Source organism: Bos mutus, chromosome 6, assembly GCF_027580195.1.
Source record: "Bos mutus isolate GX-2022 chromosome 6, NWIPB_WYAK_1.1, whole genome shotgun sequence".
NCBI classification, from domain to species: Eukaryota; Metazoa; Chordata; class Mammalia; order Artiodactyla; family Bovidae; genus Bos; species Bos mutus.
The window spans coordinates 76,027,902-76,316,259 of NC_091622.1; positions in this window are offsets into that span (position 1 = coordinate 76,027,902).

Sequence of the window (288,358 nt, forward strand, 5' to 3'; positions counted from 1 at the left end):
TTCTCACCAACATTTGTTATTTGTAGACCTTTTTGATGGTGGCCATTGTTACCTGTTTTAGGTGACATCTCATTGTGGTTTTGATTTGCATATCCCTGATGACTAGCAATGTTGAGCATCCCTTCTGTGCCTATTGGCCATCTGCATTTTCTCATTGGCAAAATGCCCGTTCAGCTCTTCTGCTATTTTTAATTAATTTTTTGATGTTTTGTTGTATGAGTTTATATATTTTGGATATTAATTTCTTATTTCTTATCAGTCATTTTATTTGCAAATATTTTCTCCTATTCAGTAGTTTACCTTTTTATTTTGTTATGGTTTCCTTCACTGTGCAAAAACTTTTAAGTTCAATTAGGTCCTATTTTTTAATTTTTGCTTTTATTTCCTTTACCTTAGGAGACATACCAAAAACAAATATTACTATTATTTATGTCAAAGTCTCTTATGCCTATATTTTCCTTTATGAGTTTTACAATATCGGGTCTTACATTTAGGTGTTTAATCCATTTTGAGTTTCTTTTCATATATGGTATTAGAGAATGTTCTCATTTATTCTTTTACATGTAGCTTTCCAGTTTTCTAAGTACCACTTATTTAACAGAGATGTCTTTTTGCCTCCTTTCTAATGAATGAATTGACCATAAGTAGTTAGGCTTATTTCTGGATTTTCTACACTGTTCCATTGATCTACGTGTTCATTTTTGTTTCAGTTGTTGTTGTTGCTTAGTCGCTAAGTCTTATCCAACTCTTTTGCGACCCCATGGGATGTAACCCACCAGGCTCCTCTGCCCATGAGATTTACCAGGCAAGAATACAGGGATGGGTTGCTGTTTCCTTCTCTAGGGGGTCTTTCTGACCTAGAGATTGAACCCGTATCTTCCACATTGGCAGGAAGATTCTTTCCCACTGGACCATCAAGGAAGCCCAGTACCACCATACTACTAAAACTCATCAATGAATATGGTACATATGCAGAATACAAAATTAATATATAGAAATCTGTTGTATTTCTGTACACTAATAATGGAATATCAGGCAGGGAAATTAAGAAAACAATCCCATTTAACATCACATCGAAAAGAAGAAAATACTAGGAATGAAAAATGACTGAGGAGGCAGAGGCCTATACTCTGAAAATTGTAAGATGCTGGTGAAGGAAATTTCAGATGACACAGATGAAAAGATATGCCATGTTCTTGGATTGTAAGAATCAATATTGTTAAAATGACCATACTACTCAAGGCAGTCTACAGATTAAATGCAGTCCTTATCAAAATAGCAATGGGATTTTTCATAGAACCAGAAGAAAAAAAATTAGATTTGTATGGAAACACAGAAGACCCTGAATAGGCAAGGCAAACTTGAGAAAGAATAGAATTGGAGAAAAACTGCTTCTTGCCTTCAGACTATAACATAGAGTTCAGTTCAGTTTAGTTCAGTCGCTCAGTCGTGTCCGACTCTTTGCAGCCCCAAGAACTGCAGCACGCCAGGCCTCCCTGTCCATCACCAATTCCCGGAGTCCACCCAAACCCATGTCTATCGATTCGGTGATGCCATCCAACCATCTCATCCTCTGTCATCCCTTTCTCCTGCCCTCAATCTTTTCCAGCATCAAGGTCTTTTCCAATGAGTCAGCTCTTTGCATCAGGTGGCCAAAGTATTGGAGTTTCAGCTTCAACCAGTCCTTCCAATGAACACTCAGGACTGATCTCCTTTAGAACGGCCTGGTTGGATCTCTGTGCCATCCAAGGGACTCCCAAGAGTCTTCTCCAACACCACAGTTCAAAAGCATCAATTCTTTGGTGCTCAGCTTTCTTTATAGTCCACCTCTCACATCCATACATGACCACTGGAAAAATCATAGCCTTGACTAGATGGACCTTTGTTGGCAAAGTAATGTCTCTGCTTTTCAATATGCTATTTGGTTGGTCATAACTTTCCTTCCAAGGAGTAACATACAGTTACAGTATTCAAGACATTATGGTACTGTTGGCTTTCTTAAGACTGCTTTGGATATTCAGGGTGTTTCATAATCCCATACAAATTTTAGAGTTATTTGTTTTATTTTTTAAAAATACCACTGGTCTTCTAGTAAGGATTGGGTTGAATCTGTATATTGCTGTATGGGCAGTTTAACAATATTAATTCTTCCAACCATGGTCATGGAATATCTTTCCATTTTTTTGTTACTTCTTCACTTTTTCTTCAGTCTCTTATAGTTTAGGGTACAGATCTTTTTTACATCCTTTGTTAAATATATTCCTAGGATTTAAAAAAATTTTTTTATGGAAATGTCAATGGGAAATTTTTCTTAATTTTTTTCTAATAGTTCATTGTTGGTGTATAGAAAAATGTAATATATAGAAATGTATGTTGTATCCTGCAACAGGAGATGTAAGAATTGCAGGTTCAATCTCTGGGTTGGGAAGATCCCATGGAGGGAGGGCACAGCAGCCCACTCCAGTATTCTTGTTGGAGGACCTCATATAAAGAAGAGCCTGGTGGGCTATGATCTATAGTGTCACAAAGAGTCAGATACAACTGAAGTGACTTAGCACAGTACAACTGTACTGAATTTGGTTATTCGTTCTTATAGCGTTTTGGTCAAATTCTTAGGGATTTCTATATAATACTATATTATCTGCAAATGGCGATGGTTTTACTTTTTTCTTTCCAATTGGTTCTCTTTATTTCTTTCTCTTTCCTAGTTTCTCTGGCTAGAACTTCTCAAACTATGTTAAGTGGCAAGAGTGGATATTCTTGTTTTGTTCTTTATCTTAAAAGAAATGTTTTCAAATTATCACCATTGAGTATGATGTTAGCTATAGGTTTGTTATATTTGGCCTTTATTATGTTGAGACATGTTTCCTCTAAAACCATTTCCTTGAGAGTTTTTATTATAAATGGATATTAAGGTTTGCAAATGCTTTTTTCCTATATTTATTTAGATGTTCATATGAATTTTGTCCTTATTTTATTAATCTGATATGTCACATTGATTTGTGTATATTATTCCATTTTTCAATCCTGGAATAAATGTCATTTGATCATGGTATATGTGACTTTATTGTATTGTTGAATCTGTTTTACTAATTTTTTTTTAGTATTTTTGCCTCTAAGTTCATAAGGGATAGTGACCTGTAATTTTATTTTCTTCTAATGCTTTCTCATAAAATCTGTTTGGAAGTGGTCACTCCTATGCTATTTTTTCAAAAAAAAAAAAAAAAAAGAGAAGAATTGTTTTTAATTCTCTTTGAATATTTGGTAAAATTCACCAGTTTCTGGTCCTGGTCTTTTGTATTTTAGGTGGTTTTTAATTACTGAGACAATGTCCGTACTACTAATCAGTTTATTCAGGTTTTCTACTTTAAGATTTGGTCTTGGCAGGTTTTATTTCTAGGAATTTATTTCCTCTAAGTTGTCCAATTTGTTGGTATACATTTATACTACTCTTTTATAGTCTTTTCTATTTCTATGATAGTGGCTGCAAGTCTCCTCTTTCATTTCTGATTTTATTTGAATTCCCTGTCTTATTTTATTGGTAAGCATATCTAAAGGTTTGTTGGTTTGGTTTTTATTTTCAAAAACTAGTACATGGTTTCTGATGTTTTTTATTGTGTTTTGGTCTCTTTTTTATGTTTATTTCCCCTCTGGCCTTTGTTATTTTCTGTCTTCCACTGACTTTGGGCTTTATATCTTCCTTTTTTTCCAGTTCATTGAGGTATGATGCATACCACAATTTGGGGTATGATGTGTTTCCATTTATAAGGTATTTTTTAAATTTCTCTTTTGATTTCTTCTTTGAATCACTGGGTGGTTAATATCATGTTGTTTAATATCTACATACTGGTTAATTTGCTTTTTTTTTTTTTTTCCTGTATTGTTTTCTAGCTGCAACTTCATACCATTGTGGTAGGAAAGGTACTTGATATAATTTCAGTCTTCTTAAATTTATTAAGACTTGTTTTGTGGCCTGTGTGTGATCTATCCTGGATAATGTTTCATGTGCACTTGAGAAGATTATATATTATTTTGCTTTTGGATGGACTGTTCCATATAAACCTGTTAAGTTGGTCTGGCCTAATATGTCACTTAAGGCCAATGTTTCCCTAATGATTTTCTGTCTGGATGATCTATCCATTGCTAAAAAGTGAGTTATTAAATTTCCCCTCTGTTACTAGATTGCTCTCTTTTTCTCTCTTTAGGTCTATAATATTTTCCTTATATATTTAGGTGTTCCTATGTTGAGTGCAGAAAGTGAAAGTGAGGTCGCTCAGTCATGTCTGACTCTTTGTTAACCCATGGACCGTACCTACCAGGCTCCTCTGTCCATGGGATTTTCCAGGCAAGAATACTGGAGTGGATTGCCATTTCCTTCTCCAGGGGATCTTCCCAACCCAGGGATTGAACCTGGGTGTCCTGCATTGTAGGCAGACAGTTTACCATCTGAGCCATCAGAGAAGCCCAACAGAGTGGAGTGCAGAAGCATTTACAAATATTATATCCTCTTATAAGGTTGACTCCTTTATTATTATATAATGACCTTCTTTGCCTCCTATTACAATCTTTGTCTTGAGGTCATTTTGTTTCATATAAGTATGACTACCCCAGGTTTTTTTTTTTTGGTTTCCATTTGTATGGGATATAATTTTACATCATATAACTTTCATCCTCTGTGTATCTTTAGGTTTGAAGTTCATGTCTTGTAGGCACCATACAGATGGGTCATGCTGTTGTTGTTTTTATCCACAAGCCACTCTAAGTCTTTTGATTGAAGAATATAGTCCGATTACATTTAAAGTAATTATTGATGGTATAACCTTATTGCCATTTTGTTAATTGTTTCCTGAATATTTAGTAATTTCTGTGTTCCTTTATTCTTCTTCTGTTCTTTCCCTTTGTGATTTGATGATTTTCTATTGTGTTAAGTTTAGATTTCTTTTTTCTTTTATATCTCTAATATAGGGTTTTGTTTTGTGATTACCAAGAAGTTTACATAAAATTAGATAACAGTATTTCAAATCAATCACCCTTTAAGGTTAAACACGTTCTAAAGCTCTCCAGCCCCTCAAGTTTTATGTTCTGATGTCACAATTTGCATCTTTTTATCTTGTATATCCATTAACAAATTATTGTAGTTATTCTTACTATATTTGTTAACTTTCATAATAGCTTTATAATTTATTAACTCACCAACTTTATATTATCCTGAGATATACTAAATACTTAACCTCTTTAGTGAGATTTATGGTTTTATGTTTTCCTGGTACTAATTAGTACCTTTTAATTTTACCTTAAAGAAATCCCCTTAACATTTCTCTAAAGGCTGGTCTGCAGTGATGAACTCCTTTAGCTCTTGTTTCTCTAGAAAACTCATTCTCTGTTCAATTCTGACAAATAACTTTGCCATGTAGAGCATTTTTGATTTGCAGGGTTTTTTTCTTTCTTTCTTTCTTTTTTTCTTCCAACAGTTTGAGTACATTGTTCCACTCTCTGTTGGCCTATAATGTTTCTGCTGAAAAAATCTACTGATAATCCTTTGGAAGTTCCTTTGTATATAACAAGTTTGTTTTTTCCTGTCTTGCTGCATTCAAGAGTCTCTCCTTGTCCTTAACATGCAACATTTAATTATAATGTGTTATTCATCATGTTTGGAAGTCTCCAGTCATCTTGGATTTGAATGTCAGTTTCCTTCCCAGGTTAGGAAAGTTTTCAGCCATAATTTCATCAATTAAATTTTCTATCTCATTCTTTTCCTTCTTGGACTCTTATAATATAAATGTTGATCTACTTGATGTTGTTCCACAAATTCCTTAAGCTCTACTCATTTTTTTTCATTATGTTTCCCCTGCTGTACTTGTGTGAGTTCCACTGCCTTTTCTCAAGTTCACAGTTGCTTTCTTCACATCGTCTACTTTGCTCTTGAATTTCTAAATTATATTTTTCATTTCAGTTATTGTATGAATATTCTTTAGTTCTATGACTTCTCTTTGGTACTTTCTTGTATTTTCTTTTTAATTAGATTCTCAATTAGTTTATCCATTCTTCTGAGTTGAGTGAACATTTATATGACCATTATTTTGAATCTCTTTGTTGGGTAAGCCATTTATATCTACTGCATTAAGTTGTTGTTGTTTTTTCCTCCCCTGAGGTTTTATCTTGCTCTTTTCTTTGGAACATACTCCCTGCTGTTTCATTTTTCTCAACTCTCCATGTTGGTTTCTAGACAAAATAGACACCTCTCTTGGTCTTGAAAGAGTAGCCTCATGTAGGGGATACGTCTTATTCTTCAACCCTACTCTAACTCTTAGTTGTTTCCCAGACACTGGTGATTTTATAAGCAGCTTTTACTTTTAGTGGCTCCTAATAGTTCAGGATGTGTTAAAACCTGTCAGTGTCCCAAAGGGTGAGGATCTTTGTCATCACCTAGAATCAGGCTGACTGGAAGCCAAACCCTGAGGTAGCAAATATACCTTCTTCAAAGGAAGACTGGGAAATGAGCATTTCTGTCTGCTCCCTCTGCACTGATCCTAGGGTTGATATATAGTTCATAACTCTTTCCTCTTTTTGCTGCAGTCCAATTTAACTACTGAGCACAAACTTTGCTGACCACCAGAGTCAGGCAATCAAGTGGTATCCCCTAAGTAGCAACCACAAAACCAGGGTACCAGACAATAATAACAAGAGTAGTATCAGACATGTACATAAATTCCCCAGGAGGTACTGGCAATCTAGAGTGCAGTGGAGGGAGGAGATGAAGATAGAATCCACCCTTCCATGTCTCTGGAGAGGAGTACAGTGAGCCCTTAGTTGTGTGTTTAGTTAAAAGCCTGCTCTTTAGGCCACTGCTATGAGGATAAGCTAAGTAGGCCTCTTTCACAGAAAGACTGGACTCCTCAGTCTGTTGTCTCTCTTCTGTGTCTTGAGAGTAGTAGCTTTTTAAGAAATCTTTCTCCATTTGTTTTAGTCCTGTGGAACCTGTAAGCATAAAGCTATTCTAACCACCAGAACAATGTGATCTAGAGGTGTCCCCTGGGTAGCAATCATAAAAACTTGGGTGCCAGACAAAAATACAAGCTCCCTTCTAGGGTAGGAGACACAGAATGAGAGGGTAAAATAAGGCACCCACTGGAAGAATATTTCAGGAGGCTTCTGTATGTGTTTTAAATGAGATGCCTACCCCTCAGGCAAATCCTTTTAGATAAACAAGGCTTTTTCATCTAAAGTCTGAGCATCTCACAATGGGCTGCTTCTGTGCTGGACCCTAAGGTGGGTGCGTCTGTTTGTGAGTCAATAAATAACTGTTTCTCAATTTGTTGCAGACCTGTGAGTCTCCTGGACAGAAGCCCCACTGGCTTTCAAAGTTATATGTACTGCGGAATCATCTCTCAGGTACAGGTCTTAAAACAGGTTGCCAGTTCCCTAGAGTTTGATTCACTATGCCAGGGGTGGAGTTTGTGTTAGGATGGTATCTCAGCCTCTCCTATCTGCTTTGATGTGGGTTTCTTTTCACTTACCTGATATTTAGGAATTGCTCAACTAGTTTTGTTTTGGTTTGTTTTGTTTTTTTAGAGGAAATTGTTTTGTATACAGCTGAAGATTCAGTGTGTCCATGAGAAGACATGAGTTCAGAATCTTCCTCCATCACCATCCTGAACCAGTATTCAGTATTTATTCATTTTTCATATAGAATTTGATCATAAAATGAATTTTATGAGTTAAATATATTCATTAACTCATATTTTACATAGGTATCAAAATATGCTTTCTATATCTAAATAGATATAAACTTAAGAGAGAAATTATTGAATAACCCTTATCAGCACCTTCACATTTCTACCATGGTATTTCCAATAAATAATTCACAAATGTATTTTTCTATACCAGCCATATTGCCTAGTTAGCTGTACTATATTATTTTAATCTACTAATAAAACAACTTTGTTTTCTCAAGAAAATCTTTAACTGGTGGTAGTGAGAAATAAGGGATATCATACATCCATCTTAAAATTTAATAATACTCCTCAGGAAAATGCTACAATGAGAACATATACAAAATTTCACACATTTTCTGGTATTCATACATACTGATCTCTAAGGATGCATTTGAAAAATGTTATCAGGCATTGCAATGTTTACCTGAGAGTGAGGGAAGAGAAGAAAGACCATAATAGCTATATGAATGTCCCAGATGCTGTAAATAAACATTTTGTAAGTGAATAATAGGTGGCAATAGGCCTTGCTATCCTCAGATAATTTAATGACATACTGCAGGCCTTCTGGAGGTGGAAAATAGGAATTATCTTCCCTGAATTACCAAGAATATATAGCCTCTCTGGAAATTTACATTTTGTTCTTTAATCATTTATTAAATTATTTCAATTTGAAAAGATTTGTACAAGTTGATGTAAAATAGCTTCAGTGTACTTCCATTTATCAAAGCTAAATAATGTAGTCAATCTCATTTTAACCTGACTTTTGAAAAGTGAAAAGACTCATGAAAATTGACTTACAGTGAAGATCAGAATGTGAAATGTGAAAAATAATATAAAGAAGGCATGAAGACAGTTGCAAATTGAACAAAATATTTGTCAATGTTTACAATACAAAGCTATCCTTGTGGCTAACATTTTGACCTTGGGAAATTAAGTTATAATCTATTAACATTTTATGAATAAGACAGATGGTGATCTTGATAGCAAATCTGAAAGAAGCCTAGTTTCACAAAACAATTACAATTCAAGATAGTCAAGTTTAAAAACAGTGACTTCTACTACAGGAAACAGCTCAAAATGCATGAAAAATATTCTATGAGAGTGCTAAGTTAAGAATCATTTTCAAGAAATAAAGGACTGATTAAGTGTGTGTACCACATGACCCTAATATTTCCCTATTGCCATCAAATGTAATAATCTTTGCAGCTTTCTGTGAAGTGAATAAAGATTATTTCCCACAAGAAGAAATTCATATAAGGAAAGGAATAAGAAAAATGTACAATCTTAACTCTTTTCTTGTGCTTGATGTTTTGCTGTATGTTTATTCTGTGCTGTAGTTTTAAGAAATAAAAATATGTTAGCTAACGTATAATACCATAGCATTTTCTCCTGAAGAGTAAAGTGTGGACAAATGTCTCCTTGAGTAGAACTTCCTGGATTATACCCACTTTCAATTGTTTGTCTATATTGGGGCAATTATTTAAAAATATGCTGGTTGGCTGAACTTATTCTACATCATAAGTACATAAGAAAACAAGAAACAATGTGTGTTAAAGTGTTTCGTAAACTTTAAAATATTCCACAGCGTTTTTTAAATTAGAAACAGTAACTGGAGATGACTTCTCTCACCCTCCCACATATTACCATCTGTTTTAAAAAATATTTTCATGCCCTCTTTCCTGGCTTGAATTGAGAAACAAATTTTGGCATTTTATAATGTTTCCAGTGAGAATTCTTATAATTTTATCCCATTATTGATAGACAAAATTGTGACATATCATATGATACTTCTTAGTTACTGTTCAAAATATTCACAAATTCTTTTTATTGACAGCTTAAATAAATATGGCAAATTGAAGAGAGTAGTATATTTAAGAAACTCCATTCACTAAGAATATTAATTAGAAAGGATAATGGAAAACGTGAATATCTGATAAGTATTTAATGAGTTTGTGGGTATAGACAATATAATTATTAAAGATGATTTGTTATATAGAAAAAAGAACAAATTCATGATGAAGTGCCAATATTACATTCTTAGATATTCTATCAGTAACATTATATATAACAGAGTTGCAATCCATGGGGTCGCTAAGAGTCGGACACGACTGAGCGACTTCCCTTTCACATTTCACTTTCATGCATTGGAGAAGGAAATGGCAACCCACTCCAGTGTTCTTGCCTGGAGAATCCCAGGGACGGCAGAGCCTGGTGGGTTGCCGTCTCTGGGGTCGCACAGAGTCAGACACGACTGAAGCGACTTACAGCAGCAGCAGCAGCAGCAGCAGCAGCAGCAGTATTACCTTCATGTTCATTTTGAAGAACTTTTTTTTTTTTTTAGAAAGAAAGAAATTTACCACTGTAAATTCTGTCTCTAGGCTTCAAGCTTTTGTAGCACTGCTTAAGAAATGAAAAGTAGAAAGAAGGAAATTTTTCTTATAGATGTTAGTATATCTCATAGTTCCTAGAAAAGCACTGAGCCCTTTATCGGTCAATACTATCTAAAACAATAGGATATAGATATACAGACACATATATACAGATATAGATATAGATAAAGCTGTCATATATATATATATATGACAGCTTAAGAGAGAGAGAGATTTATTTTAAGGAATTGCCTCACAATTGTGGAAACTGGTAAATTTAAAATCTGTAGGTTAGGCTAATAGGCTAGAAATCCCACTAAGAATTGATGCTGAAGTCTTATATCCAAAATCTATAGAATAAACCAGGTGACTAGAAACTCAGTCAAGCTTTTTATGTTACAGTCTTGAGAAAGAGTTCCTTCTTCTCCAGGAAGCTTCAATTTTTCTCTTACCGCTTTTAACTAATTGAATGAGGCCCACTCACACTATCAAGAGTAATTTGCTTTACTTAAAAAAAAGTGATTATAAATGTTAATCACATTTACAAAATACTTTCACAGAAACATCTAGACTAGTGTTTGACCAAACAGCAGGGTACCATAACCTAGCCAAGTTTACACATAAAACTAGCAATCACAAGTTACCCAGTAAGTATTTGACTTTTACTTTGTAATCTTAACTAAGAGATAATTGAAAAATATTATTTGTGGACCAAGGAAGGCAGGAAAGTAATATATGAAATTTATCCAAAACTTTGAATGATGTTGACTAGTTATAACTGAAATAGTTGTAACAGGTATTAAGACATCCTTGATGATTAGATTCAAAAATGACTTGAAATCAGTGAATTTGGAAAAGATATGCACAGGCATCCACTGCTAAAAGGAATTCTTCTACCTTCTTATTCAGCTTCCCATGATAGCTTAAGTAAAGACAGATGTTCAAGTAACCATATTATGCAGAGAAAAGCAATTTTACCTAGCTGCAATGATGAGTTAACAATTTTTCTTTGTTTGATTAAGATACAGTTGACATACGGTATTATATATTTAATGTATATAGCACAGTGATTTAACTTACATACATCATGAAATGATAACCACAATAACTCGGGTGAACAACTATCATCTCAGATAGATAAGAAGAAATAATTTTCCTTTGTAATGAGACCTCTTAGAATTTTCTCTTAACAATTTTCATATACATTATATAGCAATGTTAACTACATCTATCAGGTTGCACATCACATCTCTAGTACTTACTAATCTTGCAACTGGAAGTTTGTGTCTTTTGACCACCTTGAGCCAATCCTTACTCCTCCACCCTCTATTTCTTTCTGTTTTAAAATTTTATTTCACATTGGAGTGTGGAAAAGTGGTTCAGTTATAGGTATATATGTATCTATTCTTTTTCAAGTTCTTTTCCCATTTGGGTTATTATACAGTGTTAAGCAGAGTTCCCTCTGCTATACAGTAAATCCTTGTTGGTTACCTATTTTATTAATAAACATAGCAGTGTGTACATGTCAATCTCAAACTTTCTGGCCCTTTAATCTTTCACTATCCCCTCACTATTTCTCCCTGGTAACCATCAATTTGTTCTGTGAGTCTGAAAGATGGTAACAATAACTCTGTGTACAAGACAGCAAAAGAAACACTAATGTATAGAACAGTCTTATGGACTCTATGGGAGAGGGAGAGGGTGGGAAGATTTGGGAGAATGGCATTGAAACATGTAAAATATCATGTATTAAATGAGATGCCAGTCCAGGTTCGATGCACGATACTGGATGCTTGGGGCTAGTGCACTTGGACGACCCAGAGGGATGGTATGGGGAGGGAGGAGGGAGGAGGGTTCAGGATGGGGAACACATGTATACCTGTGGTGGATTCATTTTGATATTTGGCAAAACTAATACAATTATGTAAAGTTTAAAAATAAAATAAAATTAAAAAATAAGTCATTTGTGTCATTTTTGTTAGATTACACTTTTAAGTGATATCATATATTTGTCCTTCTCTGCCTGACTTACTTGACTTAGTGTGATAATATTCAGGCCCATCTGTATTGCTGCAAATGCCATCATTTCATCCTTTTTTATGCCTGAATCATATTACACTGTATATATAAAACACATCTTTATCCATTTATACATTGATGGACATTTAGGTTGCTTCCATACCTTGGCTATTGTAAACAGTCCTGCAATAAACACTAGAGTGCATGTGTACTTTTAAATCATGTTTTTCTCTAGATATATGCCCAGAAGTGGGATTCCTGGATCACACAGTAAATCTATTTTAGTTTTTAAGGGACCTTTATACTGTTCTACATAGTGGCTATACCAATTTATATTTCCACCAAAAGTATAGGAGGGTGCTTTGTTCTCCATACTCTCTCCAGAATTTATGGTTTATAGACATTTTGATTATGGCCATTCTGACTGATGTGAAGTCATATCTTGTTATATTTTTGACTTGCATTTTTCTAATAATTAGCAAAATTGAGCATCTTTTCATGTGCCTCATAGTCATCTGTATGTCTTCCCTTCTGGAGAAATGTCTATTTAGTTCTGTCCATGTTTCAATTGATTTGGTTTTTTGATATTTAGCCTCATGTGCTGTAAATTTTGGATATTACAATCTTGTTGGTTACATCTTTTGCACATATTTTCTCATATTCTGTGGGTTGTCTTTTCATTTGGTTTATGATTTCTTTTGCTGTTTAAAAACTTTTGAGTTTAATTACATCCCTATTTTTCTTTTCTTTTTTCCCCCCGTATACTCTAGGAGACAGATCTAAAAAGATCTTGCCATTTATGTCACTGATGAACATAGATGCAAAAATCCTTAGCAAAATTCTCGCAAACAGAATCCAACAACATACTAAAAAGATCATACATCATGACCAAGTGGGCTTTATCCCAGGGATGCAAGGATTCTTCAATATCCTCAAATCAATCAATCTAATAACCACATTAACAAATTGAAAGATAAAAACCACATGATTATATCAATAGATGGAGAGAAAGCCTTTGACAAAATCCAACATCCATTTATAATAAAAACCCTCCAGAAATCAGGCATAGAAGGAATATACCTCAAGATAATAAAAAGCTATATATGACAAATCCACAGCAAACATCCCCAATGGTGAAAATTTGGAAGAATTTCCCTTAAAGTCAGGAACAAAGAGAGGGTGCCCACTCTCACCACTACTATTCAATATAGTTTTAGAAGCTTTGGCCAAAGCAATCAGAGCATAAAAATAGATAAAAGGAATCCAGATTGGAAAAGAAGAAGCAAAACTATCACTGTTTGCAGATGACATGATCCTCTACCTAGAAAACCCTAAAGACTCCACCAGAAAATTAGTAGAGCTAATCAATGAATATAGTAAAGTTGCAGGATATAAAATTAACACACAGAAATCCCTTGCATTTCTATTCACTAACAATGAGAAAACAGAAAGAGAAATTAAGGAAACAATTCCATTCACCATTGCAATGAAAAGAATAAAATACTTAGGAATATATATATCTAAAGAAACAAAAGACCTATATATAGAAAACTATAAAACACTGGTGAAAGAAATCAAAGAGGACATTAATAGATGGAAAAACATACCATGTTCATGGATTGCAAGAATCAATATAGTGAAAATGAGTATACTACCCAAAGCAATCTATAGATTCAATGCAATCCCTATCAAGCTACCAACAGTATTTTTCACAGAACTAGAACAAATGATTTCACAATTTGTATGGAAATACAAAAAACCTTGAATAGCCAAAGCAATCTTGAGAAAGAAGAGTGGAACTGAAGGAATCAACCTGCCTGACTTCAGGCTTTACTACAAAGCTACAGTCATCAAGACAATATGCTACAGGCACAAAGACAAAAATATAGATCAATGGAACAAAATTGAAAGCCCAGAGATAAATCCATGGACCTATGGACACCATATCTTTGACAAAGGAGCCAAGAATATACAATGGAGAAAAGACAATCTCTTTAACAAGTGGGACTGGGAAAACTGGTCAAACACTTGTAAAAGAATGAAACTAGAACATTTTCTAATACCATACACAAAAATAAACTCAAAATGGATTAAAGATATAAACGTAAAACCAGAAATTATAAAACTTCTAGAGGAAAACATAGCCCAAATACTCTCCGACATATATCACAAGAAGATCCTCTATGAACCACCTCCCAGAGTAGTGGAAATAAAAGCAAAAATAAACAAATGGGACCTAATTAAACTTAAAAGCTTTTGCACAATGAAGGAAACAATAAACAAGGTGAAAAGACAGCCTTCAGACCATGGAGAAAATAATAAATGGCAAATGAAGCAACTGAAAAAGAATTAATCTCAAAAATATACAATCAACTCCTGCAGCTCAATTCCAGAAAAAATAAATGACCCAATCAAAAAATGGGCCAAAGAAATAAACAGACATTTCTCCAAAGAAGACATACAGATGGCTAACAAACACATGAAAAGATGTTCAACATCACTCATTATCAAAGAAATGCAAATCAAAACCACAATGAGGTACCATTTCACACCAGTCAGAATGGCTGCTATCCAAAAGTCTACAAACAATAAATGCTGGAGAGGATGTGGAGAAAAGGGAACCCTCTTACACTGTTGGAGGGAATGCAAACTTGTAGAGCCACTATGGAGAATAGTATGGAGATTCCATAAAAAACTGGAAATAGAACTGCCTTATGATCCAACAATCCCACTGCTGGACATACACACTGAAGAAACAAGAACTGAAAGAGATGTGTGTACCCCAATGTTCATTGCAGCACTGTTTATAATAGCCAGGACATGGAAGCAACCTAGATGTCCATCAGCAGACAAATGATAAGAAAGCTATGGTACATATACACAATGGAATATTACTCAGCCATTAAAAAGAATGCATTTGAATCAGTTCTAATGAGGTGGATGAAACTGGAGCCTATTATACAGAGTGAAGTAAGCCAGAAAGAAAAACACCAATACAGTATCAGTTCAGTTCAGTTCCGTAGCTCAGTCATGTCCAACTCTTTGTGACCCCGTGACTCGCAGCACGCCAGGCCTCCCTGTCCATCACCAACTCCCGGAATTCATTCAGACTCACATCCATCAGTCAGTGATGCCATCCAACCATCTCATCCTCTGTCGTCCCCTTCTCCTCCTGCCCCCAATCCCTCCCAGCATCAGAGTCTTTTCCAATGAGTCAACTCCTCGCAGGAGGTGGCCAAAGTACTGGACTTTCAGCTTTAGCATCATTCCTTCCAAAGAAATCCCAGGGCTGATCTCCTTCAGAATGGACTGGTGGGATTTCCTTGCAGTCTGAGGGACTCTCAAGAGTCTTCTCCAACATCACAGTTCAAAAGCATCAATTCTTTGGTGCTCAGCTTTCTTCACAGTCCAACTCTCACATCCATACATGACCACAGGAAAAACCATAGCCTTGACTAGACAGACCTTTGTTGGCAAAGTAATGTCTCTGCTTTTCAACATGCTATCTAGGTTGGTCATAACTTTTCTTCCAAGGAGTAAGTGTCTTTTAATTTCATGGCTGTAGTCACCATCTTCAGTGATTTTGGAGCCCCAAAAAATAAAGTCTGACACTGTTTCCACTGTTTCCCCATCTATTCCCCATGAAATGATGGGACCAGATGCCATGATCTTCGTTTTCTGAATGTTGAGCTTTAAGCCAACTCTTTCAGTCTCCACTTTCACTTTCATCAAGAGGCTTTTTAGTTCCTACTAACATATATATATATATATATATATATATATATATATATATATATATATATATATATGGAATTTAGAAGGATGGTAACCACAACCCTATATGCAAGACAGTGAAAGAGACACAGATGTATAGAACAGTCTTTTGGGCTCTGTGGGAGAAGGCAAAGTGTGGGATGATTTGAGAGAATACCATTTTAACATGTATATTATCATATGTGAAACAGATCACCAGTCCAGGTTTGATGCATGAGACAGGGTGCTCTGGGCTAGTGCACTGGGATGTCCCAGAGGGATGGGATGGAGAGGGAGGTGGAAGGGGGGCTCAGGATGGGGAACACATGTACACCCATGGCTGATTCATATGAATGTTTGGCAAAACCAGTACAATATTGTAAAGTAATTAGCCTCCAGTTAAGTAATTTTTTTTAAAAAAGAGAGTTTTCTGCCTATGTTTTCCTCTAAGAGTTTTATAATATCCAGTCTTACCTTTAGGTCTTTAACTCATTTTGAGTTTATTTTCATGTATGGTATTAAAGAATGGTCTAGTTTCTTTCTTTCTTTCTTTTTTAACATGTAGCTGTCCTGTATTCCCAGCACAATTTACTAAAGTTATTGTCTTTTCTCCATTGTATAGTCTTGCCTCCTTTGTTATAGATTAAGTAGACACTTGTGTTTGTTTCTGGGCTTTCTACCCTGTTTCATGGATCTTTATTTAATTTGTAGTATACTCTTAAAGTCAGGGAAACTGATGCCTGAAATGGAATTCTCCCCTTAATTTATCTTTCTGATAGTTTGTTGTTAGTATTTAGAAATGCAGCCTGGAATGGGCATCTCTCCTTAATTTTTCTTTCTAATAGTTTTCTGTTAGTATTTAGAAATGCAATTAATTTCTGTATGTTAATTTTGTATCCTGCAACTTTACAGAATTTATTGTTGCTTCATTCTAAGTTTTATGTGTGTGTGTTAGTTACTCCGTCGTGTCTTACTGTTTGTGACACTATGGACCGCCAGATTCCTATGTCCATGGGATTTCCCAGGCAAAAATACGGGGTGGGTTGCCATTTCCTTCTCCAGAGGATCTTTCAGACACAGGGATCTAACCCACATCTCATTCCATGCAGGCAGATTCTTAACCATCTGAGCCACCAGGGACGCCCTCTAAGTTTTATGGTTATGTCTTTAGGATTTTCTGTTTATAATATCATATCATCTACCTACAGTAATAGTTTTCTCTCTTTAGAATTTGGATTCCTTTTATTTCTTTTTGTTTGCTGTGCCAGGTACTTACATTATATAAAAATTATATAATATGTTACATTATATAAAAGTAGTGAGAGTGAACATCCTATCATTTTCCTGATCTTAGTGGAAATGCTTTCAGGTTTTTACTAATGAAAATATTATTAGCTATCGGCCAACCTCAAGGAGTTGGTGATGGACAGGGAAGCCTGGCATGCTGGAGTCCATGGGGTCACAAAGACTTGGATATAACTGAGGGACTGAACTGAACTAGCATATATAGCCTTTATTATGCTAATGTATGTTCCCTTTATACCTACATTCTGGGGAGTTTTTATCATAAATGGATGTTGTTTTGTCAAAAGATTTTCCTTTATCTAATGAGATGATTGATTTTTAAGTTCAATTTGCTAATGTAGTGTATCACACTGAGTAACTTGCTGATATTGAACCATCCTTGTATCCCTGGAAGAAATCCCACTTGATCATGGTATATGATCCTATTAATGTATTCTTGAATCTGATTTGCTAATATGTTATTGAGGAATTTTGCTCCTTCATCACTGATATTGGCATTTAATTAATTAATTTATTCATTTATTTATTTTGTGATATCTCTGTCTGGTTTTGGTATCAGGGTGATGTTGACCTCCTAGAATATGTTGGGAAGCATTCCTTCCTGTGAAAATTTTTTGCAATAGTTTGAGAAGGGTTCAGTTCACTCACTCAGTCATGTCCGACTCTTTGTGACCCGATGAATCGCAGCACGCTAAGTCTCCCTGTGCATCACCAACTCCCAGAGTTTACTCAGACTCACGTCCATCGAGTCAGTGATGCCATCCAGCCATCTCATCCTCTGTCATCCCCTTCTCCTCCTACCCCCAATCCCTCCCAGCATCAGAGTCTTTTCCAATGAGTCAACTCTTCTCATGAGGTGGCCAAAGTACTGGAGTTTCAGCTTTAGCATCATTCCTTCCAAAGAAATCCCAGGGCTGATCTCCTTCAGAATGGGCTGGCTGGATCTCCTTGCAGTCTGAGGGAATCTCCAACACCATAGTTCAAAAGCATCAATTCTTTGGTGCTGAGCTTTCTTCACAGTCCAACTCTCACATCCATACATGACCACTGGAAAAACCATAGCCTTGACTAGACAGACCTTTGTTAACAAAGTTATGTCTCTGCTTTTCAATATGCTATCTAGGTTGGTCATAACTATCCAAATGTTGGTAAATTTACCCATGAAGTCATCTGTTTCTAGACTTTTGTTTATTGATGGTTTATTTTATTACCGATTCAAGTTCATTACTGGTAATTGGTCTGAATATACTTTCTATTTCTTCCTGATTCAGTTTTGGGAGATTGTACTTTGCTAAGAATTTTTCTATTCCTTGTAGGCTGTCCATTTTATTGGTTTATAATTGTTAATAATAGTCTCATGATCTTTTGTATTTCTGTGGTCTCAGTTGTAAATTCTTTTTTATTTCTGATTTTGACATTTCTCTTGTTATTTTTATCTTTTCAAAAAATCAGGTTTTCACTTTATGATTGTTTCTACTGTTTTAGTCTTTATTTCATTTTCTGCTCTAGTTTTTATGATTGATCTCTTTATTAATTTTGTGTTTTACATGTTTTTTTTTTCCCCTAGTTCTTTTAGGTGTAAGGTTAGCTTGTTTATTTTAGATTTTTCTTATTTTCTGATGTAGGCTTGTGTCTCTATATACTTCTCTCATGCCACAGATGAGTGAAACTCATCCTGCATGCCAAAGATTTTTGTATTGTTGTGTTTTCTTCTTGGGTTTTTTTTTTTCTCTACATGTTTTCTGACTTCCTCTTTGATTTCTTCAGTAATCCATTAATTGTTAGTATCATATTGTTTAGTCTCTATATGTGTTTTGAGGTCTTTGCAGTTTTCCTTGTAGTTGATTTCTAGTGTTATGGCATTGTGTTTAGAAAATATCCATGATATAATTTCAGTTTTCTTAAATTTACTAAGACTATGTACTATCATATTTAAGCTATCTTAGCTTGAGCTGATATTACAAATTATCATAGACACAGTGGCTTAAACAACATTTATTACTCAGAGTTCTAGAGCTTGAAATGTTAAAAATCAATATTCCAACTGATTCATTGTCTGGTAAGGACCCTTTTTCTTGTTTGCAGAACTATGCATCTTGTGTTATCCTTGTATGATTGACAATGAGAGAGTGTGCCACCATTTTGTTTTAAGTACGTTATTTACCTCATAGGGCTACACCATCTTGACTTCATCTAAACCTAATAAACTCCCAAAAGTCCCACTTCCAAGTATCATCACATTGGGGATTAGGGGTTCCTTAATCTGAAAGAGATGGCAATACCAGACCACCTGATCTGCCTCTTGAGAAATTTGTATGCAGATCAGGAAGCAACAGTTAGAACTGGACATGGAACAACAGACTGGTTCCAAATAGGAAAAGGAGTTCGTCAAGGCTGTATATTGTCACCCTGTTTATTTAACTTATATGCATCGTACATCATGAGAAACGCTGGACTGGAAGAAACACAAGCTGGAATCAAGCTTGCCGGGAGAAATATCAATAACCTCAGATATGCAGATGACACCACCCTTATGGCAGAAAGTGAAGAGGAACTCAAAAGCCTCTTGATGAAAGTGAAAGTGGAGAGTGAAAAAGTTGGCTTAAAGCTCATCATTCAGAAAACGAAGATCATGGCTTTCGGTCTTGTCACTTCATGGGAAATAGATGAAGAAACAGTGGAAACAGTGTCAGACTTTATTTTTCTGGGCTCCAAAATCACTACAGATGGTGACTGCAGCCATGAAATTAAAAGACGCTTACTCCTTGGAAGGAAAGTTATGACCAACCTAGATAGCATGTTCAAAAGCAGAGACATTACTTTGCCAACAAAGGTTCGTCTAGTCAAGGCTATGGTTTTTCCTGTGGTCATGTATGGATGTGAGAGTTGGATTGTGAAGAAGGCCGAGCGCCGAAGAATTGATGCTTTTAAACTGTGGTGTTGGAGAAGACTCTTGAGAGTCCCTTGGACTGCAAGGAAATCCAACCAGTCCATTCTGAAGGAGATCAGCCCCAGGACTTCTTTGGAAGGAATGATGCTAAAGCTGAAACCACAATACTTTGGCCACCTCATGCAGAGTTGACTCATTGGTAAAGACTCTGATGCTGGGAGGGACTGGGGGCAGGAGGAGAAGGGGACGACAGAGGATGAGATGGCTGGATGGCATCACTGACTCGATGGATGTGAATCTGAGTGAACTCCGGGAGTTGGTGATGGACAGGGAGGCCTGGTGTGCTGCGATTCATGGGGTTGCAAAGAGTTGGACGCGACTGAGCGACTGATCTGATCTGATCTAATAGACCAAGTAAATCTTGCTTCCATATGACAAATGTCTTTTACCAGCTTCATGATTTGTCTATTTCCCTTTCAATCTTGTTTTGTTATGAAAGTGGTAGATATGTATTCCAATCTTTCCTGGAAGGTAGTATGTTGGATAATTTTGCTTCTATTCAATATACGTTTCTCTTTAGGAGGGACTTCTGTGGTAGCCTCAGACAGTAAAGAATCTACTTGCAATACAGGAGACCCAGGTTCAACCTCTGGGTCCAGAAGACCCCCTGGGGAAGGGAATGGTTATCCATTCCAGTATTCTTGCCTTGAGAATTCCATGGACAGAGAGCCTGGTGGGCTCTAATCCACAGTGTTGTGAAGAGTCTGACATGACTGAGCAACTAACACTAACACTTTTCACTTTAGGAACAATAAAATAGATGAAAATTTAACCAAGGAACTGAGAAAGAAAAACAGAAAATGCTTCTCATGTGGAATGTAATATCCTATCACCATCTTTGCTCAAGCTTCATTATCTTTTTATTCCTCTCTTCTTTATAACTGTATTTCACCTTCCAATAGTGATAATGAAGATAAGATGTAAAATATAAGAAAATATTCAGTCTTCAGTTGAAGATTCAGAAATCTTTGTGAGATTTAGATTTGTTATTTACAGCAGGCCAAAATCAGACAAATTGAACTAATAGCTTAAAGTTTTTTATAGTATTTCTATTTCCACTAATTTTCATACCGCCTGTTTATTTATTAATATTTACAAAGATCATTTAAATAGTTAACTCTTGCTTTTTCCAAACTGTTGAAGATTTTAAGCATAACAATAGAGTGACAAATCTCTGGTACCCCATTAGACTTTGCTTCTAATTAGATTCACTGTGGCTGTTGGCAGATTTCAGGAGCTTTTCAGAAAAAAATGACTTCATATGCAGGACAATACAGTCTTATGTCTTAGGGACATTTCAGAAATGGTAAGTGCATAAAACAATCCTTTGAAAAATCATAGAAAATAAGGTCAACGGTTCCCACTGATTTGCATATAGCAAATTTTTCTAATTACTACTATTTTATCTACTTTTTTCAGCTGACAATTTCTCAAGCTCTTTATTTCTCACTTATCTACCGTTTAATGAGAAAATTGACAAATAGCATAACAGTACTGTTCCACTTTAACATCATCATTAATGTTCCTACTTTCTGGAGTAGTTCTCTGTTAGAATATTTCCCTTGAGTATGATACCTTTGTAAATGCTCTTTATTATAATCTTAAAAGCCATTTATGAACAATTCAGTCATTCTATATTTGGATTTCTATTTCACTGTTCTTTCTTAAACTCTAGGTAACTTTATATTATGTTTCTTTTCATCTCTTTGTTCCATTTTCAGAATATATATTCCCATTTCTTTCTATAGCAGCCTTTTGATAAGTCATTTTTTAGAAGTTAAATTTTAATTTAATCTATTCACAATATAGTGTCTTTTATAATTTTCTAATTTGCCAGATTTTCATACTTATCTTTTCTTTGTTACACATTATAAATGCCTTAATTCCCTTAACTTTCTCTAATTGAAGTCAAATATTATTTCCTCTGATACGTAAAAGTAATGTTCTATTGTGTTAAAACAAAGTAAATTCTGGTACAAAGCCTATTTTAAAATTTGCCATCAGACTTCTATAATTATAAAGTTAACAGCATTTTTGGTATAGTAGATTTAGATCCATTTTTTATCCAAAATACCTAATAATATAAAGTATTATATACAGCTGAATAGCAGTCAATACAAAATATTTTCAGAAATATTTGTGTTTCTCATGCCATTGTCAAAATTAAATAACAGATAATAATCACATATGTTTCTTCATATGTCATTCATTCATTCAGCAACAATTTATGCCCAACCTTGGTCTGTATTTAGGAGACAAATGAGACAGGTAAAACCTCTTAATCTTCCTATGAATTGGAGAAAGACAAATTAATTTACAGATATCATGTATATGCTTTAATGAAAGTAAAGCAGAGTGAAAGATAAGGAGTGACTGGGGAACTTCTGAGGTGAAGTATTTAGGGAGGGCTTTTTGGAAGAAGGGACATTTGAGGTGAGATTTGAAATATAAATAGAAGAAAGTCTTAAGGAGAGCTACCCAGAGTGAGGAAGAGCTAGGATTAAGAGCTATCATAGCAGATAGCTTGTCATGTTTAACTATCAGAAACAAGGCTATGAGTTTGGAGATTGAAGGTAAATAAGGTACCACATATCTGCCTAGTTCTACTATCTGAAACAATACATAAACTATTCTGAGGACAATTTAAAAAATCCTGCCATCTCTTGTTTAAAGTTTCTGTGTTCTTCCCTCAAGAATATATGTGAGTATCTGAAATGATCAGTAAAATGGAAAAACTCAAAAGTTTGGAAAATAAAGGCATTTTCATGGGAGGTATATTAGGCTAAATGAACCTAAAATCAAGGCACATTCTTTTTTTTAATTTTTTAATATTTTTTTGTTTAACTTTACAATATTGTATTGGTTTTGCCATATATCAAAATGAATCTGCCACAGGTATACATGTGTTCCCCATCCTGAACCCTCCTCCCTCCCCATACCATCCCTCTGGGTCGTCCCAGTGCACTAGCCCCAAGCATCCAGTATCGTTCATCAAACCTGGACTGGCAACTCATTTCATATATGATATTATACATATTTCAATGCCATTCTCCCAAATCATCCCACCCTCTCCCTCTCCCACAAAGTCCAAAAGACTGTTCTATACATCAGTGTCTCTTTTGCTGTCTCATGTACAGGGTTATTGTTACCATCTTTCTAAATTCCATATATATGCATTAGTATACTGTATTGGTGTTTTTCTTTCTGGCTTACTTCACTCTGTATAATAGGCTCCAGTTTCATCCACCTCATTGGAACTGATTCAAAGGTATTCTTTTTAATGGCTGTGTATATGTACCACAGCTTTCTTATCCATTCATCTGCTGATGGACATCTAAGTTGCTTCTAAAGCAATCAGAGCAGAAAAAGAAATAAAAGGAATCCAAATTGGAAAAGAAGAAGTAAAACTCTCATTGTTTGCAGATGATATGATCCTCTACATAGAAAACCCTAAAGACTCCACCAGAAAATTACTAGAACTAATCAATGAATATAGTAAAGTTGCAGGATAGAAAATCCCTTGCATTCCTATACAATAATAATGAAAAAATAGAGAAATTCAGGAAACAATTCCATTCACCATTGCAACAAAAAGAATAAAATACTTAGGAATATATCTACCTAAAGAAATTAAAGACCTATATATAGAAAACTATAAAACACTGCTGAAAGAAACCAAAGAGGACACTAATAGATGGAGAAATATACCATATTCATGGATTGGAAGACTCAATATAGTGAAAATGAGTTACTACCCAAAGCAATCTATAGATTCAATGCAATCCCTATCAAGCTACCAACGGTATTCTTCACAGAGCTAGAACAAATGATTTCACAATTTGTATGGAAATACAAAAAAAAACTCAAATAGCCATAGCTATCTTGAGAAAGAAGAATGGAACTGGAGGAATCAACCTGCCTGACTTCAGGCTCTACTACAAAGCCACAGTCATCAAGACAGTATGGTACTGGCACAAAGACAGAAATATAGATCAATGGAACAAAATAGAAAGCCCAGAGATAAATCCATGCACATATGGACACCTTATCTTTGACAAAGGAGGCAAGAATATACAATGGATTAAAGACAATCAAGTCACATTCTTATACAAAAGCAACAGATGCTTTAGTAGAGAAACAAGTTCCCAAGATCAAGTAAAAAGCAGTGTATAAATGAGAGGTGGATAGGAGAATAGACTGAGAAAAATCAGTTCCAATATTGCTAAATGCTGCTTTGAAAAGTGAACTTTTACTTGACAACTAAGATTCCCTTAAGAGAAATAAGAGTAAGAAAATCCTTAAACTGAAAGCAACTGAACTCTTAACAAGTAGTAACAAATTTAAGTGGCCTGAAATCATACAAAATGCTTTTTCTGACCACAGTGGTATAAAACTATACATCAACAAAAGAGGAAAGTGGAAAATTTACAACATATGGAAATTAAACAACTCACCTCTGAGCAATCAATGTGTTAAAGAAGAAATCAAAAGGGAAGTTAAAAAATATATCAAAAAAAGTGAAAATGGAAACAAAACATGCCAAAAAAAAACAGCTCTGAAAGGGAAGTTTATAGTAATAAATGCAAATATCAAGAAAATACATCTCAAATAGACAAGTTAACTTTATACCTTAAGAAACTATAAAAAGAAAACAAACTAAGCCCAAGTTAGCCAAAGGAAGATAAAAACAAAAAATCAGAGTGGAAATAAAGATAAGGAAAATAATAGAAAAAAAAATTAAAGATCAACAAAGCTACGAGTTACAAATACACTGACAAACCTTTAGGTAGAATAACTTAAAAAGTCAAATAAAATAAAAAATTAAAAAGGAGACATTGTAGCTTATACCATAAAAATATATAGAAGCATAGGAGGTTACTATGTACAACTATATGCTAACAATTGGAATAACCAAAAGAAATGGATAAATTCCTAGAAACATGCATCTGCTAATCTTGAATCACAAATAAATAGAAAATCTGATCAAATCAATAACTAGTTAGGAGATTAAATCATTGATCAAAAACCTCTAAACATGGAAGACTCCAAGACAAAATGGCTACATTGATGAATTCTATCAGATATTTAAAGAAGAATTCATTCCAACCCTTATCAAAGTCCTCTCTCACCACTGCTATTCAATAGTATTGGATGTCCTAGCTTCAGCAATCAGAGTAAAATGAGATAAAAGGAATACAAATTGGAAAAGAAGAAGTAAAACTATCACTATTTGCAAATGACATGATACTATACATAGAAAATCCTAAAGATACTACTAGAGAACTACTAGAGCTTATCAATGAATTTGGTAAAGTTGCAGGAAGCAAAATTAATACATAGAAATCTGTCACATTTTTATATACTAACAATAAAAGTGAAGAAAGAGAAATTAAAAAATAATCCATTTACCATTGCATTAAAAGTAAAATATATAGGAATAACCCTACCTAAGGAAACAAAAGACCTGTACTCAGAAAACTGTAAGAAAGTGAATAAAGAAATTGAAGATGATCCAAACAGTTGGAAAGATATACCATGTTCTTGGATTGGAAAAATCAATATTGTGAAAATGTTTATACAACCCAAAGCAATGTAGAGATTCAGTGAAATCCGTATCAAATTACCAATGGCATTTTTCACAGAACTAAGAAAAAAAAAATCTTAAAGTCTGTATAGAGACACAGAAGACCCCCAAATAGCCAAAGAAAACTTGAGACAGAAAAGAAAAGCAGAGCTGTAGGAACCAGGCTTCCTGACTTCAGACTCTACTACAAAGCTGCAGTCATCAAAACAATATGTTACTGGCACAAAAACAGAAATTAAGATCTATGTAATAGGACAGAAAGCCCAGAAATAAATTGATGCACCTATGGTTTCAATTAATCTATGACAAAGGAGGAAGGATGATGCAATGGAGAAATTACTATCTCTTCAATAAATAGCCCTTGAAAAACAGAACAGCCACATGTAAAAAAATAAAATTAAAGCATTCTTTAATACCATATACAAAAATAAACTCAAAATAGATTAAAAGTCTAAACATAAGACTGGATACTATAAAACACTTAGAGTAAAATATAGAGTGAGCACTCTCTGACATAAATTGCAGCAATGTCTTTTTCAGTACATCTCCAACAATAAATGGAGATAAAAACAAAAATAAACAAATGGGAACAACGAAACTCAAAAGCTTTTGTACTGGAAAGGAAACCATAAACCAAACAAAAAGACAACACACAGAATGGGAGAAAATATGTGTAAATAATGCTACCAAAAATGGGTTAATCTCCAAAATTTATAAACAGCTCATGAGGCTCAATATCAAATAAACAAGCAATCCAATTAACAAATGGGCAGAAGAACTGAATATTTTTCTAAAGAAGACATACATATGGTCAATAGGCACATGAAAAGATGCTCAGCATCACTAATGTTTAGAGAAATGCAAGTCAGAACTACAATGAGATATCACTCCACATTAGTCAGGATGAAAGAAAGTGAAAGTGAAGTCACTCAGTCATGTCCGACTCTTTGCGACCCCATGGATTGTAGCCCACCAGGCTCCTTCATCCATGGAATTTTCCAGGTAAGAGTACTGGAGTCGGTTGCCATTTCCTTCTCCATTAGTCAGGATGGCCATCATCAAAAAGTCTAAAAACAGTAAATGCTGGAGAGGGTGTGAAGAAAAGAGAACCCTCCTACACTGTTGGTGGGAAATTAAATTGATACAGCCACTATGGAGAGCAGTATGGAGGTTCCTTAAAAAAAAAAAAAAAAAAAAAACTAAAAGTAGAGCTATTATGTGATCTTGCAACCCCACTCCTGGGCATATATCCAGATTAAAACATGGTTCAAAAGAATACATACACCCAGTGTTCACTGCAGCACTGTTTACAGTAGCCAGGACGCAGACACAACCTAAATGTCTATCAACATTTGTGGTTTCCTTTGCTGTACGAAAGCTTCTGAGTTTAGTTGCCCCCATTTTTTTATATGGATAAGCATCCAGTAGAATATTTCCAGTTGAACCTTCAGATGAGAACAGTTCCACCGATGCCTTGATTGTAGCCTTGACAGACTCAGAACAGAAAACTCAGTTAAGTTGTGACTGGACTGCTGACCCACAGAAACTATGAGAATGTGAATTGTTTTAAGCCACTAAATAAGTGTGGCATGTTTTAAGCCTCAAAGTTTGTGATTAACTTTTACCCAGCAAAGGATATCTAGTACAGGACTTATGTTCAGCATTTTCAGCTCTGTGGTTTATTTGGACGTGAATTCTTCGCAATTTTCAAACAGTTTATTTTGATGTTTCCCATTAACTCTGCTAATTAGTCAAAACTGCTTTAAAAAATAGTAATGATGCAGTATAGAATCTTGCCCAGGTAATATCACTGTAATCCAATAAGTATAAAAATATAAAAACAATATCATAACAAAGTCAGTGCTGCTAGTCTTAAAATCATATATTTTAAAATCTACCAATATTTGAGTCTTGGGTCCACTAATTTCTTATCTTCTCTGGGGCTGTTTCCTCATTTGTAAAGTGGAGAGTAACAGTAATAATATTCAGGTGGGTGTTTTTATGAATTAAATTAGATCATATGTTAAATACAAATCCTTAATGAATATTAAGTTTATTATTAATGTTGATAATATCACTATTGTTGCTCAGTACTTAAGTCGTGTCCAACTCTATTACCTCAGGGACACCAGTCTTCCCTGTCTTCACTATTTCCCAGAGTTTTCTCAAACTCATGTCCATTGAGTCAGTTATGCCATCCAACCATATCATCCTCTGTCTCTTCTCTTCCTGCTCTCAGTAGCTCCCAGCATCAGGGTCTTTTCCAATGAGTCAACTCTTCACATCAGGTGGCCAAAGTATTGGAGCTTCAGCATCAGTCCTCCAATATTCAAGACTGATTTCCTTTAGGATTGACTGATTTGATCTCCTTGAAGTCCAAGGGACTCTTAAGAGTTTTCTCCAACTCCACAGTTCAAAAGTATCAATTCTTCATCACTCAGCCTCTTTATGATCCAACTCTCACATTCATTCATGACTCCTGGAAAAACCAAAAAGCTTTACTATACGGACCTTTGTTGACAAAGTGATGTATTTGCTCTTTAATTCCCTATCTAGGTTGGCCATACATCTTTTAATTTCATGGCTTCAGTCACCATCTGCAATTATTTTGAGACTCAAGAAAAAATCTGTCACTGCTTCCACTTTTCCCCCTTCTATTTGCCATGAAGTGATGACACTGGATGCCATGATCTTATTATTATTTTTTTTTAATGTTGAATTTTAAGCCCGCTTTTTCACTCTTGTTCTTTCACCCATAACAAGAGGCTCTTTAATTCCTCTTTGCTTTCTGCCATTAGAGTGGTATCATCTGTATATATGAGGTTAGTAAGTTAGTAATAGTATATGTTATACATATCCATATTCTTTTCTTAAATAGGATGAAAGAATATAAATGCTCTTTTTCTATCATAAATTGTATAAATCACCTAATATCAAATTTTGAAAATTGTAGCACCAATAATGTAGTTTTGGAGAATAATTATGTCTTTTTGATTATTGTAACTTTTATTACATTACTCATTTTCTGCCTATAATAGCTAAAAATAAACTAATCAAAACTAAAGAGCAGAAGTTTTAAGTAATAAAAGGATTTTTTGTGAGTAGGTATAAAACATAAATCTTTCTTAGATATGTTGCCAACTAATGGCTTTATAAATCATTGCTATATTTCTTATTAAAATTTTTGCAGACTGGATGAAAAGACAGACTCCACTATACTTTTTTTTTAATATCAGCATTTCTTAGATTTTTTTCTAAAATATTAGCAAGTGATTTTTTTTATTGTTTAAATTCAGCACTGAATAAAAAAAAAAAACTATTATTTCTAGAAAGACTGAATAAATCTGCAAAGATAAGCTGATTTTGCTACCAAATTTCAAGTTTCAAGTGGAAAGAATATGTTTGAGTTCATTTTTAAACCTAATCTTCTCAATGTTACCATGGAAAATTTAGTGGAATCAGATTGATGTATTTTCTCTTCAAAAGTATGATGCAATGGGAAAAATTAATGTAGCCTAATTTCAGTGTGTGAGTCAGTGACACATGTTTTCATATCTCTCTGGTAATTAGAGATATATCAAAACTTCTCCAAGGATATTTCCTCCTTAAATCAGGAATAAAAAAATCTTTGTATTTTATGGGGGATTTTGTTTTTGCCTTGTTTTGTTTTTCATAAGAAATGGATATAAAGTCTCCAACACACAGGCAATTAAAAAAAAAAAAGCTAAAAAAATAGAAGCTGGTATCATGAAATATAAATACCAATAATCAGGAAAATGAGGTATCAATCCATGACTTTAAGTTCTCATTAACTCTATTTAAAATAAAACCAAATTAAGAGATTTGTAATTTAATATGGGAAGGAGTTGGGGAGTCCTAATAGATCATTTTTAACCCCAATTAGAGAATAAACATTGAAAACAATAAACACTATAAAAAATAAGAGAAAACCAAGAGATAATATTCAGTGATACTATTCTACTTTTTGCCCATTTCTAGTACCTTTTCATTATTGATTTCTTTTTCTGTAATTACACAATCCAAAAAGTTAACCTTCTACTTATTGGTACTATGTAGTAGCTTGCTAATGAGGAAAAAGTCATATCTTGTTACCCAAAAGAGGTCATAAGGTAAAAGCTGGCCACATCTTCATTAGCTCCGCTGAGATGACAGATACCAGCACTGAAGTAGGTGGTTTTCTACTAGGAATAAGAATTTCAAAACTACAGTTGACCCGAAGGGTTTAGAGGCACCAATCCTTTGTGCAGTCAAAAAAAAAAAAAAAAAAAACTCTGCATAATTTAGTTATCCCTCTGTACCAACAGTTTCTTCATATCCAAGGCTCTACATTAGTGGATTTAACCCACTTTGGATAAACAAAAATTGGCATTTAAGTGCACCCTACAGTTCAAACCCTCTATTGTTCAAAAGAATTGTTTTTATGTCTGACAATGACCTAAATGGTTCTGATGAAAACCATCTCACTCATCTGGTAAAATTGTGAAAAAGTATGTAATAATATGTGATATAGTCATTCATATTCAAGTAGTTCACATCAAAGGAAAGGACCTTAAATTACATTATGTAACTATTTAGGTTGATTAAAGAATTTACTCCTTATAAGAGCAGTCAAATGTTAGAATGACATATATCTTTTCTTGGCTGTCTTATAAAATAGATTATAATTAAAGTGATGGAAATTAAGCCTTAACAATCATCCAAAATTCTACCTACCTATGACATAATATATGTTCAATACGTGTTTGTTAAAAATAAACAATGTATGGTCATTTGTGATCACTTTAGTTATTTGGGTAAAAATAGTAATTAAAATTAGCTTCAGGAAAACATTAATTTGCTCTTTTCTTATTCTTCCCATAATAATGAATATAAAATTATTAAAATAAGACAAGTTTAACAAGAACTTATATTTTGTTTGTTGAACACTGACAGCTGTCACTTGTAAACAGAAATGGTACTAAAATGGGATAACACATGCTAAAAACAGAAAATTAGATATTGCCAAATCTAGATGTTCCTTTTCAGAGAAGGCAATGGCACCCCACTCCAGTACTCTTGCCTGGAGAATCCCAGGGACAGAGGAGCCTGGTAGGAGGCCGTCTACAGGGTCGTAGAGAGTCAGACATGACTGAAGCGACTTAGCAGCAGCAGCAGATGTTCCTTTTACTATGCAGTAAGATTTGCAGCAGTGGCTTAAGTTTTTAGTGTATTTTGTGTATTTAACAATGCTTCTGTAGCTATAAGGCTCAGTTACTTTTTTCCAAATAAAGTACACACATATCATAAGAAACTAATTCCTTGTATATATTTTAGTCCATATTTGCTGAGAGCTATTTATGGCATAATAGTAAAGAATCTGCTTCCCAGCGCAGGAGACCCAAGAGACACGGGTTCCATCCCTAGGTCAGAAAGATCCCTGAAGTAGAAAATGACAACCCATTTCAGTATTCTTGCCTAGAAAATTCCATGGACTGAGGAGCCTGGGGAGCTACAACCCATTGTGTTGCAAAGAGTTGGACACAACTGAATGACTGAGCAGGAGAAGGCAATGGCACCCCACTCCAGTACTCTTGCCTGGAAAATCCCATGGACGGAGGAGCCTGGTAGGCTGCAGTCCATGGGGTCGCTAAGAGTCGGACACGACTGAGCGACTTCACCTTCACTTTTCACTTTCATGCATTGGAGAAGGAAATGGCAACCCACTCCAGTGTTCTTGCCTGGAGAATCCCAGGGACGGGGGAGCCTGGTGGGCTGCCGTCTATGGGGTCGCACAGAGTCGGACACGACTGAAGCGACTTAGCAGCAGCAGAATGACTGAGCATGGACATTCAGAATCAAGTATAATTAAATCTGAGCTCATCACAAATTAAAAGCAATGTATTTTAGTATTCCAGCTTTAACTTAAATATTCCTTCATTGAGCTATACTTTTGCATATTCACTTGATTTTGTAAAGTTTTTAACTCAAATATAATCAATTACTTAACTTCTATGATCTCCATATAGACACCTGGGACTTCCCTTGTGGTTCATCTGGTAAAGAATCTGCCTGCAATTCAGGAGACCTGGGTTTGATCCCTGGGTTGAGTAGATTCCCTGGAGAAGGGAAAGGCTACCCACTCTAGTATTCTGGCCTAAAGAATTCCATGGACTGTATAGTCCATGGGGTCTCAAACAGTTGGACATGATCGAGCGACTTTCACTTTCATAGACACCTTGATTCTCTTATAATCAGTATGAGGATTTATAAAGATTATTTCCACAATCAGAAAGGGTTAGAGAGGTAGAATTAATTGCTTAATTATTACATTCAGCAAGAACTCACTTAAAAAAAAAAAAAAAGAACTCACTTTTTTTTAAATTTTATTTTATTTTTAAACTTTATGTATTGGTTTTGCCAAATATGCATGTCAAGCACAAGTTAATTGTATTGTTAATAATAACAATTTACCAAATATTATACAGCAACTACTATGGCATATACATTGTGCTAGGCACTCTCAGGAACATTAACTAGAATTTTATACCTACTGACTGTATCTTTCCAAATTCAAAAGGTAATAAACACATTTTGAAAACGAATAATGATAGAATTATACACCAGTTGATCCACACTAATAAAAATATTAAAGGAGTTCTTCTGGCATATAGAAAATTATTCTATGTGAAATGACAAAGGAGGGAGAGAGGAAGAGCAACGTGATTCAATCTAATATGAGGGTAAGTGGGTGGATAAATCTATTTGCTAATTAAATAATAGTGCCTAGGATTTAAAAGGATTTTAGAATTAAAGTACATAGACATAATGACAGGAAAAAGGCAAGAAGCTGGATAATTAGAGAAAAATGTATTCCAAGACCATAACCCTTGAATTTAATGAGCATAAGTTCCACTGGAGATTCTTGTAAAACCACAGGATCTGATTCAGTGGTCTAGGGTGTGGCTTGAAAACTCTGCATTATTTCTAGCCATGTACCCAGGAGATGCCAATATTGCTGGTCTGCAGACCACACTTTGCAGAAGAAGAGTCTAATGTACTAGCACAATCTGGAATTTGTTAATATAATGTTACACACAATAGTTAGAATTAGTTTTCAATGCATACTGTAATCTATATACTAATCTCAAAATAATAGTTACAGAATATATAAATAGAGGAAAATATATTAACATAAATCCTAAGTAGTCTCAAAAATGTCAGGAAGGAAAGTATACAAGCAGCACTAATTGATAAGAAATAAGATTGTAGGTTTAAATCCAAACACCTACAAAAGGACAAAGAATATCATTAAAAGACAAACATTTTCACACTGGATTTATAAACAATACCCAGTTTTATTCTTCCTTTAAGAGCTATTCCCAATTGTCAGGATACAAATGAGCCAACAGTAAGTAGAGGAAAAAGGTATAAATAACTAATTGAAAGTTCACTTTAAAGTTTTATTATTTCTAGTCATTACTAGAAATAATAGAAAGGAATTGTTTTTTTAATAATCCACCAGGCAAGTAAAAAAAATTCTACCAGACAAATAAAAAAATTTAATTTTGTAAGCATCTAATATCATAACATCAAAATATACAAATTAAGGGAATAAAAAGATATTTTAAAGTACAGCAAAAATAAGGGTTAACTTATTTTTTCCAATAACTGACAAGAGACATAGATGTAAATGGTTTGGAAAGGTGTAGCCATACTGACCTGAGCATATGAAATATGGCACTGAAATTTAGAATGCACATTGATTTTTAGGGTTCTTAGAACATTTATATTAATTGGCAGTTTGTATGTTCAAATAGTAAGTGCTGGCAAATTGCAAACTCATGTATTGCAATCTGAAATTAACAATAAAACAAAAAGATAACTAAAATCATGTTCAAAGAAGAACTCACAGTGAAATTTTTAAAAGGTATTGCAATAATCAAATTTGTAAGATTTAGCTGAATCTGTGATTTAAAAGACATCTATACCTTTTAAAATATGTTAGAAAGATAAGATTAGAAAATAAGGAAGTAAGAAGAATCTAATAAAAGTCATGCAAAATGTTAATGTATTGAAACAACAGAATTTTAAAGTAACTAAATTAGAAGTGGTCAAACAGAAGATGGCAAGAGTGAATGTCAACATTTTAAGAATCAGTGAACGAAAATGGACTGGAATGTGTGAGTTTAATTCAGATGACCATTATATCAACTACTGTGGGCAAGAATTCCTTAGAAGAAATGGAGTAGCCATCATAGTCAACAAGAGTCTGAAATGCAGTACTTGGATGCAATCTCAAAAAACAACAGAATGATCTCTGTTCATTTCCAAGACAAACCATTCAATATCAGACTACTCCAAGTCTATGCCCTGACCAGTAATGCTGAAGAAGCTGAAGTTGAACGGTTTGATGAAAGCCTACAAGACCTTCTAGAACTAATGCCCCCAAAAGATGTCCTTTTCATCATAGGGGACTGGAATGCAAAAGTAAGAAATCAAGAAACACCTGGAGTAACAGGCAAACTTGGCTTTGGAGTACAGAATGAAGCAAGGTAAAGGCTCATGGAGTTTTGCCAAGAGAACTTACTGGTCATATCAAACACACTCTTCCAACAACACAAGAGAAGACTCTACAATGAACATCACCAGATGGTCAATACCAAAATCAGATTGATTATATAATTCACAGCCAAAGATGGAGAAGCATTATACAGTCAGCAAAAACAAGACCAGGAGCTGACTGTGGCTCAGATGATGAGTTCCTTATTGAGAAATTCAGACTTAAAGTGAAGAAAGTGGGGAAAACCACTAGGCCATTCAGGTATGACCTAAATCAAAGCCCTCACGAGAATACAGTGGAAGTGAGAAATAGATTTAAGGGACTAGATCTGATAGACAAAGTGTCTGATGAACTATGGACAGAGGTCCATGACATTGTACAGGAGATGGGGATCAAGACCATCCCCAAGAAAAAAAAATGCAAAAAACAAAATGGCTGTCTGGGGAGGCCTTACAAACAGCTGTAAAAAGAAGAGAAGTGAAAAGCAAAGGAGAAAAGGAAAGATATGCCAATTTGAATGCAGACTTCCAAGGAATAGCAAGGAGAGATAAGAAAGCCTTCCTCAGTGATCACTGCAAAGAAATAGAAAACAAAAGAATGGGAAAGACTAGAGATCTCTTCAGGAAAATTAGAGATACCAAGGGAACATTTCATGCAAAGATGGGCTCAATAATGGACAGAATTGGTATGGACCTAACAGAAGCAGAAGATATTAAGAAAAGGTGGCAAGAATACACAGAAAAACTGTATAAAAGAGATCTTTACGACTCAGATAATCATGATGGTGTGATGACTAACCTAGAGCCAGACATCCTGGAATGTGAAGTCAAGTGGGCCTTAAGGAATATCACTACGAACAAAGCCACTGGAGGTGATGCAATTCCAGTTGAGCTATTTCAATTTCTAAAAGATGAGACTATGAACATGCTGCACTCAATGTGACAGCAAATTTGGAAGACTCAGCAGTGGCCACAGGACTGGAAAAGGTCAGTTTTCCAATCCCAAGGAAAGGCAATGGCAAAGAATGCTCAAACTACCACACAATTGCACTCATCTCACACACAAGTAAAGTAATGCTCAAAATTCTCCAAGCCAGGCTTCAGCAATATGTGAACCATGAACTTCCAGATGTTCAAGCTGGTTTTAAAACAGGCAGAGTAACCACAGATCAAATTGCCATCTGCTGGATCATCGAAAAGCAATAGAGTTCCAGAAAAACACCTATTTCTGCTTTATTAACTATGCCAAAGCCTTTGACTGTGTGAATCACAATAAACTGTGGAAAATTCTGAAAGAGATGGGAATACAAGACCACTTGACCTGCCTCTTGAGAAACCTGTATGCAGGTCAGGAAGCAACAGTTAGAACTGGACATGGGACGACAGACTTGTTCCAAATAGGAAACAGAGTACATCAAGGCTGTATATTGTCACCCTTCTTATTTAACTTATATGCATCATACATCATGAGAAACGCTGGGCTGGAAAAAGCACAAGCTGGAATCAAGATTGCTGGGAGAAATATCAATAACCTCAGATATGCAGATGACACCACCCTGATGGCAGAAAGTGAAGAACTGAAGAGTCTCTTGATGAAAGTGAAAGAGGAGAGTGAAAAAGTTAGTTTAAAACTCAACATTCAGAAAACAAAGATCATGGCATCTGGTCCCATCACTTCATGGCAAGTAGATGGGGAAACAGTGGAAACAGTTGCAGACTTTATATTTTGGGGCTCCAAAATCACTGCAGATAATGACTGCAGCCATCATATTAAAAAACACTTATTTTTGAGTGTTTTTAAACACTCATAAAAAAAAAATATTAAGACACTTGTTCCTTGGAAGGAAAGCTATGACCTTCCTAGACAGTATATTAAAAAGCAGAGACATTACTTTGCCAAGAAATGTCCATCGAGTCAAGGCTATTCTTTTTCCAGTAGCTGTGTATGGATATGAGTGTTATAAAGAAAGCTGAGCACTGAAGAATTGATACTTTTGAAGTGTGGTGTTGGAGAAAACTCTTGGGAGTCTCTTGGACTACAAGGAGATCCAACCGGTCCATCCTAAGGGAGATTAGTCCTGAGTGTTCATTGGAAAGACTGCTGTTGAAGCTGAAATCCACTTTTCCCACCTGATGCAAACAGCTGACTCTGTTTGCATCTGGGAAAAGACCCTGATGCTGGGGAAGATTGAAGGTGGGAGGAGAAGGGGACGTCAGAGGATGAGATGGTGTGATGGCATCACCAACTCAATGGAGATGAGTTTGGGTAAACTCCAGGAGTTGGTGATGGACAGGGAGGTCTGGCATGCTGTTCCATGGGATTCCAAGGAGTTGGACATGACTGAGCGACTGAACTCAACTGAATAAGGACTAAGAAATAAAGGAAAGCTAATACAATTATTTTTAATTTGAGAAAACATGCTAAAATAAATACTATAGAAACCTTAGCATTGAAAACTATGCTATTTCTCAAGTGTATATAGCATTTTCACATTTATTTGTTACTGATGTGTTAGAGTCTCATAATATTATGGTGTAGATATTATGGTCACTTTATATAGATTAGTGACATCAATATATATATAATAATAAAGATTGCCAACAGCAAGCCAGGTATAATATACCAAAAGCTTCAAAATTTATTGATGTTATATTACCTTTCGTTTGTCATATCTTCTAAATATAAACTCTAGTAAAATTTACTTTTTATGCAAATATGATTGTCACCACATTTTCTATTTCATTAATTCTAAACTCTTCAACCTAGCTTACAATGTGTGTGCATGCCAGTCTTGTCCAACTCTTTGTAACCTCATGGACTGTAACCCACTAGGCTCCCCTGTTCATGGAATTTTCCAGGCAAGTATACTGGAGTGGGTTGCCGTTTCCTACTCCAGGGGATCTTCCCAACCCAGGGATTGAACTTGCTTCTTTTGTGTCTTCTACATTGGCAAGAGGATTCTTTACCACTGTGAAGCCCCGAACATTATAATGTACACTCTTATTTGACACTGTATTAGTCTGTATGACAAATTATAAGAAAATAATCCAATAATAGAGCCATTATTATTAAATATGTGCACTGCAGATATTACTCTTATTTTTAAACTTACTATTCACTCCAAATATAAATTTTTATTTTAGACAACCCCACTCACATGCCTTTCCTAAGTGTTATATTTTTGTCACTCTCCATATTTGCTTTCCACACATATATACCTCAATCTAATTTTTTTTCCTAAACATAATTAAAAATCACCTATGAATTTTGGTCAACTGAAAGTGAATTTCCCCTGAGTTTCTACAATTACTTACACAATATTTTATCTTATCTGCTGTTATTTCTAAGAGTTAATTCTAATTTTACTAGCAGTCAAATTTTAGCTTCTTAAAATAGAAGTTTCCCTAGTGCAAGGACTTTTCATTGTATCATTTTAATTCCCATGACAGGATAAGGCAGTCACAAAATACTAATAGGCATTTAAAATAAACAACTACTTTCGTTGAATAAATTAATACTTGATAGAATTGTAAAGCATTATTTTAATGTCATGTATTTGTTGAATAAATTCCACATTCTTTATCTTCAGTTACTGTAATTAATGAATTGTATACAAACACTGTTGAGGTGTTTATCAGACTCTATCAAGAAGACTTTTATAAATTGAACTTGGAACAGGGTCACAAAATACAACTGTACTACATTTGAGTTGTGCAATTTCTTTCTTTCTTTCTTTCTTTTCTTTTCTTTTCTTTTCTTTTTTTTTTTTTTTTTTTTTGCAATTTCTTTAATCTGTAATCAACCTTGTCTTCCAGCAAAGCATATAGATACAGCTAAGGTGGGGAAATTTACCTGAGTATCTAATACAGTTTTTTTTTTTTTTTAATCACAGTTTTATTTTTGGAATCACTTTTCTTTCTAATACAGTTTAAAGTCAAATTAATGTGGTAACATTCAGTCTTCTCAGATAGAATATTCAGATTGGCATATAATTGACCCTTAAGTCTGCTTTCCAGAGTTCCAGAGTTCCAAGAGGAGCCAAAGGTGAATATTCCTTAGTTCTCTCTTCATTTCACTTTACACATGTTTCTTTCAATTCAGAGTCAGAACCATGGAAACTGAGCATTAGCCTGGTTATTCCAATCTCCTATTTCTCTTTTCTTTCTTCTACATGGCACTTCCCAGAGGCAGAAATAATTGATCTTTCTTTAAATATCTCAACTATTTCCTCTCTTGAAACCCTCAGTAAGTTCTAAAATCATAATGGAGTGTTTTACCATACTACTGACCTCTGTGCACTTAATACCCCAAGCTAGGTGATAATTGAGGTACTGAATAAATGGGGGTAAAAGAAATGTTTTAAATCCTCCCTGAAAGAATATCTAGCCTGATATGTTGTTATCCAATTGCATGGTCCTTATTTTGAGTGCCAGAAACTGAATATTACTATTAATAATGTACCTATTTCTCAACACACTCCCTCTGTTCAAAGATCTAATCTTATTCCCTCCTCGTCCATCCCCACAGATGGATGCTTGAGTAGCATTTTACAGAGAAAGATGAGAAAAGTAGAGTACAATATCACTCTCAATTATATTAATAAATTGCATTAAATATTATAACAGATCAATTAATACTTAGGAAAATGACTATAATTTCAGTGCAGCCTGCTATATTTTAATGTCACTTCATGTGTATACAGACCCTCAAAACCTTATTTAAATTTATAACTACACTATCAGCTATTTAAAGCACTTTCAACATGTACTTATCAAGATTGGAAATCTCTCAGGATATTATTCTTATATATGTTAAACCAGTTGCTTTCAATTTGTGCTATTCCTAATTTTCAGTTTCAAAATTCATTTGATCACTTATTTTAATAGAAGGCTATTTTAAATTATTAACTAATTCCTTTTGTTTTCTGCTGCTTTATGCATAATTTTGAAATAGAACATCTATTGTTATTGAAGTTTTAAAAATTGTCTAAATATTTTACATTTTTAATTTAAATTGCAAACCATTTTGCATGCTGTGTTTTAAGCTTCTATTTATATAAAATATTATTATCTTAATTAAAGTGCAATGAATCTATACTAATGAGTTCTTCTAATAAACTGGCAGACAAGGTCTTCATACACCATATAAATATGTATGGTTTTTGCTATTCAAAATGATAATACAGCAGGTGTCACATCTTCATTTAAAAGCTAGCTGAAAAACTCTTAATATATTCTTTTGATAGATTCTATTATTTTAGTTTTAAACTCAAACTTGATACTCCTTTTCAAATTTTCATTCTAATTGATAGTAACTTTCTAAATGCCATCATTCTGCCATTGTGAAGGCAATCATGATCGGGGGGTGGCTCTGATGAACTAATTGCAAGGGATGCAGGGAGTTCATGATCCCTTCCATTGGAGATATTTTTTCCAACTCAGGTTTAAGGTGTCTTTTTTATCTGAATAACTTCTTTATAAAAGTATGGAAATAATCTTGTAAATAAAAGGTCAACAAATTATGGCCTGTGGGCTGTATTCTGGCCCATCGCCTGCTTTTGTCAGTAAAGGTTTTTTTTTTGTTTTTTTTTTTTTTTAAATACAACAACACCCATTCATTTATGTATTTTAAAAGTCTCCCTTTATGCTTTAATGGCAGTGTTGAGTAGTTGCAACAGAGACCCTATAGCTGGTAAAGCTGAAAATGTTTACTACTTGGCCTTTGATGAGAGAAGTTTGCCAACCCATATTCTAGATGAAAGATACATTCTAAGTTTTAAAATTATATCATTTCAGAAATGAAATGAGTGGCCTTGTGATGTAATAGTAATATTCAAATGAAATTTACCATGTGGTAGTCTATTCTGAATAATTTTGGCATGCTGCTGCTGCTGCTAAGTCACTTCAGTCGGGTCCGACTCTGCGTGACCCCATAGATGGCATCCCACCAGGCTCCCCCGTCCCTGGGATTCTCCAGGCAAGAACACTGGAGTGGGTTGCCATTTCCTTCTCCAATGCATGAAAGTGAAAAGTGAAAGTGAAGTCGTTCAATCATGTCTGACCCTCAGCGACGCCATGGACTACAGCCTTCCAGGCTCCTCCATCCATGGGATTTTCCAGGCAGGAGTACTGGAGTAGGGTGCCATACCTCATTAAATCATCATAATAGTTTTATGATACATAGTAAGTGGCAGAACTGGAATCCAAACAGCAACAAAAAAGCTTACTTTGAAGCCTTTACTCTTAACCAGCCCTCTATGCTAACTCCTGACATTAATAAGTTTCTCATCATTAGAGATGTTCATCTTGCTTAATGAAAACTTGCCAGAAATTGTCATAAAGGTTGTTGTTCAATTGCTAAGTTGCATCTGACTCTTTGCTACCCCATGGACTACAGTACACCAGGCTTCCCTGTCCTTCATTATCACCCAGAGTTTTCTCAAACTTATCTCCACTGAGTCAGTGATGATATCCAACAATTTTATCCCCTGGTACCCTCTTCTATCCTGCCCTCAGTTTTTACCAGCATCAAGGACTTTTTCCAATAGTCAGCTCTTCAAATCACATGGCCAAAGTATTAGAGTTTCAGCTTCAGCATCTGTCCTTCCAAGAAATATTCAGGGTTGATTTCCTTTAGGATTGACTGGTTTCATCTCTTTGTAGTCCATGGGATTCTCAATAGTCTTCTCCAACACCACAATTTAAAAGCATCAATTCTTTAGTGCTCAGCCTTTTTTATGGTCCAACTCTCAAATCCGTACATGACTACTGGAAAAAAAAGTTGCTTTGACTAGATGGATCTTTGTCAGCAAAGTGATGTCTCTGCTTTTTAATATGCTGCCTAGGTTTTTCCTAGCTTTCCTTCCAAGGAGCATGTGTCACTTAATTTAATGGCTGCAGTCACCATATGCAGTGATTTTTGAGCCCAAGAAAATAAAACCTGCACTGTTTCTATTGTTTCCCCCATCTATTTGCCATGAAGTGATAGGAATTGATGCCACGATCTTGGTTTTTTTCCAATGTTGAATTTTAAGCCAGTTTTTTCACTCCTCTCTTTCACCTTCATCAAGAGACTCCTTAGTTCCTCTTTGCTTTCTGCCATTAGGGTAGTACCATCTGCATATGTGAGGTTATTGATATTTCTCCTGGCAATCTTGATTCCAGTTTATCATTCATCCAGCCAGGCATGTCATAAAGGAGACTTTTAAAGTCAGTTTCCACAATAAAATCCCATGAATCTATCATATACAGATAAACAGAAAATAATACAAAAAGAAAAAAAATAACATTTTTAATATCAAGAAGATCCATTGTTTGATAGTTTTATGACAGAATAAAATTTAGTTATTTCTATAATTAGAAGACAAGCTAAGCATCCAAAAAATCAAGTATTTGAGTTTTTAACCTTATGAAAATAAAAGAAGTAAAAATGGTCCCATTGAAGAGGTGAAGCATGCAAAGCACTTTTCTACAATTCCCCTGGTCTCTCACTTATTAAAATATATTAATATGTTATGTGGAATTTTTCAATTGTATAGAAAGTCATTTTTCCATTAAATATTAATGTATAAAGTCATTAAACAACAAAATCCAACTCACTAACACATGACACTGTTTGGTAAAAACATATCTATTTTAATAATGTTCAAAATAATTTATGGTTCAGACATAATTAAGAAGTACCTATATCAAGGGAGAAAATATGCCCTGTTTTCCCACTCAGACGAATAACAGAGTAACAGAATCTCATGAAACAAACCACTCCTGTTACCATATTCCCTGAGCACTGTCAGAGGAGACAGCTTAGAATTCTTTATCCTAACAATCTCAAAGGAGATCAAGACTAATAAGATAAATGTATTTCCCCTTTCTTGGTCTCCCAACATTCTCTTAATTTCTGTCCTCACCCTCCTGTTCCATTTCTTGTTCTTGCATGAAGATCTGAATCTCTCCCTGATTCCTTAGAAAATTAGACCTGAGACTACAGGGTTAGGCAGCAGATTCTGAAGTGTGTACCCATTAGTGGCTCACCTTTCCTTACTTAACCTTCACCTTCCCCATTAAAAACACATATAATAATATCAACCTTGTAGGATTTGGAAAAAATAAGTGCAAAGGATATATAAAATCTCCTTGAAAAAGTGGTCAATCTAAAATTGAACACTCAATCTTTCTTTTCTAAAACTCAGTCATAGATACACTCTAAGTCATGGTTATCTATATTATTCTATTCCTTCTCACTTAATGTATGGTTTAAATTTTAAATAATAGTATCACTCAGGACAAATTGTTATAGAGATTAGAATGCTGAAAAAAGTTACATGTAAAATCACTTTATATCTAAGAAAAATGATATTTAGGTTCTAATGGAGGAGATAAACTAAGTTCATCAGACACTTTTTTTCAGCAGATTTTGAGTGAGACTACAATTCTCACCTGTATGAATATTTGCCTCAAATTTATATGTGCATGAAATTATTTTATATTTCATCTAACAATACTATATGATTTTCCCAAATATTTTGTATAATAGTTACTGTAAGTCATGAAGCATAACCGTGGAATTCTGGAGGAAAAAAACATTAGAAAAACTCAACCCTATGGCAAAAGCAATGGCTGAATCATTTTAAAAGAATGTGTACTTCAGTAGAGGCTTGAATTTTTAATTAATGTATTTATTCTTAATTGGAGGATAACTGCCTTACAATTTGTGTTGGCTGGAATTTTAAATCTAGCAAAATATACAAAAGAGGCTAATCTGATGTCCTGAACAGCTTTGGCTCCCAGTCATAATTTGGTCTTTTTTAGACATATCTATCTTCAAAATAATACAGGAGGGGGTAGACTGTTACACTATGATTTTTTCAAATTTTCAAAAAAAAAATTTTATCAAGTTTGCTTCACCTTCAATCTATAGGCAAGATTCAACTATTCTGAATTAGACAATATTTCAGCTTTACCGTCTGCTTTTGATACTACATAAGTCACTGAGGATTAATATGAATGGTAGGTGTGCCTTATTGTTAACATTATTTTCCTTTTATTTTTCACAAAAATATTATTAATATAATGCTGGAATAATGCAAAGGCACCTTTGGTTTGAACAACTCAAAATTAATATACAAATTAACCCCTTACTAAATGTAGACTTAGCTGGCGGAGTGGCAATCACAGTGTCCTATTTTTAAAAATGGAGTCAAAGACTGGTTGGTATCATAGATTTTACACAGTACTTTGTTTCATTATTTTATGATTATTCAATTTACTTTCAAAAATAAAAGTGTATAAAGATGAACTTATATCACTAAATCATTGATTTCTAAAAAAAACTCACATGGAAAAGAATTTGTTCTTACAAATGTAAGTTTAGGCAATATAAATGAAATCATTTGAGAAACTTGTATGATGTGCTCTACTTCGAAATTCATTGCCATACTAAGCATAAGAAAATGATATCTCTGCCTGGTTATATGGGATTTCATAGAAGCAAAAGATTATTTTAAATGATTGTTAATGTAATCATATGGAGTATTTACTAATGGTGAAGAATTGATGCTTTTGAACTGTGGTGTTGGAGAAGACTCTTGAGAGTCCCTTGGACTGCAAGGAGATCCAACCAGTCCATTCTGAAGGAGATCAGCCCTGGGATTTCTTTGGAAGGAATGATGCTTAAGCTGAAACTCCAATATTTTGGCCACCTCATGCGAAGAGTTGACTCACTGGAAAAGACTCTGATGCTGGGAGGGATTGGGGGCAAGAGGAGAAGGGGACGACAGGGGATAAGATGGCTGGATGGCATCACTGACTCAATGGACATGAGTCTCAGTGAACTCCAGGAGATGGTGATGGACAGGGAGGCCTGGCGTGCTGCGATTCATGGAGTCACAAAGAGTCGGACACGACTGAGCAACTGATCTGATCTGATCTGATCTGATTATTATTACTGACATTTCACACAGATTAATTCAGATGTCACAGCATTGTCATAAATCTATCAGTTCTCTCATTACAGTGAATTACATTCAATTCTATGATACATCCATTAAAGCATTAGACTAGTCCATAAATTAAAGTATAAAATTATTTTATAAAAAAGTTCAGAAGTATCTGTTCAGTATTGCTTTAAAAATTATAAACATAGTTACCGATTACATTTCTTGGCTCCATTTTGGGTTAGTTTGATCCTCAACCCTCACTTTTTAAGGTGTATTTTACTTGTAAGTCTAAAACAAAGTATACAGAATGATACAATAATACTACTATGAAAGTAAGAAAATAGGCACATAATTTATAGTTTGAAGACTTATTTTCATTTTGTAATAACAGAAGCCTCCTGGCTATTTAGAAAAACATATGAGTAAGTAATATCATTATATCAAAGAACTTGATGAATAAATGAGGTATTTAAGTAAGACATATCTAGTAACTGGCCCAATATATTTAAAGAAAACCTTACTCCTTTGGTTTCCTGGTTACCATTACTTGGTGGGAGATTACAAAATCTCCCTCCAGAGGCTCAGGACAGTACTATTCCATATGAAGAGGGAAATATATCAACAACCTCATTCTCAAAACTCTTGAAGGACCTACAATTTATTGACATTTCTACTCCTGGCATTGCAAGGGCAATGGCTATTATTAATAGGTTCTCTATGATTCTCATCACTGCAGCCGAATATCACCATGGGCTATTATTCCAACAATCCAGGTTTTGATGTGCCCAGAAACAGCAAGCTGTGTCTGAAATCCAAACACTCCCCACTCTGCTTCTTCAACAGTCTAACCCAATACTTCTCAATATGAGTTTCAAAATACATGCATCAGAATTATGTTTAGTCAGTAAAAACATAGCTCCCTAGAGATAGGGTGGCAGAGAAGATAGAAACTCTCTCTTGTATTTTTACAAGTTTTCCATAAATCTCAGATTTTCTAAAATTAAAAGCAAATATTTTATAAATACAGCTCCCTAAGTTCCAAAACACATCTGTTAAATCATAATTACTTGAAGGGGCACAAAAGAAAATGCATTTAAATAAACACCTCACCTGATTCTTACACACACTAGAGTTTCCATACTTCTAAGGATAAGCTTATGTTTTTTAGGATCTTTTTGGTATTTCCTAGTTGGCTGACTAATACACCTTCAATGTGAATCTGTGGCATGGATATTATTACTCTTTGTCCATGACTGTTGTCCTTGGACTGCAAGGAGATCCAACCAGTCCATTCTGAAGGAGATCAGCCCTGGGATTTCTTTGGAAAGAATGATGCTAAAGCTGAAACTCCAGTACTTTGGCCACCTCATGCGAAGAGTTGACTCATTGGAAAAGACTCTGATGCTGGGAGGGATTGGGGGCAAGAGGAGAAGGGGACGACAGAGGATGAGATGGCTGGATGGCATCACGGACTCGATGGACGTGAGTCTCAGTGAATTCCAGGAGTTGGTGATGGACAGGGAGGCTTGGCGTGCTGCTATTCATGGGGTCGCAAAGAGTCGGACACGACTGAGCAACTGATCTGATCTGATCTTATCTGATCTGTTGTCATTGGATATATCTATTGTGGCTTATATCTTCCTAGGAATAGAAGTTAGGCTTTCTCCTGAAGGCATGCCAACCTGCAAGTCATCTCTTGCCATTAGTAACTGGCATAAATACCAAACTTCCCTCACCAGGTCCAATCTTATTCCAGCAAGGATAGAGCCTCCCTAACAAATTTTACTTTGCTTAGATCAGGCTTCCCTGGTGGCTCAGAGGTTAAAGCGTCTGCCTCTAATGCGGGAGACCTGGGTTCGGTCCCTGGGTCAGGAAGATCCTCTGGAGAAGGAAATGGCAACCCACTCCAGTATGCTTGCCTGGAGAATCCCATGGACGGAGGAGCCTGGTGGGCTACAGTCCACAGGGCTGCAAAGAGTCAGACACGACTGAGCGACTTAACTTTCAACTTTAACTTAACTTTCTCTAGTATGGGACTTCCCTGGTGGCTCAGAGGTTAAAGCGTCTACCTGCAGTGAGGGAGACCTGGGTTCGATCCCTGGGTCAGGAAAATCCCCTGGAGAAGGAAATGGCAACCCACTCCTGTATTCTTGCCTGGAGAATCCCATGGACGGAGGAGCCTGGTGGGCTACAGTCCACGGGGTCGCAAAGAGTCGAACAGGACTGAACGACTTCACTTTCACTTTCACTTTCTTAGATCATAAAGGCCACCCACTGCCACAGTCCTCAGTTAGTATGGAGGCAAGAAAGAGAATGAGAGGTTCTGTTTTGGAAAAAAAAAAAAAAAAGTCTTGCTATCACAGACTTATAAATTTTTTTTTTTTAATGGGTATAGTAAAATGGGAGTGTTTAATATGTTTCTTATGGTTTTTAAGAATCAGAACATTAATTATTATGTATTACTTATACTCATTTATTAATTTCCTTATTTAAAGTGTTTCCCATTAGGAATGCTGCTGCTGCTAAGTTGCTTCAGTCGTGTCCAACTCTGTGACCCCATAGATGGCAGCCCACCAGGATCCCCTGTCCCTGGGATTCTCCAGGCAAGAACACTGGAGTGGGTTGCCATTTCCTTCTCCAATGCATGAAAGTGAAAAGCGAAAGTGAAGTCGCTCAGTCGTGTCCAACTCTTAGAGACCCCATAGACTGCAGCCCACCAGGCTCCTACGTCCATGGGATTTTCCAGGCAAGAGTACTGGAGTGGGGTGCCATTGCCTTTTATGACATTAGGAATAGAAGAGGTAAATTTGTCATTGTATGCAGATGACATGATACTTTATATAGAAAAACTTAAAAGATTCCACACAATTAATAGAACTAATAAATTTAGCAAAGTAGCAAGATATAAGATTAATACAGAGAGTCTGCTGCAATTTCTTACACTAACAGTGAAACATCAGAGAATTAAAAAAATAAAATCCTGTTTAAAATCACATTCAAAAAAAGAAACCTAGAAATAAACCTAAAGAGGTGAAAAACATGTATGTTAAGAACAATAATACAATGATAAAATAAACTAATGATGATTCAAAGAATGAAAAGATATACCATACCCTTGGGTTGGAAGAATTATTGCTAAAATGGCCATACTACCCCAAGCAATCTACAGATTAAATGCATACCCTTTCAAATTACCCATGACATATTTCACAAACCTAGAACAAGTAATCTTCAAATTTTTAACCATAAAATACCCAGAATTTCCAGAGAAATCCTGAAGGAAATAAACAAAACTGCAGGTATAACCTTCCTAGACTTTAAATAATACTACAAAGCTACAGTAGTCAAAACAGTGTGGTATTGGCACAAAAACAGATATATACCACAATGGAACTGAACAGAGAGTCCAGAAGTAAGTCCACACACCTCTGGCTAATTAATCCTTGACAAAAGAGACAAGAATATACAATGGACAAAATACAGTTTCTTCAGCAAGTTATGGTGAGAAAACTGACAGCTTCATTAAGCCAAATAAAATGAGGCACTCCTTCATACTGTACACAAAATAAACTCAGTGTCTTAAAGACCTTAATATAAGATGTGACAAAATAAATCTCCTAGAAAAGAACATAGAAAAACATATTCTGACATAAATTATAGCAATACTTTCTTAGATAAGTCTCCCAAGGCAAAAGAAATAGAAGCAAAAATAAACAAATTTAATTAGACTTTAAAACTCTTGCACAGCAAAGGAAACCATCAACAACAAGAAAATTCAACTTACAGAATGGGAGAAAATATTTGTAAATGATGCAGCCAACAAAGGGTTAATTTCCAAAATATATAAACAGCTCATACAACTTCAGTTCAGTTCAGTTCATTTGCTCAGTCATGTCTGACTCTTTGCGACCCCATGAATCGCAGCACGCCAGGCCTCCCTGTCCATCACCAACTCCCAGAGTTCACCCAGACTCACGTCCATTGAGTCAGTGATGCTATCCAGCCATCTCATTCCCTGTCGTCCCCTTCTCCTCCTGCCCCCAATCCCTCCCAGCATCAGAGTCTTTTTCAATGAGTCAACTCTTCACATGAGGTGGCCAAAATACTGGAATTTCAGCTTTAGCATCATTCCCTCCAAAGAAATCCCATATATAAAAAAGGAAAAACTGGGTAGAAGAGCTAAATAGACATTCCTCCAAACAAAACATACAAATATGCTACAAAGACATGCATAGATGTTAACATCATTATTAAAGGAGTGCAAATCAAAGCCATAGGGATATATCACTTCACATTGGTCAGAATGGCTATCATCAAAAAGCCTGAAAAAAATAAATGCTGAAAGTTTAGAAAGAAAATGAAGCCATCCTACAGTATTTAGTGAAAAACAAAAACAAAAGCAAAAAAAAAAGATCTTCACAACCCAGATAATCACGATGGTGTGATTGCTCACCAAGCGACAGACATCCTGGAATGTGAAGTCAAGTGGGCCTTAGGAAGCATCAGTATGAACAAAGCTAGTGGAGATGATGGATTTCCAGTTGAGCTAATTCAAATCCTGAAAGATGATGCTGTGAAAGTGCAGCACTCAATATGCCAGCAAATTTGGAAAACTCAGCAGTGGCCTCAGGACTGGAAAAGGTCAGGTTTCATTCCAAACCCAAAGAAAGGCAATGCTAAAGAATGCTCAAACTACCGCAAAATTACACCCATCTCACATGCTTGTAAAGTAATGCTCAAAATTCTCCAAGCCAGGCTTCAGCAATACATGAACCATGAACCTCCAGATTTTCAAGCTGGTTTTAGAAAAGGCAGAGGAACCAGAGATCAAATTGCCAACATCCGCTGGATCATTAAAAAAGCAAGAGAGTTCCAGAAAAACATCCAGTTCTGCTTTATTGACTATGCCAAAACCTTTGACTGTGTGGATCACAATAAACTGTGGGAAATTCTGAAAGAGATGGGAATACCAGACCACCTGCCTCTTGAGAAACCTGTTTGCAGGTCAGGAAGCAACAGTTAGAATTGGACATGGAACAACAGACTGGTTCCAAATAGGAAAAGGAGTACGTCAAGGCTGTATATTGTCACCCTGCTTATTTAACTTATATGCAGAGTACATCATGAGAAATGTTGGGCTGGATGAAACACAAGCTGGAATCAAGATTGCTGGGAGAAATATCAATAACCTCTGATATGCAGATGGCACCATCCTTATGGCAGAAAGTGAAGAGGAACTAAAAAGCCTCTTGATGAAAGTGAAAGAGGAGAGTGAAAAAGTTGGCTTAAAGCTCAACATTCAGAAAACTAAGATTATGGCACCAGTACCATCACTTCATGGCAAATAAATGGGGAAACAGTGGAAACAGTGTCAGACTTTATTTTCTGGGCTCCAAAATCACTGCAGATGGTGATTCCAGCAATGAAATTAAAAGACACTTAGTCCTTGGAAGGAAAGTTATAACCAACCTAGACAGTATATTAAAAAACAGGGAAATTACTTTGCCAAAAAAGGTCTGTATAGTCAAGGCCATGGTTTTTCCAGTGGTCATGTATGGATGTGAGAGGTGGACTATAAAGAAAGCTGAGTCCTGAAGAATTGATGCTTTTGAACTGTGGTGTTGGAGAAGAGTCTTGGGAGTCCCTTGGGCTGCAAGGATTTCCAACCAGTCCATCCTAAAGGAGATCAGTCCTGGGTGTTCATTGGAAGGACTGATGTTGAAGCTGAAACTCCAATACTTTGGCCACCTGATGCGAATAGCTGACTCATTTGAAAAGACCCTGATGCTGGGAAAGATTGAGGGCAGGAGAAGAAGAGGACGACAGAGGATGAGATGGTTGGATGGCATCACTGACTCAATGGACATTTGTTGGTTGGACTCTGGAAGTTGGTGATGGACAGGGAGGCCTGGCATGCTGCAGTTCATGGGGTTGCAAAGAGTTGGACACGACTGAAAGACTGAACTGAACTGAACTGAAAGCGTCTAACTCTTCGTGACCCCACGTACTATACAGTCTATGGAATTCTCCAGGCCAGAGTACTGGAGTGGGTAGCCTTTCCTTTCTCTACGGGATCTTCCCAACCCAGGGATGAAACCCAGGTCTTCCACATTTCAGCTGATTCTTTACCAGCTGAGCCCCAAGGGAAGCTCAAGAATACTGGAGCAGGTATATTATCACTTTTCCAGGGGATCTTCCTGACCTAGGAATTCAACCAGGGTCTCCTGCGTTGCAGGCAAATTCTTTACCACCTCAGCTATCAGGGAAGCCCTGTCTGTGGTAGGAATGTAAACTGGGGCAACCATTATGGAAAACAGTATGAAAGTTACTTAAAAAATAAAAATAGAGCTACCACATGATCCAGTGATCACAGTCCTGGGCATATATCTAGAAAAGATGAAAACTAATTTGAAAGACCCATGCACCCCAATATTCACAGCAGCACTGTTTACAGTAACCAAGTCATGGAAGCAACCTAAGTGTCCACTGACAGATGAATAAATTGATATGATATATATGCTGCTGCTAAGTTGCTTCAGTTGTGTCCGACTCTGTGCAAACCAATAGACAGCAGCCCACTAGGCTCCTCTGTCCCTGGGATTCTCCAGGCAAGAATACTGGAGTGGGTTGCCATTTCCTTCTCCAATGCATGAAAGTGAAAAGTGAAAGTGAAGTCGCTCAGTCATGCCCAACTACTAGCGACCCCATCATAATTTCTCAGTTACAAATGGATTACATATCAGTGATTACACATTTGTGGCCTGCTATTTAATATACCAAGGGGCAATTTCATGATGGAGTATCTCACTATTAACTGTCGAAGCAGTAAATTCAGCTTCTAAAAGTGTTCAGGTTTACAGTTGGAGAGGAGCTTAGATATATATGATATATATATATATACACACACACATACACATATATATGTTCAGTTCAGTTCAATTCAGTTCAGTACAGTCCCTCAGTCATGTCCGACTCTTTGTGACCCCATAAATCACAGTACGCCAGGCCTCCCTGTCCATCACCAACTCCCGGAGTTCACCCAGACTCACATCCATCGAGTCAGTGATGCCATCCAGCCATCTCATCCTCTGTCATCCCCCTCTCCTCCTACCCCCAATCCCTCCCAGCATCAGAGTCTTTTCCAATGAGTCAACTTTTCACATGAGGTGACCAAAGTACTGAAGTTTCAGCTTTAGCATCATTCCTTCCAAAGAAACCCCAGGGCTGATCTCCTTCAGAATGGACTGGTTGGATCTCCTTGCAGTCCAAGGGACTCTCAAGAGTCTTCTCCAACACCACAGTTCAAAAGCATCGATTCTTCGGTGCTCAGCCTTCTTCATAGTCCAACTCTCACATCCATACATGACTACTAGAAAAACCACAGCCTTGGCTAGACGAACCTTTGTTGGCAAAGTAATGTCTCTGCTTTTGAATATGCTATCTAGGTTGCTCATAACTTTTCTTCCAAGGAGTAAGCGTCTTTTAATTTCATGGCTGCAATCACCATCTGCGGTGATTTTGGAGCCCCCAAAAATAAAGTCTGACACTGTTTCCACTGTTTCCCCATCTATTTCCCATGAAGTGATGGGACCGGATGCCATGATCTTTGTTTTCTGAATGATGAGCTTTAAGCCATCTTTTTCACTCTCCACTTTCACTTTCATCAAGAGGCTTCTTAGTTCCTCTTCACTTTCTGCCATAAGGGTGGTGTAATCTGCATATCTGAGGTTATTGATGTTTCTCCCGGCAATCGATTCCAGCTTGTGTTTCTTCCAGTCCAGCGTTTCTCATGATGTACTCTGCATATAAGTTAAATAAGCAGGGTGACAATATACAGCCTTGACGTACTCCTTTTCCTATTCGGAACCAGTCTGTTGTTCCATGTCCAGTTCTAACTGTTGCTTCCTGACCTGCATACAGATTTCTCAAGAGGCAGGTCAGGTGGTCTGATATTCCCATCTCTTTCATAATTTCCCACAGTTTATTGTGATCCACACAGTCAAAGGCTTTGGCATAGTCAAAGGCTTTGGCATAGTCAATAAAGCAGAAATAGATGTTTTTCTGGAACTCTCTTGCTTTTTCCATGATCCAGTGGATGTTGGCTATTTGATCTCTGCTTCCTCTGCCTTTTCTAAAACCAGCTTGAATGTCAGGAAGTTCACAGTTCACATATTGCTGAAGCCTGGCTTGGAGAATTTTGAGTATTACTTTACTAGCGTGTGAGATGAGTGCAATTGTGTGGTAGTTTGAGCATTCTTTGTCATTGCCTTTCTTCGGGATTGGAATGAAACCTGACCTTTTCCAGTCCTGTGGCCACTGCTGAGTTTTCCAAATTTGCTGGCATATTGAGTGCATATATATGTTCACATATATATATATATATATGTACACATACATATACATACATGCAGTGGAATATTAATCATAAAAAAGGATAAAATATTGCCATTTGTAGCCACATAGGTGGACCCAGAGATTATCATACTAAGTGAGGTAATTTGGATGAACACAAATATCATACAATATTACTTTTATGTGGATCTAAAAAATGATACATATGAATTTACTTACAGAAGAGAAATAGAATCACAGACATAGAAAACAAACTTACTGTTTCCAAAGTGGAAAGGGCAGAGGAGAGAAAAATTAGTAGTAGTTTGAGATTGGCAGATACAGTATATACAACTTTACTGTACATAAAATAGATAAGCAACAATGATTTACTTCATAAGACAGAACAATATTCAGTCTTATAATAATCTATAATAAAGGATAACCTGAGAAAAATGTGTGTTTGTGTGGGTATATATATATTTATAAATATCTGAACCACTTTGTTCTACTTGAAACTAGCACAATATTATAAATCAACAATACTTCAATTGAAAAAAAGAGAAAAATAATTCTCATTAAGTAGTCACTAACAAAATGTAAGTTACTAGTTACTTAACTGTAATAATTTAATATAATACAAATATATTAAAATTTCTGTAATTATCATCGGTATTTGTAGAATCATCAAAAATTTCTCATATTTGCTTTGTATGAAACATTCCTCCTATGAAATCTGAAAATTACTTTGAGAAAATAACCAGATCACTTTGGACTCTTTTTGTAAATGATCTTTACTACTCTTTTTACTCAAGTGAAGTGAAGTGAAGTGAAGTCGCTCAGTCGTGTCCAATTCTTTGCGACCCCATGGACTGTAGCCCACCAGGTTCCTCCATCCATGGGATTCACCAGGCAAGAATACTGGAGTGGGTTGCCATTTCCTTCTCCAGGAGATCTTCCCAACCCAGGGATCGAACCCAGGTCTCCCACATTGCAGGCAGATGCTTTAACCTGCCTGCAGCCACCAGGGAAGCCCCTTTTTTTTGGAACACATAAATAAAGTTAATACTACTTTAAGGCACAAATTGTGAAACCTAACCCACTTTACCCTCCCATTTTCCCTCTTAGATCATTTTCCATACTGTTCAATTTAAATGCAACATTCAAGTCTCTTGGTCCCCAAATGATTGCAAAGAGTTATGTTTCTAACAGACTTCTTAAATTACTTGATATCAATCTCATCTTGTTTTCATAATTTAAATTAATGAAGAGAAAATGTCTATGTGTGTCTAACTAGAGACGAAACTGAAATATTAAAACAACCTGGAGAAAACTGATTTCACATCACCTAGTGCTGGGGAGCTGGGGTCAGGCATCCTGGCCCCCTGTGCTGCTCTTGTTCAGTGGGTACCACGCCAGAAACAACTAGTCATTGTGGAGAATTGTTTAAAAATGAATGTGCTGAAGATTTTCTGATTCACATTCATTATCCACTGACCTGTTCTCAATGGATTTCACAAAGAGAAGCAAAACTAATTACCTCAGGCCAGGCTGCCTGGAAAATAATAGCACAGTGATTTAGAGAAAAGCATTGATGCTGTACAGCCCTTCTGGAATAGTGTATATTTTTAAATCAAATATCACATTTTTTGATGATAAAACTTTTGCATTTGAACTAATGCACCATCATTTCCTTTTTTTAAAAAGCTTTACTAAACAACTGAGACCCTTGTGAGCTAAATATCAATAACATTAGCTTCTTTCATGTTATGTCATTTTAACATACTTGAAAAGAGGCACATAAAATATAGAGATCATATGTGTAGAGGGACAGCTTTAGAAATGAGGAAAAAATAACATGATAAACTATTTGGGAAGTCTAGATTAAATTATCTATTTACTAGTTATTATCTGTTTTGCTAAGTCGCTTCAGTTGTGCCCAACTCTGTGTGACCCCGTAGATGGCAGCCCACCAGGCTCCCCCGTCCCTGGGATTCTCCAGGCAAGAACGCTGGAGTGGGATGCCATTTCTTTCTCCAAATATTATCTGTTTTAATTTACCACAAAAGGCTTTGTTGTTTCCTAATAAAATATACATAATGGTAAAGAGAATTATTTCTAATGAAGCCTGTCTTGTTACAGGGGATTACTGATCATACAAGTATTCAGGGAGATTCTGCAAATATCTTTAATACATTAGGTAGTAGAGACAATCTAGAAATCTATTGCATTGTTGGAGGGCAAACCATGCGAGTTGGTTATTACAAATATAACATGAGGTGTCCATGCATTCTGGAAACACAGAGTTTACAAGACCTTTGAGAAAAATAGCTAACATAAAAGGGGGCGGGAAATGTAAAACAGTTATATTCTTGTGACTATAAAAGTGAGGCAAATCAAGAACACAGTGGGAGTTTAGCCAAATGCTGGATAGCTCAGCTCCCAGAAGCCCTCATTATAGTGTCCTCTCTCTTGCACTGCTAAAGAATAATCACATCCAAATTACTATAAAAGAGTTAGAAATGGAGCTTAATTTAGTGTTCCAGTTGACTCCACTTTGGATGAAGTCTGGAAGGGTTTAGAAAAAAAAAAAACTATATTGTATTCTAAACCTCTGGTCAAGAGGATAATAGATCAAGTTATACACAAAATATTAATGTAAATTCTCACAGTGGAAGAACTGGGTTAGATCCATGCAAGTTAATTTTCCTCTTGAGCACTGTGATGTCATTTTAAGTAGCAAAAGACACAACTGACCTTTACAAGGTTTCACCACAGAAACTCACTTGGGTTCCTTTTGGGGTGAAGAGGGAACCTGCTACTTCCAGTCTTCCATTTTCACACTGGAGATGACTGTGGAGTTGGAACTGAAAATCAACTGCTCAAAACTGTTTTTATTTCTTTTTTTCTCCCTTATCTTAATCTATCATATTACTTGTAGAGAAAAGCAAATAGAAATTTCTCATTTAACTTAATGAAGAGAAAATACAGCAATACTGTTTTATCTATATTTGTAGACTGACAGTTCCCATAAATGTCAAGGATCTCAGGAGAAACAAGCTTATTTCTTTGAGCCTAAAAAGAATAAAATTATTAGTATTTTCTAGAACATGTAAGTATATGTATAATCTTTGGTTACTCACAATAGATATAAACAGAAGTGTCTTGCTTCCTTTAATGGTGAGACCAAATATTTGTGTATATATTTAGATGCAGTATATTACATAACCTTCTCGAATGGCTAAGTAAAGGATCTGCCTAAAATGCAGATTCAGTCCCTGGGTGAGAAAGATCCCTTGGAGAAGGAAATGGCAACCCACTTTAGTATTCTTGCCTGGAAATTCCCATGGATAGAGGAGACTGGTGGTCTATAGTCCACAGGGTCATAGAGTCAGACATGACTGAGTGACTGAGCACAGCACGTATTACATATATTACACTATGATGTGACTTTTGTTTTTATAATACACATTTGATTGGTTGTATAGACAACATAGAAGACATAATGATAACTGTCCAAAAAGAATACAGTTTTACTAGAGTTGTATTTACAGCTATATTAACTTTTTCTGTGAAGTTGATTATCATCATGGGTTCTTTGTTTCTTTCTAACTTTTATCATAAAAGTGTCTTTGTCTTTCAACAAACTATTATTCAAAACACTGTGCAGGTCTTTTCTTCATCCCCTGCCACAGAACCCACTACCTACTATATCTACTACCTGATAGTTCAGTTCAGTCGTGTCCAACTCTTTGCAACCCCATGAACCACATAACCTTGTGCTTAAGTCTCTATTGCTAAATTTATTGCACCCCATTTTAAGCAGAGACTTGCTGTCAATACACTCTTTATTTGAATGCCAAATAGTGTAATGTTAAAATCAATATTACAGGAAGTCAACTAATATCATCACAGAATGGGACTTAAAAAAAAACTCTGAATATGTTTCCAAAAAGGTAATTATGATTGTATTTTCACTATTAAAATTGTTAAAAGCCAATTCTAATAGTTTGAAGATTTAGTTAGAGAAGAACAGTTTCTCCACTCACTTCCAAATGAGGTCAGTGGGTGTGTAAATGTTTGAAGATAATTCTGCCAGTACAGCCATGAAATTAAAAGATGCTTACTCCTTGGAAGGAAAGTTATGACAAACTCTGACAGCATATTCAAAAGCAGAGACATTACTTTGTCAACAAAGGTCCGTCTATTTAAGGCTATGGTTTTTCCAGTGGTCATGTATGGATGTGAGAGTTGAACTATAAAGAAAGCTGAGCCCCGAAGAATTGATGGTTTTGAACTATGGTGTTGGAAAAGACTCTTGAGAGTCCCTTGGACTGCAAGGAGATCCAACCAGTCCATCTTAAAGGAGATCAGTCCTGGGTGTTCATTGGAAGGACTGATGTTGAAGCTGAAACTCCAATACTTTGGCCACCTGATGCGAATAGCTGACTCATTTGAAAAGACCCTGATACTGGGAAAGATTGAGGGCAGGAGGAGAAGGGGATGACAGAGGATAAGATGGTTGGATGGCATCTCCGCCTCAATGGACATGGGTTTGGGTGGACTCTGGGAGTTGGTGATGGACAGGGGGGCTTGGCGTGCTGTGGTTCATGGGGTTGCAAAGAGTCAGACATGACTGAGCAACTGACCTGAGTGAGTCTACTGTTGATGGTATTATTGCCACTAAGCTTGAAAGCATTTTTTTATCATCAAAGTAACAATTTATCAGCTTTAAACTCCTGTAAATTCATCTAATCAATTCCTCAAATTACAGATGTCTGCACTTCTTGAAGAGATTCTCTATAGTTTTGGAAGAGTTATATCTTCACATATTATTTAATTAGGAATATTTTTCATTAGATGCTGTTTTAAGTTCACTTGTCGGGGGAAAAATCCCCCAATCTTGGATCTAGAAATATAGTCCTGGAGAAATTTGGTTTCAATATGACAAATCTCCAAATTTCTACCTACATCTCAACTTTCATTTCCTACACACCAATTTCGGCATGTTCTGTGAAGCAAAATATTGGGAAACTCCTTAGAGCAGGCACAATGTAAGAAATACTTTTGCTCTCAAGTCACAACTGTTTCTTTTTTTTTTTTTTAATCCAGTTCTAATAAACCATGTTCTCTATAAGCAAGCTGTCTTGAAAGCTGGCCTTATTATTGTCAGAGTGCAATGTTAAATCTTTAATTCAAACATTTAAAAAAATGTAATAGCCTTTATTCCATCGTGCTTGAGCATCTGATATCTGACAAAGCAGTTCCATCGACTCTTTTATGTCATGTATTAATAGATGTTTTTGAATTAGGTAGAGTGACAACATTGACTCACTATTTTCCTGCCTAAGGGCAGTAATTCTGTTACATTTTTTGTGTTATAATTACTCTTCTAATATATAACTGAAAGATGTGAAAAAATATTCATCATATGATTATTTACATGTCATTCCCAGCTTTGCTGCATTTGTTTCATTGTCAGTCACAATTATATGACATCTGTTTTACTGATTTTCCATTCCATAAATAGTCCATTAATCAGATCCACCCTGTTGTCAGCTATGTGAGACCAAGAAACTTCTCAATGAGTAAAGCAGAAGAATAATTAAATTCTTTATTAACTCAGCATAGAAAAAAAATTAAATATATATGGTTGTACCTTTACATGTAAGTAGGTGATTATTAAAAAATCAATTCAGTAATATTGCTAACATTTTTGTTAATATGCATAGCAGAATATAAGTCAAGAACTAGTGTTTCAGTCACATGTCTTATAATAGAATTCTGTTACTTAAAATTTACAGGCTGGTTTAAACTAAAAGTTCTTTGATCTTCATCCATAGTAAATGCTTCCTATTCTATTGCAGTCATTTCAGTAAGACTTTGCTCAAAATTTTTGCCTCTTTAGGCTTAAAATCATCAGAAGGTCTATTCCTAAATCATTTGTAAAAACTCTTTTAAAGTTCAATAAATGAAAACAAAATACGTTTTTTAGTTCACCATTTACTCTAGTTTTTAAATTTCTCTTCTTACCCATTATTTTAATGTCATAATTAAAGATAATTTATCATAGATATTTGGGGAATCTTTCTCATGAAATTTTATGGTGGCATTCTTCCCTTAAATCAATTTTTCAACAGGTACAGAATTCCCAAAAAGGAATAATAAGGTCAAACCAAATTTCCATGCTTCAACTGAAGCGACTTAGCAGCAGCAGATTCAGAAATATGTTTATATGAATACTTTCTCTACCAGACTGTGAGAATCATAAGAAAAGTGACTGTATTTTATTTCTCCCAGTGTCAAGAATAAAGCATGGCAGATACTAGGAACTCACATTTGTAGATACTGAACACTTGTAGATTAAAAATATATATGTGTGTTTAAAACAATGCACCATTATGTAATAGAAAAGACTTGCATTTAGAAAGACACATCTTCTATTTGCTAATACTGTGATGATGGGCAATTTAATTAACATCTCTGAACATACATTTCCTCATCTGCAGAATATTCCTGCAACTCCCTGAGTTATTTAAATATAAGTATATTTCAAAATGCAAGCCCAATGCTTGCCATCTAATGGATGCTCAGTATGGTGACTAATAGGAAGGAAAGAAAAAAGAAATGGAGTTATTGTAGCCATTGATTAAAGAACTACTTGTTTCACATATATGACCACATATGTTGTTTCATCGCTAAGTCGTATCTGACTCTTTTGCAATCCAACGAACTGTAGCCTGCCAGACTCTTCTGTCCATGGTGTCTCCCAGGCAAGAATACTGGAGTGGGTTGCCATTTCCTTCTCCAATAAGTACGTATACAATTGGTAAAAATTTGTTCAGGGTTTTCCATAACATAGTATGATGAACTCCAAACAATCTTTCTGGTCAACCCAATATTTAAGGTTCTAATTTACTGAACTGAATTTATTGAAATGAAAAAAAAAAAAAACACACAATAGTAATCTTCCATTAAAATCAGAAACTATTAAAAATTACAGAATAGATTAAGAATATTACAAACACCAGATATTTTCAGAGAAGTCTCTTTAAGTTTGTCCAATTAACCTTAATAAAAAAATGACCATATCTTATAGGTCCAATATCTATGGATGATTTAGCATTTGGGTCATATTTCTACCAAACTGGGGTTCCCTTGTGGCTCAGCTGGTAAACAATTCGCCTGCAATGCAGGAGACCTGGGTTCGAACCCTGGGTTGGGAAGATCCCATAGAGAAAGAAAAAGCTACCCACTCCAATATTCTGGCCTGGAGAATTTCATGTACTGTAGAGTCCATGGGGTTGCAAAGAGTCGGACATGCCTGACTGACTTTCACTTTCACTTTCTACCAAACTTTAAAGAAATCCCATAGATCTTTATATTAACATTATCTCCTCACAGTCTTCTTTATTTCTAATTATTAGTAGGGCTATTTCTTGGCTTACAACAGCAAACACAAAGGAATCTCTCCATTTTGATCTCTGCAGATTTCCAGATTCATATGAAAAATGATTTCAATTACTCACATTCTTCATGCTTTCCAATTCCCCTAAGTATTGCATAGCATATTAACCAGAATAATGTTAAAATATTAATATTCTCATCTGTCATTTCAATTTCTCAGTCTTGGTCACTGCTACCAATCACTCTTTGTATGAATGCTAATTAATTTCACTAGAAAAGGGTGCATATACCCTCAAGTTAATGAGAACCTGCTATATCAAGTGTCTAGTAAACATTTCCTTATTGATAAATTGATGACTTATTGTCCCACTGAATATATATTTTTATATACATATATATATATGTAGTCCATAGACATATATATATGTATACATACATACATACATAAAGTTATTTTAGTGGAATTATGAAGTGATAAAACTTAGGAATTCATTGAAAATATTGATAGTTTTCAATCAATTATTATTAATAAGAATTAATTTAGCTGTTCTACATAATATTACATATATTATAACCTACATAATATTATAATTGGCTATTCCTACTACCTGATATTTAACTTCATAATTTAAACAATACACTGCTGTTGCTTAATTTTAAAACTTCATATGCTTCCTTTATAATGGATGATGATTTAAGTCTCTTACAAATACATTCCCCTCAGTCTTCCTCTCAACCTTCATCAAATGTATGTATGTATACACATTAAGGACGAATGTATGTATACATTCGTCAATGTATGTATGTATACATTGTCACTCCGGTTGTTTAACTTCTATGCAGAGTACACCCTGGATGAAGCACAAACTGGAATCAAGATTGCCAGAAGAAATATCAGTAACCTCAGATATGCAGATAACACAACTCTAATTGCAGAAAGTGAAGAGGAACTAAATAGCCTCTTGATGAAGGTGAAAGAGGAAAGTGAAAAAGCTGGCTTAAAACTCAACATTCAAAATACTAAGATTACATATGTGGTCATATCAATTAACTACAAATAGATGGGGAAACGATGAAAAGAGTGACAGGCTTTTTTTCTTGGGCTCCAAAACATGGCAGATGGTGACTACAGCCTGGAAATTAAAAGACGCTTGCTTCTCAGAAGAAAAGTTATGACAAATGGCAATGGCACCCCACTCCAGTACTCTTGCCTGGAAAATCCCATGGACTGAGGAGCCTGGTGGGCTGTAGTCTATGGGGTCGCTAAGAGTCAGACACGACTGAGTGACTTCACTTTGACTTTTCACTTTCATGCATTGGAGAAGGAAATGGCAACCCACTCCAGTGTTCTTGCCTGGAGAATCCCAGGGACGGGGGAGCCTGGTAGGCTGCCATCTATGGGGTCGCACAGAGTCGGACATGACTGAAATGACTTAGCAGACATTAAAACCTCTCTGTTAAAAAGCAGAGACATCACTTTTCTGACAAAGGTCTGTATGGTCAAACAGTGTTTTTTCCAGTAGTCATGTATGGATGTGAGTGTTGGACCATAAGGAAAGCTGAGCACTGAAGAACTGATGCTTTGAAACTGTGGTGTTGTGAAAGAAATAATATCAAATGAAACAACTGACAAAGAATTAATCTCCAAAATATATAAACAGCTCCTGAAGCTCAATACCAGAAAAACAAACAGCACAATCAAAAAGTGGGCAAAAGAACTAAACAGACATTTCTCCAAAGAAAGCATACAGATGGCTAATAAACATATGAAAATATGGTCAACATCACTCATTGCTGCTGCTGGTGCTGCTAAGTCACTTCAGTCGTGTCCGACTCTGTGTGACCCCATAGACAGCCTCCCACCAGGTTCCCCCATCCTTGGGATTCTCTAGGCAAGAACACTGGAGTGGGTTGCCATTTCCTGAGTATCCTTTGGCATTGCCTTCCTTTGGGTTTAGAATGAAATGTGACCTTTTCCAGTCCTCTGGCCACTGCTAAGTTTTCCAAATTTGCTGGCATATTGATTGCAGCACTTTCACAGCATCATCTTTCAGGATTTGAAATAGCTCACCTGGAATTCCATCACATATACTAGCTTTGTTCATAGTCCTATCACTTCATGGGAAATAGATAGGGAAACAGTGGAAACAGTGTCAGACTTTATTTTTGGGAGCTCCCAAATCACTGCAGATGGTGATTGCAGCCATGAAATTAAAAGACATTTACTCTTTGGAAGGAAAGTTATGACCAACCTAGATAGCATATTCAAAAGCAGAGATATTACTTTGCCAACAAAGGTCTGTCTAGTCAAGGCTATGGTTTTTCCAGTGGTCAGGTATGGATGTGAGAGTTGGACTGTGAAGAAAGCTGAGCACTGAAGAATTGATGCTTCTGAACTGTGGTGTTGGAGAAGACTCTTGAGAGTCCCTTGGACTGCAAAGAGATCCAACCAGTCCATTCTAAAAGATATCAGTCCTGGGTGTTCATTGTAAGGACTGATGCTAAAGCTGAAAGTCCAATACTTTGGCCACCTCATGCGAAGACTGACTCATTGGAAAATACACTGATGCTGGGAGGGGTTGGGGCAGGAGAAGGGGATGACAGAGGATGAGATGGCTGGATGGCATCACCGACTCGATGGACATGAGTTTGAGTGAACTCCGGGAGTTGGTGATGGACAGGGAGGCCTGGCAGGCTGCGATTCATGGGGCTGCAAAGAGTTGCACACGACTGAGCTACTGAACTGAACTGAATGCATGAAAGTGAAAAGTGAAAGTGAAGTCGCTCAGTCATGTCTGACTATTAGCGACCTCATGGACTGCAGCCTACCAGGCTCCTCCATCCATGGGATTTTCCAGGCTAGAGTACTGGAATGGGGTGCCATTGCCTTTTCCATCACTCATTACTAAAATATGAATCAAAACCACGAGATATCACCTCACTTTGGTCAGAATGACGCCATCAAAAACTCTGCAGATAAAAAATGCTGGAGAGAGTGTGGAGAGGGAAGCCTCTTATGCTGTTGATTGGAATGTAAACTAGTACAGCCACTATGGAGAACAGTGTGGAGATTTCTTAGAAAACAGGGAATAGAACTGCCCTAGGACTCAACAATTCCACTGCTGGGCATACACACTGAGGAAACTAGAATTGAAAGAAACACATATACCGCAATGTTCATTGCGGTACTGATTACAATAGCTAGGACATGGAAGCAACCTGAGTATCCACTGGCAGATGAATGGATAAGGAAGTTGTTGTACATATACACAATGGAAAATTTCTCAGCTATAAAAAGGAGGCATTTTAGACAGTACTAATGAGATGGATGAAATTGGAGCCTATTATATAGAGTGAAGTAAGTCAGAGACAGGAACACAAATATTACATATTAATGCATATATATAGAATTTAGAAAGAAGTAATGATGATCCTATAGCAAGGCAACAAAAGAGGCACAGATGTAAAGAAGAGATTTTGGACTCTGTGGGAGAAGGTGACAGTGGGATGATCTGAGAGAATGGCATTGAAACATGGATATTACCATATATAAAATAGATAACCAGTACAAGTTTGATATATGAAGCAGGGCACTCAAAGCCAGTGCTCTGGGACAATCCAGAAGGATAGGGTGGGGAGTGAGGTGGGGGCGGGGTTCAGGATGGTGGGACAAATGTGCACCCGTGGCTCATTCATGTCAATGAATAGCAAAAACCATCACAATATTGTAAAGTAATTATACCCCAATTATAAAATTAAGCAATTTTTAAAAGGGAAAAAAATTCATGAAAATTACCTGTGGTGCTGGAGAAGACTCGTTAGAGTCCCTTGGATAGCACAGAGATCAAACCAGTCAATCCTAAAGGAAATCAACCCTGAATATTCACTGCAAGCACTATTGCTAAAGGTGAGCCTCCAATATTTTGGCCAACTGATGTGAAGAACCAACTCATTGGAAAAGACCCTAATGCTGAAAAATATTGAGGGCAGGAGGAGAAATGGGCAAAAGGATGAGATGGTTGGATGGCATCATCAAGTCAATGGATATGAGTTTGAACAAATGGATATGAGTATGAACACCATCCGGGAGATGGTGAAGGACAGGGAAGCCTGGCATGCTGCAGTCCATGGGGTTACAAAGAGTTGGACAGGACTGAGTGACTGAACAACAACAAATATTTCTAAAAATATAGTACAAAGTATTTTAAATTGTGTGCTGATATTTACATTTTTTGACTATGGAAATATTGACTGATATTTTAGTTATGGAATATTTTTCACAGAATACTGAATGTGTTCATCTCTATATTTCTAGTTTCCAGCTATAGCAGCTTAGAATTATCAGTAACAGGTTCATGATCACTTGCATGAATCATTTTTTTCTTAATTCCTAAACATATTAGACCTTCTCTTAGGCCCTGTCTCCTACAATTTGTAGTGTATCACTGATTTTGTATAACATCACCTCCTAAACTCAAAATTTGAATCTTGTTTAAAAAATTTGAATCTTTAATATCTTAAATCAGTCATTTAATTTTTCCATCTTTTCCTGAATTTATTTCAGTTTCTTCTAATGCATTTTGATTCTCTTTTCTGAAACTTTCTTGAATCTTTAAAATGAAAGTCACTCAGTCATGTCCAGCTCTTTTGTGATCTCATGCACTATAGCCTGCCAGGCTCCTCTGTTCATGGAATTCTCCAGGCAAGAACACTGCAGTTGGTAGCCATTCTGTTCTCCAGGTGATCTTCCAAACTCAGGGATCAAACCCAGGTCTCTTGCATTGTAGGCAGGTTCTTACTGTTTAAGCTACCAGGGAAGCCAGTTATCTAATAAATGCTTAATTCGCTATTACTATTTTTTTTTTTTCAAATTGCTCTTTACTCTTCTGATTCTATTTCATAACATCTTGTAATAATTGGAAACTATCTAACTCTGCATCTCTTCACATGGATCATTTCCTTCAGATTTTTAAGTTCTTTTCTGCTCTACTGTCTCTTTTTCCTCTTGTTTCTTTCAATTTGTGTTTGCTTTTTTAAATTATTTTTTATTGAAGGATAATTGTTTTACAGAATTTTGTTGTTTTCTGTTAAACCTCAACATGAATCAGCCATGTGTATGTATGTGTGTATATATATATATATCCCCTTCCTCCTGAGCCCCTCTACCATCTCCTTCCCCATCCCACCCATCCAGGGTGACAGAGAGCCCCTGTTTGTGTTCCATGAGCCACACAGCAAATTTCCATTGGCCATCTATCTTACACAGGATAATATAAGTTTCCATGTTACTCTTTCCATGCATCTCACCCTCTCCTCCCCTCTCATCATGTCCATAAGTCTATTCTCTATGTCTGTTTCTCCACTGCTACCCTGTGAATAAATTCTTCAGCACCATTATTCTAGATTCCATGTATATACATTAGAATATATTTATCTTTCTCTTTCTAACTTACTTCATTCTGTATAATAGATTCTAGGTTCATCCGCCTCATTAGAGCTGACCCAAATGTATTCCTTTTTATGGCTGAGTAATATTCCATTGTGTATATGTATCACAATTTCTTTATCCATTAATCTGTCAATGGACATCTAAGTGGCTTCCATGTTCTAACTATTGTAAGTAGTGCTGCATGAACAATGGGATACATGTGTCTTTTTCAGTTTTGCTTTCCTCAGGGTATATGCCTAGGAGTGAGATTGCTGGGTCATATGGTGATTTTATTCCTAGTTTTTTAAGGAATCTCCATACCGTCTTCCATAGTGGCTGTATCAATTTACATTCCCACCAACAGTTCAAGAGCATTCCCTTTTCGCTACACCCTCTCCAGCATTTATTGCTTATAGAAATTTTGATGATGGTCATTCTGACTGGTGTGAGGTGATATCTCGTTGTAGTTTTCATTTCCATTTCTCTTATAATGAGTGATGTTAAGCATCTTTTCATGGGTTTATTAGCCATCTGTATGTCTTCTTTGGAAAAATATCTGTTTAGGTCTTTTCCCACTTTTTGATTGGGTTGTTGGTTTTTCTGGTATTGAGATGTATGAGCTGCTTGTATGTCTTGGAAGTTAATGCTTTGTCAGTTGTTTCATTTGCTATTGTTTTCTCCCATTCTGAGGGTTGTCTTTTCACCTTGATTATAGTCTCCTTTGCTGTCCAAAACTTTTCAGTTTAATCAGGTCCCACTTGTTTACTTCTTTTTTTTTAAATTTCCATTAATCTAGGAGGTGGGTCATAGAAGGTCTTGCTTTGATTTATGTCGAGTGTTCTACCTATGTTTTCCTCTAAGAGTTTTATAGTTTCTGGTCTTACATTTAGGTAGGTATTTAATCCATTTTGAATTTATCTGGAGAAAAGGGAACACTCTTACACTGTTGGTGGGAATGCAAACTAGTACAGCCACTTTGGAGAACAGTGTGGAGATTCCTTAAAAAACTGGAAATAGAACTGCCTTATGATCCAGCAATCCCACTGCTGGGCATACACACTGAGGAAACCAGAAGGGAAAGAGACACGTGTACACCAGTGTTCATCGCAGCACTGTTTATAATAGCCAGGACATGGAAGCAACCTAGATGTCCATCAACAGATGAATGGATAAGAAAGCTATGGTACATATACACAATGGAGTATTACTCAGCCATTAAAAAGAATACATTTGAATCAGTTCTAATGAGGTGGATGAAACTGGAGCCTATTATACAGAGTGAAGTAAGCCAGGAGGAAAAACACCAATACAGTATACTAATGCATATATATGGAATTTAGAAAGATGGTAACGATAACCCTGTATACGAGACAGCAAAAGAGACACTGATGTATAGAACAGTCTTATGGACTCTGTGGGAGAGGGAGCGGGTGGGAAGATTTGGGAGAATGACATTGAAACATGTAAAATATCATGTAGGAAACGAGTTGCCAGTCCAGGTTCGATGCACGATACTGGATGCTTGGGGCTAGTGCACTGGGACCACCCAGAGGGATGGTATGGGGAGGGAGGAGGGAGGAGGGTTCAGGATGGGGAACACATGTATACCTATGGCAGATTCATTTTGATATTTGGCAAAACTAATACAATTATGTAAAGTTTAAAAAAAAAAAAAAAAAGTGTTCTAACTTCATTCTTTTACATGTAGCTGTCCGGTTTTCCCAGCACCATTTATTGAAGAGGCTGTCTTTGCCCCATTGTATATTCTTGCCTCTTTCATCAACAGTAAGGTACCCATAGGTGCATGGATTTATTTCTGGGCTTTCTATCTTGTTCCATTGGTCTAAATTTCTGTTTTTGTGTCAGTACCATACTGTCTTATGACTGTTGCTTTGCAGTTTAATCTGAAGTCAAGAATTTTGATTCTACCAGCTCCATTCTTCTTTCTCAAGACTGTTTTGACTACTGGGGGTCTTTTGTGTTTCCATATGAATTTTGAATTTTTTTTTCTAATTCTGTGAAAAATGTCTTTAGTAATTTGATAGGGATCACATTGAATCTGTAGATCACATTTTGCAGTATAGTCATTTTCATAATTCTTCCTACTTATGAACATGGAATATCTATCTGTTTATATCATCTTTGATTTCTTTCATTAGTGTCTTATAATTTTCCATGTACACTTCTTTTGTATCCTTAGGTAAGTTTATTCCTAGATATTTTATCTTTTTGTTGCAATCATGAATGGGATTGATTCCTTAATTTCTCTTTCTGATTTTTCATTCTTAGTATATAGAAATGCAATTGATTTCTGTATATTGATTTTTGTATCCTGCAACTTTGCTAAATTCACTGATTAGCTCTAGAATTTCCTGATCCTATCTTTAGGATTTTCTATGTACAGTATCATGTCATCTGCAAACAATGAGAGCCTTACTTCTTTTTTTCCAATCTGGGTTCCTTTTATTTCTTTTCCTTCTTAGATTGCTGTAGCTAGGACTTCCAGAACTATGTTGAATAATAGTGGTGAAAGTGGATACCCTTGTCTTGTTCCTGATCTCAGGGGAATGCTTTCAGTTTTTCACCACTGAGAATGTTTGCTGTAGGCTTATCATATATGGCCTTTACTATGTTGAGGTAGGTTCCTTCTATGCCCATTTTTTGAAGAGTTTTAATCATAAATGGGTGCTGAATTTTGTAAAAGGCTTTTCCTGCATCTATTGAGATTACCATATGGTTTTCATCTTCAGTTTGTTAATATGGTGTATCACATTGATAATTTGCATATATTGAAGAATCCTTGCATCCCTGGAATAAACCTAACTTGATCATGATATATGAGTTTTTGATGTGTTGCTGAATTCTGTGCTAAAATTTTGGTGAGGATTTTTGCATCTATGTTCATCAGTGATATTGGCCTGTTGTTTTCTTTTTTTGTGTTGTCTTTGTCTGGTTTTGGTATCTGGGTGTTGGTGGCCTCATAGGATGAGTTTGAAAGTGTTCCTTCCTCTGCAATTTTTTGAAAGAGTTTTAGAAGGATAGGCATTAACTCTTCTCTAAATGTTTCACAGAATTCTCCTGTGAAGCCATCTGGTCCTGGGTTTTTGTTTTGGGGGAGATTTTTGATCACAGCTTCAATTTCAGTGCTTGTAATTGGGTTGTTCATAATTTGTGTTTTTTCATGTTTTAGTTTTGGAAGATTGAAATTTTCTAAGAATCTGTCCATTTCTTCCAAGTTATCCATTTTATTGCCATATAGCTGTTCATAATAGTCTCTTATAATCTTTTGTATTTCTGCTTTTTCTGTTATAACCTCTCCTTTTTCATTTCTAATTTTGTTATTTGATTCTTTTCTTTTTTCCTTGACGAGTCTGGCTAAAGGTTTGTCAATTTTGTCTATCATCTCAAAGAACCAGTTTTTAGTTTTAGTAATCTTTACTATTGTTTCTTTCATTTCTTTTTCATTTATTTGTGCTCGGATCTTTATGATTTCTTTCCTTCTATTAATTTTGGGCTTTTTTTTTGTTGTTGTTGTTCTTTGGAGAAGGAAATGGCAACCCACTCCAGTGTTCTTGCTTGGAGAATCCCGGGGACGGGGGAGCCTGGTGGGCTGCCCTCTATGGGGTCGCACAGAGTTGGACCCGACTGAAGTGACTTAGCAGCAACAGCAGTTGTTCTTATTCCAGTTATTTCAGGGGTAAAATTAGGTTGTCTATTCAATGTGTTTTTTTTTGTTTCTTGAGGTTAGGATTGTGTTGCTATAAACTTCACTCTTAGAACTGCTTTGGCTGCATCCCATAGGTTTTGAGTTGTCGTGTTTTCATTGTCATTTTTTTCTACAGAACAGTCTTTTGGACTCTGTGGGAGAGGAAGAGGTTGGGATGATTTGGGAGAATGGCATTGAAATATGTATAATATCATATATGAAACGAGTCACCAGTCCAGGTTCGATGCACGATACTGGATGCTTGGGGCTGGTGCACTGGGACGACCCAGAGGGATGGTATGGAGAGGAGGGAGGGAGGAGGGTTCAGGATGGGGAACACATGTATACCTGTGGCAGATTCATTTTGATATATGGCAAAACCAATACAATATTTTAAAGTTAAATAAAATAAAATTTTAAAAATATATATACTTTTATAAAAAAATTTATTTCCCTTTTGACTTCTTCTGTTACCTGTTGGTTATTTAGAAATGTATTGTTCAATCTCCATGTGCTTGTGTTTCTTACAGTTTTTTTCTTGTGATTGATATCTAGTCTCATAACGTTTTTGTCTGAGAAGATGATTGATAAGATTTCAATTTTCTTAAATTACTGAGGTTTGATTTGTGACCCAATCTCTCTCCTAGAGAATGTTCCATGTGCACTTGAGAAGAAAGTGTATTGCTCTGAATTTGGATAGAATGTCCTGAAAATATCAGTGAGATCCATCTCATCTAATGTATCATTTAAGACTTGTGTTTCCTTATTAATGTTCTATTTTGATGATCCACTGGTGTGAGTGGAATGTTAAAGTCTCCAACTATTATTGTGTTACTGAGGTCCTCCTATGTTGAGTGCATAGATATTTACATTTGTTATATCTTCCTTTTGGAGTGATCCCTTCATTATGTAGTGGCCTTCCTTATCTCTTGTCATCTTCTTTATTTTAAAATCTATTTTGTCTGATATGAAGATTGCTACTCCAGCTTTCTTTTGCTTCCCATTTACATCAAATATAGTTTTCCATCCTCTCCCCCTCAGTCCATATGTGTCTTTAGATCTGAAGATGGCTTCTTTTAGACAGCATATCTATGGGTCTTGTTTTTGTATCCATTCGGCAAGTGTGTGTCTTTTGTTTGGAGCACTTAATCCATTTACATTTAAAGTAAATATTGATATATATGTTTCTATTTCCATTTTCTTAATAATTGTTTGGGGTTGATTTTGTAGATCGTTTTTCCTCTTTTGTATTTCTTGACTATATAAGTCCCTTTAACATTTGTTGTAATATTGGTTTGGTGGTACTGAATTCTCTTGGCTTTTGCTTGTCTGAAAAGTTTTTATTTCTCCATCAATTTGAATGAGATCCTTGCCAGGTACAGTAATCTAGCTTATAGATTTTTCCCTTTCAGTACATCAAATATATCCTGCCATTCCCTTCTGGCCTGCAGAGTTTCTGTTGAAAGATCAGCTGTTAAACATATGGGTTTCCATTGTGTGTTCCTTGTTGCTTTTCCCTTGCTACTTTTAATATTCTTTCTTTGTGTTTAGTCTTTGTTAGTTTGATTCGAATGTGTCTTGGTGTCTTTCTCCTTGGGTTTAACCTGCATGGGATTCTTTGTACCTCTTCAAGTTAATTGACTATTTCCTTTTGCATGTTGGGGAAATTTTCAACTATAATTTCTTTAAAAATTTTCTCATGCCCTTTCTTTTTTCTCTTCTTCTTCTGGGACCCCTATAATTTGAATGTTGGTGTATTTGATATTGTCCCAGAGGTCTCTGAGACTATCCTCAGTTCTTTGCATTCTTTTTACTTTATTCTGCTCTTCAGAGGTTATTTCCACCATTTTATCTTCCAGCTCACTGATTTGTTCTTCAGCTTCATAAATTCTGCTATTGATTCCTTACAGAGTATTTTTAATTTCAGTAATTGTGTTGTTTGTCTCTGTATGTTTATTCTTTAATCCTTCTAGGTTTGTTAAATGATTCTTACATTTTCTCCATTTTGTTTTCAAGGTTTTTGATCATCTTTACTATCGTTATTCTCAATTCTTTTTTCAGGTAGTTTGCCTATTTCCTCTTCATTCATTTGGACTTCTATGTCTCTAACTTGTTCCTTCATTTGTGTAGTATTTCTCTGCATTTTCATTCTTTTTTTTTAACTTATTGTATTTGAGGTCTCCTTTCCCAGGCTTCAAGGTTGAATTCTATTTTCCTTTTGGTTTCTGCCCTCCTAAGGTTGGTCCAGTGGTTTGCATAGCATGAGATTTGTGCTGAGTTTTTTTTGTTTGTTTGTTAGTTTGTTTGATTTTCCTCACGAGCAAGGCTGAGTGAGATGGTAATCCTGTCTGCTGATGATTGGGCTTGTATTTTTATTTTGTTTATTGTTTAGATGAGTTGTCCTGCACAGGGTGCTACTGGTGGTTGGATGATCCTGGGTGTTGTATTCAAGTGGTTTCCTTTGTGTGAGTTCTCACTATTTTATACTCCCTAGGGTTAGTTCTTTGGTATTCTAGAGTCTTGGAATCAGTGCTCACACTCCAAAGGCTCAGGGTTTGATCTCTGGTGTGAATGAAGATTCCATAAGTGGTTTTTTATGGCATTAATTGAGCTTAAAACAAATATCCAAAAGCAAGAAACCAAATATGAACCCCAGACAAATTGCAGTTATAAAATCAGGCAACTAATAATTAAAATAGTTGAATATACACCCATAAGTGAAGTCAAAACAGTCCAAATTAAATAAAGTACAGTAGATTGTCATGGCAAACAGAAAAAATAAAAAAAGTACACGTACCAGTTAAGAACAAAACTAACTGAAGCACAAACTGGAAATCAAAACTAAAGCAAGGTGCCAAGTGGGAAATAAAACAATGAGAACAAAACTAGCAAATATGTTGAGAGGAAAGGAAAGTAAAAGAAAGAATAGATATGCAAAGTTAAATAGAGGTAGATAAAGTAGATTTATATACATTAAAGATTAGCTGCAAGGGGAAAAGAACAGTAGGAAAAGCAAACAAAGGAATAAATGTAGAAAAAATAATCATAGGTTTAAAAAATTAAAAATCAGGAAAAAGAAAAAAAGGAAAACTCCAAAGAACTTCAAAAGCCCAACATATAGGTAGAGGTTTATAACAACAATAAAAAATGCTGGATTCATGTTGATGTGAGGCAGAACCAATACAATATTGTAAAGTAATTAGCCTCCAATTAAAATAAATTTAAATTAAAAAATAAAGTATGGATTTTTAAAAAATGTGAGTAAAAAAAAAAAGCTGAAACGCTTAATTAGATTCCATAGTGCCAATAAAATTGACATCTACAACAGAGGTTGGAAAAATAGGGGGAAAAAAATCCAAAGGAATAAACAGAAGTCAAAACATAGGAATAAAAAATGTTTTTCTTGAGTCACTGCTATCAGAGTCCTTTCCTTGGCTAGGAGTCACAGTCCACCTCACCTCCCTAGGATGCCTTCCAACGTTGTGCCGATCTCTGGCCCTGTTGTGGGGGCAGCTCAGATTCTAACTATGTATTCTTGCCTCCAATGTCCACAGCTATCAGAATGAGTGCGTTTTTGTTGTTGTTGTTATTGTTTGTTTGTTTTGTTTTGTTTTTTTGGTGAGAGCTCTCAATGGCTTTTTATATATTCCATAGTCATAGAGTCTGCCTAGTTGATTGTGTGGATTTAATTTGAAGCCTGTACAGCTGGTGGGAAGGTTTTGGGTCTTCTTCCTTAGCCAGACTATCCCTGGGTTTCAACTGTGGTTTTATTTTCACCTCTGTTTGTGGGTTGTCCACTGAAGTTTGCTCCTGAGACTTCCCTGGAGGACTTGGGTTTGCCGCTGTGAGATCCAGGTATGGAGGTGGTGCAGCTGCTTGGGTCGCAGGGGCTCTGGTAGCACCAGATTCTCACGGGAGTTGGCAGCTATGGCAGCAGGAAATATAGTGCTCTAGAAGAGTATGGCAACCAGTATTGACCAATACACTCCAGTATTCTTGCCTGGAGAACCCCCCTGATAGAGAAGCCTAGCACGCCACAGTCTACAGGGCCGCAAAGAGTTGGACATGACCAAAGTGACCCTTTGTGCATAGACACAAGGCTTTTTTTCTTTTTTCTTTTCTTTTGCCTGTGGCAGCTCTGCCCCAGTGAGAGTAGAGCATGAAGCTGATGCAGCTTCTTGGCTTACAGGGACCCTGGTAGCACCAAGTGTGCAGTTATACGGACTGCCTGCACTACAGGAGTTATGGCCCTATCAGTCTTTTTTCAACCCTCTTGTAGCTGGTAATCAGAAGGCCTCTTTGGCTAGTCTTTATCCATAGCTCCACCCCTTCAGGCATTTAGAGAGCTCCCTTACCTGGGGTCCTTCTCTGTTGTTCATTGCATCAGGCACATAGAAGGGCCCCCCTGGCTGGGGTCCTACTCTGTATTGGTACATCAGCCACTTAAAAGAGCACTCTGGGTGGGATCCTACTCTGTAGTTCAGTGCTTCAGGCACTCTATGAGCCAGCCTCTCTATTGTTCAGCTGCTGAAGCTGGCTTGTCAGGGGAAAGAGAGGCTATGGTGATAGCTCCATCCCCTACGAGTGACTCAGCAGTATCACCTTGGTTCCATGGCTACCTGGCTTTCCTCCACTGGCATTTTCCACCACAATCTCCCCCCTCACATCCCTTCAATCCATCTCTCTTCAGTCAACAATAGCCCTCACCCTGGGATTGCTCCATAATTCCTAAACTCCACCTCCCAGCTTCCGTGCCTTCCAGAGGACCTGTGTCCCTGTCCAGGGTATGTATGGCTGTGACAAGGACTATCTGATTCTCATTCCATTTAAGCTGCCACAGATCAATTGTTTCACTCTCAGCCTTAAATGTTTCTCCTCTGAGTCAGACAATTGCCCCACTGTGGGGAACAGACCCCTGTTTCAGTTCCCCCACCCACCAAGGAAAGATCCAATCTTACTAACACTCCTGCCCCACCCCCCTCCTAGTTCCTTCATCCTACAGAGTTTTGTGTGGTTCTATTTATTTATTTATTTCTGCTTGTCAGGTACTCCTATCTGCTCTGAGCTGGTGTTCTACATGCACTTCTGTTTCTGAAGTTGTATTCCTGATGTATCTGTGGAGAGAGATGTACTCCACGTCCACCTACTTCTCTGCCACTTTTAAATCTCCCTGTGTGTTTGTTTTCAAATAAATCATACCTTGGAATACATTAAAAACTCTTACCAAGTCAGTAAGAGAAATACCAATTTTAAAAATGGATTAAATAATTGAACAAGAACTTCATAAAAGAATCTATCTAAATAGCTGATATTCAGTGAAAGTGAAAGTCACTCAGTTGTGTCCAACTCTTTGTGACCCCATGGAATTACTAGGCCAGAACACTAGAGTGGGTAGCTTTTCCCTTCTCCAGAGGATCTTCCCAACCCAGGGATCTAACCCAGGTCTCCTACATTGCAGGGGAATTCTTTACCAGCTGAGCCACAAGGAAGCCCAAGAATACTGGAGTGGCTAGCCTATCCTTTCTCCAGGGGATCTTTCTGACCCAGGAATAGAACTAGGGTCTCCTGCATTGCAGGCAGATTCTTTACCAATTGAGCTATTAATGTCATCTATCATGAGGAAAATGGAAAATAAAATGTCAATATGATACTCCTATGCCTGAATGCATGCTAAGTTGCTTCAGTAGTGTCTGACTGTTTGCAACCCCATGAACTATATAGCTCTACAGGCTTCTCTGCCTGTGGGATTCTTCAGGCATGAATACTGCAGTGGGTTGCCATTCCCTCCACTAGGGGATCTTCCTGACCCAGGGATTGAACCCGCATTTCTTGTGTCTCCTGCATTGGCTGATGGGTTATTTACCACTAGCACCACCTGGGAAGGTGATACTCCTATACATACCTCCAAATGACTTAAAATTAAAGGTTGATAAAAACAAGATTTAACAAGAATGTGGAACAATGCAAAGTTGCAATAGAATAAATCCTGTTTCAGGCAGCCATGTCACACTTAACTAAAGCTTACTAGATCCTTTTTAAAAACTATAATCTTTATTCTTTGTCTACTTTATGCTGAAGGGATGATGATGATCAAGGTTATTGCTATTAAATATCTGCCACTTATCTTCTGTATTTTTATGTATTTTTACTTTATATGTTTTATGTCATCCAATACACTGGATACTGTAATATCTTCAGAATGTACTATTCCATTTATTACTGTAATATAACCCTTTTCTTATTGCCTATTTCTTACCTTCTCAAACACTGGATCAGATACTAATGTTGACCCTATTGATTTGGGCATGGGCATTTTCCTTCTAATTGACATTATACAACTTTCTGTTTTCATTTATCTTATGTGTTTCTCATTTTAACCTGAATAGTCTTTTCTTTCAACTCCTTTAAGTACTCAATTCACTATTAATTTAAACATCCATTTACTTACTTACCCACAAACACAGAAACAAACACAACACTGCTCTTTAGTCAGAGTTAAGACTTCAGAAAGATGTTTATACTTCATCTCTTAAGCAGAGATCACAATTCCTGTCTTTTTCTTTTTTCTCTCTCCCCCATTTTTTTTTTAACAATTAGGGGCATTCATAGCTGAACAAAATGGCTTATAGCAAAAGACTAAGGAATATTCTTGCCTATCTGTGAATCAAAAAAAATAAATAAATGCAACTTCAGTAGGGACTTCATATCCAAAAAATTCAATGAACTTACCCTATCCCCATTCACCATGATTAGAAAAATACCCTGAAAATACTCTCAAGAGAGCAAACTTGAGCAGAGAGTCACCCATGAGAGACAAAATGTGCAGCATGCCTGAGGGGAGAGTCCAGCATATTATTGAAACAAAAGAGTTTGGATGTAGAGGGAGAGGAGGAACTTACCAGAATTGATCCTGACCCTAAGGTGATATGTCAAAGGGCTTAAATGTTTGGCAGTGGTGGTGGTGACCTTTCCCATAGGGGAAGTGGAAACCAGAGACCTTTCCCAGAGAGGAAATGAAAAGTCAAAGTGATGAGTCACCCTGCCTATTCCAGTTGTACATGTTGTGGCTGGAGAAATCTGTTTCTCCCCATGACAACTCTGATTTCTGAGGAGCAAATTCTATCACCAGGGATAAGGGTAGGAGGTAAGAAAAGAAAAGGAAGGAGGCAGAGAAGAATATCAAAGGGAACTAAAGAATCTTGGTTCCTACTGTCTACTTCAGGACTTACAGGAAATCAACTCACAGATCTCTAGTGTTGCTCAGTCGTGTCCAATGCTTTGCAACTCCATGGACTGTAGCCCACCAGGCTCCTTTGTCCATGGAATTCTCCATGCAAGAATACTGGAGTAGGTTGCCATGCCCTTCTACAGTCACAGAGCTCTAGGAGTACCCCATTAGAGGATCTCCCCACTGGATTGCTGAGCACCCCCTAGACCTTGATTGCTAAGCCCACAACTCCCTTCACTATGCTGGAAATGAATGCTCTATTACAACCAAAACTAAAGCTTCATATTTGTTAGAATAGCTATCATCAAGAAGACAAGATATAACAAGTGTTGGTGAGCATGTGAAGAGAAGGGAACTTTGTGCACTGTTGCTGGGAATGGAAATTTTTTCAATACTATAAAAAAGCAACATAGAGGTCTCTCAAAATATCTTTAAAAAGAACTATCATATGATCCAGCAATTCCACTTCTGGGTATTTATCCAAAGGAAACAAAACATTAATACAAAAGTTATAAGCACGCATATATTCACTGTATATAAAACAAGTAAAGGCCCACACTCTATTCTTAGCTATTCTGATTCAGTTGTCCTAAAATCATGTGTGAATCTCAGTAATTTTTGTTTTAATTTCCTCAAGTAATTGTAATGTACAGCCTGATCTGAGAATCACTGACTAGCTCCTGCTCTGCCTTTATTTATCTGGAGATGAATGGTATCCAGTTAAGAAAAAAGGTTCATTTAGAAAGAAAAAAGTTAGATTTAGAAAAATCATTTCATACAAGATATTGAACATGTAATTTAAGCTTTCTTGTACTCATATTTTATCTATAAAACCTGGAATAGAACGAATGCCTACCTCACATTACTGTTTGAAATAATACATGTGGTAGTGTATAAGAGATGGGGGTTTTGTTACAATAGCCACATCCTAACCATATTTTCAGAGAAGGCAATGGCAACCCTCTCCGGTACTCTTGCCTGGAAAATCCCATGGGAGGAGGAGCCTGGTAGGCTGCAGTCCTGGGGTCGCTAAGAGTCAAACACTACTGACAGACTTCATTTTCACTTTCACTTTCATGCATTGGAGAAGGCAATGGCAACCCACTCCAGTGTTCTTGCCTGGAGAATCCCAGGGACATGGGAGCCTAGTGGGCTGCCATCTATGGGGTTGCACAGAGTCAGACATGACTGAAGTGACTTAGCAGCAGCAGCAGCAACCATATTTTATTCATTAATTCAACTGTTTTTATATTAATTCAATAAGCCTTTAGTATATGCCAGATGCTGGTGATTAATTGAAAACAATATTAAATTTAAATGCTTTCCTACAGCCTAGATTCTGAGGGTAAAACAATAAGTAAATAGATGGATAGATAACTTAATGTCAGGTTGCACTGTGACATTATGAAAAACAAATAATGAAAATAAAAATTAAGAGGACATACCATTTAAACTTGGATAATCAAAGAACTCTTGAAAAGGTCATATTTGTGGTAGTTCAAGTAATAAAAAAATCTGCCTGCAATCCAGGAGACCTGGGTTCAATCCCTTGGTCTGGAAGACCCCCTGGAGAAGGAAATGGCAATCCATTCTGGAGAAGTCCATGGATAGAGGAGCCTGGCGGGTTACAGTCCATGGGGTAGCGAAGAGTTGGACACGACTGAGTGACTTCCACTCACTCATTTGTATGAAGACCTCAATGAAATGATGAAATATACCACTGGAATATCCAAAGAGAATATTTCATTCAGAGGTAACAATGAAAAATACCTGAGGTGAGTGTTATTGCCTTTTTTTGGGCTGGTTTTTGGCTTTGGTTTTGCATAATTTGTTTGTTTAGAGATTAGCTAGTAAGTCAGATGCCTAACAATGTAGTCTTATAGGTACCAGGCAGACTACTTTTTTATTTTAAGATTGGAAATAAATCATTTTAGATCTTTAAAAAGTAGAATGATATAAACCGACTTTATTTTAAAGAATCCCAGAGAGTGGTCTATTTTCCTTTGGATAAATACTTTTGTATTCAAGACTGAATACTTAGCATCTAGGTAGGAGTAATGTGCATTGACTGTTCATTTGACTAAAGGGATATTGGTCTAGGTGTTGAGAAATGGTAATTTCAAAGATATGTTTTGAAATCATAATCAATTTGTTTTGTTGATAAATAAGAGATAGGCTTGAAAAAAATGTGATAAATCCAGGATAACTCCAAGTTTTATAATATACCAAGAAGTGGATTTTATTCATATATTTTCTTTTTTAACTTTAAAATAGGCTTTCAAGTTCAGTGATATTATGTTATTTTACAAATTAGGAAAAATATTTTAGGGAGTTTTAATTCTTGTGCATCACACAAAGCTTAAATTGTGTGATAGCTTGGTTGGTAAAGAATTTGCATGCAATGCAGAAGACACCGGTTCAATTCTTGGGTGGGGAAGATCCCTGGAGAAGGGATAAGCTACTCACTCCAGTATTCTTGAGCTTCCCTTGTGAATCAGCTGGAAAGAATCCACCTGCAATGCAGGAGACCTGGGTTTGATCCCTGGGTTGGGAAGATCTCCTAGAGAAGAGAAAGGGCACCCACTCTAATATTCTTGCCTGGAGAATTCCGTAGACTGTATAGTTCATGGGGTCAGAAAGAGTCAGACACGACTGAGGGACTTTCACTTTCACTATTGTTTTAATTTTACTCTACATTCTTCATTTTGTAACGTGAAAGTGAAGTCACTCAGTTGTGTCCAACTCTTTGCAACCCCATTAACTGTAGCCTACCAGGATCCTCCATCCATGGGATTTTCCAGGCAAGAATACTGGAGTGGGTGGCCATTTCCTTCTCCAAGGGCTCTTCCCGACCCAGGGATCGAACTCTGGTCTCTCACTTTGTCAGTTCAGTTCAGTTCAGTCGCTCAGTCGTGTCCGACTCTTTGTGACCCCATGAATTGCAGCACGCCAGGCCTCCCTGTCCATCACTAACTCCCGGAGTTTACCCAAACTCATGTCCATCGAGTCGGTGATGCCATCCAGCCATCTCATCCTCTGTCGTCCCCTTCTCCTCCTGCCCCCAATCTCTCCCAGTATCAGGGTCTTTTCCAATGAGTCAACTCTTCACATGAGATGGCTGAAGTATTGGAGTTTCAGCTTTAGCATCAGTCCTTCCAATGAACACCCAGGACCTATCCCCTTTAGAAGGAATTGGCTGGATCTCCTTTCAGTCCAAGGGACTCTCAAGAGTCTTCTCCAGCACCACAGTTCAAAAGCATCAATTCTTCGGCACTCAGCTTTCTTCACAGTCCAACTCTCACATCCCTACATGACCACAGGAAAAACCATAGCCTTGACTAGATGGACCTTTGTTGGCAAAGTAATGTCTCTGCTTTTCAATATGCTATCTAGGATGGGCATAACTTTTCTTCCAAGGAGTAAGCGTCTTTTAATTTCATGGCTGCAATCACCATCTGCGGTGATTTTGGAGCCCCCAAAAATAAAGTCTGACACTGTTTCCACTGTTTCCCCATCTATTTCCCATGAAGTGATGGGACCAGATGCCATGATCTTAGTTTTCTGAAAGTTGGGCTTTAAGCCAACTTTTCACTCTCCACTTTCACCTTCATCAAGAGGCTTTTTAGTTCCTCTTCACTTTCTGCCATAAGGGTGATCTGCATATCTGAGGTTATTGATATTTCTCCCGGCAATCTTGATTCCAGCTTGTGCTTCTTCCAGCCCAGCGTTTCTCATGATGTACTCTGTATATAAGTTAAATAAGCAGGGTGACAATATACAGCCTTGATGTACTCCTTTTCCTATTTGGAACCAGTCTGTTGTTCCATGTCCAGTTCTAACTGTTGCTTCCTGACCTGCATATAGGTTTCTCAAGAGGCAGGTCAGGTGGTCTGGTATTTGTAGGCAGATGCTTTACCATCTGAGCCACCAAGGAACTATACAATTGTTACTGTATTTTACAAGCTTTCCCATTTACTTAATTGATACAATTTTCAATCTGAATTTATTTTCAGTGATATAATCAGATGACAGTAAAAAGTTCAAATACAGGTGAGTTTATCAATAGAAATTTAGATTCAAGAAGTATAACATATGGGCAGAAAATGCCAGGACTTTGTTGTTTCTGGAGTATAGGAAAGAATGAAGGATATGTGGGTTCAGACTTCTGGGCGAGATTTGTTCACCACATTGAGTAACATGGATTTGTCTTTTGAACCAGTTATTCCCTCTTAAGCAAAATCTTAAATGGTGGATTTTTTTTTTTCTAAAGCTTTGAAATTATGAACCTTCGATAGACTATGGGAAATCACAACAAAAGAGCTAATACTTTAAAGATAAGTATATATTCTATACCAAAAAATCACTTCATAATTGAAAAAAAAAAGTATAACTATTGTAATATTGTCATTCCCTGCCTGATTTTTTTTCCTTGTATTGAAATAATAACTTGTTGAAAAATAACTTCTAGATTCTTAAATCTTAAGTATTTCAGTTTCAATAATTAATTTCTGTGGATTAATACATAAATGATTAATACATTAATACATAAATTATAACAGAAAAAGGCTACCAGGTTCATCTCTTTATATTTAATTAGAACAATATGATTTCACTTTCCAGGAATCTGTCAAAATTCAGGATGTGGTTTTACCAGCATGGTAACTCATGCCTGCTATAATAAATCACAAAGTTATAGCTAGTTGCCTGAAGAAAATATTCCTGCCTCTCTTCTGTATACCTCTGTATCTCCGTGACTTTAAATTGTTCTGACAAGTGGCGCATAATTTCTCTGGATTGAGTGCCTCTTCCTTAATGAAATCACAGTAAAGAACCTAAAAATACTTGACAACAATGACCAAATTTCTACACATTCCATTCTAAGATTGTTGCTAAGCTTCAGCACAACGGGTTTTCCAGAGTATAAAGAAATAATTTAACATTCTCATGGTATTAATAATTCATTGTACCACTCTCTCTTTTACGTACAGGGAAAAAAAAAAACAGGTTGGTATAATAGTAACCCCACTTTCAAGCTATGTGTTATACTTTATGAAAATACTTAAGTATTGTATGCTTTGGTTTGATTGTCTGTCATCCCCACTTAGAAAATAGAATTACAAAATAAATGGCACTATATATGATTAAAAACTCCTTGTTTCAGGAATACTTATTAACATGAAAAAGCCAAGTCTCTAAACAAGAATAAATTAAACAATTGGTAATGTTTCTGTGTGCTTGAAAGTTTTCCTCAGCTGACACTTATATCCTTAGTATTTTAAAACTGCACTACTCAGATGCAGCCACTGTAATTCTAATAGAGTTTGAGTCCTTGGTCTGTGTTCTGATACAAAGAAAAGTAGGCATTATTTTCATATGTGTTTCCATTGAGATATGTATTGCAATACAATGTGTCTCTCTGTACTCAATTAACACCTCACTCCATTAAAGTTGTATTCACTTTTGAAGGACAAGAAAAATGTGAGATAGGAGTCATCAAAATGAATAAATGGTAAAGGAAGCCAGAATAGGCCCATTTTAAGGAGCAGGGTAAAATGGTTCCATGCCCATCGAAATCTCCCTCCGCGATGAATTCTGAATCTACATTCGTGACAGCATCTTTTGATATTAAAGGCTTTACCATATATTAATTTACAGATATTCTTAGAAATTATATGATATGAGTCCTTGCATAGTGGGTACAGAGTTTTAGTGATTATACAAAAAGAAAATTTAAGGTTGGTTGCACAACAACGTGAATGTACTTAGCACTATTGAATCAATCATATGCTAAAAAATAGTTAAGAAGGTAAGTTTTATGTTATGTGTACTTTACCACAATAAAATTTTCTAAGTAAAAAAAAAGGGGGGGGGGAGGAGAGACAGCCTCTTCAATAAATGGTGCTAGGAAAATTTGACAACTACATGTAAAAGAATGAAATTGGAACACTTCCTAACACCGTTAACAAAGATAAACTCAAAATGGATTAAAGATCTAAATGTAAGACCAGAAACTATAAAACTCTTAGAGGAAAACAAAAGCAGAACACTTGATGACAAAAATTAAAGCAGGATCCTCTATGTGACCCACCTCCTAGAGTAATGGAAATAAAGAAAAAATTAAACAAGCAGGACCTGATTAAACTTAAAAGTTTTTGAATGCAAAGGAAACTAAAAGCAAGGTGAAATAATAACGCTCAGAATGGGAGAAAATAACAGCAAATGAAAAACTGACAAAGCATTAATTTCCAAAATATACAAGCAGATCATACAACTCAATACCAGAAAAACAAGCAACCCAATCAAAAAGTGGGGAAAAGACCCAAACAGACATTGCGCCAAAGAAGACATACAGATGGCTAACAAACACCTGAAAAGATGCTCAACATCACTCATTATCAGAGAAATGCAAATCAAAACTATGATATATCACCTCACACTCTTCAGAATGACCATCATCAAAAAGTCTACAAACAACAAATGCCAGAGAGGGTGTGGAGAAAAGGGAATGCTCTTGCACTGTTGGTGGGGATGTAAATTGATACAGCCACTATGGAAGACAATATGGAGGTTACTTAAAAAACTACGATTAAAACTACCATATGACCCAGCAATCCCACACCTAGGCATAAACCCTGAGGAAACTGAAATTGAAAAAGACACACCTATCCCATTTTTCATTGCAGCACTATTTACAATAGGTAGAACATGGAAGCAACCTAGATGTCCATCAACACGTGAATGGATAAAGAAGTTGTTGTACATATATACAATGGAATATTCAGTTCAGTTCAGTTCAAGCACTCAGTCGTGTCCAACTCTTTGCAACCCCATGAACCACAGCACACCAGGCTTCCCTGTCCATCACCAACTCTCCGAGTTTACCCAAATTCATGCCCATTGAGTCAGTGATGCCATCAAACCATCTCATCCTCTGCTGTCCCCTTCTCATCCTGCCCTCAACCTTTCCCAGCATCAGGGGCTTTTCCAATGAGTCAGCTCTTCATATCAGGGGGCCAAAGTATTGGAGTTTCAGCTTCAACTTCAGTCCTTCCAATGAACACCCAGGACTGATCTCCTTTAGGATGGACTGATTGGACCTCCTTGCAGTCCAAGGGACTCTCAAGAGTCTTCTCCAAGACCACAGTTCAAAAGCATCAATTCTTTGGGGCTCAGCTTTCTTTATAGTCCAACTTTCACATCCATACCTTGGCCAGACAGACCTTTGTTGACAAAGTAATATCTCTGCTTTTTAATATGCTGTCCAGGTTCGTCATAACTTTTCTTCCAAGGAGTATGCATCTTTTAATTTCATGGCTGCAGTCACCATCTGCAGTGATTTTGGAGCCACAAAAATAACGTCTGCCACTGTTTCCCCATCTATTTGACTTGAAGTGATGGGACCAGATGCCATAATCTTTGTTTTCAAAATGTTGAGCTTTAAGCCAACTTTTTCACTCTCCTCTTTCATCAAGTGGCTCTTTAGTTCTTCACTTTCTGAATTTTCCAAATTTCCAAGTTTTCCATTCATCTGTCGATTTCCAAGTTTCCAATTTTCCACTTTCCAAGTTTTCCAAATTTGCTGGCATATTGAGTGCAGCACGTTCACAGAATCATCTTTTAGGATTTGAAATAGTTCAACTGGAATTCCATCACTTCTACTAGCTTTGTTTGTAGAGATGATATTTATGATATTTAAAGGGGAAAAAATCCACATATTTCAAGTCACACTTTTACATGTGTTACTCCCTCCCTGGTATAATATTATTCCATTTTTTCAAGAAATTCTAGTAGTTAAGAAGGAGAATATCACTCATCTTAGTATAAGCAAGGTTTATGAAGACTGGTGTAACCGGAAATTTGGCCTTGGAATACAAAATGAAGCAGGGAAAAGGCTAACATACTTCTGACAAGAGAACACACTGGTCATAGCAAACACCCTCTTCCAACAACACAAGAGATGACTTTACAAATGGACATCACCAGATGGTCAATACCGAAATCAGATTGATTATATTCTTTGCAGCTGGAGACAGTGAAGCTCTATACAGTCAGCAAGAACAAGACCTGGAACTGACTGTGGCTCAGATCATGAATTCCTTATTGCTAAATTTAGACTTAAATTGAATAAAGTAGAGAAAACCACTAGGCCATTCATGTATGACCTAAATCAAGTCCCTTACAATTATAGAGTGGAAATGACAAATAGATTCAAGGGATTGAATCTGATAGAGTGTCTGAAGAACTATGGATGGAGGTTCATGACACTGCACAGGAGGCAGAGATCAAAACCATCCCCAGGGAAAAGAAATGCAAAAAGCAAAATGATTGTCTGAGGAGGCCTTACAAATAGTTGATAAAAAAAAGAGACACAAAAGGCAAAAGAGGAAAGGAAAGATATATCTATCTGTATGCAGAGTTCCAAAGCATAACAAAAAGAGATAAGAAAGCCTTCCTCAGTGATCAGTGCAAAGAAATAGAGGAAAACAATAGAATAGGAAAGACTAAAGTTTTCTTCAAGAAAATTAGAGATACAAAGGGAATATTTCAATTAAAGATGGGCTCAATATAGGACAAAAATGATATGGACCTAACAGAAGCAGAAGATATTAAGAAGAGGCGGCAAGAACACACAAAGAACTATACAAAAAGATCTTCATGACCTAGATAACCATGATGCTGTGATCACTCACTTAGAGCCAGACATCCTGGAATACAAAGGCAAATGGGCCTTAGGAAGCATCACTATGAACAATTCTAGTGGAGGTGATAGAATTCCAGTTGAGCTATTTCAAATCCTAAAAGATGATGCTGTGAACATGCTGCACTCAATATGCCAGCAAATTTGGAAAACTCAGAAGTGGCCACAGGCCTGGAAAAGGTCAATTTTCATTCCAATCCCAGAGAAAGACAATGTCAAAGAATGTTCAAGCTACCATACAATTGTGTTGGAGACAAGAAGAATAAAAGAAAAGCAGGCCCCAGTAAGGGCTGCAAAAAATTTATAATTATTGATGCTATAAGGCACGAGACTCTTGGAACAAGTCCAGAGGGAACAGTTCATAGTCTTGAAAACAAGATATGATTCTGGTGTTGGAAAATTGACCCCAGACTGTTTCTCAACTGGCATCTCAGAGTCACATGTTTCATGTATCTGGCGGAAAATCTATAGATAAGAATATTAGTCTGAGTTACTGATTTGTTTTTGATTACTGTTTCTTAGTTACTCAATGGTTAATGATCACTTTGCTCTTTGGCCCTGAAGGTCACATAAGCTATAGCTTAACTCCCTACATATTCTTTCCTTCATGACTGAAATAATAATAAAGCTGATTTGGATTCAGTTTTGGCACTTTCACCTTGGAGTGATGGTGAAGTTGGTCCCCTGATCCTCGCTTTTCACCGAATTCTTGTGTCTTGTTTCTCATTCTCTTGCCATATTGCACTTTCAGAAACCCTGCTTGTCTTGCCAGTCTCGACACAATTGCACTCATCTCACATGCTATCAAAGTAATGCTCAAAATTCTCCAAGCCAGGCTTCAACAATACATGAACCATGAACTTCCAGATGTTTAAGCTGAATTTAGAAAAGGCAGAGGAACCAGTGATAAAATTGCCAATATCCACTGGGTCATAGAAGAAGTAAGAGAATTCCAGGGGGAAAAAATCTGCTTTATTAACTACACTAAAATATTTGACTGTGTGGATCACAACAAACTGGAAAATTCTTAAAGAGATGGGCACACTAGCCACCTTATCTGTCTCCTGAGAAATCTATATGTAGGTCAAGAAGCAACAGTTAGAATCAGACATAGAACAAAGAAGTGATTCAAAATTGGGAAAGGAGTACATCATGGCTGCATATTTTCACCCTGCTTATTTAACTTATTTGCAAAGTGAGTGAGTGAAGTCGCTCAGTCGTATCCGACTCTTTGCTACCTCATGGCTCCTCCTTCCATGGGATTCTCCAGGCAAGAACACTGGAGTGGGTTGCATTTCCTACTCCATGCAAAGTACATCATGCTAAATGCTGGGCTGGATGAACCACAAGCTGGAATCAAGATTGCCAGGAGAAATATCAATAACCTCAGATATGCAGATGAAACCACCCTTATGGCAGAAAGCAAAAAGCAGCTAAAGAGCCTCTTGAGGAAAGTGAAGGAGGAGAGTGAAAAACCTGGCTTGAAACTCAACATTCAAAAAACTACAATCATAATATATAGTCCCATCACTTCATGGCAAATAGACAGGGAAATAAAGGAAACCATGAAAGACTTTATTTTGGGGGGCTCCAAAATCACTGCAGATGGTGACTGCAGCCATGAAAATAAAAGATGCTTGCTCCTTGGAAGAAAAGCTGTGACCAACCTAGACAGCATATTAAAAAGCAGAGATATAACTTTGCCAACAAAGGTCCATCTAGTCAAAGCTATGGTTCTCCAGTAGTCATGTATGAATGTGAGAGTTGGATCATAAAGAAAGCAGACCAAAAAAGAATTGATGCGTTTGAACTGTGATGTTGGAGAAGACTCTTGAGAGTTCCTTGGACTGCAAGGAGATCCAAACAGTCAATCCTAAAAGAGATGAGTCCTGAATATTCATTGGAAGGACTGATGCTGAAGCTGAAACTCCAATACTTTGGCCACCTGATGTGAAGAACTGACTCATTGGAAAAGAACCTGATACTGGGAAAGATTAAGGGTAGGAGAAGAAGGGGATGACAGAGGGTGAGATGGTTGGATGGCATCACTGACTTGATCTAAATGACTTTGAACAAGCTCCAGAATTTGGTGATGGACAGGAAAGCCTGGCAGGCTGCAGTCCATGGGTTCCCAAAGATCTGGACATGACTGAACAACTGAACTAAACAGATGAAGACTAGTGAGAGGAAAAGAAATCTGTCTCAAGAAAAAGAAAAAGCATTAAATAATGAGTGAAGACCATTCAAAAATTAGTTATCCAGAGCTTTCTGACCAAAGGAGTCAACTACATCATCTGCCTGGCCAAGACTCAAAGTCAGGAAGGGATGTGGGAAAGCTTTATAGTAAAGGAGAACAGAGAAGGCTTCTGATGTGCTCTTATTGGAGGTTGTTGGCATAGGAATATAATCACAGGCCACTTGGAAGTGGAGCATCATATTTTCCTACGGGATTGGTTTGGGCATTGTACTTGACTTTCTCTAGTTGGTCCTACAGAACAAAAAGTGGGAGGCTGGCAGTCATTGACCAAGTCTTGACCATGCTGAATGCTTCAGAAATTATGGTTTGTTTTCTTGGGCTGTTTGCTTTATAGATCCAAGTGCAGTTATTACACATTATCCATTGTACACTCAAGTACCTGGAAATGTTTAGAAATATCAAATTAGTAATAAATGGGAGAAAGAAAGTACATTGGAAGTTTTCAGGCAGTGGTAAAAGTTTCAATATGAGTCAAACCCAAGATGACATTAAAAGCAAATTGTGGGGCTTCCCTGATGGCTCAGGGGTAAAGAATCTGCCTGCCAATGCAGGAGACACAGGTTTGACCCCTGAACCTCCCTGATCTAGGAAGATCCTACATGCTGCAGAGCAACTCAGCTTGTGCACCACAGCTACTGAGCCTGTGATCTAGAGCCCATGAAGCCACAACTACTGAAGCCCATGCACCACTGAGCTTGTGCTCCACAACATGAGGAGCCACCACAATGAGAAGCCTGCACACTGCAACGCAGAGTCACCCCCGCTGTCCCCAAGTAGAAAAAAGCCTGGGTTGTAGCAATGAAGACCAAGCACAGGCGACAATAAATAAAGTTTAAAAGAAAAAGCCAATTGTGATACCTGTTAAACCTAGAATATTTAAAATCACTGAAGTGATTATTCAAGCCAGTATGCAATCTTGGCCCAACAAGAAAGAATAAAATGGAAAAAAATAAAATCAGTAACAAAATACATGTTTTTTTTAAAAAATAATTTCTCCATATTTTATCAGAAACAACAGTTCTAGCTTCTCTCTCAAACACACATCAAGTTCTCAATTCTTGACTACCAGAAGTCTCCATTATTCATTTAAGGAAGAAATAATTCATGCATGTATAATTTACAAAACGAAATTATGTAAAAGCTTAAGTTGAAATCCATTCAGTATATTTTCAACATAGTTATCTTTATGAATTATGTAGTCATTTAGTTGTTTCAAATCTACCTAGCCATATTTCTTCACTTAAGTGAGTCAGTCCACATTAACAGTAGTTAAAAATATTTTTTTAATTTTATTTTACATAAATTGTAAATTTTACAAATTTTTAAATTTTGTAAAATGTAAAAATTATAAATTTTACAAAAACTTTACATAATTGTATTAGTTTTGCCAAATATCAAAATGAATCCGCCACAGGTATACATTTGTTCCCCATCCTGAACCCTCCTCCCTCCTCCTCCCCATACCATCCCTCTGGGTTATCCCAGTGCCCTAGCCCCAAGCATCCAGTATTGTGCATCGAACCTGTACTGTTAAACTGTCATTAGAATATCTTTTTAAAATCATCCTAAGTTAAGAATTAGTCCCAAAGAACAATTTTGCTTTGTTTTTTTTTTTTTTTCCATTCTTTCTCCTTGATTTGTTTTCTGTTATTTATTTCATTACCCCTTTTCTTGCCCTTTTATCATCCACTCTCTTTTGTTCCTTTCTATTTCTCTCTCACGTTCTTCTTTCATTCTATCATAGAATCATTTTCTTTCCTTATGCATGAATGCATTAATGATGCTTTTTATTTTCTGATGCTTTGATACCTGGGGGCTTACTGACATGTCAGCACTGGGACTGACATTCCCAGTGCTAGCCAAATTCTAGAGATCGGAATGGACTAGCCTGCAAACGTGCATTTCACATGCAAATAAATCCATCCAAAGCCTATACCCTAAACACTCTCCTTTGTCCAGATCTCAAGCCACTTTCTTTCTATACGAATTACCCCACAGCCAGGTAAAAACATTTAGACACAGCCCTTATATCCCAGAGTCTACTGAAATTATTCAAACTTGCCAATCCTGAACTTGCCCACCCTGCCTTGCCTTTCCTGTGAAAGTTACAATAAAGACTCTTCCAGCCTCTTCTTACTTCTCTTCTGCCTCCTGCCTGACTCAGGTGTTCTTCCACATGGCTCTGTGTGGCATGGCAAAGCTCTTGCCTTGGGAGCTGTGAGAAACAAACTATGCCTTCAATGGCAATTGTACTCAGATTTGTTGGCCTGACTGTACCTGAATAATAAAATCCACCTTTTAAAATAGTAATATCTGATGTGAAAGTTGGCAGTGATTGCTGAATGAGAGGAAAAAAGGCAGCTCACAATTTCTTTTTTCATAGACTTTCTTTGAGTTCAAACAACTGATTGGTTTTCTGATGAATACTCAAGCTTTGCATGTATATAGTCCTTAATGAGCACTAATGCCCTAACCTTGTGTGAGGAAAGCATTCTGAGTCAATTTATGGTAGATGGAAAATTACATTCAAAGCATCTGGAGCACTTTTAATTTTCTTATCCTCAGAAAATAATAATAATAAGACTTGCCCCTATAACTAGTTATGCATTTCTTCAAAAAAATTGAATAGTCTCATTCTTCAAAATACCTAACCTATAGGAGCACCCAAATAATTAAATCCTCTCCTGCAAAATGAAGGATTGGAAGCGAAGACATCTAACTAGAGACACATGCACAAGAAAAACCTTACATAAGACTACCAAGAATGAAAAATAGAAAACACAAAGCTGGCTGGCCTCTAAAACCAGTATTCTTCAAATATTTTTGATGGCCTATCTCCTCAATAAAAAATGTTGAGTGCATCCCCCAATATCAAAACTTATTTCAAAGTATAAATGTGTGTACTGACAAAAGTAGTGAAGCACAATTTACTTCCTAATTTCTAGACTCATGGAAAGAATTCTTATTTTCTTTTTATAACTCAATGCATTATTTATGATAGTCTCTTTAATACACATATTTCTTGGAGAACTTTAGGTAACATATAGCTTACTATCTAGTCCAGACTATTGAAATAGCCTGCTGTCTTTGTTTCTTCTTTTCTGGCCACACTCTGCCCCTACTAACATTCTTTACACAGCAACCACAGTGATATTTTAAAAGATTAGTCAATTTGTGTCTGCTTTAGATTCCTCCAAACCTTCCAACTATCAGAGTTTGAGTTTCCCAGATATAGACTGTGAGATGAGGTTTGGTATGCAAGTGATTTTATAAGGAAATGTTCCCAGGGAAACTGGTAAGAAGCTGTTCCCAGGGGAAACTGGGAGAGAAGAACAGAGAAAGAAAGAAATCCAGGCAGGGTTCTATCACAAGGAAAGTCCCAGAAAGGGTCATTTCAGCCTGATTCCAGAGAAGAACTCTTGAGAGAAAAGTAACCCTCAGTGTTTTCTCAAACAGAGACTGCACCCATGAATGTAATGAGTGATAGGAGTCACAGACATAAATTTTCAGATGGTTTCCTGCAGTGCGGACAAAGCAGGCCACTGCCACTTTTAGACATTCATCCCTAAAAAGGAAAAGTGAAAAGTCACAGGCACCAGTTCTTGGAAAAAAAGCACACTGAAGCTGAAATATGCACAAAAATGGTCATACAGATCCCAGGGAATTTGGGCACCAATATCATTCAGTACATACTCTCACTTAGAAAAGAAGAGAGAAGGATAGGGAGGCCTGGCCTGCTGCAGTCCATGGGGTCACAAAGAGTTGGACATGACTGGGTGACTGAACAACAACAACATTGTTCATTACATAATCTCACTTAGAAAAGAATGGCTATGTGAGATTTAGCCCTGACTCTTCTGTAACCTCATCCTGTAACTCTCCCGCACCCCAACCCAATTAGTTTCCCATACCCAAACTAATCCACGTACATTCTCTTGCTTTAGCCAACCAAGTTTGATCCATGTGGCTTTATTCCCTCTTCCTGAAAGTGCTGACCTCCTTGTTGTGTGACTCCTCTGTATGATTCTAATTTCAGTTAAAATGGTTGCTTTTATCAGAGTCCTTCCAAAGAAGTTTATGTGCCCTTCAGACTCTTGGCTATTGGAATTTATTCTTTACAGTACTGATTGTAATCTGAAGTCATCCTACTGTTTTAGTCTCTATCACCTTCATTACAATGTAAACTTCATGTCTATCTTATTCATCCTTTTATTCCCACCACACAAGATGTTGTCTAACATGTGCTAGGTGATCAATAGTTACTGTTTAAAACAAATAAGGGTCATACATGCCCTGCTTGTATCTTGTTGTCTACTTCATCTTATCCTCCTTGAATTCCTATCTTCTATTAATAGGGCTGTTCTTAGGAAATGGAAAGCATCTCATCAAGAATAATTTGGAGAAAGAATTTAAGAAGGAATTTACTCAGCATAAAATGAAACAGCTATATAAGCTATTAGAGTGCATTGCCATGTAGTTCAAACTGCCTGTTTGTGAATCTCAATTAATGCATTTTTGATTGATTTCACTGAGGTCCCTTGCCTTGGACTTCACAGCTTAGAAAAATAAATCTGTTTGTATAAACTATATTCTAGAAGGCAGCAATATACCTTAACACAATAGAAACAGAATAAAATCTGAGATTTTTGATGTATAAAATGACATATGTGGGTGTCAAAATTTAACTCACAATACTTCATATATACTAAGGGAAATATGCCTAATTTAGTTTGCCTATAACCAACGACCATTACTCCTCAAGTCTCCACTCCTGAATTAGAGAAAACTTTCAATTTGGAAACTTTTGGTTTAAAACTTAATCCAATTCAATAATTTAAAGAGGCTATTTAATAATTTAAGTAATTTAAATCCAAGTCCACGATTAAAGACTCCATTTAAATGACGATCAGTCTTACTAGGAAAATTGCTCAGTCATTCAAATACCTCAGGCATCTACCTCTTACCCTGAATCCTCTCTAGGATTGGATACAAATGTATGAAGGAAGAATGTGCCTTCTGTACATGTCTGGCCAGAGGAAAGTTTCAGGGGCTTTCATTGTGATGTCTGTCCCCAGGAATATGTCCCAAGTCTGTCCCTTGGCTACTTTCAAATAGGCAAGGTATGTGGCTGCTTTGACTCAAAGTCTTGCTTTTCTCTCCCTTTATGTTTGGTTTAAATTCTAAGATACTCTTTTATAACAGGTAGAAAATACAAAGGTACAAAAATAATTTTATAGAATATGTATAGCTCAAATTTTATATATGGAAATGGATAAGTAATTTTATTAAAATAATTATGTGTGCTTGTGTGTATGACAAGTCAAAATTATTTACATTATTAATATAATCTCTTGCATTTGGTCACAAATTCTAACATTTTATAAATAAAATGAGTCTTGAAAATCAATACATTAAATCCTTTTATTTTTTAAATGGTTTTAAAAGCTAAGATATATAGCAAAATATGGGACTTTTTCTTCCCCAGACTCAAAACTCTGGGAGTTTCAAATGTGGAATTGAGATCTCAATTCCCAGCATAATATATTTTCTTCTTTTCTACAAAGTTTAACATTACATTCTATCTATTTCCACAGCTGATCTTAAAATACAGGGGACATTTCTTAAGTTCTCCTTCTCTTTGATTTCTCCTTGGTATTTGACAGTCCTGATAGCATGTAACGTAGTACTACACATTACTGCATCTCCTCTGGGTATTAGTAGCTTGTTCTTCTTCTTCTTTTTTTTTTTTTTTCGCTTTCCTTTATTTCATTCTGAAATTTAACTAAAAGAGCACAGACCTCTCTCCAAAGCCATTACCCATTTTCTAGTATCTATTCTTTCTCAGGACTCTCTCTGAGTCAACTTCTTCTTCTCAGTTGTTACCACTAAGCAGATGATTCACTAATCATCTTTTCAAAAAATGTATTTCAACTTCCTCGTGTTATTTCCCACCCACACAAGCTGAATTTCTTCCCAGATAAACACAGTCCTGAGAGTAAAGAGCAATTTCCCCACAATTTTAGGTATATGGTATAACCCAGACACAAAGTCAAAAGTACAGTCAGAGTTAAAATAAATACAGGTAATTCGTTCCTGAGTTGTTCATATATATATATATATATACACACACACACACACACACACACACACTTTTTTTTTTTTAACTTTTGAATCAGAAGTGGGCATTTCTGCTGGGGGTAGAGGTGGGGAGTGGGACTCACAACCCTGAGGTTCCAGTGATTCTCACATGCTAATCATCCTGAAAAGAAGAGATAACTTCTATTTCTACTGTGTCTGTGTGTAAGGCTTCTCTCCATGCATTGTATTGCATGTTATGTATTCCATAACATCTTATGGGAAACCCAAGTGAATGTCTTGACCAACCGAATAAATACACTTCACATTATAAAATCCCATTCTCCTCTGCCACAGATTATACTCATATGAAACTCAAAATTTCAAAGTTTTCTAAGAACCTGGGTATTCGTAATTAACAGGTAATTTCTATTCAGCCTATGTAACATTTAGTCTGGACCTAGTGATGGAGACTATGATATTATTACAGCCATTGAAATGTTTTTAGAGAATGTGTTAATACTGGAGAATATTTCGTCAATAATATTATGAGGAAAACATAGAATAATATCTAAAGAAAAACCTGAGTGAAAAATATGTCAAAAATTTAATGGTGGACTTCCCTGGTGATCCATGATCTAAGAATCTGCCTGTCAATTCAGAGGACACAAGTTTGATCCCTGGTCCAGGAAGATTCCACATGCTGTGGGGCAACTAAGCCTATGGGCCACAACTAATGAGCCCATTCCCTAGAGCCTGGGAGCCTCAACTACTGAGCCCATGAGCTGCAACTACTGAAGCCCATTTGCCCAAGAGTCCATGCTCTGCAACAAGAAGCCACTTGTTGCAACTGAAGAGTAACCCCCACTTGCTGCAACTAAAGAAAACCTACACACAGCAATGAAAACCCAGCACAGTCAAAGAAGTAAAATTAAATGAATTAAAAAAAATGTATTTCTAAACAAATAAAATTATTTAATAGTTTCCCTTTGCAAGACTGTGGGAAGACTATGCTGGTTATAGTTTTGTGTTCTGATTCTCAATACTTCTATTGATTTTCAGTTAAAAGAAACTCTCACTTTTATAATTGAAAAAATTAAGACATAAATGGAAATGTATGGTTAAACTATGTTTTATGTATTTGTGACTTGGTCAAGGAAATTGTATTAAGCATATACCATGGAGAAGGAAATGGCAACCCACTCCAGTACTCTTTTTTTTTAATATAAATTTATTTATTTTAATTGGAGGTTACTTACTTTACAATATTGTATTGGTTTTGCCATACATCAACATGAATCCGCCACAGGTATACACGTGTTCCCCATCCTGAACCCCCCTCCTTCCTCCCTCTCTGTACCATCCCTCTGGGTCGTCCCAGTGCACCAGCCCCAAGCATCCAGCATCAAACCTGGACTAGCGACTTGTTTCATATATGATATTATACATGTTTCAATGCCGTTCTCCCAAATTATCCCCCCGTCACCCTCACTCCGGTACTCTTGCCTGGAAAATTCCATGGATGGAGAAGCCTAGTAGGCTATAGTCCATGGGGTTGCAAAGAGTCGGACATGACTGAGAGACTTCACTTTCACTTTTGTTCAATAACCTGTATTGTGAGTTCAAGAATTGCTTTTGGTTTATTTATTTATATTATTTTATTCTGGCATATAATAAATCTTCTAAAGCATATTTTCTTATTTTATGTCTAACTGTTTCAAGTATATTTGTATTCATTTGTATGCCTAGTGCTGTGCTATAAAAATAAGTCAATTTTTGCATGTTTCACACATCAACATGCTTTAAAAATCTAGACATGTTGCTTTGTGTACACCCTTTTCTCCCAGCAGGTGAAGTTGAGTTCCCATATCCCTACATTCTACCAACATGTTTTCTAAGTTAACTTACTCTATTTTAGCCCTTTATTCTTCCATAAAAACGTAAAATAATTTCCTTAAATCTCTCAAATAAATACAACCAGAAGTTCAGAATGACATATTCACAAATTAATTTTTGTAATTAATTTTTATTAATTTATAGCAATGTCATTTCTCATTATTTAAATCTTTAGGCTTTGGGGGATTTTTAATATTTTCCATATCAGTTAGATATTCTTAGCAAATTCTAATTATTTTTATGAATGCTTATATTAATGGTGTCTTTATTATAATCTCTTGTTTGTTACTGCTATAGTATGGAAATGCAATCAGTTTTTGTGAATAATCTTGTATATGGTGACCATGAACTGTGTTATTTATAACTGATTAAATTAGACCATCAGATTGTAAACATTTTCCACAGTAAATCTATTTTTTTTGTAATTTGAAATAAAGTATAAAAAAGTATGAGTTAATATATTTGAAATGTTACCATATTCTACATATACTTGAATTCTGTCAGAAATTTTCCTTATCACTGTAAGTGAGGAAATTGTCAACCATAGGACTGAAGAAAAATCTAATTAACCAACATTTATAAACTATGATCCATCCTATCATTAATCTCTAAAAAGGCAATCATTCTAGACCATTTTCAGAAGGACTTGGAGACATTTAATATTATGGTTACTACCCCCAACTCTGTGCTCCACATTTCATTCATCCTGAGAAAATGCCATTAGACTTAGTCCTAAGCATTAGAGAAAAATGTATCTATTTCTGTCCTAAAGTTTCTTTCTACATAATAGCATTTTCCATTAGAAAAACTCTCCTAGTTTATCATCACCTATTCATTCATTTTTCGCCAGCAAATACTTGACTTTTCTGATGAAGAATGAGATAGACCTATGATTCTTACCTTCTCCATATGTGGGATCTTCCTGGTAGCAAAGGTCTTACCCTCTCTGCTTGGTCTCCAGCTGATCATAAAATTTAATTTTATGATTAAATATAGTTCTCATTATATATTTAATTTTATGATTAAATATATAGCTAAATATAGCTATCATGGCAGAGAAGACAATGGCACCCCACTGCAGTACTTTTGCCTGGAAAATCCCATGACAGAGGAGCCTGGAAGGCTGCAGTCCATGGGGTCGCTGAGGGTCAGACACGACTGAGCGACTTCATTTTCACTTTTCACTTTCATACATTGGAGAAGGAAATGGCAGCCCACACCAGTGTTCTTGCCTGGAGAATCCCAGGGACGGGGGAGCCTGGTGGGTTGCCATCTATGGGGTCGCACAGAGTCAGACACGATTGAAGTGACTTAGCAGCAGCTATCATGGATTTAGTTTTCTAGTAATATTATGTAACTTCATTCACAAATGGCAGATTTTTCCTAATAAACACAGTATTAAAGAAAGAGACTATGAAAATATCATATCTACTTATATTAAAGCAGATAAACAATGAAATGACTGGAAATCTAAAGGCTGAAGAGGTTCTTACAAAACATGTGCTTGGAACTTAAGCCTCTAAGAGTAATGCTTGCTCAGAGAATCAAGGTGAACCTGGGGTAATCGGAAAAACATGATTCAATTCTCTCATCAGATAAAAGATAACAAACGAGTTAAAAGAAATGCCATTTATTCTGGTGTAAAGAAAAAGATGTCTCCTGCTATTCCAATTCTACAAAATCCAGTGATTAGTCACTGCAGTTGTCCAAAAACAGTTGAGGGGAACAAGGATAGAGAGAAACAGGAAGCATTTTGTGCCTTGTTTATACTGGCCCCTAGACAGTCACAATATGTATCTGCGGAAAAATTTTATGACCCCAGAGTCTTGCCTCTTCCCATAAAGAGAAAAGCACTAAATCATTACTTGAGATGTCTCTTTTTTCTGATTATCAGTCACTTTTTTTATGCTTGTTTACTGCATGATTTTTTGCAGTAAAAAAAATTCATATGTATCCTGGCTCCTCCCTTACCTCTTCAGAGTGTTTCACCCAAACTACCACAGAGGCTGTGACCTAGGCTAAAGTCCTTAGTAAGTCTTCAAAATAAAACTTAGCTTACCACTTCTAGGCTGAGCATTTTTCTTTCAGCCAATATGGAAAGAGAGAAATTTCCTAATGCGGGGAAAATTGAACCTTCAGTTCAGTTCAGTCGCTCAGTCATGTCTGACTCTTTGTGACCCCATGAATTGCAGCATGCCAGGCCTCCCTGTCCATCAACAACTCCCGGAATTCACTCAAACTCACATCCATCGAGTCGGTGATGCTATCCAGCCATCTCATCCTCTGTTGTCCCCTTCTCCTCTTGCCCCCAATCCCTCCCAGCATCAGAGTCTTTTCCAATGAGTCAACTCTTTGCATGAGGTGGCCAAAGTACTGGAGTTTCAGCTTTAGCATCAGTCCTTCCAAAGAACACCCAGGGCTGATCTCCTTTAGAATGGACTGGTTAGATCTCCTTGCAGTCCAAGGGACTCTCAAGAGTCTTCTCCAACACCACAGTTCAAAAGCATCAATTCTTCGGTGCTCAGCTTTCTTCACAGTCCAACTCTCACATCCATACATGACCACTGGAAAAACCATAGCCTTGACTAGACGGACCTTAGTTGGCAAAGTAATGTCTCTGCTTTTGAATATGTTATCTAGGTTTGTCATAACTTTCCTTCCTTAGAAAGCTGTTAAACAGATAGAAACTGGAAAATGATCTGCAAGATCAAGATAAAGATATACAAAGGTGAAAATGAGGTCGATTTGAATGTAACTGCTCTTAGAGACTATCTGGAAAGATTATGTTTCTCTAATTGTTTTCTATCAAATAGTATTACTCTGGCCCAAGAGTGTCAAGATCACAGAACGCAGATTAATATGACTTCCCAAGCAAGATTCAGGGTCTAGAGAAATATTGAGGACAGTCCCTTATGCCTGCAGATGACATGTCTAACATAGGAGGAACAACAAACCTAAGGATGGCTACAGCATATTCAGTGGCTGTTGAAAACTTGAGCAAATTTTAGAGAAGACCAGAAAGATCGTTGTAAAATACTGATTCAAAAGTGAACTTTACTAGAGGGTAGAGTACAGGGTTACCTGTACCCTGGACACACATGACTGAAAATGTATTAAATAAGGATTCCAATAAAAGATAGAGAAAACTTTAAGCATGGCCACACCTTTTCCATAAGGCAAAAGTAAGTAAATTAAAATTAAGGCAAAAAGTGTGCTGTGCTTTGGGTAGACACAGTGCCATGTACCGACATAAAGCCCTAGGATGGAAACACAGGTTGAACACCTTCTTTTGCAGTTCCTCATCTAAAAAGCAAATTCAACACTCTGAAACTAACCACACTGAAAGTAAGTCATAGGGAAGAACTATAGTAAATACATTCTAAGATTGAAGTAGATGTTTGGGTAATGGGAATATAGTTCCTAGGTAGGATTATCTGACTTAGAATGAAGCAAAGGGAAAATACTATTTTGAACTGGATATACCTGGCAGGCCTGTATTTCTCATGAAGGGAGACCCACAAGGAAAAATATCTAGAATAACATGTTAAAAACAATAATAACCTATCAGATAAAATCATAGAAATTGTAAAACAAAAGAAGGACTCAACTTCAACAAACAATATCCCTACATGTGTTTAAAATGAGGAAAAGGGTGAACCCAAAAAGCAGGTTAAAATGTTAAGAAGGCTCATCTGATCATTTCTGAAGTAGTAGGAAAGTGGTTCTTAACACTGCACATACTCATGCACCTAGGGTGCTTCAAAAAAAATAACTAGAATTCAGCTGTGAAGTCTTCTGGTCCTGGGCTTTTGTTTGTTGGAAGATTTCTGATTACAGTTTCAATTTCTATGCTTGTGATGGATCTGTTAAGATTTTCTATTTCTTCCTGGTTCAATTTTGGAAAGTTGTACTTTTCTAAGAATTTGTCCATTTCTTCCAAATTTTCCATTTTATTTGCATATACTTGCGGATAATAGTCTCTTATGATCCTTTGTATTTCTGTGTTGTCTGTTGTGATCTCTCCATTTTCATTTCGAATTTTGTTGATTTGATTTTTCTCCCTTTGTTTCTTGATGAGTCTTGTTAATGGTTTGTCAATTTTATTTATCTTCTCAAAGGATCAGCATTTGGTTTTGTTGATTTTTGCTATGGTCTCTTTTGTTTCTTTTGCATTTATTTCTGCCCTAATTTTTAAGACTTCTTTCCTTCTACTAACCCTGGGGTTCATAATTTCTTCCTTTTCAAGTTGCTTTAGGTGTAGAGTTAGGTTATTTATTTGCCTTTTTTCTTGTTTCTTGAGGTAAGCCTGTATTCCTATGAACCTTCCTCTTAGTACTGCTTTTACAGTGTCCCTTAGGTTTTGGGTGGAGAAGGTGATGGCACCCCACTCCAGTACTCTTGCCTGGAAAATCCCATGGGCAGAGGAGCCTGGTAGGCTGCAGTCCATGGAGTCACAAAGAGTCAGACATAACTGAGCGCCTTCACTTTCATTTTTCACTTTCACGCATTGGAGAAGGAAATGGCAACCCACTCCAGTGTTCTTGCCTGGAGAATCCCAAGGACGGCAGAACTTGGGCTCTGCCATCTATGGGGTCACACAGAATCAGACACGACTGAAGTGACTTAGCAGCAGCAGCATAGGTTTTGGGTTGTTGTGTTTTCATTTTATTTCGTTTCTATGCACATTTTGATTTCTTTTTTGATTTCTTCTGTGATTTGTTGGTTATTCAGCAGCGTGTTGTTCAGCCTCCATATGTTGGGATTTTTAATAGTTTTTTTTCCTGTAGCTGACATCTAATCTTACTGCATTGTGGTCAGAAAAGATGCTTGGAATGATTTCAATTTTTTTGAATTTACCAAGGCTAGATTTATGGCCCAGGATGTGATCTATCCTGGAGAAGGTTCTGTGTGCACTTGAGAAAAAGGTGAAATTCATTGTTTTGGGGTGAAATGTCCTATAGATATCAATTAGGTCTAACTGGTCTATTGTATCATTTAAAGTTTTTGTTTCCTTGTTAATTTTCTGTTTAGTTGACCTATCCATAGGTGTGAGTGGGGTATTAAAGTCTCCCACTATTATTGTGTTATTGTTAATTTCCCCTTTCATACTTGTTAGCATTCATCTTACATATTGTGGTGCTCCTATGTTGGGTGCATATATATTTATAATTGTTATATCTTCTTCTTGGATTGATCCTTTGATCATTATGTAGTGTCCGTCTTTGTCTCTTTTCACAGCCTTTGTTTTAAAGTCTATTTTATCTGATATGAGTATTACTACTCTTGCACAAAGATATGGAGTGGAGTGCCATGCATAAAGCCGAGAAAACACAATGTCTTAAGACAGTCATGGTAAAGCTGCTGTGTACTTGGGCCACTAATGGAACCCTTATAGAAGGATTAAGAGTTCCTTCAACTCAGGAATCTTCAGGGAGTAATTCCACAGAAGGAGCATTTATGGGGACTGGGAGCCAAGTTTCCCTGGGACACAAGTTTCACAGAATAGGCAATTCCAGAACAAGAGAAGATTACATTCACCAGCGAGCAGGACAAGAAATGCCTGATCAAGAGACTGAAAAAGTCATGTTTCTACACAGAGCTCATACTCAGTATTACACAGGAAAAACAAACATATGGAGATGAGTCTGCCTGCAATGTCGGAGACCCAGATTCGATTCCTGGGTTGGGAAGATCTCCTGGAGGAGGACGTCACAACTCACTGCAGTATTCTTGCCTGGAGAATCCCATGGACAGAGGAACCTGGCAAGCTAAAGGCCATAGAGTTGCAAAGAGTTGGACACAACTGAAGCGACTTAGCATGCACGCACAAAAATCAGGCATCTTGAATTATTCTGCATTAAGACCTGGGGCTAACAATATTGCAAATTCTATTATCAAAGGTCAGAAATGTTTCACATAGCACTCTCTGCAAGAGATTCAAATAGAAGTTATTTTATACATTTAAAAACTAACCACAGATTCCTGAACTGGGAAACAAAACAAAAACAAAACCATTATAAGCTCTTTTTTTTCCTAATGTTGATGCCACCACTTCTCCATTCTGTGTCTATTGCTTATGAAATAAACCATTGGGATAGTCTTCTTCTGACTCAGATGGCCTTCCTTACCCCCTTTCTGCTCCTCACTTTTTAAGAATACCCATTCCAAAAGCTCAAAATGCTATCAGCCAGGATTCCATCCTTCCGTTGTGAACCCAACCATCTTACCTCTCCACCAACAAACCACTTTACTCAGCAGAGAGTCAACAAATTCAGATTATCTTACATACGTCTTTCTTCTCCAAGCTTTAATTTTCTTTTCTTATTTGAAAATGCAACCCTATAAAGTGTGAGATATAGGGTCTAAAAATTCATTCATATAAAATTCTGAGTCATGTTTTTGTGAGGTTAATGAAATGAGTAGGTTAAACCCATGCAGCTAGTTGGTCAGAAACATCAGAGTCTGGGAGATCCAGCTTCCTCCAAGTCCCGCCTACAGTCTGGTGCCACCTGGTGGCAGTTGTCCAAAGTAGCTGAAATAGTAAATGGGGATAACTCTGGGTCTGGGATAGAAGCAGTGATGCCAGGAATCTGCCTAGGAATGGACTCATTTTGTTGCCCCACCGTTGAGCAATTGGATTAGAAGAATAATGAGGATATGAAGACATAATTTCTCAAGATACAGCTGCCTGCTAGTTCCCTGCTTGGTCTTGTCTTCCCTCTAGAATGAAAAGACTTTATTCCTATTCAAGAATGTGGTTTGGGGACAGAATAAGAACTAATCACTAATGTCATTATTTCCAACTTGGATAAACTTGGATTAACTCAAGGAAGACTACCACAGGGTTTTTGCTACATTATTTTTCTAGCTCATGCCTAATTTTAGCTTCCTTTTTTAAAGATACTTGTCATGATTTTCCTAGACATTTACAGCAGCTTCTCAGTTTGTTTTCCTGCATCTTCAATTTAGCTCAAATAGAATCTTTTCCAAAATGCTTCCCAGTCTCCTTCGCCTGGCTTTCATGCCCTTCTTCTGTGCCTCTTTAGCATCCTGCATAAATATTTATATAAAGCATATCAACCTTTCATAATATGTTGCTTAGTCATCTGCGCTTTTGATATGAGCTGCTTTAGGGCAATGTTCTGTAATCGTTTTATTCCCATCATTGACCGTAGTGCCTAGAAAATTGCAGATGATTATCTAAGTGTAACTAGGTATCCCCCCCCATTTTAAACATTCATAACACTACAGATCATTTATTCACTGGCACTCTTCTACTTTATAGAACCTTTTGCTCACAGCAGCACAATCACAGCTTATTTGAGCTGAAAGAGTCTTTGTCTACAACTTAAGTATTTACTTTGTTGATCTAACATAAAAACTAAATATTGACTCCAAGATATTAATTTTACTGTCCACATAAAGTCATCTTACCTTTTATCTTTCTTTTTTTTTCTCCTCTTTCTTCATTAATATCAGTCAGCTATTAATCAATAATTTTCTGTGCACCTACCTTGAGCAAGACATACTTCTAGGAAATGTGGAGGTTATAAAAATACTATAAGAGCTTATGCTTATCCACTTGGACATAAAACATAGTTACAAAAATGATGTTGAGAGTAATGAGGATAAAACACAGTATCATCTTATAAAAAGCAGACTATATACAAGTTAGTATACTTTTTGTTTTAAAACAAACTGAAAAAGCAAATAAACATTTCCTACCCCATGGATGTTCACACTAGGAAGGCTTAATGATACCAAAACCTGCCCAGATATATAGAGTGAATAAATGTAGAGAGAGTACCTCAACCTTGACTCTTCAGATCAATGGCTCATGTCCTAAACTATGACATTGTTCACATATTAAAAAAGGTAACATAAGCAGGATAGAAAATTTTGATGCTGAAGATGAAAAGAAAATGATTACCTTTCAGTGGACTTTTCAGGAAAAGTTCTGCAAAGGATTTGAACTGGATCATAGGATCTATGGAAGGAAAGGAATGGCAAGGTGAATTAAGGAAATATGTTTGGAAAAGGGGTAACTAAATATCAAGTTTCATACTAGACAATTCTATAGAATTCTCTCTTTGGTTTTTAATAAATAAAGCTCTCATATCCTCCCTCTCAATATGGTATGCACATTAATTTATTGTCCCAAGAGAGATTTAGAGTTCATAGAGATTCTTCTAAATAACTTTTGTCCTGGAGACTTTGGGGAAAAAATGATAATGCAAAAAATAATTATTCTAGATTAGGTCTAAAGTCTGTAGTCATGGGGCAGGACAATGTAAGTATAGAGATCAAAAAAGTAGACATTGGTAGTAGGCATTTTTACTACTTACTGACAATTGGTATACAAAGTTGTCAATATTTCTGCATATCTTTTTAATTTTAAGATCATATAATTTAAAAATTAATATATTTTTATATTTCACTTAGGAACATAATAGTAACTTTTTATGAACCTTAACATAATGGCTAGAGAAGTTTTCTTGCTGTCTCATTAATATGCTAAGAGACCACAGAAATAAAAAGAATGAGCAAAATGTCAGAAGCCTATATTAATTCTAAGCTAACTAGAGTAAAAGAATGAGCATTACAAATATTAGAGTCATCATGTTTTAATACATCAGTAAAATGGTCGTTAATAAAATGTTTTATTGGGTAGAGGTATTAAAGGGACTAGATACACTCCCTTTCAAAAATACTTTAATACATCTAATATTTCATTATTGAATTTTGTTGGAGTAGCTCAGTTGGTAAAGATTCCACCTGCAATTCAGGAGACCCTAGTTTGATTCCTGGGTCAGGAAGATCCACTGGAAAAAGGATAGGTTACCCACTCCAGTACTCTTGGGCTTTCCTTGTGGCTCAGCTGGTAAAGAATCCACCTGCAATGCGGGAGACCTGGGTTTGATCCCTGGGTTGGGAAGATCCCCTGGAGCCAGGAAAGGTTACCCACTCCAGTATTCTGGCCTGGAGAATTCCATGAATTATATAGTCCATGGGGTCGCAAAGAGTCAGACACGACTGAGCAACTTTCACTTTCAGGAGAATATTTTTAAAATACCATCTCCACTTACTAGCAATGACAGAAAAACTATTCAGCAAGAAACTGTAGTCTTTATATTCTGGTGTGATCCATTTTGTCAGTGTTAATTGCTGTTTGCCAGATTGAGTTTTACTCTGCACAGGCAAGGTGTTGTGACCTTTGAGCAAAAGGAGCAAACTTCTTTCTGCTTCCTTTGTAGTTTATTTGCCCAAAACCTTCTAGCAGTCTGCAACTATGTGGCTGGATCAAGTGTACTGTTTCATAGTCCATGAATCATTTTTTGAAATCAGGTAAGAAATATGAAACTTCTCTGAAACTGAATGGTGATTGGGAACTCTATGGTATTGTCATTACTATTATTTCCTTATTATTATCTTCTTGCTATCAGTTCAGTTCAGTTCAGTCACTCAGTTGTGTCCGACTCTTTGCAACCCCATGAATTGCAGCACGCCAGGCTTCCCTGTCCATCACCAACTCCCGGAGTTCACTCAAACTTACATCCATCGAGTCAGTGATGCCATCCAGCCATTTCATCCTCTGTCGTCCCCTTTTCCTCCTGCCCCCAATCCCTCCCATCAGACTCCTTTCCAATGAGTCAACTCTTTGCATGAGGTGGCCAAAGTACTGGAGTTTCAGCTTTAGCATCATTCCTTCCAAAGAACACCCAGAACTGATCTCCTTTAGAATGGCTGGGTTGGATCTCCTTGCAGTCCAAGGGACTCTCAAGAGTCTTCTCCAACACCACAGTTCAAAAGCATCAATTCTTCGGTGCTCAGCTTTCATCACAGTCCAAGTCACACATCCATACATGACTACTAGAAAAACCATAGCCTTGAATAGACAGACCTCTGTTGGCAAAGTAACGTCTCTGCTTTTGAATATGCTGTCTAGGTTGGTCATAACTTTTCTTCCAAGGAATAAGTGTCTTTTAATTTCATGGCTGCAATCACCATCTACAGTGATTTTGGAGCCCCCAAAAATAAAGTCTGACACTGTTTCCACTGTTTCCCCATTTATTTCCCATGAAGTGATGGGACCTGATGCCATGATCTTCGTTTTCCAAATGTTGAGCTTTAAGTCAACTTTTTCACTCTCCTCTTTCACCTTCATCAAGAGGCTTTTTAGTTCCTCTTCACTTTCTGCCGTAAGGGTGGTGTCATCCCCATATCTGAGGTTATTGATATTTCTCCCAGCAATCTTGATTCCAGCTTGTGCTTCTTTCAGCCCAGCGTTTCTCTGGATGTACTCTGCATATAAGTTAAATAAGCAGGGTGACAATATACAGCCTTGACGTACTCCTTTTCCTATTTGGAACAAGTCTGTTGTTCCATGTCCAGTTCAAACTGTTGCTTCCTGACCTGCTTATAGGTTTCTCAAGAGGCCTACCATATGTAAAATAGATAACAAATGGGAATTTGCTGTATGGCTCAAGAAATTCAAACAGGGTCTCTGTATCACCCTAGAGGGGTGGATGTGCAGGGAGATGGGAAGGAGGCTCAACAGGGAGGGGATATATGTATACCAATGCCTGATTCCTGTTGGGGTTTGACAGAAAACAACAAAATTCTGTAAAGCAATTATCCTTCAATCAAATAATAAATTAAAAAATGTATTAGATTCAAGTAGTTATATAAGCATAGTAATAATAGTTTTGATAACTAGAATTTATTCATAGTTTCTAGAAAAAGTTAGCCTATAAATAGCTTTAGAATATTTTCTCAGTCTTTACATTTTACAAGTGAGGAATCAGAATTTAGACTCTTTAAATAAATGTTGAAAGTCACATAATTAGTAGTAGAACCAAGGCTTAAATCAAGGTTTTTCTACTCAGTTTAAAATTTATTTTATATTAAAAGATAGTTCGTAAAGGCAGAGGAACCAGAGATCAAATTTCCAACATCTGCTGGATCATAGAAAAAGCAAGAGAGTTCCAGAAAAAAATCTGCTTCTGCTTTATTGACTATGCCAAAGCCTTTGACTGTGTGGATCACAATAAACTGTGGAAAATTCTGAAACAGATGGGAATACCAGACCACTTGACCTGCCTCTTGAGAAACCTGTATGCAGGTCAGGAAGCGACAGTTAGAACTGAACATGGAACAATAGACTGGTTTCAAATAGGAAAAGGAGTATGTCAAGGCTGTACATTGTCACCCTGCTTAGTTAACTTATATGTGGAGTACATCGTAAGGAACGCTGGGCTGGAAGAAGCAAGCTGGAATCAAGATTGCTGGGAGAAATATCAATAACCTCAGACATGCAGATGACACCACCACTTATGGCAGAAAGTGAAGAGGAACTAAAAAGTCTCTTGATGAAAGTGAAAGAGGAGAGTGAAAAAGTTGGCTTAAAGCTCAACATTCAGAAAACTAAGATCATGGCATCTGGTCCCATCACTTCATGCAAAATAGATGAGGAAACAGTGGAAACAGTGTCAGACTTTATTTTGGGGGGGCTCCAAAATTACTGCAGATGGTGATTGCAGCCATAAAATTAAAAGACACTTACTACTTGGAAAGAAAGTTATGACCAACCTAGATAGCATATTGAAAAGCAGAGACATTACTTTGCCAACAAAGGTCCGTCTAGTCAAGGCTATGGTTTTTCCAGTGGCCATGTATAAATGTGAGATTTGCAATGTGAAGAAAGCTGAGCGCCAAAGAATTGATGCTTTTGAACTGTGGTGTTGGAGAAGACTCTTGAGAATCCCGTGGACTGCAAGGAGGTCCAACCAGTCCATCGTAAAGGAGATCAGTCCTGGGTGGGTGTTCATTGGAAGGATTGATGTTGAAACAAACTCCAATATTTTGGCCACCTGATGTGAAGTGCTGACTCATTTGCAAACACCCTGATGCTGGGGAAGACTGAAGGGAGGAGGAGAAAGAGACGACTGAGGATGAGATGGTTAGATGGCATCACCGACTCAATGGACATGAGTTTGGGTAAAATCCGGGACTTGGTGATTGACAGGGAGGCTTAACGTGCTGCGGTTCATGGGATCACAAACAGTCGCGACTGACCTGAACTGTTACTATTTTATTACATTGTTGCTCTTTGGACTTTCCAGTGTACAACTTTTCTTATTTTTTCTTATTTTCTTATTTTTTTAGTACACATAGAAAGAAAGAAAAAGAAAGTGGAGTGTCTTGGAGTGGGCTGCCATTTCCTTTTCCAGGGATTTTCTCGACCCAGGGATTGAACTCAGGTCTCCTGCATTTTGACAGATGCTTTACCATCTGAGCCACCAGGGAAGTCCAAAAAGCAATCATAAATGATCAAATATTCTAAGATGATCATCCTGACAACTTTTATCAGAAGCTACGTCATATTCAACTGTTGAAACATAATCCTAATATAATAGTTTTAGGAGGTAGGGACATTAGGATGATTAAATCAGGAGGGTAGAGCCCTCATAAACGAATGAGACTAGCAACCTTGTAAAGAAGACCTTAGAGAGCAACCTTGCTCCTTCCACCATAGAGGACACAGTGAGAATTGGTACTCTGTAACTTGAAAGAGAGCATTCACTAGAACCTGATCATGCTGATACCCTGAGTTTGCACTTCCAGCCCTCAGAACCATGAGAAATACATTTCTGTTCTTTATAAGCCACTTGGTCTGTGGTATTTTGTTACAACAGCCCAGATGAACTAAGATATTATGAACATTATCTGTAGATAAATTAAGTCAATACATTTTGTGTGAGTTATTGTAATTATAGGAATAAACATGGGACTTCATTAATTCTAAAATCTTGAACATGCTTCCATCATGGCTAATGTTAGCAAAATATCTAAAAATTTTTACATTGTGCTTTTTTCACCTTTTGTATTTGCTTTCTATTGCTATGTAACAAATTACCACAAACATATAGGTACAAAACAACATATATTAATTATCCATGGCTCAAAAAGCTGGGTATGATCTAATTAGGACCTCTGTTCAAGGTCTCACCAGGCTGAAATCAAGATGTTGGTTATCATTTTGTTTTCCTGTATTATTCAAAATTCTCTTCTGATCTTACTGGTTGTTGGCAGATTTTAGTTTCCAAAAACTATAGTTCTGAAATCCCCTTTTTCCTTCTGCATATTAACAAGAGGTCACCCTCAGTTTTGGTGACCACCTTGAATTTCATGCCATGTAATCTCCTCAATAGGCAGTTCAAATGTGAATTTTGCTTCTTGAAGGTCAGCAAGAGAAATTTCTCCTGCTTCAAATATTTTTAGCCCCCTTTTTAATGGCCCACATGTTTAAACTGGGTAAACCAGAATAATCTCCCTTTTGATTACCTCAAAGTCACTGATTAGGAATTCTAATTTCATCTTAAAAATCTCTTTGCCATATAATGCAACAATCACAGGAGTGATATTTCACAAGTACCTTTCAAAAGGAGGAGATGTTATACAGGGTATGTACACCAAGTTCATGAGAATCCTGGGGACCAATTTAGTATATTGAATCTTTATGATAGCTGCTAAACAGCAAACTCTCAAATGTTCAAGAACAAAACTTGAGCTTTTAACATGAACTCAGAAGTTGCTACCTATAAAGATTATGTACAATGTTAACTGACAATAGCAATTAAAGGTTATTTGCTCCAAGTACATATATAAAATTATTAGCATTGTGTTGAACTGTCTAAATAGCTACATATGTTTATTCTGAGAGTCAGAAATGATGCTTTTGAACTGTGGTGCTGGTGAAGACTCTCGAGAGTCTCTTGATAGCAAAACCAAACCAGTCGATCTTAAATGAAATCAACCGTGAATATTCATTGGAAGGACTGACGCTGAAGCTATTTGGCCAAGTGATGTATAGCTAACTCATTGGAAAAGACCCTAATGCTGGGGAAAATGGAAGACAAAAGGAGAAAAGGGCGACAGAGGATGAGATGGCTGGAAGGCATCATCAACTCAAGGGACATGAGTTTGAGCAAACTCCAGGAAATAGTGGAGGACAGGGAAGCCTGGTGTGCTGCAGTCCAGGAGGTTGCAGAAAGTCAAACATGATGACTGAACAACAATAAAGGTAAACATTTTGCTACTTAAATCTTTAAAAGACAACTATGAGACTGCAGATTTTAGGTCTGGCATGAAAATAGATTTTCAGTTGTCACTTCCATCCTTAAAATAAAAATCTGAATAAATGAAAGATCAATAATTTTTAACTTATCAAACAATGGTGGTTTCAGGACAAATTATCATCCCAAAAGTCAGAAGAGAAAATACAGTCACAGTGCCTAGATCAGTTCAGCTAGAACAGAAGCTGCTAGAGCCACAAATAGGTAGGAACACATACATGATGAAGAGAGTAAGAAATTTCTGGAATCTGCAGTCTTAGGGAGTTATCCCCAGTTTCATAGATTTTATTCTCTGTAAAAGGGTAAAATCTGTACGAGGTTCTATACTAGGATCTCATAGTGAAGAATCAAGCAAGCTCTTATTGTGGTTCTGGCAGGAGGAGGAAAAGAGTGCTTGGGAAATATGCTGAGATAATTCTCTATAACAAATATTTACTTTCCTGAGGAAAGACTTTGCCAGAGTCTTATTCTAGCTATGGGTTTCTAAGTGGTACTAGTGGTAAAGAACCCACTGACAATGCAGGAGACATAAGAAACAGGGGGTTGATCTCTAGGTCCAGAGGGTCACCTGGAGGACAGTATGGCAACCCACTCCAGTATTGCTGCCTGGAGAATTCTATGGACAGGTGAGCACAGTGGGCTACAGTCCTTATAGGATTGAAAAGAGTTGCACATGACTGAAGTGAATTAGCACACATACATGCATCCAGTTACAGGAGAGAACTCCTCTCATTCCCCAAAGCTTTCCTTTCTCAACTAAGGTGGGGCTGATGCTATATACTGGAAAACACTTGTGAGAGCACCAGCCTAGAGACACAGGCCCAAGAAAGGACTGAAGTTTAATCAGAAGGTGACAGAACATTTCACTCCTCACCTCCATGCCACCAGACCAACAAGGTTATATTATATTAAAAGGAAATTACCACTGATCAATGTAGCCCCTTTCTGAAGAGGAATACGTAAGAGAGTTTAAAGTCAAGAGCAGAAACAAAAACAAGATACATTAGACTTGGGCAAAACTAAGTGAGGTTTCAGACCATGAATTTTAAATCATTATAAGTAGGCTCAAACATAACTTTATTAATCAAAACAGAAACCATCATAATAAACACAGTTTTGCCAAAGAGAAGTAACTTTGTTTATTCCTGTAGCATTAAAATCATGCTTCAGGATTTGATGAACTCTTGGAAAGTATTTTCTGCCTCCTGCTGGTTGAGGAAGCATTTTCCCTGCAAAAATTTATCAAGATGCTTGAAGAAGTGGTAGTCATCTGGTGAGAGGCCAGGTGAATATGGTGGATAAGGCAAAATTTCATAGCCCAATTCATTCAACTTTTGAAGCATTGGTTGTGCGATGTGTAGTCAGGCATCGTCCTGCAGAAGAATTGGACCCTTTCTGTTGACCAATGCCAGCTGCAGATGTTGCAGTTGTTGGTGCATCTCATTGATTTGCTGAGCATCCTTCTCAGACATTATGGTTTCACCAGTATTTAGAAAGCTATAAGTGGATCCAACCAGCAGCAGACCAAACAGTGATCATCACCTTTTTTTTTTTTTTTGGTGCAAGTTTGGCATTGGGAAACATTATTTTACTGACAAAGCAGAGACATTACTTTACCAACAAAGGTCATCTAGGCAAAGCTGTGGTTTTTCCAGTAGTCATGTATGAATATGAGAATTGGACCATAAAGAAAGCTGAGTGATGGAGAATTAATGCTTTTGAACTGTGGTGTTGGAGAAGATACTTGAGAGTCCCTTGGACTGCAAGGAGATCAAACTAGTTAATCCTAAAGGAAATCAATCCTGAATGTCCATTGAAAGGACTGATGCTAAAGCTGAAACTCCAGTATTTTGGCCACCTGATGTGAGAAGCTGACTCATTAGAAAAGACCCTGCTGCTGGGAGAGATTGAGGCAGGAGGAGAAGAGAACAATATGGTTGCATGGGAGCACCGACTCGATGGACATGAGATTGAGCATGCTCCGGGATTTGGTAATGGACAGGGAAGCCTGGAGTACTGAAGTCCATGGGGTCGCAAGAGTCAGACATGACTTAATGACTAAACTGAACTGAACTTGGCATTGTGAAGGGATTGGGAGCTTCTTCTCGGTCCAGCCACCAAGCTGATTATCACCAGTTGTATAAAATTCACTTTTCATTACATATCACAATCCAATCAAGAAATGGTTCATTGTTGTTGCATATAATAAGAGAAGACTACACTTTAAACCTATGATTTTTTGGATTTCCAGTCAGCTCATGAGGCGCCCACTTGAACTTTTTCACCTTTTCAATGTGCTTCAAATGCTGAATGATCATAGAATGGTTGACGTTGAGTTATCTGGCAACTTCTTGTGTGGTTGTAGGAGGATCAGCTTTGATGATTGCTCTCAAATTGATCATTGTCAATTTCTAATGGCCAGCCACTGTGCTATTCATCTTCAAGCCTCTTGTCTCCTTTGCAAAACTTCTTGACCCACCACTGCACTGTACGTGTGTTAGCAGTTCCTGGGCCAAATGCCTTCTTGAAGTTGTGAGTTACCTCTGCTGCTTTACAACCCATTTTGAGCTCAAATTTTTAAAAATCGCTCAAATTTGCTTTATGTCTAACATCATCCCTATATTCTAAAATAAATATAAAATAAATAGCAGGTAATAAATCATTAGCAAAAAACATAAAGCAAGAAATGCACATTAAAATGATGCATAACTCGTTTATTTAAGAATATATTCCAACATATAATGACAAAATTCAACAATGCAATATCACAATTATTTTTGCATCAACCTAATATGAAGCCTGTGGTACCTATCCTTGGAGGAAACTTTAAACACAGCCAATTACTAGCCAGATTAACATAAAAATACACACTGTAGGCTGTGCTAATTATTTGACAAATATATTGATAAATCTGTTGCCTGGCTAACCAGAGAAAGAGAGAGAAGAGAAAGAAATTTCAGTATCAGAAATGAAACATGTAAGTGTACAACAGAGTATTATTCAGCAACAAAATGAAATGAGCTCTCAAAATACTAAAACACATAGATGGCATGTAAATACATATTGTTATTCAGTCGCTCAGTCATATCCGACTCTTTGCAACCCCATGGACTGCAGCACTCCAGGCTTCTCTATCCTTCACACTTTCCTGGACCTTGCTCAAACTCATGTCCCTTGAGCTGGTGATGCCATCCAACTATCTTGTCTTCTGTTATCCCCTTCTCCTCTTGCCTCAATCTTTCCCAGCATCGGGGTCTTTTCTAATAGGTCAGCTTCTCGCATAAGGTGGCCAAAGTATCAGAGCTTCAGCTTCAGCATCAGTCTTTCCAATGATTATTCAGGATTGATTTCCTTTAGGATTGACTTGTTTGATCTCCTTGCAGGCCAAGGGACTTTCAAAAGTCTTCTCCAACACCACAGTTGTTCTTCAGTTCTTCGGTGGTCAGCTTTCTTTATGATGCAACTCTCACACCCATACAAGACTACTGGAAAAACCATAGCTTTAACTAGACAGACCTTTGTTGGCATAGTTATGTCTCTGCTTTTTAGTATGCTATCTAGGTTTGTCATGGGCTTCCCTGGTGGCTCAGAGGGTAAAGCATATGCCTGCAATGGGGGACACCCAGCTTCAATCCCTTGGTTGGGAAGATCCCCAGAGAAGGAAATGGCAACCCACTCCAGTACTCTTGCCTGGAAGATCCCAGGGAGGAAAAAGCCTGGTAAGCTACAGACCATGAAGTCACAAAGAGTAGGACACGACTGAGTGACTTCACTTTCACTTCACTAGGTTTGTCATAGCTTTTCTTCCAAGGAGCAAGCATCTTTTAATTTCGTGGCTGCAGTCACCATCTTACTAAGCAGAAAAAGCCTATCTGAAAAGTTTACATATTCAATTATGCAACTGTATTAATTCTGTAAACACTAAAACTATAGAGATGCAAACAGATGAGTGGTTGGCATTGCTTGAATAGATGCTACTTCCTCATAGAAAATAAAATATGAAAGGGTAGAGGCAAAGGAGTAAGAAGAACTCTGACAAGCACTACCATAGCCAGGTGATCAAGGTTAACACACCAACAATGATGTCACTGTGATAGTATGTATGCTTGATATGTGATGAAAACAGCACTTTACCTCTGTGGTCTTCCTCCCCTGAAACACATAACCCAGACCAATCATGGGTTAACTATCAGAAAAATTTCTGTTGATTCTACAAAATACCTAAATTCATACTTCTCAAAAGTGTAAAGGCCATCCAAAACAAGGAAAGTCTGCCAAAGTGTCACAGTCAGTAGGAGCCTCATGAAAAATGACTACTAAACCAATACAATATTGTAAAGTATTAGCCTTCAATTAAAACAAATAAATTTTATATTAAAAAAATAAAAAACTAAAAGTAATGTGATATCCTGAATGGGACAATGGGACCAAAAAAAAACAAAGAAAAGGTGAAAGGAAATTAAGAAGCTAAAAGAGACTGAGACAGAAGGAAGACAAACAGTAAGTAGAAACTAAAGAACTCTGAGTAAATTATGGGCTTTAATAAACAATAATGTATGGAAACTGATTCATTAATTGTAATGAATGTATCACTTTAATGTAAAATGTTAAATCTAGGGCAAACTGAGTGAGGGGCATATTGGAATATTCTATACTTATCTTTGCAATGTTCTGTATACCCATAACTATTTTAAAATTAAAATTAATGTTAAAATATTATTTAAACAATCTATTATGGACTGATTGTATCCTCCCCTGCCCCTACAAATTCATATGATTATGCCTTTAACTCCCAATATGACTATTTTTGAAATCAGCGTCTTTACACAAGTAATTAAAGTTGAAAGAATTCACAAGAGCTGGTATCCTTATAAGTAAGAGTCACCAGAGATCTTCCTCCGTCCTCCGTCCCCTCTCTTTCCCTCTTTCCCCCCCCCACCACCCCTCCCCCACCACATTAATAGATAAGCTATTTGAGGTACAACTGAAATAAAAATAGAATGCCTTGTCTATCATTGGGGAACTGCTTTTGAACAATGAACAAGATTAGCATTTAAAGAAAAAGAATTGGGCTTATGCAATGACTGGAACTGTAACTCATCTACATCTAATGTTTACGTGTTTTTAGCATTTCATAGTACTAAAGGGTTTTACTTGATATATTGTTTCATTTAAATGGGATATGTTTTTATTTTTAAACATGTAGTGGTGACAGGTTAGTCATGTACTGGTGATTGAGGTTAGTCATGTAGTGGTGACTGAGGTTAGTCATTAACACTTGTAATCTACTTAATTTGGAAGTCAAATTATTATACAACTTGTTACTTATAACTATTTCTTCAAAGTAGGAAACAGTTCCATGTGTCTATACCTTTGCATAATGCCCCTCCTCCTCCTAATATTTTGGACTAGATAAATGTAATCTTAAAATAGAATGGGAAGTGTATACAATCTCCACTGGTACATTTTATTCCCATTTCTCATTTATGAGAATCTAAACCCTAACTAGAGCAACAACCAGAATTGTATGTTTAAACTAGATTAATATGCCACAGTTTTGCTGGGTAGAAATTCAAACAATGAGGCTTGGAGTTATGATGTCTGTCCTTATTTAACAATACATGCCCTCAATTTTTACTTAATTTAAAAGAATCATTGAAGTAATTTTCCATTTTAAATAGAATTCATAAGGATTTCCATCCACTCCAGGATCAACATTTGGAGGGCTTGAAAATTGGAGTTTTAATTATAGCTCTTCTCAAAGAATAATGAAATTACATAAAAAGTTTATTTGACTATAAACAACAGAAAGCTATTAACTCATTGGACTATGCTCACTAAAGATATGATTCTTAATAACCTTTTTTAAATATCAGAGCATACTTTTAGTAACTATAAAAGCTAATAATTGATACTTGGAGCACTAAATTTATTCATTAAAAAAACATAGTTCTGAAAAGTACATGACAGTTCACCATTTTATGTCTTAGGTGATGCTTTCCTTATTTAGAATATAAGTTCTTTGGTGGCAGGACTCTTTGTTTTATTCAGTAAAATATCCCCAGCAATAAAAAAAGTACTGACCTAACAGGCAATCAGTAAATATTTGTTGAATGAATGAATTCAACCACCATGATTTTCACAAAAAGTATGAACTTGAATAGTAACTTTTTTTTCATTGAACATTTTACCAAGAAAGACATATAAATGACCAATAGGTACATGAAAAGATGCTTAACATCACTAATCATTCAATTCAGTTCAGTTCAGTCACTGAGTCCTGTCCGCCTCTTTGCAACCCCATGAATCACAATACGCCAGGCCTCCCTGTCCATCACCAACTGCCGGAGTTCACTCAAACTCATGTCCATCGAGTCGGTGATGGCATCCAGCCATCTCATCCTTTGTCACCCCCTTCTCCTCCTGCCCCCAATCCCTCCTAACATGAAGGTCTTTTCCAATGAGTCAACTCTTCACATGAGGTGGCCAAAGTACTGGAGTTTCAGCTTTAGCATCAATCCTTCCAATGAACACCCAGGACTGGTCTCCTTTAGGATGGACTGGTTGGATCTCCTTGCAGTCCAAAAGACTCTCAAGAGTCTTCTCCAACACCACAGTTCAAAAGCATCAATTCTTTGGTGCTCAGCTTTCTTCACATTCCAACTCTCACATTCATACATTACCAATGGAAAAACCATAGCCTTGACTAGACGGACCTTTGTTGGCAAAGTAATGTCTCTGCTTTTCAACATGCTGTCTAGTTTGGTCATAACTTTCCTTCCAAGGAGTAAGTGTCTTTTAATTTCATGGCTGCAGTCACCATCTGCAGTGATTTTGGAGCCCCCCAAAATTAAGTCTGACACTGTTTCCACTGTTTCCCCATCTATTTCCCATGAGGTGATGGGACCAGATGCCATGATCTTAGTTTTCTGAATGTTGAGCTTTAAGCCAACTTTTTCACTCTCCTCTTTCACTTTCATCAAGAGGCTTTTTAGGTCCTCTTCACTTTCTGCCCTAAGGGTGGTGTCATCTGCATATCTGAGGTTACTGATATTTCTCCCGGCAATCTTGATTCCAGCTTGTGCTTCTTCCAGCCCAGTGTTTCTCATGATGTACTCTGCATATAAGTTAAATAAGCAGGGTGACAATATACAGCCTTGACGTACTCCTTTTCCTATTTGGAACCAGTCTGTTGTTCCATGTCCAGTTCTAACTGTTGCTTCCTGACCTGTATACAGGTTTCTCAAGAGGCAGGTCAGGTGGTCTGGTATTCCCATCTCTTGAAGAATTTTCCACAGTTGATTGTGATCCACACAGTCAAGGGCTTTGGCATAGGGAAATGAAAATCTAAACCACTGTGAGCTATCAACACAAACCTGTTAGAAATGCTATTATTGAAAAGATAAGAAATAGCAAGTGCTGGCATGGGTGTGGAAAAAAGGAAACACTTGGGAAATATAAATTAGTGCAGCCACTGTGGAAAACAATCTGGTGGTTTTTCAAGCAATCAAAAAATAGAACTATCATATGACACAGCAATTCCACTTTCAGGTATTTATCTCAAGAAAACAAAAACACAGACTTGAAAAGATATCTGCATCCACATGTTCACAGTAGTACCATTTACAAGAGTCAAGACATGAAAATAATCTAAGTGTCCACTGATGGATAAATGGATAAAGTATGGTGTATATAAGATGGAATATTATTCAACCAAAGAAAGGAAGTACATCCTGACATTTATTACATCATGGATGGACCTTGAGAGCATTATGCTTAGTGAAGTGAAGTGAAGTGAGACAGAGAAAAGACAAATATTGTATGATCTCACACATATGAGTAATCTAAAAAAAAAAAAATAGTTTCAGAAACAGAGCAGATTAGCAGTTACAAGAAGCAAGGGGTAGGATAGGAGGTAGGTAAAATGGGTGAAGGTGTATAATTTTTTTTGTAATTTTTCTTTTTTTTCCTTAAATACTACTGTGGAACTTATAACCCTAGTAGAACCTGTGTGAATTGCCTCTTGACAAATTTTGAAGAAGAAATTATCTAATGCAAATATAGATGCATATTGCTATGTGGCTATTAAAATACAAACAAAATTATAGGCTGAACCAAAGACAGAACTAAACTTATATCAGAGTATATTTCATAGTCTTAGTATAGTCTTTGATAATCACTAATAGACTGAGAACCAGTGTTCTGAGAAATACAAAATCAAAGGCAGACAAACAGTACAGAGAGAAATCTAGAAATTCTTACCATATGAATACTTAGCTGTATTTATATTGCTGAAGGATTGTCATGAAGAAGTGAATATGACCTACACTTTGGTACTCTAGAAGTTATAATTTATTTTGGAGGCAGTTTTGAAATCAATATGAGGAATATTTAACAGCTATTGCAGTGGATTTACAGAGTGAGTACTGACAAGTTAGGGAGACTCCTGGTACTAGATATATTCAAGAAAAGTTTGCAAGGATGTTTGACAGTCAGAGACTTGGATAAATATTCATGAAGACCATTTGTAGTCCTAAAAGTCCACAAGACTGTTTCTTTACAGATATTTACAACAACCATCTATTTTGCTACTCTAGAATCAGAAAGAAGTATAAATTTGGTATGCAATATCTTTAGTTGGAATAGTGATTCTGCACATTAATTTTGAGAAATTGGATTATTATATCTGGAAATGTTAATGCATTCTTCAGAGAATAGTCAGGATTCAATAAGATCTATACATTCTAAAATATGATATATAATAAACCATGTATTGAACACTCATATGCAATTTTCATTTATTTTCCAAATATTAATTTAGTAGGGCTACTGTTTACCAGGAAAATAAACTGCTTTCAAGACATACAGAACTGTACTTGCAAGGTACAGCCCTCATAGATTCAATAGATTGTCTGTTATGTGTCCCTCATGATATAGTCATTGTAATACATACTTTATAGGATACAGAAGTTCAGATCATGTAATAACTTGTTAAGAACTATACAACTATCTAAATAGTTGCTTTTTTATTGGTTATCCAGGAGATAGAACAGGTTTGAGGTAAGTGTATTGTTTAATTGTTTTCGATTCACATAGATAACTTCTAGAGCTCCATTTATGTTTCCCATCATGAAGCCTTACTCTAAATGTTTCTTCCCCTTCAGAAAACCTCTTTGTTTTCAATTTGTGTGTTACTGTCATACTCCATCACAGTGTTAATCTCAACAGTATTCGCCCTCCAACTCTGTCTTTATTCAGTATAAGAGGCAGGAAATAAAACATCTTCTTTACTTCAACACATCAGAGGAAGCTAGAAATTCAATTTTCTGATTCCCAGTTCAGTTTTCTCTCTATTACAAACTTAATACCATTGAATGAACTTTAGCTACCATGTCCACAGAAAGTTCTGACATTCATAGTCGCACATCAACATCTATACAGTCTTCTTCAAATTCAGAAAGTACAGACAAAAGGGAATATGGGAAAAACAAAGCAGCTGTGAGCAACGTAGTTGGGTGGGAATTTGATTTATAAATTTTCTGCTCAGTTTATGCTTGAACTCTACAAACCCAGTTTTCATAGTATTGTCCCTTAAAGTGGCTAGTGTATTTGACTCAGAAAAGACAAAAAACAAAGGACTTCTGATTAGGAATAAGAAAATAGGAATAGTAATTAATAAAGGTAATGCCTAGTAAAGGATTATAATTTTATACTCACATACACAACTATACATAAAAATATCCAGACATCATATATAATCAAGACAATACCTTGGAGGCACGTCATTAAAAAATTAGAAACCAAGCCTCCACTCATAAACTTTTCCCTCTGATAGCAAAATTAGAAATATTAAATCAAATATCATCAAATGTTACTGTACTATAAGGATGTTGTAACTTCCCTGGTAGCTCAGATGGTAAAGCATCTGCCTGCAATGCAGGAGACCTGGGTTTGATCCCTGGGTCAGGAAGATCCCCTGGAGAAGGAAATGGCAACCCACTCCAGTATTCTTTCTTGGAGAATTCCATGGACAGAGGAGCCTGGTGGGCTACAGTCCATGGGATCGCAAAGAGTCAGATATGACTGAGTGACTTCACTTCATTTCACTTCACTTCATAAGGATGTTGCACTGAATTATACTGAAATTGAACAGAATGCTGAACAGTATCCAAATATTACTTGCATTACTCACATAAATATTACATAATGAAATGACACACTAAGAATAGAGAGAGGCATTTTATGAAAGGAAATTCTTTTAAGTGATAGTTGGTGCTATCATTGCTTTTTGTTTGTTTGTTGACTACAGTGTGAATTGAAAGCAGGGGTATAATAGAGAAACAGGGAAATTACCGGTAATAGCAAGTTCTAAATTCTCTCACCCATCACAACATCAATCATTACAAAGAATGGTCAATAATAAATATCAGCATAGAATACTTCTTTGTAACACTCATTTTTAAATTTTGTATTTTAAAAATACAGAAGTATGAAAATTATAGAAGCAATGCTCTATCACAATATTTTTCCTAATTTTTATATTATATGTTAGCTTGAAAATTAAAAAAGCCTTCTCAAAAAAAAAAAAGATATGTTAACACAGTATTTTTTTAATTTACAAAATACTAAGTTTAAAACATTTTAACAGTTACTTGAATAAATCATCTACATGTTGAACATTTGCTGAAGTGAAATTTCTATATCCTTGTCACATTTAAAATATTTGTTTTATTGATAAAAGATGATTTGATTTCTGGGATATCAAATCACTGTGTAGGAAAATTATCATCAAATTCATTATTGATGTCTTTCAGGAGTCACAGTAAAATAAACCAAATAAGAGCACAGCAAATAAAAAACAGCAACAACAAAATCCTCTTATACATTACTATACAACCAAGAAAATGAATAACTTGTTTTCAGGTCAAGAGGAAAAGAAATATGAAAAAGAAGAGAATGAAATATATCAAATAAGTACCAATCACAAATCACATTTTTACTTTACTCTTACATTTCTGATGTTATAACTTGCCATGTTTTACTAATCTAAATTATATATGTAAAATCTGAACTATAAATTATCCTAAATTTAGTAGGTTTCATGGGCAACTACTCTTCCATAATATTAAATTATGTATATTCTTTTTATAAATAGTGTTGCAAAATTCAAGTTGAACAAAAAAAGAGTCAACATAAGAAATATTCAAACACAGATCTCCCATACATCATTAGTAATTTGTGAAAGGCTTGATGGGAAAGAACATCATGGTTGACTTCATGTATTGACTCACTCCCAATTCTGCAGATACTCACAACCTAAAAACTACATTTCCTACACTACTTTTAAACTAAAGTTTTGGAGGTAGAACTGATTTCACTGAATAACTGCACTCCTGTCAGTTTTGAAAGACAGAAATCAAGCAGAAGCTCACTTTCAGGCATTCATTCTGATTGCAAGCAGTATCATAGCAACATCAGTACAGAGAGATAATTTTAGTGGCCATACTCTATATCTAGTGAGCAAACCTTCACAGAAAACAGAAGAAATTGTAGACGAAGTAGCAGCAGTTTCCTGATCTCTGGGTTGCAGGCAGGGGAGGGTTCTTAAAACGAGGTGACCCCTCCACTCAGCCCTTCCAATCATGCTCTAAGTAATTAATTACCTGTATAAAAATCCTAGTAATTGAAATATCTAAGGGGCCATATTTTCCCTCTATACTTACTGATAGGAAAGAAAAATACACTGGATATTAACAAAGAAACATAAATACATATATCTATATATATAAAAGTATATACATAAAGATATTATAGAAGATATAAATAAATGGAGATACATATCATGTTTCAGGAGAAGTATAAAATGTCTTCTTAATTAACAGGTAGTGTTAAATAAATCCCAAAGTACTAGGAGGATTTTTATGACATTTTTAAAAACAGGTTTATAAAGTTTACCTGTAAACATAAGTAGTTAAGTATAGATATAAAGTATTCCAAAAAGTGATATAGATATAGTACTAGATATTAAGATGCATCAAGATATTAATATGGTAGAGAAAAATCTGTAAATAGATGCAAGAGCCAGAATCAATGTCAGAAAAAAATGTTGCTATATTTAAGTAATTATACAATAAAGAAATTATCAAAATCAATAAGGAAAATAAAAGATAAGCAACAAATGATTTGGTGGAAAATAAAAACAAAAGGGCTTACCTGGTGCTTTATACCATAATTCAAATTTAGTTCCAGGTTGATTAACTAAACTTAGAAATTGATATCACATATACTAAAGAATAAGTTGAAGTTCTATTTAAACATTATCTAAATGGCATTGTTTTTGCCAGAAAGATTGTTTTGCTTGTCTAATAGCTGCAATAGTTATTCTAATAGAATTATGCCTGTATTTTATTTCATAACAGATTTTGTAAATTGTTTTACAAACAAATGAAATGTGTAAATTAAAAAATACAATTAAAGTAATAAAAGAAAAAAATGGGCATGGACTTTTTTGAACAAAAAGTCACTGTAACAAATCACAAAGAAAAATAAAGATTGTCACATGCAAATGTAAGATTGTCTTGTTTTTTTTGGCCTACAATCTCTTTTATCAGAACGGAGAGAAAAAAAATTGAGAGAAATATTGGCAGTGAACATGAGACAGGTTAATTTAATTATGCAAAGAATACAAAGTTGAAAAGAAAGCATGTCAATGGAAAAGTGAGGAAAGAACTTCAAAGACAGTTTACTTATGTAGTAATAAACTAAGAAATGAATTTAAGTACAAAAATAATCTTCACATTTAAAAAATAAGCTTCTAGAAATTTTCATTATTAAATAATTATGGATACAAAAAATAGGTGGTACAACAAAGAACATTGCAGTGTTGTTTACAATGATGAAAATTAAGAAGGATCTAAATTTCCATACTAGGGAAAATTAATGCTGTCTTTAAGATAGAATGATGGGGAAGGGGTTAAAATCCCATTTTCTTATAATAAAAAAGAGAAAATGCTCAAAATGTAGGAGTACATGATGGAAACAAGAACTTACTACTTTAATTAAGAAATCAGTCATTTAAAACACTAAATAAATACCTATTTATTTAAATGTACTTCCTGAAAATAAAAACACCAGAGTATCAGTTGATTGCAGCATTAGAAGTGATTTTTGTTTAAACTTTTCTCTACTTTCCTTTTTTTTTACATTTTTATTTTATTTTTTAACTTTACAATATTGTATTGGTTTTGCCATATATCATAATGAATCCACCATAAGTATACATAAACTTATCTCTACTTTCTGTAATAGCATATATTAATTGGATAATCCAACAAAGTAAATAATATTTGGGAAAAAGTGACAGATTTAACCTATACTAACTTAAGAAGGAAATGTATTGGCTTGTCAAACAGAATTTTCCTGCCACTGTGAACTTCTAAAGCAGGCTTGATTCTGGGATACAATTTCAAAACACCTTAATTCCATAATTTCTCAGCTCTACCTCATCTGCATTAGCTCCATTCTCAGACTGACTCTTAACATCTATTTGACCAGGATATTTTTATATTTTGTTCATTTATGTTTCCAAAATGCCTGTGCTAGACATATGATAAGTGTATAATAGTTTGTTGAGTGAGTAAATAAGTTAATTAAAGAGAAACAGATGTAGTATAACCAGCTTCCAACTCTCCCAGTTTCATTCAGCAGAGAACAGTTGCTTCATATGTAGCAGTATCCCTAGTCCAAAGCTCATGAATTCCCTTAGTCCATCTCTGAACCAAACAATGCCATTCTCTATCCAGACACAGTCCAGTTCAGTTCAGTTGCTTAGTCATGTCCAATTCTTTGTGACCCCATAGACTGTAGCATGACAGGCCTCCCTGTCCATCACCAACTCACGGAGTTTCCCAAACTCATGTCCATTGAGTTGGTGATGCCATGCAATCATCTAATCCTCTATTGTCCCATTCACCTCCCGCCTTCAATCTTTCCCAGAATCGGGGTCTTTTCCAATGAATAAGTTATTCACATCAGGTGGCCAAAGTATTGGAGTTTCATCTTCAATATCAGTTCTTCCAATGAACACTCAGGACTGATCTCCTATAGGATGGACTGGTTGGATCTCCTTGCAGTCCAAGGGAAAATAAAGAGTCTTCAACACCACAGTTCAAAAGCATCAATTCTTCAGTGCTCAGCTTTCTTTATAGTCCAACTCTCACATTTATGTATGACTACTGGAAAAAACATAGCCTTGACTAGATGGACATTTGCTTGCAAGTAACATCTCTGCTTTTTAATATGCTGTCTAGGTTGGTCATAACTTTCCTTCAAAGGAGGAAGCATCTTTTAATTTCATGTCTGAAGTGATATTGGAGCCCCCAAAAATAAAGTCTGCCATTGTTTCCACTGTTTCCCCATCTATTTCCCATGAAGTGATGGGAGATGTCATGATCTTAGTTTTCTAAATGTTGAGCTTTAAGCCAACTTTTTCACTGTCCTCTTTCACTTTCATCAAGAGGCTCTTTAGTTCATCTTCACTTTCTGCCATAAGGGTGGTGTCATCTGCATATCTGAGGTTATTGGTATTTCTCCTAGAAATCTTGATTCCAGCTTGTGCTTCATACAGTCCAGAATTTCTCATGATGTACTCTGCATATAAGTTAAATAAGCAGGCTGACAGTATACAGCCTTGACGTACTCTTTTCCTATTTGGAACAAAATTGTTGTTCTATTTCCAGTTCTAACTGTTGCTTCCTGGCCTGTATACAGATTTCTCAGGAGGCAGGTCAGGTGGTCTGGTATTCCCATCTCTTTCAGAATTTTCCACAGTTTATTGTGATCCACACAGTCAAAGGCTTTGGCATAGTCAATAAAGCAGAAATAGATGTTTTTCTGGAACTCTCTTGCTTTTGCGATGATCCAGCAGATGTTGGTAATTTGATCTCTGGTTCCTCTGCCTTTTCTAAAACCAACTTGAACATCTGGAAGTTCATGGTTCACATGTGTTGAAGCCTGGCTTGGAGAATTTTGAGCATTACTTTACTAGCATGTGAGATGAGTGCAATTGTGCAGTAGTTTGAGCATTGTTTGGCATTGAATTTCTTTGGGACTGGAATGAAAACTGACCTTTTCCAATCCTGTGGCCACTGCTGAGTTTTCCAAATTTGCTGGCATATTGGGTGCAGCATGTTTACAGCATCATCTTTTAGGATTTGGAATAGCTCAACTGGAATTCTATCACCTCCACTTACTTTGTTCATAGTGATCCTTCCTAAGGCCCACTTGACTTCACATTCCAGGATGGCTGGCTCTAGATGAGTAATCACATCATCGTGATTATCTGAGTTGTGAAGATCTTTTTACCTCTTCTTAATATCTTCTGTCCATACAATTTCTGCCCTTTATTGAGTCCATCTTTGCATGAAATATTCCCTTGGTATCTCTAATTTTCTTGAAGAGTCTGCGGGGACCAATTTCTGATCCTTCAAGGAGAGACGGCATAGGCTGATCAGGTCCATCAATTTTTAATTAAAGATATAAAGAGTAATAGAATAAGGATAGCTCAGTAGGAAAATTCAGTGGAGAAAAGAGGCTGAGTAGCTTGGTTTACGTGGGATTTTAAAACTTCAAGACAAGAAGATCTTTAGTCCTTCCCATTCGAAGGAGAGGAGACACTGAGGCCTTCGGATCCAGGTTTAAGCATGGTGGGTTCCACGCTCCAGATGGAGACTCAACCAGAGTGAGAGAGAGAGACATGGGGAGACCAGTATTTTGAGAAACTTTCCCATTCTATTGCTTTCCTCTGTTTCTTTGGACTGATCACTGAGGAAGGCTTTCTTATGTCTCCTTGCTATTCTTTGGAACTCTGCATTCAAATGGGTATATCTTTCCTTTTCTCTTTTGCTTTTTGCTTCTCTTCTTTTCACAGCTCTTTGTAAGAACTCCTGAGACAGCCAGTTTATTTTTTTGCATTTTCTTTTCTTGGAGATGGTCTTGATCCCTCTCTCCTGTACAATGACATGAACCTCTGTCCATAGTTCATCAGCACTTTATCGTATCTAGTCCCTTAAATCTATTTCTCACTTCCACTGTACAATCGTGAGGGATTTGACTTAGGTCATACCTGAATGGTCTAGTGGTTTACCCCACTTTCTTCAATTTAAGTCTGAATTTGGCAATAAGGAGTTCATGATCTGAGCCACAGTCAGCTCCCAGTCTTTTTTTTTTTTTTTTTTCTGACTGTATAGAGCGTCTCCATCTTTGGCTGTGAAGAATATAATCAATCTGATATCAGCGTTGGCCATCTGGTGATGTCCATGTGTAGAATCTTCTTTTGTGTTATTGGAAGAGAGTGTTTCCTATGATCAGTGCGTTCTCTTGCAAAACTCTATTAGCCTTTGCCCTGTTTCATTCTGTATTCCAAGGCCAAATTTGCCTGTTACTTCAGGTGTTTCTCGGCTTCCTACTTTTGCATTCCATTCCCCTATAATGAAAAGGACATCTTTTTGGGGTGTTAGTTCTAGAAAGTCTTGTAGGTCTTCATAGAACCATTCAGCTTCAGCTTCTTTGGCATTAGTGGTTGAGGCATGCTTTGATTACTGTGATATTGTGTGGTTTGCCTTGGAAATGAACAGAGATCATTCTGTTCTTTTTGAGATGGCATCCAAGCACTGCATTTCAGACTCTTTTGTTGACTATGATGGCTACTCCATTTTTTCTAAGTGATTCTTGCCCACAGTAGTAGATGTAGGGCAAACTCATAAGATAAAAGCCTACCTCAATCAGGGATGCAAGAATGGGTAGTACCCTAGATGAAAACTCAAGTATCATTATCAAAAGAATGCAGTACAGTTGTTAGGAACTCAAAAGTGGCAGTCACTGCTGTATGTCTATGTAATAAAAACATCCATACTAATCCCATTTTTAATATTTAAGTCATACCTATGAAGCAACAAACACACTTCTCTCAATAAACAGAAGACTGAATAAACATCCCATACAATCATTTGGGTTTAATGCTTTGCAAATTGCTTTGGGTTTCGTTGATCGAGCCAAGAAACTCCAAGTTTGCAGTTGTCTGCTCAAAGTGAAATCAATAAATGCTTTTCTTGGTAGTGGGGATCACAGGGGATGAAGTCTAAGTCTAAAGCACACTAAAAAGTGCTGACCTATTAAGACATATTGGATACCTTTTATTAAAAAGTAAAAACAAACTATAAGAATGGATGACTCCACTCACTAAAGGCCTTTCCATTATACTTTCGCCTTCAGTATTCTTCAATGAATTGGAAAAATGGTTTTTGAATGGGTTTCAAGGCACAAATACATTGATTCACTGAGGGACTTGGCTATCAATACAGTGTCTCCAGGATGTCTGGCACACCAGTCGCCTCCAGGCAGTGTTTTAAATGAAGAGTGGATAAATGGCCTTTATATTTATTATAGACTTTCATCTATTGATTAAGAATTATAGTAAATACTGAAATATGAAAAATAACTTATTGCCTAGTATTTTCATACAATATGTTGATGATGAAACTCAATATGATACTATAAACTAGTCCATAGTCCTTTTAAAACTGCTTTGTAAATATTTTACAAGGACACCCTAACAGTTTTCTTGAGGTTTCCTCAAATAAACCATTTTTCCATTCTGCAAATATGGAAATTGAAATGTGACTGTTAATATTTCAACTTTGGGTCCTGGAGTATATCAGCTATTTGAAATAGCTACACTGTAGTCATTCAGGGGACCCCTAATGAGAATTCAGTCTTCTAAATGCAGTATATCATACAAACTGGATTTAAACCCTTGCTTTACCACATACTAGCTATGTTACCCAGGTACAATTTTTTTTTATATTTCCTCTGTTTCAGTCTCTTCAACTTTAGGAGATATGAGATCACCTACATTTATCAGGTTTTATAAATAAGTTAGGGATTCTTAGGTGGCACAAGTGGTTAAGAACCTGCCTGCCAGTGCAGGTAGATGCCTGAGGAAAGGCTTCAGTTCCTGTGTCAGGAAGATCCCCTAGAGGAGGGCCTGGCAAGCCACTCCTCTTCTTGTCTGCAGAATCCCCATGGACAGAGGGGCCTGGCAGTCTATCATCCATAGGGTTGCAAAGAGACATGACTGAAGTGACTTTGCATGTATTCATGCATAAATAAGTTAATGCATATAAATCACATAGGAAAAACTGGCACAGCAAATGCTCTATAAATACTGACTATATGTTATATGGAGGGAGTTATAACCACCAAACTTGACAGAGATTAGTAGGTGAACACCCAAATTATATGGATTATAAATATATGAGACTCATTTTCTGTTAACTGTGCCATATGACTAAGCTGCAGCTAAGGGAATATAAGTGAATTTGGCAAGTTCTATAAAAATTTCCTTACATCCCATGCCCATTCCCTCTCTGGATGGCTTGAATATCAATGCCAGTGTTAGCTTTGTAAAGTACTTTGGTAAAGATTTGAGAATTTCTGACAGCTTGGGTTCCTGAATGTGTACAAGAGAACTGCCCAGTTAACCTGCACACTCGCCCAGGACTTTTCCATGGGCATGAAATAAGCTTCTATTGAGTAGAGGTATTACTTTGGAAGATTTTTTTTTTTTTTACTATTATATACCCTATGCTTTTCTAGTTAATATAGATGGCAAGAAATAAAAGATCAATAATATACATCATTTTGTTAAAGGAAATTTTAAGCTTATGAGAAGCAGAAAAAGACACAAATTAAAAGCTTAATGTTGCGAGACATTTCCAAAAGAAAAATATCATAAATTATCGGAACTCAAAGAGTTTCCAGGAAGTCAAAAGATAATTCACTCTTAGGAAATCTTTGAATATTTCTTGCAGTTGTGCCTTTTGAACTATGTCTTCAAGGAAGGATGGAATTATGGCAAATATATATAGCCTCTCAGGCACAGGAAATGGCATGAACAGAGGCAAACAGAGAGTGTTGAATATTTTAGGAGATAAGCAAATATTAAATTAGCCTGGAGTAAAAGATGGAGTTACTAAGAATGGAAAGATAGGCTAGCACCAGATTTTTGAAAAAAAAAAAAAAATTCTATGTGTAGATATCCAGGATTGACCTGATATGTAATGGGGAACATCTGAAGTTATGAGAGCATAAGATAGTGATTTGGGGATAATTAAGGAAGATGTGATCCATTTTGTTTTTCATATTCTGTAATTCAGCAATGTTAAACTACTTAAAATATTCCCAACTTTTACTCTTTCACATCCCTGTATCTGAGCATATGTTGTTGTTTAGTTGCTAAATTGTATCTGACTCTTTTGAAACCCCGTGGACTGCGGCCCACCAGGATTCTCTGTCCATGGGATTTCCTAGGCAAGGATACTGGAGTAAGATGCCATTTTCTCCTCCAGAATATCTTCCTGACCCAGGGATTGAACTCCATGTCTCCTTCATTGTCTGATAGATTCCTTACCACTGAGCTACCTGGGAACCACCATGCAGTATCACCTAGCTTAGATATCATCTTCTAGAAAATCCATCTAACTTTCTTGAAGTTAAATATTTCATTTTTCAGCAACTACACTACGTATATGAGTCTGGCACACAGTAGGTGTCCAATAATTGTGTTTAATGAATGTATTTTTACAATAGAGTGACTCACACTTTCTTATAACACAATGAACTCGTGAAATACTCTTATTATATCTCACCTAGCATTATATCACTAGCATTTAACACATTTTTGGATTCATAGAATACCCTTAATGATGCTTTTTGAGGTAAAATGATTTGTGCTGTGGATTAACATATTGAGAAATAGAAGCAGGAAAACTCTCATTTATAAATGTACCAAGTTTTCACCTTTAAATAAGCACCATAACATTTTTTTCAAGCTTATTGTTCACATTATTAAATCAACAAAGAAGCAGCACATTACTGAATTAGTAGAAAATACAATATTAATGAGTTTGGGATGCCACAGTCCATTTTTAAAAGCACAATGTCCTTTAAATTGATGCTTTAAGTGGTTGTGAGACTAGAGTCAATGCAAGCTTAGTGGTATTACAAAGAGATAGGCTGACATAACAAAAGTTCAACTGTGTAGATAATCACACTACAAATCTAAGTCAGATACAGTTTTAAATATAACATTAATAAAACCTAAAATGTGACAAAGTGTAGTAATATTGTAATTTTTTAAGATTTATGAAACAGAAAAAAATTCTCTGAGGAATGCAACTTACTTGATCAACGCTCTCTGACCACTAAAATCTTAACTACTGATGTCAGCTTGGTCTCCTTGTTTCATTTTAAAAATATTTAAATTTTTGTTAGTGTTTTTACTTGATGAGTTGAAATTAATAGAGTCATTATAAGACATTATCTAAACAATAAATTATAATGTTAGTGTATTGATAGGACCTCCCAGATGGCTTAGTGGCAAAGAATCGACTTGCCAAGCAGGAGACATCTGCCAGGCAGAACATGCAGGTTCAATCCCTGTGTCTAGAAGATCCCCTGGAAAAGGAAATGGAAACTCACTCCAGTATCTTTCCTGGGAGATCCCATGAAAATAAGAGATTGGAAGGCTATAGTCCATAGAGTCTCAATGAGTCACACAGTATAATCGTATATATAAAGATAACATATGTGATATAAAATTGATTGGGTTCTTAGCTATAAAACATGAACTGTTATGGAACTGTCAAATTTTTATCTTGTATTTTGCCTAACTTGGAATGATCTTATCTTTACAATAGAACTGACATGCTAATTTCAGAGATAGCTCAATCTATTACAGAATACCTAGCCCTTAAAATACAAATTTCATCAAGTGTGCTTATATGGTCCTACCATTTTATATTACTACTAATCCTTCAGGGACTAACTTAAATACCATAGTTGTATCTGATTGCCTGGGAATGACTTCCATGCTGAGATGAAAGGGAATTTATAGATTTTTCTAAGATTCTGATTAGAGTAAAACACCTTCCACAGAGAATCATAGATGTTTCTTCCATTCTTAAAGGTTATGTCATCTGTGATTATATCCTATGTTAAACTATTAAGTGTTTCCACTAGTTACAATAAATGAAACTAAAGAAATATGCTCATTTAGTGTCACACTATTCTTTTTTTCTTTTTGGTTTATATCTTCTGGTTTTATATCCTCTTAGCATAGTTTAAATGAAGCAGAGCAAAGGTTAACAGTTATGTCAAGAGAATATGCTGGTCATAGCAAACACCTTCTTCCAACAATACAAGAGACAATTCTACATATGGACATCATCAGATGCTCAATACAGAAATAAGATTATGTTCTTTGCAGCCAAAGATGGATAAGCTCTATACAGACAGTAAAAGCAAGGCATAGAACTGACTGTGGCTCAGATCATGAAGGCCTTTTTAAGTGAACAATGCAAAGAAATAGAGGAAAACAATAGAAAGTGAAAGACTAGAGATATCTTCAAGGAAAATGGAGATACCTAGGGAATATTTCATGCAAAGATGAACAAAATAAAGGAGAGAAATGGCAAGGACCTAATAGAAGCAGAGAGATTAAGAAGAGGTGGTAAGAATACACAGAAGAACTATACAAAAAAAGGTCTCAATGACCAAGATAACCCCCATGGTGTGGTTATTCACCTAGAGCCAGAATTCCTGGAGGATGCGGTTGAATGGGTCTTAAGCAGCATTATTACAAACAAAGCTAGGGGAGGTGATGGAACTCCACTGAGCTGTTTAAAACCCTAAAAGATGATACTGTTAAAGTGCTACACTCAATTTCAGAAACTCAGCAGTGGCCACAGGACTGGAAAATGTCAGTTTTCATTTCAATCCCAAAGATGGGAAATGCCAAAGAATGTTCAAAGAACCATACAAGTGTGCTAATTTCACATGCATGCAAGGAAATGCTCAAAATCCTTCAAGCTAAGCTTCACCAGTAAGTAAACCAAAAACTTCCAGATGTACAAGCTGGATTTGAAAAGGCAGGGGAACCAAAGATGAAATTGCCAATATTTGTTGGATCATAGAAAATGCAAGATAATTCCAAAAAAAAAAAATCAACTTCTGCTTCATTGACTATGCTAAAGCCTTTGACTGTGTGGATCACAACAAAATTGAAAGTTCTAAGAGATGGGAATACCAGACCACCATACCTTCCTCCTGAGAAACGTGTATGCAGGTCAAGAAACAACAGTTAGAAGCAGACATGGAAAAAAGGACTGGTTCTAAATCGGGAAAGGAGTACATCAAGGCTGTATATTGTCACTCTGCTTATTTAACTTATATGCAGAGAATATCATGCAAAATGCTGGGCTGAATGAAGCACAAGCTGGAATCCAGATAGCCGGGAGAAATATCAATAACCTCATATATGCAGATGACACCACCCTTTTGGCAGAAAGTGAAGAGGAACTAAAGAGCCTCTTGATAAAGGTAAAAGAAGAGAGTGAAAAAGCTGGTTTAAATCTTAACATTTAAAAAACGAAGCTCATAGCATCTGGTCCCATTATTTCATTGCAAATAGATGGGGAAACAAGGAAAACAGTGACAGATTGTATTTTCGTGGGCTCTTGGGTACAGTGACTGCACCCATGAAGTTAAAAGTCTCATGCTTTTTGGAAGAAAAGTTATGATAAACCTAGACAGTGTATTAAGAAGCAGAGATATTACTTTGCCAACAAAGGTCCATCTTGTCAAAGCTATGGTTTTTCCAGTAGTCATATATGGATGTGAGAGTTGGACCATAAGGAAGGCTGAGCACTGAGGAATTGATACTTTTGAACTGTGGTGTTGGAGAAGACTCTTCAGAGTCCCTTGGACTCCAAGGAGGTAAAACCAGTCAATCCTTAAGGAAATCAGTCCTTGATTTCCAAATATTAATTGGAAGGAGTGATGCTGAAGCTGAAGCTCCAATACTTTGGCCACCTGATGTGAAGAGCTGACTCATTGGAAAAGACCCTGATACTAGGAAAGGTTGGAGGCAAAAAGAAAGGGGACAGCAGGGGATAAGATGGTTGGATGGCTTCAGCCTGGCGTGCTATGGCCCATAGGGTCACAAAAAGTCGGATAGGTAAGTGACTGAACAACAATGCTTCCTAAGCCCCACTTTGACTTTCTTAATCTCTTCTGCTTCTGTTAGGTCCATACTGTTTCTGTCTTTTATCATGCCCATTCTTACATGGAATATTCCCCTGATGTCTCCAATTTTCTTAAAGAGATCGCTAGTTTCCCATTCTATTGTTTTTCTTTATTTCTTTGCACTGTTCATTTAATAAGGCATTGTTCTCTCTCCTTGCCGTCCTCTGGAACTCTGCATTCTGTTGGGTAAATATATCCTTGCCTTTTGCGGCTCTTCTATTTGCAGATTTTTCTAAAGCCTTCTCAAACCACCAATATGCCTTCTTTCATTTCTTTTTCTTTGGGATGATTTTGGTCACTGCCTCCTGTACAATGTTACAAACCTCTGACCATAGTTCTTCAGACACTCTATCTGATCTAATCCTTTGAATCTATCCATCACCTCCACTTATAATCATTATGATTTAGGTCATAAATAAATGGCCTAGTAGTTTTCCCAACTTTCAATTTAAGCCTCAATTTTTCAATAAGGAGCCTATGATCTGAGCCAGCTCCAGGTCTTATTTTTTCTAACTACACAGAACTTTCCCAAATTTGGTTGCAAAGAATATAATTAATTTAATTTCAGTATTGACTAACTGATGTTAATTCTAGAAAGTCTTATAGGTCTTCATAGAATGGGTCAATTTGAGCTTCTTTGTCATTAGTGACTGGGACACAGCCTTGGATTACTGTGATGTTGAATGGTTTGCCTTGGAAAGAACCAAGATCATTCCATTGTTTTTGAGATTGCATTCAAGTACTGCATTTTGGACTATTCTTTTGACTGTGAGGGCTACTCCATTTCTTCTCATGGATTCTTGCCCACAATAGTAAATGTAATGGTCATTTAAATCAAATTTACCCATTCCCATCCATTTTGGTTCACTGATACCTAAGATTCAATGTTCACTCTTGCCATCTCCTGCCTGACCATGTCCAAGTTACCTTGATTCATGAACATTCCGGTTTCCAACGCAATATTGTTCTTTACAGCATCGAACTTTACTTTCACCACCAGTTACATCCACAACTGAGTGTTGCTTTTGCTTTGGCCTAGTCACTTCATTCTTTGTGGTGCTATTAATATTAGTAAGTTCCCTCCACTCTTCCCCAGTAGCATACTGGTTACCTTCCAATCTGAGAGGCTCATCTTCCAGTGTCGTATCTTTTTGCCTTTTCATATTATTCATCTGGTTCTCACGGCAAGAATACTGGAGTAGTTTGCCATTCCCTCCTCTAGTGAACCATGCTGTATCAGAATTCTTCACATGAACTGTTCATCTTGGGTGGCCCTGTGTAGCATGGCTCCTAGCTTCATTGAGTTATCCAAGCCCCTTTGCCAGGACAAGACTGTGATCCATGAAGGGGATATATTAGTTACAACTAAGTAAATTGCTTTAAAGAATATTTGTGGGCAAAAAAAGTGTTTGCTTTTGGAATATACAGTGATTTGTTTTTAGTGTGAGATTATATTAGAATGAATCAATAGTTTGAATTAGAAACTATTTTATAATATAGTTACTAAAATGACATATAGCTATTTAAAGCATTGAGTAAAAACCACTACAAATCTAAAATTTGGGTCTTTAATATTCCCTAGGAAACTTTCTTTCAAGTATCTCTCCTATTCATTATCCTTAGTACATATATGTAAATTGTCACCTGTCTTTTCAAAGTGCTTAATTATTTATTTATCAGGTTAAGTTTACTTTACTCAGTAAGTCAAGAACAACAACCAAGCCCTCTTTCAACTTCCTTCCAGGCTAATAACAAAGCTACAGAATCCACACTTTCCCTTTTTCCTTCTCATTCAATGAGAGAATAATCATCAGTTGTGTTTTCTGTGTCATCACAACTCACCTTTTTGGAGTCTGGTCTATCATCAACTCTGTATTGAAACAAATCTCCTTGGAGGTTTAGAAGTACCTCAAACCCAGAATATCCCAAACTGGATTTGGTCACTAAACCTCATAAGCCAATTTTCTCCATCTCTTTTCTATCCTAGTGAATGAGACCACCATCTATGCAGTTACCCAAGCTTAAACCTGAAGTCAGCCTTGAATACTAACACTTCATAATTTGCCACTTTTAATTTAAAACATTTTATTTTGTTTAAATCCAAGTATTCTTCCCACTCTCCCTAAAAGTGCCCTACCTTATTTAATGTCATCCATATTCTCATGTTTGAAGAGCTCCAGCAAACTTTTCAGAAAAGGCAATGGCACCCCACTCCAGTACTCTTGCCTGGAAAATCCCATGGATGGAGGAGCCCAGTAGGCTGTAGTCCATGGGGTCGCTAAGAGTCGGACACGACTGAGCGACTTCCCTTTCACTTTTCACTTTCATGCATTGGAGAAGGAAATGGCAACCCACTCCAGTGTTCTTGCCTGGAGAATCCCAGGGATGGGGGAGCCTGGTGGGCTGCCGTCTATGGGGTCGCACAGAGTTGGACACGACTGAAGTGACTTAGCAGCGCCAAACTTTTATTCGGATATCCTACCTCTAAACCTGAGATATTGGGGGGGAAAAGAACAATAATACTGAAAATTCCACTCTCTAGCCAGTGGTATATTGGAGATGGCTCTGACTGGTTCATGAGAACCAACTGCTAAGTATTCAGGGATATTTTTAAGTCAATTTTCAAACCACAGGTAGCTTGAAATTGGCCATGGTGCAAGTATTTGCATCATAGAAATTAATAAATACTTTAGCTAAATTATTAGCACACAATAGGTCTTCACTCTGAAGCAAGACTAATACTTCCGAAGTGTAATGCTGATGATGTCATTCTCAGGTTTAAAATAAGCTGGTGGCCCTGCCTCTTTCTGTTTAAAATGGTAGTTGCAGTGGAATAAGAAGACTTATCAACCTCCACACCTTTATTGTTTCCCTACTTAGCAAACCCTTCTGTCCCTGTGAGCAGACTTATCACCCTGTGATGGCTCCTGCATCTCACTGTTTTATTTATACATGTGTTTGTATGTATATAATATATCCCTCTTTTTCAGTGGCCTTTTGTCCCATATATTGGGTAATGTTATCATATGACTCTGGTCTGAGACATCTTTTCTAATCTGAGCTATCTTCTCTCCTCCCACCCCATGTCCTCCTTCTTTCCAGTATGTCTGGGACCCCAGCTACTCTACTGCTGCTGCTGCTGCTAAGTCGCTTCAGTCATGTCTGACTCTGTGCAACCCTGTAAACGGCAGCCTACCAGGCTCCTCCATCCTTGGGATTCTCCAGACAAGAACAATGGAGTGGGTTGCCATTTCCTTCTCCAATGCATGAAAGTGAAATCTCTCAGTCATGTCTGACTCTTTGCAACCCCATAGACTGCAGCCTACCAGGCTCCTCCGTCCATGGGAGTTTCCAGGCAAGAGTACTGGAGTGGGGTGCCATTGCCTTCTCCGCCCAGCTACTCTAGCACGAGTTTAAAAAAAATCTGACATAATTTTTCTACTTTAGTGCAGTCATCAGGGACAAAAGAGGCAAAGAGGCACTGGGTCATCACTTGTTATCAGGAAACAGAGAATAAAAATACACCTCACACTCTAGGCAAATGTAAGTTTTACTGTACTCTTATATAACGACAAGATAAACTTGACTATCTTGAGTGCTTGGATTGGTGTGGTGGTGGGGCGGGGGGGGGGGGTGGCAGGCAGGCAAAAATCACAAGATCAAATAGCTCCTGCAATAAAATGCCTCTCACTGTCCCTCCTCACTATCACCACTAAAATTAAAGATGATCAAATTACGAAGAGTTACTGCAAAGGATTAAAAACAAACAAACAAACAAAAAAAGGCCTAAGAACCATAACCTAAATGATTAAGAAAGAAAATAACTTTCCCCAGTAACATTACTTCCTGTCACTATGCTGAATAGAGATGTAATGATAGAAGTGAGAATTCTTATCAATGGTCTACCATTTCATCATCAGTGACTGTGAGACATTCATGTCAGCAGATGACCTGACCATCACCTTCTAGCACTTCTCTATAAGTATTAGAATCTTTAATTCAATGACAAATGCTCCCTGACTCTAACCCATTCTTGTCATATACTTGGTGTCATCAACGAAAAGAATGGCAAGAACAGACCAAGTCCTGTCAGCTTACCAGTTCCTGTGCACAAGCTAAACTGAAATTCTTGAAGAGTTTATACCCTGATGGCAAATTACTTTTGACCACATGTTTGATGTCCAGACCATAAAGAGAAATGTGACAGTGTGTGATGTCCCTGTCTTTTAAGTAATCACAGTTGGATAATAGGCATGTCCTAATGAAGCATTAAAACATGGTCTATGGTTGTTTATTCCCGAATAAGACAAAACTATAAACTCCATGTGGGCAGAAACTTTGTATTTTTGGTCACTGGTATATCCCCTACACATAGGAAAATGCTGGGTATATTTTCAGTTCAGTTCAGTTCAGTCCAGTCACTCAGTCGTGTCCAACTCTTTGCGACCCCATGAATTGCAGCACTCCAGGCCTCCCTGTCCATCACCAACTCCCAGAGTTCACTCAAACACGTCCATCGGGTCAGTGATAGCATCCAGCCATCTCATCCGCTGTCATCCCCTTTTCCTCCTGCCCCCAATCCCTCCCAGCATCAGAGTCTTTTCCAAGGAGTCAACTCTTTGCATGAGGTAACCAAAGTATTGAAGTTTCAGCTTTAGCATCATTCCTTCCAAAGAACACCCAGGACTGGCAGGACTGATCTTCTTTAGAATGGACTAGTTGGATCTCCTTGCAGTCCAAAGGACTCTCAAGAGTCTTCTCCAACACCACAGTTCAAAAGCATCAATTCTTCAGCGTTCAGCTTTCTCCACAGTCCAACTCTCACATTCATTTTAGAGGCTCAATAAATATTCGTTGATTTAATAAATACATGACAGTATGAACATGCTGTTAGTGGGATGCAGAGAAGAGAGTTGGTAATTACATTTCAGAAGGACCAGACACTACTCTAAACCCCATGATACAGAGTAAATCACCAATTCTGCCTTCAGGGCACCAGCCATTGGGATGAGGCTCTAAAATTTGGGTTAAAATCTTGATTTTATTTTCCTCTCAGTATGCAACATAGAACTCCAGTGTCTATGCTCTGGCAAATGTTTTAAACAAATAAAAAATCTCTAACTGTATTTAATGTCCTTTGTTTGAAATAGGAAGAGATAGTTCTGATATTCTGGAATATACTTATAATTAAAAGAAATGCATCCTGGTTATTGGAAGGCCCAGGTATCAGGCCTCTGTGTATCTCTAAGCCTTCAGTCAGGCCTCTGGAGCTGGTTAAGAAACTCAGTGTACCTCACTTCAGGAAGGCAGAAAGTGGCATCACTCTGGTTTTGATCCATGACTCAGGCAATATAGACATAATTGGTGAACTCCATGTTTAAAGGTCATAATATCTATTATAAATTTCCAACAAAATAATTTAGGTTAAGAGTGGTGTAGAGATAAGACACAGTTGGATAAAATCTCATAGGGACCTCATGTAGCTTATAGAAAGACCTAACATATAATGAAGCAAAAAGGTCACACTCCCCTTCTTGGCAATAACCCATCCTCTGGCTGGGACTGTGACCTTGATTTGGGGATAATGAGGATTTTGAATGCTGGCTCTCATGTTCTTTCAGTCCTCTGTATTTGAGTTTTCATATTCAAGCCATCTGACTTAAAAGATGGAACATCAATTCATAGATTTCCTTAAAATTAGTTAAATGCGAAATGTTCCCTGATGTTGGTTTATGCATTAAATAAAGACCAGTTATATGTATCATTTACTAAGCTTATCATCTTAGTATTCATGTCACTAGGTCTGGACAACAGTGAAGGTCAATTACTAAAAATTGATCAAATCATCTGCTGAAATCCATATCTCAAGTGGCTTGTAAGACCCAGTAAGCCTTTCAGCTTCTCATCTGAGTCACTATAATTAATGACTTAATTTTCTTGAAATAATTCTTTAATTTATGTCAACATTTTACAGTTGCAAAGATTGTAAAGAAAGAAGATTGGCTGAAAATGAGAAAAAGTGAATTTAAAAGAAGAAAAATCAGAAATAATTAGTAAAAGAATAGGCAAAATATATGATCAATTGTGAATGTGCATAATGAATTGTGGCATTGGAGAAGACTCTTGAGAGTCCCTTAGACAACAAGCAGATCAAACCAGTCAATCCCAAAAGAAATCTGATGCTGAAGCTCCCATACATTGGCCACCTGATGTGAAGAGATGACTCATTAGAAAAGACCCTGAGGTTGTGAAAGATAAAGGACAAGAGGAAAAGGGGGTGACAGACAATGAGATGATTGGATGGTATCACTGATTCAATGGACATGAGTTTGAGCAAACTCTGGGAGATAAGTAAAGGACAGGGAAGCATAGCATGCTCCAGTTCACAGGTTCACAAAGAGTTGGATATGACTTAGTGACTGAAAAACAAAGATGATTCATGAATTAATACAAATGATGCTTACATTTGCCAAAAACAGTGCTAAAAATGAGTTATCTTTTGCAAAGGTTGATGGAAGCATAAAGAGAAGTAGAATACTGGGTATTTTAAAAGAAACGGCTGAATGATTGTAATAGTGAAACATGGATTCTAAGCAAGTTATGAAGCAAAATGAACACAAAATGGAGCTGGTGGATAATGAAAACATGAAGGCATTAAAAAATTAGAGGTCATGACTTGGTTGAAGAATCATTGTAAGTAGAGAGTAGCTGTTCAGTTCAGTCACTCAGTCATATCTGACTCTTTGCGACCCCATGAATCACAGCACGCCAGGCCTCCCTGTTCATCACCAACTCCCAGAGTTTACTCAAACTCATGTCCATCGAGTAGGTGATGCCATCCAGCCATCTTATCCTATGTCGTCCCCTCTACTCCTGCCCCCAATCCCTCCCAGCATTGGAGTCTTCCAATGAATCAACTCTTTGCATGAGGTGGCCAAAGTATTGGAGTTTCAACTTTAGCATCAGTCATTCCAATGAACAACCAGGATTTCTCCCCTTTAGAATGGACTGGTTGGATCTCTTTGCAATCCAAGGAACTCTCAAGAGTCTTCTCCAACACCACAGTTCAAAAGCATCAATTAGTCGGCACTCAGCTTTCTTCACAGTCCAACTCTCACATCCATACATGACCATAGGAAAAACCATAGCCTTGACTAGACAGAACTTTGTTGGCAAAGTAATGTCTCTGCTTTTAAATATGCTGTCTAGGTTGGTCATAACTTTCCTTCCAAGGAGTAAGTGTCTTTTAATTTCACCATCTGCAGTGATTTTTGGAGCCCATCCCCAAAAAAGTTAGCCGCTGTTTCCACTGTTTCCCCATTTGCCATGAAGTGATGGGGCCAGATGCCATGATCTTAGTTTTCTGAATGTTGAGCTTTAAGCCAACTTTTTCACTCTCCTCTTTCACTTTCATCAAGAAGCTTTTTAGTTCCTCTTCACTTTCTGCCGTAAGGGTGGTGTCATCTGCATATCTGAGGTTATTGATATTTCTCCTGACAATCTTGATTCCAGCTTGTGCTTCTTCCAGCCCAGTGTTTCTCATGATGTACTCTGCATAGAAGTTAAATAAGCAGGGTAACAATATACAGCCTTGACGTACTCCTTTTCCTATTTGGAACCAGTCTGTTGTTCCATGTCCAATTCTAACTGTTCCTTCCTGACCTGCATAGAGGTTTCTCAGGAGTCAGGTCAGGTGGTCTGGTATACCCATCTCTTTCAGGATTTTCCACAGTTTATTGTGATCCACACAGTCATAGGCTTTAGCTTAGTCAATAAAGCAGAAATAGAGATTTTTCTGGAACTCTCTTGCTTTTTCCATGATCCAGCGGATGTTGGCAATTTGATCTCTGGTTCCTCTGCCTTTTCTAAAACCAGCTTGAACATCTGGAAGTTCACGGTTCATGTATTGCTGAAGCCTGGCTTGGAGAATTTTGAGCATTGCTTTACTAGAGTGAGACATGAGTGAAATTGTGTGGTAGTTTGAGCATTCTTTGGCATTGCCTTTCTTTGAGATTGGAATGAAAACTGACCTTTTCCAGTCCTGTGGCCACTGCTGAGTTTTCCAAATTTGTTGCTGTTAGCATTTTTCAAATGTTGGATGAAATTAAAATATCAATTTCAAAGTTCTTGTGTATTGCCAAGCTCAAAACAGCGCTGAATTGTAATCAGTGGAGACTACAAAACTGAAGGTTGTTGAAATAGGAAATTTGACCTAGGAAGTGATATCCCAAGACTGTGTAGAAACTTCATCCTATACAATGAAAACTGAAATATTAGAATCATGAGCATGCCTACTCATAAAATATTGAGTTTAGGTATTCACTGAGAAATTAACGGAAGAATAAAACACTTTAAAAAATATTTTGTTCCCTCCATACTCCTTCTGCATGAGGAAAGTACTTGCATCTTAATGTTTTCTGAGTTTAAGGAAAAAACTGTCCTCTAAAGCAGAAGTTAAACACAGTTAAGCAGGAGCTTCACTGATATTCTAAGTCAAAAGATAAAATACTCAAAATACACACAAAGAAGACAAACTTGACATTTTGAAAGAGTTCTGTTCTTAATTTGTGTTCTTAAAAAATTAACTTTTCAAACTTGTTTCAGAAAATTAATAAAATTGTATTTTAAGTATAAATAGAAAAAATCAAACCCTATAACTAGATATATTGATTTTCAAAAATTCATTTTAGACATACTATCCAGTTGGCCAATATGCTTTTGGCCAAATTGTTTTTAGCCAAATCACCTGGCACTAGAAGGCAGGCAATTACAAGCATTGGGAAATACACCAAGGCTCGGTAAGTGTAAGATGCCAAGCAAGCTGATAACCCAATCTGCCTGGGAGGTACAATGGGTCAAAGGAGAAGTCCTAGAGTAAGAAATACATGAGGTGGAAACTGGGGGAACAAATAGGAGTAAAAAAGGTAATAGTGGCAAAGAAGAAATAAGAGGAAACCACAGATGCAAAACTCTAGAATGACAGGAAGGAACCTTCCTTTGACTAGAACAGAGAGGATAAGAAGTTATCAGCACACACCATAGTACCTCATATGTTGTGAAAGTGAAAGTGTTAGTTGCTCAGTTGTGTCCTACTTTTTGTGACCCCATAGACTGTAATCCATTGGGCTCCTTTGTCCATGGGATTCTCCAGGTAAGAATACTTGAGTGGGTAGCCATTTCCTTCTCTAGGGGATCTTCCCAACACAGAGATAAAACCATAGTCTCCTGCATTGCAGGCAGATTCTTTACTGTCTGAGCCACCAGGGAAGAAAATTCTACATGCATTAGGCACACTATAAATATTTGTGGATAAGTTATTTTATTTTGCTTACATATATGTTGCATAATTAGCATGTATCACTTTAGCATTAAAAACTACAAACATTAAAAGGAAACAGTAGAAATCAGTTTTTTTTTAATAAATCCAGGAGAAATATCAATAACCTCAGATATGCAGATGACACCACTCTTATGGCAGAAAGTGAAGAAGAACTGAAGAGCCTTTTGATGAAAGTGAAAGAGGAGAGTGAAAGAGTTGGCTTAAAGCTCAACATTCAGAAAACGAAGATCATGGCATCTGGTTCCATCACTTCATGGGAAATAGGTGGGGAAACAGTGGAAACACTGTCAGACTTTATTTTGGGGGGCTCCAAAATCACTGCAGATGGTGATTGCAGCCATGAAATTAAAAGACATTTACTCCTTGGAAGGAAAGTTATGACCAACCTAGACAGCATATTCAAAAGCAGAGACATTACTTTGCCAACAAAGGTCCAACTAGTCAAGGCTATGGTTTTTCCAATGGTTGTGTATGGATGTGAGAGTTAGACTGTGAAGAAAGCTGAGCGCCAAAGAATTGATGCTTTTGAACTTTGGTGTTGGAGAAGACTCTTGAGAGTCCCTTGCATTGCAAGGAGACCCAACGACTTCATTCTAAAGGAGATCAGTCCTGGGTGTTCATGGGAAGGACTGATGCTAAAGCTGAAACTCCAGTACTTTGGCCACCTCACGCAAAGAGCTGACTCACTGGAAAAGACTCTGATGCTGGGAGGGATTGGAGGCAGGAGGAGAAGGGAACAACAGAGGATGAGGTGGCTGGATGGCATCACTGACTTGATGGACGTGAGTTTGAGTGAACTCTGGGAGTTGGTGATGGACAGGGAGGCCTGGCGTGCTGCGATTTATGCAGTCGCAAGGAGTCAGACACTACTGAGCGACTGAACTGAACTGAATTGATGGTACCCCAAATTAACAGTTTTTGCAAGACAGATGAATAGGGATGTGCATTTTTACCTAGACGATTCAACCATATTTTTCTCTTGCAACAATTTCTAATTGTACCTCTAAACACTGTACCTCATTGCCCAGCAGACTGCAAACAGTTTCAGGAAAGGTGTCTAGTTCACCACTGACTCTCCACACCTGGCTCAGTAACTATGGCACACTATAAACATGCGATAATCTGGAATGAATAGCCTCTCTTTTCAATAATTGTGCATTTATTTTCAAAGTTTCTGTTGATCACAAATCTCTACATTCAATACCTCTTGAATATTTTTCACTTGAATGTCTCACAGACAGCTCAAAGTTTCAAAGCATGCCCTTTTTCCATGCTCCTTGTATTAGGAAATGGCACTACCACAATTGACGTCATTAACTTTTGATTACCCTAGATATTCCCCTTCTCAATTACTGACTCCTTTTATTAATTACAAAGACCTATAGATTTTCCCCTTCTAAGTACCTTGAAATCATTTCAAATTGCTATTTCTCTACCATTCCCAAGGCTCTTAATTAACTGGATTATAGTCATATCCTTTTCTAATTCCACTAACTTTCATCTCATTGTTACTACAGTGATCTTTCTAGAATGAAATTTGATCAAGTTTACCCTTTTGAAAATCTGTTAATTTCATTGGGATACCTTTTAGAATAAATTTTAGACTCTAAGGTCCCTTCTAATAATATTTTAGATTAAGAATACCCAGTTTTATTAAGAATTTATAGACCCCAAAAGAATGTATAAATACTCCCAAAATTCTGCTATAAAATATCAACAGTCTTCTATGTAGGTATCATGAGCTATTTATTAAAAGTAAATTGTAGAGTAATTTCTTCCATGATTTTAACATTATCATCAGATTTACTCCCTACTACATCTATTCATAAAATCCGTAAATTTTTCATTTATCTTTTTGCTCACTCTTTTTTCCCAGTGATGATTTTGATATTCCTAGATATACAGATGTTTTAGCCTAGGTAACATGACACCCCAGCATTCTATGTAGCACTCACTATAAATCATAGAACTGTGATGGGATTAATAAAAATCCCTTATGTATTTTTTCCAAAATTCTTCTCTCTTTTTTTTCACTAATTTCCAAAATGTTTCCCTGCCTCATTAAGTATTTAAGCTGCAGGGAACAGTCAGTATTCTTGCTTTGTTTGTTCTACATTATACCTGCCCGTGTCTCTTAACTGCAAACTCCCTGGGGCAGCAACCTGTTATTTGTCTAGGATTGGTCCACCAAGTACATTTTCTGCCTTAAACAGTAAATAATAATAACCATCCGGTAGCTGCAATGTAAAAGAACAGCATGAACAGAGCTACAAAGCAAATTATGATTCTGAATGTCACAATCATTTTGGGCACTCTGATTTGCATCAAAGTGGTAGAAATTCCAATTTCCCTTTTCCTCTTCATCTAAAATAGTCAGCACATCTATTTATTTCTATGTACTATGCTATATAGTTTTTTTTTCCACTACATACTAAAATTCTATATAGTTCACTCACAGTTAATTTAGGTATTTCATTGCTGCTGGTGTATTTTCTGACAAAATATGGCTTCTTTGTATCAATTTCATTTATTATTTTTAAGTGATGAGGCTCCAATTTGGTCAGACAAGCAGTTAACTTCCATTCAACTTTGGTGCCTTTTCTTCCTAATAATACCACATTATAGTTGTTTCCTTCTTATGCAATCAAAATTTACTACTGAGCATCTCATTTTCAACTGAGGCAAAGGCCCTCATATTTATCTAACTTTATTCATAACAGTATTTTATTCTTATGGTTTCTCTTACACAATATAGAATAAAATAAGGGGAAGTTCCATGAGAATGTCTATAAGTACAAACAAATGCCCTGTATAATAAAGCTATATTCAGATCCCAGTGATTACCCTTAGAAATAAAATATTGTTGTTTGTTACAAAGAATTGCATAATTAATCCTAAAGAATGTGTAAAATCCTATTATGTAACATCATATGTTGGTAGACTGCAAAAAAATAAAATAAAAAAGGCCACAAATCCCTCTATGCATCCATCTTTGTATTGTGGCTTAGTTTCAAGTAGTGAACTCTATTTCTCTACCTGTTGCATCAGCATTTGGTCATGTGGCTTACTTTAACTAATTAGATGTTAGCTAGCAGGATGTAAGCAGAGTCTTTAAAACTGTTTTTACACTGCAGCTTGTTCCATCTTGCTCTTAGGAGTGTTTTAATCACCCTGTGAAAAAGCGCAGGTTAGCTTATTAAATCATAAAGAAACACGTGAAACAGAAACAAGCCATACCAGTTTAAGCTCCCTAGACTGCCAACTGCCAAAATGAAAATCAAATCATCCTATACACCTCAGCTTTAGTCAAGTCAACACAGAGATCAACTGTGCTAAAGCAAAGCATTGGAATTGCCTAGAAGCTGACCCAGAGGATTGTGAACAAACACAATGGTGGCTGTTTTCTGTTTGGGGCTAGTCTGAAATGCCACTGATAGAACAGATAGCTGCTTGCTTTTTTGTGTGATGGACAAGCAGAAAAGACAACGGTGCTGCATACAGCTGCAAACCAACAAGTTATATCTTGTTTCTTGCCACCAAGAACTAATTATTCTTCAACTTCTTTTATTCTCCTCTATGTTTTGTTTTGTACTTTTTTCATCTCAACCACACAAAAAAAACGTCTGTCCAAAATCTCAAACCACCTTAGAAAGATCAAAGAAACAAGGGGAAGTTCAGAAACAAGGAAAAAAAAATGTTAAGTACATATTTTTAAGTGATATCATTTTTGTTGATCTACTGCTAAATCTGATCATAACACCTGTATGTATTTCTAGAACATCTGAAAGCAAATGTGCTTTATAGAATCCTATCAGTTTTAAACAATAACCATTATAAAAACTAGCTAACTCAGAAAGTTATAATAGAACTTAACAATGTAAAAATTACATTTAACAGAGCTCTGTGATTTAAAACCATTTTAGCTTTTGGTAGTAGAAAAATACTGGAAAATGATGACTCCATAATTAACTAACTTAAAAATATGATCATATCATTGTTCACTTGACTGTTTTCTTCTGCAACTAATGTTCTATAGACATCTAAGTCTTAGATCTAGTTAATAAATAATATAAATTATTATAAAGCATGATGTGAATCATATGCATAATATCTACTGGTATTTTTTTTTATTGTAACTGTTTATGGTCACAAGCACCAGATAATCTTTAAAAAATGTCAAGAAATTGTCTGAAGTCTGACAGTAAATCTCTCAGAGAAAAGAATCAAAATCACATCCTATGTGGTTCGTTTTTGTAATTGAACCATTACAGACTGGTTTCACTGAGCATAGACACAAAAATCCTTAGCAAGACACTAGCAAATAGAATCCAATAACATATTACAGGATCACACTCAATGATTGAGATTTATCCCAGGATGCAGGGACCCTTCAATGTATACAAATCAATGTTATATATCATAATAAGAACTGAAGAATAAAAACCATACAATCATCTCAACAGATGCAGAAAAAGCTTCTGACAAAATTTAACACCCATTTGTGATTAAAAAAAAAAAAAAGCTCTTCAGAAAGTGGGCATAGAGGGAGCCTACCTCAACATAATAAAGATCATATATGACAAACCCACAGCAAGCATTATTTTTAATGGTGAAAAACTGAAAGCATTTCCTCTAAGACCAGGAACAAGACAAAGCTGTCCACTCTCACTACTATTATTCAATTCTAAGCCATTTAATGGACAGGGAAATGGCAACCCACTTCAGTATTCTTGCCTGGAAAATCCCATTAACAGAGGAGTCTGGAGGGTTACCCATGGGGTCGCAAAGAGTTGGACATGACTGAGCATGAACACATAAGCCATTTCAATGTAGTCTACAATACTCTGTAGTTGCAAGTAATATTTTCAGTGTTTTTTTTTAATTTTTTTGACTTGGAAAAAATTATTCACCTGCACCAATAGACTGCATGCTTCTCCAGTAGCTCAGTTCATTTCAGTTCAGTTCAGTTGCTCAGTCGTGTCAAACTCTTTGTGACCCCATGAACCGCAGCATGCCAGGCCTCCCTGTCCATCACCATCAAGAATAAACCTGCAATGCAGGAGACTCGGGTTCAATCCCTGGGTAGGGAAGATCCCTTGGAGAAGGAAATAGCAACCCACTCCAATATTCTTGCCTGGGAAATCCCATAGACAGAGGAGCCTGAAGGGCTACAGTCCATGGGGTCACAAAAGAGTTGGATAAACTCTTAATGACCAAACAATAACCACCACCAATAGGACTGCCTTGCTCAAATAAGCTTTGTTTCTCTTCTAGGTGAATAAATCCCAGAAAATAAATATCTAGGTAACAGTGTATTTACTTCTCTATCCAATAGGTTTTGTTTTGTTTTGTTTTGTTTTGTTTTCATTCTTTTGTTTGTAGTAGGTTCTGGACCAGTCTACCTTAAGCCAGATGATAGCATTAAGAAACAGAAAACAGATCTAGATAACACTGTCAAAGCAAGAATGGTAGAATGACTTTACTAGTAACAGAGGAGACCTTTAATTATGATCTGGACCTGTCTCCAGACTAATTTTTTTTAAGCCTGCTCTCATGGTCTGCTTTAACATGATAGATTCCTTACTGTGGTTCAAAATTTGTAAAGAAGTACAACAAGGCTGTATATTGTCTCCTGCTTCTATGTAACAACTTCTATGCAGAGCACATCATGAGAAATGTCAGGCTAAATGAATGACAAGCTGGAATCAAGATTACTGGGAGAAATATCAACAACCTCAGGTATGCAGATGATACCATTCTAATGGCAGAAAATGGAGAGGAACTAAAAAGCCTCCTGATGAGAGTGAAAGAAGAGAGTGAAAAAGCTGGCTTAAAACTCAGCGTTTTAAAAACTAAGATCATGGCATCTGGTCCCACCACTTCATGGCAAATAAAATGGAGGAAAGTGGAAACAGTGAGAGAAAACAGAGAAAGTTTATTTTATTTTCTTGGGCTCCAAACTCACTGCAGGCAATGACTCCAGGGATGAAATTAAAAGACTCTGGCTCTGTGGAAGGAAAGCTAACAAACCTAGACAGCATATTAAGAAGAAAAGACATCACTTCACAAAGAAACATCCATATAGTCAAAGTTATGGTTTTTCCAGTAGTCATGTATGGATGTGAGAGGTGGACCATGAAGAAGGCTGAGTGCTGAATAATTGATGCTTTTGAATCATGGTGCTGGAGAAGACACTTGAAAGTCTGCTGGACAGCAAGGAGATCAAAGCAGTCAATCCAAAGGGAAATCAACCCTGAATATTCACTGGAAGGACTGATGCTGAAGCTCCAATACTTTGGCTAGGTGATGCAAAGCCCGATGTAAAGACCCTGATGCTGGGAAAAATTGAGGGCAAGAGGGAATAAAAGGGGGCAGCAAAGGATGAAATGGTTTTATAGCATCATCAACTCAATGGACATGCGTTTGAGCAAACTCTGGGAAATAGTGAAGGACAGGGAAGCCTGGTGTGCTGCAGTCCATGGGGTCTCAAAGAACTGGGCACAACTTAGTGACTGACAAATAGGAGTCACACTGACCACTGAACTTGGAGTGTGCACTCAGAATTTATAGGGCAAGCAGAACTGGCCTATACTTTGATGTTGATCTCTTTTACTCTTTGCTTGCTAAATGGTTAATTAAAATGAAAGAGAACATCAACCAAGTATAAATAGTCATCTTAATGTGTCCTCTAACCCTCCTCACCTAGCAGAAGGTATCTTCACATTCTAACTTAGAGCTACTTCAAAATTTCAACTAGTTGGGCTTTGTGCTTTCTAGCAACGGTTTCCATGGCATAATTATAGTCATAGTAAGCATATTTATAGCATTGTCTAGCCTTAAAACACACCCAAATGTAGCATTATAGGTTTTTAAATCCTCTCTTCTCAAAATAATAATTTACAAACGTTACATATACTATTTTCTGTGTCTATGGAAATTAACTAGGACTCTAATATAATGCATTATTTATATTGCTCCTAGTATTTAAGCTCACTGGTGATTTAGAGTATTGTAATTTATGAAATTATCTTTTCCCAATATCATATGACAAATAGGTCATCACAATCCTTCTCCTAAACTAATTAAATGGTGAAAAATGAAGCACAATAGCAAAACTTAGGACCTGAAATCTGTGAGAACCAGACAGGGAGGGGAATACTGAAGTTTTTGCTCTAAGGTATACTGTCTGCTAGACATTGAGTTGAATATTTTTTGTATTATCAACTTAAAGATTGTAAAGGTTATATGCAAAATAAGCACAAATATAAACTATAATTAGCAATGGTGATTTTTTTTTTTTTTTTTTTGTCATTTATCAGCAAGTGCCTAAGATATACTAGAAATTTTGTGGATGAACAAGACAGTTCAAAACTAAATCAGGGACATGGGATAAACTACTTATTGCAACTAAGCTCTGAATTTAGTTCCTATTTTTCTTGTCAAACAAGGCAATAAGGAAAATACAGTAAATACAGATTTCATTGCTAGACAAATAAGAACATCAAAGTGCATTTTGACAGCAAGCACATTCTTCACACTAAAATCTGGGCAGCACTCATACTGTGCTTCCCAAAGTAAGGTTATCATAATGAACAGTATCTTCAGATTTGATTTTATAAAAGATATAGAAACATTCTTCAAAAGGCCATGTCTTATAATAAGCCTCAGAAAATAAAGTCCAGGATGTGAAACTAAATAATAATATAAAAAGGCCTTTGTATAAACAACTAAAATAATATAACCCAGGTATTTTAATCATCATGCTCTAAATAAATTGAAGGAATGCATTTCAATAAACTACTCACTAAAGAGGATAGCATATCTGACCTGCTCCTTAGACTCTTTTTCAGACACCAGATGTTTGCACAGAGATTTTGGCAAGTGCTAGATTACACAAGATTCAAAGTTCAATTTCCTATTTCTATAGAATTTGACCCTGTAAAATGGTTACAAGAGCAAATTATAGATATTTATATTTTATAAAACCTTTTTTATATCATCTCATCTAAAAAAACTTGGATTATAGAAATTTTTACTTTCCATTTTACAGATAAGAAAACTGAGGCCTTGGACTTCCCTGATGATTCAGTAGTTAAGCATTCGCCTGCCCATACAGAGAACATGGGTTTGATCCCTGATCCAGGAAGATCCCACATGCCTTGGGGCAACTAAGTCAGAGCACCACAACTACTGAACCTCCATGCCCTTGAGCCTGAGCTCTGCAACAAGAGAAGCAATTGCAGTGAGAAGCCTGTGCACCCCAATGAGCATATCCCCCGTGCTCCATAACTAGAGAAAACCAATGCACAGGAAGGAAGACCCCGCACAGCCAAAAAGAAACATTAATTTTTAAACAAGTAAACTTAGACCTTTAGAGAAAAGGGGGTTTTCTGGATTAGTTTATTTATTCAACTGGTATTAAGTATCTATTCACTACGTTTTCTTCTCCCTTCAACCATTCTAGGTGCTGTGTTTGTAGTGGAGATACACTGATAAGTGAGAGCAAGACAGAAGTGGTCTCTAAGCCAGGCCCGCCACATAAATCAATCCTTCCTCAGCCAGGTTATCTGACTTCCACTACAAGGGTCAGCACAACTTTTATCTCTATGCCAAGACAAACCTCTACAGACAGATCTAAGACACCAAAGAACATGTTCTGAAAATTTGTCTCTAGTATTTTAAGAGATGGGTAGCCTTTCCCTTCTCCAGGGGATCCTCCCAACTCAGGGACTGAACTGGGGTCTCCTGCATTGCAGGTGGATTCTTTACCAGCTGAGCTATCAGAGAAGCCCAATATTTTATCCAAGAGCAAGTAATTTTTTTTTTTTGGGGGGGGTGGTAAAAGCTAGTCCCATTTTTCACCTAATTTCTTCACATCATTGTGAACGTAAACAGCAAAATCTCTAGGTAAATTCTTACAGTCAAATCTTCAGTCAGCCATTAACCAGCTTTCCAAAGTATGAGAATATTACTGAACATACACAAGATTCAATGTCTTCAGCAGTAAAAAGTAGGTATTAACAGTATCTATCTCAAAGGATTTTCAAGACCATCAGATGTAATATTTTATTTAAATAGTTAAAATATTAGGCACTCAGTAAATGCTCACTGCAGTCACTGGTGACTGTAGCCATGAAATTAAAAGACACTTACTCCTTGGAAGGAAAGCTATGACCAACCTTTTCCTATAGCATATTGAAAAGCAGAGACATTACTTTGCCAACAAAGGTCCGTCTATGGTTTTTTCAAGGCTATGGTTTTTCCAGTGGTCATGTATGGATGTGAGAGTTGTACTGTAAAGAAAGCTGAGTGCCAAAGAACTGATACTTTTGGACTGTGGTGTTGTAGAAGACTCTTGAGAGTCCCTTGGACTGCAAGGAGATCCAACCAGTCCATTCTGAAGGAGATCAGCCCTGGGATTTCTTTGGAAGGAATGATGCTAAAGCTGAAACTCCAATACTTTGGCCACCTCATGTGAAGAGGTGACTCATTGGAAAAGACTCTGATGCTGGGAGGTATTGGGGGCATGAGGAGAAGGGGACAACAGAGAATGAGATGGCTGGATGGCATCACTGACTTGATGAACGTGAGTCTGAGTGAACTCAGGGAGTTGGTGATGGACAGGGAGGCCTGGCGTGCTGCAATTCATGGGGTTGCAAAGAGTCGGACACGACTGAGCGACTGAACTGAACTGAACTGAATTGAAATTCTCATTAAAACCAAGTGCTTGTTATTACACTAATCCTTGCCAGTCTCGCAGCAGCATATGTGGAATTCAACTCACATTAGAACTTCATTTTCTCCAACCCAGCTTAACTACCTACTCCAAATCCATTCTGTTCAGATGGCTAAGCACATAACCTCAGTTTTCATCCCTACACTAGGGGTTTGCCAGGGGCCTAGAGCCGTCTGTAGTGGCAAGCTCTTGACTTGGGAGGAGGCTGGGGAGATAAGGTTCCCTGTCATCAGCAGACTTTATTAACTGCCTTCATCTTCTGTGCTACACAGTGGCTAGGAAACATTGGTCATGCTGCCCTGGGTTCTCTCTGCTGAGATGTTCCAGGCCAGCACTTGGCTCTTGGGCTTTGCTATCTCTCTGTTTTAGGAACCCCCATATTTCCATGTGCTCTCCCTTCTAGTTTTTCACTGACAGACTAATTTCCACAAGAAAAATATCTTTTTCCCCTCATCATGTCAGTTTTAAATCCTTTTCCTAATTCAGAGTTTACATTTTTAGTGGGAAAGAAAAGCCACAAAACTTTTCCTATCTTCCTTTCCCCATCCATCTTCTAAATAAATGAAAGGGGAAAAACATACTCTACTGCCTCAAAATGTTCCTTTAAAGTCGAGAGCCGGTAGCTGAGTGCGGTACTATCTGTGGGTAGTATTAAACCCTGAGTTCTGTTTAGTGCTAGGAATGCGGCAGCCCTCTTACCTCTGACATGTCTGGCTCCAAGAGCGACTCTGAGCCCGCAGTTTCAGGCCTGATTTCAGGCAAGAGTAAAACCATTAGCTGGGAGATCTCTCAGGGAAGAGGCCCTCCCCGCACAAGGCTTGGATGCATCCAGTTCAAAGCAGAACCTGGAAGTTAAGACCAGAGTCTCAGGTCACCCAATTGACCTTGCTCTTCCCCCATCATGACGTTCCTAGCCCAGGTGCCTTCATTAAGAGGCCTCTTTAGAGGCTGTCTTCAGCTGAGCCCTCTACCAGGTGCCTCTGCTGAGTCCGCCCGATGCATGAGGAGGAAATGTCAAGACATTTGTCCCCACTCTGAGTCAGTGCTTTTCCACTGCTAGTTTCTCTCTCTTTCTCTTTTCAGACCACAGTGACATACAATGTCAGGAGACTTCTGTCAGAGCTCCACTGGGACTAAGGCATCCCTACAAGGACGCTGATCCATCTCATCTTAAATTGGTGCATTTCATGGGGGAAAATGCAGAGAAGGCAATGGCAATCCATTCCAGTACTCTTGCCTGGAAAATCCCATGGACAGAGGAGCCTGGTGGGCTGCAGTCCATGGGGTCGCTAAGAGTCGGACACAACTTAGTGACTTCACTTTCACTTTTCACTTTCATGCATTGGAGAAGGAAATGGCAACCCACTCCAGTGTTCTAGCCTGGAGAATCTCAGGGATGGGGGAGCCTGGTGGGCTGCCGTCTATGGGGTCACACAGAGTTGGAGATGACTGAAGTGGCTTAGCAGCAGCACCAGCATGGGGGAAAATGAAAACATGAGAGCAGCGTTTTCACCTATCTAGCCTCTTGCTTATATCACAGTATGTGATTAAACGTGTGATCGCTACTCTGATTTTGGCTTGTTGAACCCCAGCAGCTCTGGCTCCTCCCAGCTCTTGGCAAGCTCCCACACTTAGAGCAGGTCTGGACTTCTGTCTACTGCTATATTCCCCAGAACCATATTCTTTCTACATTATTCAAGTTCTTTATACTTATTACTGTTTCTGTGGCCTCTTCTCCATTCTCTTACATAAATCTGAATTCAGGTCCCAGGATGGTCTGGTTTGTTCCTCTGCAGACATCAGGGACCTCAGCAGTGCGACCTGGCCATCAAGATATGTTCTAGAAAAAGGATGTGCTCCCAACTTCAATATTTCTCATCTATTTAAAAACATGTCCTTTCAGTTCTGTTCAGTTCAGTCACTCAGTTGTGTCCGACTCTTTGTGACCCCATGAATTGCAGCACACCAGGCCTCCCTGTCCATCACCAACTCCCGGAGTTCACTCAAACTCATGTCCATCGAGTCTGTGATGCCATCCAGCCATCTCATCCTCTGTCATCCCCCTCTCCTCCTGCCCCCGATTCCTCCCAGCATGAGTCTTTTCCAATGAGTCACCTCTTCGCATGAGGTGGCCAAAGTATTGGAGTTTTAGCTTTAGCATCAGTCCTTCCAAAGAACACCCAGGACTGATCTCCTTTAGAATGGCCTAGTTGGATCTCCTTGCAGTCCAAGGGACTCTCAAGAGTCTTCTCCAACACCACAGTTCAAAAGCATCAATTCTTCGGCGCTCAGCTTTCTTCACAGTCCAACTCTCACATCCATACATGACCACTGGAAAAACCATAGCCTTAACTAGACAGACCTTTGTTGGCAAAGTAATGTCTCTGGTTTTGAATATGCTATCTAGGTTGGTCATAACTTTCCTTCCAAGGAGTAAATGTCTTTTAATTTCATGGCTGCAATCACCATCTGCAGTGATTCTGGAGCCCCCCAAAATAAAGTCTTACACTGTTTCTTTAGATACCATAAAATTCCCTTTGTGTTTTGGAAATAGAGGAACCAAATTACATGAACCTATTATTTGAAAGTTTTTAATATGTTTTTCCTCCAACGAATATCTCACATAGATTTTATGTTGAATTTTGTACTTGCTTTGAAATCAGATGATCTCATCTCCTTCACTTCCTAGCTCTAAACTCGAGTTTCCATTTTTAATGTAAAAATGGTCATTGATACCCCCACAGGGTTGTTAGTAAGTAAAATCAGATAGCATATGTAATGTATCTAGGAATGCCCTTACCCCATGTTATACACAGAACAAAGATTAATAAAATTTTGTTTACTTAAGTTGAGAGTAAAAAAATGTATAAAAGAGATTATTAGAATTGTTACCTGAAGAGAAGAAAGGAGTGCTATTAATTTAAAGTAATCTGTTGATTTTTAATGGCTCTCAACCCTAAAGTGTCCAGCACAGTGAATAATAAATACACTCTCAAATGGCATTTTTTAAAATTGAAATGTAGTTGACATATATGAAAATAACATATGAATATATGAAAATACCATATGCTATTTGGTATGCAGTGTAGTAATCCAATATTTATATATAATGTGAAATTATCAACTATGTTAAGTCTAGTTAATGTCTATCACCACACATAATTATAATTTTTTCCTTGTGATGAGAAATTTTAAAATCTACTCTGTTATAAACTTCTAAAAATAGAAGCAGTATTACTAACTACTAACTATGAGCAATGAAGAATTGATGCCTTTGAACTGTGGTGTTGGAGAAGACTCTTGAGAGTCCCTTGGACTGCAAGGAGATCCAACCAGTCCATTCTGAAGGAGATCAGCCCTGGGATTTCTTTGGAAGGAATGATGCTAAAGCTGAAACTCCAGTACTTTGGCCACCTCATGCGAAGAGTTCACTCATTGGAAAAGACTCTGATGCTGGGAGGTATTGGGGGCAGGAGGAGAAGGGGACAACAGAGGATGAGATGGCTGGATGGCATCACTGACTCAATGGACGTGGGTCTGGGAGAACTCTGGGAGTTGGTGATGGACAGGGAGGCCTGGCATACTGTGATTCATGGGGTCGCAAAGAGTCGGACACGACTGAGCGACTGAACTGAACTGATGGTACTTTGAATTACATTTTAGATTATTTTGCTCATTTATGTGTTGAAGAATAATTACCCCAAAAAATTGTTAGCAGAGCTGACATTAAAATTTTTTCATAATACTAATAAAATGACAGCATTTTAAGTCCACACTTTAACATTTTAAGTCCACATAACTACAATTTAAGTCCACATTTATTTCTTAATAATAAAGCATGTCATCAACGGACAGAAGGATCCAGACCCCTTTCTATATACTATGACATGGAGAAATCATTTTGATTAGTTTCCAGATGTAAATTGGGAGAAGCAATGGCAACCCACTCCAGTACTCTTGCCTGGAAAATTCCATGGACGTAGGAGCTTGGTAGGCTGCTGTCCATGGGGCCGCGAGGAGTCAGAAATGACTGAGCGACTTCACTTTCACTTTTCACTTTCATGCATTGGAGAAGGAAATGGCAACCCACTCCAGTATTCTTGCCTGGAGAATCCCGGGGACAGAGGAGCCTGGTGGGCTGCCATCTATGGGGTTGCACAGAGTTGAACACGACTGATGCGACTTAGCAGCAGCAGCAGATATAAATTGAAAGAAAGAATCAGGAATCACCCAGTTCTGTACCATGCTAAATTAACACACAGTCAAAAAGGCCTCTTTCCCACTCTGAATCTTGACAGTGGTAAGTTGGTAGATTTGAAGAACAATTGCATCCTTGGCCAATACTATAAAGCTTGACCAAAAGATATTCAATATATGGAATTAATGAAATGACAAACTATTTAAAACAATTTTATCATCTTTGTTATTGAAATAAAAAGCAGAGTATAGTGGCCATCCTTAATAGAATTTCATCTAAAAATCTAATTGAAACTGACAACAATATAATCAACACATTAATAAAAGTAACTTGCTAAGAAAAGTCACATTTTAATGGATATACATTTAAATGGTTCTAAAATTTAATGTGATGTATCAGGTATTATCTTTTGGTAGTCAACCTGACCCCAGGCTTTCAGTTCCAGGGCAAGAACGAGCTTTCTATAATTACTGATCTCTGGATTATACATCCTTCTCACTTATATTCTTCCAGCAATAGGCACAGTAGGGGCTTCCCATAATTACTGAACTTTAGTAAGACACAGCTCCCTACTATTCCCTTCTTAAACCCTTCCAGTACTGTTATAAGTGATTGCTTTCAATAAATACCTCTCTGTTTGAAAACGTACAACAGTTTCTGTTTTCCTGTATGGACAATAACAGATATATTGTGAACATCAGTGGGTGAGTGATATCTACCATCGTGTGATCCATACCTACAAGAAGGGGATTACATCTAAGAGGTTAGGAATAATGTTTGTTGATTTGAAATTAAATGTATTTAATCTTATTGGTTTACAAAGTAAAACATTATTTTATCTGATTCTTACAATGTTTGAAGGCTAGGGTAATAAGTAATATTTACAAATATGTAAACTTTTACATATGAGCATTGAGAGTTTAATTGGCTTATTAATCATCATAAGGCTAATTCATTTATGGCATCACTATGATAACTATGGTATTGGCAGCATCCTTAGCTGTAAGCAACTTAAACTGAATCTAAATATTTTAAACATAAGAATAGAACATTAAAAATATTGGGTTACTCATAGAATTATTGGAAGGTTCTGGTACCAAGCTTCAATAGTGGGCAGCAACAAAAGATGCTGGACAGCACCCTGGCTAAACACTCAGATACCAACATCATGCTACCTGAGTTTGAATCTCAAGTTTGCCACTTAATAGCTGCCTGATTTGAGGCCAATTGCTTATTTTTTTCTGTTCTTTTATTACTTCATCTGTGTAATGTGGGTAAAAATAGTGCCTTTCTCCGAAAACTTTATTATAAAGAACGCTGCTGCTGCTGCTGCTAAGTCACTTCAGTTGTGTCCAACTCTGTGCTACCCCATAGACAGCAGCCCACCAGGCTTCCCCATGCCTGGGACTCTCCAGACAAGAACACTGGAGTGGGTTGCCATTTCCTTCTCCAATGTGTGAAAGTGAAAAGTGAAAGTGAAGTCGCTCAGTCTTGTCCAACTCGTAGCAACCCCATGGACTGCAGCCTACCAGGATCCTTTGTCCATGGGATTTTCTAGGCAAGAGTACTATAAAGAATAGATGGGCTTAAACAATGTAATATGTTTAGAACAGTGAAATCTCTGGAAATATTCAAAAGAACAAATGAAAGTATGGAGATAACAACCATACTATCTCCTGTGCATTGATTTCTACACTTTGTACCATCAGACACTGGATACCGCCCCTGGCAATGCAGCACATCTGCAACTGGAACACATAGCTATTCCTTCCATGGCCATGTTGAATGCTCTACTCTCCCTGTCCCCAATACCACACTCTGAATGTTGATGCTAAGTCACAAATTCATTTCTTAACTGGCATAAAGCTCAAAATATCTTGCTCAAGTTCTATAATTGCATATAGATTCTATGCAACCAAGGCCCATAGAATAGAAAATACACAAAATATAAGAAGGGAGTTCATATACAAAAGAAGGAAGGGGAAGAAAGGGAAGAAGAGGAAGAAGGAGGAGGAGCAGGTAGGATGAGATGGAATTAGTAGCAGTAAAAGAAGAGGAAGAGGAAAGGGAAGAAGGGAAAGAAGATGAGGAAGAAGAGGAGGATGAAGAAAAAGAAGGGGAAAGAGGAAAAAGGGGATGGGGAGGGAGAATGGAAGAAGAAAAAGAGACAATGTCATTTATAACTTCTTAATATCAAAAAGACTTCATTGCCACATATTAACAGCAGGCATTTAGAAGTGAACATGGTAACTTACTCATCTTTTACATGACTAAACAATGTAATTCTGTGGACCAGCCTGTAATTACAAATTTCCTTTAGAACTCATATCCAAGTTCTGCATGTTGATAATCTTAAACAGATTAGATTGCATTTTTCTTATTTTTTTTTTCCTTTTAACATCTAGCTTTACTCAGTCTCCCCATGTTTCTGACCTCTATTTAGAAAGAGCCTACATAGTGAGTCAAAATAGAGAACTTTTGTCATGAAACAACCAGCAATCTCAATGCATCAGGTACAATTGTTGGGTAATATTAAGTATATTATTTGTGCCTGGAAGATTGTTTCCTCACTTCAAAGTGTTCAGTCCAGCTGATATTTGCTCATAAATAGAGCTTAACAAGTCTTTCATTCTCTTTTTTTCAGTATCTTCTCCCAATATATGAAACTTATAGGGAGTATCTTGCATTCATAGAACAAATGCAGAAAATGTTATTCTATAAGATGTGAGTTTGATTTATTTACAAACATAATGGTACTTAAATATACAAATAAGTGCTCTGAAAATTGTCTCCTTTGAAGTCTATATGTTATTTTAATGATACCTATTTGTGTTCAGTCACATCTAGAACTTTCAGAAACCACCTTGTCAATCAGTTGAGAGCCTACAAGCTTATTCTCTTTTCTCTAAACAAACTTTTTTTACTAAACATATAAAATATTAGCAATGATAATAAGATGTTTAATTATATAATTTGTTAGACTTTGCTGTATATAACCTTCGCATTAAAAAAAAAATTCCAATCCATATTGTAAAGATGATTTTTCCCCTAAAAAGGATTTTTTTAAACAGTATTGGCTTTGGAAATAATTCCTAAGTATAAATTTTGCTGTGTGACTTTTGAAACCAGTATCATTTGATTGTACCACAATTCATGGTTGTAGTATTCATATATATAAATGAATCTCTTTTTCTTAAAAAAAAAATCTAATCTGAAACTGATTTGTTTAGGTATTGTTACATCCTATGCGATCCTTTCTTTTTATTGTAGTTTCTAGTTATTTCACAATACATACTTACCAACAAGAGAAATATAAAATACATGGCAAGAAAGAATCGGAAAGAAAATGGAATAGAGTAAATAAAAGATACAGTTCTACCATTACATAGGCAGTTATTTAACCCAAGAACCTTCACGCCTCCTAGCCAGATTTCTCTGAGACAACAACTTGAAAACTAATTCCATTTCCTTAGAACTCTCTAAAAGCTTCAATTAAATTGTGTTCATACACAGAAGCTGAACCAAAGGTCACCTACCCAAGCAAACAGGGAAAACACATAATTGTAAAACATTCAATAAATGTGTTTTAAACAACTGCTGAATGTGCCAGGTTAACCTCCAAATTACACAGCAGAGTAGGGAGCTAGCCTAGAAAGCTGGCACATATTTGTTTTTTCCACTTCAACCTCACTCTTTCTAATAGAGGCTTTGATGTTTCTTAATCATTAAGAAATTCCCATTATTATTTAATGTGCTTCCTTAAATTCCAATGAATCATGTCCATTATCTTCATATAGATAAGCACATTAATGAATATGTTATAATTGGCTTTGGACACTTAAAACTAAAAAAAAAAAAAAAGCTTCAAGAATTAAATGAATCTTTACAAACCTGATGTCCCATGTATGCTTAGGTCACTGAAATATGTACCATTCCATGATCAAACAAAACCCCATTTCAACAAATTCAAGAAAGAAGAAAAATAAGTGGATAGGTAGAAAAAAATGACTTTTTAATGGCAATTGTTCCTGCAATATTTGGAAAAGCAAAATTCTGTCACTTTCTCCAGCTTTATTTGCAATTTTTCTGTAGGCAAATCTATTTTCTCTACTTTATTTGTTGAAGTACTTTTTTGCAAGGCTATGACAATAGAGACAAATAAAGTATAACTACAGTGCATCATATTGCAGGACCACTGTTTTATCATCTCACAAGTGTGACAGTAGAAATACAGCTGATACTTATTTTAGAGAGTTAATTCATTTTGCAAAATGCATAAAGATAGGCAGTTTTACAAGCAAATATTGAACATTTATTGTGCAATGACTGAATAAAAAGAGGGAAAATGCTGAGGAGGGGTGTAAGCAACTTTTTAAAAATAAATCAAAGCCTAAAATATGTGAAAAAGAAAGGTCAGATTGTTATAAGATGGTATGCTCAATTTAGAATGTGTTCTCTAAAGATTTCTGAAGGCCTGCTGCTGCTGCTGCTAAGTCGCTTCAGTCATGTCTAACGCTGTGTGACCCCATAGACAGCAGCCCACCAGGCTCCCTGTTCCTGGATTATCCAGGCAAGAACACTGGAGTGGGTTGCCATTTCCTTCTCCAATGCATGAAAGTGAAAAGTGAAAGTGAAGTCGCTCAGTCATGTCCGACCCTCAGCGACCCCATGGACTGCAGCCTACCAGGCTCCTCCATCCATGGGATTTTCCAGGCAAGAGTACTGCAGTGGGGTGCCATTGCCTTCTCCTTCTGAAGGCCTGGGTACTTCTATACTTAAATAATAAGGGATCATACAAGATAAAGATCTGGCAAGAACTACTTGTACGCTCTTATGAAATTAATCTGGAGAAGGTAAGAAGCCAATGAGAACTTGGTCCTAAACCAGGAATTAAAAATGACAGCAACAGAAATTCCATAGTAACAACAGAAATGTCAAGCCCCTGGGGAGACAGACAATTTCTTGAGCTAGAGTATACTAGATTCAGGAACAATAAGGATCAGTGAACCAACATAGGTGCAAGGAGAGTCACAGAGGTTTACATTCTGTTCTTGCCTTTCCCTCAGTCTGGAGTCTAGAAAATTTTCCTGGGTCCTTCACCAGAGCAATCTAGATATAAGCATGAAAGAGTATCTCCAAAAGAGAGTATCTCCATGGGAGAAGTGTCAGACAAACAAAAGCCCTGCTCCCTACTGAGGGAGTTGAAGGAAACAGAAGAGGACTGACCAGAAACACAAGAGGATTCACTCCTACCCTATGTCCTATTCAAATTTCAGTATGACTGAATTACAGCCTGGAGACAGTGGTGCTCACAAAGCTGCTTCTCTTTAAGGGTTTATAATGACAACCTCAGCCAAGACAATTCTTGGCATGTTATGGCTGTGGAGTCATTCACTCAAGAACTCAGTGCTAACTTCTTCCTAAGTTCCACCAGCCAGACACAGACTAATGCCTGTTTTTAGCCCTTTTCATACAAAATCCAGACGGTGCAGCTGATATTCCTCCCTACTGCTAAGTTGCTTCAGTTGTGTCTGACTCTGTGCAACCCCACAGATGGCAGCCCACCAGGCTCCCCTGTCCCTGGGATTCTCCAGGCAAGAATACAGGAGTGGATTGCCATTTCCTTCTCCAAAGCATGAAAGTGAAAAATGAAAAGTGAAAGTGAAGTCGCTCAGTCGTGTCCGATTCTTAGCGACCCCGTGAACTGCAGCCTACCAGGTTCCTCTGTCCATGGGATTTTCCAGGCAAGAGTACTGGAGTGGGGTGCCAGTGCCTTCTCCGATAGAGGAGCATGAAGTCACACCTGAGGTACATAACTACCTTAAGTATAACATAGCTTACTGGAAAACAAATCATTCAGAGCAAGTTACTGAAATTGATGTAAAATAATTTTAAATAATAATGACATAAATTTATTCTTCGTGAAGTCATGAAGTCGTTGAAGTCATGTCTGACCCTTCATGATCCCATGGACTGCAGCCCACCAGGCTCCTCCATCCATGTAATTTTCCAGGCAAAAGTACTGGAGTGGGTTGCCATTTCCTTCTCCAAAATTTATTCTTAGGAGATAAGAAATGATATAATCAAAATTAAATCAGGAAGAAAATATAATAATCAAAAGGAAGAAAAAATAGATGAAACAAATTATATAATGTATGCAATGTATTAGATGAGTAAGCAAGATATAGCCTGATGAAGAACATAGTAGTGAGCTAGAGATAAGATGAAAGACAAATTTAGCAGAAAGTGATAGAGATATAGAGACATACGGAAGAAGATACATATGCCAATATCAGATCATATCATTTCCAAAAGATAAAAAGCATAAGTGACAGATAAAATATGAAAAACCCCAAATTAAATGATCTATACATTAACACTTTGACTGTGTGGATCACAATAAATTCTGGCAAATTCTGAAAGAGATGGGAATACCAGACCACCTGACCTGCCTCTTGAGAAACCTATAGGCAGGTCAGGAAGCAACAGTTAGAACTGGACATGGAACAACAGACTGGTTCCAAATAGGAAAAGGAGTAGGTCAAGGCTGTATATAGTTACCCTGCTTATTTAACTTTTTTTTTTTTTGGCTTATTTAACTTCTATGCAGAGTACATCATGAGAAACTCTGGGCTGGAAGAAGCACAAGCTAGAATCAAGATTGCTGGGAGAAATATCAGTAACCTCAGATATGCAGATGACACCACCCTTATGGAAGAAAGTGAAGAGGAATTAAAAAGCCTCTTGATGAAAGTGAAAGGGGAGAGTGAAAAAGATGGGTTAAAGCTCAACATTCAGAAAACTAAGATCATGGCATCTGGCCCCATAATTTCATGGAAAATATATGGGGAAACAGTGGAAACACTGTCAGACTTTATTTTGGGGGGCTCCAAAATCACTGCAGATGGTGATTGCAGCCAGGAAATGAAAAGAAGCTTACTTCTTGGAAGGAAAGTTATGACTAACCTAGACAACATATTCAAAAGCAGAGACATTATTTTGCCAACAAAGGTCCATCTAGTCAAGGCTATGGTTTTTCCAGTGGTCATGTATGGATGTGAAAGTTGGACTGTGAAGAAAGCTGAGCACTGAAGAATTGATGCTTTTGAAATGTGGTGTTGGAGAAGACTCTTGAAAGTCCCTTGGACTGCAAGGAGATCCAACCAGTCCATTCTAAAAGAGATCCATCCTGGGTGTTCTTTGGAAGGACTGATGCTAAAGCTGAAACCCCAATACTTTGGCCACCTCATGCGAAGAGTTGATTCATTGGAAAAGACTCTGATGCTGGGAGGGATTGAGAGCAGGAGGAGAAGGGGACGACAGAGGATGAGATGGCTGGATGGCATCACTGACTCAATGGACATGAGTTTGAGTGAACTCCGGGAGTTGGTGATAGACAAGGAGGCCTGGCATGCTGTAATTCATGGGGTCACAAAGAGTCAGACACGACTGAGTGACTGAACTGAACTGATACATTAACAAAAAGATAGACAAGGTGAAATGGAAAAACAGCAAAGACAAAAGAAAATTCTATAAGTGTACCACAAGAGATCACCTACTAAAGTATAAGGATCAAAGAATTTCAGGTCAGTGGATATAGGAAGACAGAAAAATATTTTGAAGATATTAAAAGAAAAGCTATTGAGCCAACAATTTGATATTATTATTTAAATTGATGATATAATAACAACAACAACAATCCCTGACATGTAAGACCATGTGCCATACAGAGGTCTGAATTGGAAGTGCTTTTAAAACAAAAACTCAAATAATAAAAAACTTAAAACATATATATATTTGAACTGGTATTTGAGTCTCAATCAACATGTTTATAAAGTTATTATTTTCGCTTCACCATACATGCAAGAGTGCTAAGTCACTTCAGTTGCATCTGATTCTTTGCTACCCCATGGACTATAGCTTGCCAGGCTCCTCTGTCCATGGGATTCTCCAGGCAAGAATACAGGAGCGGGTTGCCATGCCTTCCTCCAGGGGATCTTCCCAACCCAGGAACCAAACCCAGGTCTCCTGCAGTGCAAGCAGATTCTTTACTGCTGAGCCACTGGGGCAGTCCACTCACTCCACCATACTGACTCAAAAATTAACAGGAAAAATATCTGTTTTTGATGTGTGCTCTTAAAAGTATGGAAAAGCAGCAAAAACTAGAACCGTGGCTTTAAGCTGTTAGTTGGGCTTTCCAGGTTCCACTAGTGGTAAACAACCCATCTGCCAATGCAGGAAACGTAGAAACACATGTTCTATCCCTGGTCAGGAAGATCCCCTGGAGGAGGGCATGGCAATCCACTCCAGTATTCTTGCTTGGAAAATCCCACGGACAGAGGAGTCTGGTGGGCTACAGTTCATAGGGTCGCAAAGAGTTGGACATGACTGAAGTGACTTAGCACACAGCACAGGATTGAGATGATTATTTAAAACTCAATTTACTTAAATTACATAATTTCATTATATAGTAATCAGAACATCTTTCATTATATTTAGAAGATTATAACATTATGATCATTGTGTAAATCAATATGTTTGAGAATGAATGTAAGATACCCAAAATAACTAGGAGCAGCTAACTTTCCAATTGAATTGACTATAACATTTATGTCAGGGCTTCCCTGGTGGCTCAGACAGTAAAGAATCCACTTGCTGTTCTGGAGACCCAGGCTTGATCCCTGGGTCAGGAAGATCCCCTGGAGAAGGAAATGACAACCCACTCTATTATTCTTGCCTGGAGAATTCTATGGATAGAGGAGCCTAGTGGGTTCTCATCCACAGGGTCACAAAGAGTTGAACACGACTGAGCAACTTTCACTCACTCACTCATAGCGTTTATGCAACCCTCATCATGTGCAACAGATTGTGGTGGTACTTAATGTGAGTGCAGGGAAATGATGGTTATAATAGCATAGAGATAAAAAGGATAAAAGGATACACAGTCATTTTAACTATCTCCCAGTCCTCATAAGTAAATTGTATTTGTTCACTGTCAGAATAAATCTAAATACAACCACTTCTCACGACTCCACTGGCACCAAACTCTTCCCTTATCACTTCTATAACAGTGTTGTTCTAACTCTTTCCCCTACATCTACACTTACCTTCTTTCTATATAATTTCCCAGAGTGATCACTTTAAAAATATGGAGAGATGGCAGCATTCTCCTCACAGCCTACTTCTGTGCCTACTACTCAGTCCTACTCAGTGGCTTCCCATACATTGAAATAAGCAGGTTTCACGTGTACAACACAGTTCTAAGTGCTGACATGCACTGACTGACTTTTCTGAAACATACCTCTGCTCCTCATGAATAAATTAAAGAGCAGAGAAATGAAGTCTTACCCAAAGCCACCTAACCAGTAGGTAGTAGTCAACTGTGGAGTTCATAAACTTTGTCTCTGCTTCAACTCTGTTTAAACTACCTGATTGATAATTGTATGCTTCTCCACTATCTTTTTTCTTTTGACCTCTTAATATTACACTCCCACCCTTAGCCTGAAACATGGATACCTCAGAAAAGGTCATACTGCCCAACCACTCTTGGGACTAGCTGTTGGTCATGTGCCTAAGTTATAGCCAAAAAGATGTAAGAAGAATTGTTCTGAGGAACCTAAATGAGAACTTCTTCACCAGATGTCTAGAGGGTGCCTTTGACTTGTTTTTTTTTTTTTTTTTTTCCTTCCTGATTGTTGGGATACAGACATGATGGCAAGTGTTTGAGTGGACATCATCATGGAGCTTGCAGAAAAGGCCTAAACTTTAAGGAACAAGCAAAATGTTAGAAATAGCCTGGGTTCCTGATCATAACAGGTTATCCTGGGTATCCTACCTCCAGACTCTTCTTACATGGGGAAAAAATATAACTTTATCTTGCTTACACACTCTTATTTATGTGCTTTTATCACATATAGCCTAGCTAATCAAATATGCCATTTATATTAGATATGAGTTATATGTGTCATGTGGAGTTATAAATAGCACATATATACTATTCAAAGGCAGGAAATGGATGAATATTTAGAGTGCATACAGTCATCATTACCACATTTCTGAACCAATAAGATAAATACACAGGTTTTATTATAATATATAGGATATTAAGGGAAAGCAAATTGTTTGTAATAGGTTTCCAATTTCTGAGATTGATTATCAAGTCTAATAATAATAAAATATGTAATAAGGATTTACTTGGGTATTACATATATCACAGGGATTGATTTATTTGATATTTATGATAACCCTAAGAGACAGGTACTAATTTTATCTCCATATGAGAGATAGGAAATTGAGGTACAGAGAAGTAAGTAACTAACAAAAAAATCAAAGTATTTGTAAGCATTGGAAGCTGGAGTTGAACTCCAACCAGCTGACAGTCTGTACGTACATATTTGATGCCTCTGTGAGAGACTGCATAATTCTGTTTTATCATGATTACTTATTTAGTGTTGGTTTTCCCTTAGTTTGTGATACTCTCTGGACCAAGAAACAAGCCATATGCAGCAGTAACTTTAAAGCCAGTAAAGTGCCTGCATTCAAGAGTCACATTGATGGATTATTAATTGAACTGGGTGTCCCAATTCTCACTTTCTTAAATACAACCAAAGGAATACAGTCTAAAGCCATCTCTATTCCCAATATTAAAGATTTAAATTTTCACCACTTATGCTCTTTTTTTTTTTAAGGCTGAAGTAAATCTTTTCCTTAGCATCAGTGAAATGAACTAACAGTCAATTCACATAGTACCCTGTCTGACACAATCAAAAAATTATCCTGGAATTTCCATTTAAGAATGTAAATCTGTACATATTAAGATTGAAAGTCTGATTTCAATTAAAACATGCAACTTGATTGCAAGATAATGTAAAGGACAAATTTCCTGTAGATAAAAACTTCCAATAACACTTCTATGATGCTTGCTGCTTTTAAAATGTTAGAGCAGCATGATAAAAGATCAGACATTTCATCTGGGTTTTGTGGTATCACATTGGCTTTCTTTCCCTTCTGAATCTAATTTTTGTTTTGTTTCATACAGCCAAGGACTGAAAACACTACGATTTTTGTTCATTGTTGCCCATTTGTCAGTTTTATACCCACTTCCACACATATAACCACAGAGTCACACAGCTAGAATTTTGGAGATGCCAATAAATTGCACAGTCCCTTCCTAGTAAATAAGAGGCCACATACCACTCACTCCTCCCTTCTCTGCCTTTGTTTGCAGAGTTGCATATGTGGAAGCACAGATGACTGGTCTGTGCTGTCAAAAGTCAAATGCTTTCAGCAGTTGCCCTGGCTCAGTTCCTACCTCCCAGCAGATGTATGGATATTTCCCCAGCCCTCCATTACAAATCAGACCTGAATTCTGCATACAGAGCCAACACATTCCAGAAACTGAGGAAAGAGAGACTCATGGTACTGAATAAAACCAAAATAAGCTCCCAGTAAGATATTTGAACCATTACCAGGGTTCACCTGACCCCTTCCAGGTATAAACATCACTAACAAGTGCCAGAAGCTAGGGAAAACACTATCAGAGCAGAATAAAGAAGCTTCTCAAAACTCATTCAGAAAACCCCAGTAAAATCCTCATGACTCTCACTTGCCAAAGCATGAGCATGATGAATGAATGTGACGGATTATACACATTTATATGAGCAAACTTTCCAAATGTGAGCAATAAAGAAAAAAAGAAAAAGGAGAGATGGTCCACATGGCATGATTTCCTATTTTTTTTTTTTCTTTTCTTTCTATACTGAAATGAGTTGTTTCAAGCTGGAACTATCTTTGGATCCCCAGAAAAAAGACGTTTGATTTTCAGGCCTGGACACATTCTTTTTTCAATTTGGACTTTGGGTTTACACTGCCAATCCCCACTAACATTGTTAGTTACACACAGATTTCAAATTCCCCAGTGAGACCCCTTTCCAAAATTTTCTGTCCAGGCCCACACCTAATCTGTGCACTCATGTGTGTGTATCTTCAATCGTGCCCAGCTCTTCTGTGACCCCCTATGGACTGTGGGCTGCCAGGCTCCTCTGTCTGTGGAACTCTTTTAGGCAGGAATATTGGAGTGGGTTGCCATTCCCTTCTCTAGGGGATCTTCCCAACCCAGGGATCAAACACAGGTCTCTTGTGTCTCCTGCGTTGGTAGGCAGATTCTTTACCACTGCATCACCTGGGAAGCCCCACCTAATCTGCAATAGCAGGAATGCTTTTAATGCCAGCTCATTCCCAGGTTCCATATTTTTCACCAAATGCTGAAAGATCAAAGCCATTAAATACAGAGGAAGGGAGTCCAGGCCACCTCTGGAAAAAGCAAAAACAAAGGAAGGGATCTTTTATTAAGCACCTAAATGTGCCAGCACCATCCAACATTCCAAATGTATTTTAAACCTCTGAGCCACTTCCTAATATGATTGTCATCATTAGTGACATTTTTTTCACAGATGGGGAAACTGAGTCCTCAAAAATTTAAGCTGAGTGCCTAAGATCACAACAAATAAAGTGGTATGTTAAGATTCAACCCAGGCTATCTCATTCCATAGTCTTGTCTCTTAACTCCTATACTCTGCTTCCTTTCATCAGTAATGATAGCCAACATTATTAATATTTAAGCATTTTCTAGGGTTTTTCTAAGTACTCTGCAAAAGTGGGGCCCTGAGTAGCTGTCTCTTTCCGATGTGCTTAGCAGACTGAGGAAGAATCTTACTTTCCCAGATATCCACATCATGTAAAAGTGGTAGTGTTGCAGGAAGGGGGACCCCTTCCAGGGCCCAACACTGGGCTCTTGTCTAACACACGGAAATGATTTGTCCGAGGAGACACATATGCTGAAAAAGCAAGAAATTTTATTGGGAAAAGGCACCCGGGCAGAGAGCAGCAGGGTAAGGGAACCCAGGAGAACAGCTCTGTCACATGGCTTTGCAGTCGCGGGTTTTATGGTGATGGTATTAGTTTCTGAGTAGTCTTTAGCCAATCATTCTGACTCAGATCCTTCCTGGTGGTGCATGCCTTGTTCAGCGAAGATGGATGCCAGAGAGAAGGACTCTGGGAGGTGGTCAGACATGTGGTGTCTCCTTTTGACCTTTCCCAAACTCTGCTGGTTGATGGAGGCTGTGTTCCTTACCAGGACCTCCTGTTGTAAAACAACTCATGCAAATGGTTGCTATGGTGCCTGGCCAGGGTGGGTGGTTTCAATCAATGTGCTTCCCCTAACAGTAGAACCCAGTATAGTTGTCAGTCCACTTTTCCATGATGGACTTTAGGAATGAGAAGCAAATGTATCGTTTACCTGGATGAAAGTGGTGTCCTGGTTCACATCATTAAGGCTAACCATGCCCCTTACAATGTTAGGAAACACAGTGCAAGATTGGTGTTCATATTTCAATTCACTGCAATTTACTATTTTGTTAACAATTGCTTTATCCCACTTGGCACTCTCTTCTTATATGCCCAGTTCAATATTTAAATATGAAGGGGAAACTACTCTGAGCAATCTGAAGGCAAATTTAATCAGAATGCAATGTGGTGCATGTCTGCTGTTTCTTTTTTTACTGAAAATCTTCAAAAATGATTTAGATCATTGAGTTCCGAGCTCTGATTCAAATTGGAATTGGAATGAGGCAATGGATAAGCAATCTCAGTAGGTGGTGGGGGAGGGGAAGGGTATAACTAGAGATGTATCAGGATCAAGTATTGCTTTTAAAAAAGAAAACAGTTTTTCAATGTCTTTCAACATATTAAATACTTAGTAGAGACCTGTTGTGTCCACGTTATTGGAAAAGTTGATGGTTTCAGGGCCCATTATGAGCATGAGCCCATCATTTGAGCCCATCATTTGAGCATGAGTGAGAGCAAGGAGATGAAATTGCTCTGCCCAGGAATGTAAGAGTACTGTGACGGTTTGCAGTTTGGTGGCCTAGTGAAGCAGCAAAGGGCATCAGGCAGAGAAAAGGCCTCAGGAGTTGGTGATACCCTGGGTTCTAATGAAGAATACAGCTGACAAGAAATTCCTTAGAATGTGGAAGAGATGATCAAATTTAGGACGGCAGTTTCTATTTGAATTTGGGTTTTGTTCTTCCTTGGGCTCTAATTACCCTTTGCTACATCTTTAGTAAGTGTCCGTTATCGGCAATAACCTTGAGTCAGTGGTGATTTAGGAAAATGAAGAGCTGGGTCTGACATGATGGCAGTTGCAGGAGCTTAGAATGATGATAAGAATGAGCTTAACTCATGAAGCCAGGTGCAGTGACTTTTAGAAGAGGACTGCAAGCCCCCTGAAAGTGATGTGACCCTAGAAAGTCAGACAGAGAAAGACCAAAAAAAAAAAAAAAAGAGAGAGAGAGAGAGGGAAGGAGGGAGAAAATAGAAGGTAGTGCTTATTCTTTTAAGGAATTGAAATTATTTTAATAAAGGGGCCACAAAGGATGATGTCCACCCTCCCACCTCACCCTTACCCCCATGAATAACAATAGAAAGAGCCGGAGGGGATGACACTCACAGTAGTCACTGCATCAAAACACAGACCAGGATCTCAAACTAGGGATACGATAATAATGTTATCATCTTTTCTCAAATAAAAACAAAGACCTCAATCCAATAGCTATATTCAAAACAGTGGAAAAATATTGTATTAGGCCTGTAATTGTTTACCTTTGTCTGCCAATAACACATAGAAGTATCACATACATGAAGGAAAGGAAACAAATTTTAAACAGAGTTGACAGTTTTAAGGTCTAGCTGTGCATCACCTTTCATTTAGTGACCAGGATGCCTGTGAGCACATGAATAAATGAAGTAATGAGAATACATTTTTGAGTTCATGGTGAAACATTTTTGGTATATTAGAAAAGAAAAGGGAACCCTCTTACACTGTTGTGGGAATGCAAACTAGTACAGCCACTATGGAGAACAGTGTGGAGATTCCTTAAAAAACTGGAAATAGAACTGCCTTATGACCCAGCAATCCCACTGCTGGACATACACACTGAGGAAACCAGAATCGAAAGAGACACATGTACCCCAATGTTCATCGCAGCACTGTTTATAATAGCCAGGACATGGAAGCAACCTAGATGTCCATCAACAGATGAATGCATAAGAAAGCTGTGGTACATATACACAATGGAGTATTACTCAGCCATTAAAAAGAATACGTTTGACTCAGTTCTAATGAGGTGGATGAAACTGGAGCCTATTATACAGAGTGAAGTAAGCCAGAAAGAAAAACACCAATACAGTATACTAACGCATATATATGGAATTTAGAAAGATGGTAACAATAACCGTGTATATGAGACAGCAAAAGAGACATTGATGTATAGAACAGTCTTTTGGACTCTGTGGGAGAGGGAGAGGGTGGGATGATTTAGGAGAATGGCATTGAAATACGTATAATATCATATACGGAACGAGTTGCCAGTCCAGGTTCAATGCAGGATACTGGATGCTTGGGGCTGGTGCACTGGGATGACCCAGAGGGATGGTATGGGGAGGGAGGAGGGAGGAGGGTTCAGGATGGGGAACACATGTATACCTGTGGCAGATTCATTTTGATATTTGGCAAAACCAATACAATATTGTAAATTTTAAAAATAAAATAAAATTTAAAAAAAAAAAAAAAAAAAAGAAAAGAAATTGTCATATAAACCAAACAGTTTTTATCTAGAAGACAAAAGAAGGGAGACAGACACATGTTATGTTATATATATGTTTACAAAAATAAAATGTAGATGAAAACCCAGCTTTAAATAATTAAAGTTAGTTTAAAAAAAAGAATTTTTTTAAAATAGGAGAGAAAGAGTTTATTATCTGCAAATGTCCATTTTCCAAGACTCATACAGAGATAAAGATAATAAACAAAACTATCATGCCATAACAAATACATTTTCCTGAACTCTATATACTTGTAGTGGGCTTCCCTGGTGGCTCAGCTGCTAAAGAATCCACCTGCAATGTGGGAGACCTGGGTTCGAGCCCTGGGTTGAGAAAATCCCTGGGGAAGGGAACGGCTACCCACTTCAGTATCCTGGCCTGGAGAATTCCATGGATTGTATAGTCCATGGGGTCGCAAAGAGTCGGACATGACTGAACGACTTTCACTTTCACTTCACTTTCACATACTTGTATTAGAAATGCATGTCTTACAGTTACTTCACCTGTACCCCACATGGATGATGTCTTAGTCTTTTTGGTTTACTATAACAAAAATACCACTGACTGGGGAGTTTAAACAACAAATGCTTATTTCTCACAATTCTGGAAACTGGAAAGTCCAAGTTCAAGACACTGGAAGATTTACTTTCTGGTTCACAAACAGCTTTCTCCTGCTCTGTCCTTACATGGCAGAAAGAGTGAGATAGCTCTCTGGGGTCTCTTTTTATAAGGGCTCTAATACCATTCATGAGTGATCCCCCTTCATGACCTACTTAATCACTGCCAAAATGCCCACCTCCTAGTACCATCACGCTGGGATGTCAGGATTTCAACATATGAATTTTGAGAGGATACAAATATTCAGTACGTAGCAGTGATATCACATAAATAGACATGATGTTATTGGTCTGATTTTAGTGAAGGACTGTACAGGTGAATCAGAGGGTGTGACTGTTCATTGCATGGAAGTAAAACTGATTGTCTAGAATTTACAAGGAAGTAGGCTCTTTCTATGGAGAAGGCAATGGCAACCCACTCCAGTACTCTTGCCTGTAAAATCCAAGGGATGGGGGAGCCTGTTAGGCTGCTGTCTATGGGGTCACACAGAGTCGAACATGACTGAAGTGACTTAGCAGCAGCAGGCTCTTTCTAACTCAGTGAAACATATGCCATATAGTGGATACAACTTTCCTGGAGTTTTATGTTATTTAAAAATAAAAAATTGTTTCCAGCCTTGTGTCCTGGCCCTCCTTTGCTCTAGTGACTGAGTGTTCCTAAAGACTCCATCTCTGAAACTCTAACAAAGTGTTGAGTACCCCATCCACCAGAAAGATACATACATCTATCTTTTCTAGGCTTCAAATATCCTATGCCAGCAGTTTTGAATTCATCCTGGAAAATATTAGTGTATCTTCTTAGTATATGAGACATATCTCTCACATCTCTCTACACACTGTAATTTGGAAATGAAGAACTAAAAGTTAATAATCACTTAAATTATAATATTTTAAAAATCTATAACCACAAATGTTAATGACCTTATTTCTGTCTCTATTATATTTAGGACTGCTCCTTATCTTGGATGAGGGGTATCTCCTCACCGCTGCCCTTCCTGATCTTCAACATGGAATAGCTCCTCTAGGCCCTCCTGCGCCCATGCAGCCACGGCTCCTTGGACGTGGGGTTGCTCCTCCCGTCCACTGCCCCTGGTCTCGGGCTTGGGGGCGTAGGGTAGCTCCTCCTGGCCACCCCTGACCTCGGACGTGGGGTAGCTCCTCTCCACCGTTCCTGCGCTGTCACAGTCTGGCACTCTCAGCCGCTGCCCCTGACTTCGGACGTGGGGTAGCTACTCTGGGCAGCCCCCGCTGACCTCGGACACGGGGTAGCTCCTCTCGGCTGTTCCTGCCGTGGCAGTCTGACATTCTCGGCCGCTGCCCCTGACCTCAGACATCGGGTAACTCCTCTTGGCCTCCGCCCTTCGGGCATGGGATCAGCGAACTAAAATGGACTGGAATGGGTGAATTTAACTCAGATGACCAGTAGATATAATGGGCAGGAATCCCTCAAAAGAAATGGAGTAGCCATCATGATCAACAGAAGAGTCCAAAATGCAGTACTTGGATGCAATCTCAAAAACAACAGAATGATCTCTGTTCGTTTCCAAGGCAAACCATTCAATATCACAGTAATCCAAATCTATGCCCCAACCAGTAACGCTTAAGAAGCTGAAGTTGAAATGTTCTATCAATACCTACAAGACCTTTTAGAACTAACACCCAAAAAAGATGTCCTTTTCATTATAGGGGACTGGAATGCAAAAGTGGGAAGTCAAGAAACACCTGGAGTAACAGGAAAATTTGGCCTTGGAATATGGAATGAAGCAGGGCAAAGACTAATAGAATTTTGCCAAGAAAATGCACTGGTCTTAACAAACACCCTCTTCCAACAACACAAGAGAAGACTCTCTTCATGGACATCACCAGATGGTCAACACCAAAATCAGATTGATTATATTCTTTGCAGCCAAAGATGGAGAAGCTGTATACAGTCAGCAAAAATAAAAGACCAGGAGCTGACTGTGGCTCAGATCATGAACACTTTATTGCCAAATTCAGACTTAAATTGAAGAAAGTAGGGAAAACCACTAGACCATTCAGCTATGACTTAAATCAAATCCCTTATGATTATACAGTAGAAGTGAAAAATAGATTTAAGGGCCTAGATCTGATAGATAGAGTGCCTAATGAACTATGGAATGAGGTTCGTGACATTGTACAGGAGACAGGGATCAAGACCATTCCCATGGAAAAGAAATGCAAAAAAGCAAAATGGCTGTCTGGGGAGGCCTTACAAATAGCTGTGAAAAGAAGAGAAGCAAAAAGCAAAGGAGAAAAGGAAAGATATAAGCATCTGAATGCAGAGTTCCAAAGAATAGCAAGAAGAGATAAAAAAGCCTTCTTCAGTGATCAATGCAAAGAAATAGAGGAAAACAACAGAATGGGAACCACTAGAGATCTCTTCAAGAAAATTAGAGATACCAAGGGAATATTTCATGCAAAGATGGGCTCTATAAAGACAGAAATGGTATGGACCTAACAGAAGCAGAAGATATTAAGAAGAGATGGCAAGAATACACAGAAGAACTGTACAAAAAAGATCTTCACGACCCAGATAATCACGATGGTGTGATCACTGACATAGAGCCAGACATCCTGAAATGTGAAGTCAAGTAGACTTAGAAAGTATCACTACGAATAAAGCTAGTGGAGGTGATGGAACTCCAGTTGAGCTCTTTCAAATCCTGAAAGATGATGCTGTGAAAGTGCTCCACTCAATATGCCAGCAAATTTGGAAAACTCAGCAGTGGCCACAGGACTGGAAAAGGTCAGTTTTCATTCCAATCCCTAAGAAAGGCAATTCCAAAGAATGCTCAAACCAGCACACAATTGCACTCATCTCACAAGCTAGTAAAGTAATGCTCAAAATTCTCCAAGCCAGGCTTCAGCAATATGTGAACCATGAACTTCCAGATGTTCAAGCTGGTTTTAGAAAAGGCAGAGGAACCAGAGATCAAATTGCCAACATCCTCTGGATCATTGAAAAAGCAAGAGAGTTCCAGAAAAACATCTATTTCTGCTTTATTGACTATTCCAAAGCCTTTGACTGTGTGGATCACAATAAACTGTGGAAAATTCTGAGCTGGGAATACCAGACCACCTGATCTGCCTCTTGAGAAATTTATATGCAGGTCAGGAAGCAACAGTTAGAACTGGATATGGAAGAACAGACTGGTTCCAAATAGGAAAAGGAGTACATCAAGGCTGTATATTGTCACCCTGCTTATTTAACTTCTATGCAGAGTACATCATGAGAAACACTGGGCTGGAAGAAACACAAGCTAGAATCAAGATTGCCTGGAGAAATATCAATAACCTCAGATATGCAGATGACACCACCCTTAGGGCAGAAAGTGAAGAGGAACTAAAAAGCCTCTTGATGAAAGTGAAAGTGGAGAATGAATAAGTTGGCTTAAAGCTCAACATTTAGAAAATGAAGATCATGGCATCCCGTCCCATCACTTCATGGGAAATAGATGGGGAAACAGTGGAAACAGTGTCAGACTTTGTTTTTTTTCTTTTTTTGGCTCCAAAATCACTGCAGATGGTGATTGCAGCCATGAAATTAAAAGACACTTACTACTTGGAAGGAAAGTTATGACCAACCTAGACAGCATATTCAAAAGCAGAGACATTACTTTGCCAACAAAGGTTCGTCTAGTCAAGGCTATGGTTTTTCCTGTGATCATGTATGGATGTGAGAATTGTCCTGTGAAGAAGGCTGAGCACTGAAGAATTGATGCTTTTGAACTGTGGTGTTGGAGAAGACTCTTGAGAGTCTCTTGGACTGCAAGGAGATCCAACCAGTCCATCCTAAAGGAGACCAGTCCTGGGTTTTCATTGGAAGGACTGATGCTAAAGCCGAAACTCCAGTACTTTGGCCACCTCATGCGAAAAATTGACTCATTGGAAAAGACTCTGATGCTGGGAGGGATTGCGGGCAGGAGCAGAAGGGGACAACAGAAGATGAGATGGCTGGATGGCATCACTGACTCGATGGACGTGACTCGATGGACGTGAGTCTGGGTGAACTCTGGGAATTGGTGATGGACAGGGAGGCCTGGCGTGCTGTGATTCATGGGGTTGCAAAGAGTCAGACATGACTGAGCAACTGAACTGAACTGAACTATGTACGTACAACCACTTTGAAGAAAAGTTTGGTAGTTTCTATCAGATCAAACATATAACATAGTAATTCAAATTCTAGATATTTTTGCAAGAGACAAAAATACATGTATAGTTCCCTCTCTGAAAGACTTGTTAAGATAGTCATTGTAGCTTTACCCCTTTACCCAAAACTGTGAACAACCTGGGAGAAGGCAATGGCACCCCAATCCAGTACTCTTGCCTTGCAAATCCCATGGACAGAGGAACCTAGTAGGCTGCAGTCCATGGGGTGGCTAGGAGTTGGACATGACTGAGTGACTTCACTTTCAATTTTCACTTTCATGCATTGGAAAAGGAAATGGCAACCCACTCCTGTATTCTTGCCTGGAGGATCCCAGGGACAGGGGAGACTGGTAGGCTGCCATCTACGGGGTCACACAGAGTCGGACACAACTGAAGTGACTTAGCAGCAGCAGCAGCAGTGAACAACCTAATGCTTATGTGTACATTCATACAATGGAATACTACTTAACAATAAAAAGGATAAATACATACATACACATTTAATGTAATAAATCTCACAGATATTATAGAACCAAAAAAAAAAAAAAAAAAATCATACCCAAATGAGTGAAAGTGTGAAAGACAGAGTCTCCCAGTCCTGTTAGACTCTTTGTGACCCCACGGACTATAAAGGCCATGATATTCTCCAGGCCATTATACTGGAGAGGGTAGCCAATTCCCTTCTCTGGGGGATCTTCCCAACCCAGGGATCGAACCCCAGCCTCCTGCATTCCTGATGGATTCTTTACCAGCTGAGACACCAGAGAAGGCCAAGAATACTGGAGTGTGTAGCCTATCCCTTCTCGAGGGGATCTTCCCAACCCAGGAATAGAACTGGGGTCTCCTACCTTATAGACAGATTCTTTATCAGCTGAGCTACCAGGGAAGCTCCACCCAAATGAATATATACTCAATTTATGTATGTGAATATATGTGAATTTCTTGAACATGAAAAATAACTTATGGTGAAACAATTTAAAATACTTGTCACAAGGAACTGATTGCATTTGGAGAGGTAAGAGAACTTTCTTTCCAGATAACACATTCTATTGTTTGCCTACCCTTTCTTCTTCCTAATAAAATCTTTCAGTTTTAATTAATTTTTTCATCTATCCATTCATTCATTCATAGTTATCTATATTATCCTTATTTCCAGAGAGGGATCTTGCTGACTGTAACTGTTGAAATGACAGCTCAAGTGGACCTAACACACTTAAAAAGAGGGAATTACAATCCACGTTTATGTTAGAGCCTTCTCTGTTGCTCTTTCACTGAACATGAACAAATGAACGTTACCTCAGGTATTTCTATCAAGTCTTTTAAGAATATGATGAGAACCAGTATCAAAGTGATATCTACAGTTAGAATGATGGTACATTGATGTAGAAGGAACTTGGGTTTTGGTCACAGCCTAGCCATTAACTAACTCTGGAGACTACCTTTCCCTGTATTTCTTCATATTGAACTTTATATACTTAGCCAATATGCAGCAGACTGTGTGAGATAATCTGGGGCAGAAAGTCAAAACAAGCTAAATGGAATGCCTCCATTCTTCATTGGGATTCCTGTAAACCTTATTCCAATAAAATCATACTAGTACCTGGGTTTTCCTATTTTATGCTACCCCAAACAAGATTTTAGTGATTATAAGAAACATGTGTGCTCAATAACTCAATCACGTCCAAGTCTTTGTGGCTCCTTGGACTGTAGCCCATGAGGCTGCTTTTTCCATGGAATTTTTTTGGCAAGAATACTGACATTGGTTGCCATTTCCTCCTCCAGAGAATGAGAAACCTTCCACAACATAAACTTTTAGATTATGCCCTACTCCAACTAATATCTAGATAAGAATGGTGGGAAATTAAATCTTTATGACCCCCAAATCATATTTTCTTGCAGGTTTCCTCATCTACGTAAATGGTATTTCCATACTTCCCATTGTTCCTACCAAAATCTTGAGAAATATCATTGTTTCTTCTCTTACATCTCACAAATAATCCCTTCAGGAAATACTCTCAGATTTGCCTTCAAAATACTTCCTAGTATTTTATTTTTATAGGTTTAAAATATTAGAATATGTAGTTTGGGGGAAATACTGATTCTGAAATATAGTTGTTTTTTTTCCAGAACCCAACCACATCCTACCACCTCCTACCAAACCTTACTGCTTGTTATTAGCTACCCTTTTCTTCTTCCTGGGCTATCAAAGTAGCCTTACAACACTTCTCTTCTACTCATAAAACCCAATAATCTATTTTCAATTGTAGCATAAGTAATTTTCCTCAAAACTACAGCACATCATTCTATGCTTAACATTTTTAATGGCTTCTTAGCTCCATCATAGCTTAAAATTTGACCGTAGCTTAAAAGGCTCAAAGTCATCTGGTCATCTCTGACTTTTGGTTCTCTGACTTGCCCTTGGCCAATGTACACCCACTACAATGACTTTTTTGACACTACTCTGAAAAAACATTCTCACTCACTTGCTCAAGATCTTCACATTTTCTATTCTTTCTACCTAAAATGTCTTCATTTACAGACCTACATGGTTTACTTTACCATTTCCTTCAAGTCTCTGTGCAAATGTTAAATTCTTGGTCAAAAATGTCTTGATCTTATGCAACAAACAGAGCTAGCCCTCCACCAAAGATGTGTTTCTTCTTCTTGACGTAGAGCTATTGCTGGCAAGTGGCTGCCTTAATAGGGACTACATTTTCCAAGTAACCCTGCATCTACTGGAACCATGTGATCATATAATACTCAGTGAAATCAGCGAAGGGAGAGTAAAGTCCATCAGATCTATGCTGAACCCATAAAATCTCCTGTTAGATCTCTACACTTACACCACTTACCAACCATCTAGATATTGATGTTCCAGGCAATATCAGGAGCCACACTTTGAAAATAGAGGAGGCCTCCTTAACCTGAGTAGAGAAGGACTTCAAAGAGCAAAATATCCCACTGCCACCACTGCCATTTATACCTAAATATGAACAAGAAATTTCTATTTGTATAAGCCATGGATGTTTATCTGTTACAATAGCTGCTGTATACATTCAGTACTACATTGTCTTATGTACAATAGAAAGCCTATGATCTCCATCTATTACCCTTAATTTATCTGCTGTCTGTTTCCCCAGTAGATCATAAAATGAATGATGCTAGATAACCTGTTTTGCTTTTGTTTGCTGTTGTTTCACCATTACTTGAAGCATGCACTGGCGTCCGCCCCACCATTCACAATCTGCTCTATCACAGTCTAACAGTGGCACCTCTTTACCTCTGGTTACTTGAAGGAATCCTTTCTTTTTCACATTTTTCTCAAATCCTGCTTCCTATCCATCAACAAATCTTTTGGTTCTACCCGCAAAACATATCCAGAATGTCACCACTTCTTACTATTTCCACTGTTTCAGCATCACCTTCTAGGGGATTACTGCAAGAGCTTCCTATGCTCTTTATTTTATTGCTATGTCCCACTTCATTCTATTCTTAATAGTAATCTTAGAAGTAATCTAAGATATTCAGTCAAAACCCAAGTTCAATCATACTACCACTCTGTTTAAAACCATATCATCTCAGAGTAACAATTCATGTTTACTATGATCTCCCAAGTGCAGGTCTGAAACCCACTTTTTTCTTCTTCATTTCTTAATATTCTCCCCTCAATCACTGCTCTAGCTATAGTGGCTCTACTGTAAACCTGGATTAAATTTGTTAGGCTCTCAAAGGAGGGCCTTTTTACTTAATATCCTCTCTTCCTCAAAAGCTTATTTGTCAGACCACTGCAGGGCTTTCTCTCTCATATTTTTTGAGTCTTAACTTAGATGCTAACCTGTAAATAAGGGCTGTTCTGATCACCCAATATTTTCTAAGCCCCTTCCTTATTTATTTTTCCATGATATTTATCACTCACATAAATATTACATATTTTAGTTCAAAATTTTATCTTCTACATCTCTGAGCTAGAATTTTAGTTCTTCAAAACTAGTAATTTTTACATGTTTGTGTGTGTCATATCCCTATGTTTAGGTAAGTATTTGCTATAAAGTACATGCTCCATAAACATCATCAATAAAATAACTATAAAATGTAGGAAGAAATATAAAGCAGCTACATATAGAATGGCAGGAAGTGACATCTAATATAAGGGTGTCAAGAAAGTCCTCTCTAATATGTGCAGATACTTGAATCAAGTAATGGACAAAACCATTCAGATATCTACAGGATGAGAGATCCAGGGAGAGTGAATGGAAATACAAAAGCAATGAGGCAGGTGTGTGCTTGGTGTTTTCCAGGAATAGCAAAGAGAAAAGTATTGTTACAGTTTCAGAGAAAGAAAGAAGTAGGAGACATAGTCAAAGGTTTGCCAGGTGAGATTAATCTTCTAGGACATAAGAAACTTGGATTCTATTTCTAAGAATTGACTATTTAGTTTCAGGATCTGTGGTAGAAGATGATAGTGACCAAAATTTCTCAGGCCTGATCTATTTACAATCTAACGAGAAAAATACATGTCAATGAACCAAATCACATACATACATGTAAATTATGACTATGTTATAACTTACTCATCAGTTCAGTTCAGTTCAGTCATTCAGTCATGTCTGACTCTTTGCGACCCCATGAATCGCAGCACGCCAGGCCTCCCTGTCCATCACCATCTCCAGGAGTTCATTCAAACTCATGTCCATTGAGTAGGTAATGCCATCCAGCCATCTCATCCTCTGTCATCCCCTTCTCCTCCTGCCCCCAATCCCTACCAGCATCAGAGTCTTTTCCAACGAGTCAACCCTTTGCATGAGGTGGCTAAAGTACTGGAGTTTCAGCTTCAGCATCATTCCTTCCAAAGAACACTCAGGGCTGATCTCCTTTAGAATGGACTGGTTGGATAGTAAACTTCATTTACCTAAAATAGATATCCTCAGAGTAGTAAGGGTATATCATTACCCTAGATCTTTTAATTAATTGACTTTAAAATAATTAATTAGTTTTCTGTTGTTCTTATTTCTTTCTAGGTATTTCAGAATAATATTTCCACAGTGAGAGAATGTGAAACAAAATACTGAAATTATATGTAGTAATGAAAAAGAAAGCCCTAAATAAAAGGCTTTTTTCATACCATGCCATATATGTGAAAAAAATGCTTTTGCCTTTTTTTCACTTACATGAAATCCTCTTTCCTTCCACTCTCTCCCCATAATCCAATTTTCCATTTAATTCTCTTCTTTTCTTGTCATTGTTCTTTGTAACACAGAAATATCCTGGTATCAATTCCTTCTAACTTTCAAAGGACAATATGCCTTAGGCCATTATCCTCCAAAACAGTTAGGAAAGAATGATCCATTGATTTAAATAAAACACTATAGTTACATTGTATATAAAATAACTACAATATGTTAGTTTACTAATATTAAAACACTGAATGAAAACAGTACACTATGTAAGTGGAAAACAGATACACATATATTAGAGATGATTGCCTTTAAAAACAACAGCAACAAACAAATGAACAGAAATGGATATGCTGCTGCTGCTGCTGCTGCTAAGTCGCTTCAGTCATGTCCAACTCTGTGCGACCCCAGAGATGGCAGCCCACGAGGCCCGCCCCACCCCCACCCCCCCGTCAACCCTGGGATTCTCCAGGCAAGAACACTGGAGTGGGTTGCCATTTCCTTCTCCAATGCATGAAAGTGAAAAGTGAAAGTGAAGTTGCTCAATCATGTCTGACTCTTCGCGACCCCATGGACTGCAGCCTACCTGGCTCCTCCATCCATGGGATTTTCCAGGCAAGAGTACTGGAGTGGGGTGCCATCGCCTTCTCTGAGAAACGGATATACATGTATCCAAAGAATGAGATTACTCCTGTACCTATAGGCACAAGCAGAACACTCTGTCTTTGCTTTCTCCTGCCATTTGGAACCCTCTCTCTATGTTAGAATCTGAACTTTTGTTCCTAACTTCAAACTGATTACTTTTAATTATCATTAAGCATATATTCACAAAATTATAATAATCCACCTGCTATCACATTGAACTTATCAAACAAGCCCCAAATCTAGGTACCTTTATCCCTGTCTTATAAGTAGGGAAACTACAGCCCAGAGTGTATAAATCAATCTGTAGCCATAATAGGGAGAAGTTGTGTCTGTTTAGTTAATTGTTCAATCCTCAGCCTTCAGTGTCAGATATGCCCTAGCTCAACAATCAATATTTGTTGACTAAGTGGTCATGCTTAGATCTAAATCCAGTCTTCTAGACATCAAAATTACATTACCTTTTGCAGTACATGCTAAGAGATTTCAGTTTTATTTTCATAAAAATAGGGGACTATCTCAGATAAATTTGATGTGGACTGGGAATGATATTTGGTCATTTTATGGCTAAATGTGGCTTTTGAGTAATGAATTTTATCACAAATTAGTGGGCAGTCAGAAAGCATTAATAATGATGCTTATGAAGATAATATATAATAACTATTTGTTATAGATAATATATATTTTATATTTGTATATATAGTACCATTTTATTCCTTCTCATATTCTTTAGCTATAAGTACCATTTAGCAAATTCTTAAGGATCCAACAGACTTTAAATGGCTGTGCCAGGATTTATGACCTGTGCTGTCTGACTTTGAAGCCATTCTGCTAAATATTTAAGGGAGGCCTTTCCTGTTCCAGGTGAGATATGATGAGGCTAAGAACTAAATTAACAGAAATGTGTATGCAAAGGAGAGAATCTATTACATAGATAAATTGGTGACAGCATTGTCTAATACTGAAGAATAAATAGATATAGAAGTAAAAGATAAATATCAAAGATGAATGTAATGTTTTTAACCATTGTAATTATAGCATCACTGGCAGAGATCATAAGAAAAGAAGGATTAAGAGGATGGAGGTGAGGTGAATAATGATTTAAAATATGTTTCTCAGAACATTCATTTCCGATGAAGTAGACTGTAAATCACATTTTCCTTTTGGTGTTCGGTCACTAAGTTGTGTCCTACTCTGAGACCCCAAGAACTGCAGCACCAGGCTTCTCTGTTCTTCACTATCTCCCTTAGTTTCCTCAGACTCATGTCCATTGAGTCAGTGATGCCATCCAACCATCTCATCCTCTGTCACCGCTTTCTCTTGTCTTCTATCTTTCCCAGCATCAGGGTCTTTTCCAATGAGTGAGCTCTTGCATCAGGTGACCGAAATATTGGAGCTTAACCTTCAGTATCAGTCCTTTAGGAGGCAGGTAATGTGGTCTGGTATTCCCATCTCATTAAGAATATTCCATTTTGTTGTGATCCAAACAGTAAAGGCTTTAGCATAGTCAATGAAGCAGAAGTAGATGTTTTGTAAATTACATTAGGGAAGTTGGAGAGAAAAGGTAAAGTTGAAGAAATGGAAAAGAGTAGCTTAGAATATATAAATAGGTTATATAAAGATGAAAGAGATACAAAGTATAAAATTGCTATTGCTCAGATAAATTACTTGTGCTTATGTGAAGAGGAAATCATAAATCTTTTCTCTGAAAAACGGTTTATAAATGTACTACCTTACAAGTAGTACTGTGGAAAATTCTTAAAGAGATGGGAATGTCAGACCACCTTACCTGCTTCCTGAGAAAACTGTATGCAGGTCAAGAAGCAACAGTTAGAACCAGAAATGGAACAATGGATTGGTTCAAAATTGGGAAAAGAATATATTTCAAGACTGTACATTGTCACCCTGATTATTTAAAATATATGTAGAGTACATCATGTGGAATGCTGGGCTAGATGAAGCACAAGCTGGAATCAAGATCACTGGGAGAAATGTCAATAACCTTAGATATGCAGATGACACCACCTTTATGGGCAGAAAGTGAAGAGGAATTAAAGAGACTCTTGATGAAGGTGAAAGAGGAGACTGAAAAAGCTGGCTTAAAATCCAACATTTAAAAAAAAAAAAAAACTAAGATCATGAAATCTAGTCCCATCACTTCATGGCAAATAGATGGAGAAACAGTGGAAACAGTGACAGGCTTTATTGTTTTAGGCTCCAAAAATCACTGCAGATAGTGACTCTAGCCAGGAAATTAAAGGACACTTGCTCCTTGGAAGAAAAGCTATGACAAGCCTAGGCAGCACATAAAAAAGCAGAGACATCACTTTGCTAACAAAGGTCCATATCTTCAAAGCTATGGCTTTTCCAGTAGCCATGTATAGGTATGAGTTGGACCACAAAGAATGCTGAGAGCCGAAAAATTGATACTTTTGAATTGCAGTGTTGGAGAAGACTCTTGAGACTCCCTTGGACTGCAAGGAGACAAAATAAGTCAATCCTAAAGGAAATCAGTCCTGAATATTCATTGGAAGGACTTAAACTGAAGCTCCAATACTTTGGCCACCTGATGCAAAGAGCCAACTCATTAGAAAATACCTTGTTGCTGGGAAAGATTGAAGGCAGGAGGAAAAGAGGATGACAGAGGATGAGATTGTTGGATGACATCACCCATTCAACAGTCATGAGCTTGAGCAAACTCGGGGAGATGGCAAAGGACATGCAAGCATTGTGTGCTGCTGTCCATGGGGTCACAAAGAGTTGGACACAGTTGAGTGACTGAACAACAAAAACGTTACAAGCAGCATGGATACAGTAAATGATCAGTATGCTTTTTGTAGTTGATATGATACTTATTTGGGAAAAATATCTGTATCCAATATTTTTTTCAAGAAATATCTTGTGGACAAAGCTTTACATTTTTGTCTCCTCCAACAAGCAGTGATTTCTAGCCTTACTTTCCTACACAAAAGAGCTGTAATGATGAGGCTTAAATGTTTGAGATTTACAAAGTTGATTCATTGCTCAGCTAGAGTGGTAGGTCGTATCCCCTCAGCCATAGGGAGCAAGATTGCACACCAAATGCTGATTCCATACAAACTGGTGTCAATGTGCCTTTCTTAGTCAAATACAACATACATTCTGGCTCTTGAATGTGCTTGCCCAGGTCCATCTGCCATGATGGCAGTATGCCCATTCATAAAATGCTCTGCCAGGTTTAGCTGGACAAAGGTATAGCAAAAAAGAGGTCAGAAAGGATATTTACTTCACCTGCAAGTGAACATGCCAAGATAAGAAAATATGCCTAAGCATGAAAGACATCAATCTGAACTGTGAACACTGGACACATTTCATACCAATTGATTAGCATCATCAATAGCCTGAAAAGATTTGAAGATTCAGTTTGTTCCCCAAAATGTTAACCCTAGGTCTCTTTCATTAAAACTGCAGAAACTAACTGCTGACTCTTCAGCAAACTGCCTAGATTTTAAGAGCAGTAAGTCATTGTAAAGGTAAATTTATATAATAAATGTTAATATATAAAATTAGTAATGTTGTAGAAGAATAACAGAACATTCAGTAATCACATACTTCTTGATAATGGCTAGGTTATCATGTTCAAAGTGATCGTTTTATATTCTATATTACTTGGCTTGCTATTTATAATTACATTAGTTCCTCAACTTATTTTTCTGTCACATGAGAATTCCACCACCATAATATGTCATACAGTTTTCAATGAAAGTATGACATTCACCTGAATTATGTTTTTCCAGAGAATCTAGTCATCTGAGAGATCATCACCATGCCTTTTAAGGAAAAAAAAAAAGTTTGTTTATGGTATTTGGATACAACAATTACATAAGTAGTTAGTTATCATAAATAAATAATTATTGATGGTTTTGCTAGGTCATTGAATTGCATTCCTTTCATTGATTTATCTGGAGAAGGAAATGGCAACCCACTCCAGTATTCTTGCCTGGAGAATCCCGTGGACAGAGGAGCCTGGTGGGCTGCTGTCCCTGGGGTCGCACAGAGTCGGACATGACTGAAGCAACTTAGCAGCAGCAGCAGCAGCATTGATTTATCATCCATCAATATCAGACATATAATGGCTTTTACTTATTTAACCACTCTTTTCTTTAACTCTCTATTGTATTACTAATGAATGCAAAACTCACCATAAGTTCTTAGGGCACTAAACACAGTTTTCACCTTGGGAACTACAGGTATGTACCACCACATGCTTGCTAGTTGGCTTCCTTTCATAAACTCTTTTGATCTAGCTAGTTTTTTTTTTTTTTTTTTTAATCTTTTTCCTTCATCTCACTGATTTTCTTCTTAGCACTAATTATTATTTTAGCATATATTTATTTGTCTATTTACTTGTTATTTATGTCTCTCCTGATAGGTTTTTACTTCTTACACTTAGAATTACCTGTTTTAATTCACCAGTTTATGTGCAGTGTCTAACCCAGTATCTTATGCTCAATAATTATGTTGAATGGATATATATATATATATATATGAATGAAGACTATCTTATATTAATAAACTTTAATGAGAAGAAAGGGACCCTTCTTTCAATGTTTGAGATTGCTGCATTACTTTAGGATTCTTAGTTGTAGATGACAGAGTCCACTCCAGCAGGTTTAAGGAGAAGAGCCCTTATTACAACCTAGCATTAACTCACAAAATTGGTGAAAGTTCAGGGAACTAAACTTGATGGTAAACAGTCAAAATGACACAATGAAAAGATGTATCCAACATTACTACCCAAAATGTAGCTGATTTTACCACCTGCTGTTCAACAGTACATATATTCAAACATCAGAATCCTCTTAACAGATGTTGTAAAATCAAAGGACTCCCAGACTATGCTCATGAAAGAAACAGCTAGCCTTTTCCCCCAGTGTTTATTTTTGCCTTCCAATCTCGTATATATATACATATGTGTGTGTGTCTACTTGACGAAAGAAAGTGTCATTGGAATCTTGAATCTAAGAAATGTAGCTTTGATGTTTTAGTCTCTGTTTTTGGTTGTGCCACTTGACTTGTAGGAATTTAATTCTACAGAATCCTAACCACTGCACCACCAGGGAATTCCCTAGCCTCTGGTTTAAAGGAAAGTGGGCTACAGGAGGCATAACTGGGGTCGAATGAGCCAATCTACAATATTGTCCACAAGCTCTGTGGCTGAAGAGAGTGTAATGCAATCAAACAGTGGGGAAAAAACAATATAGCTCAAAGACAATGAAGGTGAGTGTGCACTCTCTACGTATTTTCTCTCTTGATTCTCACCACAATTTGCTAACTCAGGCAATCAACTCTTTAAACCCAATTATTTGGCTCCAGAACTAAGTACCTAAAATTTACCTGTATTTCTTTCACTGTTATTACCAAATATTGAACAGCACAAACATGCATCGATTACTTCCTGAGGGACTAATACTTTCACTTTTCCATATTATATATGAAATATCAATGGATGTCTCAAGATTTTAATAACTTTAAAAAATTCCAATAATGTTAGAACTCATTTTCCAGTAACTTAGTTGTCTTTTATTTTAGGACTTAAATTTTTAAATTCCCATTATTGCCCATTTGTAAAGCCTAGAGTAGCCCCACATGATTCTAGAAAATGAGCTGTCAATGTTAGTCCATCTTGTAGGAAACAGTCCAAAATATCCTGTTGGTCTACTTAAACTCAGTCACGCATAATTTACTGGATAATCACTAGTGTCCTAATCAATATCTCTATCTATCTACTCACTAATCCAGTTCAAAAACTGTGTGACTTAACATGCACTGGACTCAGGACTAGCCCTTGGCAAATTTGAAATCTGTCTGTGATGTCTTCACTTTTCCTTACCAGCTATCCTTTCTGAAACAGACTGTTCTTATAAAATTTAAAGCAAAAAGAAAAGGACTTTACTTTTTTTTTTCACGTATTTTTTCTCTTTGTAAGGAAATTGAAGCTTTAAATAGTAAATGACTGGCCTAAGACCATTAAATAAAACAGTGACAAAGTCAAAGCTAACAACATTCTTCTAAGTTATGCTGATTCCACATTCCATGAAACTTCCCATGTTTCTTTCTAAAATATTTTTCGGACTGTCTGTGAACGCTAGTCAGTACCATCACACAGGTCACTAGTTTGAAAAAAGAAAAAAGAAGAAAATCTCTGCCAGTATGTGATGGAATAAGTACATGGTAAAATAACTAAGGTTCTATACATCCCTTTTAATTTGAGCCAAAGAAATACACATTTGCCTTAAAGCAGACTGAATGCATAAAAAAATCATTGGATTTTTAGTCTAGCCATGGTACTAAATAGATGTTATCTTGGGCAAGTAATTTCATCTCTCTGGCCCTTAAAAATAAATAAAAAATTGAAATTCATGGCCTCTAAATTCCCTTCTAGCTTAAGAAATTCATGAAGTAGCAGCAGTGCTACTATATTCACAAAAAAAAATGACTCAGGCCAACATTGGCAAACTTACATTTTCTATATGACAACCATCTGTCCCAGTTTGACCAGGACAATGTTAGATTACGCCTGTGATCCCCAAGTAATTAAACACTTTCATCCTCAAAAATCAGTCTATTTTGAAAGAAAAACTGTAAAAAATAATCTTATAAATATAGGAGAAGTCAATGCTGGGTCAGGCTGAGATATTTATATATCATATTGAGCACAGATAATGATAATAACAATTTCTACACTTATAAGAGCAAACATGATATCTTTAAACACTTTTTCTACATTATGGCATTCCAGGAATGCAGTGTTATTGCTAAGAGTACGATCTCTTGAGTCAGACTGCTGGATTCTAACTTAGGTTTGCCATTCACTTGCTATGGGGTTAACAAAAAATCTTAATTCCTCATCAAGCGAGAGAATCTTGTTATAAGGTTTCAGTTCAGTTCAGTTCAGCTTCTCAGTCATGTCCGACTCTTTGCGACCCCATGGACTGCAGCATGACAGGCCTCCCTGTCCATAGCCAACTCCCAGTGCTTACTCAAACTCATCTCCACTGAGTCAGTAATGCCATCCCACCATCTCATCCTCTCTCCACCCCTTCTCCTCCCACCTTCAATCTTTCCCAGCATCAGGGTCTTTTCCAGTAAGTCAGTTCTTCTCAACAGGTGGCCAAAGTATTGGAGTTTCAGCTTCAACATCAGTCCTTTCAATGAACACCCAGGACTGATTTCTTTAGGATGGACTGGTTGGATCTCCTTGCAGTCCAAGGGACTCTCAAGAGTCTTCTCCAACACTACAGTTCAAAAGCATCAATTCTTCAGCGCTCAGCTTTTCCTTATAGTCCAATTCTCACATCCGTACATGACTACTGGAAAAACTATAGTTTTGACTAGACGGACCCTTGTTGGCAAAGTATTGTCTCTGCTTTTCAATATGCTATCTAGGTTGGTCATAACTTTTCTTCCAAGGAGGAAGTGTGTTTTTAATTTCATGACTGTAGTCAGCATCTGAAGTGATTTTGGAGTTCCCAAAAATAAAGTCTGTCACTGTTACCACTGTTTCTCCATCTATTTGCCATGAAATGATGGGACCAGATGCCATGATCTTAGTTTTCAGAATGTTGAGCTTTAAGCCAACTTTTTCACTCTCCTCTTTGACTTTTCAAGAGGCTCTTTAGGTCTTCTTCACTTTCTGCCATAAGGGTGGTGTCATCTGCATATCTGAGTTTACTGATATTTCTCCTAGCAATCTTGATTACAGCTTGTGCTTCATCCAGCCCGGCCTTTCTCATGATATACTCTGCATAGAAGTTAAATAAGCAGGGTGATGGTATACAGCCTTGATGTACTCCTTTTTCTATTTGGAACCAGTCTGTCTTTCCTTGTCCAATTCTAACTGTTGCTTCCTGACCTGCATGCAGATTTCTCAAGAGGCAGGTCAGGTGGTCTGATATTCCCATCTCTTGAAGAATTTTCCAGAGTTTGTTGTGGTCCACACAGCAAAGGCTTTGGCATAGTCAATAAAGCAGAAGTAGATGTTTCTCTGGAACTCTCTAGCTTTTTCCATGATCCAGCAGATGTTGACAATTTGATCTCTGATTCTCTGCCTTTTCTAAATCCAACTTGAACATCTGGAAGTTCACAGTTCATGTACTGTTGAAGCCTGGCTTGGAGAATTTTGAATATAAGGTTTAAATGAATAGATTCAGAGCAAGTGCTTAAAATTGTTGCTGTTCAGTTGCTAAGTCGTATGTGACTCTTTGTGACCCCATGGACTGTAACACTTCAGGCTTCCCTGTTTACCATTGCTCAAACTATGTCCATTGAGTTCATGATCCCATCCAACCATCTCATCCTCTGTTACCCTCTTTTCCTCCTGCTTAATATAATAGTTGGTAAATAAGATTTCAGAATGTACATTAAGTACATTCCTAAAGAAGTACTGATATATGGGCTAGATCACATGAGATCTATTTTTAACAGATTCTTACTGATGTTTCTGAGAAGATTAAAAATCTTGCCAAAAATGTTTTGCATATTCTTTATTTCAGTTCTCTAATGTGTTCAGCTCTTTCTTATCATGGGGCTTAAAGGTCAGATTTTACCCCCATTGTCTCAATCATTCTTCCTTCCAGTTCCCAAATAGCTGGCTTCACTACCTTTCAGAGTCTCAGTTTATATGCCCCTTTTTCAGAGAAGCACTTTTGGATCAACCAACTAAGCTACAAACTCCAAGTCCCATTACTTTCCCTCATGTCATTCTTCATAGCATGGATCTCAATGTTAACTTATATTTATTTTACTGGTTGGCAGCTTATGTCTATTTTCTCTGCTAGAATAGATACCGAGTGAGATCAAAATACATGTCAGTCTTTTTCATTACTGTGTATCAAGGATTGAATGCAGTACCTGGCACATAGCAAGCATTTTAATAATTTTGAAGGAGTTCAATGAATGGAAAACATGTAAATATCTAATTCAAGATTTAAATCTGTATCCACTCCAAATCTCTCTATGCTATGAAACATGCTTTATTTGTTAGTCATTGTACTGCAACTCCTTGTTAGTTGAGTCATTCAAGAAATCTTATGTGACCATTGAAAACCATTAAAAATACAATTTTGAAATTGTATTGATTTGAAATTGAATTTCTAGATATTCCTCCAGACTTTCATTTTTTCAAACATAGAATAAAAATAGTTGTATTAGTTATTAGCCACATGAAGATATCATTTTTGTGAGTCAATATCAGTTAAATAATTCCTAACCCCAAAGTATTATTCATTCATTTATAAGAGTGTGTCTTTTTGGGTTATAGTTTCCTACTATGCAGAGTCAACCTGTTAATAGAAATAAAGGAGGCAAAAATTGACTAATATAAAAGAACAAAAGGAAGTTCTTCAAAGTTGGGTATTTATCATAAATGCCAAGGAATAAATTGAACTAAATTTTAATAAATCATATTTGAGGATTTTTTATCAATGAAAATAATCCTATGATGAATTAAAATTTATCTTTGTTATTCAGTTTAGGCTAGACTACAAACACAAAGTCAGTATTAATATTGTGTTCATATAATTCAAGAATCATTCAAGGAAAGAATAAAATGAGCTAAGGCAATTATATTGGAGAAAAACAATATTTAATGGCTGAAAATAAGTAATATGTGAGATGGTCATGTTTCTATTTTTGGCCAAAGTTACTTTTTGTCTTTTATTTTTTAGTAGGCAGTCTATAACCTAGTTTCATAGTCTCTCAGGGACTGAGGTTCTTTAAATAAAGATTAAATTACATACCACAGCTGATTCCAGTATTACAAAAAATAATTATTTCTAGATTTTCTCTAAGTCTTCTCATCATATTCAGTTTAGATTTTAGCATCTTGAAAGCTGTACATTTTATATTTAAGCAGGTAATTGAATAAAATTGTAACCAATAACTAATTAAACCTTTGAAATCACTTCTCTCCTTCCTGTTCTCGCATGAATCATACACTAGAAGAAACATCATCTGCAGAATTGGGAAGATTAGCAGAGGACAGACTCTTTAGTCAGTTTTCACATTAACAGTCAGACCAGTTGAAATCACTCCCCAGGCTTGATTTGGCCTGAAGCCAGATGGTTGATACTGTTAATAGAGAAAACATCTGTTTACACTAATGTGTTAGTTTTTCGTGCTTGGAGGCCATCAATATGAGCTGCTATGTGCACAGGTATTACGAAAGGAATGAATAATCTTTTTTCATTTGAAAGTCAACAGTAGATAGAGGACTCTTGTTTCATAGTCCCCATATCAGGTCCTGCTCAGACCCTGAAGATAAAGAATTATAGACGAACCAGGGACCACACAGTGCTCTCAGTAACTCTAAATACCTATTTCCCTTCCTTTAGTTCTGAGTGAAATCAGAAGACTATATTCTTGAGCAACTGGCTAAAATGATACAATTAAAAAGAAAATATACATTGCATGTAGCTAATTAGCAAATTCGACAATATCACCTATGATTGAATTCTGTAACTTGCTCTGAAACTGCCTCAGAACATCAGTCTGGAATTGTTTTGCATCTCAAAGAGAAATACCTGTTTTACACGTTTTACAGAGGCCATATCAAAGTCACTAATGGCACTAAGAAGCCATCACTGCAAATAGATGAAGCCTCACAAACTGTATAAATGTGTGAGAAAGATACAGAAGTGGGGTATCACCTCAGAAACTTGAAAATGACACATTCAGAGAAGTTCTTATGAAAGTCATAATGTGACCAAGCTCCTGTACTATCTTGGGTAATTATGCAAACCTTCATAAATAATTATTGGTTATTGAAGTACAAGGAAAACAAGTTTTAGTTTATATAGAGAAGGTCATTACTTAAATGTAGACCTTCTCACTGCTTTGTGGGATAAGCTAATGAAAAATGTACTTGCTCACCGCAGCAAGAATCAGGGCATGAACTAAAGCCATGAAAGTTTTATAGAGCTTCTCCACAGATACCACATTGCTTTCTATGCCTCACTCTTTGCAATGCAGTTGGTAGGAAAAAGCTAAGTGCAGTAGCTTCATTTCAAAAGGATTGCTCAAACTTCAATTGTTTTGCTTTGGAGCCAAAGCAGAGTCTTTTTGATCATTTCACTGGCTGCAGGTTTGGTGGGAGGTAAAGCCGTGTTTCATACAGTGTTACAAGTGTGAAGTATAAATCAGGTTTTACAAATATGCCCATTTGGTGTACTCAATTGACTGTAAAATAATTATTCTCTACTGTGTAATTGCTGTGCTGTGGAAGAAAGCAGGACTTCTAAACATTTAATGGAAAATAATTATGTGACCTGAATTAGGACTGTATTTTCTTCCACCAAGTTCTGTAGTGCCACAAAAGGATTTTGTAATGATTTAATGTTAAATCTACAGTGTGCAAGCCTGCCTAGGTATTAGTTGTTGCTGTCTGTGCTTGTGTGTGTTTTCACAATTTTTTCTGATTGTCTACTTGTCCTTCTGCACCACCATTGGAGAACTAGGGTGTAAACGCAACACAATTCAGTGAAAGGATCAGGAATTTCTTTTTCTTTAGCAACATTTTACTAAAGGCTGAGATTCAAGGTTTGGTGGTGGCGGGGGTTGGGGGAGGGCAGTATTCATTAACTAAAATTTTTTTGTTTTATCTTTTTGTTCTGTTCAAGCTTTTGATGAAAACTTGGTAGTTTATATTTCAAAGACTACTCCTTATCTAGGAAGCTTTGTATATATTTATAATGTAAACATTTCAGATACATTTGAAAGGTATGTTCAGTCATATATTAGGATCCATTTCCCAACCATGGTATAATCAAACAGAAACGTTCAAGTTCTGTGCCCATTTTTCCCCCAGATATTTCTGTTAACCTAAGAAGAAAAAAATTACATTAGAAAATGAGTTTAGAGCTTTCATTTGTAATATATTCAGTTCTGTACTCTACTCAGTTTATAAAATCAGTAAGTGCTCATTGTGTGAAACTCATGACAGATTTAATACAATCCTATTGTTGACATTTCCATTTATCAAGTGTACATTTTAATATGAAAATACTTTCCCACATCTAATCACCAGGGTTCTGACCATTTCCCAGTCAGTATGTAGCTATGTTTCTTGGTACCCTGAGTAATGGATTGAATGTGAACCACAGTGTACTATGTCTTAGATTATAAATGCTATTATATGGCTGTATTAAAGTTTCTTTAGAAGTATTATATCATTCCCTAGACTTCATGCTGTTAAGTCGCTTCAGTCGTGTCCGACCCCACAGACGGCAGCCCACCAGGCGCCCCCGTCCCTGGGACTCTCCAGGCAAGAACACTGGAGTGGGTTGCCATTTCCTTCTCCAATGCAGGAAAGTGAAAAGTGAGAGTGAAGTCGCTCAGTCATGTCTGACATTTAACGACCCCATGGACTGCAGCCCACCAGGCTCCTCCGTCCACGGGACTTTCCAGGCAAGAGCACTGGAGTGGGTTGCCGTTGCTCTCTCCACTAGACTTCATACCTAAACATAAAAATGTTAGCTTTTAATATTTTTCTTGTGAATCTAGAAAATTAGGAAAATATTAACTGTGAGCTCTTGAGTCCATCTTTGTTAATTTCCCTTTTAAAATGTAAGATTTGCTCCAGCTTGAGTTTATGAACATTATCGTGTGGTCTCTATTACAATAGTCATAACCAATCTAATATATGAATCTCAGGGCTTTGACTTTTAATTGCTCTTTATATGAAAAGCCTATTTCATCGTCTTTTCCTTATTCATCTTAAAATTTTCAGTAGCTGAAGAACTTTGGAATGTCTAGGGTAAAGCCATTATTCTTAAGTCTAGGTTTCTTCAAAGACCATCACAATCTATAGATGGTACTTTGAAGTTTATCTTTTTTTTTACTTGTCCTGTGAATCCCCAGGGGGCAAGCATTTAATATTTCTTTAATCTGGAGCCAAAATGACTTCCTGCTCCAGTGCTGGCCTCAATTATGGTGCTAGAAAATTATCCTTTCTTAATTAAAGGAATCACAGTGCTGTCTGGGAGCACTCAGCATTCCATTTCAAGGGGTGGGTGATTAAATTTACATCTTCAGATAAATATAAAATATTCTGTTTTTACATGTATCCTGGCCAGATTTTTGGAATAGGGTTATTTCCACCTACTTCATATGTAAGTAGCATATGTACATATCTAGAAACTTTCTAATTATTGTCAAAGACTACAGATTCAAAAAAGAATAAAGTCAATAAAGCAGTTATAATGACAGTACTTAATTTATTTAAAATCATTGAATTGAAAGTGATGTTTTTCTGGGAAAAAAGGATAATGCTGGAGTACCTCTCATGAAAGCTATTAGAATAATTTGGTGATACTGTGAAATTGTTTCTCATTTAGATGCCATTTATTAATTTACAGAAATTACCTAGTATTAAATGGTTGATTGATGAATTTTCCCCCATATATTATTTTCTTAGGTGAATATTAGTCTTTAGATACATCTTTATTTTTATGAATTTGCTGTCCTAACTCTCCATTAAATTTCTGTGAAGTGTTCTCATATTCAGTACTTCTGTTAGAGCAGAAATAGAACCTTCTGTGAAGATGAAGATGTTTTACAGCTTACACTGTCTGGTACAGTAACCATTGCCTGACATGTTTATTATCAAGCACTTATAATGTGGCTAGTGCAACTAGGAAACTAACATTTAACTTTACTTAATTTTAATTATTTAGCTTTGATTTAAATTTAAATAGTCACATGTGGCTAGTACTAGGTTGGACAGTGCAGGTAAAAGACATTCATACAAAGTCTTAGCAACTTATTCAGCCATGATTCATAAGACAAAATTTTTTGTGTGTTTAACCATATTTATGCAAGGAGATATTTTGCAGCAGTTAAGTTTATTTATTTCATTTTGTACTACCCTAAACGTAAGAATTATTGACAGTTTAAATTCTCATCTATGCCTTATCATACCCCTTTAGGAACTGAGCAAATCAGCAGAATTATTAATACCAGATCAGAATACTTGTGGCATAACATTTTAAATCAGAAATCCAGATGTTTTATTAAGCTAGGGAGAACGTTATTAACATAAGGATAGATTTGCATGTGACTTAAAGCAAATATGTTTAAGATAATGCATGTCTAAAAGAGAGTTAAAATATGTCATGATATACAAAGTGAATTCTTAATTTTTCTCCATCATCCTTAAACACAAGATCCCACAAGGCCTTTGCACTGGCTATTTGCTACACTCTCCCTCCAAAGAGCCATAGGCCTCACTACCTTATCTCCTACAAGTGGACACCAATATTACCTTCTCAGTGTGATCAACTTTTTCCTATTCAATAGCATAACTCACTTTCCCCTCAACACTCCAAAATTTCCATACCTTGCTCTGTTTTTCTCCACATCACTTATTACTTTCTGACATGTTATATAATTTATTCACTTCTTTAATTTCTTTGTATCCTAAATTGATGTGAGATTCATAAAAGCAAGTAATTTGGATCTTTTTTGTTTCTAACCAACCCTAGGACTTAACTAGGCAATTGGTAGTCCTCAGTAAGTTTTAGATACCATTGAAAAGACTTAATGAGTAGTCTAATTGACAGATTGGAAATGGTGAACTTTTTCTATTAAGTGCTAAATAGTATGTATTTTAAGGTTTATAGGCCATATATCATTTCTGTTGCATTCCTTAAAAATGTTAAAATTTCTTGGCTGGAAGACAGTATAAAAACAGATTGTAGGCCAGACTTGGTCCACAGGCCACAGTTTACTTATCAATTGTTCAACTGAATGGAAGATGTAACAGACAATAGTCACATGATGGTTAGCCCTAGACTTGTTTCTATTTTATATTATGAAAAGTTTTGATTTGGTGTGTTGTGTCCAACTTTAAACTAAAGAAAAATTAATGTGATAAATTGAGTCAGAATGGCTGAAAAGTGGCCTTGGCAACCTAAGGCCTTTGCATTCCCCAGTCTACGAAAACTGTAATTGTGGTCTCTTATAAAACCTGAGTACTAAACTGATGTTTAGTCTTTCAGTTCAGTTTAGTTGCTCAGTCATGTCTGACTCAATTCGACCGCATGAACCACAGCACACCAGGCCTCCTTGTCCATCACCAACTCCCAGAGTCCACCCAAACCCATGTCCATTGAGTCGGTGATGCCATCCAACCATCTCATCCTCTGTCATCCCCTTCTTCTCCTGCCCTCAACATTTACCAGCATCAGGGTCTTTTCCAAAAGTCAGCTTTTCTCATCAGGTGGCCAAATTATTGGAGTTTCAGCTTCAACATCAGTCCTTCCAATGAACACCAAGGACTGATCTCTTTAGGATTGACTGGTCGGATCTCCTTGCAGTCCAAGGGACTCTCAAGAGTCTTCTCCAACACCAGAGCTCAAAAGCAGCAATTCTTCGGCACTCAGCTTTCTTTATACTCTAACTCTCACATCCATACACAACCACTGGAAAAACCATAGCCTTGACTAGATGAACCTTTGTTGGCAAAGTAATGTCTCTGCTTTTTAATATGCTGTCTAGGTTGGTCATAACTTTCCTTTCAAAGAGTAAGTGTCTTTTAATTTCATGGCTGCAATCACCATCTGCAGTGATTTTGGAGCCCAGAAAAATAAAGTCAGCCACTGTTTCCACTGTTTTCCCATCTATTTGCCATGAAGTGCTATTTTACATAGATCATAAGCCCCATCTAAGAAACCAGTAAAACTCAAATACTATCTCATCAAAAACGTGCATACGCACATGATTCTGCATAGATTTTCAGGGTTTTTGAAATCCCTGAGGCCTGTGAAAAAGAATCTCATCCTTTCTTTTGAGATTGACTGTCTTTTTCACTTGCATTTGTTTTGTGCATCTAATAGAACACAAACACTGGTTTTAAGTGGGTTTTGCTTCTTACTAAATAATGAACTGGAGACTGTCAAAGAAATTTAGTCAAACACAGCACCTAATAATTCAGTAAATACTTAAAAGCATACTTTGCTTTAAGTATCATTTCAGCAGACAATTCCTTCAATAATCAGGATTTCATCAAAATGAGGAAACAAGATTTTGTTGCTTTTGTTTTTACTGATCAAGACTATTCCATCCTTATACTCCTTCAGGTTGATAAGATCCTCATTCTTTTGACTATTGAAAGTCATAGTATAATCAATAACAAGAGCATAGTAAGTACCAATATTCTTTAATTTCTTCACTGGTATTACAAAGATTTCTAGGAATTGAATGTTTGTCCATCTTCCTAACATGAATCAATGAGGTAAAGCCATTTCTAGTCTCTGAGAATTTTCAGTGTCAAGTTTTGGCCTAGTGTCTTGGATATCACCTAGAACAGCAATTCTCAACTACAGCCAAGGTATTGATATGCCACACTGGTGAGAGAAAGGCATATTAAATGATTTGTTGCTGATAATATATAAAACATTGCTTTTCCCAAATATTTTATTTTGCAAAAAAATCTTTAAATTTGGTTGTATTTATTCCTAAAATAGTAGTTTGCTGTCTTGTAGTTGAACATTTCTGAACATGTGGAAAACAGTGAACTCAAATGAGGGACTGAGAGTCCTTCGGCATAAACCCACACGAGCATGTTGGTTGTAAGAACATCTTTCATATGTATTTCTGCAGAAAATAATAAATGGTGAGGATAAATGATCTAGCAAATTATCTCTCTTTATTGAAAATATATACTTAGCATCCTTATTAAGGAAAAATGTTGCACATAGTCCCTGATATTAGTGGACACCCTGTTTAATAATTCCCATGCACATTAACTGCTTAGGCTCAAATATAAGCTGAAAATTATTCTGTTGCCTAGTTAAATACAATCTACTTACTGAGGCTCTTTGGGAGGAAATGAAGATAAAGTTATAGCAAAGCACATCCAGGATTAACAATGTCAAGGTCAAATTCACACATACTGCTTAGAAATGATATAAATTACAAGAAGAAAAACTGTGACAGAATTAGGATAATGACAACGTTTGAAATATAAATAGGTTGTTGCCAAAAGAATAAATAAATAAAAGTGATTCACCTATGTGATGATTCACAAATCCCATTGCCCTTCAATAAGACATCCCTTTGTTTTGTCTTGTCACATTTGTAGATAAAGAAAAGGCAAAATGTATCCCACTAGCCAAATATTAGATAGTATAAACAGATAAGAGTTTGAGATGCATAGCAGTAGTAGGAAGCTCAATAAATTATGGATAGAGGGTATTCTGAACAAGCTATCTCCTCTGTCTTCCAAATATAATAAATTTTTTAAGATCAAAGTGCATATCACATGAAGTTAATAAAGTAGAAAATGACACTATTTACCTTCATCAAATAATATGTCAAAAATTTATAGCTCAGCTCCTTGAAAATCTGTCTTATTTAGCCTGGTGCTTTGTGTAACATTTTAATAGCCAAAAGCAAATGGGGAACATAAAGCATGATAGGCCAAGAAAAGTTTTTAAAAACCGTTTTACTTTACTTTCAGATTCCTCATGAAATATTACTTTATTTTTTTTTCCTGTGGTGTCATCTATAATGTTACAAATATTAACATGTAATATCAAGTAGTTAGAGGTGGCAGAGTTGCATGATGAGAAACTAGCTTAAGCACCCAAGGAAGGGTAATTGGCAAGATGACCACATGAAAAAGAGTTGTTTTTATCCCAGGTCTGTCTACAGATTACTGCTTGTCCCCAGGTCACCAAGCTAAAGGTCATATTTCAAAGAATGCTGGTTTATCTGTGCATAAAAGGGAAGGATTTGTCATTCCAAATCATACTAATGATCCATTTAGTCTAACGTCCTTCCTAAGGCAGTGGTCAATTTTTTAAAAAGCAGGGAGAGGAATCTTTCTAACCTCATTTTTACCATTATCAGAAAAGGATGAATTTCATCTAAACTCTTTTGGTAAAGATGAATTCATTGTTCTTACCATGAATTAAGAGCAAGTTTCTTGTTTTACCTGGCATGGCTAATGACAACAGCAATACAAAAAATAAGCACAAAAGTGAACCAACTCAGTCTCTTTTAGTATTATATTAAATCATGTAGTTACATAAAGTTGAACAAATATAAGAAACTCCCATAGGTGACAAAAATTTTAAATCATTCTTTAGAATTCATCAGGTATTTTTAAACTCTAGTATTTTTGCTCTTGTTAGTTCATCCTCAGATGGTGACTGCAGCCATGATATTAAAAGACATTTGCTCCTTGGAAGAAAAGCTATGACAAACCTAGACAGCATATTAAAAAGCAGATACATTACTTTGCCAATAAGGATCCATCTAGGCAAAGTATGGTTTTTCCAGTAGTCATGTATGGATGTGAGATGTGGACTATAAAGACAGCTGAGCACCAAACAATTGATGCTTTTGAACTGTGATGATGGAGAAGACTACTGGGAGTCCCTTGGACTGCAAGGAGATCAAACCAGTCCATCCTAAAGGAGATCAGTCCTGGGTGTTCATTGGAAGGACTGATGCTGAATCTGAAACTCCAGTACTTTGGCTACCTGATGAGAACTGACTCATTTGAAAAGACCCTGATGCTGGGAACAATTGAAGGCAGAAGGAGATGGGGACGACAGAGGATGAGATGGTTGGATGGTATCACCAACTTGATGGACAGGAGTTTGAGTGAGCTCTGGGAGTTGTGATGGACAGGGAAGCCTAGCGTGCTGCAGTCCATGGGGTCATAAAGAGTTGGACACAACTGAGTGACTGAACTGAACTGAGTTAATCCTCATTACCTGTTCATGTGATAAATGCTTTTCAATATCAGTTTTATAAATGCAAATATGGAGATTAAAAGAGACAGAAATATCTTTACAGATAAATAAAAATCTGGAAGGTTTATTTGTGCTATGTCACAAAATTTCAAGATTCTATTATTAGTCATATATGATTAAATGCCCACTAAATTGCATTGTATGCTTTGGCTGAAAATTGCTTGAGGTAATCATCCACTGCTACCTGAGCTCTTTTCACTCTTCGGCAAAGTTGAATTTTAAAAGTTGTTTTCTTTTTAATTTGCAACTGCATCTAATCCCCTAATATTAATGCCATTGCTTAGTGTCATATAGAAATACATGGCAGCCCACTCCAGTATTCTTTCCAGGAAAATTCCATGGACAGTGGAGCCTGGTGGATTACGGTCCATGGGATCGCAAAGAGTGGGACATGATTTAGAGACTAAATAACAGAAGAGAAAACACTTCTAAACACACTGCTTTTGTATATTTTAGCTGCATAAGTTTGAGATGTAATCAGAAGTTCCTATAAGATTCATTTTAAAGTGTACCTTTTTAATATAATGAAACATTTCATCTGAAATGTGAAATGATTGCGATAGATAGCTAGGCAAATAGATCATCTATACCTACCATTTATCTAAAGAAATAAAGGGTCACATCATAATATATTTAAAAGCTTCTAAATACTTTGGGCTTCCCAGTTTGCCATACTGGTAAAGAAACTGCCTGCCAATGTAGGAGACATAAGAGACCCAGGTTCAATCCCTGGGTAGGGAAGATCCCCTGGAGGAGGACATGGCACCACATCTGGTTATTTTTTCTTTTTCTTCCCAACTTACCTACTCTCCTGAATATAATATTTATCCTTTATATGGATTCTTTCATAATTTTAACTTACATGTTTTCTTGTTGTTCGGTCACTATGTCGTGTCTGATTCTTTGTGACCTCATGGACTGCAGCATGCTAGGCTTCCCTGTCCTTCACCAATTCCCAGAGTTTGCTCAAATTCATGTCCATTGAGTCGATGCTGCCATTGAACCAACTCATCCTCTGCCAACCTCTTCTCCTTTTGCTTCAATCTTTAGCAGTATCAGGGTCTTTTCCAGGTCTTTTTGATTCCTCAAATCAGGTGGTCAAAGTATTGGATATTCAACTTCAGCATCAGTCCTTCCATGAATATTCAGGGTTTATTTACTTTAGGGTTGATTAGTTTGATCTCCTTGCAGTCCAAGGGACTCTCAAGAGTCTTCTCCAGAACCACAATTCAAAAGCATCGATTCTTCAGTACTCAGTCTTCCTTATGGTCCAACTTTCACATCCATCCATGACTACTGGAGTTATATTGCAGTCTGAGAATCACAGGAACCTAAACCTGTATTTCCTTTGGAATAATGATTCAGTAATTGTTAGTTCTGTATCTGCAGAAACTTTAACCTTGCTTATGTGTGTTTCAGTTTAAAGGCCCCTTATTTAATATATTTTTGATTTATTAACATTGCATTAATAGCAGAGCACTATAACTTTCTCCTAAAAAAAGCTTATTATGTTTTGTCCCTATTGCAAAATTCAAACTTAAATTGAAGAAAGTAGGGAAAACCACTAGACCACTCAGTTATGAGCTAAATCAAATATCTTACAAATATACGGTGAAAGTGACAAATAGTCAGTGGATTCAATCTGACAGACAGAGTGCCTGAAGGATTATGGATGGAAGTTCATAACATATACTTGTTACAGAGGCAGTTATCAAAATCATCCCCAAGAAAAAGAAATGCAAAAAGGTAATATGATTATCTGAGGAGGACTTATAAATAGCTGAGAAAAAAGAAGAAGTTAAAGGCAAAGGAGAAAAGGAAAGATACACCCATCTGAATGCAGAGTTCCAAAAAATATCAAGGGGAGACAAGAAATCCTTCTTGAGTGACTAATGCAAAAAATAGAGGGAAACAGTAGAATAGGAAAGACTAGTGAGCTCTTCAAGAAAATTAGAGATACCAACGGAACACTTCATGCAAAGATGGACACAATAAAGGACATAAATGGTATGGACCTAACAGAAGCAGATGATATTAAGAAGAGGTGGCAAGAATACACAGAAAAGTATTAGTCACTCAATTGGTTTCCTCTGTCCATGGAATGCTCCAGGCAAGAATACACAGAAGAACAATACAAAAAAAGATCTTAATGATCCAGATAACCATGATGGTGCAATCACTCACCTAGAATCATATATCTTGGGGTGTGAAGTCAAGTGGGCCTTAGGAAGCATCATTACTAACAAAGCTAGTGGATAGTGGAAGTGATGGAATTCCAGCTAAGCTATTTCAAATCCTAAAAGATTTGAAATAGCACATCATGTGAAATGCCAGGCTGAATGAAGCACAAGCTGGAATCAAGATTGCTGGGAGAAAAATCAATAACCTCAGATATGCAGATGACACCATCCTTATGGCAGAAAATGAAGAAGAACTAAAAAGCTTCTTGATGAAGGTGAAAGAGGTGAGTGAAATATCTGGTTTAAAACTCAACATTCAAAAAAGGAAGATCATGGTGTCTGGTCCATTCACTTCATGGCAAATAGATGGGGAAACAATGGAAACAGTGACAGACTTAAATTTATTGTGCTACAAAATCACTGCAGATGGTGACTGCAGTCATGAAATTAAAAGATGCTTGCTACTTGGAAGAAAAGCTATGACAAACCTAGACAGCATATTAAAAAACAGAGACATTACTTTGCCAAAAGTGGTCTGTCTAGTCAAAGCTATGGTTTTTCCGGTAGTCATGGTTGTGAGGCTCCAACCATAAAGAAGCCTGAGCGCCAAAGAATTGATGCTTTTGAACTGTATTGGAGAAGACTCTTGAGAGTCCCTTGGACTGCAAGGATGGCAAACCAGTCAATCATAAATGAGCTCAATCCTGAATATTCATTGGAAGGACGGATGCTGAAGCTGAAGCTGCAATAATTTGGCCACCTGATGTGAAGAGCTGATTCATTGGAAAGGACCCTGATGCTGGGAAAGATTGAGGGCAGGAGGAGAAGGGGATAGTAGAGGACAAGACAGTTGGATGGCATCACCAACTTTATGGACATGAGTTTGAGCAACCTCCAGGAGATGGTGAAAAACAAGGAAGCCTGCCATGATGTGTTCCTTGGAGTGGTAAAAAGTTGGACAAGACTGAGTCCCTGAACAGCAACACATGCATTTTCTGTTAAGACTCTGCATAGTTTTCTCTCACTTAGGAGAAATAGACAGTACTTCAATACTACACTTGGAAATTATTTTAAGCAGCAAAATTTTCAATAAAATTTCAAAAATGTAGAAAACATGGCACTAAATAGACTGGAAAAGGATACTTATTTGTAGTATTAGAGCTGAAACCAAAACACTGAGGTCTCCTTCATTGATATCAGATGAGAATGTTTGCATTGGGTGCTTCAATTTTTTCTCTTTCTAATATGTGGATGTCCCTGAATGACTATGAAAGAATCATGAATGCTGATTTCAGGGTTACAATGAAATTCTAGTGATTATTCAAACCCACAGATGCAGACTCCACAAATGAGGATAAACTATACCTTCTTTTAAAATCAAATTCACAAAGTGAAGTGGATTTTCTGGGTATAGAAATAAACTCAAAGTTCAATAATTATTCCTCCATATCATGCAAACTTTTGTTACTATATCAGATATCTAAAGTCAGTCTGAATATCAGTTTCTTTTATATTTATATATTTGTTTCTTTCTTATTTATCAGTTTGGTTATTGATGGGATTTTGTAGAAATTTTTTCTTAGTTTATCTTAAAGAACTATTTTCTCTAAAAAATAAAGACATGACATTAGTAAATGTCTAGTATAGCTGTTTTTAATTGTCAATCTTGCCTGGCAACTAAGAACTAAAGAGAAAATCCTGTATTTAGTCCTTTTATTTATTTATTTATTTTTGCTATTTTGTAATGTTTTCTTCTCTTGTATCTTTCATTATAGTCTCTCTCTCACTTGTTTCATTCTTTCTTTCTTCAAAGAACCTAAATAACAAATTGTTTTAGTCGCTTAGTGCCTGACTCTTTGGGACCCCATGGACTGCTGCCTACCAGGCTCCTCTATCCATGGGATTTTCCAGGCAAGGATACTGGAGTGGTTTGCAATTTCTTTCTCCAAAATAACAAATTATGTTTCTAAATTCCATGTTTTTTTTTTTCCTTTTTCTTTTAAAACTTCTTTTTCTGTTCCTTCTTCAAGTAGAATTCTATTTCTTCCTTGTTTAATTTCTTCACCTTTTAGAACTGTATATTTCATTACTCCCTATTAATGTCACTTTCCAAATAGCAAAATATCTTTTATATTTTTAAAACAATTCACCATATATCCTGAAGTTATTTTTCTGATATCTGTTTATGAGTCAAAATATTTCTGAGAATAAATAGTATAATTATTTTTATTTTTTTTCCTTTGTCTCAATGAAAGGCTTGTTTAGATTATTCATTTGTTTTTCTTTGTTCATATTCCTAAGTTAAGGTGAAGGTTGTTTATTATTGGTAAATATCATGGGCTCCATCAGCAATTGCGTAAGTTACATTTTAATACCTACTATCTATCTTAGTAAAGCGAAGTCGCTCAGTCGTGTCTGACTCTTTGTGACCCCATGGACTGTAGCCTATCAGGCTCCTCTGTCCATGGGATTTTCCAGGCAATAGTACTGGAGTGGATTGTCATGTCCTCCTCCAGGGGATCTTCCCCACCCAGGGATCAAACCCAGGTCTCCCGCATTGTAGACAGACGCTTTACCATCTGAGCCATCAGGGAAGTTACTACCTATCTTAGGTCAGTGCTATAAGACTGAATGCTTGTGTTCCCTTCTAAATGCATATGTTGAATATCAACTCCCAGTGTGATATTATTAGGATGTGGGGTTTTCAGAATGTGATTAGGTCATAAGAGTGGGGCCCTCATAAATGGGAATATTGCCTTATTAGAGAACCCAGAACACTCCCCTCTACATGAAGTTTTAGCTAATGAATGGTCTTCTGTGAAAAAGGAAGTGACCTCTCACCAGGCATTGAGTCTGCCAGTGTGTTGAGTTTATGCTTCCCCAACTGCAAAACCATGAGAAATAAACTGCTATTTAATTCACCAAGTGTATAGTGCATGTGTTAAAGTAATCCAAACAGACAAGGACAGTAGGCATTCAGATTTCCAACGGGCACCTCAAACTCAATGTATCTCATCCAAATTCATCTCTCCTTTTGCTTCTAGTATTACCCAAGACAGGAATTTGGGAGTTCCTAGAAATTTCACTCATTTACAACAAATTAATATTGAGAGTCCCTTGGACTGCAAGGAGATCCAACCAGTCCATTCTGAAGGAGATCAGTCCTGGGTGTTCTTTGGAAGGAATGATGCTAAAGCTGAAACTCCAGTACTTTGGCCACCTCATGCGAGGAGTTGACTCATTGGAAAAGACTCCGGATGCTGGGAGGGATTGGGGGCAGGAGGAGAAGAGGACGACAGAGGGTGAGATGGCTGGATGGCATCACCGACTCGATGGGCATGAGTCTGAGTGAACTCTGGGAGTTTGTGATGGACAGGGAGGCCTGGCGTGCTGCAGTTCTTGGGGTTGCAAAGAGTCGGAGACAACTCAGCGACTGAACTGAACTGAACTGAATATTATCTGTAGCATACTATTATTGATATATATGATTTTTTTATTACAAATCTTTCTTTATCTAAATTTCCACCATTCACCCCACTTTCACTGTTTCTCACCTAAATTCTTGCTGAGATCTCTTGCTGCTGCTGCTAAGTCACTTCAGTCGTGTCCGACTCTGTGCGACCCCAGAGACGGCAGCCCACCAGGCTCCACTGTCCCTGAGATTCTCCAGGCAAGGACACTGGAGTGGGTTGCCATTTCCTTCTCCAATGCATGAAAGTGAAAAGTCAAAGTGAAGTCGCTCAATCGTGTCCGACTCCTAGTGACCCCATGGACTACAGCCTACCAGACTCCTCTGTCCATAGGATTTTCCAGGCAAGAGTACTGGAGTGGGGAGATCTCTTAGTTGCTTACTAATTTCCCAGAAATTTCTATTTACTCTGTGTGGATGTATGTGTGTGTGTGTGTGTCTATGTATGTGTGTGTGTGCTCATTTGTGTCTGACTCTTTGTGACCCCATGGTACTGATCCTAAATCTTCAGATGTTAGAAACAGCTCAAGAGCTAATGAAGGAACACAAATGTCATACCAAATACTTTTAGACTCTCTTGCTTAAAAAGAAAATTGGCCAGCACCTCACTTGTATTTCTGTCTCTGTGCTATCCCCTCCCCGCAACTTTCTTTTAGATTGCAATATAATTAACTATGGAAGTTATTTTTTTCTTTGCAATTTGTCAATTGAGAATACAATAGAATCCACTGGGGCAGAACTATTTATTCCAGAACTGATTTATCACTATCCTTTCTTTCATATGCCATGTGTCACAGTGTATGGTAAATTTGTTCTTTTTTTTTTTTTTTTTAACATTTGTCATCACCATTACAGTATGTTTTTCTCAAAGACAAAGGTTTTTCAATTTTATTTATGCAGCCTAAAATGAAGTGAAGTCGCTCAGTCCTGTCCGACTCTTTCTGATCCCACGGACTATAGCCTACCAGGTTCCACCATCCATGGAATTTTCCAGGCAAGAATACTGGAGTGGGTTGCCATTTCCTTCTCCCGGAGATCTTCCCAACCCAGGGATTGAACCCGGGTCTACCACATGGTAGGCATTGTAGGCAGATGCTTTACCAACTGAGCCACCTGGGAATATCCTATTATGTGGCCTAACTGATCAATAAATACATAAAATAATGAATTAATGATATAGAAAATGACAGTGGCAATTTTCTGAGTACTATATCTTTTTTTACCTGCTCCTTCACACCAACATATAAATGAAAAGCAAAAACCAACTTCCAAGGATAACTAATATATGGATTTTTCTTCATATAAAACTCCTACAGTTTTAATGTTCGTATAATTGTAATTTGCCTAATCTAGTCATATATTAAGCCAGAGAGATAAATTTAACATTTTAAAGGAGAGAAGTTTTTATTAGCTTGGTTGTTAATATACCAATTATTTCTAACAACCTTTATACTAATTAATAAAACTTTGTTCTTTCAAGAATTTGGTTTAGTCCATTAAGTCTAAATTTCTATTTACCTCTTTTCCCATTGTTTCAAGTTGTTTTAAACCCCAGGTGTCTCTTTATAAATTAAACTTTATAATGGACCACTAAGTTTAAATTCTTTTTCAGTTACCATTCTCTTAGCTCTGGAAGTTGACTTAAATTAGTACAAATCCGCAATGTTCTCAGACATGGCAAATGATTAGGGACAATACCCAACTGTTATCTCAGAAAAGACAAAGAATATAACTGCAAAGGGAGAGATTTAAGTAAAATGACTGAAATAACTATCCCTGAGAGTTATATGACAGGATAGATTCTATGAGCAATTGACACTATAAAGTCAAAATTCTGAAGATATTTTAAACATTGGAAGTTGACATAATTATAAAAATACAGCTTAAAAATAGGCTCAAGTTGTATTCATCCTACGAATCCCTTCCCTGGAGACTTCCATCTCCCCAAAAGTCTTAAAAACTTTTTTGCTTTCATTTTCTCACCTTTCCGAAGGTATTTTCAATTTTTTCCAGTTCAATTCCTTTATATTAATATCAACCTGATCATCATCACCACCGATTTCTTTCTACTCTCATATTTCTCAAAGTATCTGCTACATTGGCATTTTTATCATCTTATCCTTTATGAATTCTCTTTTTTTGATGCCATAATTCCACCACTTACTGCCAAAGTATTTTTTAAAAACGTTTGAATCATGCTGTCTATATTCTCTTCTTCCATGAGTGTGATATTTTTCAAAACAGAGCTAAATCAGTTACTTCTTTCAAAATTGGCATCTGCTGATTGACTTCAGTATAAATTCCAAATTTCATAGCATTGTTCCAAGGTCACAATCCAATCTTTTCCTAGCATTGTATTCCTGTGTCCCAATCCTGTTTACTTAGACCATGTCTGTGTCTGAAAACTTTGTATAAAGTGCCCTGTCTACTTGAGAAAGGTCTATTCATTTTTAACTCCTTGTCCTCTGTATACCTCCCTAAATCTCTTGATGACCTGCCTTCACTCCCTTAGAAAAGTTGATTGTTTCTCTGCATTTTTCACTCTATTAAAAGTTTCTCCACATTTCATCATCATTACTTGGAGTTCTATTTAGTCTACTTTTACACATTGGCATTCTTAAATGACAGAAATAATGCCTTCTCCTACATATTTTATTACCAAGTAGATTGTTTGGTACTATAATAATTGCTAAGTCACTTCAGTTGTGTCCAGTTCTTTATGACTCTGTGGATGGTAGTCCCAGGCTCCGTGAAACATGGGACTCTCCAGGTAAGCACACTGGAATGGGTTGTCATGCCTTTCTCAAGGGGATCTTCCTGACCCAAGGATTGAACCTGAGTCTCCTGTGTCTCCTGCATTGCAGGTGGATTCTTTACCAGTAGTGCCACCATAATTGGAGCTGGTTAATTATAACAATCTTAAATTTAAATAATGGCTTAAAAACAATAGACATTTGTTTCTTGCTCACACGAATTTCTACTTCAGCAGGGAAGCTCTGCTTCAGAAACTGATTTAGTGACGGATGGAAGAAGAGGTTGGAATCTTTAAAGGCAATAAAAATTGGTTATGGAAGAAATCTTCAACTGACAGAAAGGGAAAACTGTGGATATGCTTTTTTAGAAAGATTTATTTTGTTGAAATCTCAAATCACTTCTGTTCATACCATACTGGCCAGAATTTGGCCACATGACCACTTCTAACTGTAAAGGAGACTGAGAAGTTCAATCTGTCAGGAAGAGAACAATGATTCTGGTGTGCAGCTGCTAGAATGGGTTTATTGCTCCACACCCGCCCACCACACCCAATATGCACACAAACATACGCAAAATGAACTGGATGGTACATTAACCTTTACAATCATAATACCTTTGGAGCTTTTTTAAAATGCAAATACCTGAAGCATTATCATAAACCTTCTTAAACTAAACATCTAGCTATAGAATTTAATAGTTACACAGATGATTCTGCTCATAGGAATGATAACTCTTCTACAGGTGCTAACTAGACTACTGAAAAGACTTAATAACACACAGAAATGGGAATAGCCCTTAGAGCACAGACTAATTCAGAAAACTTTTAAAAATAGTTTTAATTTGAAATAGAACAAATAGTTCATCTATCTCATTAAAAATTCAATAAAATGAATGTTAGACTCAACAGCTCAGAAACTCTACATTGTTTTGCAGGTTTTCTTAAATTTTCTCCTGTAACAAATGCATTCTACCTATGATCAACTGAAGCATAAACACTGAGGCAACATTTTTCCTCCTCTAAGACAGCCTCCAACAATAATTAGTACTTACTTGGAAATCAATAAATATCAAAAGACCAAGTGTTATCATTTGCCCTTTGCTTTACAATAGGTTTGAATACAAGATTACATATAAATTAGTGAGTTTCTTAAGGAAAAGGGCAAGTGGTTTTACTTAACTGACAATAATATCTTTTAGGTTACATTATTTATGTGCAAATCAGGTTTCATATTGTTTCAACTTTAAGCTTACGTTCCTCATTCACTTCAGGGACACCTAATCAGTTTATAACTTGTAATCAATTTAGTCTTTCATTACCCGATGCAAAAATATTTATTTACAAGTGGCAATAATTAGCAAAGTCATACAGAAGACACACTGCACTATATTACTGTGTACACTGGGTTCTGTAGACTTCTGTCAGTTCACTGGAATAAATTCAAATCTAGATAGGCATGAATACACCTAAATGCAATGGTTTTAAAGTAATAACTAACTAAGCACTGAAGAATTGATGCTTTTGAATTATGGTGTTGGAGGAGACTCTTGAGAGTCCCTTGGACTGTAATGACATCCAACCAGTAAATCCTAAAGGAAATCAGTCCTGAATATTAATTGGAAGGACTGATGCTAAAGCTGAAACTCCAATATTTTGGCTACCTGATGCAAAGAGCTGACTCATTTGAAGAGACCCTGATGCTGGGAAAGATTGAAGGCAGGAGGAGAAGGGCATGACAGAGGATGAGATGATTGGATGGCATCACTAACTCAATGGACACGAATTTGAGTAAACTCCAGGAGTTAATGATGGACAGTAAGGCCTGGCATGCTGCAGTCCATGGGGTTGCAAAAGGTTGGACAAGACTGAGGGACTGAACTGAACTGAACTGAAGCATAGGATAAGTCTAGATGAGCAATTCGAGTAACCTTATTCACTATACTGAAAACCATGAGTCAGTAACTGGCTTATTTGCAAGAGCAAAAATGAGGTTTCCAATTTTCAAAATTATTACCTTATTTCTTATCATTAAGAGATATTTCAAAGTTTTCAACAACATTTCTTGACATAGGAATATTTTACTCAGATCTATACTGCTTTTGGATTGGTTCCGAACTTACATAAAGATGGAGTATGTCGGATCCCTTGTGAAAACACTATTAAGGTACACTTGTTTCATAGAGATGTGGTATTGATTTGTCATTAAAGCTTGAAGGCTTACATAGCAGTGGATTTCTACTTTTTGTCTAGATGGTACTAAAGCTATAGCCATGGAGGTAGTTTCTGTAAAAGGCTAGATGCTAACAATAATGAAAAGGCTAAAGGAAATTATAAAACAATTACTGTAATAGAAGGAAAGAGAATCATATTTATTGTATATCTATGTACCAGGCTTTAAGATAGTATTTTGTTTTGTTTTGTTTTTTTAAAGCTGTTGCAGTTATAATGAAATGAACCAAAAATTATATCTATGGAGACCAAATAACACTTTGTTAAGACAAGAGAAAGTTGAAGGACTTTGGTTGGTTTCCTCATTTCAGAATCTAGTCTTCAACTTTGCATTTCCAGAAAATCAAATGTTGGACCAAAGACTTGGATAAATTCACAGAAATTACTTATGAGAAACAAGTGCAAATGTCAACTAAATGAATAATAGAATACAATAGTATTTTTTCCAGTGGCTACCAATGCAAGAGTACTGTAACAAAGCAATCAGGGGATTAAAAATAATTACACAAAATATTATGTGGTATGTTATATGCAATTATTCTTTTATACATTAATGTTATAACTAATAAAAACTGCCATTGTCTGCTAAAATTAATCTCATATATATAGATATAGGTTTAGAAAAATACATGGTCATCCAGCAATTTTGTCTTTAGCTATTTACTCAACAAAAGTCTATGTATGTGATCAGTAGCAACAAGAAAATGTACAGGAATATTTAGAGCAACACTACATGAAAAGTCAAAAATAAAAACAATCCAAACATCCATCAATACTAGAATTAATAAATAAATGATGCTATGTTCATACAAAGGAATAACAAACAGCAACCAGATGAATGAACAATTTACTATATGAAACACCATGGATAAATTCATACACAGTTAACCAAAGAATTAAAACACAATATAAGACACACTCTATGAATACATTATAAATCTCTAATCACAGGCAAAATTCGTGAATGGCTTTGCAGGGATAGAGATTGCTTTTGGGGTAGGTCTTCTGGGGAGCTAATTCTATTTAAATATTTGACTGAGATTCTGAATATATAGTAAAAGCAAAAATGTTAATCACTCAGTCATGTCCTACTCTTTTTGACCCCATGGACTGTAGCTGGACAGACTCCTCTGTCCATGGAATTTTCCAGGCAAGAGTACTGGAGTGGGTTGCCATTTCTTCTTCCACGGTATCTTCCTGACTGATGGATCAAACCCAAATCTCTTCCATTGCAGGCAGATTCTTTACCATCTGAGCCACCAGGGAAGTCCAGAATATACAGACATGTATACAATAAAACATACAGTGAAATGTTTTCACTTTTGTGAAAACTTGAATTAGACACTTATGATTTATGGGCTTCTATGTATGCATCAATAATATGCTTTAAGATATTAATAACTTGGGCATATGTAGAAGTAGGAAGAAATAGAGATGAAGCAAGATTGGCCTTGAGTTGATAATGGGTGAGGATGGGTGATGAATCCATTTCAGCTCATCACATCATGTTTTCTTCTGTATATGTTTGAAATTTGCATAATAAAAATCTAATTTCTAGAAGAATCATAGTAGTGCTCATCAACTTGTATTATGCATTTATTCAAGCTGTTTATAATATCAAAAGCACAATTCACAAAATACTGATAAATTGGACTTTATAAATTTAAAAACTTCTGCTCTTCGAATTATTCTGTTAAGTGAATGAAAAGACAGACACCATGAGGAGAGAATATTCACCTAACACATATTTGATAAAGGACTTTTATTCTGTATATATAAATAATTCTCAAATTTAATTAAGATTATAAGCAATTCAACTTAAGAAATGGGCAGAAGATTTAAACAGACATTTCAGCAAAGACAACATAGGGATGTCAAATAAGCTCATGCAAAGCTGGTCAACACAATGAGACACTAAGGGAATGCAAATTAAAATGACAATGGCATGCCGCTAATAATCTATTTAAATAGCCAAAATTAAATACATTGACCATAACCAAATTTTTGTGAGGATATGTACAACTTTGCTGTCAATGAAAATTTAAAATATTACTACTCCTTTCAAAAGCATTTTGGAAGTATGTCAAAAAGTTAAATATATACCTACCTTTTAACTCAGTATTTTCCTAGACATTAAATGGAGAAAAATAAAAGCATATAAAGACTTGTACCTAAATCTTCATAATGACTATTTGTAAGAGTCAAAACTGAAAACAGCACAAATATCCACCAACGGGCAAATGGATAAAAACATTTTGGTAAATCTACACAATGGAATATCACTCTACTTATTCATTTTGATGTTTGGCAAAACTAATACAATTACGTAAAGTTTAAAAATAAAATAAAATTTAAAAAAAAATAAAAATAAAAATAATAAAGTACTTATATATGCAACATGGATCATCTAAAAATACTTGTGATGGATTTTAAAAAGCCAGATAAAAATTCATAAATTTAATACATGCAAATTTACACATTTATGCAAAATTATAAGAAATGTAAACAAATTTACGGTGTAAAAAAAGAGTAAGGATTGAGGGAGGGCTGGGGAACAGAAGAGAGGGATTACAAGTGAGAATGGAAAAATGTAACAAGTGAGCATGGGAAAACTTTGGGGAGTGTTGGATATTTTCACTTTACTCATTGTAATGATGGTTTCATGGGTGTATATATATGTCAACATGTTTCAAGGTGTACACTCTAAATTCTGCAATTAATATATCTTTCTAGTATGAATTTACTCAATATACATCTCAATTTACAATAAAATAGCCCTGAAAAATTTAGTGATTCTATTCAAGCTATAGTTCAGGCTGATTACCTGTCTCCAGTTCTCAAAAATATATACATCCTCCATGCACAAAATTTTTAAATCCATTTTTATAGACTAACCTGAAAAAGTGTGAAACTAAATTCTGCTTATTTCAATGGTTGAATCATTCTATGGTGCTTTCCCCCATATCAATATATATTTTTTTCTTTTAAAGAATGGCTACAAACTGAAAAGTCTACAACTTCACTAGAGCTAGAATCTTACAGTGTGCTCCAGCCACCATAAAATTATTTTTATATAATCACTTTTGTTTCCTCTGATAAATCTTACATGTGGCTCATCCATAATTTTAGTCTCAGAATGAAACATTATCTTCAAGTTTTGAGGAATAGTGCATTATGTTTTCCTTCTGCACTGTAAAAATATCTGTAATTTAAACTTCACACACTCTCAAGTAGTTATTATAACAAACTTTTGCTGATGAGGAACTCAGATTCAAAGAGTTAAAATTATCTGCCAAAAATTACACATGTGTTAAGTTGTTAAGCAAGGACACAAACCCAGATCTGATGTTTTGTCCTATTATCCCACTTTCCAACAAATGAATGTTTATGGCATTTCTAAGTCCATGGGGTCGCAAAGAGTCGGACACAACTGAGCAACTGAACAGAATAGAAGATACTAGAATTTTTCAATTAATTTCCTCCTTCATATCATTTTCTCTCAGAATAAAAATTCTTTTTAAATGACCCAAATCTAAGGGCACTTATGTAATGATACATAATACATAATAATCTTTTTCAGTGAGAAATTCAGACATTGACAATGATGGTATGAAAGGAAAAAAAAAGTCAGCTGCCAACAACGTACATGAGCTTAGGAAAGTTATTTCAAGCCCCTAGAATTCTATTTCCTCATTTTGTAAAATTTGGAAATAATATTTAACCTGTTGACCACTGTCAAGTTTCAAGGTAATGTATACACATGTAGCATCAAAGTGCTCAGTGAATGGCTGCTCCAAAAAACAGGGTTGCTGAGTAAAGATTACTCCAAAGGCAGTCATTAGATACTGCTACCACTTTGAAACAATTTTTTATATTTCTGAAGACACATTTCTGAAAATGCATTACAAAAATACTTAAAGAGAATAAAAAAAAAACTAAGCTCTGTGTGTATATAAAATATCTATTTTTTATAGTAAACCACAAATAAGTTTTTAAATGATACAGTTGGATATTCAGAAGACACACAGATATGAATCAGCATATTCCACTTACTCTGCTCTACGTATTTACTAGGAAGGAGGTAAAAAAGGTAGGATATATGATGATCATGTTTCCATAACCTCTTTACCAGCCCTGACTGCCTTGTGTGATTTTGGGCAATTTACAGCCAAATTTCTACCTACTATAATACGAGACAATAGAAATTCTCTAAGTTATAGTAAAATACAGAAATCCTCTCCTTATTCTATTAATTTTCCTAATTAAAGAATATAAAATTAGCACAACATCGACTATTACTTCTATCCCACAAAATTACCACTCTATAGGATAATAAATTAATCTATGCCAACACAATTCACCACCCCTACTATTGTAGAAATGTAGTGAATCACATTCGCTGGCTTTTTCAGGTTAACTGTTATGGATTAACGCCGTGGTGGGAAATTCTGAGTTTTGTTCTTAATTTTGCAGTGCACAAGTTTAAATTATCAATTCAGCCAAAACAAACAGACAAATCCCAGGGATTTGATATACTCTATAATATTCAAATTCTGTAATGATTCTCTTTTCTGCACAATCTATTTATCTCTGTGGGAGCATTGTCAGTCCGCACACAAATAACCTTGAATAAAACTCAGAATCTCTAGACCCTGAGTCCTCCTATAATCATTATCCCATTTCCCTCCCAATTGGCCCTAGTATCATTTCTCTGTGTCTATATGATTTGGCCGTCCAGCAATATTTAATACTGCTGGCCATTCTTTTTTTTTTTTTTTCTCTTTATAGACATCCAGGATATCTTTTCCTAGTTTTCTTCCTTCTTTATGCACTACTCCTTAATCTCCTACGTCAACTTCAGTTCTACTAGTTATCAATGTTCATGGATATTATCTAGAACTCATTCTTTTCTCTGAATCTTCATTGACAATCTCATTTATCTAATAGCTTTAAATACAATGATATGCCTTTGACCTCTAAACACACACATTTAGATTTGAGGTCTTAGCTGAACTGCGGACTCATATGCCTATATTTGTTTGATATATCCTTTTAGGATTCTAACAGATATCCAGAATTAATGTTTTTAAGGAAGAACGGTTTTCACCCTCCTCCAGCCCCACTCTCCAACAATTCTGATGTTCTGATGAACTTAATTTAATTCTGATGAACTTAATCTCATTACATTTGCAATTCTCACTGAAACCATTATCTTTCATCCAGATTATTGCAAAAAGCTTCTAATCTGTCTGTTTCAACTCTTGTGATCTTCCAATCTGTTCAAAACAGAGCAAACAGAAGAACATTTTTCAAAATATAAATCAAATTGTCTTGTTCTCTGATTAAATCTGGGCTTCCCTGGTGGCCCAGATGGTAAAGAATGGTAAAGAATCTGCCTGAAACTGGGGAGATCCGGTTTAGATCCCTGGGTCAGGAAGTTATCCTGAAGAAAGGAATGGGAACCCACTCCAGTGTTCTTGCCTAGAGAATTCCATGAATAGAGGAGCCTTGTGGGCTACAGTCCATGGGGTCACAAAGAGTTGGGCATGACTGAGTGACTTACACTTTCAATTTCTGATAAATCAACCAACATCTTCCCTTTAAACTTAGAATATGGTGTACATATAACAGCACTCAATATCTATCCCCCGCTGGTTTCTGACCACATCTGCTACCACTCTGCACCTTGTTCAGAACACTCTAAATATACTGGCTTTCTCTCTGTTCGTGGAATATATCAACATCACTCAAATATTAGAGTCTTATCCTAGTATATTAGAATAGGTGATTTCTTAAAACTCAGGAATCAGCTGAAAAATTATCTCCTGAGTGTGACCTGTACTATCTGCATCATCCTGCTTTATATTCAACATATATAGTACTAATCATTTCATTATATATTCAACTATTTGATTATTGTCAACTTTCCCTGTCAATTAAAATCTCTAAACAGAACCTTGTCTAGATTACCTAATTTTTATACTTAATATCTAAAATAGTATTTGTCTCAGAGGAAACTATATATGTTGAAGGAAAGAAGTGCAAGTATATATAGATGTATCTATTCACAATATGCATGAAAATTGTATCAAATATTTGAGCAGGCTTGAATAGTCTCCAGGAAATTATCAAAATGGCAACTTAGCTTAGGCTAAGAGGAGATTTATATAATTTGGTAATAATCAGAAATCAATAATTTTTAGTACTTGTGAACAGCATAGAAGAAATGATTTTTTTTGTCTTTAGAACATGTATATATTTTCTAAAGAATGTCTTTCCCACACCAAAGCAATTCTAGCATGCAGCATAGTGGTAAAGAATCTGCTTGCCAATGCAGGAGATGCAAGAGCCACAAGTTTGATACCAGGATCAAGAATATCCCCTGGAGTAGAAAATTGCAACGCCCTCCAGTATTGTTGCCAGCAAAATTTCATGGACAGAGGAGCCTGGTGGGGTACAGTCTATGGAGTGGCAAAGAGTCATACATGACTGAGCCAATGAGGACACATGCACAGATCAGATCAGATCAGTGGCTCAGTCGTGTCCGACTCTTTGCAACCCCATGAATCGCAGCACACCAGGCCTCCCTGTCCATCAACAACTCCCAGAGTTCACTCAGACTCATGTCCATCGAGTCAGTGATGCCATCCAGCCATCTCATCCTGTGTCATCCCCTTCTCCTCCTGCCCCCAATCCCTCCCAGCATCAGAGTCTTTTCCAATGAGTCAACTCTTCGCATGAGGTGGCCAAAGTACTGGAGTTTCAGCTTTAGCATCATTCCTTCCAAAGAAATCCCAGGGCTGGTCTCCTTCAGAATGGACTGGTTGGATCTCCTTGCAGTCCAAGGGACTCTCAAGAGTCTTCTTCAACACCACAGTTCAAAAGCATCAATTCTTCGGCTCTCAGCCTTCTTCACAGTCCAGCTCTCACATCCATACATGACCACAGGAAAAACCATAGCCTTGACTAGACAGACCTTTGTTGGCAAAGTAATGCCTCTGCTTTTGAATATGCTATCTAGCTTGGTCATAACTTGCCTTCCAAGGATTAAGTGTCTTTCAATTTCATGGCTGCAATCACCATCTGCAGTGATTCTGGAGCCCCCCAAAAATAAAGTCTGACACTGTTTCCACTGTTTCCCCATCTATTTCCCATGCAGTGATGGGACCGGATGCCATGATCTTTGTTTTCTGAATGTTGAGCTTTAAGCCACCTTTTTCACTCTCCACTTTCACTTTCATCAAGAGGCTTTTTAGTTCCTCTTCACTTTCTGCCATAAGGGTGGTATCATCTGCATATCTGAGCTTATTGATATTTCTCCCGGCAATCTTGATTCCAGCTTGTGTTTCTTCCAGTCCAGTGTTTCTCATGATGTACTCTGCATATAAGTTAAATAAGCAGGGTTACAATATTCAGCCTTGACGTACTCCTTTTCCTATTTGGAACCAGCCTGTTGTTCCATGTCCAGTTAGAACTGTTGCTTCCTGACCTGCATACAAATTTCTCAAGAGGCAGATCAAGTGGTCTGGTATTCCCATCTCTTTCAGAATTTTCCACAGTTTATAGTGATCCACACAGTCAAAGGCTTTGGCATAGTCAGTAAAGCAGAAATAGATGTTTTTCTGGAACTCTCTTGCTTTTTGCATGATCCAGCGGATGTTGGCAATTTGATCTCTGGTTCCTCTGCCTTTTCTAAAACCAGCTTGAACATCAGGAAGTTCATGGTTCGCATATTGCTGAAACCTGGCTTGGAGAATTTTAAGCATTACTTTACTAGCGTGTGAGATGAGTGCAATTGTGCAGTAGTTTGAGCATTCTTTGGCATTGCTTTTCTTTGGGATTGGAATGAAAACTGACGGTTTCCAGTCCTGTGGCCACTGCTGAGTTTACCAACTTTGCTGGCATATTGAGTGCAGCACTTTCACAGCATCATCTTTTAGGATTTGGAATAGCTCAACTGGAATTCTGTCACCTCCACCAGCTTTGCTCGTAGTGATGCTTCCTAAGGCCCCCTTGATTTCACATTCCAGGATGTCTGGCTCTAGGTCAGTGATCACACCATAGTGATTATCAGGGTTGTGAAGATCTTTTTTGTACAGTTCTTCTGTGTATTCTTGCCATCTAAGAATACATGCACAGGCAGCCACTAAAAGCAATAGATGCTAGAGAAAAGCAGTGTCTAAGGGTCAATAACTGTTGGCTTGTTAACAGTCATGCTAGTTGGCATATAAGTATGACTCCATAATTAAGTCTCTGTCTCTAACTTAACCGGAACAGGAAGAATTGGATAAGACAAGTCAGGACAACCATTTCTATACAATTTCACTGGCAAGCTCAGTTTTGGGGAGTTCCAGGCACAGGCCTGATAGTTTCATTCTTCCAGAAGTCATTCTACTGATAAATGGACACAACACAAATCTTGAGATTTGGGACTGGGCCGCATTTCCTAGGTCAAGAGTCAATTCTCCTATTGTTTTTTAAAAATCTAAAATTGCCTCTAATAATTTACACTATTGGCATATCTTTAAGGATTACTAATATAATCGGACACAATTTCCTTAAGAATTTTCTGAAGAGTTACCACAGTATTGGAAACAATATGTGATCAACCTTGAGTATCTCTAATAAGCACAAAGAAACCCTTTCTCTGCTATGTAATTCAGAGCTTCACTTGGCAAGGAAAAGGTTAGTATTTAGTGACCTGAATCTTCCAAATACTTTCTTGAGTGGCAGTCATCAAACAAAGACTGCATTGCTGAGGGTTTAGGAACACTTGCTTATTTGCAGATTCTCATCTCTGTAGACAGCTCACCATTAGACCAAGTGTAACAGAACACAGACATCCCTTTTTTTCACAAAAAATTCTCTTTCCTTATTCTTTTCCTCACCAGCACAAAAAACCTGCTAATGACACAGTTCTTTAACAAGCCTAACCTCATTTATCACTATATGTGGTCTAATTTGATTTCTTTAATTATTCTCCATTTTGCTAATTGTGATTATCCAGAGTAGCACAATTTATCATATCTCTCTACCTCTTAAAAGACTCATTTACAGTTCTTGTTCTTTCATGAATTCTTATTAACATTTTCAATTGCAGCTGCTTTAAGGACCTTCCATACTTCCCTCTTCTTCTCAAAGGGTAGCAGTATTTATCTTTAATGTTTAATGTTTCTAATTATTTTTTCTAATTTGTTCTATTCCATGTTGCCTTTGTAAGTGTATTTTCTTAATGTAGGCTTTTCTACAAAGGAAAGTTAAGTCTGTCATTGACCTTCTGTTAAGACAGTAATGGCATGAATGTCACCTTAGGAATGTAAAAGCAGATAACTTGAATGTTTTATTTAATAACCAATAAAATGCACTGGACTCGATTCAATGAGTTAGATTTTAAAATATTCCACAAATAAATAAATAGCACCTAAGTTCTGCAAAACAAACATGGATTTTCATGCAGAGTTTCTAACTTGTGATATCTTGACTTTCACGTATATCTATATTCAAGAAACATGTATTGTTTATCCACAGATTTACAATGCTATTTTAAATGATGATAAAAACTAAAGATGGCTTCCCAGGTGGTGGTAGTGGTAAAGAACCCTCCTGCCAATGCAGGCAGACTTAAGAGATGTGGGCTCAACCCCTGGGTCAGGAAGATTCCCTGGAGGAGGGTATGGCAACCCACTCTAGTATTCTTGACTGGAGAATCCCAAGGAAAGGGGAGCCTGGCAGGCTGTAGTCCTTCGGTTTGTGCAGAGTTGGACATGACAAGTGACTGAGCATGAAAACAAAAGGTGAATTCCTACATTAAATGTGTAGGGCCTTATAGATGTATAAGATATGTATGATAATACAGGAAGATGCAATATGCTTTAAGAAGCCAGCAGAAGTTTCTTCTAACTAGGAAAATCATGGAAGGCTTTTAGGAAGAGATGACATTTGAGTTGGAACTTGAATAAGATTTGGAATATATTATACAATTACTACAGCTTGTATCCCAATAAAACACAGAAGCAAAAAAAAAATATGGGATGTATTTTGAGAAAATAAATATAGTAAGGAGAGAGGAAAAGGTCCAAATGGAATGGTATAAGATCAAACTTAAGCATAATTTGGGCTTTGATCACAGGGAACCTGAAATTAAAATATTGCCCTATTAGGCAATAGGTAAGCATTCAACAATTTAAGTTTGAGAGGCATATGGCTGCCTGTATAATGGGAAAACAAATCTTATAATGAAAGGCAAACCAGTTATAAGCCTACCAGAATGACAGGAAGTGAAAGAGAAGCAAGGTTGATTTAATGTTAAATTTAGAGATAAAATTAATACATTGGTAGCTAATTAGATTAGAATAAAGCTGAAACCAAAGCAAGTCCAATATTCTGTAGCCAGGTTAGTAAAAATAATAAAAACAATACCTAACACTTTCTGAGAGGTTGCTAAATTATCAGTGCCCCAAATGTATTCATGTGTTTATTCCTGAGACCATTTATATGAAGCTGAGGAACCAGTGTGCCATTAACAGAAATTAGAGAATTTAATGAGGGAGTAGATTTGGAGTGAAGGATAATGAGTTCTGCTTCAATTTTGTGGTTTTAGAAACAGTTTTAGTCAAGCTAGGATAAGCAAGGCTGCAAAAAGTTATTGTCCATATTTTAGAAATCAAATCCAATGCAGGTTTATTCTTCACACTGATTAAATGTCCCACAAAGACTGGGGACTTTTTCCTATACAGTACCAGGATGGTAAAGGTTCTGCCCTCTTTTATCTTACATCTGAAACAGAGGACTTCTGAACGATCCACACAAAAAGAAAATAGGAATGGAAGGTGTATGCATTTTTTACTGCAACAGCCCAGACAGCACAGGCGTCCCTTCCTCTCACAGTTTTTTGTACAAAATGTATCACATGGTTTTAACACACTAGTTGCAAGGAAAGCTAGGATATGTAAGTGAGCACATGGTTTTCCAGGTGCCACTTGTGGTAAAGAACCTGCCTGCCAATGCAGGAAGACCTGAGAGATGTGAGTTCGATCCTTGGATTAAGAAGATCCCCTGGAGGAGGGCATGGCAAACCACTCCAGTATTCTTGCCTGGAGAATTTCATGGACAGAGGAGCCTGTTGGGCTATAGTCCATGGGGGTCACAAAGAGTCGGGACACAACTGAGTGACTAACACTTTCACTTTCACACATGGACTACTTGGTGAACACTACCATCTCTGCTACAGTCACCATCTGTTCCTTTAGAAGACATTGTGTTGTAATAGAAATGGGGTCCTGAACTAAGTATAGAGTTCCAAACTAATTTTTCAACTTATGTGCTAAATTAATTATAGGTTCTAGATTCCACTATTTTATTAATTGTGCTTTTGTCTTCCACCATGTGACTGCATTTGCTGAAAATCCCTTTCTTGTCTACGTAGTTAATCCCTATTAATTATTCAAAATGGTGCTGTGGTGCTTGGCTATCTGTATCAAAGGGAAAACATTCATCTCAAAAAAATTGATACTGAGTAAAATAAAGAGTAAACATCAATTTAAAAATTTATTAAACATTAGAAGAAAATCTAAGTTAAAATTTTAAGCATGCCATGGGCTTCCCTTGTGGCTTAGTAGGTAAAGAATTCACCTGCAATGCAGGAGACCTGGGTTTGATTCCCTGGGTTGGGAAGATCCCCTAGAGTAAGGAACAACTACCCACTCCAGTATTCTGTCCTGGAGAATTTGATGGGCCGAGGAGCCTGGCAGGCTACAGTCCATAGGGTCACAAAGAGTTGGACATGACTGAGCAACTTACAAATAAATAAATAAATATACATATAGGAAGAGTCACAGAAAAGATCAATTTGATCGAAGATCAAAGACCTAACTATATAACTACAAAATTTCTAGATATAAAATACATTGAAAAATTAAAAAATAAGCAAAAACATTTGCAAGAAGTAAATCTTAAAAATATTTTGCATCCCCAAAATAAAAATTACAAAGAACAAGCCAATTTACAAAATAAATGTTAATAACTATGAGAAACTTTTAAAATTAAAAATGATTAATTACTAAAGAAATTTTTAGATGTTTGTAGCAATGAAGTTTACTTCTACTTCCCTAATATTGGCACTCAGAATTCTAAACACAAGTAATGATAATGCTGACATTTTTGTCAGTATCATTAATAGAGACCATTTCTGGAAAGTATTTTCTAAGTTTTTTCATTCATTCCATAAATATTTGCATATGTACTCTGCACTTGATGCTATTTTAAGCATTTGAGATATGACAATTAAAAATACTAATAATAATAAAAGAAAAAATTCTTTCTTTATGAAACTTTCACTATTGTTGATAGCTCGGTTTCCTTCAGAAGCAGATTCTGAAAAATATATTGATACTTCAGTGCAAATAATTTGTATCTTCTTTGACTTGGAAGATATGGTAGTGAGTAATTGAATTAGAAATGGAAAAACAACCATTCAATGATGGATTTTTATGTTTTTTATCATGATGGGAGACTGTCAATCTTGTTCAGAATGTCTGGCTCAGAGTGCAAAATATAGGCTTGAGAATTACCCACAAGAGGATTCAGAGAGCTCACATATTTATGAACTAACTCTAGTGAGTTGGTGGAGAGCTGGCTTGGGGGTGCTGGTGTCTCCACACATTCAGTCTGCCACACAGATCCAGAGGAAAGTCATAAAGTCCATAGTTTCAGAAACTGGCCCTCAGGTAGGAGTAGAAATACAATAAAAGGTCTACTAGGTATAGGTAGGATACTGACAGATATGCTACACTCAGAAAAACAAAAAAGAACAAACATTATAAAATATAAGTTACAAGTATGCAAGATGATGGCCCATGTTATTGGCAAAAAGAAATGGAAAGGTGAGAAATATTGGTATTTCTGGGCAGAAAAATGCCAGTTTCCAGTATCTAAATAGGGAGATCAGGAAGATCCCTCTGAGGGATCTTCAAAAACTTGATCTGCAAAAACTTGAAGGAGGATAGAGAATCAACCAAACAGACATATGTGTAAGATTATCATAGACAGAAAGAACATTTGAGCAAAGGAACAATTGGATTTTGTCTGGAAAGTTTGAGGAACAACAATGAGGCTAAAGTAACAGAAATAATGACAACAGTGGGAGGAAAAGTAATGAGTTGGCTAGAGAAAGATGGCATGTGAATTGTGTAGAAATTTAGAGGCCTTGCAAGGTATATATATATATATTTTTTTTTTTTCACTGTAATTGAAATGGGAATGAACATCAAGGTTTTGAACAGATCAGATCACATCAGTTGCTCAGTCGTGTCCGACTCTTTACGACCCCATGAATCACAGCACACCAGACCTCCTGTCCATCACCAACTCCCGGAGTTCACTCAGACTCATGTCCATCGATTCAGTGATGCCATCCAGCCATCTCATCCTCTGTCGTCCCCTTCTCCTCCTGCCCCCAATCCCTCCCAGCATCAGAGTCTTTTCCAATGAGTCAACTCTTTGCATGAGGTGGCCAAAATACTGGAGCTTCAGCTTTAGCATCATTCCTTCCAAAGAAATCCCAGGGCTGATCTCCTTCAGAATGGACTGGTTGGATCTCCTTGCAGTCCAAGGGACTCTCAAGAGTCTTCTCCAACACCACAGTTCGAAAGCATCAATTCTTCGGCACTCAGCCTTCTTCACAGTCCAACTCTCACATCCATACACGACCACAGGAAAAACCATAGCCTTCACTAGACGGATCTTTGTTTGCAAAGTAATGTCTCTGCTTTTGAATATGCTATCCAGGTTGATCATAAGTTTCCTTCCAAGGAGTAAGCGTCTTTTAATTTCATGGCTGCAGTCACCATCTGTAGTGATTTTGGAACCCAGAAAAATAAAGTCTCACACTGTTTCCACTGTTTCCCTATCTATTTCCCATGAAGTGATGGGACTGGATGCCATGATCTTTGTTTTCTAAATGTTGAGCTTTAAGCCAACTTTTTCACTCTCCACTTTCACCTTCATCAAGAGGCTTTTGAGTTCCTCTTCACTTTCTGCCATAAGGGTGGTGTCATCTGCATATCTGAGGTTATTGATATTTCTCCCAGCAATCTTGATTCCAGCTTGTGCTTCTTCCAGTCCAGCGTTTCTCATGATGTACTCTGCATAGAAGTTAAATAAACAGGGAGACAATATACAGCCTTGATGAACTCCTTTTCCTGTCTGGAACCAGTCTGTTGTTCCATGTCCAGTTCTAACTGTTGCTTCTGACCTGCATATAAATTTCTCAAGAGGCAGATCAGGTGGTCTGGTATTCCCATCTCTTTTATTGTGATCCACACAGTCAAAGGCTTTGGCATAGTCAATAAAGCAGAAATAGATGTTTTTTTGGAACTCTCTTGCTTTTTCCATGATCCAGTGGATGTTGGCAATTTGATCTCTGGTTCCTCTGCCTTTTCTAAAACCAGCTTGAACATCTGGAAGTTTATGGTTCATGTACTGCTGAAGCCTGGCTTGGAGAATTTTAAGCATTATTTTACTAGTGTGTGAGATGAGTGCAATTGTGCAGTAGTTTGAGCATTCTTTGGCATTGCCTTTCTTTGGGATTGGAATGAAAACTGACCTTTTCCAGTCCTGTGGCCACTGCCGAGTTTTCCAAATTTGCTGGCATATTGAGTGCAGCACTTTCACAGCATCATCTTTCAGGATTTGAAATAGCTCAACTGGAATTCTATCACCTCCACTAGCTCTGTTCATAGTGATGCTTTCTAAGGCCCACTTGACTTCACATTCCAGGATGTCTGGCTCTAGGTGAGTGACCACACAATTGTGATTATCTGGGTCATGAAGATCTTTTTTGTACAGTTCTTCTGTGTATTCTTGCCACCTCTTCTTAATATCTTTTGCTTCTTTTAGGTCCATCTTTTCTGTCCTTTCTCAAGCCCATCTATGCATGAAATGTTCCTTTGGTATCTCTAATTTTCTTGAAGAGATCTCTAGTCTTTCCTATTCTGTTGTTTTCCTCTATTTCTTTTCATTGATCGCTGAAGAAGGCTTTCTTATCTCTCCTGCTATTCTTTAAAACTCTGCATTCAGATGTTTATATCTTTCCCTTTCTCCTTTGCTTTTCACTTCTCTTCTTTTCACAGCTATTTGTAAGGCCTCATAGCAGCCATTTTGCTTTTTTGCATTTCTTTTCTATGGGGATGGTCTTAATCCCTGTCTCCTGTACAATGCCATGAACCTCCATTCATAGTTCTTTAGGCATTCTATTATATCTAGTACCTTAAATCTATTTCTCACTTCCACTGTACAATTATAAGGGATTTGATTTAGTTCATACCTGAATGGTCTAGTGGTTTTCCCTACTTTCTTCAATTTAAGTCTGAATTTGGCAAGAGGGAGTTCATGATCTGAGCCACAGTCAACTCCCCGTCTTGTTTTCGCTGACTGTATAGAGCTTCTCCATCTTTGGCTGCAAAGAATATAATCAATCTGATTTCAGTGTTGGACATCTGGTGATGTCCATGTGTAGAGTCTTCTCTTGTGTTGTTTGAAGAGGGTGTTTGCTATGACCAGTGCATTCTCTTGGAAAAACTCTATTAGCCTTTGCTCTGCTTCATGCCATATTCCAAGGCCAAATTTGCCTGTTACCCCAGGTGTTTCTTTACTTCCTACTTTTGCATTCCAGTCCCTTATAATGAAAAGGACATCTTTTTGGTGTTAGTTCTAAAAGGTCTTATAAGTCTTCATAGAACCATTCAACTTCAGCTTCTTCAGCATTACTGGTTGGGGCGTAGGATTGGTTTACTCTGATATTGAATGGTTTGCCTTGAAAACGAACAGAGATCATTCTGTCACTTTTGAGATTGCATCCAAGTACTGCATTTTGGACTCTTGTTGACCATGATGGCTACTCCATTTCTTCTAAGGGATTCCTGCCCACAGTAGTAGATATAATGGTCATCTGGGTTAAATTCGCCCATTCCTGTCCATTTTAGTTCACTGATTCCTAGAATGTCAACGTCCACTCTTGCCATCTCCAGTTTGACCACTTCCAGTTTGCCTTGATTCATGGACCTAACATTCCAGGTTCCTATGCAATATTGCTCTTTACAGCATTGGACCTTGCTTATATCACCAGTCACATCCACAACTGGGTATTGTTTTTGCTTTGACTTCATCCCTTCATTCTTCCTGGAGTTATTTCTCCACTGATTTCCAGTAGCATATTGAGCACCTACCGACCTGTGGAGTTCCTCTTTCAGTATCCTATCATTTTGCCTTTTAATACTGTTCATGGGGTTCTCAAGGCAAGAATACTGAAGTGGTTTGCCATTCCTTTCTCCAGTGGACCACATTCTGTCAGACCTCTCCACCATGACTCATCCATCTTGGGTGGCCCCACACAGCATGGCTAGGTTTCATTGAGTTAGACAAGGCTGTGGTCCGTGTGATCAGATTGACTAGTTTTCTGTGATTATGGTTTCAGTCTGTCTGCCCTCTAATGCCCCCTCTCGGAACACCTACCATCTTACTTGGGTTTCTCTTACCTTGGATGTGGGGTGTCTCTTCATGGCTGCTCCAGCAAAACACAGCTGCTGATCCTTACCTTAGACGAGGGGTATCTCCTCACGGCCGCCCCTCCTAATGAATGTCAAGTAGCTTCTCTTGGCCCTCCTGCACCAAGTATGAAATAAATTGATGTATGTATGTATTGCAAAATGATTACCATAAAATTTTTAATTAACACATCTGCCATCTCATTTAGCCACAATCTGTGTGTTTATGTTTATGTATATGTGTTGAAACCTTTTAAATCTACTCTCTTAGCATCTTTCAAATATGTAACACAGTATTATTAAGCATAATCATCATGCTGTACATTATATGCCCAGAACCTAATCATCTTATGAATGGAAAAAATGTGTTTTTTTTAAATATGAATATTTGAAGAATTTTCATTGTCTGATTTCAAGAACTTCTGTAAAAGTATTGTAACCACACAGTGTAGTATTGGTATAAGGAGAAAAAAAGTAACTCAATATATCCAACAGAGGGTTCAGAAATAGAACTTGCAGAAACTTGATTTTCATCAGAGGTGCAAAGCAATTCAATGGGGAAAGGGAAATCAACAAATGATATTGGAACAATTAGATAAATATATCAAACAAGATAAACTGCAAGAGCAATATCACACTTTATAACATATAATATACATATACATATATATATATATATAATTGAAACTGATCACAAACCTAACCATGCAAGATAAAAAATAAACTTCTTGGGGAATTCATATGACTTTAAAGTAGGTAAAACTTCCTTTAAGATGATACTGAAAGTTATAACCACAAAATAAATTTAGCTTTATCAAAATTAAGCACTCAAATTTCTGTTTAAGTATAATGTGGCACTATTTGGAAAGCTAGGTATTTCATCACCTTTACTATATCCTATTAATTTTACTCTTAATTATATACTCCAGGGACATGAAGACATCCATACACAGAAAGAGTTATGAAAAAAATGTTGATAGCTGTTCATAATCGTCACTAACTGAAAACTACCAAATGTCCAGCAAGTGAATGGACAATATAAGTAGTATATGTATAAAATATAAGCAGTTTACAAAATGAGCGATTGATTCCATCAACAGAAGAATCTCTAAAGTATTAGGCACACAAAATAAATGAACTATCATTGTGATGGACCAATAAATGTGATAAGAAAGAATTAGCTATTATTATAATTGAATAATATATGTGATAAGAAGTCAGAAATGTCTGTAGCCTAAATTCCGCCAATTATAGACCTGCATGAGACGCGGAAGATAGCTATGGAGTTTTTCATGAATAATCAAATCAAATTATTCAGAGTACAATGTTTCTCATCTCTGCACTCATGGTGTCATAGAAAGTACTGAACTCCCTAAGAGAACTGTAGAGTTATATGTAGTTAGTTGCTTTTTCCCAGTATGACAATCCTTGCCAGGCTCCTGTGGTGTCTAAAACTAACTCTGCCTCTTGGATGTATTTTAGGGGATGATCCAAGGAACAGCTGTAGTGTTTTGCTGTTTTAGGTGCAAACAACGAGGGTAATAGAAAGGTGGGGAAAGGCTGGGTGGAGGAGCCCCAAGAAGAATCAAGAGTAAGTGTTGATTTTGGAAATTTGGGAGTTCCTTGCTGAGGTGTATGGTACTATGCAATTCTTTTCACCACAATTAATATATTTACATTGGCTTTTATTATTCTTTTTGGTAGGAAAAAAAGAAAAAGGAACATGGAATCTTCTTGGCTCATGAGCCTGTGATTCTTTGGCATAGTTCTTATCACAAAATTGAATTCCAGATGGATAATGTGACATTTTTATAAAAAGAAATGAATATTGAAATGGGAAATAAAAATTCTAGTGAAGTTTATTTATTATGCTCCTACCTTTCATACTCTGTAACCACGCTTAAAAGGGGCAACTCCATTAGTAACTCAAACTTCCTTTATACTCTTTGTCTTTCACTTGTTCAACCAATGACCTCAATTGGGTAAAGTCATAGTTAAAGCAAATGAGCCTAAATTTGAAGGAACAAAAGCTAAAAAACAGTGTCTTGGGCCTTCTCTAAGGGTCTAAACCGAACATATTCCTCATTAAACTCAAGAATTTTCTTAATTTTCCCAGTTTTGGTAACTATAGATAGGATTCAGAAGGTAAATGGAGACCACTTCAGGAATATTCCATGGCTATACCTGCTAAGCTAAGAAGTCTCTGAGGATTTCAATTATTTTTAATTACACTAACTTTGGTCTGCACCATTCCTTATATCTTTCCATTAAAAATCTTACTATGCAAAGCTTCCAGAGAAGGCCCACATAATCTGGAAAATTTAGGCAAATATGACTCAGCTTTCTAAAACTCTAAATTTTTAAAGGAAAAAAGCTCATATGGAAAGAAACAGAATCCAGTGCTGCAGCTGTCTATAAAATCTGGGAAAGTGTGTTAAGTGGGTATCTCTACAAGTAGTTAGATGGAAACACAAACTGTGAACACAACAGGATTTGCTTTTCATTTCCATGTAATTTTGGGTTTTGCTATTTTTAGGCACACAAGTACACATACAGTTGCTATATCATGGAGCAGCTGAACCAGAAGGGGTCAGGGTTTACTGGAGTGTATCAGTGAGGATCATAACTGCATAAACAGAACATGGAAATCCTGAGGACTTAGGACTGTCAGTGGCTTTGTTGTCATTGTTGAAGTTTCCAGAGACAAGCTGTTCATCTTCTGATGCTTCTCTCTTTCCCTTGTTCATTATATTCTGAAAATGCAAGTCCAGTGTCATGGGTGAACAACATTCATGGTGATTTAATGTTTATCCGTTGATATTTAGATTTTGGCTGCTGTGTATTATTGCCAAACGCATGGGTTTATATGATTTTGTATTCTGATGTTCAAAATGACCAGAACCAAAAAAGCAGAAAAAGTGAGCAAAAAACCCTAATGGGCCATAAAAGGCAATTTTAACTCTATGGTTAGGGGCTGCAAAAGTTCATCAAGATCATCCTCTTTTCTTGAAACAGAACTTAATCTAAAAACACATTTCTCAGACTTCTCTCGCAGCCCAGTGGTTAAGAATCAGTCTTCCAAGGCAGGGGATGGTTGGGGAACTAAGATCTCACACGCAACAGGGGCTGTGTGTGCCTCTGAGGCTGTGCCTCAGCTAGAGATCCCACATGCTTTAGAGCCCATGTGCCACAACTAGAGAGAAGCCTGTGCACTGCAATGAAAGATCAAGTGTGCCACAATAAAGATACCACACACTGCAACTAAGACCCAACACAGCCAAAATAAATAAATAAAAATAAAAACATTTCTCATTTAATAAATGAATCTAAAAACTCTTAACAGTCAGAAATACTGTCTACCACCTCTTGTCAATCTCAAACTTCTACCCCAGGAACTCTAAATTTCTGCCTGTCCTTCTTCTCCTGCCTGTCCCTCCCACAGTGAACATGTGATTTAAGAGCTCACCATTCTCATTCTTCCATATTTCTCCCCCTCTTACACACATACACATAATTCTGTTCAAATACCTTAGAATATTTTCTCTTGGATATTAGTATTATAATATCACTAGCTCCAATAACATTGTTCTAAAAAAAGCACATCCAGGAATATATATGTGAACATATCTCAATAACCTATTTTCACAATAAAAATACAGCAATCCCCCAGTCTTTGCTTGCGCAACACCAAACTCCCAATGGCATTGTTCTGGGTTTCCTCAAAAAGAGGCGGCAAACACAGTGTTATCATTACTGCTATTAGCTGCTTCATATTGTGCTAGGTTGACATACTACACAAGGGTGGGGATGAGGAATGGTGCCTGATCTTGGCCAGTGTGGATCCCATTACAGAGGATTAGGTTGACACTAATGGGGTTGATTCTGCAGCCTGTTCATCCTTTGTCTGCCAATAGTCAGAGGAGCAGCCAGAGAACAGAACAGCTGACTGTTCATTCCAAAATGACTCCAATAACCAAGGCTTACTGCTATCAGGGCCTCTCCAGAATGGAAGCAGAAGGGAGCTTGGACAAGGGGATGCAGCAGTAGAGTTTTCAGTCACCTGGCAGGATGTAGCCGGGACTGTCAGGTGTCATGCTGTGCTGTCAATGCCTTTTGTTTAGGAAGGGTTGATTCCCACCCAAGTATGCCCCTCATACTCTAAATGCTGATTTGGGGAAAAGTCTGGGATTATTACAAATTCAATAAATAATGTTTTCTGCTATGCTTGGGATGATTTTTTCCTATATTTGGTGTGCCATAGATAAGATTGCATTCATATTTTTTTTTCTTGGCACAAAATCTGGCAAAGGGGTAGAATTTGCACTCCAAATGGAAAGTTTCTATATATTTCCACATGAGCCTTCTTTGGTGCCAGTTGATGCAGCCGCAGCTGATATACACAGCAGAGACCAGGAGCCAATTACCAGAAGCAGGAAGGAGGGGAAATTATGTCCAAAAGCAGCTCTTAAATATTTAGTCCCCTAAATTCTCAGAATGGAATGTAAGCATTTGACAGACCATAATATTTGATTTATTTTTCTAAGAGAAAGGAAGAGGTTTATTTTTTTCTTTCTCAAAATCAGTAGTAATGTCTTGATTGGACAACTGGCATTTTAGGTTTAGGTCCTTAGATGCCACAATATTGTTGTCCCACTTGCTCAACCTTGACAACAGCATTAAAACTGCTATACTATCATGTGAGTATTTCTTCAAATAAGAACAAAATGCCAACAAACTTAGAGACTAATTTTAAATGTTTTTAAAAGTGTTTATTATGTGCCATATATTTTACAAAGTACTTCAAATTCATTTCTTTTGTATTTAATTTTGTATTTAAACATTTATACATTGTTTCAATCATTTCCTGGAAAATCCTATAGATTTTTTTTTTTTTTCTTTGTAAGTTGCTATAGATTTCTGAGACACCCTCTCCTTTCTTGGTATCAGTTATCAGGACAAAACACTTTTTTTTTTTTTCCCTTATGATGTAGAGGATATTATACCAGGATGACTGAATAAGAATATAAGACAAGGTCTCTGACTTCCAAAGACTAGCATTTCAAATAAGAATTCATGGTAAACTCATGATTCAAAATGGTATAAATATCTATATGCACTTCAATAGGGAGAGATGTTAAGTACAACTATATTTGTAATTCTTTCTTTTGAAGTAAGAAAGTGACACCATCAACAAACTATTAACAATGTGCCTAGACCCTTTCTTATACAAATTCCTTTTTCCGTAGACATACATATTTTTTTTATTAATATTGCAATTCCTATTTTTCAAAATATTTTAGATGGATTAATTCTATCAAACCCACCTTCAAGAAAACAGGGTAAAAATATATACTGTTTTTGAAGAAAAACAAATATAAATTAAACATACACAACTTCAGAAATAGTGTACACTACCAATTTCTTTTTTAATATTATAATCTCATTATCTTTCTTTTGCACTGCACTCTTATTATAACATATGCTACTCATTACTCTGCCTAGTCTGCAATGAAGAACCTCACCAGGCAATTCAAGGATATAAGAATGTGTGGCTGGGATGAGATTACTATTAAGAAATGGGTTATTTTTTTCACCAGTGTTGAAATTTGTGCCTATAGGATAGATATCAGAAGGCCACTTAACTTTTTCCTTCCATAATTCTGAAATCTCTTTCAGAATCTCAAATGTAGCCTTGTCTGTGCCTTAGACATTTTAACTAGCCCGTGCAGTGATCCAGTCCTATGTTTTTTGTCAGAATCCAGTCATGAGGTAGAGGTCAGAAGAGTTATGCAACAGAGAATATTTAATATCAATAATTGTTAACCAGGTATTATAGAACTGAAAAGGGAAAAAGGAACACTGGGGTATCATGAAGTAGTAATTGCAAGAAGCAGATGCTAACCCAGGGCTTTGAGAACAAAAGTTTAGAATTATTAAAGATTAAAATCTTGGAGAAGAAGCCTCAGGGGAACCAGGACTCAGATCTCTTAGCAGAGAGTGAGCACTGCTTGGGCATCACTGTAGCCTCAGGAACTCATAGGATGGAACCTACAGAGTTGTGATTCAAAATTCATAAAAGGATGTCTTTAATGAGGCTGGCTCTAGTATTGCTAAGAAAACCAGAACTTAAAATGTGCTGCCCTTCGGTGAAGGAATGTTGCAATGGGGACACTGACAGACAGAAAATCTCTTCCACCCTCAACACTCCAGCCTCCCTGTGGCGTCCCCTACTGGCAGAACCTGACAGGAACCAGCTGGCAAAGGGAAAAGCATGATTTGAGCGTCTGAGCCCCAGCATAACCAAGCAGCATGTGAAAGGATAGGTCTGAAGCAAGACACACTGTTTAAACAACTGTGGCATATAAAGAGAATGTAAAGAAGTAATGAAAATCTTCCGATAGGTTTTCTCACCAGTATTTATTCTCCCAATTTCATAGAGGAAGTCTCAAGTCTGAAACTGCATATATTAGAACACAAAATATTTATTAATGAATTTTAGTTATTCTCAATCCTGGGTTAAGATGACTAACCTTTGAAGTACTTTATGTAAATGCCAGGATTCACAGTGAACAAATGAAAATCAGAACTTTCAGAAGTAGATATTATTGTGTTCTTGTAATTGACAAAATAATTTTCATGTTCAACCCAGGTTAAGAATCATTTATAAAACCAGATTGAAGAAATAAATTGGCAACAAAAATGAGATTTCAAAAATAAATTATAAATAATTCAACCTCAATAATAAAATTCAAACTGTACAAGACATTATGTTTTTACCCAAGAAGTTGACAGTAATTGTTTTTAATATAATACCATTTTATTTGATGAATGTTTGAAAAACAGATATTTTCTAAAATTTAAGAAAATCTGTATGAAAGAAATTTAGCTATTTGTTACAGAACATAATCTTTTAACCATTTAGTTCAGAGATTTGACTTCTAGAAATTCATTCCAAGAACATTCACCCATTTATTTACAAAATGTTACTGAAATGTTATTATGCAACTGGATGGTGTTAGAACTGAGATGATAAAAGCTCACCAGAAAGCAGGAACAGAAGGAAAACTTGCCTCAACATAATAAAGCCCATATCTGACAAACCCACATCTAAATTATTCTTAATGTTGAAAAGCCAAACATATTCCCTCTAAGATCAAGAACAAGGCAAGTATGTCCATTGTTACCAGTCTTGTTCAACATAATGTTGGAAGTCCTAGCCATGGCAATCAAGGAAGAAAAAGAAATAAAAGGAAGGCAAATTGGAAAAGAAGAAGTAAAATTGTCACTGTTTGCAGATGACATGATACTATACATAGAAAATCCTAAAGACACTACTATAAAATCACTAGAGTTAATTAATGAATTTGGTAGAGTTGCAGGGTATAAAATTAATATATAAAAATCTTTCATTGCTACATGCTAATGATGAAATATCAGAAAGTGAAACTAATGAAAGAATCTCATTTACCATCATATCAAAGAGAATAAAGTATCTAGGAATAAACTTACCTAAGGAGACAAAAGACCTGTATTCTGAAAGCTATATGATGCTGATGAAAGAAATAGGACACAAAGAGATGGAAGGATATATCATGCTCTTGGATTTGAAGTATTAACATTTTCAAAATTAATATACTATCCAGAGAAATCTACAAGTACAATGCAATTCCTATCAAATTTCAATGATATTTTTACAGAATTAGAACCAAAAAAAAAACATATTTAATTTATATGGAAACACAAAAATCCCTAAAGAGCCAAAGCAATCTTAGGAAATATAAAAGGAGCTGGAAGAATCAGGCCTCTTGACTTCAACTATACTAAAAAGCTGCAGTCATTAAAATAGTATGGCACTAGTACAAAAACAGAAATATAGATCAATGGAACCGGATAGAGAGCCCAGAAATAAACCCATGCATCTATGGTCAATTGATCTATGACAAAGGAGGCAAAAATATATGGTGGAGAAAAGACAGTCTCTTCAAAACTGAACAGCTAAAGGTGAAAGAATGAAATTAGAATATTTCTAACACCACACACAAAAATAAACTCAAAAGACTGAAGATCAAAATGTAAGGATCAAAGACCTAAATGTAAGGCCAGACAAAATACTCAGAGGAAAACATAGGTAGAATGTTACATGACATAAATCACGGCAAGGTCTTTTTTGACCCACCTCCTAGATTAATGAAAATAAAAACAAAAATAAACACATGGAACCTAATTAAATTTAAAATTCCAAAAAGAGTCAAAAAATAGGCTCAATAGACATTCAGAAATAGAAATATCTAAATAGGCATTTTTCCAGTAAATTCACATGAAAAGATACTGATCACTATATATCAGAAAAATACATACCAAAACTACAGTGAGGTATCTCCTTCCACTGGCCATCAATAAACAATAGATGTTGGAGAGGGTGTACAGAAAGAGGAATCCTCCTACACTGTTGGTGGGAATGTAAATCGATACAGCCACTGTTGGTAACAGTATGGAGGTTTCTTAGCAAAACTAAAAATAAATTACCATATGATACAACAATCACATTCCTGGACATATATTTGAAGAAAAGCATAATTCGAAGAGATACATGTATCTTAATGTTACTGCATCACTATTTACTGCAGTTAATACATGGAAGAAACTTAAATGTTTAATGACAGAGGAATGGATAAAGAATAAACGGTACATGCATACAATGGAATTTTATCCAGCCATAAAAAGAATGGAACATTGCCATTCACAGCAACATGACCTAGAGATTATTGTAATGAGTGAAGTCAGACACAGAAAGGCAATATCATATTATATCACTCATAAGTGGAATCTAATTTTTTAAAAGATACAAATGAACTTTTTTCACTAATTTTTTTTTTAAAGATAGATTCACAGACTTAGGAAACCAATGTATATGGTTACCAAGGAGGAAATGTGGCAGGGCAATAATCAAGAGCTTGGAATGAACATACACATACTACTGTATACAAGGTAGATGACAAATAGGAACCTGTTCTAGCAGCAGTCCTAATCTTTTTGGCACTTTGGACCACTCTAGACAATTTTTCCATGGACCAGGACGGGGTATGGTTTCAAGATGATTCAAGTGCATTGTATTTATTATGTACTTTATTTCTATCATTATGACATCAGCTCCATCTCATATCATCAAGCATTAGATCCCAGAATTTAAGGACCCCTGCTGTATAGCAAAGGGGACTCTACTCAGTATTCTGTGATAACTTATATAAGAAATGAATCTTTAAAAAAATGAATATATGCATATGTATAATGCAGTCACTTTGCTGCACACCTGAAACTAGCACAACACTGTATATCAACTTTACTCCAGTAAAATTTTAAAAAAGAATAAAGTTATTTACTCAAAAATCTGTATATACTGGAGGTTTACAGTAACATTATTATTGACTTCACACTGATAAAAGAAAATTTGGTAGCAGGGGTGGGGGGCACCAGGGGTAAGGATTAGCCATTAGTCCAGAATAAAAATCTGCAATTAAAAGTCAAAAAAAAAAAAAGGGTGTGTGTGGGGGGGAGGAACCTCAGAACACGTAAGAAGAAAATAAAGATAATGTCACTACTAATATGGAATTTATATTCAAGAGGGCAGAAAAATGCATAAATATACATAATCAAGTAATACAGCACTTAAATGAAAATCAATTCAAATAATGGTTGCAGAATGAACTTACTTAGGATAGTGAGGGATGGTCTCTCAGAATCTAATATTTATAGACTCAAACCCAAACAGATTTGTGATAGTTGTATTTCTTTATAGGCCAAATTCAACAAAAGGCAAAAGATATAGAAAAGAGGAACCAGTTCAAGTAGAGCCTTGAAGGCCACCATAAAGAGGAGTCTGAACTTTGCTCAGAGTCCCAGTGATAAGTAACCTGGAGAGTTTTAAGAGAAAAACAACACTCTAATTTTAATTTTAAATGTCACTGTGAAAGCTGTGGTGAGGAGAAAGGAGGAGGGAAGTGTGTAATTAGGGGAATTAGCAGGGACACTTTTAGAGTTATCCAGGTAAGAGTTGAGAGTGATTCAAACTAAGAGCCATTGCAAAAGTAAAACACATGGATAAATACGGAACATATATTTGAAGTAAAGGATTGCATATTGAGTGAGTAAAAAGGAAAACTACCTGTGGTTTTACAAATTAAGTAGTCAGTGTTATTGTTTAGTGAGTGCAATATGGAGGCAGAGAAAAAGGTTTGGAAAAATATTAAGAAGTGTTTACTTTTATGTTTTAGAGCATATGCTAATATCGTGACTGGATAAAACAGTCTGTCCATGGAGACAGCAGAATTAAAAATATGTATTTCCGAGTCTTTAGCAGATAATGGTAATCGGAGACACTGACAAATGGCTTCACAAAGGCATTCACTGCAACATTTTTTGTAATGGAAAATGTTGAAAATCTTATGATAAAAATTAGTAAAGTACTATATAGTGTCCGTCGGAGAAGGCAATGGCACCCCACTCCAATACTCTTGCCTGGAAAATCCCATGGATGGAGGAGCCTGGTAGGCTGCAGTCCATGGAGTCGCTGAGAGTCAGACATGACTGAGCGACTTCATTTTCACTTTTCACTTTCATGCATTGGAGAAGGAAATGGCAACCCACTCCAGTGTTCTTGCCTGCAGAATCCCAGGGACCAGGGAGCCTGATGGGCTGCCATCTATGGGATCACACAGAGTTGGACACAACTGAAGTGACTTAGCAGCAGCATATAGTGTCTGTAGGAAGAGAATCAGGTTGATGTCTACCTTCCAGATATCATCACACTTTCTCTAATTAGACAAAGTGAGAGTGCAATGATATCAACAATTATTTGGCTCTGGAACCACATTTATGATTGTGATTTTAAAAATATGTGTAGCTTATAAATGGTTCATTTATGTTCATATTAAAAAGCAGAGACATTACTTTGCCAACAAAGGTCCATCTAGTAAAGGCTATGGTTTTACCAGTGGTCATGTATGGATGTAAGAGTTGGACTGTGAAGAAAGCTGAATGCCAGAGAATTGATGCTTTTGAACTCTGATGCTGGAGAAGACTCTTGTGAATCCCTAGGACTGCAAGGAGATCCAACCAATCCATCCTAAAGGAGACCAGTCCTGGGTCTTCTTTGGAAGGACTGATGCTAAAGCTGAAACTCCAATACTTTGGCCACCTCATGCAAAGAGTTGACTCATTGGAAAAGACCCTGATGCTGGGAGGGATTGGGGGCAGGGGGAGAAGGGGACGACAGAGGATGAGGTGGCTGGATGGAACCACCGACTCCATGCACATGAGTTTGGGTGAACTCCGGGAGTTGGTGATGGACAGGGAAGCCTAGCACGCTGCAATTCATGTGGTCGCAAAGAGTCGGACATGACTGAGTAACTGAACTGAACTGACTGAAAGATTATTTAAACATTAAAATGAGAGGTGTCCGTGATTCACAGGCAAAGTTTTCTATAAATAGGAAATCTCTCCATGCACTAATGCATCAGGATTAGGAAGACCTAGCATATCTTGGTTAAGTTTATGATTTATTAGCAGTCAATGTTAGATGGTTTTACAATTTTAACTATAAAATATGGACCCCTCTACTCATTCATGAGTAAGTAAGTGAAGTTGCTCAATCCTGTCTAACTCTGCAACACCATGGACTGTAACCCACCAGGCTTCTCTGTCTATGGAATTCTCCAGGCAACAATACAGGAGTGGGTTGCCATTTCCTTCTCCAGGGGATCTTCCCAACCCAGGGATCAAAGCTGGGTCTCCCGCATTGCAGGCAGATGCTTTAACCTCTGAGCCACCAGGGAAGCTCAATTCATTCATAATTAAACCTAATTATTCTATTTTGACTTCATCTACTATTTAATGCACTTTCATTTAAAATGATTCCTATTTGGAACTGACTAGAGATCTCTTCAAGAAAGTTAGAGATACTAAGGGAAAATTTCATGCAAAGATGGGCTCAATAAAGGACAGAAATGGTATGGACCTAACAGAAGCAGAAGATATTAAGAAGACATGGCAAGAATACACCAAAGAACTGTACAAAAAAGATCTTTATGACCCAGATAAAAATGGTGTGATCACTCATCTAGAGCCAGACAACCTGGAGTGTGAAATCAAGGGTGCCTTAGGAAGCATCACTATGAACAGAGCTAGGGAGGTGATGTGATTCCAGTTGAGCTATTCCAAATCCTGAAAGATGATGCTGTGAAAGTGCTGCACTCAATATGCCAGCAAATTTGGAAAACTCAGCAGTGGCCACAGGACTGGAAAAGGTCAGTTTTCATTCCAACCTCAAAGAAAGGCAATGCCAAAGAATGCTCAAACTACCACACAATTGCAGTCATCTCACACGCTAGTAAAGTAATGCTCAAAATTCTCCAAGCCAGGCTTCAGCAACATGTGAACTGTGAACTTCCAGATGTTCAAGCTGGTTTTAGAAAAGGCAGAGGAACCAGAGATCAAATTGCCAACATCTGCTGGATCATGGAAAAAGCAACAGAGTTTCAGAAAAATATCTGTTTCTGCTTTGTTGACTATGCCAAAGCCTTTGACTGTGTGGATCACAATAAACAGTGAAAATTCTGAAGGACATGGGAATACCAGACCACCTGACCTGCCTCTTGAGAAACCTGTATGCAGGTCAGAAAGCAACAGTTAGAACTGGACATTGAACAACAGACTGGTTCCAAATAAGAAAAGGAGTACGTCAAGGCTGTATATTGTCACCCTGCTTATTTAACTTATATATAGAGTACATGATGAGAAATGCTGGGCTGGAGGAAGCACAAGCTGGAATCAAGATGGCCCAGAGAAATATCAATAACCTCAGATATGTGATGACAACACCTTTATGGCAGAAAGTGAAGAACTAAAAAGCCTCTTGATGAAAGTGAAAGAAGAAAGTGAAAAAGTTGGCTTAAAGCTCAACATTCAGAAAACTAAGATCATGGAAGCTGGACCCATCACATCATGGCAAATAGATGTGGAAATAGTGGTGACTTTATTTTGTTAGGCTCTAAAATACTGCAGATGGTGATTGCAGCCATGAAATTAAAAGACACTTACTCCTTGGAAGGAAAGTTATGACCAACCTACACAGTATATTAAAAAGCAGAGACTTTACTTTGTCCACAATGTCTGTTTAGTCGAGGCTATGGTTTCTCCAGTAGTCATTTATGGATGTGAGAGTTGGACTGTGAAGAAAGCTGAGTGCCGAAGAACTGATGCTTTTGAACTGTGGTGTTGGAGAAGACTCTTGAGAATCCCTTGGATTGCAAGAAGATCCAACCAGTCCATTATAAGGCAGATCAGTCCTGTGTGTTCATTGGAAGGACTGATGTTGAAACTGAAACTCCAATACTTTAGCCACCTGATGTGAAGAGCTGACTCATTTGAAAAGACCCTGATGCTGGGAAAGATTGAGGGCAGGAGGAGAAGGGGACAACAGAAGATGAGATGTTTGGATGGCATCACTGAATCAATGGATATGGATTTTGGTGAACTCTGGGAGTTTTGTGATGGACAGGGAGGCCTGGCATGCTGCAGTTCATGGCATCACAAGAAGTTGGACATGACTGAGTGACTGAACTGAATTGAACTAATCTGAAACTGAACTTACCCCACAGTGTCCACAACAGCCCCAGAGAAATTCCTAGATATATTTTTACTATTATCACTTAATTTAAAAAAATATAATTATTCATTACTCATTTAATTTCCATTTTTATAACCTACTATAATCTTGCAAAAAATACCCTATTTTTAAAGCAAATTTCATATTATATGTGTATATATATATATATATTTATAATTTTGTGATTGATTTTGTTTTGTATTTTTAATATTGGATTTTTGAGGGTCTAACCCCTACTGTGTATTTTAATCTTTGTTTTTGGTATTTGTTATAAATTTTGTACTTTTAAGAATCTGATCTTCAGTATCCATTTTCTCTTTGGGGTGTGATTACTGGCTTGATTGGTCTCTCTCCTTTTGTCTCTCCCTTTTCTCTTCCAGGTCACCTCTATCTACTTCCTCTCCCTTCTCTTCTCTATGTAACTCTGTGAATCTCTATGGGTGTTCCAGACTGTAGAGGGTACATATAGAATTGGTTACTGGCTAAATTGCTCTCACCCCTTTTGACACTCCATCTTCTCCTCATGATCACCTCTACCTCCCTCCTCCCGCTTCTCTTCTCCATGTAACTATGTAAACCTCTCTGGGTGTCCCGTACTGTGGGGAATTGTTTCACTATTAACCTAGAAGTTTTATCATCTATGCTGTATGGATGGAGAAGTCTTGAAGCTACTGTAACCATAAGATTGAAAGCCAGAGACAGGAGGCTTAACTCCAAAACTTGAGAACATCAGAGAATTCCTGATTTCAGGGAACATTAATAGACAAGGGCTCATCCAAAGCCTACATACATACACTGAAACCAAGCTCGACCCAAGAGCCAACAAGTTCCAGAGCAAGACATACCATACTAATTCTCCAACAAAGCAGGACACAGCAATGAACATTAAAAGATAGGTGGCTCAGAGACATATCAAACCCATAGACACTCCAAAACTCACTACTGGACACTTCACTGCACTTCAGAGACAAGAGATCCAGCTCCACCCACCAGAACACAGATGCAAGCTCCGCTAACCAGGAAACCGTGACAAGACACTAGTCCAACCCCACCCACAGGGAGCAAGCTCCACAATAAAGAGGAACCACAAACTTTGGGCTCACAAAAAAGACACCTCAAACACAGAAATCTAAACAAAATGAAAATGCAGAGAAATATTCAGCAGGTAAAGGAACATGATAAATGCCTATCAAACCAAACAAAAGAGGAGGAGATAGGGAGTCTACCTGAAAAATAAATTCAGAATAATGATGGTAAAGATGATCCAAAATCTCGAAAAGAAAATGGAGTTATAGATAAATTAGTGACAAGGATTGAGAAGATGCAAGAAATGTTTAACAAGGACCTAGAAGAAATAAAGAAGAGTCAATCAATAATGAATAATGCAATAACTAAGATCAAAAGCCCTCTGGAGGGAACCAACAGTAGAATAACTGAGGCAGAAGATAGGATAGGTGATATGGAAGCTAGAATAGTGAAAATAAATGAAGCAGAGAGGAAAAAAGAAAAAAGAATTAAAAGAAATGAGAACAACCTCAGAGACTTCTGGGACAATGTTAAATGCACTGACATTTGAATCACAGGTGTTCTAGAAGAAGACAAAAAAGAAAGGGCACGAGAAAATACTTGAGGAGATAAAATAGTTGAAAAATTCCTTAAAATGGAGAAGGAAATAGCCACCCAAGTCTAGGAAACCCAGAGAGTCACAAACAGGATAAACCCAAGGCAAAACACCCCAGTTCAATTCAGTTCAGTTCAGTCGCTCAGTTGTGTCCAATTCTTTGCGACCCCATGAATCGCAGCATGCCAGGCCTCCCTTTCCATCACCAACTCCCGGAGTTTACTCAAACTCATGTCCATCGAGTCGGTGATGCCATCCAGCCATCTTATCCTCTGTTGTCCCCTTCTCCTCCTGCCCCCAATCCCTCCCAGCATCAGAGTCTTTTCAAATGAGTCATGAGGTGGTCAAAGTACTGGAGTTTCAGCTTTAGCATCAGTCCTTCCAATGAACACCCAGGACTACTCTCCTTTAGAATGGACTGGTTGGATCTCCTTGCAGTCCAAGGGACTCTCAGGGACTCTCCAACACAACAGTTCAAAAGCATCAATCCTTCAGAGCTCAGCTTTCTTCACAGTCCAACTCTCACATCTATACATGACCACTGGAAAAATCATAAGACACATATTAATCAAACTAACAATGATCAATCACAAAGAGCCAATAATAAAAGCAGCAAGGGAAAAGCAACAAATAACACAAGGGGATCCCAATAAGGATAACAGCTGATCTTTCAATTGAAACTCTTTAGGCCAGAAGGGAATGGCAGGACATACTTAAAGGATGAAAGAGAAAAACCTACAACCCAGATTACTATACCCAGCAAGGATCTCATTCAAATACGAAGGAGAAATCAAAAGCTTTACAGATAAGCAAAAGCTGAGAGAATTCAGCATCACCAAACCAGCTCTCCACCAAATGCTAAAGGATCTTCTCTAGGCAGGAAACCTTAGAAAAGGTTTATAAACTAAAACCCAAAACAACAAAGTAAATGGCAACGGGATCATACTTATCAATAATTATCTTAAATGTAAATGGGTTGAATGCTCCAGCCAAAAGAGAAAGACTGGCTGAATGGCTACAAAAAACAAGACCCCTATGTATGCTGTCTACAAGAGATCCACTTGAAACCAAGGGACACCTACAGACTAAAATTGAAGGGCTGGAAAAAGATACTTCATGCAAATGGAGACCAAAAGAAAGCAGAAGTAGCAATGCTCATATCAGATAAAATAGACTCTGACATAAAAGACATGAAAAGTGACAAAAAAGTGACACTACATAATGAATAAAGGATCAATCCAAGAAGAAGATATAACAATTATAAATATATACACACCCAACATAAGAGCACCTCAATATATAAGGTAAATTCTAACAAGTATGAAAGTGGACATTAACAGTAACACAATAATAGTGGGAGACTTTTATACTCCACTCACACCTATGGATATATCAACCAAACAGAAAATTAATTAGGAATCACAAACTTTAAATTGGACCAGTTAGACCTAATTGATATCTATAGGATATTTTACCCCCAAACAATGGATTTCACATTTTTCTCAAGTGCACAGGGAACCTTCTCCAGGATAGATCACATCCTGGACCGTAAATCTAGCCTTTGTAAATTCAAAAATAAATGAAATCATTTCAAGCATCTTTTCTGATCACAATGCAGTGAGATGTCAACCACGGGGGGACTGGGGGCACTATTAAAAGTACAAACATGTGGAGGCTAAATAACACACTTCTGAATAACTAGTAAATCATGGAAGAAATCAAAAAGAAAATCAAAACATGCATAGAAACAAATGAAAATGACAATACAACAACTCAAAACCTATGGGATTCAGTAAAAGCAGTGCTAAGGCTAAGGTTCATAGCATTACAAGTTTACCTCAAGAAACAAGAGAAAAATCAAATAATCAAACAAATAACTTAACTTTACACCTAAAGCAACTAGAAAAAGAAGAAATTAAGAACCCCAGGGAAAGAAATCATATAAATTAGGGCAGAAATAAATGCAAAAAAAAAAAAAAAGACTATAGCAAAAATCAACAAAACTAAAAGCTGGTTCTTTGAGAAGATAAATAAAATGGACAAATAATTTTCCAGACTCCTCAAGAAAAAACAGAAGAAGAATGAAATCAACAAAATTAGAAATGAAAGTGGAGAAATCACAACAGACAACACAGAAATACAAAGGATCATAAGAGACTACTATCAGCAACTATATGACAATAAAATGGACAGCTTGGAGGAAATGGATGAATTCATAGAAAAGCATAACCTTCCAAAACTGAACCAGGAAGAAATAGAAAATCTTAACAGACCCATCACAAGCATGGAAATCAAAACTGTAAAATCTTCCAACAAAAGCCCAGGAGCAGATGGCTTCACAGGTGAATTCCACTCAAACTTCTTCCAGAAAATTGCAGAGGAAGGTAAACTCCCAAACTCATACTATGAACCCACCATCAACCTAATACCAAAAACCAAAGAAGCCACAAAAAAGAAAACTACGGGCCAATATCACTGATGAACATAGATGCAAAAATCCTCAACAAAACTCTAGCAAACAGAGTTCAACAACATATTAAAAAAATCATACATCATAACCAGGTGGGCTTTATCCCAGCGATGCAAGGATTCTTCAATATTCACAAATCAATTAATGTGATACACCACACTAACAAATTGAAAGATAAAAATCATATGATTATATCAATAGATGCAGAGAAAATCTTTGACAAAATTCCACATCCATTTATGATATAAACCCTCCCAGAAAGCAGGCATAGAAGGAACATACTTCAACATACTGAAAGCCATATGTGATAAACCCACAGCAAACATTATTCTCAATGGTGAAAAATTGAAAGCATTTCCCCTAAAGTCAGGAACAAGACAAGGGTGCCCACTCTCACCACAACTATTCAACATAATTTTGAAAGTTTTAGCCACAGCAATCCTAGAAGAAAAAGAAATAAAAGGAATCCAGATTGGAAAAGAAGAAGTAAATTCCCACTGTTTGCAGATGACATGATCCTCTATATATAAAACCCTAAAGACACCAGCAGAAAATTACTAGAGCTCATCAATGAATACAGTAAAGTTGCAGGATATAAAATTAATACACAGAAATCCCTTGCATTTGTATACACTAACAATGAGAAAACAGAAAGAGAAATTAAGGAAATAATCCAATTCACCATTGTGATGAAAAGAATAAAACACTTACAAATAAATTTACCTAAACAAACAAAAATACCTATATATAGAAAACTATAAAACACTGATGAAAGAAATTTAAAATGACAGAAATAAATGGAGAAATATAGCATGTTCATGGATCAGAAGAATCAATATAATGAAAATGAGTATACTAGCCAAAGAAATCTATAGATTCAATCCAATCCCTACCAAGCTACCAATGGTATTTTTCAGAAAAATAGAACAAATAATTTCATAATTTATAAGGAAATACAAAAAACCTCGAATAGCCAAAGTGATCTTAAGAAAGAAAAATGGAACTGGAGGAATCAACCTGCCTGACTTCATACTATACTACAAAGCTACAGTCATCAAGATAGTATGGTACTGGCACAAAGACAGAAATACAGATCAATGGAACAAAATAGAAAGCCCAGAGATAAATCCACGCACATATGGACACCTTATCTTTGACAAAGGAAACAGAAATATACAATAGAGAAAAGACAATCTCTTTAACAAACGGTGCTGGGAAAACTGGTCAACCATTTGTAAAAGACTGAAACTAGAACACTTTCTAATACCATACACAAAAGTAAACTCAAAATTGATTAAAGATCTAAATGTAAGACCAGAAACTATAAAAACCCTAGAGGAAAAATAGGCAAAACACTCTCTGACATAAATCACAGCAAGATCCTCTATGACCCACCTCCCAGAATAATGGAAATAAAAGCAAATGGGACCTAACTAAACTCAAAAGCTTTTGCACAATGAAGGAAACTATAAGCAAATGACAGCATTCAGAGTGGGAGAAAATAATAGCAAATGAAGCAACTGACAAAGAATTAATCTCAAAAATATACAAAGAGCTCATGCAACTCAATACAAGAAAAAAAAAAAAAAAGACCTAATCAAAAAATGGGCCAAAGAACTAAACAGACATTTCTCCAAAGAAGACATACAGATGGCTAACAAACACATGAAAAAAAAAAAATGCTCAATATCACTCATTATCAGAGAAATGCAAATCAAAACTACAATGAAGTACCATCTCACGCTGGTCAGAATGGTTGCTATCAAAAAGTCTACAAATAATAAATGCTGGAGAGGGTGTGGAGAAAAGAGAACCCTCTTACACTGTTGGGAATGTAAACTATTTCAGCCACTATAGATAACTTTGTGGAGATTCCTTGAAAAACTGAAAATAGAACTGACTTACAATCCAGCAGTACCACTGCTGAATATATACACCGAGGAAATCAGAATTGAAAGAGACACGTTGTACCCCAATGTTCATCACAGCATTGTTTAAAATAGCTGGGACATGGAAGCAACCTACATGCCCATTGTCAGATGAATGCATAAGAAAACTGTGGTACATATATACAATGAAATATTACTCAGCTATTAAAAAGAACACATTTGAATCAGTTCTACTGAGGTGGATGAAACTGGACCCTATTATACAGAGTGAAGTAAGTCAGAAAGAGAAACACCAATACATTATATTAACACATATATATGGAATTTATAAACTTAGTAATGACAACACTATATCTGAGACAGCAAAAGAGACACAGATATAAAAGCATTCTTTTGGACTCTGTGGGAGAAGGTGAGGGTGGAATGATTTGAGAGAACAACATTGAAACATGTATATTACCATATGTTAAATAGATCACCAGTCCAAGTCTGATGCATGAAACAGGGCATTCAACCTTGGGGCACTGGGACAACCCAGAGGGATGGGTTGGGGAGAGATGTGAAATGGGGGTTTGGGATGGGGGACACCCGTGGATGATTCATGTCAATGTATGGCAAAAATCACCACAATGTTGTAATTAGTCTCCTTTAAAATAAATAAATTAATTTTAAAAATAATAAAATAAAATTATTCCTAAACAATTGTTTTTAAAAATGTATGGCAATTATATACAGGGTATTAACTATTAATGCTGCTGCTGCTGCTAAGTCACTTCAGTCCTGTTCAACTCTGTGCAACCCCACAGATGGAAGCCCACCAGGCTCCCCCATCCCAGGCAAAAAATACTGGAGTGGGTTGCCATTTCCTTCCAAGGCATGAAAGTGAAAAGTGAAAGTGAAGTCGCTCAGTTGTGTCTGACTCTTAGCAACCCCATGGACTGCAGTCTACCAGGTTCGTCCGTCCATGGGACTCTCCAGGCAAGAGTACTGGAGTGGGGTGCCATTGCCTACTCTGAACTATTAAGGAGTAGTATATATGATCATCAGACAATGGCAGTGGTGAGGGATAGATTGGGAGTTTGAGATTGGCACATACACACTGTTATAGTTAAAATTGATAACTAGCTAGGACTTAGTGTAAAAAGATTAATTAATTTTAAATAATTATTTGTTGAAAGAAAAGAAAATTGAAAAAAAAATGATGGATTAGTAATCAGTGATAGAAATGATTAGTAAAGAACTAACTACGACAACTGGAATAAATTCAGAGTTTAATAGAAGATAATTATTTTTGTGATGGCCTTTCATTCCCCATTCTCTCCAAGGTGCTCTTAATTAATTGTATCTTCAGACAAGAAAAGGGGAAATCAAGAGAGAAGGAAAAAAAAGTGGGGAGAAAAGGAGGTTTTATAATTTGGGATAGTTTAAATAGGAAAGAAGCAAGAGAGAACCTAATTATCCTTCTTTAAAATTAGTCTCCCTGTTCCCAACATGTGAATTTAAAAACACAACTAACAAGTGTCATTAATTAATCTTGGGGCTTATATACATTAGGTATCATATTTCCTGTAACTTGAAAAGTACTACCTAACCAATGAGCCACTTTCTACTACTTGTAATTATAAAAGTATACACGTTCATATTCAGAGGCTTCACTATAAATAAATATAGAACCATCCTTAAATTAGCACTGCTTCTCTGTCACATATCAGATGTATGACAGTTTTTCAAATGAGGCATGTTTACCTGTTGAAGAGAGAATGATGAAAACTCCATTTAAATTGATTGAGAAAGAGAATTATTCTTTTTATTATATCAAAAATATTGAGAGATTATCATTCATGGGCATGCAGATATTATACACAATAAATTCCTGAATAATAGTTCAGCTCCAAAATTCTATAATAGTTAGTATTTCTCACCAATTATTATATCACATCAGATCAGATCAGTCACTCAGTCATGTCCGACTCTTTGCGACCCCCTGAATCACAGCACGACAGGCCTCCCTGTCCATTACCAACTCCCCGAGTTCACTGAGACTCACGTCCATCAAGTCAGCGATGCTATCCAGCCATCTTATCCTCTGTCGTCCCCTTCTCCTCCTGCCCCCAATCCCTCCCAGCATCAGGGTCTTTTCCAATGAGTCAACACTTCGCATGAGGTGGCCAAAGTACTGGAGTTTCAGCTTTAGCATCATTCCTTCCAAAGAAATGCCAGGGCTGATGTCCTTCAGAATGGACTGGTTGGATCTCCTTGCAGTCCAAGGGACTCTCAAGAGTCTTCAACACCACAGTTCAAAAGCATCAATTCTTCAGCGCTCAGCCTTCTTCACAGTCCAACACTCACATCCATACATGACCACAGGAAAAACCATAGCCTTGACTAGACGAACCTTTGTTGGCAGAGTAATGTCTCTGCTTTTGAATATGCTATCTAGGTTGGTCATAGCTTTCCTTCCAAGGAGTAAGCGTCTTTTAATTTCATGGCTGCAGTCACCATCTGTACTGATTTTGGAGCCCAGAAAATAAAGTCTGACACAGTTTCCACTGTTTCCCATCTATTCCCCATGAAGTGGTGGGACTGGATGCCATGATCTTTGTTTTCTGAATGTTGAGCTTTAAGCCAACTTTTTCACTCTCCACTTTCACTTTCATCAAGAGGCTTTTGAGTTCCTCTTCACTTTCTGCCATGAGGGTGGTGTCATCTGCATATCTGAGGTTATTGATATTTCTCCCGGCAATCTTGATTCCAGCTTGTATTTCTTCCAGTCCAGCGTTTCTCATGATGTACTCTGCATATAAGTTAAATAAACAGGGTGACAATATACATCCTTGAACTCCTTTTCCTATTTGGAACCAGTCTGTTGTTCCATGTCCAGTTCTAACTGTTGCTTCCTGACGTGCATACAGATTTCTCAAGAGGCAGGTCAGGTGGTCTGGTATTCCCATCTCTTTCAGAATTTTCCACAGTTTATTGTGATCCACACAGTCCAAGGCTTTGGCATAGTCAATAAAGCAGAAATAGATGTTTTTCTGAACTCTCTTGCTTTTTCTTGATCCAGCGGATGTTGGCAATTTGATCTCTGGTTCCTCTGCCTTTTCTAAAACCAGCTTGAACATCAGGAAGTTCACGGTTCACATATTGCTGAAGCCTGGCTTGGAGAATTTTGAACATTACTTTACTAGCATGTGAAATGAGTGCAATTGTGCGGTAGTTTGAGCATTCTTTGGCATTGCCTTTCTTTGGGATTGGAATGAAAACTGACCTTTTCCAGTCCTGTGGCCACTGCTGAGTTTTCCAAATTTGCTGGCATATTGAGTGCAGCACTTTCACAGCATCATCTTCAGGATTTGAAATAGCTCAACTGGAATTCTATCACCTCCACTAGCTCTGTTCATAGTGATGCTTTCTAAGGCCCACTTGACTTCACATTCCAGGATGTCTGGCTCTAGGTGAGTGACCACACAATCGTGATTATCTGGGTCATGAAGATCTTTTCTGTACAGTTCTTCTGTGTATTCTTGCCATCTCTTCTTAATATCTTCTGCTTCTGTTAGGTCCATACCATTTCTGTCCTTTATCGAGCTCATCTTTGCATGAAATGTTCCTTGGTATTCTGATTTTCTTGAAGAGATCTCTATTCTTTCCCATTCTGTTGTTTTCTTCTACTTCTTTTCATTGATCGCTGAAGAAGGCTTTCTTATCTCTTCTTGCTATTCTTTGGAACTCTGTATTCAGATGTTTATATCTTTCCTTTTCTCCTTTGCTTTTCACTTCTCTTTTTTCACAGCTATTTATAAGGCCTCCCAGACAGCCATTTTGCTTTTTTTGCAATTCTTTTCTATGGGAATGGTCTTGATCCCTGTCTCCTGTACAATGTCACGAACTTCATTCCATAGTTCATCAGGCACTCTATCTATCAGATCTAGGCCCTTAAATCTATTTCTCACTTCCACTGTATAATCATAAGGGATTTGATTTAGGTCATACCTGAATGGCCTATTGGTTTTCCTACTTTCTTCAGTTTAATTCTGAATTTCGTAATAAGAAGTTCATGGTCTGAGCCACAGTCAGCTCCTGATCTTGTTTTTGCTGACTGTATAGAGCTTCTCCATCTTTGGCTGCAAAGAACATAATCAATCTGATTTCAGTGTTGACCATCTGGTGATGTCCATGTATAGAGTCTTCTCTTGTGTTGTTGGAAGAGGGTCTTTGTTATGACCAGTGCATTTTCTTGGCAAAACTCTATAAGTCTTTGCCCTGCTTCATTCCGTATTTCAAGCCAAATTTGCCTGTAACTCCAGGTGTTTCTTGACTTCCTACTTTTGCATTCCAGTCCCCTATAATGAAAAGGACATCTTTTTTGGGTGTTAGTTCTAAAAGGTTTTGTAGGTCTTCATAGAATCATTCAACTTCAGCTTCTTTAGCGTTACTGGTTGGGGCATAGACTTGGATTACTGTGATATTGAATGGTTTGCCTTGGAAACGAACAGAGATCATTCTGTCGTTTTGAGATTGCATCCAAGTACTGCATTTTGACTCTTTTGTTGACTATGATGGCTACTCCATTTCTTCTGAGGGATTCCCGCCCGCAGTAGTAGATATAATGGTCATCTGAGTTAAATTCACCCATTCCAGTCCATTTCAGTTCACTGATTCCTAGAAAGTCGACATTCACTCTTGCCACCTCTTGTTTGACCACTTCCAATTTGCCTTGATTCATGGACCTGACATTCCAGGTTCCTATGCAATATTGCTCTTTACAGCATCGGACCTTGCTTCTATCACCAGTCACATCCACAGCTGGGTATTGTTTTTGCTTTGACTTCATCCTTCATTCTTTCTGGAGTTATTTGTCCACTGATCTCCAGTAGCAAATTGGGCACCTACTGACCTGGGGAGTTCTCTTTCAGTATCCTATCATTTTGTCTTTTCATACTGTTCATGGGGTTCTCAAGGCAAGAATACTGAAGTGGTTTGCCATTCCCTTCTCCAGTGGACCACATTCTGTCAAATCTCTCCACCATCACTCGCCTGTCTTCTTGGCGGCTGCGACGTGGCTCACCATAGCACGGCCAAGAGGAGCCACCCCACTTCCAAGGTCAGGGGCAGAAGCTGGGAGGACCCCATGCCCAAAGGGCGGCAGCCAAAAGGAGTTACCCCACATCCGAGAATAGGCAGCGCCGAGAGTACCAGACTGCGACGGCTCAGGAAGGGCCGAGAGGAGCCACCCCAGCGCCCAAGGTCAGGGGTGGCGGGCTGGAGGAGATACCCCATGACCCTAAGCCTGTATCAATAATTATCTTAAATGTAAATGGGTTGAATGCTCCAGCCAAAAAAGAAAGACTGGCTGAATGGCTACAAAAAACAAGACCCCTATGTATGCTGTCTACAAGAGATCCACTTGAAACCAAGGGACACCTACAGACTAAAATTGAAGGGCTGGAAAAAGATACTTCATGCAAATGGAGACCAAAAGAAAGCAGAAGTAGCAATGCTCATATCAGATAAAATAGACTCTGACATAAAAGACATGAAAAGTGACAAAAAAGTGACACTACATAATGAATAAAGGATCAATCCAAGAAGAAGATATAACAATTATAAATATATACACACCCAACATAAGAGCACCTCAATATATAAGGTAAATTCTAACAAGTATGAAAGGGGACATTAACAGTAACACAATAATAGTGGGAGACTTTTTATACTCTCACACCTATGGATATATCAACCAAACAGAAAATTAATTAGGAATCACAAACTTTAAATTGGACCAGTTAGACCTAATTGATATCTATAGGATATTTTACCCCCAAACAATGGATTTCATTTTTTCTCAAGTGCACAGGAACCTTCTCAGGATAGATCACATCCTGGACCGTAAATCTAGCCTTTGTAAATTCAAAAATAAATGAAATCATTTCAAGCATCTTTTCTGATCACAATGCAGTGAGATGTCAACCACGGGGGGACTGGGGGGGGGGCACTATTAAAAGTACAAACATGTGGAGGCTAAATAACACACTTCTGAATAACTAGTAAATCATGGAAGAAATCAAAAAGAAAATCAAAACATGCATAGAAACAAATGAAAATGACAATACAACAACTCAAAACCTATGGGATTCAGTAAAAGCAGTGCTAAGGCTAAGGTTCATAGCATTACAAGTTTACCTCAAGAAACAAGAGAAAAATCAAATAATCAAACAAATAACTTAACTTTACACCTAAAGCAACTAGAAAAGAAGAAATTAAGAACCCCAGGGAAAGAAATCATATAAATTAGGGCAGAAATAAATGCAAAAAAAAAAAAAAAAAAAAAGACTATAGCAAAAATCAACAAAACTAAAAGCTGGTTCTTTGAGAAGATAAATAAAATGGACAAATAATTTTCCAGACTCCTCAAGAAAAACAGAAGAAGAATGAAATCAACAAAATTAGAAATGAAAGTGGAGAAATCACAACAGACAACACAGAAATACAAAGGATCATAAGAGACTACTATCAGCAACTATATGACAATAAAATGGACAGCTTGGAGGAAATGGATGAATTCATAGAAAAGCATAACCTTCCAAAACTGAACCAGGAAGAAATAGAAAATCTTAACAGACCCATCACAAGCATGGAAATCAAAACTGTAAAATCTTCCAACAAAAGCCCAGGAGCAGATGGCTTCACAGGTGAATTCCACTCAAACTTCTTCCAGAAAATTGCAGAGGAAGGTAAACTCCCAAACTCATACTATGAACCCACCATCAACCTAATACCAAAACCAAAGAAGCCACAAAAAAAGAAAACTACGGGCCAATATCACTGATGAACATAGATGCAAAAATCCTCAACAAAACTCTAGCAAACAGAGTTCAACAACATATTAAAAAAATCATACATCATAACCAGGTGGGCTTTATCCCAGCGATGCAAGGATTCTTCAATATTCACAAATCAATTAATGTGATACACCACACTAACAAATTGAAAGATAAAAATCATATGATTATATCAATAGATGCAGAGAAAATCTTTGACAAAATTCCACATCCATTTATGATATAAACCCTCCCAGAAAGCAGGCATAGAAGGAACATACTTCAACATACTGAAAGCCATATGTGATAAACCCACAGCAAACATTATTCTCAATGGTGAAAAATTGAAAGCATTTCCCTAAAGTCAGGAACAAGACAAGGGTGCCCTCTCACCACAACTATTCAACATAATTTTGAAAGTTTTAGCCACAGCAATCCTAGAAGAAAAAGAAATAAAAGGAATCCAGATTGGAAAAGAAGAAGTAAATTCCACTGTTTGCAGATGACATGACCTCTATATATAAAACCCTAAAGACACCAGCAGAAAATTACTAGAGCTCATCAATGAATACAGTAAAGTTGCAGGATATAAAATTAATACACAGAAATCCCTTGCATTTGTATACACTAACAATGAGAAAACAGAAAGAGAAATTAAGGAAATAATCCAATTCACCATTGTGATGAAAAGAATAAAACACTTACAAATAAATTTACCTAAACAAACAAAAATACCTATATATAGAAAACTATAAAACACTGATGAAAGAAATTTAAAATGACAGAAATAAATGGAGAAATATAGCATGTTCATGGATCAGAAGAATCAATATAATGAAAATGAGTATACTAGCCAAAGAAATCTATAGATTCAATCCAATCCCTACCAAGCTACCAATGGTATTTTTCAGAAAAATAGAACAAATAATTTCATAATTTATAAGGAAATACAAAAACCTCGAATAGCCAAAGTGATCTTAAGAAAGAAAAATGGAACTGGAGGAATCAACCTGCCTGACTTCATACTATACTACAAAGCTACAGTCATCAAGATAGTATGGTACTGGCACAAAGACAGAAATACAGATCAATGGAACAAAATAGAAAGCCCAGAGATAAATCCACGCACATATGGACACCTTATCTTTGACAAAGGAAACAGAAATATACAATAGAGAGAAAAGACAATCTCTTTAACAAATGGTGCTGGGAAAACTGGTCAACCATTTGTAAAAGACTGAAACTAGAACACTTTCTAATACCATACACAAAAGTAAACTCAAAATTGATTAAAGATCTAAATGTAAGACCAGAAACTATAAAAACCCTAGAGGAAAAATAGGCAAAACACTCTCTGACATAAATCACAGCAAGATCCTCTATGACCCACCTCCCAGAATAATGGAAATAAAAGCAAATGGGACCTAACTAAACTCAAAAGCTTTTGCACAATGAAGGAAACTATAAGCAAATGACAGCATTCAGAGTGGGAGAAAATAATAGCAAATGAAGCAACTGACAAAGAATTAATCTCAAAAATATACAAAGAGCTCATGCAACTCAATACAAGAAAAAAAAAAAAAAAAGACCTAATCAAAAAATGGGCCAAAGAACTAAACAGACATTTCTCCAAAGAAGACATACAGATGGCTAACAAACACATGAAAAAAAAAAAATGCTCAATATCACTCATTATCAGAGAAATGCAAATCAAAACTACAATGAAGTACCATCTCACGCTGGTCAGAATGGTTGCTATCAAAAAGTCTACAAATAATAAATGCTGGAGAGGGTGTGGAGAAAAGAGAACCCTCTTACACTGTTGGGAATGTAAACTATTTCAGCCACTATAGATAACTTTGTGGAGATTCCTTGAAAAACTGAAAATAGAACTGACTTACAATCCAGCAGTACCACTGCTGAATATATACACCGAGGAAATCAGAATTGAAAGAGACACGTTGTACCCCAATGTTCATCACAGCATTGTTTAAAATAGCTGGGACATGGAAGCAACCTACATGCCCATTGTCAGATGAATGCATAAGAAAACTGTGGTACATATATACAATGAAATATTACTCAGCTATTAAAAAGAACACATTTGAATCAGTTCTACTGAGGTGGATGAAACTGGACCCTATTATACAGAGTGAAGTAAGTCAGAAAGAGAAACACCAATACATTATATTAACACATATATATGGAATTTATAAACTTAGTAATGACAACACTATATCTGAGACAGCAAAAGAGACACAGATATAAAAGCATTCTTTTGGACTCTGTGGGAGAAGGTGAGGGTGGAATGATTTGAGAACAACATTGAAACATGTATATTACCATATGTTAAATAGATCACCAGTCCAAGTCTGATGCATGAAACAGGGCATTCAACCTTGGGGCACTGGGACAACCCAGAGGGATGGGTTGGGGAGAGATGTGAAATGGGGGTTTGGGATGGGGGACACCCGTGGATGATTCATGTCAATGTATGGCAAAAATCACCACAATGTTGTAATTAGTCTCCTTTAAAATAAATAAATTAATTTTAAAAATAATAAAATAAAATTATTCCTAAACAATTGTTTTTAAAAATGTATGGCAATTATATACAGGGTATTAACTATTAATGCTGCTGCTGCTGCTAAGTCACTTCAGTCCTGTTCAACTCTGTGCAACCCCACAGATGGAAGCCCACCAGGCTCCCCCATCCCAGGCAAAAATACTGGAGTGGGTTGCCATTTCCTTCTCCAAGGCATGAAAGTGAAAAGTGAAAGTGAAGTCGCTCAGTTGTGTCTGACTCTTAGCAACCCCATGGACTGCAGTCTACCAGGTTCGTCCGTCCATGGGACTCTCCAGGCAAGAGTACTGGAGTGGGGTGCCATTGCCTACTCTGAACTATTAAGGAGTAGTATATATGATCATCAGACAATGGCAGTGGTGAGGGATAGATTGGGAGTTTGAGATTGGCACATACACACTGTTATAGTTAAAATTGATAACTAGCTAGGACTTAGTGTAAAAAGATTAATTAATTTTAAATAATTATTTGTTGAAAGAAAAGAAAAAAAAAAAAATGATGGATTAGTAATCAGTGATAGAAATGATTAGTAAAGAACTAACCACGACAACTGGAATAAATTCAGAGTTTAATAGAAGATAATTATTTTTTGTGATGGCCTTTCATTCCCCATTCTCTCCAAGGTGCTCTTAATTAATTGTATCTTCAGACAAGAAAAGGGGAAATCAAGAGAGAAGGAAAAAGTGGGGAGAAAAGGAGGTTTTATAATTTGGGATAGTTTAAATAGGAAAGAAGCAAGAGAGAACCTAATTATCCTTCTTTAAAATTAGTCTCCCTGTTCCCAACATGTGAATTTAAAAACACAACTAACAAGTGTCATTAATTAATCTTGGGGCTTATATACATTAGGTATCATATTTCCTGTAACTTGAAAAGTACCTAACCAATGAGCCACTTTCTACTACTTGTAATTATAAAAAGTATACACGTTCATATTCAGAGGCTTCACTATAAATAAATATAGAACCATCCTTAAATTAGCACTGCTTCTCTGTCACATATCAGATGTATGACAGTTTTTCAAATGAGGCATGTTTACCTGTTGAAGAGAGAATGATGAAAACTCCATTTAAATTGATTGAGAAAGAGAATTATTCTTTTTATTATATCAAAAATATTGAGAGATTATCATTCATGGGCATGCAGATATTATACACAATAAATTCCTGAATAATAGTTCAGCTCCAAAATTCTATAATAGTTAGTATTTCTCACCAATTATTATATCACATCAGATCAGATCAGTCACTCAGTCATGTCCGACTCTTTGCGACCTCCTGAATCACAGCACGACAGGCCTCCTGTCCATTACCAACTCCCGAGTTCACTGAGACTCACGTCCATCAAGTCAGCGATGCTATCCAGCCATCTTATCCTCTGTCCCCTTCTCCTCCTGCCCCAATCCCTCCCAGCATCAGGGTCTTTTCCAATGAGTCAACACTTGCATGAGGTGGCCAAAGTACTGGAGTTTCAGCTTTAGCATCATTCCTTCCAAAGAAATGCCAGGGCTGATGTCCTTCAGAATGGACTGGTTGGATCTCCTTGCAGTCCAAGGGACTCTCAAGAGTCTTCAACACCACAGTTCAAAAGCATCAATTCTTCAGCGCTCAGCCTTCTTCACAGTCCAACACTCACATCCATACATGACCACAGGAAAAACCATAGCCTTGACTAGACGAACCTTTGTTGGCAGAGTAATGTCTCTGCTTTTGAATATGCTATCTAGGTTGGTCATAGCTTTCCTTCCAAGGAGTAAGCGTCTTTTAATTTCATGGCTGCAGTCACCATCTGTACTGATTTTGGAGCCCAGAAAAATAAAGTCTGACACAGTTTCCACTGTTTCCCCATCTATTCCCCATGAAGTGGTGGGACTGGATGCCATGATCTTTGTTTTCTGAATGTTGAGCTTTAAGCCAACTTTTTCACTCTCCACTTTCACTTTCATCAAGAGGCTTTTGAGTTCCTCTTCACTTTCTGCCATGAGGGTGGTGTCATCTGCATATCTGAGGTTATTGATATTTCTCCCGGCAATCTTGATTCCAGCTTGTATTTCTTCCAGTCCAGCGTTTCTCATGATGTACTCTGCATATAAGTTAAATAAACAGGGTGACAATATACATCCTTGACGAACTCCTTTTCCTATTTGGAACCAGTCTGTTGTTCCATGTCCAGTTCTAACTGTTGCTTCCTGACGTGCATACAGATTTCTCAAGAGGCAGGTCAGGTGGTCTGGTATTCCCATCTCTTTCAGAATTTTCCACAGTTTATTGTGATCCACACAGTCCAAGGCTTTGGCATAGTCAATAAAGCAGAAATAGATGTTTTTCTGGAACTCTCTTGCTTTTTTCTTGATCCAGCGGATGTTGGCAATTTGATCTCTGGTTCCTCTGCCTTTTCTAAAACCAGCTTGAACATCAGGAAGTTCACGGTTCACATATTGCTGAAGCCTGGCTTGGAGAATTTTGAACATTACTTTACTAGCATGTGAAATGAGTGCAATTGTGCGGTAGTTTGAGCATTCTTTGGCATTGCCTTTCTTTGGGATTGGAATGAAAACTGACCTTTTCCAGTCCTGTGGCCACTGCTGAGTTTTCCAAATTTGCTGGCATATGGAGTGCAGCACTTTCACAGCATCATCTTTCAGGATTTGAAATAGCTCAACTGGAATTCTATCACCTCCACTAGCTCTGTTCATAGTGATGCTTTCTAAGGCCCACTTGACTTCACATTCCAGGATGTCTGGCTCTAGGTGAGTGACCACACAATCGTGATTATCTGGGTCATGAAGATCTTTTCTGTACAGTTCTTCTGTGTATTCTTGCCATCTCTTCTTAATATCTTCTGCTTCTGTTAGGTCCATACCATTTCTGCCCTTTATCGAGCTCATCTTTGCATGAAATGTTCCTTCTCTGATTTTCTTGAAGAGATCTCTATTCTTTCCCATTCTGTTGTTTTCTTCTACTTCTTTGCATTGATCGCTGAAGAAGGCTTTCTTATCTCTTCTTGCTATTCTTTGGAACTCTGTATTCAGATGTTTATATCTTTCCTTTTCTCCTTTGCTTTTCACTTCTCTTCTTTTCACAGCTATTTATAAGGCCTCCCCAGACAGCCATTTTGCTTTTTTGCAATTCTTTTCTATGGGAATGGTCTTGATCCCTGTCTCCTGTACAATGTCACGAACTTCATTCCATAGTTCATCAGGCACTCTATCTATCAGATCTAGGCCCTTAAATCTATTTCTCACTTCCACTGTATAATCATAAGGGATTTGATTTAGGTCATACCTGAATGGCCTATTGGTTTTCCCTACTTTCTTCAGTTTAATTCTGAATTTCGTAATAAGAAGTTCATGGTCTGAGCCACAGTCAGCTCCTGATCTTGTTTTTGCTGACTGTATAGAGCTTCTCCATCTTTGGCTGCAAAGAACATAATCAATCTGATTTCAGTGTTGACCATCTGGTGATGTCCATGTATAGAGTCTTCTCTTGTGTTGTTGGAAGAGGGTCTTTGTTATGACCAGTGCATTTTCTTGGCAAAACTCTATAAGTCTTTGCCCTGCTTCATTCCGTATTTCAAGCCAAATTTGCCTGTAACTCCAGGTGTTTCTTGACTTCCTACTTTTGCATTCCAGTCCCCTATAATGAAAAGGACATCTTTTTTGGGTGTTAGTTCTAAAAGGTTTTGTAGGTCTTCATAGAATCATTCAACTTCAGCTTCTTTAGCGTTACTGGTTGGGGCATAGACTTGGATTACTGTGATATTGAATGGTTTGCCTTGGAAACGAACAGAGATCATTCTGTCGTTTTTGAGATTGCATCCAAGTACTGCATTTTGGACTCGTGTTGACTATGATGGCCACTCCATTTCTTCTGAGGGATTCCCGCCCGCAGTAGTAGATATAATGGTCATCTGAGTTAAATTCACCCATTCCAGTCCATTTCAGTTCACTGATTCCTAGAAAGTCGACATTCACTCTTGCCACCTCTTGTTTGACCACTTCCAATTTGCCTTGATTCATGGACCTGACATTCCAGGTTCCTATGCAATATTGCTCTTTACAGCATCGGACCTTGCTTCTATCACCAGTCACATCCACAGCTGGGTATTGTTTTTGCTTTGACTTCATCCCTTCATTCTTTCTGGAGTTATTTGTCCACTGATCTCCAGTAGCAAATTGGGCACCTACTGACCTGGGGAGTTTCTCTTTCAGTATCCTATCATTTTGTCTTTTCATACTGTTCATGGGGTTCTCAAGGCAAGAATACTGAAGTGGTTTGCCATTCCCTTCTCCAGTGGACCACATTCTGTCAAATCTCTCCACCATCACTCGCCCGTCTTGTGTTGGCGGCTGCGACGGGCTCACCATAGCACGGCCAAGAGGAGCCACCCCACTTCCAAGGTCAGGGGCAGAAGCTGGGAGGACCCCATGCCCGAAGGGCGGCAGCCAAAAGGAGTTACCCCACATCCGAGAATAGGGGCAGCGGCCGAGAGTACCAGACTGCGACGGCTCAGGAAGGGCCGAGAGGAGCTACCCCGCGTCCAAGGTCAGGGGCGGCGGGCTGGAGGAGATACCCCATGACCCTAAGCCTGAGGCCAAGGGCCACGGCGGGGAGGAGCAACCGCAAGACCGAGGCCAGGGGCAGTTGCCAGGAGGACCAACCCCACATCCAAGGAGCTTAACTCCCAGAGCTTACTCAAACTCAAGTCCATTGAGTCGATGATCACTTCATCCTCCGTTGTCCCCTTTTCCTCCCACCTTCGATCTTTTCCAACATCAAGGTCTTTTCAAATGAGTCAGTTCTTTGCATCAGGTGGCCAAAGTATTAGAGTTTCAGCTTCAGCATCAGTCCTTCCAATGAATATGCAGCACTGATTTCTTTTAAGATGGACTGATTTGATCTCCTTGCAATCCAAGGGACTCTCAAGAGTCTTCTCCAACACCATAGTTCAAAAGCATCAATTCTTTAGTGCTCAGCTTTCTTTATAATCCAACTCTCACATCCATACATGACTATTGGAAAAACCATTGCTTTGACTAGACAGAACTTTGTTGGCAAAGTAATGTCTCTACTTTTTAATATGCTGTCTATGTTGTAGTGTTACATGGTGCTCAATATCTAAAACCCTCAGAGAGGGCAGAAGTAACTGCTGGTGGTATTTCAAAACTAAGTTTTTGTGGTAAGTCACTTCAGTCACATATGACTCTTTGTGGTCCTATGGTCTGTAGCCCACCAGGCTCCTCCAGGCAAGAATACTGGAATGGGTTACCATTTCTTCCTCCAGGGAATCTTCTAACTCAGGAATCGAACTTGTGACTCATGTCTCTTGCATTGGCAGGCAGGTTCTTGCTAGCACCACCTGGGGAGTCCCAGAGCTAATTTTACCAACTCGCAAATAAAATAAAGCAGAATTACTTGTAATTGAGAGAACTGAAAAGCAAGTTTCTTTTAACTCAGCCTCAAACTTTTGTAATTTTTTCAAAAAAGAATTATTTAAGTAAAACGTTTAATGGAAGTGAAATATTCATTTATTTTCACTTTTTGAATGAAATCAATAGTGACTACTGAGGTTATTTTCTGTGCACAATATTATGGAAGACACAAAGAAACATTTTGCTCCTAAAAATTTGAAATCTGGCTGAAGAATCAAAACATTGGAATATGAATGGATCAGCAAAAACAAAACAAATAATGGACACCAAAAAAAAAAAAAATACGGATATCTGAGAAAAGTTGATTAGTGCAAGTTAAAATTCAAGATACAAGAATTTGGGACAGTGGCAAATATAATATTCATTCATTCATATAACCTACTTTGTTAAATACATTTTGATATATTGTAGGTTTTTTGCTAATGTTAGAAAAAACCAAGATGAAAAGAATGTATTTCCTGTCTTCTACATATGAACTAATTTGTAAACCATTTTGTTTTCTGCTATATTTGAATGTGAACCAAAGGTTAGAGAAGTTCAGAAAATCTTATAAAGCCTAGTTAAGTCAGGAGATGGCAGAGAATGTATCATTCAAAAAGTGACATTTGAGTCACTGTAAATGACAAATAAGAGAGCATCTTAAGCAGAAGAAACCACAGGTCAGTGAGGAGGCATAAAATATTGGTCATTTCCTGTGGCTATCTTCTAGGAGAAATGTTCATAAGTATCACAAATACTGCAAAGATAAGCAAGAATTGGATCAAGAATCCCTTGCATGTGATAGTAAGAATTTTAAAATGTATCACATGAGCTTTGTGAAATTATGGAAGAACTTTAAGACTGGATTGGTAGGATTTAAAATTTAAAAGATGTAGCTGGTGGCACTGTAGGAAACAGACTTGATGAAATAAAGAAGGAAAAGGAGTTAGGAGCCGTGTTAGACACCTCTGAGGAAACGCTTCAGATCCTCTTAGGCTCAGCTGTCTTTGTATGGCTCCGTCTGACCTCAGACAGCTGCAGGCTGACAGCACTTTTCCACATGGCCTACTCTGATCACATGCTTTGTACTGCTAGTCCTGAGGCTTCCCTGTTGACCTTTGTGGTCCCACTTGATAACCACATATGTGCAACCCCAAAGTGTAAGGCTGTAAAAGCCCCATGATAAATCTTTGACTAATGGGAGATGAGAACAAGTTGATGTATTCTTCTAATTTTAGTTTATTAGTTATTTAGTATTATTCTAATTTTATAATCTATTATAGTTCTAATAATTCTTACTTCCTTAACCATGCTCTTTCCTATAAATGCAGGTCAAAGGACTTCTCAGGGATGGTGTTTTGAGGACTAGCAGTCACACTTAGTGGCAGCCAGCTAGATACTGTGTCCACCGACATGTTCTCTTTCCTTCCCTTACTCATACCCCATGTATTCCATAAAATAATTTAACTAGCAGTGAAAGAAGGAAGAGAATGGATTTAAGAGGTATTAAGAAGATAGACTAAACATGGCCATGTGGCTGATTGGTGGTAAGTGAGTAGTAGATAGTAAACTAGAGAAGCCTCTAAGACAGTAGTCTGGGTGATATTTTGGAGAGTAGTGCCATAGAACAAATTAACAAATACAGAAAGAGAGACAGTCTTCAAAATGCAGAATATATTCAATTTTAGATAAGACATCATTTATCATTGAGAAAGAACAATAAAAAGGTCATTGGAAATATGAATATAGAGCTCAGAAAAAAAAAAAAAAAAGTTTAGTCTAGTAGCTACAATTTGGAAGTCATCAGCTTTAAAGTAGCCAGGTAAAATCATAGAGAAGAGGATCAAGGATAATATTCTTGTGTGTTCTATAAGTAAGGCCTACATAGAAGAAGAAAAGTAAGAAAAAGTCTTACAAACAGTAGTAAATGTGAAAGGAAGAGAGGAGAAATAATAAAAGGCTTGGAGCCAAGGAAAGAAGGCACTTCAAGAAGAGAGAGATTAACTGTTAAATGTGGCAAAGAGATTAGATAAATAATAGAGTGAAAATCATGAACTGGTTTGACAGTTAAGTCATTGTTGACTTGAGCATTTTCAGTAGTAGAATAGGGTGGGGGAAAGAAATCTATAGACTAAAATAACTGAAAAAAATGAAGTGAAGCAGGAAAACTGTAGAAACACACAGGTAAATATGTATGTAGGGTTTCCCTGGTGGCTCAGTGATAAAGAATCTGCCTGCCAGGGTAGGAGATATGGGTTCAATCCCTGGGTCAGGAAGATCCCCTGAAGAAGAAAATGACAACCCACTCCAGTATTGTGCCTGGGAAATTCCATGGGCAGAGGAGCCTAGCAGGCTACAGTCCAAGTTGTCACAGAAGAGTCAGACACAATTTAAGGACCAAACAACAGCAACAAATATTTATGTAACAGGTATTTCTCAGTTTGTCCCATCTTGTTCCATCAGGTTTTCTCCACCAGTAACTTGCAGACATTTTCAATGAAAGAGGTCTGGCTGGTAAATCCCCACTAAAACATGACATGGACTTAAGCCTTTCATTGTTCTCCTAGAGATTCACTAGGATGCTATTATTGGCCATTCTCTCACCTTCTGTTTTCCACAGACACTATTCCTTGTTTCAATCCCTCTAATGAAATGGTAGAATCAGGAAGACTTATCCATTGTTTCAGTTTGAAGAGTACACCATATTTCCATTGAAATACTCAGCCATGGCATTTATTTATCCATTCATTTATGGGAAATATTTTCACAGAACACTGGGAAACACTTAGTACCTAGAGCAGAGCTGCACTGAGATAGGCAGAGCCATTTTCTCACAACTGCGCTGGAAACACATATCCAGGATATGCATGATACTCCAGAAATAAACAAATCTCCACCACTTCCCTACTCCATCCTCCACCCCTCAACCACCTAAAAACAAACAAACAAACAGCGTATCTCTCTCCTTTCTCTTCTCTCCTTTTCCACTACATATATTGCTTTTCACAGTTCTAAGTCAAACATCCCATCCCATTTGGCGGTTTGGTAACTAAGTAAGAAAGAAGACTGTACAGCAGTGAGAATCCTATGTTAACATATTCAATCTTTACTGAGGTTTATTCTTTACTAAGCAAGGACTATACTTCTTATTGAACAAGAGGGATTTCTAATATTTTAACATGATTCAGAACAATTAGAATGTATCTTTATGTAAAGTGGAATTAAGAAAAGGTGATTTATGACTGCAAAGTTACTGCTTGAATAACGATTATGTGGGGATTTATTTTGTCACTGAACACATCGAATTGATTTGGGACATCATTATGAATCTAAAAAGTTATAAGAATATTAAAGAATTCCTGCTCAGTTTCCTTTTCCAGTAAAAGCAAATTCTGAAAACCAGTATGTTAGAAACTATGTGTAGGGCATGCAGGATCAAGTTTACTAATAATTTGTGATGAGTAAAATAATATTGCTAGATTATTCCAGTAAAAATAAAATAAGTTGGCACTAATGTATGCAAATATATTCAAACATGTTCTGAGACTCTGGCAGAAATGAGAAATAAAACCCAAAGTACAGATAAAATAACAAGAGAGGGATACAGAAGAAGAATGATAAAGAGGTCTGACCTGCTCAGAAATGGAGAAGGAAACAAAAATCTAATAGCTCTAAATTATACTAAAATACTAGAAATGTGTTGATTCAATAAGAAATACAGTTCTTGCTTCATAAAGAATAAGCATAGCTCATATCTGACGTACAGATATGGTCAGCTTTGTTCACCAAACTAAGACTAAAAAGAGTTGAATAGTTCTTAAGAATTGCCAGTTTTGAGGAGCTACTTCTGGAAAGGTTAAGTAAGGCCCTTCTAAAATATCCCTTATGAATATAATTGCAAGTGATATTTAACAAAATACTAGCAAACCTAATCCCAGCAATATAAAAAGATTGTATACCATGACCATGTAGGATTTATCCCAGGAATGTAAGATTTGTTCAATATACAAATGAACAACTTAATACCCCATATGACTAAACCAAAAAATACATGTTCATCTAAATAGATACAGGAAAAAAAATTGACAAAACTCAACATTCTTACCCAACTAAACACTAAACAAAGAATAAAGAGTAACTCCTCAGTCTGATTGTTAAAGGAGAACCAAAAAAAAAAAAACAAAACTCACAGCTAATATTATACTTTATGTAGAAAGACTGCAAAACTTCTCTTTATAATCAAGAAACATAATTATATCTGTTCTTACCACTTCTATTCAGCATTGAATTGGAGGTTCCAGCAAGGGTAATTGGGAAAGAATAAAAAATAAAAGACACCCATATAGAAAAGGAAGAAGTAGCTTATCTCTATCCTCAGATGGCATGATCTTATATAAAGAAAATTACAAATCTACACTTAAATACTGTTAAAACTAATCAAAAAGCACAGAAAGCTTACAAGATACTTGATCAAGATACAAAGATAATTTTGTATCTTTTTTGTATCTTTGCATCTGTTTTTATACACTAACAATGAACAATTTGAAAGTGAAATTAGGAAGGTAATTCTATTTATAATAGCATAAAAAGAATTACAAATAAGTAATAATTCGACAATAGAAAGTAAGACATACATTGAAAAACTACAAAACATCATTGAAAAATGATAAAGAAGACCTAAATAAATAGAAAAAAATATCCTATCTACATGGATGAGAGGATCAAATATTGAAGCTGGTATAGCAACTTCTTTGTGGAAAGAACTTAAAACTTCTTTGTGGAAACCCTAATCCTCAGTGGAATGTGACCTTATTTGGAAATAAAGTCATTGCACATATAATTAGTTAAAGTAAGGTTAGGTTATATTGGAGGAGCATGGGTTCCTAATCCAATAAAACCTGGTTTCCTTATGAAAAGAATGCCATGTGAAGAGAAAGAGATGTGTATAGAAGTCATGCAAAGGCACAGGAAGAATGCCATCTACATAGAACCTCAAAGGTTGCCAGCAAACCACCAAAAGCTAGGAGAGAGGCATGGAACAGATTTTAATTCATAGCCTTCAGAAGGAACCAGTTCTGCTGACACCTTGTTCTCAGGATTCTAGCTTCCAGAACTGTGAGAAAATAAATTGCTGGTGTTTAAGAAATTTGTCAGTTTGTGATACTTTGAACAGCAATCTCAATAAATTAGTAGATTTGGCAATACTCTCAAAATTTATCTGCTGATTCAGTTGTATTGGAATTCAATACAATTACAAGAAGTATTCCAGCTGCCTTTTTTGCAGAAATTGACAAACTGATCTAAAAAAGTTCATAGAGTAATTTGTGAGATTTAATATATCCAAAAGAAAAACAAAGAGGAACAAACATGTTCCCAATTTCAGAACATAAAAAGTCACAATAATTAAGTACAACATGTATTGGAATAAGTCTAAGCATACATACAGATGAAATAGGCTGAGCATCCAAAATAAATCCTTATACTCTTGGTCAACTAATTTTAACAAGGGTGCCCCAATAATTGGGCTTCCCAGGTGGCCACTATAATAAAAAGGAGAAAGGCCAGTCTTTTCAACAAATAGTGTCATGGCAACTGGATGCTGCTGCTGCTGCTAAGTTGCTTCAGTCGTGTCCGACTCTGTGCAACCCCATAGATGGCAGTCCACCAGGCTCCCCTGTCCCTGGGATTCTCCAGGCAAGAACACTGGAATGGGTTGCCATTTCCTTCTCCAATGCATGAAAGTGAAAAGTGAAAGTGAAGTCCCTTAGTCGTGTCCAACTCTTAGCAACCCCATGGACTGCAGCCCACCAGGCTCCTCCGTCCATGGGATTTTCCAAGCAAGAGTATTGGAGTGGGGTGCCATTGCCTTCTCCCACAACTGGATATCCATCTGTAAAAGAATGAAGTTGAATCCCTTCCTCTTATCTTATACAAAAGTGACTCAAAACAGATCATGAAACTAAACATAAAAGCTAAAACTATAAAACTATTAGATGAAAACATAAGAAATGTAAACCTTCATTATCTTGGATTAGGTAATGGTTTCTTAGCTATGATACCAGAAGTATAAGTAGCAAAAGATACAATAGAGAAATAGGATGACATTGTTTCACTTTTGTGTTTCCTTTTCATGTTGCCTTTTCATACGCACATATCTTTTGGATTATTTTTAGACATAAGCAAAAAATTATTATTCACAAAAATTCTAATTATTCATAATTCCATCATAATTATTTTTATAACATCATCTTCTAATTTTATGCCTATCTGTATAAGTAAGATTATATTACACATAAATTCTTATATATTTAGTATCATAGCAATTGCAATGAAGTGAACCAAGAAATCAAAATGAGATATATTTTATCTCAGTTTATCTCAATATAATGGAGATAAAATATATCTCAATATATTGGAGAACATATTTGAAATCAGATAGCTGATAAAAGACTTGTATCTGTAATATATGAAGAACCACTGCAACTCAACAAATTAGGCAGAGCACACTTGGACATAAATCCTAGCCATATCTTTTTCAATCTACCTCCTGGAATAATGAAAATAAAAACAAAAATAAAAAAGTAGGACCTAATTAAACTTAAAAACTTTGCACAGCAAAGTAAATCATAAACAAAATGAGAAGACCACACTCAGAATAGGAGAAACTATTTGCAAGAAAGCAACTAACAGGAGATTAATCTCCAAAATACACAAACAGTTCCTGAAGCTCAATATAAATAAATAAATAAATAAATGGCAGAAGACTTAAATAGACATTTCTCAAAAGAAGACATACAGATAAACAACCAACACATGAAAAGTTGTTCAACGTCTAATTAGTAGAGAAATGCAAAACTACAATGAAGTTTCACCTCATTCAGAAGACTGAATGGCCATCATCAAAATATCTACAAACAATAAATGCTAAAGAGGGTGTGAAGAAAGGGTAATTCTCCTACAGTGTTGGTGGAATATATATGGGTATAGCCACTATGTGGAACAGTATGCAAGTTCCTTAAAAAACTGAAAATAGAGCTATCATATAATCCAGCAATCCCACTCCTGGGAATACATCCAGATAACACCATAATTTAAAAAGATATATGCACCCCAATGGTCATTGCAGCACTATTTGCAACAGCCAGAACACTGAAGCAACCTAGACATCCATCAACAGAGGAATGGATAAAGAAGATGTGTTCCATATATATAATGGAATATTATCAGCCATAGTGAAGAATGAAATCATGCCATTTACAATGGATAGACCTAGAGATTGTCATACTGAGTGAAAGTCAGACGGAGAAAGACAAATATCTTATGATATCACTTATATGTAGAACCTAAAACATAGGGTACACATAAACTTATCTACAAAGCAGAATTACTGATGTAGAAAACAAACTTATGGTTACCAGGGAGCGAAGTGGGAGAGGAATAAATTGGAAGATTGAGATTGAAGTATACACACAACTATACATAATAACTAATAAGGACCTACCTTACAGCATGGGGAACTCTACTTAATACTCTGTAGTAGCTTACCTAAGACAATATAAAAAAAGAGTGAATATATGTATATGTATTACTGGTTGACTTTGTTGCACACTTGAAACTAACAACATTGTAAATCAACAATGCATGCAGAGTCACTTCGATCTTATTTGACTCTTAGCAACCCCATGGACTATAGCCTGCCAGGCTCCTCTGTCCATGGGATTCTCTAAGCAAGAATACTGGAATGGGTTGCCATTTCCTTCTCCAATACCCTAATATAAACTTAAAAAAAAAATTAAAAATTGACACTGAATTTGACATTTCTCCAAAGACATACTACAAATGGCCAATAAGCATATAAAACAGTAACATCATTAGTCATAATAAAAATTCATTATGTGACTGTGGTCAAAAAGACAGATGATAGCAAGCATTGGCAAAGACGTGGGAAAACTAGAAATCTCAGACATTGCTGCTGTGAATGTAAAATACTATAGATGTTTTGGAAAACAGTTGGCCACTGTCTCTACCATATGACCTAGCAATTCCACTTTAAACTATATATTCAAACATTGAAAATACCTGCTCCAACAAAAGTTTAAACATGAATGTTCATAGCATCATCATTCATTACTGCCAAAAAAGTGTCCATCAATTAATGAAAAGATAAACAAAACATACAGTGAAATATTATTCAGATTAAAAGGAATTAAGTTCTGATATATGCTACAACATGGTTGATCCTTGAAGACATTATGCTAAATGAATGAAACCAAACACAAGGACCACATACTGTATGATTTCATTTATATGAAAAGCCCAAAATAGGGAAATCCATAGAGACAGAAGTAGATTAATGGTTATCATTAGCTGGGAATGTCTGCTCATGTGTAAGTGGTTTTTTTGGGGGTGATATATTTTGGAGTTAGATGGTGATGATTGTACAACTTTATCAATATTCCACTCTATACACTTTTAAAGTAATACAAGTGAATTATACACTTTAAAATAAATAAATAATAGTGCTAGCAAATAAACTATTATGATTTCCAGCATTGGGTATTACATAGACTCTTGAAATCAGAATTTCTAAAGATAGGCTGAGTGTTAACATTTTGAATACTTTCAAATAAAAACTAATAGATACAAGTAGCCCATTTCCTCATAGGCAAATGTATGAGCCTCCTTATTACATAATTACTTTGAGATATCTCCTTCATTTATCATGATTATTTTTTATATTAGGGGAAAAACTATAAGTGCTAAAAAATGTTTAATTACTCATCATCCCACAATTATAACATAATTATTTCCATTTTAAATACCTTTCAATCCTTATTCTTTCCCTTGTAAATGTAATTATGTTATACATTTAAATATTTTAATCATCATAAAATTACATTGTGTTGAAATTAACAAGTAAAATATCTATTACTAACAAGTTAATATTTCAATAATGAAATAATCTTAAAATTAGAGTCTTGGTGCACATAGACTTTCTTGTCATAGACTTTTTCCTTAAGATTATCTTCCAGAAGTGATTTTTGAGCCAAAATCTTTAATATTTGCATTGCACACAACTCTCCTTCCCAGAAAAGGTGGTACTAATCTAAATATAATTGTTATTTATGTAAAATTTTTGCCACTCTTCACAAGCATATTATCATGGCCATCAATTATTTTTGCTAGATTAATGTTGTCATAATACAATGTTTAATGGTCAAAATTGTATTTTTTGTTTTGGTGTTGTTGCTTAAACAGATGTCAAGTTAGGCCCTCCTAGAAAGCTGTTCCAGATGATTCTATTAAACTACAATAGTAGGCTAATTAAACTAGCAGTATTCCAGAACAATCTGTAATACTATGTGTTTTGGAAATCATCAGAGCTGAGCTTTCCAACATTCATACTACATTCATAAAACCTTCATAGTATAGTCCTGAGTAAAATTATTAAAACTATAAGAATTGACATCTCTCATAATGACCCCTTCCCACTTAATGGCTCTGTTTTTTGCCACTCTATTTTTGATTTCACTCTTCTTTTTATTGCATAAAAATTGATACATTCTTTATAACAAGCAAAACACTGCAAGGATATGTAAATTTTAAAATTGCAAAAAAATAAAATAAAATAAAATTGCTTATCCATCCCCCTCAATATTCATACCAGTCAAATCCCAACTCTATGATAACAAATATTAACACTCTAGAATGTATCTTTAATTATTTTCCTCGATTTTTATGCAATCATATACAAAAATGTTTAGCATCCATTTTTCTCTATGACTACTAGGACTCTCATAATTATTCCATAAGCTTCCCACTAAAATACGTCCTCTATTTTCATTCATGAATGACTAACCACTTATGGTATTAATCTTCCAATAATAATTTATTGCCAATAGGCCAAAAATTTGTAAATTAGAAATCAAATTGTGACAGCAGAACTGCAAGCATACATTAGTGTATAAAAGAGGATTGTGGATAACTGGAGTAGGGGAAGGAAAGTAGGTGACCTTCCAAAACCTCAGAAATATCTTTGAGTTCTTATCCTTTCTTAAATTATAAAATATATATGTAGTAGTCTTTGAGCAATTCTTATTTGCCAAGCGTACATTACCTGGTAGGTTTCTGTTTACAGACAGATGTTACCATAACCTCACAGTCACATACAAACATGGTTATTCTTTCATCCATTTGAAGAACATATTAGTTCTTTCATGTTACGGAAGAGCAATACATGTTTATCAGTGAAAAGTGTCTTTGTGATTTATGATCTGACTTTTTATATGAGAATAAAATAAGGGGACTATGGTTTTTCCAGTAGTCATGTATGGATGTGAGAGCTGGATTATAAGAAAGCTGAGTGCCAAAGAATTGATGCTTTTGAACTGTAGTGTTGAAGACTCTTGAGAGTCCCTTGGACTGCAAGGAGACCCAACCAATCAATCCTAAAGGAAATCAGTCCTGAATATTTATTGGAAGGACTGATGCTGAAGCTGAAACTCTAATACTTTGGCCACCTGATTCAAAGAACTGACTCATTGGAAAAGACCCTGATGCTGGGAAAGATTGAGGGCAGGAGGAGAAGGGAACGACAGAGGATGAGATGATTGGGTGGCATCACCTACTCAATGGACATGAGTTTGAGTAAACTCTGGGAGTTGGTGATGGACAGGGAGCCCTGGCGTGCTGCACTCTATGTGGTTGCAAAGAGTCAGACATGACTGAGTGACTGAACTAAACTGAACTGAACATGTAATGTATTAACCATTAAAGATGATTATGAAATAATAGAAAATAATGAGGAAAGAATGAGGTGATGTGCAATGTCTAGGTAGCTCCTCTCACTCTGCCCCAGGTGATATGTGGGAGAATAGAATGCAAAAGAGAAGGAAATGGCAATCCACTCCAGTATTCTTGCCTGGAGAATTCCAGGGACGGGGGAGCCTGGTGGGTTGCTGTCTATGGGGTCGCAGAGTTAGATGCGACTGAAGCGACTTAGCAGCAGCAGCAGAATGCAAAGAACATTTAACCTCTCCTTTTGTCTGTGTCTTTGAAGTTCACACCTGCTAATTACAGCACTATATCTTTAACTGTATAGTTTAGTTGAAGAAATTACTTATGGGGATTACAGAAAATCTGACCACTGACTGCACTACACAGAGAACATCAATAGTTTTCCTGTTAAAAAAAAAAAAATCAAAACTCTAAAATACTGTTCAAAAAATTGCATGGTTCTGAAACAGTAATGAAGAGAGTTTAAAATGAAATGTTACCAAATGTCGTGGGAACATTGTTTAGAGATTTTTCAGGATAGGTAATATTAGAAGATAAATGTTTATCATTTCATGCATTCCTCTAGGATTATTTTTACTTACATTTCCCTGAAAATGGCAATGAAACCATTTCATGAAATAATAAACTAATTTATTGCGCCTCCATGAAATCAATATATTTCTGACATTAAAGGTAGCTGAGTTCACTTGGGTCATACATGTTTACATTCTAAGTATGGAAGTAATATTTCAACACTGGAAACCTATGATTTCATTTTGTGTATTATTTTCTAAAAATACTGTTCAGTGTTTCAACTTTGCTTCCATTTTCTCATCTTTCTTCTTTAACACAAACCTTCTTTGTTTCCAAAAACGTAGTGCAAATCACAATCAAAGAGGAAAGATGAAGATGAAGAGAGGGGAAACAGTACTAAAACCCAGTTTTGATCGGTGAATTAAGATCCAAGACATTAATAGTGTTCATGGTAGGAGTGGCTGAGGATTTTAGAAGCAATTTGGAAAGTAAGGTAGAATAAGGTAATGGTTACCAGGTCTATGACAAAAGAGACAAAGGATAGGTTTCATTATCTGGCAGCTGACAGCCCTGAGATGAAACTTCAAGGTTAACACAGCTATAAAACTGGATTTCTGTGTTATGTTAGAGCACTATTTGTGAATGTCCAAAGCTTACTTGATCTAATATTTTACAGCCATTAGCATATTAAAAGTGATTTATTATGTAATCTTTGAAAAATGGGGCACAAAATATGTGGTAGAGAAAAAGGTTAGGGCCAGAACATAAATCACACTTAAGGCGAGACATCTAAAATATGGTACCTGATAAGTCCTGGGGCAGCATGAGGCAAGTGATAACTCAAAGGACAAAATGTGTACATGATTACAGTCATCTTTGTCTGCATAAAAATATACGTTTTCCTCAATAAATTGTCGTTAATATTTTAGAACTGAAAATGGGCCATAACAAAAGATTTATCAGATTACAAAAACAGCTTAGGAAAATGATGTTTTAAGAAAACATTAACAAAATTTCAAATATGTTCTTTAACAAAGATCAAGTGCTAGACTTAAATATGTCTTCAAAATTTCAATAGACAATATTCAAAGGTTTTAAATGCTATTGCAAATTGTTCTCCAAACAAAACAAAAATATGCACAAAATCTTGTATAATCCTACTTGAGAGTAACGGGTTCATGATTTGCAAAAAGTGTATAATTTAACTAGAAGATACATGTCCACAGCCTTCATGTATAAAAATATATACACTATGTTATACACAGACTTCCCATTAGTTATCTATTGTTTATGGTAATGTATATGTTTTGATATTACTCTCAATTTGTCCCAACTTCTCCTTCCCTCACTGTGTCCAAAGTCTGCTCTCTATGTCTGTTTCTCTATTCCTGCCCTGCTAATATATTCATCAGTACCATTTTTCTAAACTCCATACATATGCATTAACATAAGAAATTTGTTTTTGCTCTTTCTGACTTACTTCTCTCTGTATAACAGGCTCTAGGTTCACCTCATTAGGACTGATTCAAGGTAGCCCAGCTTGGTGTTCTGTGACAAGCTAGAGGGGCAGAATGGGGTGGGAGGTAGGGGGAAGGTTCAAGAGGGAGGGGATACATGTACATGCATTTTTGTATGGCAGAAGCCAACACAGTATTGTAAAGTAACTATCCTTCAATTAAAAAAAAGTAAAAAAAAAAAAATGCATACATTAGCTTTATGTTTCACGGGAAAAAAAAAAGTATTTCTTAATGAAATAGATATAATTGCCTAAATTTTAATTTACTCTGATTCATGGGACAAGGCCCAATAAAGAATTACAACAATTAGAAATATTAAAACTTTGACACGGTTATTAGACTCTAGACATTAACAAACGGACTGCTATGATGACAAATATGATTTGTTTAGTCTATGAAGCACAATTATATGAGCCAATTTTTGAAAATTTAAAAATACTTCTAGTTTTGATTAGTTAAAAAGGATAGTCTGTGTATTTGAATTTAAATTTACTTAGGTCTAAATGTTATTTACAGAAGTTGTTGTATAACTTTTAAGAAAAATCAAACAAGAATTTCTGCTTGTTTAACTAAAAAAAAAATGTTTTGGCACATCAAAGTACCGTCCTGCCATTCAGTTTCTTATAACACTAAAATTAGCTAAAATGCTTAAAAATAGTGTCTTCTTTCCTGAGGGTAAACAAGCTCCTTGACATTGCCTGAGGCTATTTGCATTAAAACCTGCCTCTTCACAATTGGTGCTAAGTAAACCATGTCAGACTTTATTTTTGGGGGGCTCCAAAATCACTGCAGATGGTGACTGCAGCCATGAAATTAAAAGACACTTACTTCTTGGAAGGACAGCTATGACCAACCTAGATAGCATATTCAAAAGCAGAGACATTACTTTGCCAACAAAGGTCCATCTAGTCAAGGCTATGATTTTTCCTGTGGTCATGTATGGATGTGAGAGTTGGACTGTGAAGAAGGCTGAGCGCTGAAGAATTGATGCTTTTGAACTGTGGTGTTGGAGAAGACTCTTGAGAGTCCCTTGGACTGCAAGGAGATCCAACCAGTCCATTCTGAAGGAGATCAGCCCTCGGATTTCTTTGGAAGGAATTATGCTAAGGCTGAAACTCCAGTACTTTGGCCACCTCATGGGAAGAGTTGACTCATTGGAAAAGACCCTGATGCTGGGAGGGATTGGGGGCAGGAGGAGAAGGGGACTACAGAGGATGAGATGGCTGGATGGCATCACTGACTCGATGGACGTGAGTCTGAGTGAACTCCGGGAATTGGTGATGGACAGGGAGGCCTGGTGTGCTGCGGTTCATGGGGTCGCAAAGAGACAGGACTGAGCGACTGAACTGACTGAACTGAAACCGTAATTTAACCCTTGCACTTCTCTCATTATTACAAACAGAAAATCTTGATGTCAAGCTAAGTAAAACATAATCTAATCCTTGTTCATGCTCAGTTTGCATGCTCAGTTTTGTCTGACTCTTCATGACCCAATGCATTGTCACAATAGAGATGCCTGAGGTAGTGAGAAGGGCACTGAAAGGAAACATGAGAGAAGCACCTGGGTGCAGGTCATTGCTTACCACTAGTTTGCAGTAATGCTTTGGTCTCATCACCTTATCTTTGACTCTAATTGCTTTCACCTCTATACTGAGGGCATTGAATAAGAGAATGTATCACCGATTTTCCAACTGAACCGATGAAGTAATAATCTAAAATTACTGTTCTAGACTATTTGATTTAATAATCTACTGTACACTGATGCTTTAATAAATCAGTCAAGACAGTTGGCAATAAATGCAATGTAATGTAAGACTTATGCTTAAACTTTGACAGTTGTTTGATATATTTTTAAGAACATATTTAATTGTCAGCTCTTGTTAGTACTACATAACTAAGTCTTCTAAAAATATCTAAAATAGAATTTAAAAACCAGCAGTGTGAGAGTTTAATCTCTTCAGCAGTTGATGTTTAGCTCTGTGTTCACATAAAAAAAAAAATAAATTAGGAATAAATTAAATTCCTTTTAAATTAGGAAACTTATGATTTAAAAATAAGGATTCTAACTTCTTTAAACAAAAAATGGAAGGTTTGGAAAAACTGGTCCACTCATTAATACAGAAAAACAACTGGCAGATGAAGGCAGCTGTGGCCTTTTGATAGAGCAGTTCTCACCTCAGTTCCCACTCAGCCTCACTTTCTTGTTTACATTGTAGGCTTTGGGTTTTTAGATCATAATCTATTTCAAAGGGACATCAAGTGATAAATGTGAGTTGAGAGAATAAAAGGAGACTTGGTCATCAGGGAGAGTGATGTCCTACAGGAACTCTAGCAGAAAACGTGAAATCAGCAACTTTAACTATTACCTTTTTCTATTTGTCACTAAGAAACATATCATCCTAATAATATGCAAATAAATTTTTTCCTCTAAATATGTGCAGACAAAAGGGCATTTTTTAAATTGTTATATAGAATATATAGTGCCTGAGCTGTGTATAATTTTGAATTGTAGCAGTAAAAAATTAGCTATGTGAACAGGAACCAAAAGACAGACTGTGCACTATATTTCCTGCTCATATGTTGTCTCAGCTGTTTTGCACTTTACAGTTTCAGCTGAAGAATGTCCATTTATCACGTAATGCTAATCAGTTATCATTCTACTCTACATTTTGTACAAAACATTGCTGGGAAGTCTGTTCTGGATTTGATGGATAGCCAGAATGGGACAGCACATAACCAAAAAAGGCATAAATACTCACAGATGTCTGGTCATAGAGATGAGCTAAAATCAAAGAAAATTAAAGCTGGATAAGACAGACGTGATCATAGAGCACATCAGGGGAGCATAAACTTGCTTTTTCTTCACCTTTTTCATCCAAATGGGCTTTTTTCTCATTCAAATAAATATTCAAACCAGAAGGCCTTTCATTTGTTTCCTTAAACTAGTAGATTTTTTTTTTTTCTCCTCAAATGTAAACCCCACATCAAGAAGACAAAAAGCAGAAATCCTGTTTATTACCAAAGACATCCAAAAAGCCGTCCAAATCCAAATGAAAGCATATGGTGCAAATCCCCCCTTTTTATCCTCCAGCATTCCTCATCTCATCCCCTCATCTCATTGTCTGTATGGTTTGAGAAATCTGTATATTTTTTTAAATTAAAGAGCCACCTAGCAAAAGTCATTTTTCTATGCCAAAATAATTGACTAGCTGAGAATAATGCAATAAGTTTACTGTCTTCTTATTCCATCAATGATTTTGTATTCTTGCCAAGCAGTATCTGATTATTGTGAATGTTTCTCAACTGTTAATTTTACTGTTGAATATTATTCTTTCAAAGTATTGTTTTCTGTGCATCAGCCTTTCATTTGTTCATACTGTTGGTATTCTTTTTAAGAGTGCCAACCAAACATTACTCTCATAGCCACTCATGAAAATTATTCCATATGAACTAGACTCAACCTGAACATTATGACTTCAACATTTCTGCCTATAAAAATAGTTACTGCTGTTTTCTCTTATATCATTTCAACTAATGGAAACTTAAACTTAGAGAATGGTAGTTGTTTTCTTCTTGAAACTTGTCCTTTCACTTTGTGATACAACAAAATATATTTTATGTGGATATTCTATCATGTAGTTAATGTTCAATACACTGCAGCAGCAGCTCTCTCAAAGTTGTATTGTTTTCCAAATTCCTTGATAGATTTAAATCATCATAATATTTAAACATATAAAAGATACTTTTAAAGTATTAGATACTTGCCTAGCACATGTCAAGATTTCAAGTCAAGTGGTGACATCAATACCAGAAAGAGATTTGAAGATTAGGAAAGCATTGAAGATTTTAACTCTTCACACTAGATTTGTAAAGGGCAATCTGGTCACTTCAGCAACCTTGTAAAGACCAAAGAAAGAATTATAATAGGGAAGGCTCAAAGTAATCATCCACTTCAAACTCATATCTTCTGGGGATATTTTTCAATACAGATTTTTGAATATATATTTCTTTACAGTTTATTTTGAGTTGAAATTCCTAGAAGGAAATTTACTTGACTTATACATTATTATGCTTTCTTTCCAAGAAAGAAAAATACCACATTATTGAGCAGAAAAAGTACCATTTTTCAAAACTAACAGTTCATTCTTTACATACATGACCATTAGTTCTATTTCATTCTTTAACAGAATTGTACAATTCTTGCCAATACTTTTAAATGATTTAGCAAAAAAGGACCATCCCCTCTTCTTCCAGCTCAAATATTTTAAAAGGTAAAGGGAAAACTGTGAATTATAAAGTGTTGTTAGCATATTTTACCTGGTGGGTAGCAAATGAGAAACATAGCAAATAAAAATAATCATATAAAATGAAAAATAAGCAAAAAAATATGAATTTGAGACATATCTTTTCAAAATTTAAAACAACCATCTGATGATTTATATATAAATTTAAGACAGAATCTACTTAGTTCATTAATTTATTCCCTTTAAAATTTTATTTATTCAATACATAATTACTGAGTAATTTCTATGTATAAGACACTCTACTAACATGTGAAAACATGTTATTAGAATCAGACTTCTAGAGTCAAGGCCAATTAATTTCAGCTTGATTAGAGGGCACAGAAGATATGCCTTGTTACTCTCTATTTGACAAAAATGTGTATTTGGTGAAACTGATAATACAAATTCAGGATCAAAATTAATTCACTAGCACTGGGTATGTCACCAATGAATGCTAACAACACAATTTCCCATTCAAAGAGCACTGCAATTAACTTTATCAAAAAATGAAAGGAAACATGAATAACTCCAGTGCTTCATAATAATGCTTTTTATGTTTTGGCAAACATCTTAAATGTATTGATTCATCATTAATTTCATAAATGGTTATGGAACATCTACCATGTGACGTAATTCTGCGCTAGCTGTGGTGAATAAGCATAAAGATCCAACAAACTAGAGAGGAAGACAGACAGGAGAGCAGGCAGTTTCATTATAGGAGATGAATTAAGGGGGGCATCTCAAAGAAGATGGAGAGCAGGGACCATGCTTAGGGATTTCAGACTTTATCCTTCAGATAACAGGAAGACACTAAGGGTGAATAAGCTGGGAAGTAACTTAACGCATTTCCTTTTACAAAAGATCATTCTCATTGAAAGTTTGGGAAAAAAAGGAAAATAGAATAGAAAAACAAAATACTAGAAGTAAAAAGACCAGTTGGAGGATATTTTCAGGAAATAAGATAAAACAGAATAGTGTCTGGAACTAAAATCATGATTATAAAGATGAAAAGAAGTAATTTGATGTGAGACAAAACAAAAGAGTTAGAAAAGGTTTACTAAAGTGATTGATTTGATACTTAGGTAGGTGAAAAGAATATTATAAATGGCACTGAGGAACCTGTATGATAATTCAGATTCACCATATGCCAAAATCATTCAGCTACATGGACACTCATCATATATATTTATTATTTCCATACTTAAAATTAGCTTATTAATTTGATATATAGGTTATTTCCCCAAGAAATTCAAACATTGATTCTTTCTTCATTCATGCATTCATTCAGTTATTAATCTGTCAAGTATTTATTGAGATTCATCCAAATAAACATGGTTCCATACAGTTTCAAGGTAAATGGGGCATAACTAGTTAAAAAGAGAAAGAAGATAAGAAGAAAAAAAATGTGCAAATGTGATAGTAGGGACCCAGCATGTACAGTGAACTTAGAAAGGTAGAAGATAAGTACTGAAAATGCAAAGGAAATGTGATGCAAGTAGGAGCTGACTGAGAGACCATGCTAAGACCTATATTCAACATATTACTTATAATTAGTCTAAGAAAAACTGGCAAACTTCCAAGAATTTTAAGCAGAGGAGAAAAAGGTAGTGCCATTACTACATTTGTGTTTTGAAAAGGTTATTCTGGCTACAATGCGAAAAAATAGATTGCTGGTTATTAAGAAAATAAATAGGAGAGTGCTTTTAGGGGATATATTTAATGGTATTAAGCAGCAGTGAATAGTGAAATGAAGAATATGAAGAATAGATAAATATATTTAGAAGACATAAGCTACAAAGTTCAGCAAAAAAATAAAAAAGGGAGGGAGAAAAGGGAGGTTATCAAGATTTCTGGCTTGAATTACTATATGGAGAGAACTACCATTTACTAAGATAGACAACTTTGGAAGGGGACAGTTTCATTTGGGGGAAGGTCATTCTTTTGTTCCTTTAAGATCTACAAGAAGAAAGATCTCATAGGTGGCTGGATATACAGTGTGATCCAAATAGACTAATAAGCTTGACCTCAGAAAGGTGAGCACTTCTATTTTCTCTGTGAAGTGGAATATAACATCAGAAATGGAGTAGGAAATAAAGGAAATTGGAGTTAGTGAAGAAAATAAAAGTTTTAAATAACTGAATGAACAAATTGGTCAAGGAAATAATATGTTAAGGTTGGCAAGCAATGTGGAGATTAGTTCCATGCATTTAGAGTGGAACTTATTTCCACTGGGATTTCTCTTTCAGTGTTGGGTCATAGACAAGACATAATTAGATTCGTCCATGATTTTTTGGAAAGAAAAACAAAAGTGAAACAAGGAAGTGTTGTATCTTGGTAGGATACAACTGAAATTATCAATCATTGACTTTAATTTGGATAAAAAGAAAACAGGAAAAAGAAGCCTTAAATATTGAGAAAATTAGTTATAACTGTTTTCTTATGGTGCTGAGGAAGAATTAAAATGGCAGTTGTAGAACTAGAAAGGTGGAAGAGAGCAAAGTGACGTTTAAGTGAGAAATTTTGGAGACAGGGCCATTATGGGTGATGATAGAGTCCAAAATGTTTCTGTGGAAGAGAAAAACTTAAGAAATCAAAGAACTGCATGAAACAGATTATTGGAGGATGATAAATTCATGTGGATTTGAAATGATTCAAGATGAAGGCAAAGCTTATATAAATAAGGTGTTTATATTTCTGCTAGATAAGAATGAATAACATGATAAGAGAGAGAATAAAACTTGATTTTCAAAGATGCAAGAATAAGTAGGAGGCTGTCATGGGCTGAATTGCTACCCCCTCCTCAAACATATATGTTGAAGTTCTAACCTCTAGTACATCAGAACATAACTCTATTGGAGTTGATTTAAAAGGGAGTTAAGATTAAATGAGGTGATTAGGGTGGGCTCTAATCTAATCTGGTGCTCTTATAAGAAGAGAAGATTAGGTCACAGATGCTCACAGAGGGAAGACAATATCTAGATAACAGGGAGAAGATAGCCACCTATACGTCAGAGAAAGGCCTCAGAAGAAACGACCCTGCTGACACCTCCCCCTAGGATTTTTAGTCTCCAGAACTGTGAGAACATAACTTTCTGTTTTTAAGCTGCTCAATCTGAGGTATTTTGTTGTGGCAGAAAATTGACATAGGGGAAGTAGGGGAAGAATAGAGCAGCAATAGGGAACTGCCAACCCCTATTCTTGGCCCTGAGGTTCATGGACTATGGTCAAAAAAAAAAAAAAAAAGGAGAAGACATTCACTGAAAAGCACTATACAGGAAATTAGTCCTCAAAGTTTAAGTTATGACGAGGAAGTAGAATAGTTCTCAGTAAAACACATGAGGATATAGAGAGTAATATGGGTACTTTTCTATTTCCAATAGTTCAAACTCAATTTTAAGGAGGAGAGCAATCAAAGGATATCAAACTCTCCACAGCTGAGGTCAGGATGTAAGCCAGTGGCATTAACTTTTCTAAGAGGCACTCCTAAATACAAACTAAATAGTTTAATTAAGTGCACCATTTAGATCAATCCAGATTTAGATAGCCAATTTAGATAGCAGCCAGTCTGGTATAGAACAGAGAGAAAAACCAACAATCTGTCTTTCACATTTCTTCTATTTTAATACTGACTAAAATATGCTCTTTTTCAAAAGAATATTTTCTATACATTCTTAATAAGAATAATGGAAGGGGAGCTGAAGGCAGAAACACTTATTGACCTGTGGAAAGTCGGAAATTTCCTTAGGTAAAAATTCGAGATCCTAGAGGGCTAACTAGACAGATAAGAAAAAGAAAAATAATATACCCAATTACAAATCCTTTTAAAGATGAATATAGAAAAGTGAAGATATCCAAATTATTTTCTTAGAAAAAGTGCCCAGGACTCAAGTTGCTTTAAAAGGATAATAAGATTTGCCAAAGTAAGCTGAATTGACATCCCAAGAAGAAGACAAGATGAAGAAACGTTTGAGGCTCCCTGGAACCAAGATTGCCAGAAGAAATATCAATAACCTCAGATATGCAGATGACACCACCCTTATGGCAGAAAGTGAAGAAGAACTAAAGAGCCTCTTGATGAAAGTGAAAGTGGAGAGTGAAAAAGTTGGCTTAAAGCTCAACATTCAGAAAACAAAGATCATGGCATCCGGTCCCATCACTGCATGGGAAATAGATGGGGAAACAGTGGAAACAGTGTCAGACTTTATTTTTCTGGGCTCCAAAATCACTGCAGATGGTGACTGCAGCCATGAAATTAAAAGACACTTACTCCTTGGAAGGAAAGCTATGACCAACCTAGATAGCATATTCAAAAGCAGAGACATTACTTTGCCAACAAAGGTCCGTCTAGTCAAGGCTATGGTTTTTCCTGTGGTCATGTATGGATGTGAGAGTTGGACTGTGAAGAAGGCTGAGCGCCGAAGAATTGATGCTTTTGAACTGTGGTGTTGGAGAAGACTCTTGAGAGTTCCTTGGACTGCAAGGAGATCCAACCAGTCCATTCTGAAGGAGATCAGCCCTGGGATTTCTTTGGAAGGAATGATGCTAAAGCTGAAACTCCAATACTTTGGCCACCTCATGGGAAGAGTTGACTCATTGGAAAAGACCCTGATGCTGGGAGGGATTGGGGGCAGGAGGAAAAGGGAACAACAGAGGATGAGATGGATGGATGGCATCACGGACTCCATGGACGTGAGTCTGGGTGAACTCTGGGAGTTCGTGATGGACAGGGAGGCCTGGCGTGCTGCTATTCATGGGGTCGCAAAGGGTCGGACATGACTGAGCGACTGAACTGAACTGAACTGAACCCATAGAAAAGAGTTAGTATTTGGAGCAACTGGGGAACTTATTTTTCATGAATAGATTGACTTCATTAGAGGGGAACATATTTGAAAGAAGGAAAACTAGAAAATCCTGGATGACTACTTTTGAAGCCATTTAGTAGTTTCAAAGGGACAGTTTGTTGTACATGGGGAATCAGTTCTGCCTCGTTGAAGGTCCACGGAAGGTGAAGAGAAGAAAGAGCAGTGGCCAAATCCACTAAAAACAAGCCAGATGAAACAATTTATCCAAAACTATTATAAAAGTGTGCCTCCTGTGTGAAAATGTCACAATCAGGGAAAAGATAAGGAGAAAGTCTTTTGTTTAGTTAGTCTGTTTGTTTACCATAATAGATGCTTTGGAGACACCTACTATTCATTGGTTTTTAAAGAAACCAAGGGAAAATATAGAAAAGTATGCTCAGAAAATAAATGTTTAAACCTGAAACAAAGAAAAAGGAAACATTTTAATTCTGCCAGGAATATTATATTTTTTCCTATCAAAAAACATAAAAGAAGCATGTACAATTAAAAAGTAGATTGGATATGTTTAAGCTTAAATATTTGAGAGGATTGGGGTATATCAGGGAAAAGTTGAAGCCTTGGGAAATGGGACCTTTGCTTTAGAAGTAAAGGAAGTAAAGAGTTTTTCAGGTGCCTTTAAAATAGCTAATAAAAGATATTATTGGTTGGAAAATTAAAACTCTGAAGGGAAGCACATATTTGTGAAGTAGCAAAAAATATATCTTTTTTTTTTTTTCATTCCCTGAGTCACTGAACCTATAAGTTTAGAAATGTCAATAACAGCACCTTAAATTCAGGACTCTTGAGAATGGTCCTCTTTTTAGCAGTGAGAATACCAGGAGGAAGCCTGGTAATACAAGGCAAAAAATGGGGGGTTCCATTTGTGCTGAAAAGTACAAATACAAGCATTTGTTTGGGCTTGTGTGGAATCATAATCGTTTGCATCACTTGAAGAGCTAGCTGCAACAAAGGTGAAGTATCCTACTCATATGTGTAGAAGATACCAGAAAGCAAGCCAAGCTTTGTAGTGTGGAGCTAATGTAGAACTTTTATTTTTATTCAATCATGGAAATTTTGAAACTGAAAAACAGGAAAAGTCTGGGGTTAGAGTAATTCCCCTTTGGAGTGGAAGAATGCCCAGGCTAAAACTATTAATACATGTGTGTGCATGCTCAGTCTCTCAGTAATGTCTGACTCTTGCAACTCCATGGACTGTAGCCCACCAGGGTCCTCTGCCCTTGGGATTTCCCAGGTAGGAATACTGGAGTGGGTTGCCATTCCTACTCCAGAGTATCTCCCCAACTCAGGAATCAAGCCAACATCTCTGGAATCTCCGGCACTGACAGGCAAATTCTTTACCACTGTGCCACCAGAGAAGCCCCTAATATTAGCATATAATTAAGAGTTGTATTGCTGAAAGGGTTAATATTTATGGATGAATTCAGGATTTAACATCCTTGAAATTGAATTTCTCCAATCAATAAGGGAATTTAATTTTGTATTATAATTTTACTCTGAAAATGTATAGGGAGGAATGATTTGTCTTGTAAAATGTCCTCTCCTACACAGTATGATTGGATTCATTTTTCAGGGCTCTCAAATCTTCTGGTGGAAGAGCAAGTTTTATTTTATTTTTTTTTAAGTTGAAATAATCTAATTGGTTAAAATTTTAGCTTAATGTACAGTTTCTTTGAATTGTCTTTAATTACTGTTCTATTTAAATCAATTTCAAAAACTAAATTTCTGAGAATACAACTACTCATTTTGGTATTTGTGTGTGTGTGTGAGAGAGAGAGAGAGAGAGAGGTTGTGTGTGCATGTGCATATCAACCAGAAGCGCTAGGTGGACCCAGACCTGTCTTCCCAGACCAAAAGGAGGTTCCACAAGCTGGATTACCATAGTCTGTCTGGGTATCCTAATGAGCTAAGAGAGGACAGGCACAGAAAATCAGGAAAGAATACTTTCCCCTTCTCGTAGCCTAGCATAGCAATCTAGCATTGTGAATGAAAACATTGCTATCATCCTAGTTTCACAAGTTATCAACATTCAACCTTTAATAAGTTATTTAGCCTCTGCTTAGATTTTTTTCATCTTCACACTAGGATTAATAAATATATACCTCAAACAATTGTAAGCATTAAATCAAGGTACCAAATATGTTATAATAACTCAGTCAATTTGGGAGATAATTAAACTTATTAACTCGTGTCAACCTATACCAAATTCTTCATCTGTTCCACCCTAACAGTCTTCTTTGGATAAAAAAGTACAGCAAAATGGTGAAGCACATTGGCTTTGGAACCAGACTGGCTATATTCAAGTCACAACTTTTAATATGGTTTGGAAGCAGATACCTTCATTGGACCTCAGTTTTCTCCTATGTGCTTACCTTGCAGGATTGTTTTGAGGATTAAAAGAGCTGTCATACGTGAGATGTTAGAAAAGTACATCTATATGGCATCTGTGTTTTAGTGTGCATGAGGTAAACTATGTAAACGTTACTTTCATCAGTATTATGATGAGAACCTGGGCACTCTAGGTTTCGTTTTACCACTCTGCCTCACCAAAGCCCTGCTTCAGCTTTCCTCTTGAACGCTGTGCTCACTATGGCCTGGCTGTAGTGGAAATATGCCTACCTCCTGAGGCAGCTTTGACTCAGTCTCTCTTTGATTTCTATAGCACAAATGTGAGAGTTGCACTATAAAGAAGGTTGAGCACCAAAGAATTGATGCTTTTGAATTGTGGTGCTGGAGAAGACTCTTGAGAGTCCCTTGCACTGCAAGGGGATCAAATCTGTCAATTCTGAAGGAAATTAATCCTGAATGTTCATTGGAAGGACTGATGCTGAAGCTGAAGCTCCGATAATTTGGTCATTTGATGCAAAAAGCTGACTCATTGAAAAAGAGCCTTATGCTAGGAAAGATAGAAGGCAGGAGGAGAAGGGAACAGCAGAGAATGACATAGTTAGGTAGCATCACTGACTCAATGGACATAAGTTGGAGCAAACTCCAAGAGATGGTGAAGGACAGGGAAGCATGTTATGCTGCAGTACGTGAGGTCTCAAAGATTGGATGCAACTTAGCAACTGAAAAATAACAAGAGATGGGGCAAGAGTAGCAGATCCATTTTGGCCCTCAGGCCTATGCCAAGGCTATGATTTAGAATTTTCCCTAGTAATCTGCATTATAAGATTAAGAAATTACACAGGTATTGAATAATTGATTCTAAATAAGTAATTTAATTAACTAAGCACCTTCTGTAGGAATCTCATGAAGTATAAAGGGAGATACTTGGCAAGATTCATGACTCAGGCAATTTGGATTAAGAATGATAGCAATACAATAACATTAAAATTTCATTCTTAATTTTAACACAAATCCTGATATGAAGCATATTTTTCAATGAGGCATGCAAATGACACCACCCTTATAGCAGAAAGCAAAGAACTAAAGAGGCTGTTGATGAAAGTGAAAGAAGAGAGTGAAAAAGCTGACTTAAAACTCAACATTCAAAAAATGAAGATCATGGAATCTGGTCCCATCACTTCATGGCAAATAGACTGAGAAACAACAGAAACAGTGAGAAACTTTATTTTGAGGGGCTCCAAAATCACTGCAGATGGTGACTGCAGCCATGAAATTAAAAGACGCTTGCTCCTTGGAAGAAAAGCTATGACCAACCTAGACAGCATATTAAAAAGCAGAGACATTACTTTGCCACCAAGGTCTGTCTAGTCAAAGCTATGGTTTTTCCAGTCGTCATGTATGGATGTGAGAGTTGGACTATAAAAAGCTGAGCACTGAAGAATTGAAGCTTTTGAGCTGTGGTGTTGGAAAAGACTCTTGAGAGTACCTTGGACTGCAAGGAGATACAACCAGTCAATCCTAATGGAAATCAGTCAGTTCTGAATATTCTTTGGAAGGACTGATGCTAAAGCTGATGCTCCAA